Raw genomic sequence first — 225149 nt, 5'->3', positions numbered from 1 at the left:
AGCTTTCATAGAGCTTACACTCTGATAGAGAATATCCAAGTATATCCAAGGAGAAAAGTAAAGCAGGGAGCACACTGAGGTTTGCAGAAGCAGAGAGTGGAGCCACAGAGGTGGCAGGAAGTTTCACAGTGGATGCAAAGAGAAACAATGCTTGGTGGTGAGAGCAGTGGGGCTCACAGGGCTCATGAGCAGTGGGGCTCATGAAGTATTTTTCAGGATAGTGGAAGCAGAGGATTAGCAGCCAGGAAATAAGGAGTGAATATGTGGAGGGAAGGGCACTTCAAAGAGCTTTGGGAAGTAAGGTGTCACCAACCAGAAGGCTAAATGGGTAAAGGAGAGAGGAACCTCAGTCCCTCCCTCAAGGGTAGCAGCGTCAGGGATGAAGGTCAGTACAGTGGAGGTTGGAGGGACCTGTGAAATCCATGTGTCAGACAGCAACATGGACTTCAAAGCTGCTAAGTGCTAGGTAGCAACGGAGGTAATGTGTGCTGTGATCATCCAGGAAGGAAGCAGTGGCTGGTGAATCAAAGCTCAGAGAAGGCAGGTAAACCGACTGACAGGGACTTTAAATTAGGAGCAAGATGGGGACCACTCAGCATACTGGTCCAAGAGGGAAGGAAGAGAGGATATGACGCCTGGTCTCTCCCTCTGATGGAAGTGGAAACGGGCCCCTTCCACACCTGCAAGCCCGATGCCACACCAAGAAACTTGGCAGCAGGCCTTGCCCTGCCCTTATGTAGCTCCCAGAAATCAAATGAATGTAAGTTCCATGATTCCAGGGACCATCTCTATCTTTGTATCCTCTGGAAACCCAGTGCCTGGTAGGTGTTTGATGCCTGTTGAATTAAAGTGAAGCCACACACAGAACGTGAGAGTTGGAAAGAATGTCAGACACAATTAGTTGAACCCTCTCTTGAGTTCACTTTTTGGGTGTGGGCCAAACGGGGGGTCTAACTCAGGGTCAACTTCTTCCCCTGACCTCAAACCGTTTAGTAGAAATTTTCTCACTCAACTTTTATAGTATTAGATCAGTGGTTTTGCAAGTGTAGTCAGGACCGCAGGGCTCCCTAAGACCCTTTCAAAGGATCTGCAAAGTCAAAACATGTTCACAGTACTAAGATGTGATTTGCCTTTTTCACTTTCATTTCCTTACGAGTGTACAGTGTTTGCTAGAGCCTACATGACGCGTGATATCACAACAGACCAAATGCAGAGCTGACATGCGAATCCAGACATTAGAAACCTGAAAAAAATGTGCAACAATGCCACTTGAACAGTTTTGATTTGTTGTTGTTGTTGTTTGTTTTTGAGACTGGGTCTCTTGCCCAAGCTGGGAGTGCAGTGGTACGATCATGGCTCACTGCAGTCTTGACCTCCTGGACTGAAGTGAACCTCCCACCTCAACTTCCTGAGTAGCTGGGACTGCAGGTGCATCACTATGCATGCATCACTATGCCTGGCTTTTTGGGGTTTTTTTGGGTTTTTTTTTGAGATGGAGTCTTGCTCTGTTGCTCAGGCGGAAGCTGGAGTGCAGTGGCATGATCTCAGCTCATTGCATCCTCTGCCTCCTGGGTTCAAGTAATTCTCCTGCCTCAGCTTCCCAAGTAGCTGGGATTATAGGTATATGCCACCATGCCCAGCTAATTTTTAGGTTTTTAGTAGAGACGAGGTTTCGCCACGTTGGCCAGGCTGGTCTTGAACTCCTGACCTCAGGTGATCTGCCCACCTCAGTCTCTGAAAGTGCTGGGATTACAGGTGTGAGCCACTGCATCTGGCTGCTTTTTTTTTTTTTTTTTTAATTCTTTGTAGAGACAACAGTCTCACTATGTTGCCCAGGCTGGTCTTGAACTCCTGGCCTCAAACCATCCTCCCACCTCAGCCCCCCAAAGTGTCAGGATTATAGGTGTGAGCCACCATGCCTAGCCCGGTTTTGACTCCTAAGATGCTAAATATCAATAGGTAAGATAGATACACACAAGAGCTCTTTGGTGGTGTCAAAAAAAAATTCAAAATATAGAAGGATCCTGGCTGGGCACAGTGACTCTCACCCGTAATCCCAGCACTTCGGAAGGCTGAGGAGGGAGGATGGCTCAAGGCCAGGAGTTCAAGACCAGCCTGGGTAACATAGTGAAACCCTCATCTCTACAAAAAATTTAAAAAATTAGCCAGGCTGGGCCTTGGGAGGCCAAGATGGGTGGATTATCTGAGGTCAGAGGTTCATGACCAGCCTGACCGATATGGTGAAACCCCATCTCTACTAAAAATACACAAAAAATATTAGCTGGGCATGGTGGCGGGCGCCTGTAATCTTAGCTACTCTGGAGGCTGAGGCATGAGAATCACCTGAATCTGGGAGGCAGAGGCTGTGGTGAGCCAAGATCACACCACTGCACTCCAGCCTGGGCGACAAGAGTGAGACTCCATCTCAAAAACAAAATTAGCCAGGAGTGGTGGTGCATGGCTGTAGTCCTAGCTGCTCAGGAGGCTGAGGCAGGAGGATCACTTGAGCTCAAGAGCTGGAGGTTGCAGTGAGCTGTGATCACATCATTGCACTCCAGCCCCGTGACAGAGCAGTACCCTGAATGTAAATAAATAAAGGAGTCTTGAGGGCAAATATTTGCAAAACACTAGATTCAATGCAGCACCCCAGCTTCCTAGCTCCCTTTTTTTGTGGGAATCTTAAGTGGTAAGAAGGAGCTAATGTAAATACATTCAAAACCCACAGCTTTCTCTTGTGGGACTGCGGGGAACAGCTCAGGGCACAGCTCAGAGGAATTATCATGCACTAATTGTCCCTGTGACCAGGCCGCCATCTCACTAGAGAAATAGCTCACAGGAAGGAACCTGACAGGGACTGGGGTATCCATTCAGGCACAATCAGGAAGGTCTCACCTAAAAGTCCCACTGAGGCAATCATCCCTTGGACCAGTTTTTCCAGTTTCTTGAGCTGTGTTGACATCAACACCCCCTCCCCTGGGGCAGGCCGCAGGGACCCCTCCTAACAGAACCTAGGGGCAACTCAGAGTCACCCTGTGAAATAACTGGGCTCCACCTCTTTAAAAAGTGAAACCCAGTCACATGACAAGAACTTGTTTCTTTTGTTACATTCACCTTCCAAATTATTTTTATAGCATGCCCCTGGGGCTTGGTGAGCAGAGAATCAAGAAATACTGGTTTTTCCCAGTTCTGCCAACATGACCTCAGAGATGCTCCTTTCCACCTGTACCTCAACTTTACTCTTCATAAAATAAAGACCACGTCCTGCCAGCCTCTCTCACGACTGTAGGAAGCACCGATCTAACAGTGGTGGTAACGTGCCTTCCTGCCCATGCACAGTGGAGACCGTCTGTGTGCTGTGCTGGGGTATGTACACTCAGCATTTTGGAGAATCAAACGTAGCCACCATCATAATTTCTCAAAAGAAATCTCATTCCCCATCATCCTTGTTTCACTGTCACCATCCATGTATCCAGAACCTCCTATGTGTGCCTGGCTCTGTGCAAAGTGCATTGTGTCATTCAACGCAGACGACAACGCGGTGAGACTTCGCTGTCAAGATGAGGAGATGCACTCAGAGGTTAAGGAACATGGTCTAGGTCACACAGCTTAGTATTAAGCAGAGAAATTAAGGTTCCAACCTGTCCTGGAAGTCCCTGTGGCTGCACTATCCTGCACTAGAACTTGAAAGTGGTATCTACATTTCCTTTACAATATTTTAGAACCTAGACCTTTTAAGTTAGATTGGTTCCTCTTTTTCCTCATTGAAACACATCCACAGAGCCATACGTTGAGGAAAAAACATTCCTAACTGCCAATTGTGTTTAAAAATCTACTGTCAACGTCTCCAATCCCTGTACCCAAAAACCGTCAACTCTGCAGCCTCCCTGCCACTCTCCCAAGTCTTCCAGCAACACAGTATTGGACAAAGAGAATGTACCTGAAGGTCTGGTTCCTTGGAGGGTTGCGTGAACCATGTTTTTTTTTTTTTTTTTTTTTTTTTATTTTTTGAGACGGAGTCTCGCTCTGTCGCCTGGGCTGGAGTGCAGTGGCCGGATCTCAGCTCACGGCAAACTCCGCCTCCCAGGTTCACGCCATTCTCCTGCCTCAGCCTCCGGAGCAGCTGGGACCACAGGCGCCCGCCACCTCGCCTGGCTAGTTTTTTGTATTTTTGTAGAGACGGGGTTTCACCGTGTTAGCCAGGATGGTCTCGATCTCCTGACCTCGTGATCCGCCCGTCTCAGCCTCCGAAAGTGCTGGGATTACAGGCTTGAGCCACCGCGCCGCGCCGGGCTGCATGTTTTAACAATAACCACCCCCCCCCACCGCCTTTATTTTTTGAGACGGAGTCTCACTCTGTCGCCAGGCTGGAGTGCAGTGGCACAATCTTGGCTCACTGCAACCTCTGCCTCCTACCTCAGCCTCCTGAGTAGCTGGGACTACAGGCACCCATCACCAAGCCCAGCTGATTTTTGTATTTTTAGTAGAGACAGGGTTTCACCATGTTGGTCAGACTGGTCTTGCTCCTGACCTGAGGTGATCCGCCCGCCTCGACCTAATTCCCCTACTTTTTAAATCATCCTGCTGCCCATGATTCCTGAGGCGCCCAGCGTTAGGCGAAGGTTTGGAATGCTGTTTATAACTTTTTCAGTTTTCTCTGGATTCGTTAAGAGAATATGACTTCATCACTGACTTTCAGACTCAAGGAAGAGAAAGAGGGACAGTCTCCTCTGGAAGATCACTGCGAGTCTTTGAGAATCCTCTTTCTCTAAAGATTTTCCCAGCCACTGTCCTGTTAAGTGGAGTGAGGTCTTCCTCCCCACAGCCTGCAGAGCAGCTGGGTAGGGCTGGAGGTGGGTGGCGTCCTTGGGCAAGGCAGCTGGAGCCGTTCACCTAGTGTGCTGTACACATATTCATTTCCTGTATGTACCTGGATGGGAAAATTCTGGAGGCTCCGCTCTCAAGAATGAAAAATGCTAATGGCTAACTAGCTGTCATAGGAGAAGAGAAAGACTCAATATAGAGGTCTGGGGACTGCCATTTACTAGCCATATGACTCTGGATGAGTGGCCTGTGCCTCAGTTTCCTCCTCTAGAAAATAGTATTGAGAACCTGCTTCATAGAATTGTTAAGAGGATTAAATGAAATGATACCAAATGTCATCTGTTGTTAAGTACCATTAACCTAGAGAGTACCACCACCTAGAGAATAACTTTGAGAATAAATTTTTAGAGCTTCTCTTCCAAATTCCTCATTGTACAAATGAGGAAACTGGCCCAGGGAGGTCAGATGACTTGCCCAAGGCAAAACAGCTGTACCAGCCTCCAGGACAAATAGCTTCTGCTTCTCTGCTGCTAACCTCAATGTCCCCAGGGTGCTTGGTCTGGGCTGCTGTTCTCAGGATTGCTAGGACTTTGGGCTGACAAGATCCTTTCTGCTGGCTCCCCTGGCACGTCCACAACAGCCCTTCATGGCTGACTTCCCGGGAGCTCACACCCTCCTTCCAGACTCGGAATGCAACTCAATATGCTCTGGGAGCCTTTGAGTCATCCCAACTGTCAGTCAAGCTCCATCCATTCCGAACAGAGGGCTCATCCTCCTCCGGTTTCTGGAACTGGAATCTGGTGTTTTTCCTTTGGATTTTGCTTAATGAGTGTCTGATACCTCTAAGTATGTCAGGTTCCCCTCCCAGTTGCAGAATGGGGGGCTAAAAGCCACAGGTGGATATCAGCATCTGATCCAAGACCCTGGAGGAAACAGTGAAGATGGCCTCAGGCTTAACAGGTTTCCCAGCCCATGCCCCTCAACAGAAACGCTGCCCGTCTCTCCCCACAGCTGACCGGTGGAGGGGAACACATCTGCAGACAGCCTGATGGACACATGCCCTTGGCAGCTGGGAGGATGCTGATGACCATCCGAATTCCAGAGGCAGAGAATGGTTACCATGGCTACCAAAAGTTGTAACCATTGGCTGTTTTGGCTACGAGGACTCAGCTGACCTCTCAAGGTCCCTTCCAGCTCTGGGATTCTACAATTACCTCGAGCCAGCTGACACCATGTCTGCTGCAAGAAAACAGGGCTCGTGAGAAGTGCCTTAGAGGTCACCTTGTCTTATTCATCAGAAGTGTTGAGTCACAAGCCTACTTTCTACCTTGGCTGCATTATTAATAACCAAAGTCTTGCTTTTTTTGGCATAGCATTTTTATACCTTTTATAAACTGAGTTTGCCACCACCACTTTTTCTCTTCCTTTTACAGTTCAGGCCAGTAATTTTGACAGAGGTTTGTCCTGTATTGTGGCCAGGGAACAGCCCAGAAAAACTTGCGTCACTGGGCCCAGTGGGGTGTGCTTCATCAGACAGAATGTGTGTCACGAGCCTTCTAAGAATCAGGAGGAAGGAAGTCATTCATAAAGGAGGCAGATGCTGAAATGCAACTTTGGTTTCCTCTTGCAAGTCCTTCAACTATAGGAATGTGGCTCTTTCTTATTCACGGGGGGCTGGATTTCTCTTTACAACCTGAGTACCAGAAGCTCCCTACCTTTCCAAGTCAGAACACAACAGGAAAATGGCTAATTTGACCTTTGCATTCTCTACACTGAGGGAGATCATAGGCTGGACTGCATACCTCTCAAAACCCAACCACAGGACAGAAGTCTACACAGAGTCCTAAGACTTTTGAAAGCAGGGGAGGGATATGCCAGAAATCAGAGAACTGTGAATACTTACAAAAACAGTTGCAAACCTTTCCTTATTCCTGATGCAGGAAGCTTCATGTTTAATGGGTGTTTGGAGATTTTTAAAAATCTGTTTATATCAAGATTAAATCAAAGCCTTTATTAAACATTCCTCTTTCAAACAGCCTTTCAAACCTATACCCCTCCCCAGACTTGGGAGCTGCCAGAGCTGTGGATCATTTTCATCTGACAGGGGTCAGATCCAATCAGACCTCACAACATTGAAAAGCCAAGCCAGACACACTACACCGGGCAGACACCCACCGTCTGTGCCCCACTCAGGATCTAGGCAAAAGGTTGGTAGCGCCAGCTCTCAAACCAGAGCTCAAGGACAGGAGAAGAGGAACCCGCAGTCTGACCCTGCTATTATAGTTCCAGACCTAGCCATGCTAAACTGGACAAACAGTTCCTGGGCTGCCATTTGCTGAGGCGCATGCGTGTGCTTTTCCTTCTCTTCTCCACAGGAAAAGGTGAGAGATGGAGGAGGCAATTTTCAGTTGTGTGTGGGTTTGATTTAAGGCTTTGGCTGTGGTCTATTGATATATTAAAATACTTTCTGGGAACGCCATCTTCCAAGCTCCCCATCGGAACAAATGTATTTTCAAAAATGAAAACATTGAGCAAAGATTGTGGAGCGGCAAATGCTGCTGTGGGCCCAGGCCTCTCATGTCAGGATGGTGTCGTCCACCTGCTCCATGGAGTCAGCCTGGCTGGCCAGCTTCTTCAGGGACCTTCGGTTAACCTCGTTCAGCACCTCCAAACTGGCCACATCTAGGATCTTGGAGAGGGACTGTGGGGAAGGATGAGGGGAAGGATGAGTGGAAGGAAACATAGTCAGAAAATACAGCTGCCACGTTCTCCAATCGGAGAAAGACAAAAATCAATTAACCCCAGAACTAGAGACACTGAGGTGGAATTTGGGAAAATAAGGGAATCAGATGGATCCAGGGAAAGCCTATTAAAACACTCATCATGCTTTTCTATTTTTCCCTTTTTCATAGAATCAGGGTCTCACTGTGTTGCCCGGGCTGATCTTGAACTCCTGGGCTCCAGTGATCCTCCCACCTCGGCTTCCCAAAGTATTGGGATTACAGGCATGAGCCACCACACCTGGCCCCATCATGCTTTTCATGAGACGAGGCAGTGGGAGTTGCAGCTTTTGGGCTTTTTTTTTTTCCTTTTTGGACACAGTTTTGTTCTTGTCACCCATGCTGGAGTGTAAAGGCACGACCTCAGCTCAACACAACTTCCGCCTCCCAAGTTCAAGCAATTCTCCTGCCTCAGCCTTAGCGAATAGCTGGGATTACAGGCATGTGCCACCACGCCTGGCTAATTTTGTATTTTTAGTAGAGACGGGGTTTCTCCATGTTGGTCGGGCTGGTCTTGAACTCCTGACCTCAGGTGATCCGCCCGCCTCGGCCTCCCAAAGTGCTGAGATTATAGGCGTAGCCACCGTGGCCGACCAGCTTGTGGGCTTTCCAGGCTGCTGGGGGCTGGGGACTGAGTGAACACAACTCTGGGTTTCCACTGGGCAGCTCTCCTGGGATCTGCTATGTCTGTCTGGGTGTCATGTTAGATTTTATTTGAAGAAATAAAATTCTTTTTCTTTTCAAAAAGAAGTCTGAAAACCATGGGAATGTGTGTTTTCAGGTACTGGGCCAGTCACCCAAATCTTTTTTTTTTTGAGACGGAGTCTCGCTCTGTCGCCCAGGCTGGAGTGCAGTGGTGCCATCTCAGCTCACTGCAAGCTCCGCCTCCCGGGTTTACACCATTCTCCTGCCTCAGCCTCCCTAATAGTTGGGACTATAGGCGCCCGCCACCACGCCCGGCTAATTTGTTTGTATTTTTAGTAGAGACGGGGTTTCACCATGTTAGCCTCGATCTCCTGACTTCATATCCACCCGCCTCAGTCTCCCAAAGTGCTGGGATTACAGGCGTGAGCCACCACACCCAGCCCCAGTCACCCAAATCTTAATCTGCTCCTGAAAGCTAGCACATCCACGGTGGCAGAGAAGAACCTGTGGTTTAAATATTTCCGTGCTGAAGAAGAGCTGAAAGACAGATGCTCACAGCATGCCCCGGTGAGGCCCCCAGGCTCCTACCTGAAACACCTCTTCACCCTGCCGCATCTTGAGGAGGTTGACAATCGCCTGGTCGCTGTAGGCCCTGACCACGGTGTTCTTATCCTTGGTGTTGTCAAGAAGAGCCTTCAGGATGGGCTTGATGGCCTGGGGATCCAGGGGAGGCAGCGGGTCCTTATTTGCCCACCAGATCATCTTCTCAGCCACCAGCCTGATGTCGCTGGATGGGTTCTGCAGACACTGTGAAAAGAACCACAAACAGGCTTTTGGATAGGCACATCGTCTGTTCCTTGAAACAGCCCAAATGCCCAGCCTCGACACTTTGCCTACAGCGTGGACACTGACCCCACTGCTCCTGTGGGAGGGTCCCAGCATGAGTTGGCCCTGGCTCCCTGCACCCTCATCTTGTGCCACTCTCCCCTTGCTCACTACTCTCAGCCCGCATGCGTTTTTACTTCCTCGAACATCCCAGGGCCTCGGGCCTCTGCCCTGGCTGGTCCCACCGGCTGGGCCGTGCTTGCCCCAGATCCTCTCTAGGTTGGCTCCTTCTCATCCTGCAGTTCTCAGCTCCCATGTCATCCTTTAGAGGTGCTCCCTGCCAACCTTATCTATGTCAGGGTCCTCCCCATGGGCTCCAGGGATCCTGTCTGCCTTGTTCATCTCTACACCTTCAGGACAGTGCCAGGTGAACAAGCAGGTGCAGGCTGATGTCATCACAGACTAGGATCAATCGAATCAGGCCCCTCAGAAACTCCGTGGGTTCCCGGTGCTGCGGGGGGAGGCAGTCACCCTTGGGAACCTCATTACTCAAGGCAAGGTCCACGCACAGCACCACTGACACTGCCTGATAGCTGGTTAAGAGTCCCAGGCATGGCCCATCTCACTAAAATGCACTCTGGCTCTGATTTCTGTGCACAGTAACGCTTCAGAAGCACACCGTATCACACGGGCCACGGGAGCCCTGCTGGCACATTCCTTGGCTTTCCTAACCAGGGCCTGGCACACAGCACAATAGCCACACCAAGAAGTGCTGGGCCAGCTAGAAGAGGGAGGCGGCAAGAGAGAGGTATTAAGATGGAAACCCAGGTCTATATCTAATTTTACAAAACTAGGGTGCCTAGAAAGAATGCCTAAAATAGCGATTCCTAACTTGATTCAGAGTCACAGGTCAATCTGAGAATCTGACAAAAAGTTAGGCTCGATTGCAGTGTAAAGCACACACAGAAACCCCTTACATTCCATCCCTAAGGGTTCAGCGATCTCCTGGAGGCCGTCCACGGAGAACTAGCACACAACTAGTTGAGGGCACACTGCTGGTGTTCTCTGGTCCTAGGGCCTCCTCACAAGCCAGGTGTTAGGGGTCAAACACGTGCTTGGCCCCCACTCACCTTAACGAACAGGCTGGAGAGTTTGGCTGGCAACTGCCCTCCGCCTGTCTCAATGTGGTATCTCATGAGAAAGCCCATGCCCCGGACCCCGCTCACCGCAATGGGGATCTGTGGAGAACAGACAGCGCTAGATGGGAGGCCCCCCGCCCCTTCCCCAGAGCCAGGAAAATCCCAGTTCCTAGTAATCTCCAGGACCCTCCACCACATCACCCCTTATTCCTACCAGGGACACCGTGACAGCTCTCACTCAGGTAGGCTGCCCCAGCTGAGGCAGATGAGCATAGTCACTGGTTCCCAGGAACAGTGATCCAAGTGCTGACCCAGAAGGGGCATCTGGATTCTTCAACCCAAATTCCTTGTTTAGATGATGAAACTGGGGCCCAAAGGGATCAAGTGCTGGTCCAGGGCACAGCAAGTTACCGGCAAAGGTAAAATTAGACCCAAGTCTCTTAAGCCCCAGTCTGGGGTCCACCCATGCTGTGTCCACAAGGTGCTGCCTATGGGATATGGCCTAGGGGAGGGAGAGGACTGGTCTGGCTGCCCAGATGCCTTACCCTGTCCGCCATGGCACTGCTCAGGATCATTTCCTGAACATCGCTGCTATATCTGCCAGCACAGAGTCTGCCAGGAGCCACATTCACAGCCACGGAAAGTGCCAGGCTCCGCCCGTGCCGAACCATCCAGTCAATGCCGGACACGTCCGCTAAGTGGAAGGACACGACTAGGATCAACCGGTATTTTCCAGCATGTCCCCAGCACCCATGAGGCCCATGGGCCCACCCCACTGGAGACCAGCGTGCTGACCCGGAGCACAAAGAAAACCCAGGCCACACTCACATGGACCTCCCTGCTATCTTGGCAGAAGCTCCCCAAAGCAGCACATTAAGTAAGGAAAGCCTGCTCATGAACCACTCCAGGCTTACAGCTGTGTTCTTTAAGCAGAGACACTGAGGGCTACAAGACCACTAAAAATTCATTATTGTTTGTTTGTTTGTTTGGTTTTAGAGACAGGGCCTTGCTCTGTCACCCAGGCTGGAGTGCAGGGGTGTGATCAAGGCTCACTGCAACCTTGAACTCTTGGGCTCAAGTGATCCTCCCACCTCAGCCTCCTGAGGAGCTGGGACTACAGGTGAGCGCCACCACACCTGGCCTGGATTTTGCTTTAATTGCTGAATTCCCAAGGAAAGGACAGTCCAGTTCCTAAAAGATCCTCTGAGGGAGGGAGAGAGATGCCCATCAACTCTTCGCTAGGGCTGAGAGGCCCAGGGCCCTGAAGAGGAACTCTCCAGTGTACTTACCCAGCAAGCACTGCTGTAGAACGGCGCTAAGCTCCTCTTCAGTCAAAAAGGCACACAGTTCCCCTAGGCACCCGGCTGAGGAGATGCGAGTGTTGTCCTGACAGGGAAAAGAAGGGAGTGACAGGGTGCAGGGAACAGCAAGAGCTCTGTGGGGAGCAGGGCAGGCAGCTCTAGAGCCCAGGATGGATAGCAACAAAGAAGGTGGAACAAGCCAGCTCAGGGGCTTAAGATCCAGCCCTTCCTCTAGGCACTCGTGCTCTCTGCCAGACTGGGGCTGCCATTCACTGAAACTGCCACTGGTATGGAGTTAAACATTACACACTCAGCGCTTCACTTAATTATAGAAAACCCCAGTGTGTATGCATATGGCAGTCATCCTCGTAATAGCAGTAATAACTGTATTTACATAGCACCTTTCTTCTTAGGAAGGCTGAATGTTTCATATTTATTATCTCAATTACTATCAACAGCCCTGTGAGGCAGGGAGGGGCAGGAGGGGAGGCACCTGCCCACAGCCACCAGGGAAGCCGGCTAGAGGCGGCCACTCTGAGCTCCTTTCTCCCACAGAGCTTGTGTCATCTTGCGGCCAGAATGACCCCTGCTATCTCCCTACTGCATGAGTGCCCCACTGCCACCAAAATTACTTGGGTTCATCCTAGGAAGTCAAACTAAAGCCACTAATCAAGCCAAGGAAGATAAGGAAAGGCATGCACTTCCCGTTCAAATCAGAGCCAGGTACACGAGCAGCTCCGTGCTCCTCCCTGGCCAGTTAACTATGGAATACCAAGAAAGGATTTTTCTTTTTTTGAGTGGGAGTCTCGCTCTGTCGCCCAGGCTGGAGTGCAGTGGCCGGATCTCAGCTCACTGCAAGCTCCGCTTCTCGGGTTTACGCCATCCTCCTGCCTCAGCCTCCCGAGTAGCTGGGACTACAGGCGCCCGCCACCTCGCCCGGCTAGTTTTTTGTATTTTTTAGTAGAGACGGGGTTTCACCGTGTTAGCCAGGATGGTCTCGATCTCCTGACCTCGCGATCCGCCCGTCTCGGCCTCCCAAAGTGCTGGGATTACAGGCTTGAGCCAGCGTGCCCGGCCCCAAGAAAGGATTTTAAGTTATGTTCCTTATTATAGGTGCCAACTCACCATGTCCCCAAAACAAACCCAAAAAGCTAATGCCAGGCTAGCACCCTGAACTGCCACCTTCAATCTGAGTGGAGGTTCAGAGGGTAAGAGGATGGGCTGCCAGCAGTTTGGGCCTCTGAGCTTGAAGTAGAAGCCCAGGTGCCAAGCTAAAGCTGCTCTGACACCCACTCTCTCCAACTTCATCTATTTTAAGCTGCACTGTGGTGAAATGCAAATTATGTTTCAATACTAACTTTTGCTTGCGCTGTACGTGACTCTGTGGAAGCCCTGGCAGACCGTGACCAAGACAGCAGACTTTCCCATCTGTCCCCACAGAGAAGGCTGGGGCTGGAGTCCCACAGCCGGCGCCTGGGGACCAGAACTAGGACTTTGGAGCCATAGGAAGTGCAGCAGCAAGTGTGTGTCGGGGGTGTGGGCGGGAGCTGTGTGTGTGTGTGTGTGTGTGCATGTGTGTGTCAACGAAGTGTAAAACCACGTGAGCCCAAAGGCCCTCTCCTCCTAGATTGGCCCTACAAATGTAAATTAGGCTACAACAGAGGGCTGTCTGAAAGTGAACAGAAAACTCTTCTCCATAGACTCAACTCCCTACTGGCCCCACAGTGCTGGCAGCCAAATATTTGACAGATGCTTCCAGACTGGGTGAGGCTGATGGAACTGGGACAGAAGCAGGAGTCCAGGGCTTCTGATTTGGACTCTACCACTTGCTGAGTATGGCCCAGACAGATCTCACCCTCGAAAACAAACCTCTAAGACTTCCCACTGGGATGCACCCTGGAGACCGTTTATCCCACTACACACTAAGTTTCTTGAGGTCTGTGACCATGAGGTCTATGCACCTCTGGGACAGGCCCTTTAGCTTGGCAAATGTTTCACAAAACAAATAAACCTCTTCATTTTACAAAAGTGGAAATGAGAGGCAGACAGACAAAATGACTTAAGATCAGAGAGCAAATTGGTGAGAGGTCTGGGACTCTACAAAGCTTACTTGCCTCATCTACAAAACAGAAATAACTGGCCAGGCGTGGTGGCTCACACCTGTAATCCCAGCACTTTGGAAGGCTGAGGCGGGTGGATCACCTGAGGTTAAGAGTTTGAGACCAGTCTGGCCAACATGGGTGAAACCCTGTCTCTACTAAAAATACAAATATTAGCTGGATATGGTGGCGGACACCTGTAATCCCAGCTACTCGGGAGGCTGAGGCAGGAAAATCGCTTAAACCTATGAGGCGGAGGTTGCAGTGAGCCGAGATTGTGCCATTGCACTCCAGCCTGGGCGACAGAACCAGACTCAGCCAAAAAAGACAAAAAACAAAAAAAAAAACAGAAATCACCAATATATCCACAATACCTGCCCCGTTTCCCTGGAAACCTGAGGAAATGTTGGTGAAGCATACAGGGTAATAGAAATGTCAGGAATGCTTATTCCTACTGAGCTGTACTGGTTCTAACACAAAGTAAAGAACTCAACCTAAGGAGGAGGAGGGAAACCAGTGGTGCCACTAGCCCTGCCTGCAGCCGTACCTCATCGTGTCCCAGCATGCTCAGCAGGAGCGAGACGATGTTTTTCCGGATGGCGGCATCCACTTTGGCCCCTGCTCCCTGAATCACAAACCTCAGGGCCTGCAGCATGGTGTCCCTGCAGAAGCGACGCACCGACTTAAGCCCTGGGTGCCTCCACCACCACCCCTCCTGCCAGCACAGGCTCGGCCCAGAGCAACCCCTGGCCTTCTGGAGGCCACGATGCTCCCTTGCTAAAGCCGTACCTGACACCTGGGTCCTCCATGGCACGGATGCCGTTGAGCAGCTCTGTGAAGAGGGGATCCACCTTAATGTGGATGGAGATGAGCTTCCCCAGAGCATCTGCGGCCTTCAGGCGCACCCCCCGGTTGGAGTCCTGCAGGGCTTTGGTGAAAGTGGTCTGCAGCTGGGGCAGGAAGGGCTTCAGGGCAATCCCAACCTGTGGGAGGAACCCACATCGGTGACAGACAGTTGTGGTGGACCCAAAGCCACAGTGTACCACAGGCATGAGAACCAACCACAATCCCAAATCACCACAGCGAGTCCAGCTCTCACACAGGGCTGGAGACAGACAGCCCATCAGAGAGGCTGAGCACAGACAGGTTTCGCTTGGTCTCCTGGTCATATCCAGCATGCTGTGATGTACTAGAGGAGCAGGAGGCTGAGGAGGCGGCAGCCGCGATCTGAGGGAGGTGTCTCGAAGCCTTGGCTGTATTGCGGTTTGGCTTAGTGGAGACCCGTCCATATCGATAAGTGACTCAAAACCTCCTCTGAATACATTAAAGAGCAGGGCAGACTGTCGGCAGTGTTGAAGCACAGTTCTAACGCCAAGACACGGAAAGGGACTCAATGCGTAATAGCAGAGCCCATCTACTGAGCAACTGACAGCAGGATACACACTCCACATTCAGCCCTCAGAACAAGCCTGTGAAACAAATGACCTTGGAGAGTTCTCACTGCAACAATGTGCACCCACCTAACTAAAAATCCAGTTCAACCCGACTATACAGAAACACAGGTACACTTCTGATAAAATACAGGTGGGTCCAAGAGTAAAGATTTACTTTTTTTTTTTTTTTTTTGAGATGGAGTTTCGCTCTTGTTGCCCAGGCTGGAGTGCAATGGCGCTATCTCAGCTCACCGCAACCTCCACCTCCCAGGTTCAGGCGATTCTCCTGCCTCAGCCTCCCAAGTAGCTGGGATTACAGGCACCCGCCACCACGCCCAGCTAATTTTATATTTTTAGTAGAGACAGGGTTTCTCCATGTTGGTCAGGCTGGTCTTGAACTCCTGACCTCAGGTGATCCGCTCACCTCGGCCTCCCAAAGTGCTGGGATTATAGGCGTGAGCCACCACGCCCGGCTTACTTATTGTTAATTAGGAAAACCAGAGTGGCTGTTCGGAGGTTCAGTGCCAATGAAGGTCTGGAAATACTGGAGTTGGGTGGATGTGCAGGCTGTGGCAGGCACCCAAAGGGGATGGGGGAGCTGGTAAATCTGAGCTGGGCGAGGTCAGGAGTTTGAGACCAGCCTGGTGAAACCCTGTCTCTACTAAAAATACAAAAAAATTAGCCGGGTGTGGTGGCAGACACCTGTAATCCCAGCTACTTGGGAGGCTGAGGCAGGAGAATTGCTTGAACCTAGGAGGCGGAGGTTGCAGTGAGCTGAAATTGCGCCACTGCACTCCAGCTCTGGGTGACAAGAGCTAGACTCCGTGTCGAGAAAAAAAAAAAAGAAGAACTGCAATATCTTTAAACAATGTTTTCCTTGTATTTATGTGGTCCTGAATTTTTTTCTTTGAAAAAGTAGTTTTCCAAAATAATAGCATTTCACATGTACTGAGTGCTTAGTATGTAGCAGGCATCATGCCGGACATAACCTCAACTAATCCCCACATCTAGCAGCCCTTCATGAAACAGCTGGTATTATTAGTCTCACGTTATAGGTGAGGAAACAGGCTCAGGTTATATGGCTTTCCCAAGGTCATCCTGGTCACACAGCTACCAAGGACTTAGAATTGACCCATGGTGTAGCATGTCTGGAGTCCAAGGTCTTACCTCCCTCTGCTATGCTGCTCTCCACAATAAACCTGTTGCCCTGCTGCTACATGACACCTTATAACAAATCCTGCAGACAGAACAGGATATAACAAATCCTGTTCTCTAAGATCTGAACAAACTCATCAGCCACTCACCTTAGCCAGCAAGAGGCTGAGTGTCTCAAGCAGAGCCGCCTTCACATTCCAGCTGAACCTGTCCCCCAGGATGCGGATCAGAGGGCCAGTGATGCTGACCACGGAGGGCCTCAGGGCGTCAGCCGAGGTCAGGCGGATCACCAAGCCTAAGGCTTTGGCTGCCTCCTCTTTCTGCTCAGGGCTACCAGTCAGGACTCCTTCCCGTAACACTGGAAGGATGGAGGTCACTCCCTGACAAGAGAACCACAACTAAGAGTCAAATCTCAAACACCCTGGGCCCCGGTGTCTCCCATGCAAGCAAGCTGGTCCTAACAGTTGTCCTCCCCTCAACTCCATGGGAGATACTGATTCGGGCTGAATCTCAGGATCACAGCCTGAGAGGGCTGGCTATGGAACAGTCTTGGCAGACACAAGAAGACAAGGGCCCCAACAGACCTATCACACAGACGGAACATGCACTGCTGTTACCCTGTGGCCCACTCACTCTGGCCAAGGTGACCTGCAGAGCTTAAACCAAAGGCAGCATGAACCCTGTCCCCATCTGGCTGCCATGGAAGAAAACACGCTGTCTGTGAAGGTGCTGAAACCAACCACCATGGCTGCTGCTCCAGCTGCCCTACTGCAGACCTGGGACAGGGGTAAGGGCCAGAAGGGCACAGCAGACTGCATGCCCACAGCCCCCTGCACGAGGCCCTGGCTTACCTTCTTTGGGAGGCAGAACCCTGGCACATGCTCGCCTTTGCTCTCGTTCCCTATAAGCCGGATTTCCTTGTGCAGCTCTTCAATGAGTGCCAGCTGGTTGCCAGCATCCAGCTTCTGCAAGAATCCAGGAAAAAGCGAGAGGATGTAGAGCCCTCTCAAGACTGCTTCCAAAGAATATATGGGGAAAGCATGGGCGGGAGTATAAGCAAGACTCGCCATGAGGTGGTAAACGCCAAAGCTGAGTGACAGGTACGTGGGGGATTCTTATAAGTCTATTCCAGTAAACGTCTGGAATTTTCTATAAGCCAAAGTTGGCTGTGGGGTCAGTCCCCTCACCTTAGTGATGGCATTTAGGGCATCCCAGCTCTCCTCCAGAACCACAGGGCTGGAGTCGTTGAAGAGGCGGATCAGGCCCGAGACCAGGCTCCGCAGGTGGCTGGTGTAGTCAGCCTTCGAGCGGGAACAGTAGATGTTGAGGATGATGGCAGCAGCTTGCCTCATGCCCACCTCAGGGCTGCGGGTAGCCTCCAGCAGATCCTCAATAATGATCCGGTGCCCTGTGTCATCCTCTACGGAGAGGATCACAGCCTGACAATTGGCCATCTCCTGCAAACCACAAGGGCCATGTGTGCTGAGCAGGGATCCTCTGGACAGACGGGACATAAGAAAGCAATAGGAGCAGGCTTGCCCCTTACCAGCTGCTCATCTGGGGTCCCAAGCTTTTCCTTCAGGGCCAGCATGACCGCTGGGAGGATCACGCCAAGATGACGGGTGAGGGCATCACCAGCCACTGACGAAAGAAAAGCCAGCACCCGGGTGTTGACAGGTGGCGTTGTCAGCTGGTGGAATGACGAACATTAACTCAGTGAATACTGTGCCAGGTGCTGCGCTAGGCTCTGGGAACAGATAGGCGGGCAAGAGAGCCCAAGCCCACTGCTCAGAGCCAAGCATCTACTCCAGCATATCCTGGAGGACAACAGGGGAAGGGTGCAATGCTTATACTGCACCCTCCTCCCCCAGCCCCCCAACATCTACGTTCAGGACTGGTCTTCACTGCAGGCCCTGGAATGTCAATGCCCTAGAGCCAGAAGGTGTTGACCACATGTTGGGATTTACCTTGGGCACGAGGTAGGGCAGCACCACACGACTCTTAATAGCCATGACTTGCTTCAGACCATCCAAGGCAAACTCTGACACCTCCTCATCATCCTGCAGAGGGCGTTGAGGACAACCCTGAGGAATCTGCATCTCTGTCGTCCCAACCAGCCACCGCCAACCTCCTTCTCCACTTGTTTCCCTCCCTCCTGTTGCGCCCACATTTCCTCACTGTCAAAGACGAAGCACAAAGTCAAGTCTGATCTTGCTGTACCCACTCCCTCTGGAAGGCCCACATTCCGACTGCCTTGGCAGAATAATCGCCCTGCATTTTGCATCTACAAAGACAGCAAAAGCCAAACTGGTAGGTAGGTGTGTGGTAGATCCACTCACCAGCTGCTTTAGTAAAAATGGGAGAATGTCCTCCAGAGCCTGGTGGCCAATGGTGGAATGCAGCTGCTCGAAAGTCTTGGCTGCCGCCTCTCTGACCTCCTCCAGTGGGTCACACAAAGCCTTCCTTGCCGTAGGCACGAGGGATTCAGAGAAATACAGCACCTGCAATGGCAAGCTACAACTGTACCAGATGCAGGAAAGGCAAAGAAGGAGCAGAAGCAGACAAGAAGCACAGCCAGGGGACTCTGACCCAGCTGGGCCACCCTAACTCTCTTTGGCTGACTTGTCTTTTAACTTAACTCTTTACTGTGAAATTTTAAAAAAAGGAGAGAAGGGGCCGGGCACGGTAGCTCATGCCTGTAATCCTAGCACTTTGGAAGGCCAAGGTGGGCGGATGACTTGAGGCCAGGAGTTCGAGACCAGCCTGGTCAACATGGCAAAATCCCATCTCTACTAAAAATACAAAAATTAGCTGGGTGTGGTGGTGCACACCTGTAATCCCAGCTACTCAGGAGGCTGAGGCACAAGAATCACTTGAACCCAGAAAGCAGAGGCTAGAGCCAGCAGAAATGGTACCCCCGTACTCCTGCCTGGGCGGCAGAGTGAGACTGTCTTAAAATAAAAATTTAAAAAAAAATGAAAAAGTAGACAGAGGCCAAGCACAGTGGCTCACGCCTGTAGTCCTAACACTTTGGGAGGTGGAGGCAAGAGAATCACTTGAGGCCAGGAGTTTGAGACCAGCCTGGGCAACATAGTGAGACCTCATCTCTACCAAAAATGCAAAAATTAGCCAGGTGTGGTGGTGCACACCCACAGTCCCCAGCTACTCAGGAGGCCATAGCGAGAGGATCACTCGAGCCCAGAAGGTCAAGGTTACACTGAGCTATGATGGCACCACTGCACTCCAGTCTGGGTGACAGAATAAGACTCTGTCTCAATTTAAAAAAAAAAAGCAGAGAGGATGTGATGCACCCCCATGTATCCTTCACTGAGACTTAATAATCAACAGCTTGAATCTTTTAGATGAATTCTCAATATACCTCCCATCTTCTCTAAGAATGGCAAACTCAGGCCGGGCGCGGTGGCTCAAGCCTGTAATCCTAGCACTTTGGGAGGCCGAGACGGGCGGATCACAAGGTCAGGAGATCGAGACCATCCTGGCTAACACGGTGAAACCCCGTCTCTACTAAAAAATACAAAAAACTAGCCGGGCGAGGTGGCGGCGCCTGTAGTCCCAGCTACTCGGGAGGCTGAGGCAGGAGAATGGCGTGAACCCGGGAGGCGGAGCTTGCAGTGAGCTGAGATCCGGCCACAGCACTCCAGCCTGGGTGACACCGCGAGACTCCGTCTCAAAAAAAAAAAAAAAAAAAAATGGCAAACTCCTTCCCATGGCATCTGGCCCTCTCTCTCCCTGGACGCTTTCTTTTGCTTATTCTCTTGGAAAACTCCAAGTCCTTCTTCAAGTCTCAATCCAGACTTTGTGCTTTATGAAGTCTTGGGTCTACAATGGAGCCAATAATGGCTCTGCTCCCTCGGTAACGATTCCAGCAGAGCAAACCCACTCTGCATTCTAATGACTGGTTGGCATGTGGGACTCGCCGCCGGACTGTGGGGACTTTGCAGGCAAGAACTCAGCTTCTGTGGAACTCTGCCTCTCCAATGAATCACAATTCTTTTTAATGACAGAATTTCTTTTGATTCCTTGCTAAATGTAAATTTTAAAAACCAAACCTAAGACAAACATCAATACAGGAGAAGAGGGATCCGGTATCCTAGGGATTCAGACAAGGATGCCCAAGCCAAGCAACTAGCTGCTTGCTTACATTTCTAGCGGGCCATCCACTTAACTGCTTTGACGTTTTCATCCAAACACGAAGGCAGTGCCTATAAGCATTCCTAACCTACTCCCCAGGGGGGTCTCCAGGATCAATTACCTCAGGAACCAAGTAAGAGTAATATACTTCACACCCCTTCGATGTTGCTGCTATGGAAACAGTATTGTTGCCAGACACAATACGCTTCCTCCCAGTGGGCACCACAACTCTTACCTGCTCCCCTCCTGCTAAGGGTGAGTGCACACCCCTCCCGCTCCCTCCTGCCCTATCCACTCACACAGCTGTCCACCCCCTCTCCCAGAAGGAGGTGCACACATTTTTAATTGCACTTATAAAGCATCACAAAAGGGACTGATCCCGAGCAACCTCCACAGTTGTGAGAGAGAGATCATCTCCAGTTTCCAAAGGCCACTCAAGGAGGCATCCAAATCACTTAGCTCTTAGTCTGCAAAACTGACAGAAAACCTGAGAACACCGAGACTCAAATCCATGTGGCCCAGCCAGCACCTCCCCAGAGTGAGGCTGACTTGTCCCTGAGGGCAGCGCAAACCCCCTAGAGGTGAAGCTCCTCCAGTAACCTTCCCCCGCCCTCTGGGTCAGGTCGCCAGCAGTCCTTGCAAGATACTCACGGCGTCCCGGCTGGTGGACTTCATGATCTCACTTAGCCCAATGCACACACCCTGCCTCTCGTCGCTCTTCTGAGACCTCAGGCCTTCCTCAAGGATGGGGATGATCTCGGGGAGGATTTTCTCCCCTAACTTCCGCACGAGATCTCCCAATGTTCTCGCTGCAATCTGTCAACAAAGACCAAGCCAGGAAGTAAAGTCCCTGCAAAGCCCAGGACACCCACAGGAGGACTCCAGAATGAGGGCCCTGAAACCTCCCAGGCTTTATCTGAATCACTGACTTAACTTCCCCAAATGCTCTTACCCCTAAAGAGCCCCCAAATACTCTCTGTAGTGCTTGCAAAACATTAAAAAAATTATGTTTCACACACACCTACACAACCTAACGTGAAGAGCCAGCACCTTACATATGAACAAAACAATTCATCTGCTGCTGCACAGTCAAGGGCAATTTCCCTGGATGACTGAAGCCTTAACACTGTGCCGTGGCTCAGCGCAAGCTGAATCTGGAACAAAGCTTTAAGGAAAAAAAAACCATCTACTTTCTGAGACCTCATGTAAACCCTTCTTTAGAGCCAAATACACAATTTGCTTGCTAGGGATGGCCGTTGGAAGTAGGCCAAAGGAGATCAGCAGAAATGATCACCAGCCCGCCTGGGCACCTCCTCCGGGACCACTGACCTGTCTGCCCCTGCCAGCGCGCCAGCCTGATCTCATGCCACACTGCTCCTCCCTGCCTCCTCACTCCAGCCACACTTGCCTTGATCAGCCCCTACTGGTGCTATGTTCCTGCCCACTACGGGACTTCTGCATATCCTGTCTTTATATCTAAAGCATTATTTATTCCCTCTGTCTGGAATGGTCTTTCGCCACCTCCTCACCTGGTTAGTGTTTACTTATCTTTCATCTTCAAGCATCATTTCTTCTGAGAAGTGTTCACTAACACAGGCCCATCCCACCCTAGCAGGTCAAATGCAGCTATTATAAGCTTTGCAGTGCCATACAACACTGGCCACAGTCGCATTTTACACCTCTTTGTGTGGTTATCTGATTAATATCCATCTCCTTGACCAGACTATCTCTTACAAGGATAAGGAATGAGGCTGCCTTTCTTCTCCATTATGTCCCCAGGTGCTAGGTCTCTCTTAGTGCACAGTAGATGCTAATAAATATTTGCAGAGGCTGGGTGCGGTGGCTCACACCTGTAATCCCAGCACTTTGGGAGGCCAAGGCAGGCGGATCACAAGGTCAGGAGATTGAGACCATCCTGGCTAACATGGTGAAACCCCATCTCTACTAAAAATACAAAAAAATAGCTGAGCATGGTGGCGGATGCCTGTAGTCCCAGCTACTCAGGAGGCTGAGGCAGGAGAATGGTGTGAATCTAGGAGGCAGAGCTTGCAGTGAGCCGAGATCACGCCACTGCACTCCAGCCTAAGCAACAGAGCAAGACTCCATCTCAAAAAAATAAAATAAAATAATAAAAAAAATTTGCAGAATGATTAAGAACAGAATGTTCCTCTATTAGGCAGGGTGTATGGGCACTTTCCCAGGCTCTGCAGACCCAGCTTTCTAGGCTCTCAAAGGAGGCACTGGGATTGCTGGTCCAAAACGAGGCTCAGGAAACTCACCGTTCTCTTATCTGCACACGTGCTGGCCAGGAAACCCAGCAGGAGCCCAAAGAGAGTGGGCAGGATCTCACGCAAGGTACGGGGGGTATTGGAGACAACAATCTTCCAGACATGCAGGGATGCCTGCCGCACCACCAACTGGGTGTCTGAGCGGCCCATGTACAGCCCTGCCAACACCCGGTTCCGCCGCTCTACCCCCAGGGCAGTGATGATCGCCTGCAGCCAGTGGAAGGGGACAGAGAACACAGGGTAGTGAAGCCTCTAGGGCACGGGCATCAGGGCACACCGTGCCATCAGCAGGGGCAGGAAAGCCACTGCGGGGCAGGCACCTTGTTGGACTGGGCAGTTCCAAAGTTATCATCCTCGGAGGCAGTTTCTGTGGTCATCTTCCCAGTGACTCCTGAGATGTGAAACAGGAGATCCCCAAGGAGCTGAACAGAGCTGAACCTGAGAAGGAGGCCAACAACACAGTCACACAGCTGCAAGGAGCGGGCTCGGCACAACTGAGCACTGCACAGAAGATGGAAAGAAGTGCACCCAAAATATTCATGACGGTCATCTTGGAATGGGAAGTCAGGCGGTTTTCATTTCTTTACATTCGCCCACATATTTTCCAGGTTTTCTACTAATGAACATACATTTAATGTTGGGGGAAAAAAGTTTTTTTAAAAAACATGTAAAAATTTCTATAACAAAGGTTATAAAAAATAAAGTGAGTACAAAAGGGGAAGCATTAACAGGCAAGTAGGAAGACTGATCATCAGAAGTGGAGGAACCAGGAGAGGCCTTAGAAGGATAAACTATTTCAGGCAGGGTGAAGTGGCTCACGCCTGTAATCCCAGCACTTTGGGAGGCCAAGGCAGGCGGATCACCTGAGGTCGAGGGTTCGAGACCAGCCTGACCAACATGGAGAAACCACATCTCTACTAAAAATACAAAATTAGCCAGGCATGGTGGCGGATGCCTGTAATCCCAGCTACTCGGGAGGCTGAGGCAGGAGAATCGCTTGAACCCGGGAGGCAGAGGTTGCGGTGAGCCGAGATCATGCCACTGCACTCCAGCCTGGGCGACAAAGAGAAACTCCATCTCAAAAAGGGAAAAAAAAAAAAAAAAAAAAAAAAGACCACTGTACGAATGTGCTATATTTTTAAATCAATCTCCAAGTTTTCAAATGGTAAGCAATACTGCAACAAACATCCTTATGTCTAACAGCTTTAAGCACTTGACCATTCAATACATCCTTGAAATATATTCCCAAAAGTGAAATTTTTAAAGAGTCCTTAACATTTAAAATCTGAATACAAATTGGAAGCCTGTATAGAGAGGACTTTTTTAAAAAGAGTAAGAATAAAGACATTGCTACAGGAAACTGGAAAAGTTACCAAATGTTTAAAAACAAGGGTCTGGAAAAAGTTGAGAGAGTTCTTGGCAACATTCTGCTCTTCGTTTCTCAATTGGAGTTATCAAAATGCAAAGTGGAGCCCTTTGGATCTTTATTTTTTCCCTTTTAAAGACAGCGTCTTGCTCTGTTGCCCAGGTTGGAGTGCAGTGGCACAATCTCAGCTCACTACAACCTCCACCTCTGAGGCTCAAGCGATCCTTCCGCCTCAGCCTCCTGTGTAGCCAGGATTACAAGTGTGCACCACCATTCCCTGCTAATTTTTTATTTTTTTGTAGACAGGTTCTCACTATGTTGCCAGGGCTTATCGCAAACTCCTGGGTTCAAGCAATCCTCCTGCCTCAGCTTTCCAGAGTGCTCGGATTATAGGCATGAGCCACCACACATCATCCTCACTGGGTCTTTCTGCCCAAGTTCTCACCTGATTCTCCAAAGGTCATCAAAGAGGCCTTGCTCTAGCTGGGGCAGCAGTAGGGCGATGGCTGTCTCAGCATACATGGAGATAACCCGCTGGCCCGCACGCAGGGCGGTGTCACGCACAAACTCATTCTCATCAGCCAGAGCCTGGGCACACAAAGGGTGGGTCGGCCAGAGCTGCCACTCTCAGGCCCCCAACCCAAAAAACATGGGGCTCACCGAAGGCCGAGCGCTGTGCAAGCCGACCCCACCCAGCAGGGATCCCTAGCTCTCCAGGAGAGCACTTGCCTCCTGCCCTCCTGATGGACTCTACCCTTGCCAAGGTCATGGTACCTACTTTGAGGATACAGGGGATGATGGGCCCCACATAAGGAGTAAACTTGTCTCCAAAGGTGATGGGCAGGTAGTTAAACATCATAATGTAGCCATCTCGGACATGGGGTGCAATATCCACTTTGCTGGCTGTAGCCACGATTTCTGGCATCAGCTTCTCCAGCTTCTCCACCCCCAAACCGGCCATGACCTCAGCCAACCCTGCAACAAAGGACAGAATGAGCCCACTGGACCTGAGAGCCCCTTATAGAGCATTCCTGGTCTGGCCACTGGACCTGCTCTGGCCTTACCCTGTGCAGCGCCTGAGCGATCCACAGAACTCTGCTCATAGGTCAGTGTCTCCATCAGCCACGGCAGCAAGTCCTCAAAGCACGACTCCCCCATGCCCTTCACCATGGCCCCAAGGGCCTTTGCAGATACCGTCCGCACCTGTCAGGTAACCGAGAACAGAGATGGTGTGAGAAGATGAGGCTCAAAACAAGGTAGCCACATGGGAGCAGGGAAGGGCACGGAGGGCCTCCTTCCCTTTATCCAACAGACACAAAAGCAGCTTTGGGGAATTCTCAGGAATCCATTTATGGGGACTGGATGAGGGGCCTGGCTCATCCTCCAGCCTACCTCAGACTCACCTCAGGCACAGGGTCCAAAAGCGATGCTTTCAGGCCAGGCGTCACGCTGGGCAGGTACGGAGCCAAGTCCTGCAACAACACAGGAGGTGGCTCAGGTGAGGCCCAACTCCTGCTTTTTCCAGGCCCATTCCACTGTGGACCCTGACCTCCCCATTCTGCTGGCAAGGAGTGCTCGGCAGGGGCACCTAGCAGCAAACCTCACTGTCCACGCAATAGGGAGGGAAGGGCAACTGGCAAGTAAGTCCTCTCCCCGACTGGTTCCTTGAAGGCCCTGTGCAATTTCTCAGGGACTCCTACAAGGGACCTCAGGCCCATCCTCAACAGACAGGAGTTCAATGCTCTTGCACCTCCCACCCTTCTCTTAGGACCAAGGCCTGTCCAACTCTGGAATCTTTAGCAAATTACTTCTGGTACTTTCCTTTCAGAATTTTATTAACATCTTCCCTTTATTCATCTCAAAATGTTTATGTCTCTCGATAAGAGCGTTCAGCTTTAGGAAACAATTTTAAAAACAGAAAATGCCTTATGTTCACTGCAGCATCACTTAAAATAGCCAAAAACCTTGGACACTGTATGACCAATGACAGAATTATATAAGTTATGGTACATAAACTTGTCGGGATATTAGGCCGGGCGCGGTGGCTCAAGCCTGTAATCCCAGCACTTTGGGAGGCCGAGACGGGCGGATCACGAGGTCAGGAGATCGAGACCATCCTGGCTAACACGGTGAAACCCCGTCTCTACTAAAAAATACAAAAAACTAGCCGGGCGAGGTGGCGGGCGCCTGTAGTCCCAGCTACTCAGGAGGCTGAGGCAGGAGAATGGCGTAAACCCGGGAGGCGGAGCTTGCAGTGAGCTGAGATCCGGCCATTGCACTCCAGCCTGGGTGACAGAGCAAGACTCCGTCTCAAAAAAAAAAAAAAAAAAAAAAAAAAAAAACTTGGGAATAAGTTTTAAGTTTAGGAATGCTATTTTTAAATGCAATTTTAAAAATTAACAGTAATTGGCCAGGCACGGTGGCTCACACCTGTAATCCCAACACTTTGGGAGGTCAAGGTGGGTGGATCACCTGAGGTCAGGAGTTCGAGATCAGCCTGGCCAACATGGTTTCACCTTGTCTCTACTAAAAACACAAAAATTAACCAGGCGTGGTTGTGGGCGCCTGTAATCCCAGCTATTCGGGAGGCTGAGGCAAGAGAATCGCTTGAACCCAGTTGGCAGAGGTTGCAGTGAGCCAAGATTGTGCCAGTGCCCTCCTGCCTGGGCAACAGAGCAAGACTACATCTCAAAAAAAAAGAAAAAAAAAATTAACAGTAATTATTTTCATGGTGGGGAACTGTGGATAAAATATTTTGGTTTTCTAATTTTTTTTTTTTTTGAGACGGAGTCTCGCTCTGTCGCCCAGGCTGGAGTGCAGTGGCCGCATCTCAGCTCACTGCAAGCTCCACCTCCCGGGTTTACGCCATTCTCCTGCCTCAGCCTCCCGAGTAGCTGGGACTACAGGCGCCCGCCACCTCGCCCAGCTAATTTTTTTTTTTATTTTTTAGTAGAGACAGGGTTTCAACGGGTTAGCCAGGATGGTCTCGATCTCCTGACCTCGTGATCCGCCTATCTCGGCCTCCCATAGTGCTGGGATTACAGGCTTGAGCCACCGCGCCCAGCCTTCTAATTTTTTTGATTAATTAATTTACTTTTTAAAACAGGGTCTTGCTCTGTCGCCCCAGGCTGGAGTGCGGTGGTATTATCACAGCTCCTGGGCTCAAGCAACCCTCCCATTACAGCCTCTCAAAGTCCTGGGATTACAAGCATGAGCCACCAAGCCTGGTCTGTTTTTCTGGTTTTTTAATTTCCCAAATTTTCTAGGATTAATATAACTTTTTCACTTCATATATTTTTTTGCCCACAGCCTCAGTAAGCAAAGCAGAGCTATGGTAGACAGTGAGATCACACACGCAAGCTCTTGGGAGCAGACAAACAAACAAAGCAAATCTCCCAAACCAGGCTCTCCTGACAACAATACAGGCTCTCCTGAAGACAGGAGTATTCTTGTCAAGAGCAAGTAGTCCAAGTGGCAAGCACTTCAACACTCGTGAGAGGGCAAAAGAGAAGACATGCCTTTCTGAGCCTCAGCTGAGAACTAAGCTAACAAGGACTTGAACCACTGCACTCTCTAAGATGCTAAGAGAGCCCAGACTTCCACCCCAAAATGGCTCACTTCTCCCCATAAAAATAATTAGGGACTAACGCCCTTATCTTTCCATGTCTAATGTGGGCACTCTGCACCTCTGACTGCACTCAGCCATTTTCTGGTCTGTCCCACACTAGCCCCAGCTGGGATGCTACCTTCTGGTCTGTCAGGGAGTACATGTTGCCAATAATCTGGGCTGCCATCTTCCGCGTGTCCGTGGAACGGTCCTGGAAGGCTCTCTGGACAATGGGCATGATGAGGGCCAGGGACGGGGCATCAATGAAGTGGACGAACTTGGTGTCCAGCAGGGTCTGCAAGCACTTCTGGGTCTTCCTGGAGGGATCCGTCAGGGCATCCAGGAGGACCGGGGCAATGGCTATGCACATCCCAAGAAAAGAGAGCCTGGCTGATGCATACCCATGCAGCAGCAAGGCCCTGGACCCCCAGAACTAGAATGGATCAGAAGAGAAGAGGGTCTGGTGCACCTCCTCCCTGAAGCCCCACAAGTCACCAGCTGGGGAAGACAGGCAACCCACAAAGAATAATCCTTCTTTCACTCCAACTCCTGACTTCCCGTAATCCGCCCGCCTTGGCCTCCCAAAGCGCTGGATTACAGGAATGAGCCACGGAAATAAAATTTTTGTAAAGCATGTATCCTTAGTAAATTTCTGGTTTGCCCTATCGGTAATGGAGAAGTGTGCTGAAATCTCCCACTACGATATAATGTATTTGTTAACTTCTCCCTGTAGCTTTATGGATTTTGTTTTATGTATTTTGAGGTTATTCCATACTTTCCAGACTGAAGTACACTGACTGGGCGCTGGCAGGTGAAGCTTAGAATTTAACGAGTGACATGCTGGTCAAGGTGCCTGGCTGGGTTGTGTTCCTAGCGATCGACCTCTTCCCAGTACTAAGAAAGAACCACATCCAGAGAAGTCAGGTTAATCCTAACCCTTCCTTTACCCTCCGCTCTATCAAAGGCCTCCTGGAATGAGACGGAATAGAACGTTTTCATAGGCCCTAACATTTTGAATGGTGCTGATGTGGTCCAGAGAATGTCACTCAGTTCTGTTGACCTCATGCTCAGCTTCGTGCACAGGGATCTCTTGGAGTCAAACTGCTCCTGAGCCAATGACTCAGTGTCCCTATCTGTATAGCCAATGACATCTGCCCCAGACCAGTGGGAAAACAGAATGAATGCTTCCAAACTACCTTCAAATAATTATTCTAGGAAAAGGGCTTCCCAGGATTTAGAGGCTATTTCACTGTGAACACATTTGTCCTCAGAGGCAAAGATCTTAGCCGAATGGGTGCAAGTTCCCTGCAGTATCCAACCGCCACGGGGTTGGCGGGAGACCAGGGCAAGCACCCTTACGGCAGAGGCCTACCCAGGATCTCCGGGTTCCTGATGACAGAGCCGATCTGCCTGAGCGCCTGCTGTCCAGCCTTCTGGACTTTGACATGGGAGTCGGTCAGCACCTCCGTAAGTTTGGGCACGATGTTGGGTAGGCAGGACGACAGCTGCTTAGGAGCACAGTACGCCATTGCCCCAAGAAGCTCCACTGACCCTGTGGATAGCAGACACAAGCCCAGCACTGAATCACTGAGCACAGTCCAGCAACTCACCTGCGCTGGCTACATGGGCAAGGGACAGCTACCCTGGCCCCTGCAGACTGTGCTAAAGCAGTCACTGGGAGGAGGGGAGAGGGGGCTGGCTCTAGCAGAGGGGTCAAAAAAGCTCTTGCAGCCTGCTGAGCAGTGGGATCCCAGGTGAGAGGCAGGGCAGTATGGGAGAAAGAGACCAGGATAGGGGAGACCTGATTTAATCCTTACAGTGAGATTCAAGACCAATTCACTGAATTTCTCTCAACTGTTTCTTCATCCACAAATGAGGAAACTGATTTAGATTTGTGTTGTTTCAAACTACAGGGTGAAGCCTGAAGGACTGAGAAGGAGGCTGAGTGGGAGGGCCTTAGATGGTGATCCTCCCCCAACTAGAACAGCTCTACTTTTATCTGTTTGCTTAATAGGGTGCCAGGTATTTTAATTATTTATTTTTGAGACAGGGTCTCACGCTGCTGCCCAGGTTAGAGTTTGGTGCCATGATCATAGCTCGCTGCAGCCTCAAACTCCAGGGCTCAAGAGATCCTCCCACTTCAGCCTCCTGAGTAGCTCGGACTACAGGCATGCACCGCCACACCTGGCCTTTTTTTTTTTTTTTTTTTTGGTAGAGGTAGGGTCTTGCTATAGTGCCAGGCTGGTCTAAACTCCTGCCCTCAAGATATTGTCCTGCCTAAGGTTATTTTTAAAAAGAGTTTCCCTGGGGGGAAAAACTTTAAAGCCACAGAAGAGCTTTACAGCTCTCGGATTTCCTGACTTAGGGTTGTGGCTCTTGTCAGAGGCCTGTTTCTTGGCATGAAAGCACAGAAACTATAGAAAGATCCAACTGCCAGAGGGAGAGTTGGCCAGGCATGGTGACTCACAACTGCAATCCCAGTACTTCGGGAGGCCAAGGCAGGAGGATCACTTGAACCCAGGAATTCGAGGCCAGTCTGGGAAACATAGCGAGACTCCACCATTACAAAAAAAAAAAAAAAAAAAATACAAAAATTAGCCAGGTGTGGGGGCGTGCTCCTGTGAGAATGGTTTGAGGCCCAAAGCTCAAGATCAGCCTGGAGGACAGAGCAAGACTCCATCTCAAATGTTAACAAAGGCAGAGTCTTAACCCTATCCCTGGCATGGGGAGCTCACAGGACAAGAGCTGTGGCTACCCAGGATCCTTGCTGAGGCTGGTTTTCACATGAAGCTGGGAAGAGAGACAGAGGGAGTAGTCTTACCAGCTTTGGTCCGCCAGGATTCCTCCTCCAGGGCAGCCAGTAAGGAGGGGAGCACCAGCTTCACCCCGTGAGCACTCAAGTTGCTCATCACAGCCTTGGCACAGTCATCTGCAGCCTCAAGGGAGGAGAAAAGACGTTCAGGGGCCTCCTCGCCCAAGCAAGAGGCAAGCCTGACACCAGTCCTAGTGTTCCTCCTGTGACCAATGCTTACTGGGGTTCTACTATGTCAGACCCTGTGCCAAGGCCTGCAAACACAGTTGGGAACACATCTCATAAAGTGTCGATGCTGTTATCCCGAGCAGTCTGGGGACTTACCTCACGCACATACTGGTTTCCATCCCCAAAGCACAGGAGCAGATGGGGCAGCACGTGAACCACGTACGGCTCAAAGAGCTTCCCCAGCATGGTGCAGAGCATCTCAAAGGCAAAAAGGGCTCCTAGGGGAAAAGAAGGTGGGATGGCTGGGAAGAGAATGTCCCCTGGGGGTCGTAGCCACAGAGAACAGAAGGGATGGCAACCTCCCTGCCACCTCCCACCCCTCTAGAAGCAGGACAGCCGTGGGACTAGTGGCTGCCCCATGAGGAAGCAGCACCCTCTGCCTCAGCCCAAGAAGCCCTAGAGCAGGAATGTGGCTGGGTGGAAGAGAGGACAGTGCAGGGCAGCCGCCTTCACTTCTTGGCACTAACAGTTAGAAAAGCCAAACCTCAGCAGGGCATGGTGGCTCACGCCCATAATCCCAACACTTTGGGAGGCTGAAGTGGGCAGATCACGAGGTCAGGAAATATAGACCATCCTGGCCAACATGGTGAAACCCCGTCTCTACTAAAATTAGCTGGGTGTGGTGGTGTGCACCTGTAATCCCAGCTACTAGGGAGGCTGAGGTAGAATCGCTTGAACCCGGGAAGTGAAGATTGCAGTGAGCCGAGATCGCGCCTGGCAACAGGGTGGGACTCAGTCTCAAAAAAAAAAAAAAGCCAAACCTCTCTCAGCTAAGGGTGTTGCTGAGTTAGAAATTTCCAAGTCCACGGAAAGCAGCAAGGACCCGGCTGGACTGGGTCACACACAGCAGGGCCCTCCGTAGTACACACACAAGCAGCAGCCTCCACCTGGGGTGCCAGGGTCAGATTCCTTCCTCTGGCAACCTGGGGACCCACTTCCCATACTGGGCAGCCCCAAGCTCAGAGATGCTCACCCTCTCGCCGGCGGAAGTTCTTCTTATCCTGGATGGCATCAGTCAGTGCTGCCATCATCTCCTGTTGCTTCAGTGAGAGGATGCCCAGGCCCTTCACCAGGCCCGCCAGCCCATACGCAGCCCCTTTGCGCTCTGCGTACTTGTCTGACTCCAGGAGCTGCTGCATGAGCCTCTGGATCATCCCTCCAGCATCTTCCTTGATGGCTGGCACAAGGGGTGGCAAACAGCTGGCCACGGACTCCTGGACCTGGGGAAGGGCCTGCCTGTCAGTGCTGTGGCTCTGCTGCAGCAGTTTCATGGGGTCTGACCATCCTACACAGCACCCACTACTAGATATCCCAAGCCCTATCTCAGCCACTGCCTGCAGGTGTCACAGGGCACCAGAGAAGCAAACAGGTACACACAGTGTTATATACCCCTCAGGGTGCATACTACAATCTGCTGACGACAAAATCTTCAGCCCATATGGTGCCATTTCTGGTCTAAATGGAAAACCTAGGCCTGGGCAGCGGGGTAGGTGGCCAAGGAGGGGACTCTAAAGACTAAATCCACTCAGAAAGAAAGCTTCCAGAAAAGTGTGCTGTTTTGCTTCCATAAAAACAGCCCGTGTCTCTGTTTCCAAACTTGTCAAAATCACAGAGAAATAGGGCAGGGCCTTATAGGACCAGGCACAAATTGAGTGGAACCAAAAGACACTCAATCCTGCCTCCCAGCAGCAGCTCACTAAGCCCAGCTTGAGAGCAACCCTGATGCCACGCTGGCAGGTGCCCAGATGCGACTCTTTTGTTGTTTGGGCTTTCTGACACCGTATTTGACCACAATTTTGGAAACTCTTTTCAACTATGCATTCTTTTGGTAAAGTTTTTTGTTTTGTTTTTAGAAATAGGGTCTTACCCTGTCACCCAGGCTAGAGTGCAGTGGCACGATCCTCATTCACTATAACCTTGAATTCCTGGACTCAAGCAATTCTATTGCCTCAGTCTCCTGAGGAGCTAGGAACACAGGCATGGCCTCCACCTCTGGCTAATTTTTAAAGTTTCTGTAGAGACACGATCTCACTATGTTGCCCAGGCTGGTCTTGAACTACTGGCCTCAAGCACCCACCTCACCCTCCTAAAGCACTGGGATTACAGGCATAAGCCACCACGCCCAGGCCAACTGTTCATTTTATGAGGATACTCTAAGTGGTCCAAAATGCAAACTACAAAAAAAAAAAAAAAACATACATATATATATATATATAGAAATATATGCATGTTTCTCAAAACAAAGAAAAATAAATTTCTTTGCACTGTAGCTTAGAGGCTACATTAAAATGCACCTGCAACACATAATCAATACATGTAAAGGGCCAGGGAAAGGCTTGACATAAAACAAAGCCTGATCTTTTATTTTTTTTTCCCCTTTGGATCCCCAGTACATGTTAGTGAATAGAAAAAATGGAACTATCTAGGAGGTCTATTAGAACAAAGTAACAAAGAAACTCCTTCCCCAGGGGCATTCTTGACTATAAACCAGGTGAGTAGAAAAAAATGGAACTATTTGGGAGGTCTACTAGAACAAAGTAACAAAGAAACTCCCTCTCCAGGAGTGTTCCTGACTAGAAACCAGGCTCTCCCCTGGGAGAAGGGGTGAATCCTTACCAAGAACTGGGCTTTCCAGGCCCTGATTGTCCGATTCCTCCCCTAGCATCCCACTGCCTAACCACAGCCAGGTCCCAATTCTCTAACTGGCATGTGGGTCCCAGGTCAAATGGCAGGTACCTGCTGGGAGGGGGTTGAGAGGGCAGCGATGAGCTTGGCAACAATGGGCTTCACTTTGGGGTCATTCTTGTCCAGGTGCTTGGCCAGAGAGCCCATCAGGACCACCACACTCTGTCGCACAGCATCGTAGCTGGCATCATTGGGCGCGTTCTTCAGGAACTCCTCGAATACTGGCAACAGCGAGTTGACGTTCTCCTGGAAAGCCAAACCCCTCAGAGCCTCAGGTCAACCCTATAGGCTGCATCTGGGGACGACAGTCCCTGTCCTGAGGACCAAGTCTAGCTCTGGGACAGGCATCCTGACATGCCAGCCAGCGGCTCTTCCAGTTTTCTGGCAGGACTGCTACAGACTTAAAAGAATTTAACATACTATTGTGGTCTTTTTGGCTCAAAGTGCTCTGCCAGGACTCCTGGCACTCAGCATCTCTGGCCCCTGCTCAGCCCTACAGCCTGCCTCCCCCGTGTCTCCTTAGCAGGCTGGGACCCCCTTACCTTCCCGTGAGTGTTGAGTGTTGCGAGGGCTGCATCCAACATGCACTTCCGGACATCTGGGTGTCGGTCGTTGAGGGCATCAGGGACAAAAAATTGGAAGAGTGGCTTCACCTGAGAGCTGTCCAGATACTGGGAGAGCTTGTTGAGGGCCAACGCCAAGCCACACCTGCGAAAGAAGTGGGAGGACATCAGGAGGGGCAGCCAATGGGCCTCCTCCGCCAGTGGAACCTCTGCCGGTGCACGGCACGGAGAGGGAGCTTGCCTGAGGTAAACACCGTTTTGGGGACAGAGAACAGCATGAAGCCCATCACCCAGCGCACACCCAATGTTCTGGAACAACCTGCTTGTCCTATGGAGACCTGCCATCTGCCCTGAGTTTGCCTCCTACGGGGTGAGCAGCCCTGCATCGGTTCCCTCAGAGAGGAGTGTGAGCGCAGTGCCCACCCCTCTACCTGCAAGGCAGGTCGCAAGAGAAGACGGAGGTAAAGGAACCAGATGCAGAGGCCTGTGGAAGTGAACACGCTCTCCAAGGGCAAAGTGGTATTATTCTTTCCAGTCATGGAGCAAAGAATCTGTGTCCTATCCCTGGCTGATGGTCTAGAATGAAAAATAAGCCAGGATGGCCCATACACCACCCTACACTGACACACGAGGCCTCACGGAGTGGACATGGCCAGGATGAGCCATTCAGAAAACTAACACCCTCGCCTATTTTGTGCCTGCTCTGTGGGAGGCAAGCGTCTTTCAAGGTCCCACTTGCTCCCAGACATCTGTCTAATCCTCCAACTGCTACTCGTGGGCTCTGTGGAGAAAGGCTGGCAGCTTCTGTTATTGTGCCCTGCATACAGATGAGGAAACAGAGGCCTGGGGAAAAGGAGAAACATGCTCGCAGTCACGCAGCTAGCGTAGGAGGGGCCAACACTTGAACTCACCCCTCCCCAACTCTGAGGGAGGTCCTGCTCTTTCATTATCCCATGCTGCCTCCTCACAGCACCCACCCAGCCAACCTACTACATCTCAGAGAGGTTGGAGTAGAACAAGGCTGGAACAATTGTTATACCTGGCTTCCCACTGATCTGGAGGAGATTCTGAAATAACTCGTCCCAAAGCATCCAGCACTGGGGGCGGCCGCTGCAACAGACAAGTTGGTAAATGCTTTGCAATGGGCAGATCAATGACCTGGGCACCAGGACTGTGAGGTGGGAAACTAGCCACAGCTACCCTGAGCCACCGTGAGCCCTGAGATTCCTGTCTGGAGCAGTAGGGGGCTGAGCAGAGACCCACCCAACCGCACACACCCAGACTGCATCAGGGCTGCACAGTCACTCACGTAGAGCTTCTCCTGGTAAATCTCCATGAGCCTGCCCATAACCTCCGCTGCCTGCCGCTGGTAACGTGCCACTGCCTGGGAAAGGGCTTCGGCCCCCGCCTGCCTTACAGCCGCCTCATGATAGATCACGTCATCGATCAGCAAGGAGCAGAGGTCTGGCTGCAGGTCTAGGCCCATCATTGACCAGAGCCTGTGGGAGATCCACAGTGGGGGCTGCTTAGACAACAATCCACAGCATCTGCCCCACCGGCCCGGCCCCCCGCCGGCCCGGCCCTTATTCCCACTGGAGGCTGAACACGCTGGGTTCCGTTATTTCCTAAAGGAAGAGAGGATGGAGCAGGAGAAAACAACATGCTGACTCTCTCACCTCTCAGCCAGCTTCCGGATCTCCTCTTCCTTGTCAAACTTGACCACCCAGAGTCTCCGCAGAAGGTTCAGGCCATTCTTCTCATCGGTATCAGGTGCTGGCAATACCATGTGGAGTTCCATCAGCCCCTGGAAGGGGTGGGATTGGACCGCATGAGGCACCATCTTTCCGAAAAGCCTCTGACCTGCCTCCTCACCTCCCTCTAGGCTGTACTGTCCAAGATGGAGCCACTAACCACAAGTGGTTAAAGTGAAATCAATTAAAATTAACTCGAAGTTCCTTAGTGTGTGAGGTGGTAAAATGTTTTTTAATGTGAAAATTAAAACGTTAAATAAACCAGAGAGACAAAACCTCAGAAAAAGTGTGTTCCTTTAGTTCAAATAATTTTTAAGGAAAAATTTACCATATTGTCATCGTTTTTCACATTTTACCAAAAGCCAGTGAAAACTGTCACATATCAATAGCAGGAGGCTATGGACCAGCAGGTAGGAACCGCTGTCTCACCACTCCAAGGGGATGCTCTAGTTTTTGGTCCAAAAGCCATGAAAAAAAGCCAAGTACATGGCAATGGGCTAAAGAAACGAACTCCTCCTGCAAGTTAGGTCTGTCTGTGGAAGTACCAAAGTCTACATTCTAGTTTAAAAATTAAGTGAAGTGGCCGGGCGCAGTGGCTCAAGCCTGTAATCCCAGCACTTTGGGAGGCCGAGGCGGGTGGATCACGAGGTCAGGAGATCAAGACCATCCTGGCTAACATGGTGAAACCCCGTCTCTACTAAAAATACAAAAAACTAGCCGGGCGAGGTGGCGGGCGCCTGTAGTCCCAGCTACTCGGGAGGCCGAGGCGGGAGAATGGCGTAAACCCGGGAGGCAGAGCTTGCAGTGAGCTGAGATCCAGCCACTGCACTCCAGCCTGGGCGACATAGCGAGACTCCGTCTCAAAAAAAAAAAAAAAAAAAAAAAAATTAAGTGAAGTGTTCCAAGGTAAAGGAAAAAATACAGTGATACATCATGACTGCTTGGTTTTCTGATTCTCAGAGAGACCCCAACCAAGTGACTTCTCTTTGTCTCTAGGCCTCCCGCCAGGGTGAGGGACAGTCTCTTAAATGCTCATCATGCAATTTGCACTTGCATAGAGTGACAAGGGACACTGCAGAGGCTCTGTGAGAGACTGAGCACACACCCGGAGCACGGTTTCCCGCACGCTGGCACACGGGGACTGCAAGGCACAGAGCAGCACGTCCACCTCCTCCTGCTCTGCAAAGGCACAGCCATCATCACCACTGCTGCTGGCACACAGGGTAGTCAGGGTGTCTGAAGCTAGAACCTAAGAAAAACACCAATCCACTGGTTCAGTCAGCAAATCATTTACTACTATGGGGCCAGAGAGGGATATGCACTGAGAATGGCCACCCCTACAGCACTGCAAGGGCTAAGACCCCAGCTCCAGTGGCAAAACCCCTCACTAGCTAACAACAGTCAGGCTGGCTCTCTAAAGCAGTTTTTCTACCAAAGTCCAAAAGTGAGGGCTGAAAGGAAACTAGGACTCCACCCTTTATACTGGGACCTGAGGTCTGGGTCACAAACTGAGTCACAGCAACAGCCAACTGAAAACCAGGTCACCTGTAAGCGGGGCGAGCCCGTCCCGATCACCCAAGTCAGAAGACGCAGCATGGCCACACGAGGCAGCAACTCTGGGCCATTCTAGGAAAGAACGGCAGGTAAGTAGAGATGAGGCTGTGGGGAGGTCTGTAACCCAGGCGGCCAATGACAGGGCACCCCCTCACCCACAGGGGAACATTCTGGATCATACAACCGGCCCCACCATAGAAACCTCATTAGGTTTACAGTTAGGTCCACAGGTGCTAACCCCCGTCAACCATGATCCTCAGGAACTAAAAACTAAATTCTGAAACTTGCTTGAAATTCACACTACGAAATCCAGAAAGACCATAAACATATGAAGAGACATTCAACTTTGTAAGAAATGCAAAATAAAATGAGATACCATTCTTTCACCCATCACTGACAATATTAATACTATTTGAGAAAAAGAAAACTCTTGGTGACAGTATAGCTCAGAATATGCCATATAATCTAGTAATTCCATGTCCAATGAACCTGTCCTAAAGAAACGCTCACACTGGGTAAGTAAGGGGCATATACATACAAGAGGGCACATCATAGTGCTGCTCAAAACAGGGAAAAGTTAGAAACAACCTTAAGATACTCATCAACAGATAAAGAATTAAGTAAAACATGATACATCCATAGTGCAGATTCTCATGCAGCCAACAAATTGAATCAGGTGGACTGATATGCAAAGGGATGGCAGGAGAGCCAGCGTCTACAGTCACGTGAAAGAAGCAGTCTGGGCCGGGTGCGGTGGCTCAAGCCTGTAATCCCAGCACTTTGGGAGGCCGAGACGGGCGGATCACGAGGTCAGGAGATCGAGACCATCCTGGCTAACACGGTGAAACCCCGTCTCTACTAAAAAAAAAAAAACTACAAAAAACTAGCCGGGCGAGGTGGCGGCGCCTGTAGTCCCAGCTACCCGGGAGGCTGAGGCAGGAGAATGGCGTGAACCCGGGAGGCGGAGCTTGCAGTGAGCTGAAATCCGGCCACAGCACTCCAGCCTGGGTGACAGAGCGAGACTCCGTCTCAAAAAAAAAAAAAAAAAAAAAAAGAAGGAGTCTGACCCGTTTTTGCCTTGAAAAACCCACAACACTGTGTGGCTTCTGTTGGTATAAATATACACCCTCTATTTCCCCACCAGAACTGTTCATGAGACGGAAAGTGTCCACAGGCCCTGCCTCCCTGATCTCCTTTAAACCAAGGGGAGAGAAGAGCTTCCCTGCCAACCTCGTCCACTCGCCCAGGTAGGGTGCTAGGGGAGGCCCTCAGTTGGGCATGGACAGTGAGGATCTGAAGAATCTGGGCCATCCGCTCCTCCTCCTCCTCACTGTGGTGGGACATCTCGGTCAGCACCATCTTCAGAAACGGGAAGACTAAGGAGAAGGCTGGCGCGGACAAGGGCACAGCACCTGTGAGAGTGAGAAGCAGATAAGATCCTGCAGGCAGGGCAGGGACCCGGGCCACTGCTGCCTATTTCCATCCTCAGGGAAGGTAGGGAAGGGATGGGCCAGAAGCCCGTTCTGACACCTGGAAGCACAGGGCATGAGGACGGAGACAGCAGCTGGTAGTCCAGTCTAAAACCAATTCTGCTACTACTGCCAAGCACTTCCCAGTTCCAGGATGTGAGAGTTAAAACAGAGAAGGGGACGCCAGTGACAAAAAGTAAACACTCAACTGGGCTCACAGCAACTCACAGACTACCAGGGTTCAACTCAGAAATCCTCCATCTGGTCCAATCCCCCAGGCTCAGGAGGCCCTGGGTGACGCTGTGCCTCGAGCAGCATTCCTGGCACCAGCTCACACCGCCTGGTGCCCCTGATCCCGTCCCAGCCCTTACCTGGCTCCCCCTTGCCCACCCTGCTGGTGATGGTGTGGGTGTGCAGCAGCGTCACTGCCCTCTTCACAGCCACTGACAGCTCTTCCTGGCACCAGGACTTATCCAGGACACACTCTGGCTTCAGCAGGCGCAGGGTTACGTGGCTCACCAAAGTGCCTGTGTTGAAGAGGAGAGACCCGGCAGGGGATGACACACACAGAGATGCAGAATCCAGCCCAGGTTCAAACAGGGGACCCAGTGCCTCACCCTTCTGACTTAAAATAATCTGCTCCGGGCGGGGCACGGTGGCTCAAGCCTGTAATCCCAGCACTTTGGGAGGCCGAGATGGGCGGATCACGAGGTCAGGAGATCGAGACCATCCTGGCTAACCCGGTGAAACCCCGTCTCTACTAAAAAATAAAAAAAAAAAACTAGCCGGGTGAGGTGGCAGGCGCCTGTAGTCCCAGCTACTCGGGAGGCTGAGGCAGAAGAATGGCGTAAACCCGGGAGGCGGAGCTTGCAGTAAGCTGAGATCCGGCCACTGCACTCCAGCCCGGGCGACAGAGCGAGACTCCGTCTTAAAAAAAAAAAAAAATCTGCTTTGCCAAAATGTCCCCAACCTAATTTCTTACTTGATCTTTGTGACAGCCTCAGAGGGCAGGTAGGCAGGGAGTTGCCCTTTGGACATTCAAAAAATGACTACGCTGACAGGAGACAAGGGCCACTGGAAGGGTCATTCAGCCAAGAGTACAGCTCTATCTGTGCAGCACCTCCATCGACCTCTACGCAACAAGCCCAGCCAGCCAGGTGACACTTCTGGCAGGTTCCATATGCGCCAACTGACTTTTCCACTCAGAACAGTTCCCAGATTCTGGCCTCACTCATGGGAACAACCTTGTTAGGTCAGGATAGAAGTCTGCTAAAGGCCATTAACCAACCACAAAAGCAAGGCCACCAGAACTGCCAGCCACCCTGCCTGGTGTTTGTTTCTCCAGAGCTAACAGGAAGCTAAAGGTCACAGGGGCCTCTGTTCACTGCTGTCATGTGGCTGCTCAGGAGACCTGGGCTGGGCTGAGCCACCACACTGCACCAGACCATCCTCACTGCCACTGAACTTCTGACTTCTTAGTTTTAAAACTGGTACACAAAGATCGAACACTGACTAGCATCTAAAATCTGCTCCTCAGAGGGAAGGCACAGATGTGAAGTGGGAGAGAAGAGGAGGCACCACGTCTCTGCTAAGCACATCCAGCTTGAGCCTCCACGGCTACTTCCACAAGAAAACAAAACTCAGCAGCTGAGGTCACCACCCACCTTCCCAAAAGCACTCAGGGGCACCCCTGGACCATCCCTGCAGCCAGCAAACAAGGACTAACCCAAAGCCTTGAGCCTAGAGGGCATGACACAGGCAGCCAAGGACAAGAAGGGGTTCTTGATCCTGGGAGCAGCCAAGGGAGACTTCAGCAAGGGCAGGAAAGAGTCGACCAAAACAGGGATGTACTGGGTCAGGCCGGATGGGTTCTTGACCAGGATGATATCCAGCAGTCCAAGCGCCGCCTCCAGTTCCCCATCCAGCTGCAAGCAGAGTTGCCCAGGAGGCAGGTCAGCAGGGCCCTGCTTGTGACAGCAAGGAGCGGGACCAAGCTACCCAGCACTCTTCCGGCGTGAGTGTGTGGCGGGGGTGGCCACTCACCTCCTGCAGCCGCCTCCGGACCTGCGCCTCCCTGTCCAGCTGGGCCTGCAGCATCTCCTTCTGCTTGCTGGTCAGCTGTACCTCCTCTTTGATGCCTTTCTTCTTCTTTATCTCCTAAAGGGGATGGGCAAACCAACCAATCTTATCTCCAGGGAACAGACCTCCCTCCCCCACAGAGGAAGGTGAGCTTGCTTCCACACAAACAGCACCACGCCAGCTCTAAGTCTGCGAGTTGGGCCTCTGAACCCACCATGTGCACCCCCAACCTCCCACAAAGTCCATAGCCACCTCGTTTCTATAGAATGGAGACAGCAATAGAGAAGTAAGCTCTCCCACAGGATAAGCTGAGCCTAGAAAAGGCCTGCTATAGTGGCCTGAAACAACAAGCCACAGAACTCACTCACTCATTCAGCAAACACTTAGTGAGCACCTGCATTGTGCCAGGCACCGTTCCCGACGGCAGGAATACCAGAGGGAACAAGATCAAGTCCCTGCCCTCACGGAGCTCACAATCTAGCCGGCGAAGATAGACAATAAACAAGTAAACCAACACATACACCAGATGCTTTTGGGTCACGACAACTGTTAGTAAAGAAACAAATATGATGCTTAGTCACAGGGAGGAAGGGTGGAGTCTACTTTCGATAGGGTGGACAGGCTGGCCACCTCTCTGAGAAGGGCACATGTGGACTGAGATGTGAAAGACAAGAAGAATCCTGCCTTGTGAAGACAGAGAGAAGGGCCAACGCTGAGATAGCAAAGAGTCCTATGTGCTCTGCTCCTGTCAGAACCCGCTCTGCCCAAAGCTGAATTCAGCAATCAAGCCAGGATTCCCCAGAAGTCCCACTGTACCAGGCGCTGTGCCTACTATCAGGAGTCTAGATGGGTCCCAGCCTTCAAGGAAGTTGGGGGACAGACATGGAATTCAGCAACACCACTTAGCAGAGGAGACACGGGCACTGCCGCCAGCACCCAGCAGAGGAAGAAGCTGGATTTGAGTTGTGGGTGGAAGAAGCTACGGAGCAAGGGTGAAGGGAGAGTGTGCCGGTGCACCAGACACTGGTCAGAGACATCAGAGGAGTGTGCCATGGGCCTCAGGATGATCCAAGTGAACAGCATATATGCAGTGGGAAAAGCCACCGGCCTGAGGCCACCAAGCTCAGCAGCCACCTTCTGCGAGTGCCTTTGTGTCCTTACCTCCTTCAGCTCCAGCTCGATGATCTGCTCTTTGAAGGAATAAGCTTTGTTCTCTCGCTTCATGTTGGCCTTTTTTATGCTGTCCTGCTGGGCACTGAAACACCAGAGTGGGTCATCAGCCAGCTTGAAAAGAACCGCAAGGCCTGTCAGTCTCCCACCAGCCATGAAATTCCAACTAGCTATTAAGCACTGTGCACGAGCAAAGTGCCGGATACTGGACACACTTTAGTACCCAGGACCTAAGCACCATGCCGGGGACACAGCAGGCCCTTAGCCAATGAATGGATAGGCTGTTGCACTCGACCCACAAGAGGTGCTGGCTCCATCCTACACGCAAGAAAACTATCCCTTGGGGAGCAAAGGAAACCAAGCCCACAAGTGAGGTCTCACCTCTGGATGATGGATTTGTCATACAGCTCCCCAGCAGGGGTCTGCATAATGGCAAACTCCTCCCGCGTCACCAGGCGCAGTGCAGGGTTCTGCACGGAGGCGGTGATGGTGCTGATGAGCTGTGGGAGGACTCGGTCCGGTGACAGGATGGAAAGGGAGCCCATGGCGTTCATGGAGGACTGCCAGACAAACGCAGACATGGTCAGTGTGTGCCAAGGCTGGCACTGGCAAGAGGTCCACCACACCTGAATGCCCCTGGCACTGGCTCCCATTCTTCATGCCATTGCCTTGTTACTCCTGGGCACTGTCCATCACAGTGGCCGGTTGGAGTCTATGTCTGCTTTCCTTACCGAGCAGTGCCCCTCTGTCTGACACAGCACCTGACGTGAGGGGATACACTCCTTCCCAATTCTCAATCTCCATGGTTCAGGTGGAGCTGCCCTCACTTTTTTCAGAGGTAGGTATAGACCCAGAGCAGAAGGAGCGGCGCAGAGATGAGCATGGCTCCCAAGTCAGATTAATGAGGGTCAAAGCAACCCCAAGCCAGTAGACGTTATTGAAACAAGCAAGCTCTTCCCCCAGAAGCTGACGGGGAGACAAAGCCTGGAACTCTAGCAGCTCTTGTGCTACCAGAAAGGGAAAGCCTGAGAATGGAGCCCACATCGTGGAAAACAGAGCCAAGAGACAAAGATGGATGGGACAGAGTAAGAGAGACATCACCTACAATGTCACAAGGGTAACATCTGAACCCCTATAGTCAGCATTAGCTAAAGCCGGTCATATCCTTGGACTTTGCAGGCAAATGAGGCAGTAAGTTCCCTTTTGTGCTTAAACCAGTTTACATTTCTGTCACGTGCAAGGGTCCAAGCCTACATTTTACCCACCTTCACCTGCTTATTTGAATCCTCTCTTCCTGTACCCTGTGATAAGAGGGCCCCTCCCCGACCTGAGGCCAGACCAGCTCATGTGCCCATCACCTGGTTTAGGGGACTCTGAGTGGTGATCCTGGGAATGATCTGATCCAGGTGCCTGGTGATAAAGGCTTCAGGATCGATCTTCATCCTGGCAAGAAGTGCTGGCCAAAGTCCAGACTGCACAGCCACTGAAGGGGAAGGGAGCTCTTTGAGGCCTTCTGCCTGGCCTGCTCTTACCCCATCCCCTAAAGCCCCAGGCTTTCCCTCACCCACCGCAGTCACAGACCTAAGGATGGGTGGTGGGAGATGATCAGCATCTCCTGGGCCAGTTGTTCGGTGTCAGTGACATCACCCTTGAGCCCTGGCACACCAGAGATGACACACAGAGCCTCCTGCAGCACCCGTGGAGGCACGTAGGCCTTGCCCGCCTCAGTCACCTCTCCAGCATCAGTCACCAGCGCCTCTAAGGGCAGCACCTGTGTGGAGACACGTGAGATAAAACGTAAGAACCCCACTGTTAAGAGCCCTGTGCAGGCTTGGAACACAGGAACCAAACACGCCACGGCCACAGCGGCTCGTCACTCAGTTCTTCCCTGGGGTCCTTGCTGGAGTGGAGATAGATACCCAGCTTCCTGCAATGGGACCCACAGGCTGTGAGATGTGCCTGGAAGAAGGAAGCACCTATGACTTTGCATCTAAAAAGCCTACGGGGGTAAAGAAGGCAACAGGAACTGGTCCGGGAGACCCAGCCTGTGATGGCAAGTCTGTCACTGGCCACATTCCTCAACAGGCTTAGGGAGGAAGGAAAGCAGTGGAACACAGCACAGAGAGCACAGAAATAAGATCCAGGTCTTTGGGGGTCCTCCCTCCATCGGGGGAGACACTATGCAAGTCATTTGAGCTCCTAGAACCCCAGTCAATTCACATGACACAAGAATACCAAGCCCTATTTGCCTTTGAAAGGCATTGTTTTAAAAAAAAAAAAAAAGAAAAAATGGGTAGAAAATGCTTCAAAAGTACAAAGTGCTTTAAAAACATAAAGTATTATTCAATTAATCAAGGATAAAGGGGGAGGGCACAGTGGCTTGTGTGTGTAATCCCAACACTTTGGGAAGCCGAGGTAGGAGGATCACTTCAGCCTAGAAGTTCGCGATCAGCCTGGGCAACATGGCGAGACCCCATCTCTACAAAAAATAAAAAATCAAAAAATTAGTGGCCACTATAGGTGGTGTGCACCCATAGTCCCAGCAACTTGGGAGGCTGAGGTGGAAGGATTGTTCGAGCTTGGGAAGTTGAGGTTGCAGTGAGCAAAACAAAACAAAACAAAAACCCAAAAGACCCTGGAAAAAAGGTTAAGAAGCTACATGTGGGAAAAAAGTCTCTGAAAAGGAAAAGGAATCCTATGAAAGATGTTACTGGAGCTCGACGGCAGAGCAGAAGATGCTGGAAGAGTAAGAAAGAACAGTCAGGGAGTGGCCCAGCCAAAACCCCACAGCATAAGCAGGGGCAGCTAAGTGGATCCAAAAGCCCCAGTTATAGAGCCCAGATGCCCTCACCTTGTGAGAACTGAGGACAGTCTTCAGCTCCTCCAGCAGTCCGTGGGCCAGCTTAAAGCCCCCAAGAGAGGATAGCAGCTTCCGAACCGTCTGCTGAGCCTGCCTGCGGACGTGCCAGGTGCGGCTCAGGAGCACCGCGACCAGAGACCGGTAGTACTGCCTGCAAGCACAGGGACAGACAGGTCTGGGGGAAGGCTGGGAGTAGGGCTTTTCGCAGCCAACCCTTCCACCTGCCACACACCCTTTCTCAGGTTCCTGCTAGCCTTCGCCTCATTTGGCCCAAAAGAAAAGGTAAGCCAGCCTCACGTACTGAACTTTGTTGCCAGTGAGTCTATGCGGGTGGTCAAGGAAAAGTCTCTCTGTCAGATGCAACACAGTACACAGGGCTAGGAGGGAAGAAAAGGAGTAGAAGTGTTTTTAAAATAGTTAAGTGTACACACACATATGTATACCCAGAAATAACTGGAATGAACTGAAAATTCACCACAAAATAAAAATGTGATTATCACTTGAAGTGAAATTACAGTTGGGTTTTTTTTTTCTTTTTTGCTTATTGTGCACACATGTATTTTGCAATAAGAAAAGTATATACTATTTTTACTTACTTTAAATATATATATATTTTTTTCTTTTTTTTTTGAGATGGAGTTTTGCTCTTGTCACCTAGGCTGGAGTGCAGTGGCACGATCTCGGCTCATTGCAACCTCTGCCTCCCAGGTTCACGCGATTCTCCTGCCTCAGCCTCCTGAGTAGCTGGGATTACAGGCACCAGCCACCACGCCCAGCTAAGTTTTATATTTTTAGTAGAGACAAGGTTTCACCAAGTTGGCCAGGTTGGTCTTGAACTCCTGACCTCAGGTGATCCACCTGCCTCGGTCTCCCAAAGTGCTACAATTACAGGCGTGAGCTACTGCACCTAGCCTATTTTTACTTTTTTTGAGATAGAGTTTTGCTCTGTTGTCCAGGCTAGAGTGCAGTGGCAGTCTTGGCTCATTACACCCTCCACCTCCCAGTTCAAGTGATTCTCCTGTCTCAGCCTCCTGAGTAGCTGGGATTACAGGCACCTGCCACTCTGCCCAGCTTAATTTTGTATTTTTAGTAGAGACCGGGTTTCAATCTCTTGACCTCACGATCCGCGTGCCTTGGCCTCCCAAAGTGCTGGGATTACAGGTGTGAGCCACCGTGCCCAGCCCCAACCTACTTTTTTTTAAATAATTAAAAATTACTGGCCAGGTGCAGTGGCTCATGCCTGTAATCCCAGCACTCTGGGAGGCCAAAGCAGGCAGGTCACCCGAGGTCAGGAGTTTGAGACCAGCCTGGCCAACATGGTAAAACCCCGTCTCCACTAAAAATACAAAAACTAACCAGGTGTGGTGGTGTGCACCTGTAGTCTCAGCTACTCAGGAGGCTGAGACAGGAGAATTGCTTGAACCTGGGAGGTGGAGGTTGCAGTGAGCAGAGATTGTGCCATTGCACTATAGCCTGGGCAACAAAGCGAGACTGTCTCCAAAAAAAAAAAAAAAAAAAAGACTAAGGCCAGGCACCATGGCTCACGTCTACAATACCAGCACTTTGGGAGGCTGAGGCAGGAGGACTGCTTAAGCCCAGGAGTTCAAGATCAGCCTGGGCAACATGGTGAAACCCCCATCTCTTAAAAAAAAATACAGAAATTAGCTGGATGTGGTGGTGGTGTGCACCTATAGTCCCAGCTACTCAGGAAGCTGAGGTGGGAGGACCACCTGAGACCAGGTTGAGGCTGGAGTGAGCCATGACTGTGCCGCTGCACTCCAGCCTGGGCAACAGAGTGAGATCCTGTCTCAACAATGATAGAAAATTACTATGAAGTTCTAAAAAGAGGCCAGGCATGGTGGCTCACACCTGTAATCCCAGCACTTTGGAAGGCCGAGGCAGGTGGATTACCTGAGGTCGGGAGTTCGACACCAGCCTGACCAAAATGGAGAAATTCCATCTCTACTAAAAAAAAAAAAAAAATACAAAATTAGCCAGGTGGTAGTGGCGCATGCCTGTAATCCTAGCTACTCAGGAGGCTGAGTTAAGAGAATCACTTGAGGCCGGGCGCGGTGGCTCAAGCCTGTAATCCCAGCACTTTGGGAGGCCGAGACGGGCGGATCACGAGGTCAGGAGATCGAGACCATCCTGGCTAACACGGTGAAACCCCGTCTCTACTAAAAAAAAAATACAAAAAAATTAGCTGGGCGAGGTGGCGGGCGCCTGTAGTCCCAGCTACTCGGGAGGCTGAGGCAGGAGAATGGCGTGAACCTGGGAGGCGGAGCTTGCAGTGAGCTGAGATCCGGCCACTGCACTCCAGCCTGGGCCACAGAGCGAGACTCCACCTCAAAAAAAAAAACAACAAAAAACAAAAATATTAGCCGGGCGAGGTGGCGGGCGCCTGTAGTCCCAGCTACTCGGGAGGCTGAGGCAGGAGAATGGCGTGAACCCAGGAGGTGGAGCTTGCAGTGAGCTGAGATCCGGCCACTGCACTCCAGCCTGGAGAGCAGAGCGAGACTCCGTCTCAAAAAAAAAAAAAAAAAAAAAAAGAGAATCACTTGAACCCAGGGGGCAGAGGTTGCAGTGGGCTGAGATCACACCATTGCACTCCAGCCTGAGCAACAAGAGCGAAACTCCATCTCAAAAAAAAAAAAAAAAAAAAATTATGAAGCTCATTATAGACTGACACAGACTCTTTCCAGGTCTAGAAAGCACAGTACATACGGCAGGCACACTACCATTTGTGTAAAAAACGTAGAGAACAAACATATACAGGTATTTACTTGCATATATATAAAATATCAAGGCTACAGAAGAAGCTAATAAAATTGGTTATCTATAGCTGAGGAACTGGGTAGCCAGAGATCAAAGCAGTGGTATAATTTTCAATGTAGACCCTATTGTATCTATTTTTGAATTACATTAGTCTATTTCCTTTTCAAAATTTAACTAAAACATTTTCTAAAACCAGGAAATGACTAACAGTTGTAGCTCATTAATGGGATGTTGCGATTTATGAGTCAAAAGACTTTTCAAATCACCAATTAGTGGCAGACACCCCTAAGGCAATGTAGAATTTTAAACACACATTTAAAATTCAACTGTTCCTTTTCTGCCAGGATAGAAACCAGTAGTTTTTGTGTCTCTTGGTGGGGGAGTAGAGCCTGCCAGACTCCACAAGAGCTTCTCAGCTGCCTCAACACAAGAAAACCTCGGAGACAGCACCAATTACCCAATCAGCTATAATTACAGCTCATATGGTAGCTCCACAGCCATTACTGCTTTGTCTCCATGCATCTCCCAAGTCCCACTTCCCTAACCTTACATTCCCTACAGGAATGAAATTATTCCCACAACAGCTAAGCTGCTGGTCAGATCACTCTGGCCCAGGTTTTTGCAGACCTGACTGGCTGGTCAAGAAAGGGTCTTCTCTGAAGATTTTCCAAAGAGCCTTTGCCTCACTCCTGAGTTCAACTAAGCGTGGAGTAACTTACCATCCTCTGAAGCCATAAGCAGGAATTTCTCAGAAGTGAAAACCTGCTTTTTCTCATCCACAATCAGCTGCCAGAAACTGCTCAGTTTGGCCTCTGCAAGAAACAAAAGGTTACCCCACGACGCAGCTGATCATGTCCCCCAGAGCTGATCCACTCCATCCTGAAGCTGCTGGGGTGGGCTTTGCTGGCAAACCCTCCTCTGCAGCAGGAGGCTCAGTGCTCTTCCATTTGGGGAACTGACCTCAGTCCTTCTGGTATCACTTCCTGTATGAAACCCTTCGGTGGTTCTCTGCTGCCTACAGGAGCCTAGGTAAACTGCTTCTCACCCGGAATTCCCATCCACCCCAGGCACCAAGCTGGAATACCCGAGGTTTACAGACTCTGGCTTTCCCTGCCCTTCCCTGACTGGGGCTGTTTGAACTCACACTGGGTCATTCCCTTCAGGATAATGAAATCCTTCCCAGTCTTCAGGGTGCTAGTTCAAATGCTTTCTCCATGAAACCCTTCCCAGTACCCATCCCCCCAACTAAAAGCAATCTCTCCTTCAAAACTGCTCTAATGCCACGTTTTCTCTTAAGCTATGGATATATTTTTGTATTTCCTCACTTCTACTATGAAGTAAGCACCCTGAAATTTGCTGTAGAAGGTCATGTTCATCTTAGCATTCCCCCAGGTAGCCCAGTGCCTTGCAGGGCCACAGTGGGCACACGATACTACATGAGGAGAGCTGAGCTCCATTCCTAACCAAAGAAGTAAGTTCAGGTGTGTCCCAGTGCAGAGATTGGGAGATGAAATAAAGAAAGCCTGAAATATGATATAGCCACAAAAAATGAGAAAGCTCTTTTTGATGTACTGATTTGGAATCATTTCGAAGATATATAGTATATATAGTGTATCTAATATGATATATAGAGTATGTTACCCAATATGTTCAATTACATAAACACACTATCTCTGGACATAAAATTGGTAATATCGTTGTTTTTTTTTTTGTCTTTTTTTTTTTTTGAGACAAAGTCTCGCTCTGTCACCCAGGTTGGAGTGCGGTAGCATGATCCTAGCTCACTACAACCTACACCTCCCGGATTCCATTGATTCTCCTGCCTCAGCCTCCCAAGAAGCTGAGATTACAGGCAAGTGCCACCACACCCAGCTGATTTTTGTATTTTTAGTAAAGATGGGGTTTCACTATGTTGGCCAGGATGGTCTTGAAATCCTGACTTCATGACCCGCCCACCTCGGCCTCCCAAAGTGCAAAACTGATAACACTGTTTATGGAGAGAAACTTAACGGCTAAGGGAAAAGACAGGGCTAAGGGGTAGCTTCTCATGTTATATCCTTTTGAATTTTGTACTGTATGAATGTATAACCAACAGAAACAAACAGTCCCAATACTAAACCCTGGTCCATCTGGGTATCATCCACAAGCCCGTGTAGCACTGGAGCAACAGAACGAAGAAGGACAGTGGGACAATGACAGTCCCCTGACTGCATTCCCACTGCCCATGCAACCCTAAGATTCATCCTGCAGATGACAAGCAAACCTGTGGCTGATCCAGTGTGGTCAGGACCAAGCTAACCCTGAACATCAAGACACTCCTCCCAAGGACTCTTGTCAGAGGCCTCTATCTCTACCATCCTGGACATCTCTGGACTCATACCAGCCTGTGAGTCAGCCACTGACAGCTTCAAGAGCAACAAGGCTGCGGCAACCCCTTCAGTGACTGTGGGAACCTGAGTGCTTTGGGAGGCTGCCTTCTCCACTGTCTGGATGAGCAAGGGCAGTAAGTCCAGGGCCTGCAACAGTGTGTCACCTGTGGAGAGAGGACAAGCACCTTAAAGGACATCCTGATTCTTGGAAATGACAGGACTGAGAAAGGATTTATCTAACTAGCTGTGAACCAGATGACTAAAACCCTTCAGTTAATTTTTCAAATATCTCAAAAAGAAGTGAAGTTAAATCAAAATTTAAAGTCTACAGCCACAAAATTAGAGGCAGAAAGATAATCCTTATGGCTGGGTGCAGTAGCTCACACCTGTAATCCCAGCACTTTGGGAGGCCAAGGCTGGTGGATCACCTGAGGTTGGGAGTTCGAGACCAGCCTGACCAACATGGAGAAACCCTGTCTCTACTAAAAATACAAAATTAGCCGGGTGTGGTCCAGTTATTCAATTGATGGATAAGCAAAGACATTAAGTGAGTTGCTCCAGGTCACACAGCTAGCTGAGGCAAGTCAGAGCCACCCTCAATCCTATCAATTCCCACCTGGTACTCTTCCCCCATACCAGATGACCTTTGGACCCAAATTCTAAAACCAGAACCAATCCACTGACCTCTGAACTAAACTCGTTTAAAAAAAAAAAAAAAAAAAGGAAGCCAAGCGCGGTGGCTCACGCCTGTAATCCCAGCACTTTGGGAGGCTGAGGCAGGGGCATCACGAGTCCAGGAATTCCAGAGCAGCCTGAGCAACATGGTGAAACCCCATCTCTACTACAAATACAAAAAAATTAGCTGGGCGTGGTGGTAGGTGCCTGTAGTCCCAGCTGCTTGCGAGGCTGAGGCAGGAGAACGGCGTGAGCTCGGGAGGCAGAGGTTGCAGTGAGCCGAGATCGCACCACTGCACTCCAGCCTGGGCGACAGAGCGAGATTCTGTCTCCAAAAAAAAATGGAGAAACCAGTTAAAACTATAGTTCAGGCCGGGCGCGGTGGCTCAAGCCTGTAATCCCAGCACTTTGGGAGGCCGAGACGGGCGGATCACGAGGTCAGGAGATCGAGACCATCCTGGCTAATACGGTGAAACCCTGTCTCTACTGAAAAATACAAAAAAAAAACTAGCCGGGCGACGAGGCAGGCGCCTGTAGTCCCAGCTACTCGGGAGGCTGAGGCAGGAGAATGGCGTAAACCCGGGAGGTGGAGCTTGCAGTGAGCTGAGATCCGGCCACTGCACTCCAGCCTGGGTGGCAGAGCGAGACTCCGTCTCAAAAAAAAAAAAAAAAAAAACTATAGTTCAGCTAGGCGCAGTGGCTCGTGCCTATAATCCCAACACTTGGGAGGCTGAGGTGGCAGATCACCCAAGGTCAGGAGTTCAAGACCAGCCTGGCCAACATGGCGAAACTTGTCTCTATTAAAAAGTACAAAAATTAGGCCGGGCGCGGTGGCTCAAGCCTGTAATCCCAGCACTTTGGGAGGCCGAGACGGGCGGATCACGAGGTCAGGAGATCGAGACCATCCTGGCTAATACGGTGAAACCCCGTCTCTACTAAAAATACAAAAACTAGCCGGGCGAGGTGGCGGGCGCCTGTAGCCCAGTACTCGGGAGGCTGAGGCAGGAGAATGGCGGAAACCCGGAGGCGGAGCTTGCAGTGAGCGAGACGGCCACTGCACTCCAGTCCGGGCGACAGAGCGAGACTCCGCCTCAAAAAAAAAAAAAAAAAAAAAAAAAAAAAAAAAAAAAAAAGTACAAATTAGCCAGGCATGGGTGGGGCATCTGTAATCCCAGCTACTCAGGAAGCTGAGGTTAGAGAATTGCTTAAACCTGGGAGGTGGAGGTTGCAGTGAGCCAAGATCACGCCACTACACTCCAGCCTGGGTGACAGAGAGAAACTCCATCTCAAAAAAAACTATAGCTCAAGCCCATGTTTTCTTCCCCCCCACCCCCACACCTGGGTTTGTTGTTCCATGTTTTCATAGCTACTAAATGGGTACATCAGAACATTTTATAATGAAAGCAGTTTTCCAGACAATGTTATGGATTTGAATCCAAGAAATCTTTATTATAAAGGTTTTGTTTGGTTTTTAAAAGGTTTATATTATGTTTATTTTAAAAGCAATGAGCATTGAGTTCTGGCACTCTGCATTCCTTTTTTAAAAAATAAATTAAAAATAAATGCAATGAGCAGAACTAGCTCAAGCTGAAGAGACTAGGTAAAACCAAGTTCTTGCCATCTACAATTCAAGGTCCCGCCTACAACTGACGGTCATTCAATGCAGCAATAATTCAAACTGATATAGTACATAGACTTTTTGTATAACTTTTGGTGGAGACAGAGTCTTGCTATTTTCCCTGGCTGACCTTGAACTCCTGGGCTCAAGCAATCCCACTGCCTCAGCCTCCTGTGTAGCTGGGACCACAGGCATGTACTACCATGCCCAACTATTTTTTTAATTTTTTGTAGAGACGGGGGTCTCACTTTGTTGCCCAGGCTGGTCTCAAACTCCTGGGCTCAAGCAATCCTCCCACCTCAGCCTCCCAAAGTGCTGGGATTATAGGCGCGAGCCACCTTGCCTGGCCTCACAGACTGTTTTTAAGTCATGGATGTGAGTTCACTATATCCCTAAGGCAGCTGACAATGTATTGCCTGTACATTTCTACCACGGAAAATCTACGACTTCAGTCAGCACACAGTCAGCACTACGGTTTGAATAAACCTCACAAACCACTGCACAAAGATGATCTATGATTCTGAGTTGGGAGACGTATTTCAGAAAAAGATTTATTGCCTTCAACTCAGGGCAAAAACCTCTTGTGGTCACATTTTTCTTCCCTTATCATTAAAAGAAGTAAGTGAGTACAAAGTTCATCAGAGAAGGCATTTCACACAGAAGGGTGTCCCCTCTCAAGAGGAGGCCCTGGAATCTCCTAGATGTTTCTTTTTCTTTTCTGAGACAGAGTATCACTCTGTCGCCCAGGCAGCAGTGCAATGGCTTGATCTCGACTCACTGCAACCTCTGCCTCCCAGGCTCAAGCGATTCTGTCTCAGCCTTCCAAGTAGCTGGGATTACAAGCACCTATCATCATGCTTGGCTAATTTTTGTATTTTTGTAGAGACAAGGTTACACCATGTTGGCCAGGCTGATCTCGAACTCCTGACCTCAGGTGATCCACCCGCCTCGGCCTCCCAAAGTGCTGGGACTACAGGTGTGAGCCACCGCACCCGGCCCTTAAACCAGTCTTATCTGAGTCATTTCTCCATGATTTCAGATACTGTAGTGACAAGTTCCGGTTCTGGTCCTCTCTGAATAAAACTTTGTACTTTGAAAGTCTGACAAGGGGGAGAAGTCAGAATTTGTTGTGAAGACTGAATTCTGATTTTGAGCTAAGCCGAATGCTCTCATTTATTTCCGGAAGAAATAAATGGTGCAAAATAAGCTGAACTAACAGGGAAAGCAGGAACGCTAATACCCTAAAGACTCGGTCACCTCTGCACGGAGACCTGGACACTAGCCCTGGGAGGTGTCTTACCCCGATAAGAGGCCAACATGCACTGCAGGTAGGCGTGCCTCACCGCAGATGTGGAGGTTTTAAGGCTGAAAGCTTTTTTGAACCATTCAGTGAGCTTCTTGGGCACTTCCGTAGTGAATCGGTTACACCAGAGAGCCAGGACAGAGACAGCGTGTACTAAGGTCCCTTCATGAACTAGGACAAAAAGCAGAAGTCCAGTCAGTCCAATGTCTTATAACCATGTCAAATCATTGCAAGCAGCACAAAAAACAAGCCAGAGTACAAGGGGGAGGAAGCAGTGATATTTCAGACAGCTCCAAGCCTTGCTCTCTGAGGGAGGTGTGTCTTCAGGAGTGGTTTATGGAAGCAAAGCTCCAACTATGAAAAACCACGGTCAAGGATGAGTACAAAACGCATGCTCACCATGATGAACGGAATTACCTTCCTGCTGAAGGAATGGGATGAACAGCTCAGCCACGATCCCGTTCAGGACCTGACTGGAAGGTCCAGACACCACGTGATGACTGACGCTCCCAATCCCTAAAAGGCAGATTCTCTATTCAGTCCCTTATCAGCACAAAACCACAAAGAGGCAAGTCTTCCTACTTCTGCCACCTCCACACTCTGGGTCACAGACCTCTTCTGTGTCTCCAGCAGGCATACCTCTCCTTTGGCCATTACTGATCTTCCCTCAATGCCTCCTCTACACCTCCTGCCTTCTATAGAAGCCAAGCCTCCTGCTAGACCTGAACAAGTCCCTCTTGTCAAGCACGCAAGCAGCAGGGTCCTAGGAGGCAGGATGAACCTAAGATGGTCACAGGAGTCAAGATCCAAAGAAGGATTCACCTCACCTAAGAATTATGTTAAAGCTTATCTACTACTAGGCCAGGCACGGTGGCTCATGCCTGTAATCCCAGCACTTTGGGAGGCCGAGCCAGGTGGATCATGAGGTCAAGAGATCGACACCATCCTGGCCAACATGGTGAAACCCCGTCTCTACTAAAAATACAAAAACATTAGCTGGGTGTGGTGGTGCGTGCCTGTAGTCCCAGCTACTCAGGAGGCTGAGGCAGGAGGAGTGCTTGAACCCGGGAGGTGGAGGTTGCAGTGAGCCAAGATTGTGCCACTGCACTCCAGCCTGGTGACAGAGCAAGACTCCATCTCGAAAAAAAAAAAGCTTCCCTACTACTAGATCACAGCTCTACTCCCAGCAGAGAAATCCTGTATCTGTCTGTAATCCCAGCACCTTGGGAGGCTGAGGCGGGCAAATCACTTGACACCAGGAACCAGGAGTTCGAGACCAGCCTGGCCAATATGGTGAAACCCCATCGCTACTAAAAATACAAAAAAATTAGCCAGGCGTGGTGGTGCACACCAGGAATCCCACCTACATAGGAGGCTGAGGCACGAGGATCGCTTGAACCCGGGAGGCAGAGGTTGCAGTAAGCTGAGATGGCACCACTACACTCCATCCTAGATGACAGAGCAAGACTTCTCAAAAAAAAAAAAAAAAAAAAAAAAGAAAGACATCCTGTACCTGAGAGGACGCTCATCTTCTGGGCTATAACAGTTAGTTTTCCTTCCGAGCCTGAGAGGAGAGACAGCAAAGATTCACATTCACATATGCCACAGTTCCCGAGAGTGAACAACGCAGTCACGTGTGTGACGCCACAATACGGTTTGTGATTCCAGAAGTAGCTTTGTGTTGTGAAACTGGGTTTAAAACAACATTTACTAGCCTTTTGCTTTCTGACTCAAGAAGGAATGTTCCTACAGAAAACTTGTGAAACAGAAAAAATATAAAGAAAAACATTTAAAAGGCAATCATGTTTCCACTACTCAAAGACATTTCTTTTCTGGTGTATTTCCTTTAGTCTTTTCTGCTATGCCTATAAAAATGTGTATCTAGGCCGGGCGCGGTGGCTCAAGCCTGTAATCCCAGCACTTTGGGAGGCCGAGACGGGCGGATCACGAGGTCAGGAGATCGAGACCATCCTGGCTAACATGGTGAAACCCCGTCTCTACTAAAAATACAAAAAACTAGCCGGGCGAGGTGGCGGCGCCTGTAGTCCCAGCTACTCAGGAGGCTGAGGCAGGAGAATGGCGTAAAACCCGGAGGCGGAGCTTGCAGTGAGCTGAGATCGGCCACTGCACTCCAGCCCGGGCGAAAGAGCAAGACTCCGTCTCAAAAAAAAAAAAAAAAAAAAAAAAATGTGTATCTTATACATGAAAAACCTGAAATCACCCCATCCACACCACCCGTGCAGGGTTTTGTTCATTCACACACATTCACATTCCAGTGTGATGTCCTCCTGGCCACACAGCCTCGCCACGAGCAGACTTGGAGCATCAAGTCCCCTTCAGATCCCAGCTGAGGGAAATACCAGGGACCATGCCTCAACCATCCCCATGGCCAAGAAGGCTTGCTCACCTCCGAGGATAGCAAATAGGTGCTTGGTCAGGGATTCCATGGCCGAAGAGTCACTGCACTGGCGTGCCAGGTTCCTCAGTGCCAGCACAGCTTCATCCATCAGGCGGGGACTGTTGGATTTCAGGTGACCTGGACACACAAAGCCACTGCTCAGAAGCAGCCAACAACCGAGCATCCAGACTTTCGTCTTTTCCATGCTGCCATCTCTTCAGTACTAGCTGTATGCTCTCATTCAAATAATCTCAAGAAAGAAACTGCCAGTGCCAATGTAGTTTAGGTTAGGGCCTTATTACTACCTTGAGCTGTCCCCTACCCCTGCTACAACAATTAGGACAAGTACAACCAAAACCCAAGGTGCCACTTATGGGCTGAAGAGGGGCTGGGATACTCACCAGCCAGTCCTTTCACAATGTCCATGGCATACTGGCTGAGGTCAAGCGTCACTGATGCCAACAGACTAGAAATAGCTAAGGGAGACAGAAAGCACTGACCATGTCAATCTCAGCAATAAATTCAACAGATAATTTTTTTCTCCTACTCCCCAGCAAATGCCACTTGGCCTGCTGTCCGGCCACATGGAACCATGCCCACCCTTCATCTCTACAGGCTACATGAGTAGTCCCAAAGCTCTGCTGAAAAGCTGTATACCTCCCCATCCCCATCAGCAAAAATTGCCTTTCCAACATCCCACCAACACACTTTACTAAGATACACAGGGACAGAGACTCAACACTCAGATCCCATGATTTCAAGTGCCACCTCCATACTAAGTCCAGAATGTCTAGAGAGGAGGTTCTTTTTTTTCTTTTTTTGAGGCGGAGTCTCGCTCTGTCGCCCGGACTGGAGTGCAGTGGCCAGATCTCAGCTCACTGCAAGCTCCGCCTCCCAGGTTTACGCCATTCTCCTGCCTCAGCTCCTGAGTAGCTGGGACTACAGGCGCCCGCCACCTCGCTCGGCTAGTTTTTGTACTTTTAGTAGAGATGGGGTTTCACCGTGTTAGCCAGGATGGTCTCGATCTCCTGACCTCGTGATCCGCCCGTCTCGGCCTCCCAAAGTGCTGGGATTACAGGCTTGAGCCACCGCGCCCGGCCGAGAGGAGGTTCTTAACCTGAATGGTCTCCAGAAAGTTCTTTTGGGGAGGTGCAGGGGTAAGAGGATATTTTGTCTTCTTCCACTCAACTCTGAAGGTGAACACTTGATATTTTCTGGGAATCAAAACAACGACTAGCACCTACATAAAGCTATGAACCGATCCAGTGGGTTCCTGAACCCCTAAAATTATATGCAGTATTCTTAGGGGATATACTTTTGTGCATTCTTCTTAAAAGACAGCCCATGACTTTCCTTTTCTTCCCTTTTTTTTTTTGGACAGGGTCTGGCTCTGTCGCCCAGGCTGGAGTGTAATGGAGTGATCTTGCCTCACTGGAACCTCTACCTTCCGGTTTCAAGTGATTCCCCTGCCTCAGTCTCCCAAGTAGCTGGGACTACAGACACATGCCAACATGTCTGATTTTTTTGTGTGTTTTTATTAGAGATGGGGTTTAACCAAGTTGGTCAGGCTGGTTTCAAATTCCTGACCTCAAGTAATCCACCTGCCTCAGCCTCCTAAACTGCTGGGATTACAGGCATGAGCCACCGTGCCTGGTCTCTCTTTTGTTTTTTGAGATGAGGCCTCACTATGTTATCCAGGCTGGATGGAGTGCAGTGTTGCCATCTTGGCTCACTGCAACTTCCGCTTCCTGGGCTCAAGCTATCCTCCCACATCAGCCTCCCAAGTTGAGCTCCTGGGCTCAAGTGATCTGCCCACCACGACCTCCCAAAGTGCTGGGATTACAGGTATGAGCCAATGCGTCTGGCTGACTTTCAACATAATCTCAAAAGGGTCCCCAATCTCTCTCCCAAGGTCCCAACCAGGTAAACAGTGAATACATCCCCCTTCCCTCGCCCCTACCACACACACTTCTTGTTGCCAAATATCGGAAACAGAGATATAGGCAACTCGTCTCCCTCCCACCATCCTGGCTGACAGCAACCTACTTTCAATAACATTCTCTGGACTCCTCAGTAAGGACTTCTGTATGGTGGGCAGTATCAGGTCCTTAAATTCTGAGTGGGACAGGTATCGGAGCAGAGGGGCACAGCTATCCTACAAAGAAAAAGGAATAAGGCACCTAGCCCTCATGGGAACGGACCAAGAAGGAAAAAGAGTTCAGCATCCCAGAATTGAAAATGGGATCAGTTGTCCAGGTGAGTAACGGCCATCTCTCGCTCACCAACAGGTACTTCGGAGGCTTGACTTTGCTCATCAGGATGTTCTTCATGTAAAAGTCCAGTAGGGCGCTCTAGAGAACACAAAGCTCTGGTAAGATCCTGACATTCTCAAATGTCTCATCACTGGCTTAAGGGGTCCCTCTTGCTAGAGTGCCTCCAAAAAATACAAATCAATGCCCCAAATTTCAGTGTTAAGCATAGAGGTCCCACTGATCATGCAACCCCACTTGAAACCCTTCCACAGCTTTCCATGGCCCCCTGGGATAAAGTCCAAAGTCCTTGGTATGGCTTATAAGGCCCTGCCCACCACTCAGCTGGCTGCGTCACTCTAACCCATTCCTGCCACTCCAACTCCTCTTGCCTCCTCTCTGTTCCTGCCCACAGGCTTTCTCTGCCCAAAATGCTCTGCCTCACCTCTTGACCTTGCTAATTCCTCTTCACTCTCAAAGTTCCTTCTTTAGAGAGATGTGTTCTCTGACCCACAGCCTAAATCAGGTCCTTCCGTTGTGGAGTCTCACAGCTTCTCACACTTTCCCTTTGTAGCACATACTAGTTATAATTAACTAGACTATCTGTTTAATGTCAGTTTCTCAGACTCAGTTCCCTGGGGGCAGGGGTCACAGCTCCCTTACTCGCTGGTGTACCCCCAACACGGGGCACAGTGCCTAGAACATGGCAGCCACTCAACTGGGATAAATAAGTGACTGCATGAACAAGCAAACTATCACCCAAGCCAGAAACAGAAGGGAAACTTTCCAACTCCTAAAAGTGCATGTATCATGGCAAAAGGCCACAGTCTCACATGAGAAAATCAACAAGTTTCAGATGAGGTCAACAGCTAGGGTCACCAGGGCAAAACAGGTTCCCATTCCTTCCCTCCAGCGAACTCCCAACATTCCCAGCGTAGCAAACCCACAGTCACTCTGCCTTGGCACTTGCCTTGTGCCGACTGACCACGTCCATCTCCTTGTGGCTTGTGCAGAACTGCACCAGCAGCCCCAGCATGCCAGCATAGTTCTGGTTGGGCTCTAGGCTGAGAATGGCTGACAAGTACTGTTCCACCAGCCCGGGGTTCTAAAGAGGAAAGTGCCAGGCAGGTGTATAAGATGGCAGCGGGGGAGTGGCATGGAAGAAGCAATGCCTGCCAGCCCCTGCAGTCCTGTCACCTCTTTCCACAGCTTCGTGAGTTTCTTCACAGCACCATCCACGGCGTGCTTGTGGGAGCCGCCCAGCACCTCCAGCAAGAGCAGGCACTGCACTTCCACCTGCCAGGACCAGGAAAGACTCAGGTCAAGATGGGACACAAGATTGAGGGTCCCATGGCCCTCATAGCCTGCAAAGACCTCCATCAGCCCCTCCAAATCCTGGCTTCATCTCCACTCAGCTTCTCCTACTCAACTCCAGCCAGATCCTCCTCCCTCCACCTCACACATTTAGTTCTGTCCTTTAACGACACTGTTCCCTCTAGGGTTCATTTAATAAGTATTTGGTGATCACCTATTATGAGTCAGACAATGAAGGCACAAGAGGAGTAAGACAGATATAGTCCCTGCTTTTTTTTTTTTAAGACGGAGTCTCGCTATGTCCCCAGGGTGGAGTGCAGTGGCACAATCTCAGCTCACTACAACCTCCAACTCCTGGGTTCAAGTGATTCTGCCTACTTGCCTCAGCCAAGTAGCTGTGACTACAGGTGCGTGCCACCACATTCAGTTAATTTTTGTATTTTCAGTAGAGACAGGGTTTCACCACGTTGGCCATAATAGTCTCGATCTCTTGACCTCGTGATCTGCCCGCCTCAGCCACCCAAAGTGCTGGGATTACAGGCGTGACCCACTGTGCCCAGCCAGTCCCTGCTTTCATGTACCTTAGAATTCAGAGGAAAAAAATGATATTAAACAAATGAATATACAATTTCAGTGAGGTTTAAGTGCCATCCAGGAAAAGAAAAAGGGTCCTGTTTCATTTACTTCGTATCTGCCTTGACCTGTCCTTCATTAATTCCACAAATACTTACTGACCACTGACTACATGGCAGGCTCTATGCTGAGCACTGTGAATACAGAAGTGCAGCTTGATATGGCCATTCGAACTGCATGGAGTTCACACCGTCCAACACAGATTGACATACATAATAGGTCCTTGACTAAAAAAATCTCAGAGGCTGCCGGACCTAGTGGCTCACACCTGTAATCCCAGCACTTTGGGAGGTCAAGGCAGGCGGATCACCTGAGGTCGGGAGTTTGATACCAGCCTTACCAACATGGAGAAACCCTGTCTCTACTAAAAACACAAAATTGGCTGGGCGTGGTGGCGCATGCCTGTAATTCCACCTACTCGGGAGGCTGAGGCAGGAGGATCAATTAAACCCAGGAGGCAGAGGTTGCGGTCAGCCAAGATCACACCATTGCACTCCAGCCTGGGCAACAAGAGCGAAAGTCCATCTCAAAAAAAAAAAAAAAAAAAAAAAAGTCCAGGGGCAATGGTTCACGCCTGTAATCCCAACACGTTGGGAGGCCGAGGCGGGCGGATCACAAGGTCAAGAGATCGAGACCATCCTGGCTAACACGGTGAAACCCTGTCTCTACTAAAAATACAAAAAATTAGCCAGGCAAGGTGGCGGGCACCTGTAATACCAGCAACTCGGGATGCTGAGGGCAGGAGAATGGCATGAACCTGGGAGGCGGAGCTTGCAGGGAGCCGAGATCACCACTGCACTCCAGCCTGGGTGACAGAGCGAGACAACGTCTCAAAAAAAAAAACAAAGAAAACAGATACGCTTGTGAAAGCAATGCTGATAAATTCTATCTGTATATATACAAAATGGCATATGTACAAGGTTATTCATTGCAACACTGTTAATTAACAATAAAAAAAACGGGCCAGGCGCGGTGGCTCACGCCTGTAATCCCAGCACTTTGGGAGGCCGAGGCGGGTGGATCACGAGGTCAGGAGATTGAGACCATCCTGGCTAATACGATGAGGCCGAGGCGGGTGGATCACGAGGTCAGGAGATTGAGACCATCCTGGCTAATACGATGAAACCCCGTTTCTACTAAAAATACAAAAAATTAGCCAGACGTGGTGGCGGGCACCTGTAGTCCCAGCTACTCGGGAGGCTGAGGCAGGAGAATGGCGTGAACCCGGGAGGCGGAGCTTGCAGTGAGCCAAGATCGTGCCACTGCACTCCAGCCTGGGCGACGGAGCAAGGCTCTGTCTTAAAAAAAAAAGGCCGGGCGCGGTGGCTCAAGCCTGTAATCCCAGCACTTTGGGAGGCCGAGACGGGCGGATCACAAGGTCAGGAGATCGAGACCATCCTGGCTAACACAGTGAAACCTCGTCTCTACTAAAAAAATACAAAAAACTAGCCGGGCGTGGTGGCGGGCGCCTGTAGTCCCAGCTACTCGGGAGGCTGAGGCAGGAGAATGGCGTGAACCCAGGAGGCGGAGGTTGCAGTGAGCTGAGATCCGGCCACTGCACTCCAGCCTGGGCGACAGAGCGAGACTCCGTCTCAAAAAAAAAAAAAAAAGAAAAAGAAAAAAAAAAGAAACCAATGCTGATAAATTCTATTTGCATATATACAAAATGGCATATGTACAAGGTTATTCATTGCAGCACTGTTAGTAACAATAAAAAACCATAAACAACAGAAGATTCCCTATATACAGTGTGGTATAGAAAGGATTACTGGCTGGGCATGGTGGCTCACACCTATAAACCCAGCACTTCAGAAGACCGAAGCAGGTGGTTCCCTTGAGCCCAGGAGTTCAAGACCAACCTGGGCAACGAAAGAAAACCCCATCTCTAAAAAAATACAAAAATTAGCCAGGCATACACCAGCATGCCTGTAGCCCCAGCTACTCAGGAGGCTGCAATAGAAGGATCACTTGAGCCCAGGAGGTCAAGGCTGCAGTGAGCCGAGATCATGCCACTGTGCTCCAGCCTGGGTGACAGAGCAAGATCTTTGTCTCAAAAAAAAAAAAAAAAAGAAATCTACAGAATCATGGTGTGCAAAAAAAAAATTTTTTTTTTTTTTTTTTTTTTTTATTGAGACGGAGTCTCGCTCTGTCGCCCAGGCTGGAGTGCAGTGGCCGGATCTCAGCTCACTGCAAGCTCCGCCTCCCGGGTTTACGCCATTCTCTCGCCTCAGCCTCCCGAGTAGCTGGGACTACAGGCGCCCGCCATCTCGCCCGGCTAATTTTTTGTATTTTTTTAGTAGAGACGGGGTTTCACCGTGTTAGCCAGGATGGTCTCGATCTCCTGACCTCGTGATCCGCCCGTCTCGGCCCCCCAAAGTGCTGGGATTACAGGCTTGAGCCACCGCGCCCGGCCAAAAAAATTTTTTTAATATATTTTTTAAAAAGTAGGCTAGGCGGCCGGGCGCGGTGGCTCAAGCCTGTAATCCCAGCACTTTGGGAGGCCGAGACGGGCGGATCACGAGGTCAGGAGATCCAGACCATCCTGGCTAACACGGTGAAACCCCGTCTCTACTAAAAAATACAAAAAACTAGCCGGGCGACATGGCGGGCGCCTGTAGTCCCAGCTGCTTGGGAGGCTGAGGCAGGAGAATGGCGTAAACCCAGGAGGCGGAGCTTGCAGTGAGCTGAGATCCGGCCACTGCACTCCAGCCTGGGCGGCAGAGCGAGACTCCGTCTCAAAAAAAAAAAAAAAAAAGTAGGCTAGGCACAATGGCTTATACCTGTAATCCCTGCACTTTGGGAGGCTGAGACAGACAGATCACCTGAGGTCGGGAGTTTGAGACTAGCCTGGCCAACATGGCGAAATCCCACTGCTACTAAAAATACAAAAATTAGCCAGGTGTGATGGCATACACATATAGTCCCAGTTATACTCAGGAGGCTGAGGGTGGAGAATTGCTTGAACCCAGGAGGCAGAGGTTGCAGTGAGCCGAGATTGCTCCATTACATTCCAACCTGAGTGACAGAATCAGACTCTGTCTCTCAAAAAAAAAAAAAACCACTCAGTGCAGATAAGCCAATAAGCTTGCACCGTCTCACAAGGAGGCTTTTGGTAACAATGACACCTATGCCCTGAAGGGGATCCAAGAGAGTCCGAGCTCACCACAATACATAATCCTTGACCCTCAAGGTTTCAGCATTCTAATCCATCATCCATCAATTATACTGATAGCCACTCCATGCTGCTCCCCAGAGCTGTGCTGGTTAAGCTACTGGGGATGCCGCCCTCTATCTAACTAGCAGGCTGCTTCATGGAGAGGTGCTTGTGTTTCCTAAGGCTGGTCATCACTGGCACCTACCTGCATGAGACTCTCCAGTTTCCACAGCCATCCCAACCCTCAACTAAACCTGGCCTTATACAACAACTCTTTAAGGCGGACAGGGTGGGTAGTATTTTCTTTCCCATTTTGCAAATGAGGAAGTGGGCTCAGAAGTTAAGTGACTCAGCCAAGTCTCATGGACAAGAATCAGATCCAAGGCCAGGCAAAGCGGCTCACACCTGTAATCCCAACACTTTGGAAGGCCAAGGCAGGCGGATAATCTGAGGTCAGGACTTCAAGGCCAGCCTGGCCATCATGGAAAAACCCTGTCTCCACTAAAAATACAAAAAAATTAGCCAGGCAGGGTGGCAGGCTCCTGTAATCCCAGCTACTCAGAAGGCTGAGGCAGGAGAATCGCTTGAATCCAGGAGGCGGAGCTTGCAGTGAGCTGACACCACACTACTGCACTCCAGCCTGAGCAACAGAGCAAGACTCTGTTTCAAAAAAGCAAAAACCACTCCTCATGACCTACACTAAGCCTATCCAGGCACATGTCTGCTCTGCTCACCTCCCAACCTGGTGAGCAGACATGTGGAAAGAAAAAGAAGAGAATGTGGAAGAAGCAGGTAGAGAATGGAAGGAGGGAATGTAAGAACCAAAACTAAGACAAGAAATCCATTCCATTTACCAGTTCAACACTGAAATCAAACACAGGGAATAGAATGATTAGCCAGAAAAAAACCAAGAGGATTTATACTATGGTATTTTCTAGTCTAGTTGCTTTTTGACTGTCTTCCCAACTCTGGCCTGTCACAGCTTCCACACATGCCATGAAATCAGGGGCCTCGTTTCTGTTGTCCATCACTGCAATTCCAGTGCTTAGCACCATGCCTGACAGAGAAGCTCCAAAATGTCGAATACACCAAGGAATGTGATTATGAAGCACTCATGGCCATCCACCAAAGCCACATGCCTCGGGACAACTCAGAGTGTCTGGTCACCCAGCACCCAGAAAAGCACTTGGCACCAAGAAGGTGCTGAAACATGCCCTAACTCCTGGCAGAAAGCTGATCCTTGCTACTTCAGAGACGCAGGGAACCTACCAGTTTGTTCCAGATGTCTCCTTGTCGCTTGGCTCTCGACGGAAAGACAATGCGCACCAGGAGGCAGGTCCAGGTCAAGGCCAGCAAGGCGGCAGAGCCACTGCTCTTACTGCAGAGCAGGGTAGGGGGTGAGTTCAGAGCAGCTTGAGGACGAACACTGTCCCTAAGGCCCCCGCTGATAATGCAGGACCCTCCCTTGACCTCACAGAACAGAACTTGAACCAGTTCCCCACAAACCATCTGTGGCAATTCAGGACAAGGAGTCCAGGTTTCAGTGGCCAAACTCCCATCTCTTGGCACTGACAACTATATAAAACAAACAGACGGCTTCCACCATTAGGGGCCTGGTGGGCAACTGGTTCCCCTCAAAATGGCCTTGCTTCCACTGTTTCCCAACCCTGCTCCCCCGGAAAGTGGTTTCCTCCACTAGGCTTGCCATCCTGGCTCCTCCCTCTGGTGCATGGTCAACTGCATCAGCTTCTCCTGAGCAGGACTCTACCAATTCTCAAGGGGCCACAACTTTTACCTCTTACCTGGGAACACCTGCTTTGGAGCCTATACCGCAAGACTGCAGAGAGTGTAGAAGGTTCTTAGCAGTGGCTTCTGGCTGGGCCTCAGCCAGCTGCTGGATGGCTGCCTGCAAGGCCCTGCGGGAAGCTGCATCTCTAGGGGAGAGGCAAAGGGAAAGGTGAACGTGCAGACCTCAGGCAAAGGCAGGGGCAAGGCTGCTCAGGCCATGCACTGGTCTTTCTCAGGAGAAAGTGATCACACCATATTCCAGTGGATCACAGAGGAGGGATTAGGAAATAACTAGATAAACTCATCTCCTCCTAGAGTTCTAAAAGTATCTCATAAGGGCAAATAAGCCATGGAGTGTGTAAGGGCAGCACCTACATTTACGGACCAGTTATAAGGGTCTCAAAGTAGGCCAGGCGATTTAACACACATGACTAATGGCAGCGTACACACACTGACCACTATGGCACAGCAGGCAACTATTCCAGGCACCTCACGCTTTCTACTAACCACCCATGAGATAGAGAATGGCATCATCCCCATTCTGCAGACAAGGAAACTGAGGCACAGGGAGGTGAAGTAACTTGCCCAGGATCTAACAGCTAGGACGTGATATAGCCCAGATTTGGCACCAGGCCGTCTGGCTCTAACCACTACCCTAGATCCCCTCTCTGTACAAAGTGCTCCAGATACGGGGCCTTTGGCTGAGACTCACCTATATCGATGCAGAGTCAAGCAGAACAATTTGCAGAGCCCCTTCACTGCTCCCTCTGGCAGATCTGAAACCAAAGATTACACAGAGATTAGTCAATAAAAATGACTTGATAAGCTGCTGGAGTCAGGTATCCCGCCAGACATGATCTCAGCCCACTTGGCACTCCCCATAAATTTAAGACTTTCCTCCCCAAGAGGAAAAAGCAACAACAAAACAGGACTCTAGGAAAATGCCTGGCACAGAAAAGCTTTGGGTAGACATTTGCTAAATGAATGAAACTAAGAAAATACAGGTGGCCTTGAAACCTCACATGCCATCAAGTGGAGGTTCAGGAGTGCTGGAATGATTCTACTTCTTGAACTGGGTGCTGGTTATACTGGTGTTTAATATGTGATGATTCAGTGAGCTGTTCGATTAGGAGGTGTACCTTTCTTTACATACATTCTAATAAACACTTTTAAAACCAGTACAACACTGAAGTACTATGAGGGACCAGAAAAGGGAAGAACACCTATAACTGGAGAGTTTCTGAAAGTCTGAAGGACACATAAGCTTGGCCTGACAGATTAGGATGCTCTGGAAAAATGGAAAGAGAGGGAGATACATGTGGAGTGCAGGGTTAAGAAGGCGTAATACCTATTCAGAACACATAAGGAAGAAAAGAGGGGGACTAATAACACCCCAGCTCTTAGTGCTAACAAGATGCCAGACCTTGCTCTAGATAATTCATACACATTAACTCACTTAATCCATATAAGGTAGGCACTGTTATTAAGCCCCCCCCCCCCCCGCCGCTTTTATTTTTCAGACAGAGTATCGCTCTACCGCCCCGGCTGGAGTGCAGTGCTGCGATCTCGGCTCACTGCAACCTCGCCTCCCAGGTTCAAGCGATTCTCCTGCCTCAGCCTCCCGAGTAGCTGCGACTACAAGTGCACACCACGACGCCCAGTTAATTTTTGTATTTTTAGTAGAGACAGGGTTTCACCATGTTGGCAGTGCTGGTCTCAAACTTCTGACCTCGTGATTCGCCCGCCTCAGCCTCCCAAAGCGCTAGGATTACAGGTGTGAGCCACGACGTCCAGATCAAGCCCATTTTTAAATGAAGAAACCAAGTAACAGGAAATCAAGCCAGCCAGTCAGAGTGAAACAGATACACCCTAACTCGAGTGAAACAGATACACTCTAACTCTGGGTAGAAAGAGTTCAAGTCTTGGTTGAACAAGAGTGTTCAATATGGCTGGGCACAGTGGCTCATGCCTGCAATCTCAACACTTTGGGAGGCCAAGGTGGGAGGATAACTTGAGGCCAAGAGTTTGAGACCAGCCTGGCCAACACGGCGAAACGCAGTTTCTCCTAAAAACACAAAAATTACCTGGGCATGGTGGCACACGCCTGTAATCCCAGTTACTCAGGAGACTGAAGAAGGAGAATTGCTTGAACCCAGGAGGTGGAGGCTGCAGTGAGCAGAGATGGCGCCACTGCACTCCAGGCTGGGAGACAGAGCGAGACCCCATCTCAAAAAAAAAAGAGTGCTCAATAATGTTGGAAAGTTAACCTGTGACAAGTACTGCATGCCACAGTGAAGCATGCAAACAAAAGGGAGAAGCTTCTGAGGTGGAGGAAATTTAACCTGCAGTGTAAGACAGACTTATACTGGGTGTAGGAGAAACCTGAGAGCAGGAGGTCCATACCATTCCTCACACTTCAGGCACCTGAAGTGGAAGAGAAATGAAGGAGGTACAGGGATGCAGCTTCCCCAGGGATCTGACTACTGCATTGGTCCATGTGATTTGGGGCTATTTCACTAACTGGATAAAAGAACGACTGGGACCAGAAACAGGTTGTGGCTAAGACAATGACAGTAACAACAGCTAACGTACACTGTCAGTTTACCATAGCCAGATAATGCATTACATTTACTCCAACCTGTCAGGGAAGTGCTACTGTCATCTCCACATTTAAAGAAAAAAAACAGGCTCAGAGAGGTGAAGTAACTTGAAGCAGGTCACAGAACCTCTAAGTGGCACCGCCTGTCTGAGCCCTTCATCACTGACTGCTGCACTAGAGGCCTGTGACCGGAAAGACTGGTACCACATGGCTGTCTTTTCTAACTAGGGAGCCTGCTGGGAAAGTGACCAGAAAAACCTTTGAGGATTCCATAAAACTCATACATTGAAGCATTAACACACAAGAGAATCTCTGAGATGCTCACAAACAGCAAGTTTACAAGCTTGGGTATCTTACTAGGCATAAGTAGGTCAGAAGCAGCAAATGAGAAGCTGGGTGAAGTGGTACAAATAGGAAGTAACAGTGGACAGAAAGGGAGGCCCAATTTACATGACCATGATTTTCTTTCTCTTTTATTCGAAACAGAGTTTTGCTCTTGTCACCCAGGCTGGAGTGCAATGGCACAATCTCAGCTCACTGCAACCTCCGCCTCCCAGGTTCAAGCAATTCTCCTGCCTCAGCCTCCCAAAGTAACTGGGATTACAGGTGCCCACCACCACGCCCAGCTAATTTTTTTGTATTTTTAGTTGAGATGGGGTTTTCCCATGTTGGCCAGGCTGGTCTTAAACTCCTGACCTCAGGTGATCCATCCTCCTTGGCCTCCTAAAGTGCTGGGATTATAGGTGTGAGCTACCCAGCAATGGCCATGATTTTCAAACTTCAGTAAACATAGGAGTCACCTAAAGGAGTTGTTAAAACACAAATACTGGGTTCTGTGCTCAACCTTTTATTTATTTATTTATTTATTTATTTTGACACAGGTCTCGCTTTGTCACCCAGGCTGGAAAGCAGTGGCACAATCATGGACCACTACAGCCTCAACCTCCCAGGCTCAAGAGATCCTCCTACCTCTCAACCTCCCAAGTAGCTGGCATTACAGCACCTCCAGGATTTCTGATTTGAGTTGCTCCAATGGAGCTGAGAATTTTTATCTCTAACAAGTTCCGAGATGATGCTGATGTTGCCTGTCCAGGAACCACACTTTGAGAGCCAATGCTATACAGTAAAAACAAACACACCAAAAGAAATGAAAAAAAAAAAAAACCTAGAATTTATTGAGTGAAGGTAAAATGGTCTTACTCTAATAAGTCATAGAGCTATCCCTTGGTTATGGTGCAGATCAGGATAATCAGATATACTTAGCATTCCCCAAAATGAGTTCCCCGGACCCTGAACAGATTTTCAGCAAAAAAGAGGTTCAAAGAAAACATTGGATTCAAGGAAGCTTAATAAAATGAAAACACGCTGTTGTGAATATTCCAAGAGGGCATCAAAAACATGACCTCTAGGCTGGGCGCGGTGCCTCACGCCTGTAATCCCAGCACTTTGGGAGGCCGAGGCAGGTGGATCACCTGAGGTCAGGAGTTTGAGACCAGCCTGGCCAACATGGTGAAACCTCGTCTCTACTAAAAATACAAGTATTAGCTGGCCATGGTGGCGGGTGCCTGTAATCCCAACTACTCAGGAGGCTGAGGCAGGAGAATCCCTTGAACCCAGGAGGCGGAGGTTGCAGTGAGCCGAAGTTGCGCCACAGCACTCCAGGCTGGGTGACAGAGCGAGATTCTGTCTCACAAAAAAAAAAAAACCGGCCGGGCGCGGTGGCTCAAGCCTGTAATCCCAGCACTTTGGGAGGCCGAGACGGGCGGATCACGAGGTCAGGAGATCCAGACCATCCTGGCTAACACGGTGAAACCCCGTCTCCACTAAAAAATACAAAAAACAAGCCGGGCGAGGTGGCGGCGCCTGTAGTCCCAGCTACTCGGGAGGCTGAGGCAGGAGAATGGCGTGAACCCGGGAGGCGGAGCTTGCAGTGAGCTGAGATCCGGCCACTGCACTCCAGCCTGGGCGACAGAGCGAGACTCCGTCTCAAAAAAAAAAAAAAAAAAAAAAAAACCTCTCCCAACTTATTTGATCTTGGAATCCTTTATTGGACAATCACCTACTACCATGTTGCTGAATTCCATGGAACACAGATTGGGAAAAATGATATCCCAAGTCATAAACGAAATGTTTTTGGTCAGGGGCGGTGACTCACGCCTGTAATCCCAGCACTTCAGGAGGCCGGGGTGGGCAGATCACGAGGTCAGAAGATCGAGACCATCTTGGCCAACACAGTGAAACCCCATCTCTACTAAAAATACAAAAAATTAGCAGGCGCCTGTAGTCCCAGCTACTCAGGAGGCTGAGGCAGAATGGCATGAACACGGGAGGCAGAGCTTGCAGTGAGCCGAGATCACGCCACTGCACTCAAGCCTGGGCGACAGAGTGAGACTGACTCAAAAAAAAAAAAAATTGTTGTACTCAGTATATTACCTGAGAAAGATTTTAGCTATCTTTTTAAAATATTTCCAATGAAAATGGTTAAAAGTGTAAATAGCTTTCACACCTGAATGGATAAACTCTCCACTAACCCAAAGTTTTAACTGTTTCAATTCACATTATAGCAAGCAAATAAAGTAAACGCAGAAGTTGTGCAGGAAGAGGGGAAGAAGACCATGGTTCTGGCCGGGCACGGTGGCTCAAGCCTGTAATCCCAGCACTTTGGGAGGCCGAGACGGGCGGATCACGAGGTCAGGAGATCGAGACCATCCTGGCTAACACGGTGAAACCCCGTCTCTACTAAAAAAAAATACAAAAAATTAGCCGGGCGAGATGGCGGGTGCCTGTAGTCCCAGCTACTCGGAGGCTGAGGCGAGAGAATGGCGTAAACCCGGGAGGCGGAGCTTGCAGTGAGCTGAGATCTGGCCACTGCACTCCAGCCTGGGCGACAGAGCGAGACTCCGTCTCAAAAAAAAAAAAAAAAAAAAAAAAAGAAGACCATGGTTCTTTTTTTTTTTTTTGAGACAGAGTCTTGCTCTGTCACCCAGGCTGGAGTGCAGTAGCACGATCTCAGCTCACTGCAACCCCCATTGCCTCCCAGGTTCAAGCAATTCTCCTGCCTCAGCCTCCCGAGTAGCTGGGATTACAGATGCGTGCCACCATGCCCAGCTAATTTTTGTGTTCTTAGTAGAGACGGGGTTTCACCATGTTGGCCAGGCTGGTCTCAAACTCCTGGATTCGTGATCCACCCGCCTCAGCTCCCAAAGTGTTGGGATTACAGGCGTGAGCCACTGTACCTGGGTTTTTTTTTTTTTTTTTTGAGACGGAGTCTCACTCTGTTGCCCAGGCTGGAGTGCGGTGGCACAATCTCGGCTCACTGCCACCTCCACCTCCTGGGTTCAAGCAATTCTCCTGCCTCAGCCTCCCGAGTAGCTGGGATTACAGGCGCACACCACCACACCTGGCTAATTTTTGTATTTTTTTTTTTAGTAGAGACGGGGTTTCACCATGTTGGCAAGGCTGGTCTCGAACTCCTGACATTGTGATCTGCCCACCTCAGCCTCCCAAAGTGCTAGGATTACAGGCGTGAGCCACCGCGCCTGGCCAAGGCCATGGTTCTAAAGAAACTATTTCAGTTGGGCCCAGTAGCTCATGCCTGAAATCCCAGCATCTTGAGAGGCCAAGGCAGGGGGATCACTTGAGGTCAGAAGTTCAGGACCAGCCTGGCCAACATGGTAAAACCCCATCTCTATTAAAAATACGAAAATTAGCTGGGTGTGGTGGCACACACCTGTAATCCCAACTACGGGGGAGGGTGAAGCATGAGAATCACCTGAATCAGCAAGGTGGAGGTTGTAGTGAGCCGAGAGCATGCCACTGCACTCCAGCCTGGGCAACATCATGAGACTCTGTCTTGAAACGAAGAAAGAAAAGAAAAAAACAACCACGCAATTTATTTTTTATATGGAACACTGTCATTCGAGACCAGCCTGGCCAACATAGTGAAATCCCATCTCTACTAAAAATACAAAAATTAGCCAGGTGTGGTGGTGGGCACCTGTAATCCCAGCTACTCAGGAGGCTGAGGGCAGGAGAATCGCTTGAACCCAGGAGGTGGAGTGAGCTGAGATCGTGCCACTGCACTTCAGCCAGGGCGACAGTGCAAGACTCTCTCTCAAAAAAAAGAAAAAAAAGAATATTGTCCAGGGTACATGGATGACAAATAAATACCTTTTCCAGCAACACACTTCCCAAGTTCACTGAGGATTTCTCTCCGTTCCTTTACACTGGCTGTTGTCACCTTCCCTGCAAAACGCTTTAGTGTCTCGGAAACCTGTGAAGGCCAAGCGACAGAGAAAATTTCACCAGTCAGACTATAAAACAATGTTTGTGTTGAGCGGTGGGTGTAGAATTTGGGGATCTCTCTAACCTGGGGTTTCTCAACCTCCCCACTCAGACATTTTGGGCCGCGTAATTCTTGTTGTGGGGGGCCGTGTTTTTAGCAGCATTCCAGGTCTCTACCCACTCAATGTCAGTAGCAGCCCACCTCCCCAACCCGCCCCAGTTGTGACACTGTCAAATGTCTCCTGGGAGGCAAAATCACTCCCACTTGAGATGTACTGCTTTAATTCAACTAGTCAACAACTCAATATACCTTACTTAGACTTGGGCAATAAGAGGAAAGGCAAAGATCTCTGAACAGAAAATATCCCTTCAGAACTACCCAAAATCTAGCAAGGGCCTAGTACATGCCAAGCATGTTCCCTTTACATTATCTCACTTTAACCTCCCCGTAATGGGAATGTAAGCATCCTGGCAATTTGCTGGCAGAGGATAAGCACACTGGCTAAAATGTGAAAGGTTAGGAGATTGGATCCCAGCTCTGCCTTTTACTAGCTGTGGAAACTTAGTCAAATAATGTCACTCCCCCTATCTTTAGTTTTTTCATCTACAAGATGCGGACAATAGCAGTTACCTCATATGACTGTTACGGAGATTAAATGAGATTGTGTATAAGGGGCGTCTACTCTCATCCCAAGCATAAAGTTGGCTACTACTACCAATAAGCCTCCAAGGGAGGCATCAGTATCCCCACTTTATAGGCAATGAAGAAACCATCTCCAAGAGAGATGGTTAGAGGAAGTCACTGCTCAGAGTGGAGTTGAGAGCCATAGCACCTGCGTTTTTGAAACTAACCTTGAAACCAAACAGGTCTATAAACTGATGCTAACAAATCTTTAGCTTTCAACAGTCGTTGAGTTACCACAGATCCAGTCCCCAGCGTAGGGACATAAGCATAAGACCCAGTGACTGGGGGCAGTTTGCAAACATCCCTGAAAATCTGCTCCTAAGGAATACTCTACAAGCTACCAAGTAGGGAGGTTGTGGATTCACAAGCCGTAGAGCAGGGCATGATAAGGTTCATGTAACTTAATAAAGTGGGGTCATCATCTTTTTCTTTTGAGGGTATTTCACAGGCAGGCCTTATCAGTAGCATAAGAGGCAAGTGTACACGCAGAAATGAAACAATGCTGAGTTTTTCATGCTTAAATCCCTGCCATAATTCTATTGGCAACGTCCAAAACTGTCTTCTACGTAAATGATGTATTGTTTTAACTTTAAAATGTCTTTTGTTTTTGGCTGGGTGTGGTGGCTCACGTTTGTAATCCCAGCACTTTGGGAGGCCGAGGTGGGCAGATCACGAGGTCAAGAGATTGAGACCATCCTGGCTAACACGGTGAAACCCCGTCTCTACTAAAAATACAAAAAATTAGCCAGGCGTGGTGGCGGGCACCTGTAGTCCCAGCTACTCAAGAGGCTGAGGCAGGAGAATGGTGTGAACCCGGGAGGTGGAGGTTGCAGTGAGCCAAGATCACACCACTGCACCCCAGACTGGGCGAACAGAGCAAGACTCCATCTCAAAAAAAAAAAAAGAAGTATTTTGTTTTTATAGTCATAGATGCACATAGAGTCAAAACCAAAAAGTTCTGAGAGGTCTGCCATAAAAACCAGTCCCTTGCCCTCACTCACTCTCCGTGGACAACCCTTAGGTTGATCTGGTGGGTATTTGGGTAGTTACCTCCATATATCTAAGTATCTCTAACTACGGAGGTAACTTGCGCGTGCTTCTTGGTTTTTCAGTTTTGCTGCCTTTCCACCACAGCTCCCTTTCCTGCTCCAACCCCATCGCACACTCTCCCCATTTCCCCAGTGGAAATCCCCTGTTTCATAATATAGGCTAGGTAACTAGTCAGTGATTACATTATATGTAAAGGGCATTCAACATCCATTTAATAAACTCTTATTCTTCCCAGCTTTTTTATGCCCCTGGTGTTAATACTTACCCTTTCCCACCATGCTTCAGTTTGACTTTTTTTTTTATCTGTTCTTATAAATAATTAAACCCCAAGCTTTTTGCCATTTGTCTAAATCTCAGTACATTTAGTCAGATCAGGTATTCCATCAAATTCCACCTTCCTAAGGAAATCTCTCCCAGTTTTCTGACCTGCCCCACTTAGGCATGTGATCCTCTACAGCTGGGGCACAGTTTATCAACCTGAACATGTACTTTCTTGTGTTTAGGTGAAGCACATCCTCCATTTTGTAAACTCCTTGCAAGTATGAAAATGTTCTGGCCAAATACAGAATTCTAGGTTGAAATCATTTTCCTTTAGAATACTGAAGACAACGCCAGGCACAGTGGCTCACGCCTGTAATCCCAGGACTTTGGGAGGCCGAGGCAGGCGGATTGCTTGAGGTCAGAACTTTGAGACCAGCCCACCCAACATGGTGAAACCCTGTCTCTACAAAAACTACAAAAATTAGCCGGGTGTGGTGGCGCATGCCTGTAATCCCAGCTACTTGGGAAGCTGAGGCAAGAGAATTGTTTGAACCTGGGAAGCGGAGGTTGCAGTGAGTTGAGATTGTGCCATTGCACTCCAGCCTAGAGAGGAGTTCCATCTCAAAAAACAAAATAAAATAATCTCAGGCCGGGTACGGTGACTCGCCTGTAATCCCAGCACTTCGGGAGGTCAAGGCGGGAGGATCACCTGCGGTCAGGAGATCGAGACCAGCCTGGCCAACATGGAGAAACCCCCTCTACTAAAAATACAAAAATTATAAAATACAGAAATATTATCATGCATCACCCAATGCAGTAGCCACTGGCTACATGCGGCTAACTGTGCACTGAAATGTGGCTGGTACAAGTGAAGAACTAAATTTTTTTTTTTTTTTTGAGACAGAGTCCCGCTCTTGTTGCTTGTTGCTCAGGCTGAAGCGCAGTGGAGCAATCTCGGCTTCCTACAACCTCTGCCTCTCGGTTCAAGTGATTCTCATGCCTCAGCCTCCTCAGTAGCTGGAATTACAGACATGCACCACCACACCCGGTTAATTTTTGCATTTTTAGTAGAGACAGGGTTTTGCCATGTTGGTCAGGCTGGTCTCAAACTCCTGACCTCAAGTGATCCACCCACCTCAGCCTCCAAAAGTGCTGGGATTACAGGGTGAGCCACGACGCCCAGCCAAAAACTGAATTTTTTTTATTTCATTTAATTTTAACAAACTTAAGTAGCCACGCGGCTGCCATACTGGACATTGCAGCTCTAGAGAAGATTCTTCCTCAAGTGAGTATCAATGTTAAACATTCAGCATGTATTCCCCTAATCCGCTCATACTAAGCTTTTCTTTCTAGGATTCAGTACAACATAATTTGAACATCAGCCACCTGCATACCAGAGTCTCAATAAATGTCTTTTTGAATGTTCAAGTTAAGTGGTCATTTTCTGGGCCTACTCATAAAAATCAATCCCATCACCCTGGAGACCCCAAATCAGCCCAGCTGTCCTTTACACACCTGTTTTTCCCCTGCCCCATAACAATGCCTTTTCACTTTAAACATAACCACAACTGGGTGGAGGAAAAGGTTTTCCCAAGTCCTTCCTGAATTACAAAGTACCCACAGGTAACACTCAAGGGTGACAAGACTCTTCCTGGGCAGGACACAGTTCTTTTCACTAAGCCTGCATCTGATAACAACCAACATATATCAAGCCAGATTTTATCTCACTGAACCTTCACAACAACCTTTTAAGGTAAGTATTGTTTTAACCTCATTTTATAGATGAAAAGGCAGACTTGGTGGGGTTAAGTTACTTGTTTTGCATGTCACAGAAATCGACGAGCAGGAACTCAAGCCCAGTCTGTATGAATCCAAAGTCTACACTCAAAGAACATCTGCCGAATACAAAGTTTAACGAAGACTTGGCGTTGGCCCGGGGCTCACAGCCGGAGGGGTTTGGAGAGAAGTAGAGGCTCGGTAAAGTGAACTTTTGCAACTCCGGGGTCGGGCAAAGGCCCCGCCGAGCTCCAGCTGCCGAAGTCGTGGCGGGAGCCCCGGACTCCTCGAGCCCGCGGTCTGCCTGCGCCGCCCCGGCCGGGCCAAGCCCGCAGCCGTGAGAGTCCGGCCTGAGACGGCCCCAAGACTACGCCCTCCACAGCCACCACCCCCAGCGCCCCTAAGCCGAGGAGCTAGAGCGGCCCCACCCGACGGCCACCGTCCGCACCCAGTTCCTCGCCCCGTTGGCCCCGCAGCCGCCCGCCTCACCTGCGTGTCCGCCGCCATCCTGCCGGGGCTGACTCCGGAACCGCTTCCGGAGCGCTTCCGGGTCACAGCGAGGCCCACGCGGCAGGGTGAGGCAAGGAGGCAGCTGGGGCAGGGCCCCGGGCTTGGCGCCACCGGGCGGGACGGCGGCCGCTGCAGCCCGGGCAGCCGGATCACGGGCTTGAAGTTGGCCCGCGCCGGAGCCACAAGACCTCCTCCCCAGGGCACTCTCTTCAGCCCCAGGCGCCTCGTGGGAGACTAGCGCTTGTAACGTGGTGAGCCCGGGGTGTAACGCTATGAGCCCGCCTTGCAGCCCCTGACCCACTTCCAGCCCGCAGGGCCAGCCTTACGTGGGCCTTTCCTGAGTGATGACTGCATTCTTAAGAAAAACAAGTGTTGCTTCCTAGATAGCAGGAACTAAAAACTAGGTAAAAGAGTCAGCGAACTAGTCTTTTGTCCTCAGTGTGTAGTTCAGTTGAGGGATGACTTGTACAGGGTTAGCAAACATAGGTAGATAAGGAGATCGGGGAAGGTTCAGAACTGAAGGAGGCCCCTGCCCTGGGGAAATGCTGGATGCCCCAGGCTGGGAGTTTTGAAGGCCACGAGGCAGGAGGCTACTTGCAGATGTGGCTGCAATTTAGAGAATAGGGTCCCCACAGCTTAGTTGTCGGCCCTGTTAGCAGTGACTTTCAAACCTTTGACACAGACCTAGTTAGAATGAACATACCATGTTCCGGCAGATCTGTAAGTGAAATACAGGAATCACAACAAAGCACCTGTTCTCAGCAGATGCTTTCTCTTTTTTTTTTTTTTTTGAGACGGAGTCTTGCTCTGTCGCCCAGGCTGGAGTGCTGTGGCCGGATCTCAGCTCACTGCAAGCTCCGCCTCCCGGGTTCACGCCATTCTCCTGCCTCAGCCTCCCGAGTAGCTGGGACTACAGGCGCCCGCCACCTCATCCGGCTAATTTTTTTTAATATTTTTTAGTAGAGACGGGGTTTCACCGTGTTAGCCAGGATGGTCTCGATCTCCTGACCTCGTGATCCGCCCGCCTTGGCCTCCCAAAGTGCTGGGATTACAGGCTTGAGCCACCGCGCCTGGCCCGATGCTTTCTCTTTAAATACTGGGGCCAAGCATGGTGGCACACGTCTGTAATCCCAGCACTTTGGTAGGCTGAAGTGGGTGGATCAACCTGATGTCAGGATTTCCTGACCAGCCTCGTCAACATGACGAAACACTGTCTCTACAAAAAATACCAAAAAAAAAAAAAAAAAAAGGCCGGGTGCAGTGGCTCATGCTTGTAATCCCAGCACTTTGGGAGGCCGAGGCAGGCGGATCACGAGATCAGGAGTTCAAGACCAGCCTGGCCAGCATAGTGAAACCCCGTCTCTACTAAAAACACAAAAATTAGCCAGGTGTGATGGCACATGCCTGTAGTCCTAGCTACTTGGGAGGCTGAGGTGGGAGAACAGCTTGAACCCAGGAGGCAGAGGTTGCAGTGAGCTGAGACCGCCATTGTGCTCCAGCCTGGGTGACAGTGAGACTCCGTCTCAAAAAAACAAACAAACAAAAAATTTGCCAGGTATGGTGGCAGCTGCCTGTAATTCCAGCTTCCTGGGAGGCTGAGGCAAGAGAATCGCTTGAACCCAGGAGGCGGAGGTTGCAGTGAGCGAAGACCAAGCCACTGCACCTGTCTGGGCAACAGGGTGAGACTGTCTCAAAAATACAAACTGTTCACCACCTTCTGAGTTGGAGCACCACCCAGCTTGAAAAACTGCTCTATGGGACTGACCCTAGCATCCACCACGTGCCTATCTCAGCTGACACTAAACCTACTCTACTGAGTGGCCATGGAAATAATTCTAGTGTAATACAGTTACAACTGTGTCTAGAAAACCATACAGGATGTTTGACTGGTAGCTTCATTTAGATACAAAGAGGTTACCCAAACATCAACACCTAAATACAAAGCTCTCTAGTTTCACCATGGCTTTGGTTTCTAGCATATGGCACTATAAAGCCTCAAAATTAAGGGCCAGGCACACGGTGGCTGAAGCCGATAATCCTAGCACTTTGGGAGGCTGAGGCAGGAGGATTCCTTGAAGCCAGGAATGAGACCAGCTTGTGCAACATCTCTACAAAATTAGTAGCTGAGCGTCATGGTGTGTGCCTGTAGTCCCAGCTACTTGGGAGGCTGAGAGAGGAGGATCCCCTTGACCCCAAGAGTTCGAGGGTGCAGTGAGTTGTAGTTACACCACCGCACTCCAGCCTGGGCAACAGCCAGACCCTGTATAAAAAGGGAAAAAAAAATACAAAATTAAGAGTCCAGAGACCTTTTAAAGAAGTAAGCCTTTATTTCCTTGTTTTGCAAATAAAGCTGGCTAAGTTGGTTGCTTTTTGGTGATTAGTCAAAGAGACCAAATCCCATATCCTCGTCCGACTCCTCCGACTCTTCCTTGGCTTCAACCTTAGCTGGGGCTGCAGCAGCAGCAGCAGGAGCAGCTGTGGTGGCAGCGGCCACAGGGGCAGCAGCCACAAAGGCAGATGGATCAGCCAAGAAGGCCTTGACCTGAAGGGGGAAGGGAGAAGTGGTCAAAATGGTCATCCACACTCTGCTACTACCCACCCTCCTGCCATGGTAGAGTTTAAGGAGCAACAATATCACAGTCAGTGTGAAGCCTTGCCTGTCAGAAGTGGCCCAAGCAGGACAGCTTGGGTATGGCCTAGTGAGGGGTGGTTCCTAAGGCCCAGCTCTTGCCCATTAACCCCCTTTGGGTCTCTTGTCATTTCTCAAGTGAGAAACGCCTTCCCTGCCCCCCAACCTCTCAAATATCCTCACAAAATTATCTGCTATATAAAATACAACTGTAAAGGCACTTTAGGCCACCATTTGTCACCCTAATTTGTCACAGTCAGGCCCACTGTGGTCCCAGTGGGATCCTTTTACCTTTTCAGCAAGTGGGAAGGTGTAATCCGTCTCCACAGACAAGGCCAGGACTCGTTTGTACCCGTTGATAATAGAATGGGGTACTGATGCAACAGTTGGGTAGCCAATCTGCAGACAGACACTGGCAACATTGCGGACACCCTGGGGGAGGGAGATTTCATTTTACGTGAGATTCCCTACAGGAAAGGAAGTCCAAGTAAAGCCTAATAAAGAGAACCCTTGGCAGACAGTAATTGCCAGGTTGGCAGCTCAGTCTCGAGAGGCCACTTCATCTTATACCAATTCAGACCCATCAAATGAATTTTGCCCTTATTCCAAACCCAGGTGTTCTGTATATCATTATTGATGGCATTTACTTCCAAACTTCCAAAGCCACTACCATAGTGAAAAGCATAAATGACTAACATAGCCATTGAGTTCCATGAACGAAAAATGTTCAACTATTTCCAGATGTGAATTTCATTCACTAGTCAAACTTTCAACAAGTATAAATGAAGCTACCTCAGAGTAGCTAATATCTAATTATATACATTAATTTCAATTTATCGTTTATCCAAGAAAAGACATTTTCTATCACTATTATTTATTATTTAAAGGGCATTTTTTTTTTAGACAGAGTCTCACTCTGTCACTTAGGCTGGAGTGCAGTGGCACCATGTCGGCTTACCGCAACCTCTGCCTCTTAAAGGGCATTTTGATGGCAAAATTTGACAGTCTTATTCCTGGCCCTAGAATAACAGCCCAGTACTGTTCTAAGACTTTACATCCATTAATTCATTAACTCCTTCAACAATCTTATGTTGTTATTGACATTTTACAGATGAGGCAGGTAGACAGATGAAAACAGTCCTTGGTTACAGGGACTCAGTCTGACGCTTGTCATGCTCTCAACCATCAGTGTAAGAGGGGGCAAGGCTGAGAGCATGTACCTCCAGGAAGCGAGAATGCAGAGTTTCCTCTGTGATGTCAAGCACTTCAGGATTGTAGATGCTGCCATTGTCGAACACCTGCTGGATGACCAGCCCAAAGGAGAAGGGGGAGATGTTGAGCATGTTCAGCAGCGTGGCTTCGCTGGCTCCCACTTTGTCTCCAGTCTTGATCAGCTGCACATCACTCTGAACAAGGTAACAGTGGGGCAGTAAACACCTGGACAACCAACAGACCCATGGCCACTAAAAGCAGCCCCCCATTTGCCTGGTTAGCACAGGCAAACCAGGTCCACTCACCAGGATTTCAATGGTGCCCCTGGAGATTTTAGTGGTGATACCTAAAGCCTGGAAAAAGGAGGTCTTTTCGGGCCCGAGTCCAGTGTTCTGGGCTGGCACAGTGACTTCACATGGAGCAATGGCACCAGCACGGGCAGCAGCTGGCACCTGATAAAGACAACAAACAGTGAGAAAAGCCTCTCCACTCATACAACCTGAGAATGGTCCATTTTGCTTTAAGGAGCAACTACAAAATCTCTTTAGCCAACTCAGCTGTCCCCTTACCTTATTGGCCAGCAACATGTCCCTGATCTCAGTGAGGTCCTCCTTGGTGAACACAAAGCCCACATTCCCCCGGATATGAGGCAGCAGTCTGCAAAGAGAAGTTTACGGGAGACAATCACCTTTCAGCACCATTCTCCAGGAAGAGGGAGATGGGCACTGGGTAGGGAGGACAAAACTGCCAGTGGAACTGACTTCTCCAGAGCTGGGTTGTTTTCCAGGTGCCCTCGGATGGCCTTGCGCATCATGGTGTTCTTGCCCATCAGCACCACGGCCTTCCCTCGAAGGGACATGCGGATCTGCTGCATCTGCTTGGAGCCCACATTGTCTGCTCCCACGATGAAACATTTTGGATAATCATCCAATAGTTGCTACAAAAAACAAGGCAGAGGAGCCAAGTTTAACAGGAAGAAAGAGGGAAAAAAAATGCCATGAGAAACTGAACCCCACAATTTGTTTCCATCTCACTCCCTTTCTTCTAAGCTTTTGAAGTCAGAGGGAGAGTAGGAGCTACGTTGTAACACTGCCAAACTGGATGACTGGTTTGCTGGGTATGAATGCTGAAAATCAGGTTTCTACATTCGATCAAGGAGTTTTTCCTTTAATTTTTTACTTTTTTTTTTCCCCAATTACGAGGCAGGTTTCCGATTCACTAAAATGGTTATCAGGGTAAAAAAAGGAATGTTCCAAATAAGCTGGTCAAGAGGGCTAGACTCACAGCATTCAAAGCACAATGTTAAGCAAATAGAGCAACATTATTACTTGTTAAAAGAATCTAGGCGTGTATATCCGGATTGTTGTACAATTCTTTTGAGTTTTGTGTCTGAAAACCTTTTAAGTGTGGGAAAATGTAATACAAACTATGCTCTACAATGCTGCCTAATTGCTTAAGCGCAGTACAGTCCACGTTTCTGGGCAAGGAAGACCCACCTCAAAGCCCATCCAAAAGTCACTGGACACTTAAGTTTCTTGACTGACAGGTCCTAAATATGCAACAACTTGCTTCCTTACAGTGAGTCACTACTGGCCTCAGACCTTCTCAAAGATGCAGTAAAAGTATAATGTGCAGCCGGGCGCAGTGGCTCACACCTATAATCCTAGCACTTAGGGAGACTGAAGCGGGCAGACCATGAGATCAAGAGATCGAGACCATCCTGGCCAACGTGGTGAATCCCCGTCTCTACTGAAAACACAAAAATTAGCTGGGTGTGGTGGCGCGCCCCTGTCGTCCCAGCTACTTGGGAGGCTGAAGCAGGAGAATCGCTTGAACCTGGGAGGCGGAGGTTACAGTGAGCCAAGATCAAGCCACTGCACTCCAGCCTGGACAACACATCGAGACTCGGTTAAAAAAACACAAAATAAAGGTATAACGTGCGCTCTTTTGGAAGCCAGACAGACCTGGATATGAATGCTGTCATCTTAGGAGCCACTTAACTTGCCTGAGCCTGTTTATCTACAACAGAAGGGACCTATCTCAGGAAATCGTTAACTAAATAGGATTTTCCCGAAAATGGCCTAATTCGGTAGCCGGTACTCAACAGACCCTCAGCACATAGCAGCTGACTCTCCCTATTTGCGCTGGGGCAACATGAAGGGCAGAGGCGACCCACCCTGCACTTACGATGATCTTAAGGAAGTAGTTGGACTTCCAGGTCGCCCTGTCTTCCCTGGGCATCACGGCGGTGCGTCAGGGATTGCCACGCAGGGTTTAAAGACGATGTCACTGAGGAGAGATAGGGAGCTCAGGCCTGGTCACCCCGACACCCAGCCCCCGCTCCTGGGCCTACGAAGAGCAAGACACGCGCAACCGCCCGCCGGCTCTAACTGGGGCATCCGCCGCCACCTTGGGGCGTGCAAGCCGCCACCGAGGCCCCAGGCGGAACAGGATAAGACTCTATGTTCCCAAAAGCCCCCAAAGACCCCTCCATGCTTCCCGCTGACGCCCCAGGCGCCGATCTGGCTAGTGCACCAACCTCCCACGAGGACGCCTGGCGAGAGAAGGGCCTAGCGCCCGCGCGTGCATTTTATATGCGAACAAAATAGCCAATCAGAAACCGCGGATAGCGCTCCTGTCTATTGGCTGGAGCCATCGCCCGTCCGACAAAGCTGAACGAATACAGGCAACCATTGGATAATATCGCTGCCACTCGAACCAACGGAAAGCCGCCTTTAAGTAGGGTCGTGAAGGAAGGCGCTGCCTAGCGTTGGAGGAGCTTGTTCTGAGCTGCTGCCACCTGCGGGGCTGGAGCTGGAGCTGCGAATTCGGAGGCCCCAGTTCCCTCTGCCACCTGGCCAGCTCGGCAAACTGAAAGGCATGAGATGGAGCTGAGACGTAATTGCACATGCTTAGAAACAGAATGGTCTCTTGTCTTCTCTAGTTTGTTTTTCCTCCTACCAAAACAGAGGGACCTTTAAAATCTGGCCGGGCGCGGTAGCTCACGCCTATATTCCCAGCACTTTGGGAGGACGAGGCAAGTGGATCATCTGAGGTCAGGAGTTCGAGACCAGCCTGGCCATCATGGCGAAATCCCGTCTCTACTAAAAATACAAAAATCAGCCGGGTGGGGTGGCACACGCCTGTAATCCCAGCTGCTCAGGAGGCTGAGGCAGGAGAATTGCTTGAACTCAGGAGCTGTGAGCTCTGCAGTGAGCTGAGATAGTACCATTACACTCCAGCCTGCGTGGCAAAGAGAGACTCCGTCTCAAAAAGAAAACAAAAACAAAAACAAAACCTAAGTCAACTCATCTCCTTATCTGCTCAAAACTTTCCATTTCCTCCAGAGTAAAAACCTAAAATCTAAACTACCTACAAGGCCCTACCTATCTGCCCCTCATGCCCACTCTGATCATCTCAGATGTTCTCCTCCTGACTTATTTGCTTTCCACCCAGATGATGCTCTGCTGCTTTTCCAGAGCAGGCTTAACTTGGGGGCTTTTGCATTGGCCATTCCCTCTTCCTAGAAAACTAGCCAACAAACATCCGTAGAGTAATTCACCTCCATCAAATCTTTTTTTTTTTTTTCCACCTCCATCAAATCTTTTTTTGAGAAGGAGTCTCACTGTGTTGCCCAGGCTAGAGTGCAGTGGAACAATCTCAGTTCATTGCAGCCTTGACCTCCCAGGCTGAAGTGATCCTCCCACCTCAGCCTCCCAAGTAGCTAGGACTACAGGTGCACACCACCACACCAGGCTAATTTTTTGTACTTTTTGTATAAACGGGGTTTTGCCATGTTGCCCAAGCTGATGTCAAACTGCTGGGTTCAAGCAATCCTCCCACCCTGGCTTCCTAAATTGCTGGGATTTCAGGAATGATGCACCTTGCCCGACCCTGAGATCTCTTTTTTTTTTTTTTTTCACTAAAACCCGTGGAATTATGTATTAAATGATCCCAAAGAATCAGCTATTTCAAAATTAAAAATTATTACAAAGAGCTTCATACATCATGTTATATCCTATATCACACACCATAAAACTGTCAGAAGTAGGCAGGGTGCAGGGTCTCATGCCTGTAATCCCAGCAGTTTGGGAGGCCGAGGCCAACAGATCACGAGGTCAGGAGATCCAGACCATCCTAGCTAACATGGTGAAACCCCGTCTCTACTAAAAAATACAAAAAATTAGCCAGGCATGGTGGCATGCGCCTGTAATTCCAGCTACTCCGGAGGCTAAGGCAGAATTGTGTGAACTCAGGAGGTGGAGGTTGCAGTGAGCTGAAATCGCGCCACTGTACTCTAGGCTGGGTGACAGAGCAAGATTCCCTCTCAAAAAAAAAAAAGAAAAAAAGAAAAAAGTCAGAAGTAGCCCGATTTCACATTACTGTATTATATTTATTTCCTTTTCTTTTCTTTTCTTTTTTTTTTTGAGATGGAATTTCACTCTTGTTCCCCAAGATAGAGTGCAATGGTGCGATCTCGGCTCACCGCAACCTCCACCTCCCGGGTTCAAGTGATTCTCCTGCCATAGCCTCCCGAGTAGCTGGGATTACAGGCATGTGCCACCTTGCCTGGCTAATTTTGTATTTTTGGTAGAGACGGGGTTTTTCCATTTTGGTCATGCTGGTCTCGAACTCCCAACCTCAGGTGATCTGCCTGCCTCGGCCTCCCAAAATGCTGGGATTACAGGCATGAGCCACTGTGCCTGGCCTGAGGCCTCTCTTATTTGTCTTTTTGGCTGTCTGTGCTCCATGGGAAGAATAGAAAATAACATGAATAGGATTTAAATGCTCTGTTTTGACAGGTTATTAAGATTCCAATCACACTGGGCACGGTGGCTCTTGCCTGTAATCCCAGCACTTTGGAAGGCTGAGGTGGGCGGATCACGAGGTCAGGAGATTGAGACGATCCTGGCTAACAGAGTGAAACCCCATCTCTACTAAAAATACAAAAAATTAGCCGGGTGTGGTGGCAGGCACCTGTAGTCCCAGCTACTTGGGAGGCTGACACAGGAGAATGGTGTGAACCTGGGAAGTGGAACTTGCAGTGAGCTGAGATTGTGCCCCTGCACTCCAGCCTGGGTGACAGAGCGAGACTCCATCTCAAAAAAAAAAAAAAAAAAGATTGCAATCACAACCTGCCTACTCTCCCTGATCTAGCTAAGTAGCTAAGTCCAGAAAGGTGGCAGAATGTCTCTAAAGCAGCCACACACACGCACACAAACACACACCAAAAAATGCCAGAAAAGATGGAAGAGTAAGAAAATCAGGCCAACATGAATAATTTGGTAGAGTTGTGGGCGGGGGTGGGGACGGTAGCAGGTTTAAAACCAAGACACTTGCTAGCATGGCAGGGTATATTGGTGCAGCTGACTGGCATAAAATTCCCTGAACAGAATTTACTACGGGTAGCTCAAGTGCTGTCAGTCTTATCTTGTTCCACCATATAATCAATAGCTCCAACTGAGACCTCCATGGGAGGCCAGGTTCTTATCCTCTGAAATTAGAGCCCACCACTGTATGAGATTTCCTACCACAGGGCTAGCTCTGTTGCAGGCAGTAGGGTACTGACTCTGATTTCTCTAAAGTCCTTTGTAAAAATTTTTTTTTTTTTTGAGATGGAGTTTCACTTTTGTTGCCCAGGCTGGAGTGCAATGGTGTGATCTCGGCTCGCCGCAACCTCCACCTACCAGGTTCAAGCGATTCTCCTACTTCAGCCTCCCGAGTAGCTGGGATTACAGGCATGCGCCACCACACCTGGCTAATTTTTTGTATTTTTAGTAGAGACGGGGTTTCTCCATGTTGGTCAGGCTGATCAACTCCTGACCTCAGATGATCTGCCCGCCTCAGCCTCCCAAAGTGCTGGGATTATAGGCATGCGCCACTGCACCCAGCTGTAAATATTCTTCTAATGATGCAAATTTCACCATGATGGGCACAAGCTCGAGTTCTTGGCTCACATCCTTGTTTCCAAGGCTCTGTTATAATAAAACATGGAGGCTTTTATGGTGAGGGACACTGGGGAATCACTGCAGGATACAGAACTAGGGAGTTGCAAGAATTACAGGAGTCAAAGTACTCTGAAACTATGTAGATTAAAATATGTCAAAAATGACTGTCTTTGGTATATCATAAGGATTGGCCGAACTATGTAGCTCATGGGCCAAATATGGCTACTGTCTGTTTCCGTAAATAAATTTGTGGCTGGGTGCAGTGGCTTACACCTGTAATCCCAGCACTTTGGGAGGCCGAGGCGGGTGGATCACGAGGTCAGGAGTACAAGACCAGCCTGGCCAAGATGGTGAAACCCTGTCTCTACTGAAAATACAAAATTTAGCCGGGTGCGGTGGCAGGCACCTGTAATCCCAGCTACTCGGGAGGCTGAGGCTGGAGAATCGCTTGAACCCAGGGGGTGGAGGTTGCAGTGAGCCAAGATTGTGCCTCTGCACTCCAGCCTGGGTGGCAGAGTGAGACTCCATCTCAAAAATAATAATAATAAATAAATAAATAGGCCAGGTGCAGTGGCTCACGCCTGTAATCCCAGCACTTTGGGAGGCCAAGGTGGGCGGATCACGAGGTCGGGAGATTGAGACCATCCTGGCTAACACAGCAAAACCCTGTCTCCACTAAAAATGCTAAAAATTAGCTGGGTGTGGTGGCGGGCGCCTATAGTCCCAGCTACTCAGGAGGCTGAGGCAGGAGAATGGCGTGAACCTGGGAGGCTGAGCTTGCAGTGAGCTGAGATCGCGCCACCGCACTCCAGCCTGGCCGACAGAGCGAGACTCCGTCTCAATAAATAAATAAATAAGTATATAAAGTTGTATTGGAACATAGCCTTGCTCACCTATTCATTCACACATTGTCTACGGCTGTCACAAGTGAGTGGTTGCAGCAGAGACTGTATGATCCCCAAAGCTTAAAATATCGACTATTTAGAATGAGACTCTGTAACCATAAAAAAGAAAGAAAGAAAGAAAAAAGAAAAGAAAGTAACTACAGAAAGTCGTATAGCAACAAAACTCTCCAGGAAGGTACTTATTAGGATACCTGTTATCAAAGGCAGTATGTATCATACAATGAGCATCAACTTTGAACCTAGATTTGACCCATATTTCTGCTGTTTATTAGGCTGAACAAACCTTGCCTTACAGAGTCATTATCAGAATTAAGTGTTATGATCTAACTCAGCAGTCCCCAAACTTTTTGGCACCAGGGACCAGTTCTGTGGAAGACGATTTTTCCACAGACACCAGGGGTCGGGGGGAAAGTGATTTGGGGATGAAACTTCTACCTCAGATCATCAGGCATTAGAGTCTCGTAAGGAGCGCACTACCTAGATCCCTCGTGTGCAGTTTGCAATACGGTTCACACTCCTGTGGGAATCTGATGCTGCTGCTGATCTGACAGGATGAGGAGCTCACTCGCTCGCCTGCTGCTTGCCTCCTGGTGTGCAGCCCAGTTCCTAACAGGTCACAGACCAGTACCGGTCCTTGGCCTGAGGGTTAGGGACCCCGATCTAACTGACCATACTTAGTACTACTAAACTGTCGTGTTCTTCCTTCCAGTCTGTCTGTCTTCATCGTTTCCGTCACTGATCTGAACACATCATAAGCACAAGACCTGGACACCTTTACAATAAGAAGTAGCACCTGTCTGGAACTGTATCTTGACTCTCACTGGTCCTTTTCCTTTGGTTGATGCAAAGCTTTCAAATCCTTTAGGTAGATGCCATTGTGAGTATCTATGGTACTATGATACTACTATCTATGATCACTTTGAGTATCTATGGTACCATGATAGTACTATCTATGATCATTGTGAGTATCTGTGATAGTCTCCTGCGCCTTCAAAATCTTTGCCTTCTCCATAGAACTTTCCCAAGTAGCATGTAAGATCCAAAGGTGTGAGACACACTGATCCAGAACAATCAGGGAGTGTAGTGAGGGGAAGGAAATGTAAATTGTCTCATCAGCAGTTATTTTTTATTTCATTTCATTTCATTTATGTCTTTATTTTTCGAGACAGAGCCTCGCTCTGTCACCCAGGCTGGAGTGCAATGGCGCAATCTCAGCTCACTGCAACCTCCACCTTCTGGGTTCAAGCAATTCTTCTGCCTCAGTCTCCAGAGTAGCTGGGATTACAGGCACCCACCACCACACCCAGCTAATTTTTTGTATTTTTAGTAGAGACGGGGTTTCACCATGTTCGCCAGGCTAGTCTTGAACTCTTGGCCTCAAGCGATCTGTCTGCCTCGGCCTCCCAAAGTGTTGGGGTTACAGGCATGAGCCACCATGCCCGGCCAGCGGTTATGTTTGGATGGCCTCTTGAGAACGGAAGCCTACGTGGGTTCTGTTGTCTGCATTGCTGTGGATCCTGAAAGGTGTTCTGTTGGCACTAGGCGCTGAGTCACGGGCAGGCCGTGGTGGTCCAATGTTCAGTTGGCATATTTCCACATGTAATTCAGGTGCCCAACTTCCGCCATAGTCTAGGGCTTCAGTCTTCACCCTGAGATCCCTGGTTTCATCAAGATGCTCAGCTCCATTCGGCAACTCGTGGACCCCCGAGATCTCTTTTTAATGGCAATGTATTACTGCACACTTCCTTTTGTCCTAAGTACTCTGTGCACATTTCTGAAGCTAATCTTTGCAACAATCCTCTGAGGAGATACAGTACTGTCAGTACTCCTATTTTATCGATGAGAATACTCACAGGAAGGTTAAATAATTTGCCCAACTCTCTCAGCCATTAAGTGATGGCTTCAGAACTGAAATCTAGGAGGAAGTTCAAAGCCCCTGGGCCTCACTGCGCTATACAGTCCCTTCCAAAGCCTGAGTCTGCCTCCCTCTGAATGCACTTTTCCAAGTATATACATATGCACAAGGTACATTTCCAAGGACCTCCTGGCTCTGATGATATAAATATCATCTCTAATTGTAGCACATCAATATAATGGAATACCATGAAGCCATTAGAAAATGGTACAGATCTATATTTATTGGCATGGGAAAATATCCACAAAGCAAAGTGAAAAGCAAATTATGATGAAATATACCATACCCAGCTGGGCATGGCGGCTCACGCCTGTAATCCCAGCACTTTGGGAGGTCGAGGTGGGTGGATTACTTGAGGTCAGGAGTTTGAGACCAGCCTGGCCAACATGGAGAAACTCCGTCTCTACTAATAAAGTACAAAAATTAGCCTGGCGTGGTGGCGGGTGCCCGTAATCCCAGCTACTCAGGAATCTGAGGCAGGAGAATAGCTTGAACCTGGGGGACGGAGGTTGCAGTGAGCCAAGATCGTGCCACTGCACTCCAACCTGGGTGACAGAGTAAGACTGCATCTCAAAAGAAAAGAAAAGAAAAGAAATATACCATACCCATTTCTAGAAATAAAATAAATCCAACATGGGCTGGAAGAATAAACCAAGTTATTCTCTTGAACTCCTGGGCTCAAGTGATCCTCCCATCTTGGCCTCCCAAAATGCTAGGATTACAGGCATGAGCCGCAGAGCCTGGCCCCGTCATTCTCTTTGGGTGAGCGTTGAAGGTAATTTTCACTTCTGAGCTCACTATAGCATGGGAAGGGTTTAGATTAGAATTCAACATGCTACTTTTGGAGAACCGTTCCGAACAACGGAGAAGCTGTGAAGACACAGCTCAAGGTGAAACAAAGCTGCCAGGAAGCTCTAGGGCAAGCTTGTCCAATCCATGGCCTGTGGGCCACATGCGGCCCAGGACAGCTTTGAATTTGGCCTAATGCAAATTTGTAAACTTTCTTAAAACATGATGAGATTTGTGATTTTATTTTTTTAAAGTTCATCAGCTATCATTAGTGTATTTTATGTGTGGCCCAAGACAATTCTTCTTTTTCCAACATGGCCCCAGGAAGCCAAAAAATTGGACACTCAGACAGGCGCAGTAGCCCACGCCTGTAATCCCAGTACTTTGGGAGGTCGAGGCAGGCAGATCACTTGAGGCCAGGAGTTCGAGACCAGCCTGGCCAACATGGTGAAATTTCGTCTCTACTAAAAATACAAAAATTACCTGAGTGTGGTGACGGACACCTGTAATCCTAGCTACTTGGGAGGCTGAGGCATGATAATTACTTGAACCCAGGAGGCAGAGGCTGCAGTGAACTGAGATCGTGCCACTACACTCTAGCTTGGATGACAGAGTGAGATTCCATCTCAAAAAAAAAAAAAAAAATGCCAGGAGTGGTGGCTCAAGCCTGTAATCCCAGCATTTTGGGAGGCCGAGGCAGATCACTTGAGATCAGGAGTTCAAGACCAGGCTAGTGAACATGGTGAAACCCTGGCTTTACTAAAAATACAAAAATTAGCAGGGTGTGGTGGCGGGTGCCTGTAATCCCAGCTACTCTGGAGGCTGAGGCAGGAGAATCGCTTGAACCTGGGAAGTGGAGGTTGCAGTGAACCGAGATCATGCCACTGTACTCCAGCCTGGGCAGAGGGAGACTCTATCTCAAAAAAAAAAAAAAAAAAAAAGATTGGACACCCTGCTCTAGGGCCTAGGACTGGAGCTGTGGATCTGACCAGGAGCAAAGAGGAGGCATGCAAATCGGACACGACCACGAGGAGGCAGAGACCCATTCTCAACTCTAAGTAGCTGCCTTTGGCAGGGAAGGGACTAACCCAAGTTGTGTGGGCTCAGGCACGGCCACGTCTGGTTCAGTGCAGGAACACAGGCAGAGGCAAGCCCTGGATCTGCATCATGGTTCTGCCCTCACTCAGACTGCCTTGTACACGTAGGTTCTTGTCTTGGAGCCTCTTTCCCCACCTCTGAATGAGTGGAAAGCCACCCACAGGCCCCTGTGAGGATGCCCTTGGTAAACGCAGGTGATCACACCCTGGGCAGGCCCTGCCCCACGAGGGCCCCGTCCCGCTGTTCCCAGCCTGTCCTCACCAACTGCCCAGGCAAGAGCAAAGCCCACAGGGAGGACCTGTGACCACAGGCAAGGACCACGGACCCCAGCCCCAGGGATTTTGACCTCAAGAAAGGAAACATCCAGAATTTACCCTCCGTCTGGTGACCCAGCTGCATCTGGGGTGGGTTTGCTCTCTGCTGGGACCACGAGGTTATCTCAGACCAGCAAGAAACGGCACTAGCACAGGTGAAAATCATGGGCAAACTTTATTGGCATAAATCACAGGAATTGAAATGGGAAAAGCCAGGTTAGAAGTTTACAGAGAAAAAATAAAATCAAAATCAAATTTTCAAATAACCATTGACTCAGAGGGTAGACCCCAGAAACCCCAGTCCCTCTTGGGGAGGGTCTGGGGGCAGTCACTGTAAACAGAGCGGTAAGGCCTGTGGGTGGAAGTGGAGACATCAGACCTCTGGAGGGACCAGGCTGACCTTCCCCCACAAACAAAGGAGAGACCCTCTTCGGAGACCCCAGCACACACGGCTTCTGCCAGGAGGCCAGTGGAGTGGTTTGGACTCTCACCATTAGATCCCGGTGGGGCCCCTTTCTCTTGATCAGGAGCCCAAGGCCTGGCTCCTCTTTCATCCTCGGTAAAGAGCTCTGGGGCTTTCCCCAGAGGAGCCTGTCCCTCTGCCCCAAATCCTATCATGCTCCTTTATGACCTTCTTTCCAGACCCCCTGAGTGCCGATCCCACCTGTGAAAGGGGAGGAGCAGATCTGGGGAAGGGATATGCCCAGAGGAAATCAACAAGACCAAAGAGACGTCAGAGTCCTGATGGCCAAAATCAGACACCAGCTTTCCTGAGAAGGCAGAAGAGAGAGCCCCACAGAAGCGGTGGGGGCTCAGAAGGTTCAGTGGGTTCACAGGGGAGCAGAGGCTCCTGAGGGCTTAGACAGGAAGCAGCCCCCCAAAACATACTTTCCCCTTCTCCTCCCGCAGAAACAGAACAGATGAGGTTCAGAATTCTAGGCCCAAAAGGGTGCGACACCCTTCAACCAGTTTCAGTGAAGAGCTTGCTGGCCTAGGAAGTAAAGAAGGGGTTTCCAAATACAGCAGTTTATAAAACAGTCCTGGTGAGCTATGAAGTGAAAGAGGGGGAGTCACAGGGCTGCTCCCAGTTCACCTGCTTGTGCTAAGAAAAAATAAAATACAAATTGCTTTCCCACCCCAACCCTCAGTACAAAGCAAACTCCACACCAGGGCCACCATCAGTGACAGGCCCAGTGGCGGTGGACAAAGAAGAGAATACAAAAGGGAACATCTTTAAAATCTCTTCAAAATCATTTTATATAGAGAAGTAAAAGCAACTCAGGCGATATGAATTCAAACCTCAGTGTAGAAATCTATCAAAGTCGGTACAGTGTCCAGGCACGCCGTCCCGGAGACGGAGGAAGTGACTAGAAAACATTATTGCTGGAGAGGCTTTTCTCAGTAGAACCAGAGCGGGTATAAAAGGGGAGGGCGGGTAAAGGCAGGGGCAGTTGCCAGGCCTACGGCACTGGAAGGGTAGGAGGAGCACAGAGAACCTTCCATGGCCCCTTGGGTTCTCTGCCTTTGGATGGATGGATTTATGCTGGCATTGTCTGGAGGGAGCCAGGTGTCCCCCAATAATCACAGAACAAAGACAATTAGGTCAGGGGGGAAATAAGGGTAAAAAGAGACCCCAACAGACCCTGCCTGCCCTTCCCGGCCCTCCGGCTGCACTGTAGAAATATGAGGAAGAGATGGCTCCAGTGTGGGGTGCTGGCCAGGCCAGTTCATGGGGACGTACGTGGGCTGGGGTGGGCCCCCAGCCTCTACCCCTGGGGAGGATGGAGTGGGCAGCCTGGGGAGAGCTGCAGGAGGGAGGAGGGGGCCCAGAGGCCCAGAGGCTCCGGCAGGGGTGAAGACAAGCAGGGGGACCCCTCACGGCCCTGTCCCTCCTGCACCAGCCGGGAACAAGGGTTCCAGTTTCAGTGGGTTTACCCCTTCACCCCCGGGCAAAGTATCTGGGTCACAGTAGCCGTTGGGGATGCTGGCTGGGGAAGGGGGGCAGAGACAGGGGCAGGGCGCCTAGCAGAAGAGCTTGAGGAAGCAGTTCTGACAGTAAGGCTTGTCGTTCTGCTCCTTGAAGGTGCCCTTGTTGAGCTGCTTGAGGCAGAAGGCACAGACGAAGTGCTCGGGGTGGAACTTCTTGGCCATGGCGGTGATGCAGCGGCCAGTGATGGGCTTCTGGCAGCCGGAGCACAGTGAGCCGCGCCGCTCGTGGTAGTGCACCTCACAGTAGGGCTGCCCGTCATGCTCGAAGAAGCTGCCGTTGACGAATGGCGTGAAGCATTCCTGCCAGGTGGAGAGAGGGGCTCAGGGGGCTGTCCCAAGGGCTAGAGCAGCACCCAGTATGATGGGGCCCAGATGGGCCTGGTCGGCACACTCGGAGTGACTCCTACTTGCTAGGCATTTCCTATGTGCCATGCTGTCCTAAACACTTATTTTTAATTTTTATTAAAAAAAAATTTTTTTGTAGAAATGGGGGTTTCACTATATTGCCATGCTGGTGAAATGCGGCTTCCAGCAATCCTCCCACCTCGCCTCCTTCAGCGCTGGGATTCTTTTTTTTTTTTTTTTTTGGAGTCTCGCTCTGTTGCCGGGCTGGAGTGCAGTGGCCGGATCTCAGCTCACTGCAACCTCAGCCTCCCGGGTTTACGCCATTCTCCTGCCTCAGCCTCCGGAGCAGCTGGGACTACAGGCGCCCGCCACCTCGCCCGGCTAGTTTTTTGTATTTTTTTAGTTGAGACGGGGTTTCACCGTGTTAGCCAGGATGGTCTCGATCTCCTGACCTCGTGATCCGCCCGTCTCGGCCTCTCAAAGTGCTGGGATTACAGGCTTGAGCCACCACGCCCGGCCTGCGCTGGGATTCTTTAATTCTTCCAACAGGGGAGGCAACTGAAGCACACAGGTGAAGTGACTTGCCCAGGATCATGTGGCTACTGAGTTCACAGGCTGGATTCATACACAGGTCTGACTCCTGAGCACTTAGCCAGGTGGCTGCAACAGTGTTCCCAGAAACACAGGTGTGACACTGGTGTGTGGTCAAACTCTGCATCCTAGATTCTCACTGGAGGTTCACATCACATATAGGTAGAAAAGGCTCTGAGAGGGGCCGGGCACGGTGGCTCACACCTGTAATCCCAGCACTTTGGGAGGCCAAGGGGGGGGCGCGGATCACCTGAGGTCAAGAGTTCAAGACCAGCCTGGCCAACATGGTGAAACCCCACCTCTACTGAAAATACAAAAAATTAGCCAGGCATGGTGGCGCATGCCTGTAATCCCAGCTACTTGGGAGCCTGAGGTGGGAGAATCACTGGAACCCAGGAGGCGGAGGTTGCAGTGAGCCAAGATCGCGCCACTGCGCTCCAGTTTGGGCCACAGAGACTCCGTCTACAAAAAAAAAAAAGAAAGAAAAGACAAGGCTCTGAGAAGTCCTGCAGGGAACAGTGTTTCCCAAACTCATTTGGTCACACAGCCCTTGTTGAATCCCTAATAACCTCTGTGGGGCCCCCAGAATGCAGTGGTTTTGGAAACCACGGCCCACTTCTGTCGAGTCTACTAAACACTTGCATTATCTCATTTAATTCTCACATACCTCCCAAATAGGAGTGGCCCAGGGCTGCTGCACAGGGCTGGACTGGGGGACATGTCTACCTTGCTCCTGGTTTGTCCCAGCCTCAGTACAAACCCTGGCCCTGGACTGGAGAAAGGAGACCCCCTGCCTGCTCCCCCCATTAATAACCCAAAAGGAGGCCTCTGAGTTGGATCCAGAGAGCACAATGAGCAAGACCCCTCTCTCCCCACTGCCTGCTCCTAGCCCCTCCAGATGCGTTCAGGGGCTCCATACCCGGCACACAAAGCACTCAGGATGCCACAGCGTGTTGAGGGCCGAGATATAGTTCTCCAGGATGGCCCGGGCGCAGCCGCCACACTTGGGTGCGAACATGTCGAAGTAGTCCTTGCGGCAGTAGGCCTTGCCGTCCTTCTCGTGGAACCCTGGGGAGTGGGAGTTTTGGAGGCACAGTTCATTCTGGCTCTAGAAGTGGAGCCACACTGACTCCAACCTCAGCAGCGTCTCCCACCCCCACCTCCCCGGCCGTCCTGAGAGGCGGCAAGTCAGTCCGCTGGTCCAGCCCGTACCTTCAGGACCGAAGAAGGCTCCACACTGGGCACAGAAGAAGTGTTCAGGGTGCCACGTCCGGTCAAGGGCTGTCACCACTTTCTGTGAAAGCCAAGTGTGGGATCAAGACTGAGCTCCACCCCACTGGGCAGATCTCACAACTGAGATGCCCAGCAAGGCCGCCTTCCACCCGCAGCTCATAGCCACAGACAGAGAAACACTCCCAACATGGAGGTCTCTCCTAACTGTGTTGTGAACGCCTCTAAGAATTCAGCGTTACTGAGGATGGGACGAGCCAGACACACACCCTCTCTAATCCTCACCCCAAGCAGAGGGCACAAGTTCTACTATGACTCCCATTTTATAAGTGAAGAAACATAGGCTCAGAGAGGCCAGGCATTTCCTAAGTTCACGGAGTGGGAGAGGGAGGCCGCTGGCATCCAGCTCCATTTCTGTCCTCAGGGCTCCTGAGTCCTGGGACCTTCCGGGAGTCTCCAGAGAAGGGAAGCGAGATGGGAGGTGAGGGGAGGTGGGGCTGCCTGATGCACATCAGGACAGGCTGTGGTTCAGGTGTGGGTGTGAGTCCAGCCGCACTGTTCCCTAGCCCTGAGAGTCTCCCACGACACCCCCTGAACCCTCAGAGGGCTGCAGTGAAGCGGGAATGAGTGGATAAGGAACTCACATCCAGGATGGGGCCGTTGCAGTAGTAGCAGCGCGGGGAGAAGAGGTTGTGGTAGTCCTTTTCACAGTAGGGCTGTCCATCCCGCTCGAAGAAGTTCCGGGATCCGATCTCCTCCTGGCAGTGGGTGCAGACAAAGTGCTCGGGGTGCCACGTCTTCCCCATGGCGGTCACAACCTGAGGAGGAGATGAATGTTGTCCAGGGCCGAGGCCAGCCCCGGAGCACCCCCACCCCTGCAGGGGTCCACTGGCCACACCCCGCCCACTCCCCCTCATCACCTGCCCCGCGATGGGCTTCTTGCAGGCCCCGCAGACTCCTTTGGCGACCGTGGCAACCCCCAGCTTGTTGAGGTCGGACTGCAGGCTCCCCAGCATGCTGTCTAGCTGGCTCCCGGGTTTCGGGGGGCCCCCAGGGGGCGAGCTGCTCCCTGTCTTCCCCTGGGCCATGAACTGTGGAGACAGGGAGGGGCTGGTCAGGAGTCCTGAGGCTCGGGGTACGGTGTCTGGCAGCACAAGGATGGGGGTACTTTTCTCCCTCCTGAACAGATGAGCTGATGGAGACAAGACGTACAACCTCCTCCAGGGGCCAGGAGCCCTAAAGTGGGAGTGACATCAGCAGGACTCATGGTCGGAAGGGCACCCAGCAGGCACGGCCAAGCCCAGGGAGAGCACGACACGCAGGACACCCAGCCCAGCCTTGGCACTGACCCCTCCCTCGTCCTGCCCTCCGGGGCTGCTCCGCCCGCTGTCCCGAGGCCAGCCAGCCGCCCAGCACCGCTCCCCATCCGCTCTTTGCTCCAGGCCCTGGATCTTAGATAGGGGAAGAGATGAGGATAAGAAATCTTTTTTAAAAATTAAAGAAGAACGAATACGGGACCTTGTCACTGGACTAAAAGGGAATCTAGGATGAGATCTGAGGGTTTCTCCCCCACTGGCAGGACCAAAATTGGGGAAAAAAATCTGGAGAAAAAGAGCCCTGAGAGAGAGGCCCAGGGAGAAAGGAAGGAGGACAGGGAGGGGAGTCGACCAAAGGCAGAGGACATGGCAAGGGGAGGTGGCCAAACTCAGTGAGGAGGCCTCACCAGGCACTGGGCCTGGGGGCTGGAAGGGAGGAGACAGGTTTCCGGTCTCCTTCTGGAGTGGCTTCCTTCCTCGATGTGAGCCCAGGGCAGTACCGAGGACCAGTCGAGGAAGGAGCAGACACAGGCGAACCCACAGGAAAGCAAGAGGGCGGCAGACCTTCCAAGTAGGGGAATACCAGGGTCAAGGTTTAAGGCAGGACTGTGGTTACTGTGCTGGGGCTGGTGGATGGAGGGATGGAGGGTATCTGAGTGTGTATATGTGTGTGTGCAGAGTGGGGGAGGCTCAGGCATTAGGACAGGGGACAGAAAGGGAGGGGCTCCTTTAAGGCCTGCCTGCATCGGGGGGAAGAGCGGGTCCTCATCGGTCTGGCAGCCCACGGACCTCATGGTGTGGGGTGCAGGAGTGGAAAGGGTGGGGCCCTGCACCCCCTCATCATGGGGCTCTTCCCCTGCACTCTGGACCTCAGAAGAACCACAGGTGTAAGCTGAGGGCCCCAGAGGGGAGGAAGTGGGCAGGCTGGGCAGGGGAGAAGAGCTGCTGGCCGCGGCGTCTGTGCGATGCTGGAGCAAAGGGACAGAAGGAGAAGCCAGGACAGAGATGGTTCTTCTCAGGGGAATGGGAGAGCCAGGAGGGAAGACAACCTGGGGAAAAGAAAGGAGGGACAGCGATGAGGAAGAAATCGCCAGCTCAGCCCACGGGGCTGGGGGGACCTCCCCAGGCTTCCCCTGGGCCTTCCCACTCTGCACCAAGAGTGGGACCAGTCTTCCAAGGTCACAGGAGGCAAGAGACTCCCACCCTCCCCAGATCTCCCCTCCACAAGGTCACAGGAGGCAAGCAACTCCCACCCTCCCCAGATCTCCCCTCCAGCCAGCACTGGGGCCAGAAGAACCTGGACCCCAGGTGCTTGGCTCTCGCCCAGCCCCAGCCCTGGGCATCTTCTTGCCACCTTCTCTACAAGTTGCCCCCCGGCCCGCTTCCCACGTGGCTGCACGGTGATGACGATGCCCTCGGTCAGCCAGTCCTGGGCAGAGGGCCCTGCTGCCTCCGCCGGCTCCTCTGCCTCAGGCTGGATGCCCAGCCGCCCCTGCAGCTCCGCGATGAGCTGCTCCTGGGATGGGGTCCTGCTCAGGGTGGCAGGGTCCAGCCGGCGGCGAGGGGAGGGCTCCCGGGACATGGGGTGTGCGTGGCCCGTCTCCCGGCTCCTCCTGATCACAGATCGGATCTAGGGGGAGGGGGGTAGGCTGTCACCGTCCCACTCCGAGCTTGCACACACTGCTCAGGCCACACTCAGATGCCTCAGGAGAGGCAGCACAGAAGAAAACCACCAAAGAGCCAAGCAGAGGTGGGTGGAGGCACGGGGGGGGCAGATCGGATGGGCTCCAGGAGCACAGGCTGCCAGCGAGACCTCTGAGCCAGCATTTACCTCCAAGTTGGCCACTGACCTTGGGCAAGACACTTAAGTGCCGTGGGCCTCAGCTTCCCCTTCCTTAAAATGGAACCACAGGATTTTCTTAGCTTACCACACAGGGTTTGCGCAAGAATTATTCCAGAGGATGTAAGTGCATGCCTTGACAAGGCATACGGCTTTTTCTTTTTTTTTTTTTTTTTTTTTGAGATGGAGTCTCGCTCTGTCGCCGGGGCTGGAGTGCAGTGGCCGGATCTCAGCTCACTGCAAGCTCCGCCTCCCAGGTTCACGCCATTCTCCTGCCTCAGCCTCCCGAGTAGCTGGGACTACAGGCGCCCGCCACCTCGCCCGGCTATTTTTTTGTATTTTTTTTAGTAGAGACGGGGTTTCACAGTGTTAGCCAGGATGGTCTCGATCTCCTGACCTCGTGATCCGCCCGTCTCGGCCTCCCAAAGTGCTGGGATTACAGGCTTGAGCCACCGCGCCCGGCCGGCTTTTTCTTTCTTTCTTCCTTTTTAATTTATAATAGAAAAAGTCTTTCCTTCCAAGAACTTTTTTTGGGGGTACGGAGTCTCACTGTGTTGCCCAGGCTGGAGTGCAGCGGCACGATCTGGGCTCACTGCAACCTCCGCCTCCTGGGTTCAAGAGATTCTCCTGCCTCAGCCTCCTGAGTAGCTGGGATTAAAGGCACGTACCACCACGCCTGGCTAATATTTTCTTTTTTTAGTAGAGACGGGGTTTCACCATGTTGGTTAGGATGGTCTCAAACTCCTAACCTCGTGATCCACCTGCCTTGGCCTCCCAAAGTGCTGGGATTACAGGCGTGAGCCGCCATGCTCAGCTGGCCAGGAACTTTTTTAACTAGTTTTTTTTTTCTTATTTATATTATTATGCTAATATTACACTTATATTACGCTATTATACTTGTTGGTAGTGTTTTGAGGGGTTTTGATTATTTCATTTTGTTTTCCAAAGAGGCATAAAGCTTGGGGGATTTGGGTTATTTTATTTTTGTTTGTTTTTTTTTTTTTTTTTTTTTTTTTTTTTTTTTTGAGGCGGAGTCTCGCTCTGTCGCCGGGACTGGAGTGCAGTGGCCAGATCTCAGCTCACTGCAAGCTCCGCCTCCCGGGTTTACGCCATTCTCCTGCCTCAGCTCCCGAGTAGCTGGGACTACAGGCGCCCGCCATCTCGCCCGGCTAGTTTTTGTATTTTTAGTAGAGACGGGGTTTCACCGTGTTAGCCAGGATGGTCTCGATCTCCTGACCTTGTGATCCGCCCGTCTCGGCCTCCCAAAGTGCTGGGATTACAGGCTTGAGCCACCGCGCCCGGCCAACTGGTTTTTTTTTTGAGACAGTGTCTTGCTCTGTTGCTCAGGCTGAGTGCAGTGGTGCGATCACAACTCACTGCAGCCCCAAACTCCTGGGCTCAAGTGATCCTCCTGTTTTAGCCTTCCCCGCAGCTGGGACTATAGGCATGAGCCACCACACCCAGCTAATTTTTAATTTTTTTGTAGAGACAGGGTTTCGCTGTGTTGCCTAGGCTTGTCTCAAACTCCTGGGCTCAAGCGATCCTCTTGCCTCAGCCTCCCAAAGTTCTGAGATTACAGGCATAAGCCACTGTGCCTGGGAGGGGCATAAAGTTTTTTCTTTTTCTCTTTTTTTGTTTTTTGAGAACGAGTTTTGCTCTTGTTGCCCAGGCTGGAGTGCAATGGCGCAATCTTGGCTCACCGCAACCTCCATCGTCCGGGTTTAAGCGATTCTCCTGCCTCAGCCTCCCGAGTAGCTGGGATTACAGGCGTGCGCCACCATGCCCAGCTAATTTTTTTGTATTTTTAGTAGAGACAGGGTTTCTCCATGTTGGTCAGGCTGGTCTCAAACTCCCGACCTCAGGTGATCCACCTGCCTCGGCCTCCCAAAGTTCTGGGATTACAGGCGTGAGCCACCACGCCCGGCCCGGCATAAAGTTTTAATTAAGTAAAAAGCAAGTAATAAAACTACTGTCAGCCATGGCCTATTGAGGGACCACATGCTGTGTTCTAAATACTTTCCAGGAATTATCTCATTTAGGTCTTTGGACAATCTTGATGGAAATGGCCTATTTACTCCCCACTTTACAGATGAGAAAACTGAGGCTGAGGGAGGGGGTTGCCCAAGGTCACAGAGGTAGCAAGTGTTAGAGATGTGGTTTGGATCTAGGTCTATCTGGTTCCAAAGTCCATGCTTCTAACCATTTCACCACATCAGAATGTCAAGGCTAGCTCATCTGAAAGGAAAAAGCCTTAACAAAACAAGAGGTGTGTTGACGCTATGAGAAATGCCGGGTCCACAGAGCCCACTGCCGAGTGCTGACTGTCAGGTCTGGTCACAGTGTCTCAAATTTTCTGCCCAAGCAGACACGTGCAGAGCGGGAGGCTGCATGCAGTTAGTGAGGAGCGGCCCACACTCAGACCCGCCAAGGGCCATGCCCAGCAGCCATGCGAGCTGGCGCCTGCCTGGCCAGAGGTGGAAATCCTCTCCGTGGTGCTGGGTGTGCTCGTGGCCATGGCACATGGAAGCTCTGGCTGTTCCTTCCCGGCCTGGGTGGCAGCTTCGGTGGTGCCCTCTGGGCTCCTTGGGGTTTCAGGTCCCTGGGTTGGCCTGGCCATGCTTCCCCTCTCAGTCATCTTTGCACCTAGCTGCTCCATGGTAACTGAGGCAGGGGAGCTGCTTCCCAGCCTCCCTGGCTCTGGCCTTGGCCTCTCCTGCTGTAGGCCGTGTTCCTCCGTGAGAGTCCAGGTATCTGGGAAGACAGCCTGCCGGTCCACTGCCATTATAGCTGGCTCTATTACTTCTTGGAAGCTTCGAGCAGCTCCAGAGGGGGGCATTCTCTCAGGCCTGAATACCTCTGAAGCCCATGGCTGCTCCCTTGTGGCAGCCAAGGCCTCCTCTGGGCACGAAGGGCTGGCTGGTGGCCCCTGGGGCTCACCAGGCTCTTGGGGACCTATGCTTCCAGCATAGGGTACAGTGTGGCAGCGGGGAGCCCCAGAGAGCTCACGTGTGAGGGTCAGCAGGTGCCTCCAATCTCGACCCTGGCTCTCTGTGCCCACTGCCCACAAAGAACCCTCCACAGAGGGAGACCTTGAGTTGAGGATATCAGGCATCACCCCAAGACCAGCCAAATCAAGCCAGCTGGGGGCCACAGGAGGTAGAAGGCCTCGTCCACTCTGCTCAGTACAAGGGAACTCTGGAGTGTGGCCCTGGCCTCGAGGGGAGGGTTTAGTGGTGGGTGGCAGGAATACAGATGGTATGGGAGGAGGAGAAGGAGGAAGGGAGCAGTATGAGGATGGAGCAGAGCTGGGCAGCAGCCCTGGGACACTCAGGGCCACAGAGGAGGAGCTGGTCTGGAGGAGGAGAGAGAAAGGCAGAGGGGAGAAGAGAGAGAGAGAGAGAGAGAGAGAGAGAGAGAGAGAGAGAGAGAGAGAGAGAGAGATGAGGGGAGTGAGGATGGCTGTGTCCTGCAGGCGGTGGGCTCCGCCTTAGGGCTAACCAAGGTGGCTGCAAAGCTGACACACAGGACTGACCCTTGAAAGAGACCCAGATCCCAAAAAGGCTTCCCTGGGCTTCGCATGCTTAGCCCTTATCAAACCCAAGCAAGAGAAAGCAGCCACCGAGTCATGCCTGTGGAGCCACCCCGGGAGGGTATGAGAAAGAAAAGACCATGGTGAGGTGGACAAATGGGGAGCCAGGTGGCTAGGGAAGACAGCCCCAGGCACAAATGGAGGAAGAGCCAGCCCTGGGGGGCTGCTAAGCCCGCCTCGGATGCTGGCCCAGCTGCGCCATGTCCCTCCGGACAATCCCAGCTTTCCTCCACCCCGAGTCCTCTACGTCTTCCAAGTCCTTGCTCCAGGGATCTGACTAAAACCACTGCTGCTTCTGGCATCAGGACACAGGCTGTCTGAGAAAACAGCCGTCTTACAAGCACCGGGGCACAGCTCCCTCAGGCCACGCCCTGAATCCAACTTCCTTGCTTCTGACTACGGCGGCTCAGAACCACTGGCCTGGAGCTAGAACTACAGCACGCAAGGGTCACAGGGCCAGGCTCAACCTTCCACCCCAGCCACACTCCCATCTCCCACCATGTAACCTCAACTGGAGGGAGGCTAGGAGGCACCATCAAGGCCAAGGGTGCAGGGACCGCTCACTCCCCTCTCATATTCCCTAGGTCATGCCCCAAAGGTCTCCAGCTGACCCACGTGGAAGTGTGAAGTCAGCAACTGCTGGTGAGTTCTGTCAGTATCAATCCCCATGGAAACACTGTATCCTCTAAATTAAACATCCCAGGCCTGGCAGGACTGGCGAGACCCAGCAAGGGAGGGGAAGGGCAGGTACCTTGTGCAAGACTGGCCCCATGGTTTCCCACAGACATGCTCGTGGGAACTCAGAGGCCCTGGAGGGCGAGAGGGAAGGATGGGAGAAGCGTAGCGAGGGAGGCTTGTGGATTCAGGAGCAGAGGCAGAAAGAAAGAGGATGTGTTGAGGACAGCTAGCGTGGGAGATGGGGCTCCAGGGCAAATGACCTCCCAGGCACAGGCTCCCAAGTCCCACATGGCCCAGCACAGAATGCCCTCCCCCACCAAGAGCAGCCATCAACACAAGGTTCTTTGTCCCAGCGTCCCAGCCTCCTGATCCCCTTGACCTGAGTGGCTGGGAGCACCCAGGGAGGAAGGAATGTCCCAGCTGAGCACTTCTCCAGCTTGTCTGCCTTCACTGGCTACTGCAATCCTCAGGCAGGCTCACCCGGCCCTCCCTCCCCTATCTCTTGGCATCACAGCAAGGCCAGGGCATGACAGGGTCCCTGGCTCAGGGGCAAGGCACCCAAACACTGAGGTACCAAGGTCTAGCTACCCACACTGAGGTAAGGGAGGAGAAGGATGAGGGAGGGGCAGCAGGGCAGGGAAGATGGAGGGTTCACAGGGCACCTTGAAATCCGACAGCGAAGCCATCAGCTCGTCCAGCTCCCTGGTGGCAGAGGAGGCTGAGATGCGCGTCTGCTGCTGGGTGGAGGTGACGCGCTGTGGGCTGCTCATCTCGCCCTGGTTCACAGTGATGGCAGGGCTGCAGGTGGGCATGGCATCAGTGGGGAGCCCAAAGTCAGCCCCACACTTCCCAGGGATCAAATCAATCCCTCAGCTCGGACACTGGGGTCTCACCATCCCCACGCCCAGGGAGGCCCACAGCTCCCAGTCTCTCCTGGGGACCCATCATTGGGTCAGAAGAAAGGGCAGCTCAATGGCACCAGGAAGTGCCAGGAAGACTCCTCTAGCCCCCAGCGCAAGTGAAAGGTGGCCTGTGAAACAAGCCCAAGAGCCCTATGTTTCCTCCACAACACCGGACGTGAGGTGAGGCTACTGCAGTAACACAACGGCCCTGGTAAGAACTCGCGTGTTAGGCACTCACCACGTGTGCCGCGCACTGCACACCAGAAACCATTCTAAGTGCTTTACATGGATTACTGGTTCTCACCCTTACTGAGGTAGGTGGTCTTATTCCAGTGATCCCATAAGCTTTTGTCCCATTTTACAGATGGGAAAACTAAGGCTAGAGAGCTGACAGTAATTGTCAGAGCCAAGAAGTGAAACCCTACTGTGTGGCCCCAAAGCCTGTGCTAAGAGCTGCTAAGCTTCAGGCGCCCTCGGCGTGCACAGTGTCTGTCCTTTCTGACTGATAGTGACTGGCTGAAGGCAGGGATGGTGTCCATGAGACTCTCCACTATCCCCCCAGTGCCTGGCAAACGGCAAACACTGGCGGGAATGGGTGATACCAGGGCTGAGGGGACAGACACTGGACCCGGGGCAGGCTGGGCCAGCCCTTCCCCACCTGGGGAGAGCCCAGTGGGTACTCACACGGGGCTGGGCACGGAGCTCTCCAGTTCATCCAAGAGACTCTCCACGCTGGGCCGCACGTCCTCCAGGCCCCGGCCCCCATTCCGCTTAGGCTTCTCTTTCGTCAGGGGCCCAGCTTTGCCTCCCAGGGGGCTGTTAGTCTCTGGGACACCATAGTGGGAGCTCAGGGCCCCAGGAAGCGGGGGGCTTGAGTTGGCCTCATCTTGCAGAGAGGAGAGAAAAAGGCTGCTCAGCCCTTGAGCCCTCCTGGGATCTAGAGGTCAGCAGGTAGGCCCTGGGCCCTGGGCCCTGGTAGACCCTGCCCCAGGGACCCGGTCCTACCTGCAGGGAAGCCTGGTGGGTTATGCTGCACAGCATTCAGTTCCAGCAGCAGGCGGTCGAGTTCAGAAAGGTTGCTGCCCAGGGACGTGCTCATTACGGTGGGTGAAGGCTCAGCTGATTTCTGCTTGTTGGGGAAGCTTTGAGAGGCAAAGGAAAGAAGACAGTGAGAGATGCTCTCTGGCTTTGTACTGGCTTGGCAGTTCCCAAATTCCCAAGGAGAACAAGGCAGAGGAGATGTGAAGTCTTCCCCTACAAAAGGACAGCGGGTAGGGAAGGGACTAGTAAGAAGAGGGGAGGAAGGAAGTCTTGCTTCAGTTCCTCAGGTACACAGAGATGCTGTGACAGCCCAGAATGTCCACTGCATGGAGATGGCACTGATGAGGCAGATGGGCCCATCGAGAGGCCTTCTGCAGCTTAAACCAGAAGAACCCCACAAGGCCCAGTCGCCATGCCTGCTCCTGGGCCTCCACTGCCTCCCACCCTGGCCAGGTCCCTGAGATTTCTAAGCAGGAGGAAAGGTGCCCTGGGCAGACTGGGGCAGTACCTGTAGACGTGCTCCTCCTCACCCACTCTGGAGCACGGAGAGCCAACGCTGTCCTGAGGGTTGGAGGCACTGGAAGTTTTGGCACTGGAGCCGTACACAGGTGACGAGGACTGAGGCTATGAGAAGGAGAACACTCAGAGGCTACCCCAAGGAGAGAAAAAGGAATGGGGCCAGGAGCAGCTCGAGTCACCCCCAGGAGGCCCCTGCCCACAGCCAGCCTCACCAGGGAATTTCCACAGTCAGGCCAGGAGACCTGTGATTAACCACTTGGTCACTGCCCCACTGAGTAGAAAAAGCAGTGTCTGGTTGGGAAGGGTCGACTGCCCCAATTCCATTCCATCCCCTGGTTCCCTAAGTCCCTGCCAGGTAAGTTCCCTCTGTCCCCCAGCCTCCTCCACCTTTCCAGTCCCTGTCCCCGCCTCACCTGCTGGTGGATGAATCGGGAGCCACTGGGCTGCCACTGGTCTAAAGGGTCAAGGATTGTGCCATTGAGGGCCTCGCTGGACGGGGGTGGGGGGACGGGGGGTGGCACGGCAATCTCCTGGTATGTGTGGTTTCCAGTTGGGTATGAGTAGGGGGTCTCCTCCGACAAGAACACAGGCCGTTTGGAGATGTGGGAGGTGGTGGACTCCAAGTCTGCCAGCAGGGCGTCTGCAAAGAGAAGGCACAGGGAGCAGGTGAGAACCGGGATCCCGGGGACTCTCCCATGGCAGGGCCCTCCCTGCCTGCACCTCAAGAGTTAATGCCTTCTAGCACCTGCCCCACCCATGGGAGAAATGACCAGCCTCAGGACAGGAAGCGGACCAGCCTAACCAAGAGCCGGCTACCAAAGCTGACTTCTTCTGGCCACCCAGGACTGAAGGTGCTCTATAGGCGGGCTCTGGGGCTGCCCCGTGGGATCTCCTACCTCTGGGAGTCAGGCACCTGGTGCTGCGTTCCCTCCTGACAGGGCCGCGCAGCCGCGAGTGAGAAGTGCCTGCCTGGAACTCTGAATCTGCAGGGCAACGCGGAAAGAATGGGCGGGAGGGGCCCCACGTCACAGGGAGGGGCCCTGGCAGTGTCAGGCCCTCACTTGATTTCTAAGAGCTTAGGCTTTCTCAGCCCCCGACTGGAAGGGGCACACAGAATAGTCCCTGCCCTCCTGACCAGGTGGAAGCAGAAGCCCAGGCTCCAGGTTCCTCCTGAGGCTCCAGGCTTATGGGGTAAGGTGTGCAGGGAGGTGGGGGCTGGAGGGAGGCTGGTGCAGCGGTCCCTACCCGCTCAGTGAGCAGGGGCAAGACTGCTCCGTTGGCTGTTTCTGCAGAAGTCTGGCAAGCAGCCCGACCCCAGAGGCTCCAGGTCCCCACTGTTCTGCTTTTAACAGCAGCAAAGGAGCCAAATCAGCCCTCCAGTGTAAGCTTCCATTACCCTGGCACCTGGCAGCCAACAGGGGGCACTAGGTCTCCCCAGTCTCCAGAAAAGAAGGATATAGATAGAGGGGCAGGGGTAGGACCTGCTGACCCCCACCTCCTCCATCCCCTCCTGGGACCCTCAACAGCCCCACAGCTCAGACAGCCTGGCCCTAGATGCCACACCCTCATTCCTGCCCCGTTCACAACTTGCTCGCTCTCAGCTCCCTGGTAACCTGCTGGGTCCAGGGAGCTGACAGCTTGATCCCTAGCCCTCAGGATAATAAACATCTAAAAAGCAATGGCTGCGTTTATTGCCACTTATTAGTACCAGGCACACTGCTAGGCATTCTAGTGGCATGTACAAGGTCTCCGTTAATCCCCCTAATACCCCTTGTAGTTGGAATTCTGATTCTCCCTGCAGGGATTAATAAAGCTGGCTTGGAGAGGCAGAGGTCAGACATGTTTGCTCCGAATACCAAAGCCAGTGAGTGGCACAATTGTCTGACTCCTCAGAAGCCCCAAACCCCAAAAACCTGGCCTGTAAGAGGCCACTATGACTACCAGATGACGCCGCACTTAAAGGGTTCAACTTCCTGAACGCTGGAAGCCCAAGCTGTGAGGCCTGCCAGTGTGATCCTTCCTTGTGGCCTTGCTCCTAGTCCCCCAACCTGTGTTCAGAGGAGGGAAGAGAGAAGCAAGGCCCTCCCCCAGGGCCTTGGTTTATGGGGCCACACCTTCTCCCAGCTGCCTGTCCTGATCTCCTACCCTCAAGGCTGGCCACACCTACCCCTGGCTCCTGCCCAGATGGACGGAGGGGATGTCTGTTCCAAGGCCTAAGACCCCGGGTCTTGTCTCCTGACCTCCAAGGAAGGTCAGGTCCTACAGCCCGCCCCGCCCCTCCAGGTCCCATGGAGGAGGCCTGGCTTCCTGTCTCTAGCAAACCGGAACTAGAAGGAGTTGGCAGGTATCTAGGTAACAGCAGAAAAGGAACCAGTGTCCAGGCCAATCCCCACAGCCTCTCCAGCGCCACACCTGCCGTCCTGGCTTCACGCAGTGTTCTCATTTCCTCTGGGCCCAATCAGCAGTGGGCGGGTCCCTCTTTCTCCACCATGGGCAGGGCCAGCTAAGAAACTCCACAGGACTCCCCAGAGCAGGCAATGAGTGCAACCCCGGTGGCAGCTGCCATCTTTGAAGGCCCACCGGGGCCAGGAACTTCACCTTTGTTACCTGCCATCCTCCTCACAATGCCACTAGCACAGATGGCATAACTGTGGTTCAGAGGCAGAGTCACATCCCACACTGCCACGGCTGGCTGAAGTGAGAATGCTGGACTCTGAACTCAGGTCTCTTGGACTCCAAACACCCAACAGAAGACAAAGGGTCAGGCTTCCTTGTCAAACATTTTGAATCAGGGACTCCACCAAACGCCCGCTCCACCACAATGTGATTCTAAGCCTGGGCTTCTGGTTTATGGATTGGATTCTGGTTTACAATGTCAACAGGCTCTTGGGAGCACAGATCCCTAGCTTGGTGGAGTATTGGTGAGATGATGCAGTCCTGGGGCACAGAGACAAAAGATCACTCATTCTGAGGTCGAGCCACACCTGAGTTCAAGCGCCAGCTCCCCTCTCTACTATCCATGCCACATGGCAAATCGCTTAGCTTCTCAGGGCCTGTTTTCTCAGTAAGCTCTTGAATAACTCTGACCTCAAAGCACTGGTGTGAGGTTTATAAGGGCCAGCAGGTACACTGGAAGCTGCAAACATCAGCTGCAAATATCAGGCTCTCCAGACCCAAGTCACTCTGCAGGAGGAAGCTCCATAGCACAATGGAAGCTACAAACAGCAGATCTGACTTGCTCTGTAAAATCCAGAATAAGGCCTTCCTCCAGGGAGAGCAGTGTAGATAGGATGCAAAGTACCGCCTTCTCCTATCTCCTAAGTCTTTTCTGGGTAGAATACGAGCAAAACATGAAGAGGGCAACCTTGAAAAGGAAAGTAAAGTAATAAAGGAATATTCGAAGTGCAGCACGTCCCAGCCTGGGTAATACAGTGACAGCCTGTCTCTACAATGTAAAAATTAGCTGGCTGTGGTGGCGCATGCCTATAGTCCCAGCTACTCAGGAGGCTGAGGTGAGAGGATCACTTGAGAACAGGAGTTGGAGATCAGCCTGGGCAACATAGTGAGACCCCATCTCTTTTTTTTTTTTTTTTTTTTTTTGAGACGGAGTCTCACTCTGTCGCCCAGGCTGGAGTGCAGTGGCCGGATCTCAGCTCACTGCAAGCTCCGCCTCCGGGTTTACACCATTCTCTCGCCTCAGCCTCCCGAGTAGCTGGGACTACAGGCGCCCGCCATCTCGCCCGCTAATTTTTTTGTATTTTTTTAGTAGAGACGGGGTTTCACCGTGTTAGCCAGGATGGTCTCGATCTCCTGACCTCGTGATCCGCCCGTCTCGGCCTCCCAAAGTGCTGGGATTACAGGCTTGAGCCACCGCGCCCGGCCAGTGAGACCCCATCTCTACAGAAAATTTAAAAATTAGCTGGATGTGGTGATAGTCCGAGTGACTCAGGAGGCTGAGGCAGGAGGACTGCTTGAGCACAGGAGGTCAAGGCTACAAACTGCACTCTAGCCGGGGGGACAGAGAGAGACTCTGTCTTAAAAAAAACAAGCAAACCACAGAGTGTAGATGTCAGGGAGAAAGCACATCATGATTCAGTTTCCTCCCAAGATTTGTCCATTTGACGGACAGAGAAAAACCCCAGCAAGTCCATCCACCAGCCACAGGGTCTCTGGTATGGCTTCCTCCTCTCTCTCAACCCTTCATCCTCACCTAGAGATTTGGACAGGCAAGAACTAGGCAAGAGGGGTAGGGGTTGGTGCCTCCAAACCCCCTACAAACTCCTCAAGAAAGAACCAGAAATATAGGAGGCAAGCCAACAGCAGACTCGTAGCTTTACTTTGGTTTCCAGTGGGTACGAATACCTGAGACTTCCCCATAGGCTGCAAAATGGTTAAGGGTCAAGGTCCCCTTGCAAGCTCAGCAAATGTCCCGTCTGGCTTGAGCGAACAGAGCCGGCAGACACTGCGCAGGAGTCCACTTGAAGGCAGAGCCCCATCGCAGCGGGGTCCCCCAATGTCCAGCTCCAGCCTTTCCCTCCGCTCTAAATATTCCTTCTACTCATACCCCAAGGAAGGTGTTAGGCTACCCACTCTTCAGAGAAAATGGTACCCACTGAAACCATTCGAGACCAGGAATACACCCTCCCTTCCCACATGCGGGGAGGACAGGTTCCAGACACGCTGTTGGGAAGTAGTTGGGAGCCCTCATCCAAGCTAAGGAAGGCCTCAAACTTCCTAGGCATTACTCTACTAAGTTTCCAGGTCCAGGCTTGGGGCCCTCCACACCCAAGTCACCCTGAAGGAGGAAGCTCTCTCTGGGGCTTCCCAACCACTTTCTGGAGGAAACGCACCCTGAATTCTGCAGGTTTTCTGTCTCTCTGGGCCAGCGAAAGTATGCAACATGAGGAGGTAGGCCAGGCTGTCTCGAGGCTGGGGGCGGGCTAGGTGCAAAGTCCCCATCGAGCCATGGGCAAAGGCCATGGAGCTATGTCCTGGCTCCGCCCCAGCAAGGAAGGGGTGCAGACTGTCTGCTGCTGCCCACCAGAGGGCACCATGGGCCCGTCAGCTTCCTGCCACTGGGAGTAACCAAAGGTAACCTCGTGCAATCTTGGAATTTTCTAGCAGGGGAAGACCGGGGAGCCCCTGGCCATGGGTGCAGTGGGGAAGTTTCAATCCTGAGAGAACAAGGCTGAGTTGGAGGAACACAGCAAGCTACTAGGAGGAACATAGGTGGCCTGGGTACACGCTATCACTTGAAGGCGCAACCCAAGGGTGACATGCAGGGCTCTGGAGAACCAGAGGGGTGCACGCCCTCGCTTCCAGGGCCCTGTGCAAATGCGGCACTGTGTGCGCCCCCATCTGTACCCCATGGCTGCACCTGGTCAGAACAACAGCATGGAGCAGCTGCAGCTTTGGGCCGGGAGGCCGTCCTGGGGCAGGTGGCTGGGCAGAAGCAGCATACCACGGCCAGGCTGAGAGGAAGAGGCCCTTCCCCAGGCCTCAGCAACCAACTGAGCATAATCCTTACAGTGGGAGCCGCTGGCTGGAGCCACATAATCCTCCAGTGGGAGCCGCTGGAGGGTTAAGGTGCAGACACCTTCAGCCCACTGCTCCGAGGAGGGGGGGACCGGTTCGCCTGCATTCCAGAGCAAGTGCTGCAGCTGCGCCCCTCACATTCCTGTACCCACCCAGGGGCTCAGGGTGGAAGAAAACCTGGGTCCCTTTGTACCTACAATGGGGATGTCCCCCAGACCGTGGCTTCTGACACATGGCACTCAATACCAGATTAAAGAGGATCAATGAAACCCTTCCGTCCCCACCCCCAACTGCAGCATAGAAACAAGCCAGGCTTCTTCCTCCTACCCAAGCCCCTGCCACTTCTTAGTGTGTGATAAAGACTGTCGAGACCAGAGGCCTGGAGCTGGACAGGTGCCAAGAGAGAGGAGATAAAGGTCCATCTCTCTGAGGGGGAGGGAGGACCCAGAGCGATTCCATTCTCTCCTCCCAGGCTCTGAGGATTTTCAGTGTTACAACGTGTACGGTGAATCCTGAGTCACCTGGACTCTGCTCAATGGCTGAATTGCTCAGAGAGGTTGCTTAACTGCTTTTGTGCCTCAGTTTCCTTGTCTGCCCAATAGGAATTTCACCATTTTACTCACAGGATTGGGACTACATGAGAAAACCAGATATAAAGTGCTGACTTAGCACAGTGCCTGAACAGAGCACACAGGAAATGGGAGTTGTTAAGTAGATACAAGCTTCTTCCCAGAGAGGTGTTGAGCCCTAGGAGGGAAAAGAAATCACCTCCCTGTCCCATACAATCCCTGAGGGCAAAGGGTGCTGCCCTCTAGTCCCAGATCAGCAGGAAGCATGTGGGGCATGGAGCCAGCTTTTCCATCCCTTCTTGGAGTTTACAAGCTGCCCTGCCACACCAACCCTAGCGCCAGGGCCCCGTGGTCCCTGCCCACCTTTGCCATTCTGGACTCCTCCACCAGCAGTCCCAGGCAGAAACCACCTTGTATTCTCGAGGCCACGGCCCCACCTTAGCACGCCTTGTATTCTCGAGGCCTGGCCCAGGAGAGGCCCACAGTAAGAACAAGGTATTTTCCAGCCACCTCACCCACCTTCTTCTGCAGGCCAATTTCACTCAGCTTTCATTGCCCCAGGCAGGGAGAAGCCAGTGCAGCTTCCTTAGGAGCTGACAAGCCGAAGGAAGGAGCAGCAAACACCACCCTGAAAGCTCCAGCACCAGCAGCAACCGGCTGCCATAGCACAGGGGCCTTCCCTGCAGCCCTGGGCCAGCTGTCCCTCCCTGCCATCTGATAGGAAACCCAGACTCCCAGAGAGAAAAGTCCCTGTCCTAGGGGGTCTGGGGAAGCCCAGTCTCATGGCTTGTCTATCCTGTTGGGTCCAGAACTCTGGACAAGGGAGGGTCCCAACTCCCTGATGACCACCTGGGCAGCCTTGGTAGCTCTGAGTGTCAGAGAAGCTGCGGCCTCCTTACAGTTGCCCACGCTCAGGGATATGAGCAGTGAGCAAGGCTTGGCCCTTCCTAAGGAAGGAGCTATGTAAACAGCAGGACCAGCTCAGGGATGGTCTCATCTCAGCCCCTTTGGTGAGACTCTTCCAGATTAGGAAGGAAAACAGAACGGGAAGGCGGGTCTCCCCCCTCCCCCGGCTCCAAGTTCCCCTCCCCTTCCCCAGCCCAGAGCACATGAGCAGTTAGAGCAGAGGTAATCTAATCCGCAGTGGGGTGCTTTCACTCGGTGAGTAAGTCCCCAGGAATGGTGAGCTGGGTATATTTATCCTGATAACCGTCCATCCTCAGTAAGGGCCAATCCACAATTAGGCCAGATCCACTCTGCCCCACCCACCCCCAGCCCAGGGACCTAGGGCCTGGACGCTGACTAGGAACTCAGTCTCCTTGAGGGGTCTTCCCTGCCAATTTGGGTTCTTGTCAACTGTCTCCTCTCCAAGAATTAAGCTCCAGAGATCAGCGGCCTTGTCGGTCTTGTTCGACGCCATATCCCCAGCAGCTAGAATGAATGGCTGAATGACAGAGGGGCTGTGAAGAGGAGGAGGATGGGGAAGCAGCAGTGAGCAGAACAAACGGCCAGTGCAGAGGAGGGGAGCTGGGATGCCCTGATCCTGGACCCAGTGGATCAGTGGGGGCCCCTCAGCGGATCCTCTAACCTCTCTGGATGTCTTCTCTATCAAGAAAATGGGCAGAACCCAATTTGTCCCCATTCCTAGTAGCATGCTCTGAGGAGATAATGCGATTATGGGTGAGTATATAGCACCTTTGAGCTCTTCCGAGTTAGTCTAAATCCAAGATTCTGCTATTATTTGAATCCCAGACAGGAACTGCTCTCCTAAGAGGATGGATGAGAAACGATCAATACCATAGTGTCATGTAAATATTTAATAGCCATGCCTGGAGGTTACAAAGACTCAGCCACCAATTCTCCTCCGCTGACTCATACCTCACTCAACAGGAACTGCATTTTACCCTCACAGCCCTGAAGGAAGTGTGGGCTGGGGGGTGACACACAGGAAGCCAGGGGAGAAGGCCCGGGAGTCTTCCAGTCAGCCGCCAGGGGAGGAGGGGGTGGTCATTTGGATAAAGTGGCTTCCTACAGGCCTAGTTTAGGAGGGTGGCTTCCTGTGTGCTGACGAGCTCTTCCTTGCAGAGGCTGACACAATATGAGTGTGCAGGCAGGCTGGCTTTATTGGCTGCCTGGCTTGTACCCAAGGTCACAGGGCACAGGTAACCGGAGACCCGAGAGAATAAAGGCTGCAAGACAACTCCAGCAGTCACCCTGAGCTCCAGGCAGAAGCCCAACTGTGCCAGGCCCATCTGCACCAGGCACCCACACAGGGCCCACCCGTCAGGCTCCTGGCTGCCGCCACTTCCCCATCAAATTGGGCTCCAGGACCTTAAGCAACAGCAGGTGAGACGAGGCTGAGGCCACCCAGGTTGACTCTGAGCACTTGTATGCCTCTGCCCTGGGCTACAGGCACAGGAGTTCAGGCCAGGCTGGCCGAATACCAGAGTCCTTCTCTTCTTTTTTTCTTTTTTTGAGACAAGCCTTGTTCTGTCACTCAGGCTAGAGGCCTGATCATAGCTCATTGCAGCCTAGAATTCTTGGTCTCGAGGGGTCTTCCTGCCTCAGCCTCCCGAGTAGCTAGGACTAAAAGCTTTTTTTTTTTTTTTTTTTCTTGAGACGGAGTCTCGCTCTGTCACCCAGGCTGGAGTGCAGTGGCCGGATCTTGGCTCACTGCAAGCTCCGCCTCCCAGGTTCACGCCATTCTCCTGCCTCAGCCTCCCGAGTAGCTGGGACTACAGGCGCCCGCCACCTCGCCCGGCTAATTTTTTGTATTTTTTAGTAGAGACGGGGTTTCACCATGTTAGCCAGGATGGTCTCGATCTCCTGACCTCGTGATCCGCCCGTCTCGGCCTCCCAAAGTGCTGGATTACAGGCTTGAGCCACCGCGCCCAGCCAGATTCTGCTATTATTTGAATCCCAGACAGGAACTGCTCTCCTAAGAGGATGGATGAGAAACGATCAATACCATAGTGTCATGTAAATATTTAATAGCCATGCCTGGAGGTTACAAAGACTCAGCCACCAATTCTCCTCCGCTGACTCATACCTCACTCAACAGGAACTGCATTTTACCCTCACAGCCCTGAAGGAAGTGTGGGCTGGGGGGTGACACACAGGAAGCCAGGGGAGAAGGCCCGGGAGTCTTCCAGTCAGCCGCCAGGGGAGGAGGGGGTGGTCATTTGGATAAGTGGCTTCCTACAGCCTAGTTTAGGAGGGTGGCTTCCTGTGTGCTGACGAGCTCTTCCTTGCAGAGCTGACACAATATGAGTGTGCAGGCAGGCTGGCTTTATTGGCTGCCTGGCTTGTACCCAAGGTCACAGGGCACAGGTAACCGGAGACCCGAGAGAATAAAGGCTGCAAGACAACTCCAGCAGTCACCCTGAGCTCCAGCAGAAGCCCAACTGTGCCAGGCCCATCTGCACCAGGCACCCACACAGGGCCCACCCGTCAGGCTCCTGGCTGCCGCCACTTCCCCATCAAATTGGGCTCCAGGACCTTAAGCAACAGCAGGTGAGACGAGGCTGAGGCCACCCAGGTTGACTCTGAGCACTTGTATGCCTCTGCCCTGGGCTACAGGCACAGGAGTTCAGGCCAGGCTGGCCGAATACCGAGTCCTTCTCTTCTTTTTTTCTTTTTTTGAGACAAGCCTTGTTCTGTCACTCAGGCTAGAGGCCTGATCATAGCTCATTGCAGCCTAGAATTCTTGGTCTCGAGGGGTCTTCCTGCCTCAGCCTCCCGAGTAGCTAGGACTAAAAGCTTTTTTTTTTTTTTTTTTTTTCTTGAGACGGAGTCTCGCTCTGTCACCCAGGCTGGAGTGCAGTGGCCGGATCTCAGCTCACTGCAAGCTCCGCCTCCCAGGTTCACGCCATTCTCCTGCCTCAGCCTCCCGAGTAGCTGGGACTACAGGCGCCCGCCACCTCGCCCGGCTAATTTTTTGTATTTTTTAGTAGAGACGGGGTTTCACCATGTTAGCCAGGATGGTCTCGATCTCCTGACCTCATGATCCGCCCGTCTCGGCCTCCCAAAGTGCTGGGATTACAGGCTTGAGCCACCGCGCCCGGCCAGGACTAAAAGCTTTTAAAAATTTTTTTGTAGAGACAGGGTCTTGCTATGTTGCCCAGGCTGGTCTTGAACTCCTGGCCTCAAGCCATCTTCCTGCCTGGGCCTTCCCAAAGTGCTGAGATTACAGACATGAGCTACCATGCCCAGCCCCAGAGCCTCTTTCATATTGTAAGAGACTCATCTCTCCTATCCAGAATCAGTGGGCCCCTCCCTCCTTCAGAGGTCCCAGAACATTGTGGACACATTTCATTGGTCAGATGTCATCCACCTCTTTAGGTCACCCAGAGATGCTAGACCTTTTAAGGTCAAGTCTAGGGCCCCATTCCAGGCCCAACTCACAGCTCCTTCAATGGGTAAAACCCAGATTTACATACAAAAAGCCTCAAACCCAGGAGACTCATGGGCTGGAAAGGTTCTTAGCTGTTCCAAATCTACTCCAACCCATTCCTGCAATCTGGGCTCTTCCAGGCAAGTTGATCTGTTGCAGAGCAGGGCGGCTCCTTGGGCCTCTCACCCCTGCTAATCACCAACAGAGGTTAGGAGGGGCTCAAAGTGAGTCATCATCCCACAGAGACCCGAACAAAAAGTTCAAAAGTTTGCCTGTTCCTGAGATGAGCTGCAGTTTTTTTTTTGCGATGTTTGTGGATTTCATAGCATGTAACCCACTCTGTTAGTCGGCTTCTCACTAACCAGCCAGCACCTTCCCCTTTTTTCAGGCAGCAAGGTCATTTCCCTGAAGTCAGCTCTCACTTGCCTGACTTCCCCAGTTCTCTTTTCTAAGTCCCTTTAATAGCTACCACATTTAGCTGGTCACCAAGTCACATCAATTCTTCCCTCGCGGGGCCTCTCCCTGTCATCACTTGCCTTCCTTTCCTTTCATCACACACAGCCAGCCACTTGGACTAGCATCCGAATCCATGCTCAGTGCCTTCCTGAACTTGACTGCAGCCCCTTGCCCCCTGCCCAATCTAACCCTTCCTGCAGACACCATCGGCCGGAACTTCCTGGCACCCAGCCTTTTTGGGGCATGCCTCACACTTCACTCTGGCCTCTCCCACTAGACTATAGGCCCTCTGTGGGCAAGAACATCCTCCCGCTCCTGAATCCCCACAGCATGGATACCCTCAAAGGCCTCCTTTTTTTTTTTTTTTTTTGAATGGAATCTTGCTCTGTCCACCAGGCTGGAGTGCAGTGGCATGATCTCAGCTCACTGTAGCCTCCACCTCCTGGGTTCAAACAATCCTCCCGCCTCAGTCTCCCAAGTAGCTGGGACTACAGGTACACACCACACCCGGCTAATTTTTTTATTTTCTTAGTAGAGTTGAGGTTTCACATTGTTGGCCAGACTTGTCTCGAACTCCTGACTTCAAGTGATCCACCCGCCTCGGCATTCCAAAGTGCTGGGATTACAAGCATGAGCCACTGTGCCCAGCCCCCACCGGCTTCTTAGAGGGGCTTGAATGAATGTGTGCAGACCAAGGGGCGGAGTTATAATACTCACCCACTGTTGCCCTCTTTGCCTATAAAACAGGTCAGAAACCCTGGGGATGGCATTCTGTTCTTTTTTTTTTTTTTTTTTTTTTTTTTGAGACGGAGTCTCGCTCTGTCGCCCAGGCTGGAGTGCTGTGGCCGGATCTCAGCTCACTGCAAGCTCCGCCTCCCGGGTTCACGCCATTCTCCTGCCTCAGCCTCCCGAGTAGCTGGGACTACAGGCGCCCGCCACCTCGCCCGGCTAATTTTTTATATTTTTTTTTAAGTAGAGACGGGGTTTCACCGTGTTCGCCAGGATGGTCTCGATCTCCTGACCTCGTGATCCGCCCGTCTCGGCCTCCCAAAGTGCTGGGATTACAGGCTTGAGCCACCGCGCCCGGCCGGCATTCTGTTCTTGACCCTCTCAGAATACGGCCCCAAACTAACCTTCACTGCTTCCTTGGTCCCCCTCACTGCAGCCCACGTCTCTAGCCAAATTGGGATCCCTGCTTCCCTTTTCGCCTGTGTGCCTTTCTTCACAATACTGAATGTGCCCCCCAACTACCTCTATCATCTTTCACCTGGTTTGAGCCTCTCACCCAAGGATATCCATACCCCCAGCGGACACAGGAAGCCACCTCAGGATAAACCCAGAACACTTTGAGGATCAAATGTACTCAGGGGCAAGAAATGTAAATCATTGTCTTAAAACAAACAAGGCTACATTACGGAGTCAAATGCAAAATACAAGTGAAATTGTAAGGTAAAAAAAGAGGCTTCAAGGCCTGCATGGTGGTTTATGCTTGTAATCCCAGCACTTTGGGAGGCAGGGAGATTGCTTGAGGCCAGGAGTTCGAAACCATGTTGGCCAGGCCAAGGTGGTGAAACCTCATCTCTACTAAAAATACAAAACTTATCTGAGCATGGTGGTGCATGCCTGTAATCCCAGCCTCCTGGGAGGCTGAAGCAGGAGAACAGCTTAAACCCAGGAGGCAGAGGTTGCAGTGGACAGAGATTGCACCACTGCACTCCAGCCTGGGTGACAGAGCAAGACTCTGTCTCAAAAAAAAAAAAAAAAAAAAAACCAGATAAGAGGACGTTTTGCACATGCTCATGCTCTTGGGGACTTTTAGCAAACAATTTTAAGCAGCACCACAAAGCCCCCACTGTCCACACATAAAACCACCCTGCCCATATCACAGATTTGGCTGGTCTGGCATCGCTGGGAGCTGGGACAGTCACACAGTTCTTTGGACACCCTCCTGGCATCCCACCTGCATGGCAGTGTGGTAGAGTGGAACGAATGGGCATTCTAACAGTGAGGAGGATGGGTTCAAATCCGCCACTCACTAGCCTGGGTGACAGTGACTAAATCATTCTGGGCTTTAGTTTACTCAGGCACCTCATAGCACACATAGTGAGTAATGGATGAAAAGGAATGTGAAAGCCATCCTGGTGACTGGGATAAAATAAACGTAAGCCTCCCACTCTGACACACAGGAGACAGTCAGTAGATCCACATCACTGATTTTCATCTCCCGTAAGGCCAGCAGGGGGAGGAGTCCGAGCCAAGGACTGCAGCCAGGGATCCTGGGAGCTGTGACAGGTTGTCACTAACTCAGCCTTCTTGCTGAGCAAACCACTGACCTCACCCTCTGTGTCTCGGGTTCATTCCAAGTCCTCCTTGGAGAACGTCAGCTGAGCCCAGGCGCCTCCGACTCACTGCCTAGCAAGGACCGAGGCAAGCGAGGGAAGCTGCAGGGCGCCAGCGCCTCCACCCCCACCCCATCCCTACTGCCTGCCGGGAAGTCACAGCTGTCTGAGAAGTCTGTGGCTATGAACCCAGAATCGCGACAATAGAAGGAACTGCCCAAGCTCCACAGTAGCTCCCAGAGGAACCCAGGAGAGAGCAGCCTCTGCTCCTGCCACGGAAGCTCTGACCCCAGCAGAGTGCCAAACAGGGATCCAAAGACGGGGCTGTGAGGCCAGAAAGCAGCTCAGGAGGGGTGAGGAGTGGAACAACCCTTCCTGAGCATCCACCAGGAGCCCAGCCTTGCAGGCCCATTTGTTGCCAGGGATTAGAATGCGGACACCCAGAGCCGCCCCATGAGGCCCCATGAGGACAGCGCTGCATGACTGCAGAGATTACCCATGTTCTTCCCAGGACGCCCCACAAGGAGAGGAATGATCGCTTTCAGCAGCTGTCCCTCCTCTGCTCGTCACCACTCTCCACTCCCACAACACACATCCCCAGAGCCCCCAGAGGAAGCCAAAAATGCAGGCTGCTGGGTTCCGCTCTGCCGCTGCCCACTCCAGGTCTCCGGTTCTCTTTTCTTTCTGCCTCCTCCTCACCCTGTGCCTCAGGAGTGGTCTTGAGCTACGGAGGAGCCCCTAGTGGTGGTAGAGAGAGCTCAAGAATTCTGAGAAGGCTGGTGCACTCCATGTTCTGGCCTAACTTGTTGATGTGCAAGGCCAACGCGCTCAAGTGCTTTCCCCCTGTGCTACGCCGCTGGTGGGCCCATCTGAACCCCAGGATGCAAGATGGGCCTGCCCCAGGAACCAATCTCTGACCTCACACAGATGACATCAGAATCATTAGGAGACACACAGGCAGACAAGGGACTCCACTGTAGGCACCAAACCAGCCATCTGGGGACAGTGAGCAAGACAGCCAGCCTAGATTTTCCAGCCCACACTCAGCCTAGCTGTTCCCTTCAATGGACAGCCACACGTCTCACCCAAGCACTTTTCCCACTGAGCAAAAATGTAGGCAGTTCCATGTCTTGTACTGCTGTTTTTACCTACTCTGTGTCTGGGCGCAAGAGGCCTGCAGAGGGCACAGCACGCTGGGGAAACAAGTCTGAGCATAGAGCTGTCCTCAGCCACTGGTTCTCGACCGTGACGTGCCATCCATCAGCCATGAGGTGTGCCACAGTCCCTGGCTAATCATCATAAGGTATGGACATCTGCAACTGATTTTTTTTTTTTTTTTTTTTTTTTGAGACGGAGTCTCGCTCTGTCGCCCAGGCTGGAGTGCAGTGGCCGGATCTCAGCTCACTGCAAGCTCCGCCTCCCGGGTTTACGCCATTCTCCCGCCTCAGCCTCCCGAGTAGCTGGACTACAGGCGCCCACCACCTCGCCCGGCTAGTTTTTTTTTTTTTTTTTTTTTTTGAGACGAGTCTCGCTCTGTCGCCCAGGCAGGAGTGCAGTGGCGCGATCTCGGCTCACTGCAAGCTCCGCCTCCCGGGTTCACGCCATTCTCCTGCCTCAGCCTCCTGAGTAGCTGGGACTACAGGCGCCCGCACCGCGCCCGGCTAATTTTTTGTATTTTTAGTAGAGACGGGGTTTCACCATGGTCTCGATCTCCTGACCTTGTGATCCGCCCGCCTCGGCCTCCCAAAGTGCTGGGATTACAGGCGTGAGCCACCGCGCCCGGCCGTTTTTTTTTTTTTGTAATTTTTAGTAGAGACGGGTTTTCACCGTGTTAGCCAGGATGGTCTCGATCTCCTGACCTCGTGATCCGCCCGTCTCGGCCTCCCAAAGTTTTTTTTTTTTTTTGAGACAAGGTCTCACTCTGTTACCCAGGCTGAAGGCTGGAATACAGTGGCACGGTCTCAACTCACTGGTCTCCACCTCCTGGGCTCAAGCGATCCTCCCACCTCAGTCTCCTGATTAGCTGGAACTATAGGTGTGTGCCACCATGCCCAGCTGATCTTTTTTTTTTTTTTTTGAGATGGAGTCTCACTCTGTCACCAAGGCTGGCATGCAGTGGTGCCATCTCAGCTCACTACAACCTCCGCCTCCTGGGTTCAAGCAATTCCCTGCCTCAGCCTCCCGAGTAGCTGGGATTACAGATGCCTGCCACCACGCCCAGCTATTTTTTGTATTTTTAGTAGAGACAAGGTTTCATTATCTTGGCCAGGCTGGTCTTGAACTCCTGACCTTGTGATCCACCCGCCTTGGCCTCCCAAAGTGCTGGCATTACAGGCGTGAGCCACCATGCCCATACCCCAGCTGATCTTTTATTTAATTAATTATTTTTTTTTTTTTTTTTTTTTTTTTTTGAGGCGGAGTCTCGCTCTGTCGCCGGGACTGGAGTGCAGTGGCCGGATCTCAGCTCACTGCAAGCTCCGCTTCCCGGGTTCACATCATTCTCCTGCCTCAGCCTCCCGAGTAGCTGGGACTACAGGCGCCCACCACCTCGCCCGGCTAGTTTTTTTGTATTTTTAGTAGAGACGGGGTTTCACCATGTTAGCCAGGATGGTCTCCATCTCCTGACCTCGTGATCCACCCGTCTCGGCCTCCCAAAGTGCTGGGATTACAGGCTTGAGCCACCGCGCCCGGCCCTTAATTAATTAATTAATTTATTTATTTGGGACAAGGTCTCACTCTGTCACCCAGGCTGGAGTGCAGTGGTGTGATCATAGCTCACTGCAACCTCAAACTTCTGGGCTCAAGTGATCCTCCAACCTCAGCCTCCCAAGTCATGAGGGCTACAGGTAAATGCCAGCATACTTGGCTAATTTTTCTATTTTTTTTTTTTTTTTTTTTTTTTTGAGACGGAGTCTCGCTCTGTCGCCCAGGCTGGAGTGCAGTGGCCAGATCTCAGCTCACTGCAAGCTCCGCCTCCCGGGTTCCCGCCATTCTCCTGCCTCAGCCTCCGGAGTAGCTGGGACTACAGGCGCCCGCCACCGCACCCGCCTAGTTTTTTGTATTTTTTTAGTAGAGACGGGGTTTCACTGGGTTAGCCAGGATGGTCTCGATCTCCTGACCTTGTGATCCGCCCATCTCGGCCTCCCAAAGTGCTGGGATTACAGGCTTGAGCCACCGCGCCCAGCCAATTTTTCTTTTTTTTTTTTTTTTTTTTTTGAGGCGGAGTCTCGCTCTATCGCCCGGACTGGAGTGCAGTGGCCGGATCTCCTCACTGCAAGCTCCGCCTCCTGGGTTTACGCCATTCTCCTGCCTCAGCCTCCTGAGTAGCTGGGACTACAGGCCCGCCCGCCACCTCGCCCAGCTAGTTTTTGTGTTTTAGTAGAGACGGGGTTTCACCGTGTTAGTCAGGATGGTCTCGATCTCCTGACCTCGTGATCCGCCCGTCTCGGCCTCCCAAAGTGCTGGGATTACAGGCTTGAGCCACCGCGCCCGGCCAATTTTTCTATTTTTTGTAGAGACAGGGTCTCAGGATGTTGCCAGGGGTAGCCTGGAACTTCTGGGCTCAAGTGATCCTCCTGCCTCAGTCTCTCACAGTGCTGGCATTATGGGCATGAGCCACTGCACCTGGTCATTGCTTGCATGCTTATGTGCTTATGTATATATGTATGTATACACACACACACACATATATGTACATACATATACACATACACAGAATTTCACTTCTGTTGCCCAGGCTGGGGTACAGTGGCATGATCACGGTTCCCTGCAACTTCTGCCTCTTGGATTCAAGCAATTCTTATGCCTTAGCCTCCCAAGTAGCTGGAATTACAAGCATCTGCTAACACGCCCTGCTAATTTTTGTATTTTTAGTAGAGATGGGGTTTCACCATGCTGGCCAGGCTGGTCTCAAACTCCTGCTGGTCACTGCTTTTACTTTGGAGAAAATAAACTGAAGTGGGTTCAAGATGGCTCCATGACCATCAGCCCCACCCACATGTGTTCCAATGCATTTACTTGAGTGAAAGAAAGAGCCAGGAGTGCACAGAATGCCAGACACACCCTCGGTGTCATCTGAAGGCTATGTCCTGACAGTGCACCATTTGAAACCACTATCATAGATGGTCACAAGTGCTGAGAAGTGGGGGAGGGGAGGGGAGTCAGGCCAGCTGCCCCCAGAGTGCTCCCCAAGCTGACCCTCAGTGACCCTTTTGCCTCCCTAGAAGTGTCTACATCATCCAGCCCTGGGTCTTCTTGGGCACACAAGTTTTGGAAGCCATCTGCTGATTTCAGGGCTCTAGGAAATGATGGGGGCCCTTGACAGCTGGTGTCCCCACAGAGAGTTGACACCTCCTGAATAAGGAGTGGTCTCAGGAGGCCCATCCCATGCACAGAAGCTCCAAGTCTCATCTCAGTCCCCCCACCCCACTGAGCTTTGTAGGCTCCCCAGGCACAATGGTAGGCAGCAGGTCTGACCCGACCCAGGGCCCTGGTGGGACGGTATCACTGAGCTACAAAGGAGGAATGCCCCCGGCCACTGTCCTGAAGAGGGCAAGGCCAATTTCTCTGGAGGCCCGGAGACTTGCCAACTCTCCACATGGGGAAATCTGCCTCTTCCTGGACAGGGAGGAAGCAGATGGAGCTGCAGAGTCACACTGGGAAACCACAATAGAAAAAAAGAGAGAAGATATTTTCCTGAAACAAAAAGTACTCAGGGAGACCTCTGGGCTTTCAGCCTGGCTGGTGGAGCTCACATGTAGGGATATCAAGGTGCAGGGGAGAGAGAGAGGGTGCGAACAGAACTCAAATGAGATCACATTATAGTTAGCCTGCAAGAAGCCCACTAACCCCAAAGCTGAGGAAGCAGGCCAAGCAAATGCCAAGCCTCATGGGTAAACTGAATGGAGGTGTCTGTGCCCGGGGGCTCATGCAGCAGAGAGGGTTCCAGCGCTCCAACGGGCTTGGCTGGCCTGGCCTCCCTCCACTGTGCCCAGCTGGCTATGCCAGGGTCTGACGGGAGAGGGGGTACACACCTTGCCCCTGGTTTGGATTTTATTGCATAAGACACTCTGGGGCTCTGCAAATCCAGCCCAGCAGAGCCAGATGGCAACAGCAGTACATGGCAGCAATGCCCAGAACCACCACACAGAAAGTCCCCACATACACACATGGAGCATTCCAGAAGGTTGTTTGGAAGTTGGATTTTGAGCTGTGGAGAATGTCTTCTAATAGAAATGATACTCTGAGGGGAAACCTAGGTGACTGTTTAGGTAGACCATTTACATCACTAGCTCCAGCGGATGCTAGGTTCTGCGGTGTATGCAGAGACTGCTCTCTTGCCATAAGGTGCCAGGGTGAACCCCATCATTTCTCCTTCAGACAGTGCCTGCTCTGTGCCTGGCTATGTATGGGGAGCACAGCTGTCCTTGGATGCTCCTAAGCTAAACTTCCCAAGGACAGCAAATCCCATGCTTCTGCCCCCTAACAACTGTGCTGCAACACAGGGAGCTTCGCGGCCAGCTGGGGAACCTCTGATGGGAACCAAATGGTCAGGTGGGGCTGCTCCTTCTCCTCCTGCCCATCTTTAGGTTCAGACAGGAAATGGCCACCAAAAAAGCCAGGGAGCTGAGCAAGCACCTGTCCCACTACTGCCCTTTCAGGTGCCACTGGTTTCTCTTTTTTAAAAGGTGGAAGTTTCTGCCGGGTGTGGTGGATCACGCTTGTAATCCCAGCACTTTGCGAGGCCAAGGCCAACGGATCGCCTAAGGTCAACAGTTCCAAACCAGCCTGGCCAACGTGGTGAAACCCCGTCTCTACTAAAAATACAAAAAAATTAGGCCGGGCGCGGTGGCTCACGCCTGTAATCCCAACACGTTGGGAGGCTGAGGCGGGTGGATCACGAAGTCAGGAGTTAGAGACCAGCCTGGCCAGCATAGTGAAACTCCATCTCTACTGAAAATACAAAAAATTAGCCAGGCGTGGTGGTGGGCACCTGTAGTCCCAGCTACTCAGGAGGCTGAGGCAGGAGAATGGCGTGAACCCAGGAGGCAGAGTTGCAGTGAGCTGAGATGGCGCCACTGCACTCCAGCCTGGGCTACAGAGCGAGACTCCGTCCTGGTACATCACCAGCACACGGCCAGGCATATCATTAGTGCCTATCTCACCAGGTGACAGATGGGGGATGAGGAGCTATCCCACCCACAAAGCTGACATCCCTGATTGCCCCACCAGAGCAGGTCATGCCCAGCACTGCAAGCCACAAGCAACCACAGAGAAGGTGCTCTGACAGGTGTCAGGTAGCCTGACTCTCCCACAGTGCCTCCAGAGTCATTTGTTAGGACACCGGGACCAGACCATCAGACTGTAAACAAGATCTGGGCTAAAAAACTGAGAGGCTTTGCAGGACCCAACCAAAACAGCAATCTCTCTCCCTGGCTTTGAAGCCATTCCCAAGTTCAAAGGGTCACCAAGCAGATGCATCTGGAGGCCCCCGCACTTGTGGTGTGGGAAGTTCAGTGCACAAGCCAACGGGAAGAAGGGCACTGCTGATCCTCCCAGGAGTCCAGTCCAAAGACCGGCATCGCAGCCCCACAGTGCTCCCAACAATGCAAGTGCCGAGAAAGGAGTCCAGGGATGGCTCTTCTGAAGTCTCTGCCTCCTAACTCTGCCAGAGCATTCAGCCATTGGAGCATCAACACTGACCCACCCAGGACTGACTCCAGAGGCCCTGAGTGCCAGGCATAACAGTGCCCATCCACTCAAGGTGGCCTGCACCTGGCCCCACAATCCACCCTCTTCCTGCTGACTCAGTTCGGCTCCCCACCCCTAGAGCGGAAGTATTCCACATTCTCTTTTCTTCCCTTTCTAAGGGAAAGGGAGGAAGACAGTCCCCCGAGGGAGCTAAACTTGACATCAGAAGTCTTAATCTGGCATCTAGAGATGACCCTCCTGGGTATCTGTGGACCACCTGAAATTTCACTATCATGTCCCTACCACACTACTCTGGGGAGAGATCCCAATAGTCATGGTCCAAAGGGGTTGGGAATGTCAAAGAAACCACTGCCCTGGGCAGGCCTGACAGTGCACCACCCTGCCCCTGTCAGCTCAAGGCTTGGTCCTTTGAAGACAAGTCTGATCACTTGGGGCTGAAGCTGCCTCAGCTTCACCTCAATCCCAGGTGATTGGAATTTCTAGAAGGGGACCCGCCTGGGCACTGACTCAGGCAGCAAACTCCAGCAAAGTCACCCCAGTTCAGAGGACACAAAACAGATGTGGCCTCGCTTGGGTATCCAAGGCAGAGCCACCTGCACCTATCTCACATACCTCCTCCCAAGACCCTCCCTTCGACGCTCTCACTGGGACAGCCTCACCTTTACTAATGACAGCTCCAATCGCGTTCACAAACACATAGTGCACATGGGCACTATGCTGGGCATGGGAGGGGCCAAGATACAATGCCTGTCCCCGGGGAGCACTGACTAGCAGGAGACGGTCATAAATGAGGGGCAGAAGGCCTTGAAAGAGGCAATGGGCCAGGAGAAAAGGGGAGGGGCTTTCCAGGCAGAGGTGGAAAACAGCCTGGGAAAGTGCCCAGACAGAGGGGATGGGAGCTCAGAGTGCAAGTCCCAGCTTGATGGAAGAGGAGTCAAGGGCTGAGGGCGGGCTGGGGAGTCTGGACTTACAAGGGCAAGCCACAGAAGGAAGGCGGTCAGCAGCGGAACAGCAGGACCAGGCTTGTGCTTTACATCACTCAGGCAGGGGAGATCAGAGAGAGGCAGGGATCAACTGGAAGAAGTTGCAATACTCTACATGAAACCAGGTAAAATCAACATTACCTGGAAACTGAGTGGATATGGAGAAGGAGCGAGGAGTGCAGGATGCCTCCCATGTTTGTTTTCCTGCGGGAGGGATGGAACAACCACCAGATGAGACAGGGAAGAAGGTCTGCGGCAGGGGTCAGGTGATGACGGTAACAAGGGATCAGGAGTCACACCAAGGACAGGCAGAGCCACAGGGTTCCCTGAGCCAGGGCTCAAGGACTGTTTTCTCTGGCCAAGGCACCTATCTAAGTAACAATTTGTTAAATTATATGGTACCCTTCTCCTGAACATAAGTTGTTCTCCCTGTCTGGCTTTGGGAGAACTTCAGGAAGTTGCATGCAGCCTGCTCCGGGAATTCTCAGAGTGCTCAGGAAGACTATGGGCTCCCTTCCTCTGCCTGCTCCCATCTGCACTGAGTCTGCCTCTGAAATTCAAATACAAAGCCAGCCCCATCTCTGACAGCCCTCCTCCAGGAAAAAGAGGGGTCAGGCTAAGCAGGTTATCAGAGGAACCAGATCCTTCCTGCCACATGAGCATGCGGCGCACCCCTGGGGCCAGAGGGCCCAGGACACAATCTCAGGCCCCAAACCCTCATGGAAATGCCCTTCAGAACTGACCCACGGCCCCAGCCCCAGCTGACCAGAGAGAGACTTTGCACAGATAAAGCTCATCTCATGGCCAAGTGTGGTGGCTCATGCCTGCAATCCCAGTCTTTGCGAGGCCGAGGTGGACGGATCACTTGAGGTCAGGAGTTTGAGTCCAGCCTGGCCAACATGGAGAAACCTTGTCTCTACTAAAAATACAAAAAATGGCCAGGTGTGGTGGTACACACCTGTAATCCCAGTTACTCAGGAGGCTGAGGCAGGAGAATCGCTTGAACCTGGGAGGCAGAGGTTGCAGTGAGCTGAGATCATGCCACTGCACTCCAGCCTGGGCGACAGAGCAAGACTCGGGCAAAACAAAAACAAAAACAAAAAAAACCCCACCTCATCTCACTGTAGGATAACAGATGCCACAGAGGCCAGCCCCATCTCAGCTATCGTAGCAAGGTCATCCCCAAAAGGTCATTCCAATGAGGATGCAAAGCCTAATAACAGTCCTCGACCTTGTGGCTCAGGATAAGTTTGATTCGCTTGAAAGATCCAACTGGACACAGGGCACCAAATCGCTACCAATGAACTAAACACACACACACATCCTCCCTCCAGGCCTCTGCATGAGCTATTCCCTCTCCCTAGACCTCTCTCCTGTCTTCTTTTTTTTGAGACGGAGTCTTGCTCTGTCGCCGGGGCTGGAGTGCAGTGGCCGGATCTCAGCTCACTGCAAGCTCCGCCTCCCGGGTTCACGCCATTCTCCTGCCTCAGCCTCCCGAGTAGCTGGGACTACAGACGCCCGCCACCTCGCCGGCTAGTTTTTTGTATTTTTTAGTAGAGACGGGGTTTCACAGTGTTCGCCAGGATGGTCTCGATCTCCTGACCTCGTGATCCGCCCGTCTCGGCCTCCCAAAGTGCTGGGATTACAGGCTTGAGCCACCGCGCCCGGCCTCTCCTGTCTTCTTTACCAGGCTAAATCCTTTCTAATCCCTTGAGACTCATAATAGCTTAGTTTATCTTCTTCAACAAGAGGATAAAAAGGATCCATCCTGCCTACCTAGAGAAAAAGCAACGTGTTGTTTTTATGCTGGGAAGGCCTCTTTCCAAAATCTTATCATAGAACGACCATTTAAGTAAAGGACAAAGGTTGGGGCCTTTTCTAAATGTTGAGGTTCTATTTAAACACACAACAAAGGGCTGGGCATGGTGGCTCATGGACTACAAGTCCAAACATTTTGGGAGGCCAAGGCGGGACGATTGCTTGAGGGCAGGAATTTGAGACCAGACTGGGCAACACAGCAAGACCCTGTCTCTACAAAAAAATTTAAATAATTAGCCAGGTGCTATAGCACACACCTGTAATTCCAGTTACTTAGGAAGCTGAGGCTGGAAGATGGATTGAACCCAGGTGTTTGAAGCTGCAAGTGTGCTATGATGGCATCACTGCACTCCAGCCTGGGCAACAGAGAAATCCTATCTCTTTTTTTTTTTTTGAGACGGAGTCTCACTCTGTCGCCTAGACTGGAGTGCAGTGGTGCGATCTTGGCTCACTAAAAGCTCAGTCTCCTGGGTTCACACCATTCTCCTGCCTCAGCCTTCCAAGAAGCTGAGACTACAGGTGCCCGCCACCATGCCCAGCTAATTTTTTCTATTTTCAGTAGAGACAGGGTTTCACCTTGTTAGTCAGGATGGTCTCCATCAACCCGCCTCGGCCTCCCAAAGTGCTGGGATTATAGGTGTGAGCCACTACGCCTGGCCAAGAAATCCTATCTCTTAAAACACACACAAAACAGTGTCAGTTTAAGGTACCATTTCCTCCAGGAAACCCTCCCTGACTTTACTCCCCTATAAAGGGTTTGAGGCTCCATTCCTTTCAGTTCCCAAAGCACTGTGCAATTCTATGAGAACACATCTCAAGCTGGTAGGAACTGTCTGCCTAAGGGGCCATGTCTCACAGCCTAGGAATAGCACGGTGTGGGTGGGGAGTATGCCTATATTCATCTTCATCTGAGCATTGACCAGAGCCTAGCACATAATACGGGCTCCATGGATGATACCAAACAAATCAACAAATGACCCACGCCAAGCTAGTCTGCTGCTGAGATCAGCCTTGCCACTTCAGCTCATGCCGCCTCCCAGTCCTCCCTAAGAGCTCACTATATGCAAAGCCCAGTGAGGGAGAGCAACACAGGAGCACAGGGCCCGAGTTGTTCCTACTCTTCTATCCCAGAATGTCCCATCTACTGTGATCTAGTTGCCACCACCCCTCCCCAACCAGCAAAACTCCTACCCTAAAATAAAAAAATAAAAAATCAAAGGAATAGCCCACAAGATTTTGTGGCTGGAGCACAGCCCCCGTGGGTACTTAAGGTTTAAACTCACTGGGCCTATCTGGCTTCCTTTGCGGGTGGGGAAGGGGAGCTCCACAAGGTGGACTCAGGGCATAGGAATGAGGCAGCTGGGAGGGAGTCGAGGCCTGGGACTGGGTGACTCTTTGGTGCTGGGGAAGGAGGAGGAGGGGCATCATGTAGCAACAGAGCAGGAAGGAATAGGAGTGTGGCAGCCCCAGGTCCTGCAGATCTGGCCACACCTCTCCCCCATGGAGCAGAGGAGGTAGGGAACGTGAGATGGAATGTGTGGATTTTCTCAAACGTGCATCACTGGAATGTGTCAGCAACACCAAGCATGGGGCTGTGTAGCCCAGAGAGACTGACAGCATCGATTATCATGACTGAACCACAGATGGGATGAACCACAAAGCACGCACAGATTAGTGAGGCTGAGGGAGTTCACAGGCAGGGAAACTAGCCAGGGAGGAAGAAGACAACACGTTCTCAGACAAGAATGGGAAAAGGAAGGGAAGAAAAAAAAAAACAAAAACAAAACACAATGTTTTCCCAACATTTTTGTTAACTTCTTTAGACTTTAAAAGGCCTTTGGCCGGGCGCGGTGGCTCAAGCCTGTAATCCCAGCACTTTGGGAGGCCGAGATGGGCGGATCACGAGGTCAGCAGATCCAGACCATCCTGGCTAACATGGTGAAACCCCGTCTCTACCAAAAAATACAAAAAACTAGCCAGGCGAGGTGGCGGGCGCCTGTAGTCCCAGCTACTCGGGAGGCTGAGGCAGGAGAATGGCGTGAACCCGGGAGGTGGAGCTTGCAGTGAGCTGAGATCCGGCCACTGCACTCCAGCCTGGGTGACAGAGCGAGACTCCGTCTCAAAAAAAATAAATAAATAAAAGGCCTTTTAAAAAAAAAAAAAGAATGCTAGAAATATTAAATTTGTGGATAAATATAAAAGGTGGACTACATAGTATGGGTTTCATAATATAGTAGAAATAACACAAAAGACAGGAGGGGGACGGTGGCTCAAGCCTGTAATCCCAGCACTTGGGAGGCCGAGACGGGCGGATCACGAGGTTAGGAGATCGAGACATCCTGGCTAACACGGTGAAACCCCATCTCTACTTAAAATACAAAAAAAAAAACTAGCCGGGCGACGAGGCGGGCGCCTGTAGTCCCAGCTACTCGGGAGGCTGAGGCAGGAGAATGGCGTAAACCCGGGAGGCGGAGCTTGCAGTGAGCTGAGATCCGGCCACTGCACTCCAGCCTGAGTGGCAGAGCGAGACTCCGTCTCAAAAAAAAAAAAAAAAAAAAAAAAAAAGACAGGAGGGGGAAATGGAAATACACTGTTCTTACATTATACATGAAATGGTATGATTTGAAGGCAGACTGATTAATTTAAACCTGCAAACCATAGAGTGACCACTAAAATAATCAAACCAATGAAGTATAGCTAAATAAGCAAAGAGTGGAATAATGGAATCCTAAAAAATACTCAATGAATCTAAAACAAGGTAAGAGGTCAGACACAATGGCTCACACCTGTAATCCCAGCACGTTGGGAGGCCAAGGCAGAAGGATTGCTTGAGACCAGGAGTTAGAGACCAGCCTGGGCAACAGAGTGAGATTCCATCTCTACAAAAATAAAAATAAAAAATTAGGCTGGGCACAGTGGCTCACGCCTTTAATCCTAGCACTTTGGGAGGTTGAGGTGGGCAGATCACTTGAGGTCAGGAGTTTGAGTCCAGCCTGGCCAACATGGTGAAACCCCATCTCTACTAACAATACAAAAAATTAGCTGGGCAAGGTAGCGCATGCCTGTTATCCCAGTTCCTCTAGAGGCTGAGGCATGAGAATCACCTGAACCTGGGAGGCAGAGGTTGCAGTGAGCCAAGATCATGCCACTGCACCCCAGCCTGGGGGACAGAGAAAGACTCTGTCTCAAAAAAAAAAAAAAAAAAAAAATTTAGCCAGGCCGGGCACAGTGGCTCATGCCTGTAATCCCAGCACTTTGTGAGGCTGAGGCGGGCAGATCACGAGGTCAGGAGATCGAGACCATCCTGGCTAACATGGTGAAACCCCGTCTCTACTAAAAAATACAAAAAATTAGCTAGGCATGGTGGTGTGTGCCTGTAGTCCCAGCTACTCAGGAGGCTGAGGCAGGAGAATCACTTGAACCCGGGAGGCAGAGGTTGCAGTGAGCCAGGATCATGCCATTGTACTCCAGCCTGGGCAATAGAGTGAGACTCTGTCTAAAAAAAAAAAAAAAAGAGGCCGGGCTCAGGGGCTCAAGCCTGTAATCCCAGCACTTTGGGAGGCCGAGACGGGCGGATCACGAGGTCAGGAGATCGAGACCATCCTGGCTAACACGGTGAAACCCCGTCTCTACTAAAAAATACAAAAAACTAGCCGGGCGAGGTGGCGGGCGCCTGTAGTCCCAGCTGCTCTGGAGGCTGAGGCAGGAGAATGGTGTAAACCCGGGAGGCGGAGCTTGCAGTGAGCTGAGATCCGGCCACTGCACTCCAGCCCGGGCGACAGAGCGAGACTCCGTTTCAAAAAAAAAAAAAAAGAAAAGAAATGAAAAAGAAAAATGTAGTCGGGCACGTCAGCACATGCCTGTAATCCCAGCTACTCGAGAGACTGAGGCAGGAGGATCACTTGAGCCTAGGAGTTTGACACTGTAGTAAGCCATGGCTGCACCACTGCACTTCAGCCTGGGTGACAGCAAGACCTGTCTCTACAAAAAAAATTTTTAAAAAAAGAAGGCTAGAAAAGAAGAAAGAATAAAGAACAGATGGCACAATGGAAAATGAATGTCAAGATGATAGACTTCAATCTAACCACACTGATAATTACTTTAAAATTTAAAAGGTTTATATACTCCAATTAAAAGGCAGAAGTTGTCAGGCTGGGTAGAAATGCAGTATTTAATACATGCTATCTACAAGAAAGATACTTTACATATAAAGACACAGATGGATTCAGTGTAAAGCAATGGGGAAAGAGATACCATGCAAACACTAGTATCAAGGAAGGCAGAGTGGCCCTTGGAGGGAGCCAGCTGGCAGCTGCCACTGAGCTCTGGTGTGCCCTCGCCTGCTCCCGACTTGCCACTGTTTGCCCTCACCCCAGAACAAGTCAGCTAGGAAGCCACACCATAGCTATGGCTTTCAAAGCCATCTGTGGAACTAGAGGTGGCAATTTATTAAATCAGAATTACCCTAACCTGCTGCAACATCAAATCTTTGGAGAAGGTGTGTGCTGACTTGATCAGAGGTGCCAAGGAAAAGAATCTCAAAGTGAAGATCAGTTTGGATGCCTACCAAGACTCTGAGAATCACTATAAGAAAAACGCCTCAGCCGGGCGCGGTGGCTCAAGCCTGTAATCCCAGCACTTTGGGAGGCCGAGACGGGCGGATCACGAGGTCAGGAGATCGAGACCATCCTGGCTAACACGGTGAAACCTCGTCTCTACTAAAAAGAATACAAAAACTAGCCGGGCGAGGTAGCGGGCGCCTGTAGTCCCAGCTATCGGGAGGCTGAGGCAGGAGAATGGCGTAAACCCGGGAGGCGGAGCTTGCAGTGAGCTGAGATCCGGCCACTGCACTCCAGCCCGGGCGACAGAGCAAGACTCCGTCTCACAAAAAAAAAAAAAAAAAAAAGGCCGGGCGCGGTGGCTCAAGCCTGTAATCCCAGCACTTTGGGAGGCCGAGACGGGTGGATCACGAGGTCAGGAGATCGAGACCATCCTGGCTAACACGGTGAAACCCCGTCTCTACTAAAAATACAAAAACTAGCCGGGCGAGATGGCGGGCGCCTGTAGTCCCAGCTACTGGGGAGGCTGAGGCAGGAGAATGGCGTAAACCGGGAGGCGGAGCTTGCAGTGGCTGAGATCCGGCTACTGCACTCCAGTCTGGGCGACAGAGCGAGACTCCACCTCCAAAAAAAAAAAAAAAAAAAAAAAAACGCCTCGTGGTGAAGGAAACAAGGGATCGTTTCCAGATGAGAATCCGCAAGTGACTCACTGACCTGGACAGTCCTCCCAAGATTGCTAAGCAGATTACGTCCATCTGTCCTGAGCTGAGATTCAAGGTTAAAGTCACCACTGCAGATGTTTGAAGCAACTATTTTATTAAACAGAATAGCAGTTGTTTAAAAGAAAAAAGAAAGAAAATTGAAGTGCTTCTGTAAATATCAGACAAGGCAGACTTCCAGACAGGAATATTACCAGAGGTAAAGAGGGACATTTCATAATGATAAGAGTCAACTCATCATGAAGACATAATCATCCTAAATGTACACCCACTCAATGACAGAGTTCTAAAGTAGATAAAGCAAAAATGGACAACATTGAAAAGAAAAAGTGACAAATCCACAATCCTAGTTGGAAACTGGAGATTTTGACTCTCCAGTTGAGAAAGCTCCATAATTGAGAAAAAGCTCTTCCAAAGGAAGCCAGGGGAAGATAAAAGCAAATAACCGAAGAAAGGTGAAGAGTAGGAGGACAGCAGGCTGACAGACTGCTGGTCTGGGGAACATGAGGGACCCCAAGCCTTTGCTCACAGAAGAAGAGGCGGCTGGAGGATGGCCACAGAGCAGGAAATCCTCCCTCCTCTGTACACAGCCCACAGACCTTCCCCAGAGGGAAGCACACCAGCTCACACCACACTTCTCCTGGGGTCACTTTCAGTCCCTGATAACCCTGGGTAGGGGTCAGTGCTCAACAGCCCCCACTGCCACCAGCAGACACCTGGTTTATTATGTTTCCTCAATTACTGCACCCCCGAGCACACCATATATGATCCACAGATGACTTTCTCTCTCTCTCTCTCTCTCTCTCTCTCTCTCTCACACACACACACACGCACACGCACACGCACACACCAGACTGCCCCCTCTCTTCCCTCCTCCCCAATGGCACCGCGTGGCATCACCCTTATCGGCGAGCGGGAATCAGAACAGAGTCTACAATGTGAGCAATGGGCTGTACGGGACAGTCACTGAATCCAATCCCAGCTCTGCCACTAACCAGCAACTCACCTCGGGCAAGTCGCTCACCTCTCTGTCCTTCAGTGTCGTCATCTAGAATACCTACTTCAGAGGGCTGTTGTGAGGAAACGATAAGGGAACACAAGGGAGGTATTTAGAACAGTGGCTGCCACAAAGTGAGTGACACTATATTAATGCTGGCACTTATGGCCGTGGTTCACATCTGTAATCCCAAAAGTTTGGGAGGCTGAGGTGGGAGGATCACCTGAAGTCAGGAGTTCAAGACCAGCCTGGCCAACATGGTGAAACCCCATCTCTACTAAAAATACAAAAATTAGGCCGGGCGCGGTGGCTCAAGCCTGTAATCCCAGCACTTTGGGAGGCCGACATGGGCGGATCACGAGGTCAGGAGATCGAGACCATCCTGGCTAACATGGTGAAACCCCGTCTCTACTAAAAATACAAAAAACTAGCTGGGCGAGGTGGCGGGTGCCTGTAGTCCCAGCTACTCGGGAGGCTGAGGCAGGAGAATGGCGTAAACCCGGGAGGCGGAGCTTGCAGTGAGCTGAGATCCGGCGACTGCACTCCAGCCCGGGCGACAGAGCAAGACTCCGTCTCAAAAAAAAAAAAACAAAAACAAAAATTAGCTGGGTGTGGTGATGGGCGCCTGTAATTCCAGCTACTCTGGAGGCTGAGACAGGAGAATCGCTTGAACCTGTGAGGTGGAAGTTACAGTGAGCCAAGATTGCACCACTGCACTCCAGCCTGGGCAACAGACCAAGACTTTGTCTCAAAAAAAAAAAACCAAAATGCTACCAGTTATGATTCCAATTATGTAAACACACATGTACCAAAAATATTTTACAGAAATACATTAATTTATGAATTGTGGTCATCTCTGGATGATTCTATGAGCTTTCATTATTTTCTTTCTTGTGCATCTCTGTAGTTTTCAATTTCTGTTTTTTGTTTTTTTTTTTTTTAGACAAGGTCTCGTTCTGTTGCCCAGGCTGGAGTGCAGTGGTGCAATCACGGATCACTGCAGCCTCGATCTCCTGGGCTCAGGCAATCCTCCCACCTCAGCCTCCCGGGGGACCACAGGCACACGCCATCACACCCCGCTATTTTTTTAATTTTTTTTGTAAAGACGAGATTTCACTATGTTGCCCAGGCTGGTTTTGAAATTTTCTACAATGAATATGTATAACACTGATAATCAGTTTTTAAAAACCAGTAAAATATTTAAAAAACACAAATATAATTAACCCATTTAATACATATTTATAGCAATATACAAAAATAAATTTTAAAAACTGTGAAGATATTTAAGCCCAATTACTTCTTGGCCTTTTGAGTATTAATACATGCTACAAATTGGATGAAACTCGAAAACATTACACTAAGTGAAAGAGGCCAGTCACAAAAGGTCACATACTATATGATTTCATTTTATGATTCCATATTATATGATTCTACTTTCATCAAGACCAAAAGTAGAGTAGTAGAGGGAAGTGGTAACGGGGAGTGATGAAAATGTTTTAGAACTAGATAGAGAGAATAGATGCACAACACTGTGAACTTACTCAATGTCACTGAAGTGGCATTTAAAATGTTTTGGAGGCTGAGTGTGGTGGCTGTAATCATCCCAGCACTTTGAGAGGCTGAGGTGGGAGGATAGGCTGAGCCCAGGAGTTCAAGACCAGCCTAGGCAACACAGCGAGACCTCATCGCTACAAAAGATACAAAAACTAGCTAGGTGTGGTGGCGCACATCTGTGGCCCCAGTTGACGTGGGAGAATCACTTGAGCCTGGGAAGTCAAGGCTGCGGTGAACTGTGATCACACCACTACACTCCAGCCTAGATGACAGAGTGAGACCCTGTCTCAATAATAATAACAACAAAGTGGTTTTCTACCTTTTTATTTAAGAGTGGATGGTGTCTTGCTATGTTGCCCTGGCTGGACTTGAACTCCTGAGCTCAAGGTATCCTCCCACCTTACCCTTCCAAGTAACCGAGACTACAGTCAGGTGCTACTCTGCCCATTTTAAAATTGTTTTGAATTGTACACTTTAGAATAGTTAATTTGGGCTGGCCACAGTGGCTCACACCTGTAATCCAAACACTTTGGAAGCTGAGGCAGGCAAGTCACTTGAGGCCAGGAGTTTGAGACTAGCCTGGCCAACATGGGGAAACACTGTCTCTACCGAAAATACAAAAAATTAGCTGGGCGTGCTGGCACATGCCTGTAATCCTAGCTACTTGGTAGGCTTAGGCACGAGAATTGCTTGAACCTGGGAGGCAGAGGTTGCAGTGAGCCAAGATTGTACCGCTGCGCTCTGGCCTGGTCGACAGAGCGAGACTCTGTCTGAAAAAAAAAAATATATATATATATACACACATATATATACACACACACACACACATATAATTAAATAAAATGGTTAATTTTACACTATGTGAGTTTCACCTTAGTTTTAAAAAAATAACAATGAAGGGTATGCATATCATATCCATGCTTATATATTTATAAATGCATAGAAAATGGTTGAGAAAGATTCACATCAAACTATTAACAATATTTACACCTGGTGGAAGAAAGGAAGACGGAACTTTCACTTCTGTAGCTTTTTTTTTTTCCTTTTTACAAAAAGCATGTATCTTCTTTTTTTCTTGAGACAGAGTCTTGCTCTGTCATCTAGGCTGGAGTGCAATGGCGCAATCTCAGCTCACTGCAACCTCCGCCTCCCAGGTTCAAGCGATTCTCCTGCCTCAGTCTCCCGAATAGCTGGGATTACAGATGCCCGCCACTATGCCTGGTTAACTTGTAGTTTTAGTATAGACGGGGCTTCACCATGTTGGTCAGGCTGGTCTTGAACTCCCGACCTCAGGTGATCCACCCGCCTCAGCCTCCCAAAGTGCTGGCTTATAGGCATGAGCCACTGTGTCCAGACACATGTATCTTCTTAACTTAAAAACTTTCATAAAAGTAGGCCAGGAATGGTGGCTCATGCCTATAAGCCAGCACTTTGGGAGGCTGAGGCGGGTGGATCACCTGAGGTCGGGAGTTCAAAACCAGCCTGGGCAACATGGTGAAACCCTGTCTCTAAAAATAATACAAAAATTAGCTGGGCGTGGTGGCACATGCCTGCAGTTCCGGTACTCAGGAGGCTGAGGTGGGAGGATCACCTAAGCCTGGGAGATTGAGGCTGCAGTGGGCCAAGATCACGCCACTGCACTTCAGCCTGGGCAACAGAGCAAGACCCTGTCTCAAGAAAGAAAAAAAAACAACAACTTTCATAAAAGTAAATAACAGTATCAGATACAAAATGACATGAGAAAGGTCCCTAGGCAAAAATGAAGGTTTGAGGCCACACCATGGCAGGCATGTTCTAGAAATGAGGAAAACGAGGATTCCAGATTTCCCAAAAAAGGGCCAGATGGAGGAAAAAGCTTACTCTGTTACGTTCCTGGACAAGTCCTTTCTCCTAGGAGTGCCTCAGCAAAATGAGGGGGTTGAATTTGATAAGCAATTTTCAAACATGTGTTTTGGGGTTTTTTTAGAGACAAGATCTTGCTCCGTTACCCCAGGCCGGAGGGAAGTAGCAAAGATTCCTGGGTTCAACAGATCCTCCCGCCCCAGCCTCCCAAGTAGCCGGGACTACAGGTGCATGCTACCATGCCCGGCTAATTTTTTTATTTTTTATGTTATTTATTTATTTATTTATTTTTGAGACAAAGTCTCGCTCTGTTGCCAAAGCTGGAGTAGAGGAGCGCAATCTCTGCTCACTTCAACCTCCCCTTCCCGGATTGGAGCGATTCTCCTGTCTCAGCCTCCCAAGTAGCTGGGATTACAGGCGCCCGCCACCACACCTGGCTAATCTTTGTATTTTTAGTAGAGACGGGGTTTCACCATGTTGGCCAGGCTGATCTCGAACTCCTGACCTCAGGTGATTCTCCCACCTCAGCATCTCAAAGTGCCAGGATTACAGGCATGAGCCACCACGCCCAGCCAATTTTTTTTATTTTCTGTAGAGATGGAGTCACTATGTTGCCCAGGCTGGTCTCAAACTCCTGGGCTCAAGTGATCCTCCTGCATCAGCCTCCCAAAGTGCTGGGAATATAGGCATAAGCCACTGCACCCAGCTTCAGATGTTTTTATATATTTGTTTTCAAATTTTTAAAAATCCACAAAACCCCTTTCGTAATCGTGGTCTTAGATGGAAGCCAAATACATAAACAGAGAAAAAGTGAGCAGCTCTGACTGAAGAAGGTGACGGCCACAAACTCCCAACCATAGGAGGAAATGATATCCTAAGGCTCCTTCCAGCTCTGGAAGCATAGGAGGAGTCTAAGAAAGAATGGATCAGTCCAGAAGCACAAAGGGGGAGTGCAGACTGGTAATACCCAACAGGCTGTTAGGAAGGAAAATCTCACAGACAGTTGAAGCAGGGAGAAGAGGAAGGACAGAGCCAGGATAGAGCCCAAGCCAGTGATGCCCAAAGGAGCTGCTACCAGCAACGCCCTCAACTGCCAGTGATCAGTCAATCAAGGGTCCCCCAGGATAGTGACACCCCAGCCCCCATGCTTTGGCCAAAGTCAGGCAGATAACAGCTGTCTTCTGGTCACTGTTCCTGCTGCTCTAGAGGCACAAACAGGATGTTTAGAAGCAGATGACCACAAGTGACCACAGGAAGCCATGACAACCGCCTCCAGGTGACGATCTTCTTCCCCAGCTTCTTTCCGGCTTGGCTGCCTCCAAAGACCAAGCAAAAAGACTTCAAGTGCCAACTTTCAAAGAGAGAGAAGGGGGAGGAGTTCTTGGAAAGTTCAGGACACAGCAGAAGAGGCCATTTGAGGTGGTGAGGCAGGAAGAAATGAGACCACCCAGCTATCCCGACAGCTACCTCACCTCAAAGACGCATTGAGGCTGATGATGATAAGGAGGGGGGAAGAAACTGCACATCCACTGCTTGGGACAGAGGACCTTCCAAGACACGCAGCACGTGACCAGGCAGGCTCAGGAGGGCTGCCAAGTCGCGCCTCTGAGGAGCGAGTGCCGTGTTCCAGGCATCACGACCACTCCTCCACACCCACCCCAGAGAAGCCCGTCCCACTCGGCTGTCCCAGAGCACATCAGTGATGAGAAACTGCCTTAGCCAGCCAGCCAAGCCAGGAGTCCACAGGGGAAATGGCAAATCCAGAGGAAACCAAGTGCAGGCCATCGGACACTCCCGTTTCCACCTAAGGAAGAGGAATGTTCCTGGAAACAGAGAGGAGGCGAAGCTTGGCCAGAATTCTCTGAGCCACTTCAAACCTCCAATAGAGCCCAGGGTGGGTCTCATAGATCAACTGGCCGTAAAGAGGTACAGTCACTGGGCCAGCTTCATGACACAGCTGTGTACACTCAGTGCACAACCACCAAGTTCACAGTACAGAAAACCGACTCTTGGCCGGGCGCGGTGGCTCAAGCCTGTAATCCCAGCACTTTGGGAGGCCGAGACGGGCGGATCATGAGGTCAGGAGATCGAGACCCTCCTGGCTAATACAGTGAAACCCCGTCTCTACTAAAAATACAAAAACTAGCCGGGCGAGGTGGCGGGCGCCTGTAGTCCCAGCTACTGGGGAGGCTGAGGCAGGAGAATGGCGTAAACCCGGGAGGCGGAGCTTGCAGTGAGCTGAGATCCGGCCACTGCACTCCAGCCTGGGCGACAGAGCGAGACTCCGCCTCAAAAAAAAAAAAAAAAAAAAAAAAAAGAAAACCGACTCTTTTTTTTCTACTGCTACTAGGGGCCTCAGGGGCCAGACCACCCCATGAGGCTTTCTGGATGCCTAGAGTGCTGGGAGAAGCCCAGGGCTGACCTGGGAGTGGATCCCAGAGCAGCTCCCTGTGGCAGCTCTCACTAATATGAGTGTTAGATGAGCAATTAGTATAAACCAAGCCACCAAGCCACCTCCTCCCCCACCACTTCCGCATGAAAGCCACCAAAGAGGCTCAGGGGAAATTAAAAGTCATATAACCAAAACCCAACTTAACACCACTAGCCCAGGGGTATGGCCATTTCACCTCCACAGCAGAGTCCCAAACATTCTCTAACCCACGGCGCCATGAAGAGTCCTAAATCACCCTCTCGCAGAAAATAACTGAAGTCAGATTCTTCCCCCAGGCCAAGGTAAGCAACCAAACAGGGCCAAATGCATTAACTGCCCACCAGCAAGGCCATGGGAAATGCAGCCAACCTAAAGACGAAGTGGAAGTTAAATTCGAAGAGTGGGCTGGGTGCAATGGCTCACACCCGTAATCCCAACACTCTGGGAGGCCGAGGTGAGCAGATCACTTGAGCCCAGGAGTTCAAGACTAGCCTGTCCAACATGGCGAAATCCCATTTCTACTAAAAATACAAAAAATTAGCTGGGCGTGGTGGCAGGCGCCTATGATCCCACCTACTCGGGAGGCTGAAGCAGGAGAATTGCTTGAACCCAGGAAGTGGAGGTTGCAGTGAGCCGAGATCGTGCCATTGTACTCCAGCCTGGGCGACGGAACGAGACTCTGTCTCAAAAAAAAAATCAATTAATTAAAAAATAAATAAGGCCCTGCATGGTGGCTCACGCCTGTAATTCCAGCACTTTGGGAGGCCAAGGTGGGTGGATCAATTGAGGTCAGGAGTTTGAGACCAGCCTGGCGAACATGGTGAAACCCTATCTCTAGCAAAACTACAAAAAACAGCCAGCATGGTGGCGCGTGCCTGTAATCCCAGCTACTCATGAGGCTGAGGCATGAGAATCACTTGAACACGGGAGGCGGAGGCTGCAGTGAGCTGAGATCACACCCCTGCACTCCAGCCTGGGCAACAAAGCAAGACTCCATCTCAATAAATAAATAAACAAACAGGCCGGCACGGTGGCTCACTCCTGTAATCCCAGCACTTTGGGAGACAAGGAGGGCAGGTCATTTGAGATCAGGAATTTGAGACCAGCCTGGCCAACATGGGGAAACCCTGTCTCTACTAAAAGTACAACAATTAGCCAGGCGTGGTGGTGGGCACCTGTAATCCCAGCTACTTGGGAGGCTGAGGCAAGAGAATCGCTTGAACCCAGGAGGCGGAGACTGCAGTGAGCTGAGATTGCGCCACTGCACTCCAGCCTGGGCGATAATGCGAGACTTAGTCTCAAAAATAAATAAATAAACAAATGCCAAGAGAGTGACACCAAAAGCCAAACCCTCCACCCCAGGAGTTGTCAAGATTATTCCAAGAATGAACGATAACCATCACCATTTACTGAGCACTTTGAAAGTATTTCAGGAAAGTATGTCAGGAAATGCACCTATTTCATGGATTAGGAGACCAAGGCTCAGAGTGTAAAGTGATCTGCCAAGGTCACACAAGTCGTAGGCGACTGCACTGATACAGAACCAAGTGTGGCTGATGTCAGAGGCTGGGTTCTATGCCACCTCCCCACCCTGAACCCAGAGAGAACTCAGGTTCTCCAGAGGAGGAAGTGGTTTGCTGCAGGCTCAGCATCACTGTGGGTGTCGCAGTTTATACCCATTTAATCACCAACCACCATTAAGTATTTATTAAGCGACCACAGAGAGAACAGAGCAGTGCTTGGTGGTAAGAGATATTTGAAAGGCAGATAAAATCCCTGTCTTCAAGGAGCTTACAGGGCAGAGCAGGAGACAGAAGAAAGCCCAATTTACACAGACCTGTAAAGTTTCACCTTAGTAGGAGGGTCAACAGGCTGGTTGGTTTTATCTGCGAAAAAAGCCCTCTCAAAAAGGTGGATTCAGCTAAGATTTTAAAGGCAGAGGGTAAGGTGAGTCAGGAGAAGGCTATTTTCTGCAACTTGAACCAAGATCTAGACTCAAGGCAGAACTGAGTGGTTGGCATGGTCAGAAGTCAAATGTAATCCAGAGACTGCAGTACAAGATACCCCCGAGATTTGGCAACTGCATTGGTCATTAAATATTGAGCACAGGGCGTTCTTAGAATCCCCCAAAGCAGGGGCCAAGTAGGAACATGTATGAGGCCAGTGAGACCCAACGTAGGCAACAGAGAGGGTCAAACATGAGACTGGAGCTACTGAGGTTAACCAAGTAGTGACAGAGTACATGCATCCCATGAAGCCTGATCTGATTTTTCAAAAGAAACGATATGCAGTGAAATTCTGTCTCTACTAAAAATACAAAAATTAGACAGGCGTGGTGGTGCCTGTAATCCCAACTACTCAGGAGGTTGAGGTAGGAGAACTGCTTGAACCGAGGAGACGGAGGTTGTAGTGAGCCGAGATCATGCCACTGCACTTCAGCCTGGGTGGCGCAGTGAGACTCTGTCTCAAAAAAAAAAAAAAGGCCGGGCGCGGTGGCTCAAGCCTGTAATCCCAGCACTTTGGGAGGCCGAGACGGGCGGATCACGAGGTCAGGAGATCGAGACCATCTTGGCTAACACGGTGAAACCCCGTCTCTACTAAAAATACAAAAAATTAGCCGGGCGTGGTGGCGGGCGCCTGTAGTCCCAGCTACTCGGAGGCTGAGGCGGGAGAATGGCATGAACCCGGGAGGCGGAGCTTGCAGTGAGCCGAGATCGCGCCACTGCACTCCAGCCTGGGCGACACGGCCAGACTCCGTCTCAAAAAAAAAAAAAAGGAATGACATGGACTTTTTGGTGCAATCACCTGATGCTTTAAATGTAGGCAACTAATTTGGAATATTTTAAATACCATGGAGACCAAGCAACAATGGTCTGCAGGCCAAAACTAACCCATAGATCTCTGCCATGAGGTTTCCCGTATGAAAAACCAGAAAGAAGGCCAGGCACAGTGGCCCACACCTGTAATCCCAGCTCTTTGGGAGGCTAAGGCAGGTGGATCACCTGAGGTCAGGAATTTGAGACCAGTCTGACCAATATGGTGAAACCCCATCTCTACTAAAAATACGAAAAGTAGCCAGGCATGATGGCACACACCTGCAGTCTCAGCTACTCGGGAGGCTGAGGCAGGAGAATCGCCTGAACCCCGGAGGCGGAGGTTGCAGTGAGCCGAGATCACGCCACTGTACTCTAACCTGGGTGACAGAGCGAGACTCTATCTCAAAAAAAAAAAAAAAAAAAAAAAAGAGAGAGAAAGAAAAACCAGAAAGAGACTAGGCTGGTTGTGGGAAGACCCACCCAAGGTTCAGGTTCTTGCATCATTGCCTGTGGTAACTCTGGGTGTATTCCCTTCCCCTAACTCCTCTGGGCTTCAGTTTGACTTCCTCATTACTATGAAGAGAACTACTACCTACCTCAAAAGGCAGTGATCAGAACCATATAAAAAATGATGATTGTCGGCCGGGCGCGGTGGCTCAAGCCTGTAATCCCAGCACTTTGGGAGGCCAAGACGGGCGGATCACAAGGTCAGGAGATCGAGACCATCCTGGCTAACACGGTGAAACCCCGTCTCTACTAAAAAAATACAAAAAACTAGCCGGGCGAGGTGGTGGGTGCCTGTAGTCCCAGCTACTCGGGAGGCTGAGGCAGGAGAATGGCGTGAACCCGGCAGGCGGAGCTTGCAGTGAGCTGAGATCCAGCCACTGCACTCCAGCCCGGGCGACAGAGCGAGACTCCGTCTCAAAAAAAAAAAAAAAATGATGATTGTCAATGGACAAATAGATAAAAAAAAAATGTGGTTTATACATCATTGTATATAGATACAATGAATTATTCAGCCTTAAAAAGGGAGATTCTGCCAATTTGCCTCAGCATGGAAGGACATGCTAAGTAAGATAAGGCAGACACAACAAAAACATTGCGTGACCTCACTTATATATGTACTATATACATATATTTATTTACTATTTTAATTATTTTTGAGATGGAGTATTGCTCTGTCACCCAGGCTGGAGTGCAGTGACATGATCTTGGCTCATTCCGGCCTCCACCTCCTGGGTTCAAGCGATTCTCCTGCCTCAGGCTCCCAAGTGCCTGAGACTACAGGCCCATGCCACCACGCTCGGCTAATTTTTGTATTTTTAGTAGAGACGGGGTTTCGTCATGTTGGCCAGGATGGTCTCAAACTCCTGATCTCAGATGATCCACCCACCTTGGCCTCCCAAAGTGCTGGGATTACAGGCGTGAGCCATCGTGCCCAGTCCAATATATATATATTTTACATATATATATAAATATATATAGAGAGAGAGAGAATGAAACAGTGGTTACTATGGGCAGAAGTGGGGAATGGGGAGATGTGGGTCAAAGAATACTAAGTAGCAGATACATGGGATGCACAAGTTTAGAAATAAAATGTATGACATGAGAGCTGAAGTTAAGAAAATCCTGCTAGGGATTTTCGTTACATAAGTAGATTTAGCTGCTCTTGGCACACAGGAAAGTAACTGTGAGATGACTGATATACACTAATCGGCTTCACTTTAGTAACCACCTTACTATCTATATGTATCCCATAACAACAATGTTGTAAACTTCGAATATACGCAATAAGGTTTAGTGGTTTTTTTTTGAAACTGAGTCTCGCTCTTTCACCAGGCTGGAGTGCAGCGGCGCGATCTCGGCTCACTGCAAGCTCCGCCTCTTGTTTCAAGAGATTCTCTTGCCTCAGCCTCCCGAGTAGCTGGGATTACAGGCACGGGCCACCATGCCCAGCTAATTTTTGTATTTTTAGTAGAGACGGGGTTTCACCATGTTGGCCAGGCTGGTCTTGATCTCTTGACCTCGAGATCCGCCTGCCTTGGCTTCCCAAAGTGCTAGGATTACAGGCATGAGCCACAACGCCTGGCCTAAGGTTCAGTTTTTTAAAAAGTAAAGAAGCATGTGAAAATATGTCCTCAAGCTTAACATGCTGCAGAAATGCCCATTATCTAATACAGGCCCAGAGAAGAGAGGGGGCGCTAACAGAGAACAGGCAGTAGATGGGGCCTGGGAGAGGAGAAAGGAAATGAGAAGGGAGTAGATGAGAAGGGAGAGTGGAAAGGAAATGAGTTGAGTCTCTGCTGGCGGGCAGACCGGAAGAATCTGGACAATAGAATTCACGTCAGGGGTGGAAATATAAATTTGGGAGTCACCAGCACACAGGTTATAAAAGAGGTCATGCAGTTGATTAACTGACCGAGGTGCACAGGAGAAAAACAAGGAGTTCAGAGAAATCCTTTGAGAAAACACCCAGGTGCACCTCCACTCAGGGACCAGAGGAGACTTGGGAAAAGAAGGTGGGAGGGTCTCCGGAGAAGCAAGCAGAGCTTAAGGAAGGGAGAAAAAAATATGGCAGCTAAAGGATGAAACAGGTGTCTCAGCAAAAGAGCAAATGTGGAAGAATGGGTCGGGCTGTGTTAAAATTTAAAAAGGAGCAGGCCAGGTGCAGTGGCTCACACCTGTAATCCCAGCACTGGGAGGCCAAGGCAGGCAGATCACGAGGTCAGGAGTTCAAGACCAGCCTGGCCACTATGGTGAAACCCCGTCTCTACTAAAACCACAAAAATTAGCCAGGTGTGGTGGCAGGCACCTGTAGTCCCAGCTACTCAGGAGGCTGAGGCAGAAGAATCACTTGAACCCAGGAGGCAGAGGTTGCAGTGAGCCGAGATCCACTCCACTGCATTCCAGCCTGGGTGACAGAACAAGACTCTGTCTCAAAAAAGATAATAAATTAAAAAAAAATAAAAATAAAAAGGAGCAAAGTAAAAAAGTTAGTAAGAGTAGGCCAGGCACAATGGCTCACATCTGTAATTCCAACACTTTGGGAGGTGGAGGTGAGCGGATCACCTGAGCTCAGGAGTTCGAGACCAGCCTGGCCAACATGGCGAACGAAACCCCATCTCTACCAAAAATACAAAATTAGCCACGCATGGTGGTATGTGCCTATAATCTCAGCTACTGCTGGGGGTGAGGTGTGGGAGGAAGGGGTGAGGGGGGTGGGGAAGTGAGGCGCTGAGGCAGGAGGACCACTCGACCCTGGGGGACAGAGGTTGCAGTGAGCCAAGATCACGCCACTATACTCCACTCTGGGCGGCAAAGCAAGACTGTCTAAAAAACAAAACAAAACAAAAAACTGAATTTAATAAGAGCAGAAAAGTAAAAAGAGGGAAACAGGCAAGACGCATGGTGGCTCACACTTACAATACCAGCACTTTGGAAAGCCAAGGCAGAAGGACTGCTTGAAGCCAGGAGTTCGAGACCGGCCTGAACAACATAATGAGACTCCGGCTGTATAAAAAATAAAAAATTAGCCAGGCATGATAGCACGTGCCTGTAGTCCCAGCTGCTCGGGAGGCTGAGGCAGGAGGATTGCTTGAATTGGAGGTTACAGTGAGCTGTGATCCGATCATGGTACTTCATCCTGGGCAAGAGAAAAAGACCACCCCGTGAGAAAACAGAAAGAAGAGAAGAGAAGAAGAGGAGAAAAAGGGAACCAGAAGAAAAAGGAGAGCCAGGTGGACCTGCAGATGGGGACCTCGGGGCCACATGGGGCCACAGCCATCTACACTGACAGAATATGGTGGCCATGAGGTATAAAAGGGGGTGGGAAGATGGGGACGTGGAGGGTGGAATAAAGCGCAAGGAAATAGAGGCCATCCTTGAGGATCTGTCTACTATGTGCTAAGCACCTCACTCAGTCTCCCAACAACGTGGAAAGAAGGCATTGTGCCCATTTCATAGCCTGCTTTCAATAGGGTTTATTTATTTATTTTGAGACAGAGTCTCACTCTGTCACCCAGGCTGGAGTGCAGTGGCCTGATCTTGGCTCACTACATCCTCCGCCTCCCAGGTTTAAGCAATCCTCCTGCCTCAGCCTCCTGAGTAGCTGGGATTACAAGCATGCACCACCACGCCCAGCTAATGTTGTATTTTAGTAGAGATGAGGTTTCTCCATGTTGGTCAAGCTGGTCTGGAACTCCCAACCTCAGGCCTCAGGTATTCCACCCGCCTCGGCCTCCCAAAATGCTGGGATTACAGGCATGAGCCAACGTACCTGGCCTCAGTAGGGCTTTTATGTTGTTAGAAGAGGCCAAAGTCTCCATAGCTCATTCAAAATGATACACACAGACCGGGATCCAGAAGAGAATCGGCCTGAAGCTCCTCGGAGCTCCCTGGAGGGTTCCACCCACCTTGCTCCAGCTCACCCAGAGTTCTACGATTCAAAACAGCTGGAAATGTGTGCCCTGCTCTCCCCAACAAGAAAACAGAACAGAACATGGCTGTTTCTGCCAAGCGAATTCTGAATAAGCTGCATTCCATTTCATTAAAACAATTACCTGAGCTCCAGCCAAGAATTACATAAAGCTTCCTCCCAGCACCACCCCCTCCCCCATAAAACACACATCATGCTGCTTTCAGATAGGCAGAGTGAAGCTCTGAGCCTTCGCTAGAAGACCTCATGGTCCTTGCAAAGTGGCAGTCTCGGCATCTTTGCATGCTGACACAGATGACATGAGGCTGAAAGAAGACCTTGGCATGAAGCCCTCCCCTTATGAGAGCCTGCTGGCTGCCCGAAATGTTTCTAGTAGGCAGCAGGGCCCTCACCTCTGCCTCAGAGCCAAGAGGGCCACTGGTGCCAGAATGCAGCTATTTCCCCAAAACAGACTGGAGGCCCAAGAAGGCCAGCTTTGAGTCAGCACAAACTAGACACGAGGGACCAAGGGAGTGGGGATTCCAGGAGAGGGAGCCTGAAGGCTGAAAAACTGGATGGTCAGACTTGAGCTACAAGCAAGAGCCTGGGGCCATCAGCCATCACTGCCCACAGGTAAATGGTATTCCACTGGCCACAGATAAGGGGTTCATGATGTGAGGCAAAAGGCATCCCCTCCCCTCCCGCAGGCCTCAAGCTGCCCAGAGACCATTCCCTGAATTGTGTAAAGCCTTGCTCTGGCCAGGCGCCATGGCTCACACCTGTAATCCCAGCACTTTCGGAGGCCGAGGCAGGCGGATCACCTGAGGTCAGGAGTTCGAGACCAGGCTGGCCAATATGGTGCAACCCCATCTCTACTAAAATTACAAAAATTAGTCAGGCATGATGACACACACCTATAATCCTAGCTACTGGGGAGGCTGCGGCACAAGAATCACTTGAACCTGGGAGGCAGATGTTGCAGTGAGCCAAGATTACCCCACTGCACTCCAGCCTGGGTGACAGAGTAAGACTCCATCTCAAAAAGAAAAAAGAAAAAAAAAAGTCTTGCTCTGTGTCCCACCAGCCTGGACAACCCATCTCAAACTCCAACCAAAGTTCAGCATCTCACATGCTTCAACCCTGGTCTGATTAATGTCATCATGCACAAATAACTCATGAGGTTGCCTCCACACCTATGGACACACACTGTCTCTGGGCCTGTCTTTTTCCTGCACAGGTCACAGCACTATGCTCCCCATTTCCCAGCTGATAGTCGGCAGTCACTGTCACCTGAGGCCCCCCCAGCTCCTGTCTCTGGTCACCCAGTCTTCCCACCATCTGCACAATCACAGGAGGCCAACAGTCACTCAGGCCAACCACAGGCAGGAGCAGGCCAGCACCTTGGCCCGACAACTGCAAGCCCACCACAGAAAAGCAGGGTTTCCTTACTTTTCTCCAACTTTTCATTATGAAAATATCTAAACACACAGAGAAGTTGAGAGGCCTGTGTACTCTCATTTAGATTGAATGACTGTCATTGTTTTACCACGTTGTGTGAATGCATGGCCCTTGTGCTCTCTGCCCTCTATGTGTGTATCCTGTTTTTCATTATATCATTTAAAACTAAGTTAAGTTGGGCGCAGTGGCTCACGCCTGTAATCCCAGCACTTTGGGAGGCCGAGGTGGGCGGATCACCTGAGGTCAGGAGTTCGAGACCAGCCTGACCAACATGAAGAAACCTGGTCTCTACTAAAAATACAAAAATTAGCTGGGTGTGGTGACGCATGCCTGTAATCCCAGCTACTTGGGAGACCGAGGCAGGAGAATCGCTTGAACCTGGGAGACGAAGGTTGCAGTGAGCTGAGATCATGCCACTGCACTCCAGCTGGGGCAACAAGAGCAAAACTCTGCCTAAAGAAAAAACAAAAAACAAAAAAAAACAAATCAAACTAAGTTGAGGCCAGGTGGGGTGGCTCACACCTGTAATCCCAGCCTGTAATCCCAGCACTTTGGGAGGCTGAGGCAGGTGGATCACCTGAGGTCAGGAGTTGAAGACCAGCCTGACCAATACGGTGAAACCCTACCTCTACTAAAAATACAAAAATTAGCCAGTTGTGGTGGCATGCATCCATAGTCCCAGCTACTCAGGAAGCTGAGACAGGAGAATTGCTTAAACCCAGGAGGCAGAGGTTGCAGTGAGCCAAGATCGTGCTGCTGCACTCCAGCCTGGGTGACAGGGCAAGACTCCACCTCAAAAATAAAAAATAAAAAAATAAAAATAAGTTGCAAGACATCATGACACTTTACTCCTAAATACTTTAGCATGCACCTAACAATAACAATATTCTCCCATAAAACCACAATACCACAATCACACAAGAAATAAGCATTAAGAGGCCATCTTTAAGGGAAGATTTGGCCACTGGGGCTCCACTGGGCCTGGCCAGCCGCATATTCTGTCTACCATTGGCCCAGCATCCAAGGCCTCCCTGGAGAGGCCAGCCCTGAGCCCCTGGTTAGGCAATCGGTTAGTTAGTTGGAAGACTTATCAGGATATGAATGTACACTCGAGGCCAGATATGAGACTCCCAACAAGACCCAGACTGCAAAAGGCAGAGCAGACCCTGTGGGGCTGTAGACGGAGGCTCGGGGCCCATCCCAGGTGAGGAGGGCACCCGGAAGCCATTTCCATGACTTGCTTTGCGAACATTTCTGAGAAAATTCAGCTTCCTGATTCTTTCCCTTCCTCTCCTCCTCCCATAGGACATCCTTCATTCTCCACCATAAAGTTTTCAACAACTCCCTCCTCTGGACATGGGAAAGACAAGGAGCATGTTTAGGTGCAGTGAGGCTGGAGGCACAGGAAGGCTTTTGATTCCTGAGCAGAGGAGCTGGGAAGGGACCACAGGGGACCTGCCCCAGGTTCTCCTTGGCAGTGGTGCTGTAAGCTCACTGCTCTGTCTCAAGAGAAACAGGCGACTGGAGAGGTGACCAGGGAGGGAGGAGTGGGGCCTCCCCTGGAACAGGAGATACTCCCCACAGGACCCTGCATCCCATCCTGAGTGTGTGTCCCCAAGAAAGAACAAAAAGGCCGGGTGTAGTGGTTCACGCCTATAATGCCAACACTTTGGGAGGCTGAGGCAGAAGGATCACCTGAGGTCGGGAGTTCGAGACCAGCCTGACGAACACGGAGAAACCCTGTCTCCACGAAAAATACAAAATTAGCTGGGCGTGGTGGTGCATGCCTGTAATTCCAGCTACTCGGGAGACAGAGGCAGGAGAATCGCTTGAACCTGGGAGGCGGAGGTTGTGGTGAGCTGAGATCATGCCACTGCCCTCCAGCCTGGGCAATGAGAGCGAAACTCCGTCTCAAATAAAAGAAAGAAAGAACAAAAGAAAGAGAAGAAGCTGTGGAGAACAGGGAAATGACAGATATGGAAGACAACAGAGAATAGGGTGGGGGCAGAAAAATGTTAGTGTCCTAGAAACAGAAAACAGTCAAACCAATGAGCAACTCATATCAGATGCAGTATCGTGAACAGAAGAGTAAAGAATGTGACAGGCGCAATGGCTCACGCCTGTAATCCCAGCACTTTGGGAGGTCGATGCGGGCACATTGCTTGAGGCCAGGTGTTCAAGAACAGCTTGGGCAACATGGTGAAACCCTGTCTCCGCAAAAAATTTTAAAAATTAGCGGGGCATTGCGGCATGCGCCTGTAGTCCCAGCTACTGGGGAGGCTGAGGGAAGAGAATCACTTGGGCCTAGAAGGTGGAGGCTGCAGACCCTGTCTCAAAAAAAAAAGTGTACAAAACAATTGGCCGCAAGTCCCACTCAGCAGCCAGACCACCTGCATTCAAATCCTAGCACTGCCATTCACTAGCTGTAGAACTTGGGCATGTGGGCTCACCTCTCTGTGTCTCAGTTTCCTCACTTATAAAATGGGTAGTGGTAATACTACTACTAATAAAACCTGCCTCATATGGACAGCTTGATTCAAACAAGCAATGCATGTAAGGTGCCCAGCACAGTGCCTGCACATAATAAGTGCTCAATAAATATTACGGGAAAAAGTTCTGTAAACACTGTAAAAAAGAAAAGTGTCCCCAGGCCAGAGTGCAGTGACGCGATCTCGGCTCACCGCAATCTCCGCCTCCCGGGTTCAAGCGATTCTCCTGCCTCAGCCTCCTGAGTAGAATACCTGAGACTACAGGCACCCGCCACCACGCTCAGCTAATTTTTGTATTTTTAGTAGAGATTGGCTTTCACCATGTTGACCAGGCTGGTCTTGAATTCCTGACCTCAAATGATCCACCCACCTCGGCCTCCCAAAGGGCTGGGATTACATGTGTGAGCCACCATGCCCGGCAGATTTTGCTATTATTGATGACTCAGACTAGGACGACCCCAGGAAAGGTGGCAATGAGGCTAGAAGTTTATTCAACATCTCTGGAGCGAGGTAAAGACCCAAGAGAAGCTTCAGATTCAGATACTCCATGCGCGATGACTAAATAGGAAAGGAGGGCTGCTCAGTGGCTCACCAATAACTCTGGCCTTCCATCAGCCTCTCCAGCCAAGGGTACACCCAGCTTCTTCAATGCATGACCATCACTAGGGAAGCTGGAAAAAAGGGAATACTGAGATATTCCCTGAAAAGACCTTGAACCCATAGTGACAGGGCTTTGGCTTCCAGTAGGCTGAACCTTTCTCCATCAAGCTATGTCTGCCCAGGTAGCAGACAGCTTCACGTATCAGAAAGGGCACCTGCTGAAGAATCAAACCCACCAGGGTTTGACTCCCAGCTCTGCCCCTTAGTAGTACAAAGCCCAGGAGAAGCTCTGGCACTGACACAGAGCCTACCAGGAGGGCACCATCGCTGCTTGGGTAAATGCCGCCTCTGCCACAGGCCCAGCAGCTGGGTGCCCTGACTCTGCCCTAACACACAGAGGGACCACAGACAGGAAAGCCCAAAGTCCAGACTTTCCATGGAAACAGGGAGGTTCCATAGCTCCCAATGCCCCAGGCAACTCCTCTGCCCCCCTAGCACTACCCCCAAGGACAATGAGGCACTGTTTTCCAAAGGGTCAAGACTGCTGAGAAGCTGAAAGAAGACATGTCCAGATTCCAGCAGCAACTGGGCACTGCCAACAGCTGGCTGTTCCCCCTGCTAGAGGATGGGAAGGCAAAGCTACCGGACTCGGACTGGACACACCCTTTGCCATTTCCTGGGAATGGCCCCTAGGGCAGAGATTGTTAAAGGTAACTATCAATTACTCAGCAGGCCCCAAGGCTCATCCCCCTGGTTAGTCACCAGCACCTACCACCTTATGACGCTTAAGACGACCAGATCTGGAATTGGATGAGCCTGGGTTCAAATCCAAGCATTACCACTACACTTCCCTGAGCTCAGGTTTCCACATCTATAAAGTGGAGGCAAAACACCTCCGTTTCTGAAAGGTTGTGATACAGCTTGTAAAGCGCTGAGTACAGCGCCTGTCTCCCATGAAGTGCATGTGATCATGATTAGACCACAGTTGTGGTCAAAGCCCCCACCAAGTACACTGAGAACATGAACAGAGGGAGAGCAAGCAATCGGGTTAGAAAACACAGTCAGAATGCATCTCAGTGTTGTGGGAACTCTGTCCAGGAAACTCCAGCCAGAACTCGAACAGAGTGAACTCCGGGCCAAACCAGCATCTAAACAGTAATAAGAAAAGCCACCAAGCAGCCACCCCAAAGCACAAAGTAGAGAGAACACACAGGGAAGGGCAGAACATGCTGTGTTGATATTTTTGTGCTCAGAGAGCTATAAATTTGTAACTTATTAAATTTGTAACTTATTAAACAGCACATGGCAAGTCTGTCATTGGCAGCTATAGGGAGGAGAAGAGTTCCCCATTTTTTATCAGACCAAAAAACAAAGTCACGGAGGAGGTGATGCACCCTCTGGCCTTGCTACTGGACACACCATAAACTCTCCCCTGTGTTAGGGACCAGGAGGCACATGGCTGAGAGCACGCTCAGGAGAAAAATAAAAACAACAGGTCCGGGCTTTGTGTCCACCCTAAGGAAAACAGCTGACGGGCAGTGTGCTGAGCCGCCATCCAGACAGCTGACGGGGCCCCAGTGCAGAGGCAAATTCCTCTCCCTTCCTGCACACCCCATTCCTCCCACCCCGGGCTCTGGTCAGCCAGGCGTGGCTTTCCCCTTGGGAGCTCAGGCCAAGGAAATCGGGCAGTCCGGATGTAAGCAACTGGGCGTCTATGGTAGAAAGCAGCAGAAGTTACAGGTGACAGCCATCACCCAGTGGCAACCCCTCCTTCAAGCGCCCTTGCCTCCTCCCCAGGGAAAAAAGGCTTCTTGGTACACAAGAGCCGCAGATCTAGGAGCCAGGAATTGGGCTTCCAGCTATGGTTTTGTCATTTCATGGCTGTGCAGCCTTGGGCAAGAGAATGAACCTCTTAGTCTCAGCTTTCTCAATCTGTCAAAAGGCAGGTGGTCAGGATAGCATTGGCTTTAAGGCGGAATCTGATAAAAGGGTTGTTGTGAGGATACCACAAATCGAGGTACAGGGAAGTACTCCACAAACAGCAATTTAGATCCTTACAATCCCCTCTCCCGTATACAGTGCTCTCTTTCCTTTCAGAACTCAGTTTCCTGGCCCTAAATGGAAGACTGCCAGAAGACAGGAACTCCGGATTGCGACGGCGAGCTCTACAAAGACTTTCTCAGTCCGTGAAACAGCACCGGGACTGCCGAGAAGGAAGAGAACGGCACCAGCATTTTAGAAACTGTAACTTTGCTCCCAGTTCCCACTGGGAAAGCACTGAGACTCTTAAATCCTGGATTCAAGGAACATCCCCCAGCCTCCTTCCAGCTGAGCTATTTTTATGTGAAAAAAATAAATAAATAAATACCTGCCTGGAAGCCATGCCAACCTTGAGCACACTGGAAAAATGGGTGCCAAGCCTGACCCAAAGGCAAAACTACATTTGGCAGCCATCTCACTCTGCAAAACAGGCAGGAGCCTACACCACCCCCAGCTCCGGGATCTCAGGGGCACCCTGATCCCAAAAGGAAGCTGGAGGAAAGCAGTCAAGTCCAGCGCCTACAAACAGCCAGTCTTAACTTAGTGCCCGGCGCTGCTTGGTAGAGGCCCATCAGTCCTGTCTGCTGAATCTACTCCTCAGAGCCTGGGACAGAGGAAGCATCAGTGGTCACACAAGCCACCCACAGTCCAGAGAGGAAAGACAAGGCTCCTACAGAGAAGAAACGTGTCCCCCCTCCTCACCTCCCAAGCTCAAGGCCCTCCAGCTACAGGCGTGAAGGGGAGGGAGAGAGAGCGAATCCTCCCACTCCTGCATTCACGCCACCCAAGGCATTCCTAGAACCCTGACACCAACCCCCCTGGGTTTAGAGTCGCTTCCAGGAGATGCTTTCTTTCCCCTAACACCAGATCAAGACTGGACTGAAAAGAGTAGCCTTGGGGCTCCAATAACAGGAAAACAGTAAAACTCTGTTCTGGGCATCCTGTCCTCTTTTACCTGCATGGCTTCCAGCAGGGCCTGACGCAGAGAGGGTGGAGGGGACCCTGCTAGCCAGGACACGTTCAGGGATGGCCATACCTTGGGCCCCACCTCCCACCTCATTCCCCTGGCATTTCACCAGAATCTGGGGGTGGGGAGAGAATCAGGACTCACCAAATTACCGTTCTAGACTTAACATACCACGGAAGACGGACTGGTCTGTGAATTGAGGGGGGATGGTCCACAGAGTGGGGAGGGCAGTGAGAGAAAATAAGTGATGGGTCCTTGAAACGGGGTGACCAGATTTGAAGTGGGGGTTCAGGAGAGCAGGCAGACTGGGAAACTTGTCTTTGAAATGGGGGTGTGGTCATCACACACGCTCGTCTCTAGCTTTTGCATCTGACTTGTGAAATGAAAGGGGTGGGCTCCCAGGGGTTATCCCTGAAGGGGGGGTGCAGTCTGTGAAGTGGGGGGCGACCCTGGAGGGACGGGGAGCAGGTCGAAGAAATGAGGGAGCAGCCCATGAGATCGGGCAGCTGCTCCCCGAGTTGGGCGGTCGATCTGTGAGGTGGGGGTGGGGAGAGGTCTGCGAGGTGAGGGTCCCGTAGCTGACGAGGTGGTCCGCTCTAGGAAGTCCCGTCCCTGCAGCGGACGGGGTGGGTCCCGGAGGGGCGGGCTGGTCCCTGGGGCCCTTCTGGGAGATGGGGGTGGGTCCCCGAGGTCGGGGGTCCAGAGGTGAAGCCGTCCCAGACGGGGAGTGGCTGCTGTGCGGTCGGTGCCGAGGCCGGCCTGGCCCAGGACTGAGGCCCGGTTAGGGATCCCGGCCCCGCGGAGCCCCGGCCGGCAGGGACGGGAGCTGAGGCCGGGGCCGCCGCGGGTGGGATCCCGCGGCCCCCGCCGCTCGCTGGCACCCGCCCGGCCCGGAGCTGTGCGCCTCTCGCCTCCTCTTCCCTCGGCCTCCTGCTCACTCACCGAGGTCGTCCATGGCCGGACCACGGGCGCCGGCTTGGGGTCGCGCTAGCTGCCCGTCCCGGGGCCGCTCCTCTATGCCCCGCAACTTTTCCGCCGCGAGCCTTGGCCCGGAACGGAACGCGCCGCCGCCGCGCGCGCCCGCGCCCGCCGCGCGCCCCGCCCCCGGCCGCCCCCTTGTGCACGCGCGCCCCGCCCCCGCCCACCCCCGCGAGTTTGCTGGCCCCGCCCCTGCGCACGCTGGTCCCGCCCCCGTCGCGAGCCCGGGCAGTGGGCGTCGCTGGGCGGGGCGGTGGCGCCCCCTCGCGGCTGAGCGAGCAGGTGGGCGGCTCCCAGGCCTCCAGCCACTCCCATCCGTCTTTCTGTCCCTCTCAAAGTCACTTGCCTGACCCTGCGGATGACAAATCCGTCCACAGTCAGCCATGTGTCTGTGCATTCGTCGGCCACTCGGTCATCACATGCCTGTCCACTGGAGAGTCAGTTTTGCCCATCTGTCCGTCTGTCTGTCACCCGTAGGTCACCACCCAGGAGGATCATAAGTCAGTACCAGGCAAGGCCTGGAGCCCGTGGCTGACCTTTCCTGGGGTCGCCCTCTGGTCAATGGCAGTGCAGCTCGCAGTTCACCCTTTCTGGCCCAAACCCAATACCTGTGTGGTTCCATCTCTCTTAATATTACTTCCACACATCCACCGTCCCTAGACACTTCCAAAACTGTGCATGGGGCAGAGGGTACCCCACATTAGACATTAAAGGGAAAACGACAAGAAAGCCACGCCCAGTGCTCCCACACACTCGGAAATTGGGTAATAATAACAGCTGCCATTTACTAAGTGTCTGAAAAGACAGACACTATATAGCTATTCTCTAAATTAATCCTCCTAGAGGTAGTTATTATTATCCTATCATTGGTCCTTTGCTACCCGTTGGGATGGGTGATGGCAGTTTGTGGATTTTATATCAAACTGCTCTGCAAGTACAGCTTCAAGTTCCCCTTGTCCCTCAAGAATCCAGGCCTTCTGGGCCAGGTCAGGTCCTCCAGAAAGCAGATGAGATGCTGAGGTAGAGCTAGGGATAATGCCTGTGACAGAGAAGGGGAAATAAGCAGGGCTGGGCAAGGAGACTCAGATCTGACAGACAGGTCAACCCATCAGGGAACTCCATGACAAAAAAATGAGAAGTCCCCTTGGGCAGAAGTATCCGGGTTCCAATGCTCCCACCACGTTCAGTCATTTTGTAAAGGCAGATCCAAGCAGCTTCTGTGGCTGCCACATTCTCCTATAATAAATTCAAGAGCAAAGACTGTTCCTCAAACACTCTATTGCATTCTTTTCCAACAACTTGCACATGCCTCTATTTTGTTTTAGTTTTTGTGTTTTTTGTTTTGTTTTGTTTTGTTTTTTGAGATGGAGTCTCACTCTGTCGCCCAGGCCATAGGGCAGTGGTGCAATCTCAGCTCACTGCAACCTCCGCCTCCCAGGTTCAAGTGATTCTCCTGCCTCCTGCTGGGATTACAGGTGTGTACCACCATGCCTGGCTAATTTTTGTATTTTTAGTAGAGACGGGGTTTCACCATGTTGGCCAGGCTGGATTTGAATTCCTGACCCCAGGAGATCTCCTGCCTCCTGCTGGGATTACAGGTGTGTACTACCATGCCTGGATAATTTTTTTTTTTTTTTTTTTTTTAGACAGAGTTTTGCTCTTGTTGCCCAGGCTGGAGTGCAATGGCACACGATCTCGGCTCACCACAACCTCCACCTCCCGAGTTCAAGCGACTCTCCTGCCTCAGCCTCCCAAGGAGCTTGGACTACAAGCATGCACCACCATGCCTGGCTAATTTGGTACTTTTAGTAGAGACAGGGTTTCTCCATGTTGGTCAGGCTGGTCTCGAACTTCTGACCTCAGGTGATCCACCTGCCTCAGCCTCCCAAAGTGCTGGGATTACAGGCGTGAGCCACTGCGCCCGGCCATTTTTGTATTTTTAGTAGAGACGGGGTTTCACCATGTTGGCCAGGCTGGATTTGAATTCCTGACCCCAGGAGATCTCCTGCCTCCTGCTGGGATTACAGGTGTGTACTACCATGCCTGGATAATTTTTTTTTTTTTTTTTTTTTTTAGACAGAGTTTTGCTCTTGTTGCCCAGGCTGGAGTGCAATGGCACACGATCTCGGCTCACCACAACCTCCACCTCCCGAGTTCAAGCGACTCTCCTGCCTCAGCCTCCCAAGGAGCTTGGACTACAAGCATGCACCACCATGCCTGGCTAATTTGGTACTTTTAGTAGAGACAGGGTTTCTCCATGTTGGTCAGGCTGGTCTCGAACTTCTGACCTCAGGTGATCCACCTGCCTCAGCCTCCCAAAGTGCTGGGATTACAGGCGTGAGCCACTGCGCCCGGCCATTTTTGTATTTTTAGTAGAGACGGGGTTTCACCATGTTGGCTAGGCTGGTCTTGAACTCCTGACCTCAGGTGATCCGCCTACCTCAGTCTCCCAAAGTGCTGGGATTACAGGCGTGAGCCACCGTGCCCAGCCTGTTTTTGTGTTTTTAAGACACAGTCTAGCTCTGTTGCCTAGGCTGGGATGATGAATAAGACTAACATGATGTCTACCTTCTCGAATCTAAAGGTGCATGCAAAAGAGCAAAGTGGCTAGCATAAAGGATGAGTAGCCTCGCACCACTCCCAGCTGTGTGGAACAGCATGTGCAAAGGTCTGTAGACAAGACATTTAATATTGACCACAAGCCTAGGAGATGAGCACGGTTAGCACCTTTTACAGCTGGAAGAGTTGAGAGTCAGAGAGGTTGAGTTACCCAAGGTCATACAGCTAATAAGTAAGGAAACTGAGATTTGAACCTGGGGAGGCTTATGCCAAGGCCTGGTTATGAAACGGCTAAGTGAAACTGCTACGACTTAGACCAACCCCAGGGCATACGCTTGTCCACTTCTCCAAAGGTCTAAAACCTTTCTTTTTCAAAGCTGTGTGGTCTGGAAATGCCGAGGCACCCACTGAATGAGCAAGTTTCTCATTGGTATGTGGAGTTCTAAAGAGAACTGAAGGCCGGGCGCGGTGGCTCAAGCCTGTAATCCCAGCACTTTGGGAGGCCGAGACGGGTGGATCACGAGGTCAGGAGATCGAGACCATCCTGGTTAACACAGTGAAACCCCGTCTCTACTAAAAATACAAAAACTAGCCGGGCGAGGTGGCGGGCGCCTGTAGTCCCAGCTACTCGGGAGGCTGAGGCAGGAGAATGGCGTAAACCCGGGAGGCGGAGCTTGCAGTGAGCTGAGATGCGGCCACTGCACTCCAGTCCGGGCGACAGAGCGAGACTCCGCTTCAAAAAAATAAATAAATAAATAAAGAGAACTGAAGCTTCAGAGATCAGTGCTGGTGAACTCGAACACTCAGGTCCCTACCAGGGATTTCCTCATGTAAATCATTCCTAAACCCCCATTTCCTCCCTGGCTTCCTTCTTCCCTCGAACTCTCACCCTACAGCAATTAAACTTGGTGTCTAGTTCAGGCTGCTACAACAAAATACTATAGACCGAGTGACTTATAAACAACAGAAATCTACTTTTTCACAGTTCTGAGACTGAAAGTTCAAGATCAGGGTGCTAGCACAGTCAGGTTCTGGGGACGACCCTCTTCCGGGTGGCAGACTGTTGACTTCTTGTATCCTTACATGGCTCAAAGAGGGCAAGACAGCTCTCTGGTTTCCCTTTTATAAAGGCACTAACTAATCTCTTTCGTGAAGGCCTTGCCCTCATGACCTAATCACCTCTCGAGGCCTCACCTAACACCATCGAATTGAGATTAGATTTCAATATATCAGTTTTCAAGGATATGAACATTCAGTCCCTTGCATTTGATAAAATCAATCAGGTTTTTTCATTCTTCCTAAAGATTAAATGACATTAACAGAGCAGATGGACAACCCTGCTGACTTCTTGCTAGTGGTTCATCTTGGGCAATTTACTCTGTGTCTCAGTTTCTTCCCCTATAGAAAGGTTAATGGTAGCTACCTCTCAGAGTCCTCAGGACTAAATAAGAAACTACACACCTAGTACTTAGAATGGTCCTTGTCACCACAAAATAACACTCTTGACTCAGCACTAGAAACAGAACTCGACCTGGCCAGGCGCAGTGGCTCACACCTGCAATCCCAGCACTTTGGGAGGCCAAGGCGGGCAGATCACGAGGTCAGCAGATCAAGACCATCCTGGCCAACATGGTGAAACCCCATCTCTACTAAAAATACAAAAATTAGGTGGTGGCATGTGCCTGTAATCCCAGCTACTTGGGAGGCTGAGGCAGGAGAATCGCTTGAACCAGGGAGTCGGAGGTTGCAGTGAGCTGAGATCTCACCACTGCCTGGTGACAGAGCAAGGTTCTGTCTCAAAAAAAGAAAAAAAAATCCTAAATTTTTTTTTTTTTTTTTTTGAGACGGAGTTTCGCTCTGTCGCCCAGGCTGGAGTGCAGTGGCCAGATCTCAGCTCACCGCAAGCTCCGCCTCCCGGGTTCCCACCATTCTCCTGCCTCAGCCTCCCGAGTAGCTGGGACTACAGGCGCCCGCCACCTTGCCCGGCTAGTTTTTTATATTTTTTAGTAGAGACGGGGTTTCACTGGGTTAGCCAGGATGGTCTCGATCTCCTGACCTCGTGATCCACCTGTCTCGGCCTCCCAAAGTACTGGGATTACAGGCTTGAGCCACCACGCCTGGCCAAAAAATCCTAAATGTTATCATTTCAACTTGTAATCAATATAACAAAATATCAGTGAGATATCTTACTCTTTTTTTGTATGAAGTCTTCAAAATCTAATGTATATTTTACACTTACAGCACATCTCAATCCACATAGCCACATTTCTTTTCTTTTTTTTTCTTTTTTGAGACAGAGTCTCACTCTGTTGTCCATGCCGGAGTACAGTGGTGAGATCTAGACTCACTGCAGCTTCAATCTCCCAGGCTCAAGTGATCCTCCCATCTCTGCCTCCCGGGCAGCTGGGACTACAGGCACACTTCACCGGACCTGGCTAATATTTTGTATTTTTAGTAGAGATGAGATTTTGCCATGTTGCCCAGGCTGGTATCGAACTCCTGGGCTCAAGCCATCCACCCACTTCTACCTCTCAAAGTGTTGGGATTATAGACATCAGCCACTGCGTCTGGCCCAGCTAGCCACATTTTAACTACTCAGTAGTCACATGTGGCTAGCGGCTACCCCATCGAACAATACAGTTTTAAATTTAAACAGTCAACTGTCATTATTTTGGGTTATTTTATTTTATTTATTTTTTTGAGACGGAGTCTCGCTCTGTCACCCAGGCTGGAGTGCAATGGCATGATCTCAGCCCACTGCAATGGCATGATCTCAGCCCACTGCAACCTCCACCTCCCGGGTTCAAGCCATTCTCCTGCCTCAGCCTCCCGAGTAGCTGGGACTACAGGCGTGTGCCACCACACCCAGCTAATTTTTGTATGTTTAGTAGAGATGGGGTTTCACCATGTTGGCCAGGGTGGTCTCAAATGCCTGATCTTGTGATTCACTCACCTTGGCCTCCCAAAGTGCTGGGATTACAGGCATGAGCCACTGTGCCTGGTCTATTTTGGGGGTTTTAACCTAAAAACCATTTCCTCAGAAAACTGTTCCCTGACCTGCTGAACTGTCAGCTCTGTTATTTTTATTTTATTTTATTTTATTTTGAGACGGAGTCTCGCTCTGTCGCCCGGACTGGAGTGCAGTGGCCAGATCTCAGCTCACTGCAAGCTCCGCCTCTAGGGTTTACGCCATTCTCCTGCCTCAGCCTCCCGAGTAGCTGGGACTACAGGCACCCGCCACCTCACCCGGCTAGATTTTTGTATTTTTTAGTAGAGACGGGGTTTCACCGTGTTAGCCAGGATGGTCTCGATCTCCTGACCTCATGATCCGCCCGTCTCGGCCTCCCAAAGTGCTGGGATTACAGGCTTGAGCCACCACGCCCGGCCGAGCTCTGTTATTAAAATCTTTTTTTGGGCCAGGCGCAGTGGCTCACCCCGGTACAGCACTTTGGGAGGCGAGACAGATGAATCACCTGAGGTCAGGAGATCAAGAGCAGCCTGGCCATTCATGGTGAAACCCCTCATATCCATCAAAAATACACAAATTAGCCAGGCATAGTAGCACACACCTGTAATCCCAGCTACTCAGGAGGCTGAGGCAGGAGGACTCGCTCAAACCCGAGAGGTGGAGGTTGCAGTGAGCCGAGATCGTGCCATTGCACTTTAGCCTGGGTGACAGAACAAGACTCTCTCTCAAAAAAAATAAAAATAAGTAAATAAAAATAAGTTAATAAAAATAAAAATAAATAAAATCTTTTTTTTTTTTTTTTTAGTATTCTAGAAGCACTCATCATGATTATAATTAAATAATTCCGGACAGGCACAGTGGCTCATGCCTGTAATCCCAGCAATTTGGGAGGCTGAGGCAGGCAGATAATGAGGTCAGGAGATGGAGACCATCCCGGCCAACATGGTGAAACCCCATCTCTACTAAAAATACAAAAATTAGCCGGGTGTGGTGGCACGTGTCTGTAGTCCCAGCTACTTGGGAGGCTGAGGCAGGAGAATGGCGTGAACCCGGGAGGCGGAGGTTGCAGTGAGCCGAGATTTCTCCCCTGCACTCCAGCCTGGCGACAGAGCAAGACTCCATCTCAAAAATAATAATAATAATAATAATTCCTATTCACTTGTTATTTGTGTTTGTCTCCTGCTAGACTCTAGGCTTCAGAAAGGTGGAGGCCATTTGCTCATTGTTCTATCCCAGTGCTGGCATACAACAGGTGCTCAATAAACATCTGTTGGGTGAATAACATTTATTAAGCCTTAGCACTGTATTAACTGAAGTTGGGAAGAAAGAGGTTAAGAGAAAAAAAGCAGGCCGGGCGCGGTGGCTCAAGCCTGTAATCCCAGCACTTTGGGAGGCCGAGGCGGGCGGATCACGAGGTCAGGAGATCGAGACCCTCCTGGCTAACACGGTGAAACCCCGTCTCTACTAAAAAAAAAAATACAAAAAACTAGCCGGGTGCAGTGGCGGGCGCCTGTAGTCCCAGCTACTCGGAGGCTGAGGCGGGAGAATGGCGGGAACCCGGGAGGCGGAGCTTGCAGTGAGCCGAGATCGCGCCACTGCACTCCAGCCTGGGCGACACAGCGAGACTCCGTCTCAAAAAAAAAAAAAAAAAAAAAAAAAAAAAAAAAAGAGAAAAAAAGCAGCTGGGCGTGGTGGCTCACACCTGTAATTCCAGCACTTTGGGAGGCCGAGGCAGGTGGATCACCTGAGGTCAGGAGTTCAAGACCAGCCTGGCCAACATGCCGAAACCCCGTCTCTACTTAAAATACAAAAAGTACCTGGGTATGGTGGCACGTGCGTGTCATCCCAGCTGTTAGGGCGGCTGAGGCAGGAGGATCGTTTGAATCTGGAAGGTGGAGGTTGCATGAGCCACTGCACTCTAGTGTGGGCAACAGAGCGAGACTCTGTCTCAAAAAAAAAAAAAAAAGGAGAAAAAAAAAGCAGATTTAGAAGAGTCAGTTCCAGAGCTTACAACATAGATGTTGACATTTTCTTTACAAAAGCAATAGTTGGTCATTGTAGGAAAACGTCTCAAAAAGTCGAATAAATGGCCAAGCACAGTGGCTCACACCTGTAATCCTAGCACTTGGGAGGCTGAGGCAGGAGGATCACTTGAGCTCAGGAGTTCGAGACCAGCCTGGGCAACATAGTAAGACCTCTTCTTTATTTTCATTTTATTTTATTTTTTATTGGATTTTCTTTCAGATTCAGACCTACAGATATCTTTTAAAGTAAAAAACTTATTTTAAAATGAATAAACTAAGATGAAAATTAAAATCCATAATCCAAAAATAAAAGAATGACCAGTTGTATGTTTTCCAGAGCGTTATCTTACACACAAAAAAATACACACATAATGTTTTTAGATATAAAACATTAAATATGTATTTGAATATTTTTGCACATTGTTTTGAAACTTGGTTTTCTCATTTACCCATTTATCATTACTTTGTTTTTTGTTTGGGTTTTTTTTTTTTTTGGGACAGGGTCTCCCTCTGTCACCCAGGCTGGAGTACAGTGGTGCAAACACAGCTACTGCAGCCTCGACCTCCCAGGCTCAAGTGATCCTCCCACCTTAGCCTCCTGAGTAGCTGGGACTACAGGTGTGCGCCACCACATCTAGTTATTCTTTTAAATTTTTTGTAGAGATGGGGGTCTCCCTATGTTGTCCAGCCTGTTCTCGAACTCCTGGGCTCAACCAGTCCTCCAGTTTTGGCCTCCCAAAGTGGTGGAATTACAAGCATGAGCCACTGTGGCCAGCCCAGTGTGAGCATCTTTTCATGGCATTTAACATTCTTCTGAAACATCAATTCCTTGAGTAAAACAGCATTGCATCGTATAATTATACCAGGATTTACTTAACCAATCTCCTGATAAAATTTAGTTAGCTCCAAATTTTCACTACAATCAGCAATGCTACGAGGACATCCTTGTAGCTAAATCTCGGAGCACTTCCTTAATTATTTCCTGCAGGTCAGTTTTTTTGTTGTTGTTGTTGTTGTTGAGACGGAGTCTCGCTCTGTCGCCCAGGCTGGAGTGCAGTGGCCGGATGTCAGCTCACTGCAAGCTCCGCCTCCCGGGTTTACGCCATTCTCCTGCCTCAGCCTCCCAAGTAGCTGGGACTACCGGTGCCCGCCACCTCGCCAGGCTAGTTTTTTTTATTTTTTTTAGTGGAGGCGGGGTTTCACCGTGTTAGCCAGGATGGTCTCGATCTCCTGACCTCGTGATCCGCCCGTCTCGGCCTCCCAAAGTGCTGGGATTACAGGCTTGAGCCACCGCGCCCGGCCTGTTTTTAAGAGCAAGAGACTGGAAACAACTGAAATATCCATCAATAGGGACCGGTTAATTAAATCCCATCCAGTCCTACAATGGAAAATTATCCAGCCACAGAAAAGATCCCAGGAAGCTCTAATGTACTGATATGAAACAGCCTCCGAGATCTGAAAAAATAACACTGAAAAATGTAGGTAACATGTGTATCATTTGTGGGAAAAAGTGGGATATAATCTGTTTATAAGATACATGTGTTTATAAGATACTTATACAGTCCAGGTGTGGTGGCTCACGTCTGTAATCCCAGCACTTTGGGAGGCCGAGGCAGGCAGATCACGAAGTCAGGAGGTCGAGACCAGCCTGGCCAACTTGGTGAAACCCCATCTCTACTAAAAATACAAAATTAGCTGGGCGTGGTGGTTCACACTTGTAGTCCCAGCTACTGGCGAGGCTGAGGCAGGAGAATCGCTTGAATCCGGAGGGGGAGGTTGCGTTGAGCAGAGATCAAGCAATTGCACCCTAGCCTGGGAAATAAGAGTGAAACTCCATCTCAAAAAAAAAAAAAAAAAAGATACTTATACAAGGCTGGGTGCAGTGGCTCACGCCTGTAATCCCGACACTTTGGGAGGTCAAGACAGGTGGACTGCTTGAGCCCAGGAGTTTCAGACCAACCTAGGCAACATGGTGAAAACCCATCCCTAAAAAAATTACAAAAAAGTTAGTCAGGCATGGTGTTGGGTGCCTGTAGTCCCAGCTGCTCGGGAGACTGAGGTAGGAGGATCACTTGAGTCCAGGTGGTGGAGGATGCAGTGTGCCACTATACTCCAGACTGGAGGACAGAGTGAGGCTGTGTCTCAAAAAAAAAAAAAAAAAAAAACAAGTTGGGACAACTCTGGAAGAATGCACACTACCAGTGTTATCTGGCTAGGGGTGGGGCTGGAGGAATGGGGTGGTTGGGAATGAAGAGTAGAAAGGCAATTTCGGCCGGGCGCGGTGGCTCCAGCCTGTAATCCCAGCACTTTGGGAGGCCGAGACGGGCGGATCACGAGGTCAGGAGATCGAGACCATCCTGGCTAACACGGTGAAACCCCGTCTCTACTAAAAAAATACAAAAAACTAGCCGGGTGAGGTGGCGGGCGCCTGTAGTCCCAGCTACTTGGGAGGCTGAGGCAGGAGAATGGCCTAAACCCGGGAGGTGGAGCTTGCAGTGAGCTGAGATCCGGCCACTGCACTCCAGCCTGGGCGACAAAGCAAGACTCTGTCTCAAAAAAAAAAAAAAAAAAAAAAAAAAAAAAAAAAAAAGAAAGGCGATTTCACTAAGTACTCTTTCCCATAGTTTGATTTTTTTTTTAAGGGGCAGAGTCTTGCTCTATCTCCAGGCTGGAGTCCAATGGCACCATCTGGCTCACTGCAACCTCCGCCTGCTGGGTTCAAGTGATTCTCCTGCTTCAACCTCCTGAGTAGCTGGGATTACAGATGCGCACCACTGTTCCCGGCTAATTTTTTTGTATTTTTAGTAGAGATGGGGGTCTCACCATGTTGGCCAGGTTGGTCTCAAACTCCTGACCTCAGGTAATCTGCCCGCCTCGGCCTCCCAAAGTGCTGGGATTATAGGTGTGAGCCACTGAGTTTGGCCTACATATGTAACTTAATCTACTGCTAAAACAAATTAATATTTTTAAAATATAGGCCACGCACAGTGGCTCACACCTGTAATCCCAGCATTCTGGGAGGCCGAGGCAGGCGGATCACAAGGTCAAGAGTTCTAGACCAGCCTGGCCAACGTGGTGAAACCCCGTCTCTACTAAGAATACAAAAATTAGCCCGGCGTGGTGGTGCGCGCCTGTAATCCCAGCTACTGGGGAGGCTGAGGCAGGAGAATTGCTTGAACCCAGGAGTGGGAGGTTGCAGCGAGCCGAGATCGCACCACTACAGTCCAGTCTGGGCAACAAGAGGGAGACTCTGTTTCAAAAAAATAAAATAAAATAAATTTAAAAAATTTTTAAAAGTACATTTAAAACAATGTCACTACTGGCTAGGTGTGGTGGCTGGTGCCTATAAGCTCAGCACTTAGGGAAGCCAGGCGGGAGGATTGCTTGAGTTCAGGAAAACAGCCCATCTCCACAAAACCTTAAAAAATTATCCAGTTTTAGAGCTGCCAACTTGTAGTCCTAGGTACTCGGGATGTTAAGGAAGGAAGATTGCTTGAGCCCAGGAGTTGGAGGCTGCAGTGAGCCACGATCACACCATTACACTCCAGCCTGGGTGACAGAGCCGGTCCTTGTTTCAAAAAAGAGAGAAAGAGAGAAAGGGAGGGAGGAGGGAAAAGGAGGGAAGGAAGGATGGAAGGAAGGAAGGGAGGGAGGGGGGAAGGGGGAAAGAGAAATAGAAAGAGAGAGAGCCAGGCGCGAGTGGTGGCTCATGCCTATAATCCCAGCACTTTGGGAGGCTGAGGCAGGCGGATCACGAGGTCAGGAGATCGAGACCATCATGGCTAATACAGTAAAACCAGTCTCTACTAAAAATACAAAAAATTAGCCGGGCGTGGTAGCTCGTGCCTGTAGTCCCAGCCACCCAGGAGGCTGAGGCAGGAGAATCACCTGTACCCAGAAGGCGAAGATTGCAGTGAGCTGAGATCGCGCCACTGCACTCCAACCTAGGCGACAGAGTGAGACTCTATCTCACAAAAAAGAAAGAAAAGAAAAGAAAAGAAAGGCAGTACAGACACTAACAAGAGGGGCCTCAACCGCTCAAGCATGATTCAACTGAGACTTAAAAATGTTTCCTGGGCCGGGCGCGGTGGCTCAAGCCTGTAATCCCAGCACTTTGGGAGGCCGAGATGGGTGGATCACAAGGTCAGGAGATCGAGACCATCCTGGCTAACACGGTGAAACCCCATCTCTACTAAAAATACAAAAAACTAGCCGGGCGAGGTGGCGGGCGCCTGTAGTCCCAGCTACTTGGGAGGCTGAGGCAGGAGAATGGCATAAACCCTGGAGGTGGAGCTTGCAGTGAACTGAGATCTGGCCACTGTACTCCAGCCCGAGCGACAGAGCGAGACTCCGTCTCAAAAAAAAAAAAAAAAAATGTTTCCTGGAAAAGGGCTAACCTTGGCCTGATTTTTTGCAAAAGGGAGGCTGTGGGAAGAGCATTCTGGAAGGAGGGGTTGGTATTTGGAAAGGTATGCTGAGGGTCCCAGAATAGGGGTAGTTTCCAGCCTCCTCTGGCTTATTTCAAGGAGGAGCCTCATGGCTCAGAGGGTGGGTCCTACCAGACACTTTGGCCCTCTGGGAGAGACCCCTGGTGTCCAGGAAACCCAAAACAGGCAAGGGTTTCAATCCCAGTTCTGGCGGGGCGTGGTGGTCACGCCTATGATCCCAGTACTCCCCAGGCCAAGGCGGGTGGATCACTTGAGCTCAGGAGTTCGAGACCAGCCTGGGCAACACGGCGAAACTCTGTCTTTACCGAAAATACAAAAAATTAGCCGGGCGTGGTGGTGGGTGCCTGTGGTCCCAGCTACTCGGGAGGTTGAGGTGGGAGGATGGCTTGAGCTCAGGAGGCGGAGGTCCCATCAGCTGAGATTCCACCACTGCACTCCAGCCTGAGTGACAGAGTGAGACCCCATCTTTAAAAAAAAAAAAAAAAAATCCCAGTTCTGTTTGCCAACTGTGTAGTCTTAGGCATGATAGCTCACCTTTCACCTTTCTGAGCCTCGCTTTTCTCATCAGCAAAATGGGAGTGAGGTTCTACAGGTCTAATACTTAGTAGTTGTGTGGTTTAAGGCCAACTGACTTGACCACTCTGAGCCTCAGTTGCCTTATTTGAAAATCTGGATAATAAAACATATATATGCCTTCCATGGCTGTTATGTGGATTTAACAACAAAAACAAAAATGCACGAAAGGGGCTGAGAAATTGTAGCTATTAGCATCATCGAAGAACAGAGGTGAGACTTTAGGGCTAAGAGGGAAAAGGACAGGTTTGGGGATTTATCCGGCCACCCCAGAATTGAGTTGTTGTAAATGAATATTAATAATTATTGTTATTGCCGGGCGCAGTGGCTCACGTCTATAATCCCAGCACTTTGGGAGGCTGAGGCGGGTGGACCATGAGGTCATGAGATCAAGACCATCCTGGCTAACATAGTGAAACCCCGTCTCTACTAAAAATACAAAAAATATTAGCCGGGCGTGATGGCGGGCGCCTGTAGTCCCAGCTACTCGGGAGGCTGAGGCAGCGGAATGGTGTGAACCTGGGAGGCGCAGCTTGCAGTGAGCCGAGATTGTGCCACTGCACTCCAGCCTGGGCGACAGAGCAAGACTCCGTCTCAAAAATATATATATATTATTATTATTATTGAGAACACATTGTTTAACATGTATAAGGTGTCATGTTAAGTCTTTAAAACCTAATGGGTGTTTTTGTTTTTTTTTTTTTTTGAGATGGAGTCTCGCTCTGTCACCTGGGCTGGAGTGCAGTGGCCGGATCCTGGCTCACTGCAAGCTCCGTCTCCCGGGTTCACGCCATTCTCCTGCCTCAGCCTCCCGGGTAGCTGGGACTACAGGCGCCCGCCACCTCGCCCGGCTAGTTTTTGTATTTTTTAGTAGAGACGGGGTTTCACCGTGTTAGCCAGGATGGTCTCGATCTCCTGACCTTGTGATCCACCCATCTCGGCCTCCCAAAGTGCTGGGATTACAGGCTTGAGCCACCGCGCCCAGCCCAAACCTAATGGGTGTTTTATGTCTAATTTACAGCCCAGGAAACTGAGGCTTATTAAGTAAAGTCACCTGCCCCCAGCTACAGCTACAAAGTGGAAGAGTCAGGATTCAAACCCAAGACTGACCCATGAAGGGAAGTGTGGGGGTTGTGCCACAGCCTTTGGGCAAGTCCAGGATTCCCAGCTGACTTGGACACAGTGCCTTGGGAAGGCTCTGGCTACCTATGAATTTGGGAGAAGGACACAGTCTGGGTTACTGTCCTGCATAAAACCTTCATGATACCAGAATAAAGCCCAGTGGCTCTTCATGATCTCATTAGAGGACCCAGTATGTGCCTCCTCACCAACTCTCTCTACTTCCTCCCTTCTCAGCTCCACTCACTGGGAATGATTTTCAGGTTGTTCAATAAGCCTTGTTGGGCTGGGTGTGGTGGCTCATGCCTGTAATCCCAGCACATTGGGGAGGCCGAGGCAGGTGGACCACTTGAGGTCAAGAGTTTGGGACCAGCCTGGTCAACATGGCAAAACCTCATCTCTACTAAAAATACAAAAATTAGCTGGGCGTGGTGGCGCATGCCTATAATCCCAGCTACTCAGGAGGCTGAGGCAGGAGAATCACTTGAACCCAGGAGGCAGAGGTTGCAGTAAGCCGAGATCGTGCCACTCTACTCCAGCCTGGGAGACAGAGCAAGACTGAATCAAAAAAATAAAAATAAAAAAATAAAAAAAATTGGCCATGATGGCCAGGTATGGTGGCTCCCGCCTGTAATCCCAGCACTTTGGGAGGCCAAGGCAGGTGGATCACCTGAGGTCAGGAGTTCGAGACCAGTCTGAACATGGAGAAACCCCGTCTCCACTAAAAATACAAAATTAGCCGGGTGTGGTGGTGCATGCCTGTAAGCCCAGCTACTCAGGACGCTGAAGCAAGAGAATCGCTTGAACCTGGGAGGCAGAGGTTGCGGTGAGCTGAGATCGTGCCATTCCACTCCAGCCTGGGCAACAAGAGTGAAACTCTGTCTCAAAAAAAAAAAAAAAAAAAAAAAAAAAAAAAGCAAAAATTAGCTGGGCATGGTGGTGCATGCCTGCAGTCTCCTCAGGTATCTGGGAGGCTAAGGCACGGGAATCACTTGAACCCGGGAGGCGGAGGCTGCAGTGAGTCGAGATTACACCACTGTACTCCAGCCTGGACAACAGAGAGAGACTCTATCTCAAAAAAAAAAAAAAAAAGACAAAAACAAACAAGACACCAGCCATGGTGGCTCACGTCTCTAATCCCAGCACTTTGGGATGTTGAGGTGGGTGGATCACTTGAGGTCAGGAGTTTGAAAACAGCCTGGCCAACATGGTGAAACCCCATCTCTCCTAAACTACAAAATTAGTTGGGCGTGGTAGCCCACACCTGTAATCCCAGCTACTTGGAAGCTGAGGCAGGAGAATTGCTTGAACCTGGGACGTGGAGCTTGCAGTGAGCCGAGATGGTGCCACTGGACTCCAGCCTGGGTGACAGACTGAAACTCCAGCTCAAAAAAGAAAGAAAAAGAAAAAAAGGCTGGGCACAGTGGCTCACGCCTGTAATCCCAGCACTTTGGGAGGCTGAGGCAGGCGGATCACCTGAGGTCAGGAGTCCGAAACCAGCCTGGTCAACATGGTGGAACCCTGTCTTTACTAAAAATACAAAAATTAGCCGGGCGTGGTGATGAACACCTGTGAGCTCAGCTACTCAGGAGGCTGAGGCCAGAGAATCGCTCAAGCCCGGGAGATGGAGGTTGCAGTGAGCCAAGATTGTGCCACTGCACTCCACCCCAGGCAACAGAGCGACACTCCATCTCAACAACAACAACAACAACCACAACAAAAAGGCCACATATTCCTGTCTCCAGGCCCCTGCCAGTGCTATTACTGCTGCTAAAATCCATCCTGCCCTCTTTGACCTGGTTAATGCCTCTCCTCCTTCAGTTCACAGCTCAGCTACCCCCTTCTTCAGGAAGCACTCCTTGACAACCACCTAGGCTTAGCTAGTCAGTCCCATGACCACCCCACCCCCACTAAAGTACTTAACTCTGAAACAGGCACCAAAGGAAGCACTCTTCCCATGTCATCTCACTTAATACTCACCAAATCTCTGGCCAGTCGCAGTGGCTCATGCTTGTAATCCCAGCACTTTGGGAGGCTGAGGCAGGTGGATCATGAGGTCAGATCAAGACTATCCTGGCTAACACGGTGAAACCCCGTCTCTACTAAAAATACAAAAAAATTAGCCGGGCGTGGTGGTGGGCACCTGTAGTCCCAGCTACTCGGGAGGCTGAGGCATGAGAATCGCTTGAACCCGGGAGGCGGAGGTTGCAGTGAGCTGAGATCGCGCCATTGCACTCTAGCTTGGACAGCAGAGCGAGACTCCGTCTTAAAAACAAACAAACAAACAAACAAACAAAAAATACTCACCAAATCTCTCTGATAGTGGGTCTCATCCTTGGAGAAACATTGGAAGCTTTAATACACATTTTTTTGCCCTGACCCATTCCTCAGAAACTCTGATTTAATGGGTTTGGAATGCAGCCGGGGCCCAGGGATTTTGGTAAAGCTCCTCAGGTGGTTTTCATGCGCCCATGGTCAGGGTGGAGAACTGCTGAACTCTGAGATAGAATCAGGACTCTTTTTGTTTTTACAGCCAGGAACACTGAGGCACGAGAGGGTGGGTGAGGGTAGGTGAGTGAAGGTAGGTGAGGGTAGGTGACTGGTCATGCAAGTAGAGAATAACGAAGCAAGGTCTTGAACCCAAGTCTGGCTTCAGAGTTTCATGGGGGAAAAAAAAATCAGTTGGCCTCAGTTAATTTCCCAGCGATGGAGAAACTGTAGAGCTTAGAGCCAGCTCTGTTTTGAGACAGACACTGAGGGCCCCTTGGGCACGGGATATTTTTATCCTAGAAGCTGATGATTCTTGCTAACATTCTGCAGCGCCTTGAACACTGAGCAGATTGTTTAGGGGTCTGTGGGCCCTTTCCCTGCTGAGATAGCCCTTGTAGTAGGACTTTTCCATCCCCTGGAGCCAGCGGGTGGGAGGGTGGGTGGGGGTTGGCCTCATGGCAGGTGGGGTGGCTAATGTATCCAAGGATATTCCCTACATGGTGGAGAGGGAGAAAGTAAGTTTTGGATGAGTCCAGATTTCTCCTCCCTCTGAGACATTTAATCTCACCCAACTCAGCCCCTTCTCCCTTCTCTCTGCCTGGAAAGCAGCTGGAAGACAAACCTCGGTTGAAGCTGGATTGTACAGTCAGCGCCTCAGGAGAATGGGGCACGTTTACCCTCCCGCTTCTTCTCCTCCCTGACGACCTGTGACAGCCCCATGAAAGCTGCAGAACACTTACAAATGTATGCATCAGGCCGGGCATGGTGGCTCACGCCTGTAATCCCAGCACTTTGGGAGGCCGAGGCAGGTGGATCACAAGGTCAGGAGTTCGAGACCAGCCTGGCAAATATGGCAAAACTCCATCTCTACTAAAAATACAAAAATTAGCTGGGTGTGGTGGCACATGCCGGTAATCCCAGCTATTTGGGAGGCTGAGGTGAGAGAATCACTTGAACCCAGGAGGTGGAGGTTGCAGTGAGCCAAGATCTCACCATTACACCCTAGCCTGGGCAACAGAGCAAGACTCCATCTCAAAAAAAAAAAAAAAAAAGTGTATGTCAAACCTTCTCCAGATGTCCTCATATGTGGCTTTTTGGGCAAACACATTGGTACAATCTTAGGGGTGCCAGTATGGGGATATCCCTTAAAGTGCAAAGTGAGCATGGCCTTTGAGGAGGCAATTCTACCTATAGAAATTTTCCCCAGGCCCAGATTACCTGAGGCCAGGAGTTCGAGACCAGCCTGACCAACATGGTGACACCCCTGTCTCTACTAAACATACAAAATTAGCCAGGCGTGGTGGCAGGTGCCTGTAATCCCAGCTATTCGAGAGGCTGAGGCAGGAGAATTGCTTGAACCTGGGAGGCGGAGGTTGCCATGAGCCGAGATCACACCACTGCACTCCAGCCTGAGCAACAAGAGCAAAACTCCATCTCAAAAAAGAAATTTTCCCCAGGCCTGCGTGGTAGCTCATGCCTATAGTGCCAGCACTTTGGGAGGCTAAGGCGGGCAGAAAGCTTGAGTCTAGGAGTTCAAGACCAGCCTGGCTAACATGGTGAAACCCCATCTCTACAAAAAATACAAAAATTAGCTGGGCGTGGTGGCACATGCCTGTAATCCCAGCTACTCGGGAGGCTGAGGCAGGAGAATAGCTTGAGCCTGGGAGGTCGAGGCTGCAGTGAACCAAGATCACACCACTGCACTCCAGCCTGGGTAACAGAGCAAGACCCTGAGAAAGAAAGAAAGAAAGAAAGAAAGAAAGAAAGAAAAGAAAGGAGGGAGGGAGGGAGGGAAGGAAGGAAGGAAGGAAGGAAGGAAGGAAGGAAGGAAAGATTTTCCCCCAGAAATACCCCAAGAGTAAGGAAAGATGATGTAGCATCAATCGTATTCATTATAGCATTGCTTATGGGAAAAACTGGAAACAACTCACATGTCCAATAATGGGGGATTGGTTAACCTTGGTAGGTCACATCTATATGGGAAAAGGGGAACTAGGTGCTGGCATGGAAAATGTGTCCACAATGTATTGTATAGTAGAAAGAAAAAGGAAGTAATAGAACTGTATGTAGAGTATAATCCAATTTTTTGTTTGTTTGTTTGTTTTGAGACAGAGTCTCGCTCTGTCGCCCAGGCTGGAGTGCAGTGGCGCGATCTCGGCTCACTGCAAGCTCCACCCCCCGGGTTCACACCATTCTCCTGCCTCAGCCTCTCGAGTAGCTGGGACTACAGGCGCCGCCACCAAATCTGGCTACATTTTTTTGTATTTTTAGTAGAGACGGGGTTTCACCGTATTAGCCAGGATGGTCTTGATCTCCTGACCTCGTGATCCGCCCTCCTTGGCCCCCTAAAGTGCTGGGATTACAGGCTTGAGCCACCGCGCCTGGCCGAGTATAATCCAATTTTTGTTAATAATTATGTTGACGTATGAGTAGAACATTTTGGAGGAATAATCTCACCTACCTGTGACTATCTCCTTGGAGTCAAGGTGAGATGATTGTGGGAGCCTTTGTCACTGTTTCATGTGTATATTTGAATGTTATATACAAACATGCAGTAATTTTTGTATTCAGAAAAAAGAATTTAGGTTTTGAAACAGAAAACAATGATACGTAAAAATCACATGGAGCCCTCCCTCCCCTCCTTGCCCTGCAGAATAATAACAACAACAAAAAATTGGATCCACTTTAACATGGCTAATTTTATGTTATGTAAATTTTACCTCAATTTTTTGGTTTGGATTTTCTTGTGGGGGGTTTTAAGATAGGGTCTCACTCTGTGGACCGGGCTGGAGTGCAGCGGTGATATCACGGTTCACTGCAGCCTTGACCTCCTGGGCTCAAGCAATCCTCCTGACTCAGCCCCCTGAGTAGTTACGATTACAGGCGCACACTAGCACTCCTGGCTAATTTTTTAATTTTTCCAGGCACGATGGCTCATGCCTGTAATCTCAGTGCATTGGGAGGCCAAGGTAGGTGGGTGGCTTGAGCCCAGGAGTTTGAGATTAGCTTGAGCAATATATAAAACCTCCGCCTCTACAAAAAAATGGAATAAAATTAGCCGAGTGTGGTGGCACGTGCCTGTAGTTCCATCTACTCAGGAGGCTGAGGTGAGAGGATCACTTGAACCTGGGAAGCAGAGGCTGCAGTAAGCCGATATTGCATGACTGCACTCCAGCTGGGGTGACAGAGTGAGACCCTACTGTCTCCAAAAAAACCCCAAAAAACCAAAAAGAACAACAACAAAAATATTCTTATATTTTTTTTTGTAGAGACAAAGGTCTCACGATGTTGCCCAAGCTGGTCTTGAACTCTTGGGCTCAAGAGATCCTCCTGCCTTGGCCTCCCAAAGTGCTGGGATTACAGGAGTGAGCCACCATGCCCGGCCAAGAACCCATCTCTAATAAAAAATCTATAGTAAACAGTAAGTCAAGTTTTCCTCTACAGTGTGATGATGCTAATTAGACAATGCTACATTTCTTCCACTGCTGTTCAAGCTGTGGACTCTGGACCAGTGCCTGCAGACTTTGAGAATTGCAGACTCTTTTTTTTGTTTGTTTTTTTTTTTTTTTTTTTTGAGACGGAGTCTCGCTCTGTCGCCCAGTCTTTTTTTTTTTTTTTTTTTGAGACGGAGTCTTGCTCTGCCGCCCAGGCTGGAGTGCAGTGGCCGGATCTCAGCTCACTGCAAGCTCCGCCTCCCGTGTTTACGCCATTCTCCTGCCCCAGCCTCCCGAGTAGCTGGGACTACAGGCGCCCGCTACCTCGCCTGGCTAGTTTTTTGTATTCTTTTTAGTAGAGACGGGGTTTCACCGTGTTAGCCAGGATGGTCTCGATCTCCTGACCTCGTGATCCGCCCGTCTCGGCCTCCCAAAGTGCTGGGATTACAGGCTTGAGCCACCGCGCCCGGCTCAAAGTTATTTTTATACACGCCAAAATTTAAGAAATTGTTGTAGTTTGGTTTTGAAAGGACATGCACTATTCTTTTCACGTTATTTCTAAGTTTTGTATAACTTTTTTTTTTTTTTTTTTTTTGAGATGGAGTCTCGCTCTGTCACCTAGGCTGGAGTGCAATGGCGCGGTCTTGGCTCACTGCAACCTCTGCCTCCCGGGTTCAAGCCATTCTCCTGCCTCAGCCTCCAAGTAGCTGATATTACAGGCACCCACCACCATGGCCGGCTAATTTTTTTTTTTTTTTTTTTGTATTTTTAGTAGAGATGGGGTTTCACCATGTTGGCCAGGCTGGTCTTGAACTCCTGACCTCGTGATCTGCCCGCCTTGGCCTCCCACAGTCGTGGGCCACTGCGCCCGGCTTCTTCTTCTTCTTCTTTCTTTTTCTTTTTCTTCTTTCTTTTTCTTTTTCTTCTTCTTCCTCTTCCTCTTCTTCTTCGTCTTTTTTTTTTTTTTGAGACAGAGTCTCACTGTCACCCAGGCTGGAGTGCAGTGGCGCGCTCCAGACTGTGAGGTCCTTGAACTGGGGACTGAGTTTAATTTGCCACTGGAGCTGTTTTTCCCGGCACCACCTTTGACCTCGTAGGTATTGTTGCCGCCCTTTTTGCCACATCTTTTTGCTACAGGCTGGAGGAGTGTTTTATGGGCGGTGTCCTAAACAGGTCCAGCTGGATCCGCCATGACCAGGATTGTGACTCCTGAGGACCTCTGTCCATGGACGGCCCAGGTCTTTGTAAAAAGATGAGACTGGAAGAGGCTGGTGTAGTGGGAACAAGTACCACACTAGGGGCAAGAGAACCTGATCAGCCCCAGCTCTGACGAGGACTCCACCGTAGGACCTGAGCAAGTCTTCTGTGCCTTTTTCCCTCTTGGTCGCTTTAAAAGGAAGACTTTGGGCCGGGTGTGGTGGTTCACACCCAAGTCACACCTGAGGTCAGGAGTTTGAGACCAGCCTGGCCAAGAAGGCGAAACCCCGTCTCTACTGAAAACACAAAAACGCGTCGGTCGTGGTGGTGGGCTCCTGTAATCCCAGCTATTCGGGAGGCTGAGACAGAGAATCGCTTGAACCTGGAATGTGGAGGTTGCAGTGAGCCGAGATCGCGCCACTGTACTCCAGCCTGGGCAACAGCGAAAACTCCGTCTCAAGAAAACAAAAAGGAAGACTTTAGATGTGTTAACGCGTTGGTTTCAGAGTTCCCCCTCTTCCCTTTAAGAGAATCTATGACCTTCAGTGACAAAGGAGGTGGAGTAACTCACTCGCTAACTGCATTTGGATAAAGATTAATGATAACTGCCTGGGAACTCAATTGCCAATATAGCGTGTCACACATCTCGGAAAACGACGCACAGTATCCCTACGAAATCCCGTATAACCGCTCACAACTAACAAAAAAAAAAAAAAAAAAACTCACTTACATACGAACACCCTTTCTTTAGACGTGAAATAATTCAGTCTCCGTAGAGACTGTCAAAAATTGCCAATGCCGACTATATTTCAAGTCGTCATGGCGGGGTATTGGGAAAAGTTTTCAATTAGCAATAATCGCGCCTCGGATAAACCTCATTGGCTACGATACTGCCACTGCGCAAAGCTGAAAGTTTAAGTTCCCGCCTCGCTCCCTCACGGATGATGACTCCCATTGCATTGAGGGTGAGTGCCTGCCAGTGTGTCCGTGGATACGACGTGTTCCCACTCCACCAGCCGTATTTAAGGCCCATCTACGTGGGAGGTTTCTTGTTGTTGGAACATCTCGTGTCAAACATTCAGATTTTGGAAATGATAAGAACATTCTCTTGAGACGCTGGGTAATCTTATGCAAATCAATGTGACGTCACAGAGATGACGGCTTGAGAAGAATTTCGAGCGAGGAAAGTGAGCAGCGGTTCCAAGTAAGCTGGAGGGCGCAGAGAGACGACTAGCTGTGCTCGGGGGTGCGGAAACAGCAGGGTGGGAGAGGGGAATAATTTTAAGACGTTACTGTGACAAAATCAATGTAAACACGGCTGGGCGCGGCGGCTCACGCCTGTAATCCCAGCACTTTCGGAGGCCGAGGCGCGTGAATCACGAAGGAAGAAATTCAAGACCAGCCTGGCCAAGATGGTGAAACGGGGTCTCTACTAAAAATACAAAAAATTAGCGGGGTGCGGTTGCAGTCGCCTGTAATCCTACTAGTCCTGGGAGGCTGAGGCATGAGAATCGCTTGAACCCGGGCGGCAGGGGTTGCAGCGAGCGAAGATCACGCCAGGCACTCCAGCTTGAGCGATAGAGTGAGACTTCGTCTCAAAAAGCAAAATAACAGCGCGAAAAAAAAGCACAGCCAGCTGGCAAGAAACCTGAATTTACCTCGGAAGACAACAGCCACTCCAACTTAAACTAAACCTTAATAAGCTTTGGGGAAAGAAAACCCTAACTGTCATATAACTACAAACAAGCATCTATTATTTTCAATACCACAATATCCAGTCTCCGTAGAGACTGTCAAAAATTGCCAATGCCGACTATATTGCAAGTCGTCACGGCGGGGTATTGGGAAAAGTTTTCAATTAGCAATAATCGCGCCTCGGATGAACCTCATTGGCTACGATACTGCCACTGCGCAAAGCTACCGAATTGTGCCCCCTTCTCATCACTCCCAATAAGCCAGCTTCCTATTTCGCAAAGGTGAGTTTAGGGTCTATAGAAAAACTTCACTTATTGCTTGCTTGAAAATTATGCCATCTTAGGAAGATGTTTCTGAACTACGTAGGTGGTTTCTGCATATTGTTGCTGATTTCACTTAACTAGGTTTTTGTGGATATGAAGCAAAGCATTATGGGAGAAACATGCTAATAGACTTAATTCAGAGATTGCTAGGGGCTGTTGAGAGAAAAGGGATCTAAGTCAGGGTTCCGTTCACTTGGATCCAGATTCAGTGTAACTGACTTCTCCAAAGACGATTATTATTATTATTTTTTGAGACTTTAAAAAATTGTGCCAAAGTATACATACAATTTACCATTTTAACCTTTAAGTGTAAATTCACTGGCATAGAATATATTCACATTGTTGTGCAACCGTCACCACTACTTACATCCAGAACTTTATCCTCCATGCCCAAGGGTGGAAACTGAGACTCTGTACCCATTAAACCTTTACTTCCTGTTCCCTTCTCCTCCAGCCCGTGGCAACCTCTTTTCTACTTTCTATCTCTATTAGTTTGTGAGTACTTTATATATATAAATGGAATCATACAATATTTGCCCTTTGGGGTCAGACTTATTTCATTCAAAATAATGTTTTTAAGGTTCATCCATGTTGTAGTATGTATCAGGAATTCATTAATTTTATGGCTGAATCATATTTCATTGTATGAGATATTTATTCTTTTTTATTTTGAGATGGAGTTTTTGCTCTTGTTGCCCAGGCTGGAGTGCAGTGGCATGATCTCGGCTCACCGCAACCTCTGCCTCCCGGATTCAAGCAATTCTCCTGCCTCAGTCTCCCAAGTAGCTGGGATTACAGGTGCCCGCCACTGCTCTGTATTTTTAGTAGAGACGGGATTTCACATGTTGGCCAGGCTGGTCTCAAACTCCTGACCTCAGGTGATCTGCCCGCCTCGGCCTCCCAAAGTGCTGGAATTACAGGTGTGAGCCACCGCGCCCACCCCATTTATTCTTTTTTTTTTTTTTTGAGACGAAGTTTTGCTTTTGTTTCCCAGGCTGGAGCGCAATGGCGAGATCAACCTCTGCCTCCCGGGTTCAAGAGCGATTCTCCTGCCTCAGCCTCCGGAAGAGCTGGGATTACAGGTGTCTGACACCATGCCCAGCTAATTTTTGTATTTTTAGTAGAGACGGGGTTTCTTTCTTTCCTTCTTTCCTTCCTTCCTTCCTTCTTTCTTTTCTTTCTTTCTTTCTTTTTTTTGAGACGGAGTCTCGCGTCTCGCTCTGTCGCCCAGGCTGGAGTGCAGTGGCGCGATCTCTGCTCACTGCAAGCTCCGCCTCCCGGGTTCACACCATTCTCCTGCCTCAGCCTCCCAAGTAGCTGGGACTACAGGCGCCCGCCACCAGGCCTGGCTAATTTTTTGTATTTTTAGTAGAGACGGGGTTTCACCGTGTTAGCCAGGATGGTCTCCATCTCCTGACCACAAGATCCGCCCGCCTCGGCCTCCCAAAGTGCTGGGATTACAGGCATGAGCCACCGTGCCCCTCTGAGATGGGGTTTCACCATGTTGGTCAGGCTGGTCTTGAACTCCTGACTTCAGGTGATCCACCCGCCTCAGCTTCCCAAAGTGCTGGGATTACAGCCGTGAACCACCGTGGCCAGTCCCATTCATTCGTTTTTGAGACAGCTTTTGGCTTTGTCGCCCAGGATGGAATGCAGTGGCACAATCTCAGCTCACTTCAACCTCAGCTTCCAGGCCTCAAGTGATCCTCCTCCCACTTCAGCTGGCTAACTTGCATATTTTTCGTAGAGACAGGATCTCACCATGTTGCTCAGGCTGGTCTCAAACTCCTGGGCTTAAGCGATCCTCCCATCTTGGCCTCCCAAAGTGCTGGAACTATAGGCATGAGCTGCCACCCAGGCCAACTGTTTATCCATTGTTTTTTTTTTTTTGACAGAGAGGCTGGCTCTGTTGCCCAAGCTGGAGTGCAGTGGCTTAATCTCCGCTCACTGCAACCTCCGCCTCCTGGTTTCAAGCAATTCTGTCTCAGCCTCCCGAGTAACTGAGATTACAGGTGCGTGCCACCATGCTTGGCTAATTTTTGTATTTTTAGTAGAGACGGGGTTTCACCATGTTGGCCAAGCTGGTCTCAAGCTCCTGACCTCAAGTGATCCGCCTGCCTCAGCCTCCCAAAGTGCTGAGCCACCGCGCCTGTCCTATCCATTTATTCTTAGATGGACATTGCTGGTTTCTAACTTTTGTCTATGGGAATAATGCTGCTATTGGTGTGCAAATATCAGCTTAAGTTCCTATTTTCCTTTTTTTTTTTTTTTTTGAGACTGAGTTTCGCTCGTTACCCAGTCTGGACTGCAATGGCACAATCTCAGCTCACTGCAACCTCTGCCTCCTGGGTTCAAGCGATTCTCCTGCCTCAGCCTCCCAAGTAGCTGGGATTACAGGCATGCGCCACCATGCTTGGCTAATTTTATATATATATAATTTTTTTTTTTTTTTTTTTAAAGTAGAGACGGGGTTTCTCCATGTTGGTCAGGCTGGTCTCAAACTCCTGACCTCAGGTGATCTGCCTGCCTCAGCCTCCCAAAGTGCTAGGATTACAGTTGTGAGCCACCGCACCTGGCTCCGTTTTCTATTCTTTGGTGTATATACCTAGAAGTAAAATTGCTGGATCATATGTTAATTCAAAAGGATTTTCTTCGGACACTGTAATTCAAAAGGAGGCTGAAAGAATAAGGATTTATTTCCACAGAAACGTTCACAGTATCTAAAATTTGAAGCAACTTTCACCCTCACTGCCTTTTTTCCTTCAGGATGTGGAAAGCTATTAGAAACCTACATCTGGGCCGGGCGCGGTGGTTCACGCCTGTAATCCCAGCATTTTGGGAGGCTGAGGCGGGCGGATCACGAGGTCAGGAGATCGAGACTATCCTGGTAAACATGGTGAAACCCCGTCTCTACTAAAAAATACAAAAAAATTAGCCAGGCGTGTTGGCGGGCGCCTGTGGTCCTAGCTTCTCGGGAGGCTGAGGCAGGAGAATGGCATGAACCCTGGAGGCAGCGCAGCTTGCAGTGAGCGGAGATCGTGCTACTGCACTCCAGCCTAGGCGACAGAGCAAGACTCCATCTCAAAAAAAAAAAAAAAACCTACATCTGGTCTAGGTGCGGTGGCTCACACCTGTAATCCCAACACTTTGGGAGGCCAAGGTGGGTGGATCACGTGAGGTCAGGAGTTGAAGACCAGCCTGGCAACATGGCGACACCCATGTAAATACAAAATACAAAATTACAAAAATACAAAATACAAAAATTAACCCAGCTACTAGAGGGGCTGAGGCAGGAGGATCGCTTGAACCTGGGAGGCAGAGGTTGCAGTGAGCTGAGCTCATGCCACTGCACTCCAGCCTGGGCCACAGAGAGCGAGACTCCATCTCAAAAACAAAGAAACCTACATCTAAACTTGTTTCCTCACTGAATTATATGCTCTGAAATACATTTATTTCGGGTTTTTTTACTCGTTAACATGCAAATAGTAGTCTCCAAGAAAGTAACATTTCCTCCAACATTTTATTATAAAAAATTTTAGGCCGGGTGCGGTGGCTCAAGCCTGTAATCCCAGCACTTTGGGAGGCCGAGACGGGCGGATCACACGAGGTCAGGAGATCGAGACCATCCTGGCTAACACGGTGAAACCCCGTCTCTACTAAAAAAATACAAAAAACTAGCCGGGTGAGATGGCGGCGCCTGTAGTCCCAGCCACTCGGGAGGCTGAGGCAGGAGAATGGCGGGAACCCGGGAGGCGGAGCTTGCAGTGAGCTGAGGTCCGGCCACTGCACTCCAGCCTGGGTGACAGAGCGAGACTCCGTCTCAAAAAAAAAAAAAAAAAAAAAAAAAAAAAAAAATTTTAAACACAAAATGTTCAAAGAATTCCTCAGTGAACATTCACGTACTCATCATCTATATACAAAAATGACATTTTAAAAGGCCTGTTTGATGCTGATGTGTTGTGTGGTTCTTTTTTTTTTTTCTTCTTTTTTTTTTTTGAGACATGTTCTCAGTCGCCTAGGTTGGAGCACAGGGGCACAATCACGGCTCAGTGCAGCCTAAACCTCCTGGGCTCAAGCGATCTTCCCACCACAGCCTCCCACGTAGCTGGGACTACAGGCACACACCACCATGCCCAGCTAATTTTTCTGTAATTTTTGTAGATGTGGGGTTTCACCATGTTGTCCATGCTGGTCTCCAACTCCTGGGCTCAAGTGATCCATCCGCCTCAGCCTCCCCAAAGGGTGGGATTACAGGCGTGAGCCACTGCAGCGACTACTTATTTAAGTCACAGCCTGGATACTGATTTTCCCAACACCTGCTAGGGTAGGGAAAATCAGTAGAAAAAAAAAAAGAAAAGAATTTAGATTATTTTACTTTGATCATCCAGTCAAGGATACAGTCATTAATTCTGGGTAGGGTGGAGTTGTGAGAAAAAGACTAGGCCAGGCACGGTGGCTCATGCCTGTAATCCCAGCTACTAGGGAGGCTGAGGAAGGAGAATCGCTTGAACCTGGGAGGCGGAGGTTGCAGTGAGCCAAGATGGCGCTATTGCACGCCAGCCTGGGCAACAAGAGTGAAACTCTGTCTTAAAAAAAAAAAAAAAAAAGGAGGGGGGCTGTCAGATGAGTTTCCCCACCTAGTAGATCCTACAACTACTGACTTCGCTGTTGCTGGAGCTACTACTCCTTTCCACTAAGGAAAAAAAGAATCGGCCAGGCACAGTAGCTCACTCCCGTAATCACAACACTTTGGAAAGCCTAGAGCCCAGGAGTTTGAGTACCAGCCTGGGCAACATGGTGAAAAACTCCGTCTCTACAAAAAAAAATACAAAAATTAGCTGGGCGTGGTGGTGGATGCCTGTGATCTCAGTTACTTGAGAGGCTGAGGTCAGAGGAACCCTTGGGCCTGGGAAGTAGAAATTGCAGTGAGCTGTGATGTCACAACTGCACTCCAGCCTGGGTGACAGAACGAGATCTTGTCTCAAAAAAAAAAAAAAAAAAGGCAGAAATGACCAAACATGGCTTCTTACGTTTGTCTCACATCCCAAACTACTAACGGTCATTTTACCAATATTACCTCCAAAGATACAATAATAGAACCAAAAACCTAGAAACTCTTTCTCAAGCTTCCATATTACTTCTCTGCACTTCAGTTCATCTTTACTTATTATTATTCTTTTTTAAAGAGATGGGATCTCATTTTGTCATCCAGGCTGAAGTGCAGTGGCACAATTATGGCTCACTGCAGCCTCGATCTCCTGGGCTCCAAGTGATCCTCCCACCTGAGCCTCCTGAGTAACTGGGACTACAGGCACATACCACCACACCCAGCTAATTTTGTTTATTTTTTGTAGTGATTGGGTCTCACTATGTTGCCCAGGCTGATCTCAAACTGTTGGGCTCAAGTGATCCTCCTGCCTTGGCCTTCCAAAATGTTGGGATTATAGGTGGGAACCACTGCGGTCAGCCCAATTCATCTTAAAATGGGGGAAGGGAGTCCTTAGGTGGTCTTCAAGGTCCCTGCTAGCTGCCCACCTTTATGTCCACAGACACTTATAAATGTATTGATTTAGGTGATGCTGTAGAACAGCAGTTCTGGTTGTCTATACATTAGGAATAATTAGGAAATTTGTAGATCACAATCACTGGGAGTGAGACACAGGCATTGTGTTGATTAACTTAACAAAAAAACAAGATGATAAATAGAATTGGAGAAGCCAAGCAGGTTAAGTACATTAGTCCAAGTATAATATATTTGGCTTCATATTAACTGTAAAAACAACACTTTTGGCCAGGTGCGGTGGCTCACGCCTGTAATCCCAGCACTTTGGGAGGCTAGGGCGGGCAGATCATGAGGTCAGGAGATCAAGACCATCCTGGCCAACATGGTGAAACCTTGTCTCTACTAAAAATTAAAAAATTAGCAAGGCGTAGTGGCACGCGCCTGTAATCCCCGCTACTCAGGAGACTGAGGCAGGAGAATCGCCTGAACCCAGGAGGTGGAGATTGCAGTGAGCCGAGATGGCACCACTGCACTCCAGCCTGGGTGACAGAGGGAGACTCTGTCTCAAAAACAAAAAAACAAAAAAAAAAACTATCACTTTTTTAGATATGTATAAATGCATTTCTTCGCAAGTTCAAGGTAAGAACGATTCTGTCGCTATGAATGAAAAGGCTCACAAACTCTGATGTTTAGAATGAGTCAAATCTAGGCCAGGTGCAGTGGCTCAGGCCTGTAATCCCAGCACTTTGGGAGGCCGAGGCTGGCCGATCACCTGAGGTTGGGAGTTCAAGACCAGCCTGGATCACTTGAGCTCAGGAGTTGGAGACCAGCCTGGCCAACATTGTGAAACTCTGTCTCTACTAAAAATACAAAAACTTTTTAAGAAGTCAAATCTAGATCCATGATTAATGATGTGCTTATTTCACATTGCATGTTTGTATCAAAACATCCCATGTGGGAAAGCATAGATAGGCACAGAGAAAAGAAAAGAAGACAAAAAATAAGAGAAAAGATGGCCAGGCGCGCTGGCTCACGCCTGTAATCCCAGCACTTTGGGAGGTCAAGGCGTGCAGATCACCTGAGGTTAGGAGTTCAAGACCAGCCTGGCCAACATGGCGAAACCCCCGTCTGTACTAAAAATACAAAAATAGGCCGGGCGCGTGGCTCACGCCTGTAATCCCACCACTTTGGGAGCCTGAGGCGGGTAGATCACGAGGTCAGGAGATTGAGACCATCCTGGCTAACATGGTGAAACCCCGTCTCCGCTAAAAATACAAGAAGAAATTAGCCGGGCGTGGTGGCGGGCGCCTGTAGTCCCAGCTACTGGGGAGGCTGAGGCAGGAGAATGGCGTGAACCCGGGAGGCGGAGCTTGCAGTGAGCCGAGATCTCGCCACTGCACTCCAGGCTGGGCGACAGAGCGAGACTCCGACTCAATAAATAAATAATAATAATAATAATCCCAGCTACTCTGGAGGCTGAGGCAGGAGAATCGGTTGAACCTGGGAGGGGGAGGTTGCAGTGAGCCAAGATCGTGCCACTGCACTCCAGCCTGGAGTTTTTTCAAAAGAAAAACTCCGTCTTAAAAGAAAAGAAAAAAGAAAACACACACAAAAAATCTTATGTACACCATAAATATATACACCTACTAAGTGCCCACAAAAATTGAAAACAAACAAACAATCCATGATTAAAAGCTTTTATATTAACAGAGGACCTCTGACCAGAAAGAACCGACAGGGGGCGATCCTGGATGATCTGGGGCCGTCAATTGCGAGACGCGGAAGATTATGGGACTTGTAGTTTTTCTCTGATAATTTAATCTTTCTGGACTACATGTCCCAAAATGCAAATGTAATCAGACAGCCCCACTGTGGGGTGTGAAGTGTCCGCAGAGCTGTGAGAAGTAAGTGTGTTCTGCGCGTGCTGCGGGTTTCTAGAAGTTGTGGATTTCTTGTGAGGGATTCTATTTCTCTTCTTTGCCCTTGGTGGGACCTGGAAGAGAGCAGTTGTTCCGCTGATGCACGTTTTCAGCTGGGGTTTCCCTGGCCCTTTGGTCTCGGGAAACCGGAATGTGTGTTTGTTTAGCTGTTCACGTGTTGCTGTGGAATGTCAAGGAGAAAGCGGGGTCCTGATCTCAGATCTGGAAAGCCAAGCATAAAATAATGTTTACATACGGGTTGCATGTCACTAGAGGATTTATGCATTATATCAAATAATATGTCAAAGGGTTTTTTTTGAGACGGAGTCTCGCTTCTTCGCCCAGGCTGGAGTGCAATGGCGCGACCTTGGCTCACTGCAACCTCCGACTCCCGGGTTCAAGCAATTCTGCCTCAGCCTCCCCAGTAGCTGGGATTGCGGGCAGGTGCCACTACTCCCGGCTAAATTTTTTTGTAGGTTTAGTAGAGACGGGGTTTCACCATGTTGGCCAGGCATGTCTCGAACTCCTGATCTCAAGTGATCTGCCTACCTCAGCCTCCCAAAGTGCTGGGATTTCAGACGTGAGCCACAGCACCCGGCCCTCTATTGTTACAGCTAGAAAAGCCGACAGGCGGCCGGGCGCGGTGGCTCAAGCCTGTAATCCCAGCACTTTGGGAGGCCGAGACGGGCGGATCACAAGGTCAGGAGATCGAGACCATCCTGGCTAACACAGTGAAACCCAGTCTCTACTAAAAATACAAAAACTAGCCGGGCGAGGTGGCGGGCGCCTGTAGTCCCAGCTACTTGGGAGGCTGAGGCAGGAGAATGGCGTAAACCCGGGAGGCGGAGCTTGCAGTGAGCTGAGATCCGGCCACTGCACTCCAGTCCTGGCGATAGAGCGAGACTCCGCCTCACAAAAAAAAAAAAAAAAAAAAAAAGAAAAGCTGACAGGCAGGGGTCTTGTCTCTCTTTGTCTCTCTGATGTATCCAAGTAGCAGAGCTTGCAGTGGAAGGTAAACTAAACTAAGGGGGAAATGAAAAAATAAAAGGAGTGTATATGTGTGCTTAATTACATGAACAAAATCAAACAAAACCTGACTTATTAGGGGCAGGCTTGGAGGCTGACACCTGTAATCCCAGCACGTTGAGAGGCCGAGGCGGGCAGATCACTAGAGCTCAGGAGTTCGAGAGCAGCCTGGCCAACATGGTGAAACCTCGTCTCTACTAAAAATACAATAATTAGCTGGGCATGGTGGCGCTCACCTATAGTCCCAGCTATTCTGGAGGCTGAGGCAGGAGAATCACTTGAACCCGGGAGGCGGAGGTTACAGTGAGCCAAGATCATGCCACTGCACTCCAGCCTGGGTGACAGAGTGAGATGCTGGCTCAAAAAAGAATGAATGGGGCCGGGCGCGGTGGCTCACGGCTGTAATCCCAACACTTTGGGAGGCCGAGGCAGGCAGATCACCTGAGGTCAGGAGTTTGAGACCAGCCTGGCCAACATGGTGAAACTCCGTCTCTAGTAAAATACAAAAAAATTAGCTGAGTGTGGTGGTGCACACCTGTAATCCCGCTATTTGGGAGGCTGAGGCAGGAGAATCACTTGAACCTAGGAGGTGGAGGTTGCAGTGAGATGAGATTGCGCCACTGTACTCTAGCCTGGGCAACGGAGGGAGGCTCTGTCTCAAAAAACAAAACAAACAAACAAAAAATGAAAAAAAAAGCACTCCAGTTTCTCACATGAGGTTTCTTTTTCTCTAGAAAGAAGATGAACTTTGGGTTGACTTTCAGGTCAGCAAAAGGCCGTTGGATCGCAAACCCCAGCTGGCAATGCTCGAAAGCTTCCATTGGGTTATTTGTGCCAGCAAGTCCTCCTTTGGACCCTGAGAAGGTCAAAGAGTTACAGCGCTTCATCACACTTTCCAAGAGACTCCTCGTAATGACTGGGGCAGGAATCTCCACCGAGTCGGGGATACCAGACTACAGGTCAGAAAAGGTGGGGCTTTATGCCCGCACTGACCGCAGGCCCATCCAGCATGGCGATTTTGTCCGGAGTGCCCCAATCCGCCAGCGGTACTGGGCAAGAAACTTTGTGGGCTGGCCTCAATTCTCCTCCCACCAGCCTAACCCTGCACACTGGGCGTTGAGTACCTGGGAGAAACTCGGAAAGCTGTACTGGTTGGTGACCCAAAATGTGGATGCCTTGCACACCAAGGCAGGGAGTCGGCGCCTGACAGAGCTCCACGGATGCATGCACAGGTGCAGGAGGTGTACATGGTTTGAACGCAAACCTGTGTGTTGTTTTGGCAGAGTAGGGACCTTGGCTGTCTTGATCACCACAGTCTTAGACCTTGAGAAAAGGATTTCAGAACAAGTTGTTTATTTTGGAGTTGATTCCAGTAAATTCATTGACGGAGTGAGGACGTAAAACAGAAAAGAGAGGAAAGCCAGGAAAGGGTGTGTTAATGAGTGGGTTACTGCTTTGGGCACTGGGGTTCAGTCCTGTGAGGAACCCTCCAACCGTCTACGACATGTCTGAGGATTGTCTCAATGAAACTTGAGGGCTGGGGCTGGGCGCAGTGGCTCATGCCTGTAATCCCAGCACTTTGGGAGAACAAGGCGGGCAGATCATGTGAGCTCAGGAGTTCGAGACCAGCCTGGCCAACATGGTGAAACCCCATTTCTACTAAAAATACAAAAATTAGGCGGTCATGGTGGCACATGCCTGTAATCCCAGCTACTTGGGAGGCTGAGGCAGGAAAATCTCTTGGGAGGCAGAGGTTGTTGCAGTGAGCCAAGATTGCACCACTGCACTCCAGCGTGGGCAACAGAGCAAGACTCCATCTCAAAAAAAAAGAAAACAAAAGTTGAGGATGGTGCACAATGGCTTATGCCTGTAATCCTAGCACTTTGGAAGGCTGAGACAGGAAGACTGCTTGAGGCCAACAGTGCAGGACCAACCTGGCCAACACAGTGAGACTCTGTCTCTATATAAATAAAGTAAATTTTATCTATCTATCTATCTATCTATCTATCTATCTATCTATATATATATTTTTTTTTTAAAGAAAGTTGAGGCCGGGTGTGGTGGCTCACGCCTGTAATCCCAGCACTTTGGGAGGCCGAGGCAGGCGGATTACAGAGGTCAGGAGTTCAAGATCAACCTGGTCAACATGGTGAAACCCCGTCTTTACTAAAAATACAAAAATTTGTTGGATGTGGTGGCACGCACTTGTAATTCCAGCTACTCAGGAGGCTGAGGCAGGAGAATTGCTTGAACCTGGGAGGTGGAGGTTCCAGTGAGCTGAGATCATGAGCTGAGATCATGCCACTACATGCCAGCCTAGGTGACAGAGCAAAACTCTGTCTCAAAAAAAAAAAAAAAAAAAAAAAGTTGAGCAAGCTAGGGTGATTTTTTTTTCTTTTTTCTTTTCTTTTGTGTTTGTGTGTGCACATGTATGTGTGTGTGACAGGCTCTCACTCTGTCACACAGACTGGAGTGCAGTGGTGTGATTATAGCTCACTATAGCCTCAATCTCCTGGGCTCAAGTGATCCTTTCACCCCAGCCTCCTAAGTAGCTGGGACTACAGACAAACACCACCACGCCCAGCTAATTTTTAATTTAATTTTTATTTTTTTGTAGAGATGAAGTCTTACTATGTTGCCCAGGCTGGTCTCAAACTCCTGTGCTCACGTGATCCTCCTGCCTTGGCATCTCAAAGTGCTGGGATTACAAGTGTGAGCCACTGTGCTTGGCCTTGAAGCTAGGGTATTTATTCACCATCTTTCATCCCTCATGGGTCCAGGATCACTGTAGGGAAATTAATTCCCTAACATTTTGACTCTGCTCCTCCCAAGGAGGCTTCCATGGGCAGAGAACATCTGAAGCAAGAGAGACACAGGAAACTGCTTGTAAGAAAACTGTGTGCACCAGGGTGCTGTGGTTCATATCTGTCATCCCAGCAACTCAAGAGGCTGAGGCAGGAGGATTGCTTGAGGTTACGAGATCAAGACCAGCCTGGGTAACACAGCCAGACTCCGTCTCTACAAAAAAAAAATTTTAAGAAAGGAAATTGGCCAGGTGCGGTGGCTCACGCCTGCAATCTCAGCACTTTGTGAGGCTGAGTCGGACAGATCACCTGAGGTCGGGAGTTCGAGACCAGCCTGACCTACATGGAGAAACTCCGTCTGTACTAAAAGTATAAAATTAGCCGGGCGTGGTGGTGCATGCCTGTAATCCCAGCTACTCGGGAGGCTGAGGCAGGAGAATTGCTTGAACCCAGTAGGTGGAGGTTGTGGTGAGCCGAGATTGTGCCATTGCACTCTAGCCTGCAGCCTGGGCAACAAGAGCGAAACTCCATCAAAAAAAAAAAAAAAAAAGAGAGAGAAAGGAAACTGGGATGGGTGCGGTGGCTCATGCCTGTAATCTCAGCACTTTGGGAGGCAGAGAGGCAGGCAAATCACTTGAGGTCAGGAGTTTGAGACCATCCTGGCTGACACGGTGAAACCCCATCTCTACTAAAAATACAAAAAATTACCTGGGCGTGGTGGCACACGCCTGTAGTCTCAGCTATTTGGGAGGCTGAGGCACAAGAATCACCTGAACCTGGGAGGCAGAGGTTGCAGTGAGCCAAGATTGTGCCACTGCACTCCAGGCTGGACAAGAGTGAGACTCTATCTCAATAAAAAAACAAAAATAAAGGAAACTGATTGAACGTGGCCTTTGGCATATTCTGAGGAAAATATGAGGTGAACACCAATAGCACGTGCTATAAGCTGCTGGGTTTCTGATGCCTAGGATGCCTGGATACATAGAATATAATGTAGCTGGGCAATAGTCAGAACTCAACAAATAATGAGGGAACAAATACATGGGAGGGTATCATGCTTATGGGTCTGGTAATAATTGTAGCTAATTGGAGACTTATTTCTTTAAGCCCTAAAGAGGCTCCTCTGAGGGCTGAAATCAGTCTGCAAATGGTGAAATATTTACTGGGTGTCTAGAATGTACAGTGTACATACATTACACTATGTAGCACATTATAACACTAATACTGTGCTTCTTGGTGGTGTGGAGAGGTCAAAACCAAAGTATAGGCTGGGTGCAGTGACTCACACTTGTAATCCCAGCATTTTGAGAGGCTGAGGGGGGCAGATCACTTGAGCTCAGGAGTTTGAGACCAGCTTGGCCAGTATGTCGAAACCTGGTCTCTGCTAAAAATAAAAGATTGGCCGGGCGTGGTGGTGCGTGCCTATAGTCCCAGCTACTGGGGAGGCTGAGGCAGGAGAATTGCATGAACATGGGTGGCAGAGGTTACAGTGAGCTGAGATCATGCCATTGCACTCTAGCCTGGGCGACAGAGGGAGATTTTCCAAACAAACAAACAAACAAAAACCAAAGTATAAAACATGACCCACTTTATATGCAAGAACTTTGTAATATTTGGGGAGACACAAAAATAACATAATTGGCTGGGTGCGGTGGCTCACTCCTGTAATCCCAGCACTTTGGGAGGCCGAGGCAGGCGGATCACCTGAGGTCAGTAGTTTAAGACCAACCTGACCAACATAGTGAAACCCTGTCTCTACTAAAAATACAAAATTAGCCAGACATGGTGGTGCATGCCTATAATCCCGGCTACTCAGGAGGCTGAGACAGGAGAATTGTTTGAACCTGGGAGGCGGAGGTTGTAATGAGCCGAAATCCCACCATCGCACTCCAGCCTGGGCAACAAGAACGAAACTCCTCAAAAAGCAAAGAAGTAAACAAATGAAAAACACATAATTAATGATAAATGACAATGCATGATTGTTAAATTGTGTGGTTCTTGATTTATATGCTGTGCATGTTCAAATAAACAGATTTAGTAAAGACTGGAATAATTGGTTGAGAAAACTTTTTTTTTTTTTTTTTAACTTTTTAAAAATAGAGACAGGATCTTGCTGTGTTGCCTAGTCTGGTCTCGAACTCCTGAGCTCAAGCTATCCTTCTGCCTCCGTCTTTCAAAGTGTTGGGATTACAGGTGTGAGCCACCACGCCTGGCCCAAGAACACTTTCTTTTTTTTTTTTGAGACAGAGTCTTGCTCTTGTTGCCGAGGCTGGAGTGCAGTGGCATGGTCTCAGCTCACTGCAACCTCTGCCTCGTGGGTTCAAGAGATTCTCCTGCCTCAGCCTCCCAAGTAGTTGGGATTACGGGCACCTGCCACCACGTCCAGCTAATTTTTTGCATTTTTAGTAGAGGTAGGGTTTCACCATGTGGGCCAGCCTGGTCTTGAACTCCTGATCTCGTGATCCGCCTGCCTCGGCCTCCCAAAGCGCTGGGATTACAGGCATGAGCCACCGCACCCAGCCCCAAGAAAGCTTTTATGGATACAGGGGGCTTGAGATTGGCTCAGGTTTGTCTAGGCAAGAGTGGGAAACAGGGCTTTCCAAATGAAGGGAAATTGTAGATCCCAGAGGAGTCTGGCCTGGCCTCTGTAGAGGCTTGGACCTGGGACTTGCAGAAACCAGATTATCTGGGAAAGTTAGGCCCAAATCATGGTTGCATTTGAAAATCAGGCAGTGCAGTTGGGTCTGTTGTGAGACACCAAAGGGGTTTATTAGTGGTTTCTGAGCAAGAAAGCAACATGATAAAAATAGCATTTGAGGAAGGCTAGACAGGATTAACAAGAGCAGGTCAGTGAGGTCAGCCTGAAGGACCTAGACTAAGGTGGTATCCAGGGAATTTGAATTAATGATGCTTATGGATTCAGTAAAACAATTTTTTCACCGGGCGCAGTGGCTTACACCTGTAATCTCAGCATTTTGGAATGCCGAAGCGGGCGGATCACCTGAGGTCAGGAATTCAATACCAGCCTGACCAACATGGAGAAACCCTGTCTCTACTAAAAGTACAACAACAACAAAAAATTAGCTGGGCATGGTGGCACATACTTGTAATCCCAGCTCCTCGGGAGGCTGAGGCAGGAGAATCGCTTGAACCTGGGAGGCGGAGGTTGCAGGGAGCCAAGACTGCGCCATTGCACTCCAGCCTGGGTGACAATAGTGAAACTCCACCTCAAAAAAAACAAAAACCACAGTTTTTTTCATGATGAAAATCTCTTTTTTTAAATAAAGAAAATCTCAAACATTCACAAAAGTAAAGAGAATAGTATAGTGAATTCTCATATACCATCACCCAGATTCCAAGGTTTTATCAAGATTTTGTCATGTCTACTTTACCTGTTCTCTGTGTCTCTTCTTAGGCATTTTAAAACAATCCAGGACTTCTTGACATTTCACAGTGGCCTTTTTTCTTTCTTCCTTCCTTTCTTTTTTTTTTTTTGAGACAGAGTCTCACTCTGTCGCCCAGGCTGGAGTGCAGTGGTGTGATCCCGGCTCACTGCAACCTCCACCTCCTGGGTTCAACCGATTCTCCTGCCTCAACCTCCTGAATAGCCGGGATTATAGGCGCCCGCCACCACGCCCGGCTAATTTTTGTATTTTTGGTAGAGACTGGGTTTCACAGTGTTGGCCAGGCCGGTCTCAAACTCCTGACCTCAGGTGATCTGCCTGCCTTGGCCTCCCAAAGGGCTGGGATTACAGGCATGAGCCACTGCACCTGGCCTTTTTTTTTTTTGGGATGAAGTCTCACTCTGTCACCCAGGCTGGAATGCAATGGCATGATCTCAGCTCACTGTAACCTCTGCCTCCTGGGTTCAAGCAATTCTCCTGTCTCAGCCTCCCGAGTAGCTGGGATTACAGGTGTGCGCCACTACATTTGGCTAATTTTTTTGTATTTTTGTAAAGACGGGGATTCACCATGTTGGCCAGGCGGGTCTCAAACTCCTGATCTCAAGTGATCCACCCACCTTGACCTCCCAAAGTGCTGGGATTATGGGTGTGAGCCACCGTGCCCGGCCTGGCCCTTTTTTCTTATTTAGACAGGATCTGGCTCTGACACCCAGGCTAGAGTGCAATGGTGCCATTATAGCTCCCTGTAACCTAGAACTCCTAGGTAATTAGAGCTCCAGCTAATTAAAAAATACATTTTTTGGCCAGGCATAGTGGCTCACATCTGTAGTCTCAGCACTTTGGGAGGCTGAGGTGGGTAGATCACAAAAATTAGCTGGGCCTGGTGGCAGGCGCCTGTAATCCCATCTGCTTGGGAGGCTGAGGCAGGAGAATCGCTTTAGCCCGGGAGGCTCCGGAGGTTGCAGTGAGCCGAGATCGCGCCATTGCACTCCAGCCTCAGCGACAGAGCAAGACCCTGTCCCAAAACACAAAAAGACAAGCAAAACAAATTTTTTTTTTTTGTAGAGACAGGGTCTTGCTGTCTACCCAGACTGGTCTGGAACTCCTTGGCTCAAGTGATTCTCTGTCTTTACTCTCCCAAAGTGCTGGGATTATAAGGTGTGAGCCACCATACCTGGCCACAGGGGGCCTTTTAAGAGAAGAAAATCAACATAATCTGATAGCTGACTAGAACTAAAAGGAGAAAAATGAGGCTGGTGTGGTGGCTCACACCTGTAGTCCCAGCACTTTGGAAGGCTAAGGCAGGAGGATTGCTTGAGCCTAGGAGTTCGAGGCTGCAGTGAGCTATAATCATGCCACTGCACTCCAGGTAAGAGCCACCACGCCTGACCAAGACCCTGTCCCTTAAAAAAATAAAAAAATAGGTGGAGCGTCGTGACTCATGCCTGTAATCCCAGCACTTTGGGAGGCCAAGGCGGGTGGATCACCTGAGGTCAGGAGTTTGAGACCAGCCTCAACATGGAGAAACCCTGTCTCTATTAAAAATACAAAATTAGCCGGACGTGGTGGTGCATGCCTGTAATCCCAGCAACTTGGGAGGCTGAGGCAGGAGAATTGCGTGAACCTGGGAGGTGGAGGTTGTGGTGAGCCAAGATCGTGCCATTGTACTCCAGCCTGGGCAACAAGAGCGAAACTCCGTTTCAAACAAGTAAATAAATACAATAAATAATAAAAATAAAAATAAAAATAAAAAATAAAAACAGACACAAAATGCTCCCCCTCACTGGCTCAAGCTCTGGTGATTACAGAGGTGAAAAGGAGGCCCGGGTGTGGTGGCTCACACCTGTAATCCCAGCACTTTGGGAGACCGAGGTGGGTGGATCACCTGAGGTCGGAAGTTTGAGACCAGCCTGACCAACATGGAGAAACCCCATCTCTACTAAAAATACTAAAAAAATTAGTTGGGTGTTGTGGCACATGCCTGTAATCCCAGCTACTCAGGAGGCTGAGGCAGGAGAATCACTTGAGCCCACAAGAAGGAGGTTGCAGTGAGCCAAGATCGTGCCACTGCACTCCAGCCTGGGCAATAAGAGTGAAACTCCCTCTCAAAAAAAAAAAAAAAAAAAAAAAGAGGTGAGAAGGGAATGAACCAGGAGACACTGTGTCCTGGAAACCAAGAAGGAGAAGCATTTTAGAGGGGATGGTAATAGACAGTGGCAAATGCGGCAGATGAGCAAGGGAAAGGATAGAGGGAAAAACGCAGGTTTGGGCACTAAGGAAACCAGCAGGGAAAGCATTTGCAGTCATGTTAAGCATAAAAGTGAGCTATAGCAGAAGGTTAGGAAGGAGTGTACAGGAAGGAAATAGATGGGCCGGGTGCAGTGTTTCACACCTGTAATCCCAGCACTTTGGGAGGCCAAAGTAGGAGGATCACTTGAGACCAGGAGGTTGAGGCTGCAGTGAGCTGAGATCATGCCACTGCATTCCAGCCTGGGCAACAGCCAGACCCTGTCTCCAAAAATTAAAAAAATAAAATAGAAAGTATGGCTAAAATGGGGTGGGGATTATGTGTTAGGGAAAGAAAGCAGCAATGGAAGGGCTGAAAATGGTTGGGGATGAAACGTCTCTGACAGCTTTGTCCCTCCCAAGGACATACTGTTCAGTTGGCGTCTTCCTTGGTTCCAGGGTCCTGTGCTTGGATTGTGGGGAACAGACTCCCCGGGGGGTGCTGCAAGAGCGCTTCCAAGTCCTGAACCCCACCTGGAGTGCTGAGGCCTATGGTCTGGCTCCTGATGGTGACGTCTTTCTCTCAGAGGAGCAAGTCCGGAGCTTTCAGGTCCCACCCTGCGTTCAATGTGGAGGCCATCTGAAACCAGATGTCGTTTTCTTCGGGGACACAGTGAACCCTGACAAGGTTGATTTTGTGCACAAGCGTGTAAAAGAAGCCGACTCCCTCTTGGTGGTGGGATCATCCTTGCAGGTATCTGACTTGGCCAGAGTGGTAACCCCCTGCTGTGTGGGATTGGGAGTCCTGGAGAGACCCCCTGTTTGGTTTAGCTTTTTCTAGATCTAGAGAACTAGACATTCTTATGTGTGTCTTTTACCCGTGCAGGTATACTCCAGTTACAGGTTTATCCTCACTGCCCGGGAGAAGAAGCTGCCGATTGCAATACTGAACATTGGGCCCACACGGTCAGATGACTTGGCGTGTCTGAAACTGAATTCTCGTTGTGGAGAGTTGCTGCCTTTGATAGACCCACGCTGACCACAGCCTAATGTTCCAGAACCTGGAACAGGGACTCTCACTTGAGTCTTGCTGCTAAAGGTAATTGCCTTCTCAGATAACAGATTCCAGTTCCCATTCGACAGAGTAGCGTGCATTGACAAAGTATAGAAGGTTCTAGGTATCTTAATGTGTGGATATTCTTAATTAAAACTCATTTTTTAAAAAATAAATTTGTTCAGCTTTATATTAAATGCTTCATGAATTTGTATGTCATCCTTGCATGGGGGTCATGCTAACCTTCTCTGTATCATTCCAGTTTTAGTATATGTGCTGCTGAAGAGAGCACTAAAACTAATTTTTTTTTTTTTTTTTGAGACAGGGTCTGACTCTATCACCCAGGCTGAAGTGCAATGGCCTGACCTCAGCTCACTGCAACTTCTGCCTCCCAGGTTCAAACCATCCTCCCACCTCTGCCTCCCAAGTAGCTAGGACTACAGGCGTGCACCACCATGCCCAACTAATTTTTTGTACTTTTTGTAGAGACAGGGTCTCACTTTGTCACCCAAGCTGGTCTCGAAGTCCTGAGCTCAAGCCATCCACCCGCCTCAGCCACCCAAAGTGCTGAGATTATAGGCATGAGCTACCACACCCGGCCAAAACTTTTTTTTTTTTGAGACAGAGTCTTGCTCTGTTGCCCAGGCTGGAGTGCAGTGTTGCGATCTCAACTCATTGCAACCTCCGCCTCCTGGGTTCACGTGATTTTCCTGCCTCAAGCTCCCGAGTCACTGAGATTACAGGCATGTACCACACCACACCTGGCTAATTTTTTTTTTTGTTTTTTTTTTTTTTGAGACGGAGTCTCGCTCTGTCGCCCAGGCTGGAGTGCAGTGGCCGGATCTCAGCTCACTGCAAGCTCCGCCTCCCGGGTTTACGCCATTCTCTCGCCTCAGCCTCCCGAGTAGCTGGGACTACAGGCGCCCGCCATCTCGCCCGGCTAATTTTTGTATTTTTTTAGTAGAGACGGGGTTTCACCGTGTTAGCCAGATGGTCTCGATCTCCTGACCTCGTGATCCGCCCGTCTCGGCCTCCCAAAGTGCTGGGATTACAGGCTTGAGCCACCGCGCCCGGCCCACCTGGCTAATTTTTTATAGTTTTGGTAGAGATGTGGTTTTACCATATTAGCCAAGCTGGTCTCAAACTCCTGACCTCAAGTGATCTGCCTGCCTTGGCCTCCCAAAGTGCTGGGATTACAGGCATGAACCACCATGCCCAGGCTTTTTTTTTTTTTTTTTTTTTTGAGATGGAGTCTCATTCTGTAGCCCAGACTAGAGTGCAGTGGCATGATCTTGGCTCACTGCAACCTCTGCCTCCCGGGTTCAAGCGATTCTCCTGTCTCAGCCTCCCGAGTAGCTGGGACTACAGGCGCCCACCACTATACCCGGCTAATTTTTGTATTTTCAGTAGAGACGGGGTTTCACCATGGTGGCCAGGCTGGTTTCAAACTCCTGACCTCAAGTGATCCACCTGCCTCCGCCTCCCAAAATACTGGGATAACAGGCATGAGCCACCCAGCCCAGCCCCAAAGCTAATTTTTTTTTTTTTTTTTTTTTTTTGAGACGGAATCTCACTCTGTGGCCCAGGCTGGAGGGCAGTGGTGCGATCTTGGCTCACTGCAAGCTCCGCCTCCCAGGTTCATGCCATTCTCCTGCCTCAGCCTCCGGAGTAGCTGGGACTACAGGCACCCGCCACCACGCCTGGCTCATTTTTAAATTTTTAGTAGAGATGGGGTTTCACTGTGTTAGCCAGGATGGTCTCGATCTCCTGACCTCGTGATCCGCCCGCCTTGGCCTCCCGAAGTGCTGGGATTACAAGCATGAGCCACCGTGCCCAGCAAAAGCTAATTTTTTAATGTACATTAAGCTGTAGTGTTTGAAATATTACGGTTTTCAAATTCTAGACATGTAGCTCTTTAAGACACTAAATGTTCCAGAATCTGCCATTGCTTTTCCCCCACTTTTAAAAATAATAATTTTGAAATAATAATTTATACAACATAAAGTATACTCTTTAAAAATGTATAATTGACTTATTTTTTGGTGCACTCACAAAGGTGTGCTCTGATCACTACTATCTAATTCTAGAACATTTTTATCATCCCAGGAAGACATTTTGGGCCCATTAGCAGTCATTTCCTGTTTCCCACCACTGCAATTATCACCTGTTGGCCCCGGCAACAACTAATCACTCTGTTTCTGCCTATTCTGAACACTTCATACATTGTTTTTTTTCTTTTTTTTTGAGACTGAGTTTCACTCTTGTTGCCCAGGCTGGAGTGCAATGACACGATATCGGCTTACTGCAACCTCTGCCTCCAGGGTTCAAGCGATTCTCCTGCCTCAGCCTCCCAAGTAGCTGGGACTACAGGCATGCACCACCACAACTGGCTAATTTTTGTATTTTTAGTAGAGACAGGGTTTCACCATGTTGGTCAGGCTGGTCTCAAACTCCTGACCTCAAGTGATCCACCCGCCTTGGCCTCCCAAAGTGCTGGGATTATAGGCGTGAGCAACCATGCCCAGTCAGTGGATGGCCTTTTTTTTTTTTTTTTTTGAGATGGAGTTTCACTCTTGTTGTCCAGGCTGGAGTGCAATGGCACGATCTTGGCTCACTACATCCTCCACCTCCTGGGCTCAAGCAATTTTTCTGCCTCAGCCTCTCGAGTAGTTGGCATTACAGGCATGTGCCACCACACCTGGCAAATTTTGTATTTTTAGTGGAGACGGGGTTTCTCCATGTTGGTCAGTCTGATCTCAAACTCCTGACCTCAGGTGATCCGCCCACCTTGGCCTCCCAAGGTGCTGAAATTAAAGGCATGAACCACTGTGCCTGGCTGCTTTTTTTTTTTTTTTCTTTTGAGATGGTGTCTTGCTCTGTTGTCCAGGCTGGAGTGCAGCGACATGATCTCAGCCTACTGCAACCTCCACCTCCTGGGTTCAAGTGATTCTCCTGCGTCAGCCTCCTGAGCAGCTGGGATTACAGGCACCCACCACCACGTCCAGCTAATTTTTTTGTATTTTTAGTAGAGATGGGGGCTTCACTATGTTGGCCAGGCTGGTCTCGAACTCCTGACCTCAGGTGATCCACCTGTCTTGGCCTCCTAAAGTGCTGGGATTACAGGCGTGAGCCACTGCGCTGGCCTTATGCCTTTGTTTCCTTATTTGACAGGCCAGGAGTTCAAGACCAGCCAGGCCAGGATGGTGAAACCCTGTCTCTACTAAAAATAAAAAAAAAATTAGCTGGGCGTGGTAGTGGGAGCTTGTAATCCCAGCTGCTTGGGAGGCTGAGGCAGGAGAATCGTTTGATCCCAGGAGGTGGAGGTTGCAGTAGCCAAGATGGCGCCATTGCACTCCAGCCTGGGTGACAGAGTGAAACTCTGTCTCCAAAAAAAAAAAAAAAGAAATACAAAACAATTGTCTGAATTATCTGGCCATAGTGGCACAAACCTGTGGTCCTAACTACTTGGGAAGTGATGTGGGAGGATCACTTGAGGCCAGGTGGTCCAGGCTGCAGTGAGCCATGATTGTGCCACTGCACCCCAGCCTGGGTGACATAGATTCTGTCTCAAAATAAATAAATAAATAAATAGATAAATAAATAAATAAATAAAATACAAATAAAAGATACTTTTTAAAAAAAAAAAATTTTAAGACGGAGTCTCGGCCGGGCGCGGTGGCTCAAGCCTGTAATCCCAGCACTTTGGGAGGCCGAGACGGGCGGATCACGAGGTCAGGAGATCGAGACCATCCTGGCTAACACGGTGAAACCCCGTCTCTACTAAAAAAAAAAATACAAAAAGTAGCCGGGCGAGGTGGCGGACGCCTGTAGTCCCAGCTACTCGGGAGGCTGAGGCAGGAGAATGGCGTAAACCCGGGAGGCAGAGCTTGCAGTGAGCTGAGATCTGGCCACTGCACTCCAGTCCGGGCCACAGAGCGAGACACTGCCTCAAAAAAAAAAAAAAAAAAAAAAAAAAAAGACGGAGTCTCGCTCTGTCGCCCAGGCTGGAGTGCTGTGGCGCGATCTCGGCTCACTGCAAGCTCTGCCTCCCGGGTTCACGCCATTCTCCTGCCTCAGCCTCCTGAGTAGCTGGGACTACAGGCGCCGGCCACTAGGCCGGCTAATTTTTTGTATTTTTAGTAGAGACAGCCTTTCACCGTGTTAGCCAGGATGGTCTCGATCTCCTAACCTTGTGATCTGCCCACCTCAGCCTCCGAAAGTGCTGGGACTACAGGCGTGAGTCACTGCGCCCAGCCCATTTTATTTCTTAATAAACTAAAATCCAGATTTACCTAAGGTCACACTATATAATGTCAGAGCCAGGACTAGAATTGAAGTAGACTTTCCTTCTAGTTTTTTTTTCTTTTTTTTTTTTTTTGAGATGGAGTCTTGCTCTGTCACCCAGGCTGGAGTGCAATGCACTGAAACACTGAACTCCAGGGTTCAAGTGATTCTCCTGCCTCAGCCTCCCAAGTAGCTGGGATTACAGGCGTGCGCCACCATGTCCAACTAATTTTTGTGTTTTTAGTAGAGACGGGGTTTCACTATGTTGGCCAGGCTGGTCTCGATCTCCTAACCTCAAGCGGTCTGCCCGCCTCGGCCTCCCAAAGTGTTGTGATTACAGGCATGAGCCACCACATCTGGCATAGTTTGTTTTCTTTTTTTTAGCAATCTAATTTGTCTGCAGATTATGATCAGATTGTGGGAAAGGTGGCCAGCCTAAAGTTGAAGTAAAAACCAGTAGTACACTTGGCCAAGGAGACCAGGAATGGTTACAATGTAGTGGCCTTGCCCAAGATTTCTGCACTTAAACAAACAAAAAAAATGTAATGGCCAATGGAGAGCAGATTAGGCAGCCAGGGAGGGAAGGCAGGCTCTTTTAGTACCTCAGAACTGGCATGAATGATGAAATCAAGTCTGGAGAGCCTTTGGAATGTTTGCTTTGTTCATATTTCCTCCTGAGACGGAATTCTTTCCACCAAAAAATGCACCCCAAGAGGAAGGTAGTATTTCCTGAAGCTGACACTCCTCATGTCTGTCTCCTTGCTTTAAGTCTTTTGCTTTCCACCATCGTGGCAGCTCCTAACCCACTTGCATGTACCCTTCATTAGAGTGACACACTAGTAGTGGGTGCTATCAGTTTGCCACTGGCCTGGTTCTGCGGTCCTGGCTGCACAACACCAGCCTTAAGCATAACTTTGGGTTGTGTCTCCACTCAGTTGCCTCGGCAGTTGTGCTCTGCTGTCATGGTTTTAGTAAGTGGGATTCACACAGGCAAACAGGCACATAAGACTGGAAACTTCCTCCCCACTAACTCATATTCTTCCTCTTAGTGCTCTCATAAACAGATATCCTTCTCTCACCTTTCCCTTAAATACAAGCATTTATTGACCGGGTGCGGTGGCTCATGCCTGTAATCCCAGCACTTTGGGAGGCTGAGGCGGGTGGATCTCTTGGGGTCAGGAGTTCGAGACCAGCCTGGCCAACATGGCAAAACCCCGTCTCCACCAAAAATACAAAAAATTAGCTGGGTGTGCTGGCAGGTGCATGTAATCCCAGCTACTTGGGAGGCTGAGGCAGGATAACTGCTTGAACCCAGGAGGCAGAGGTTGCAGTGAGCCGAGATTGCACCACTGTACTTCAGCCGGGGCGACAGGAGCGAAAGTCCGCTCAAAAGATCAAAAACAAAAAACCAAAAAACTCCAGGCATTTATTGAGCACATACCATAAACCAAACACTGTGCAAAGCATTTAACAATACATTAACTCACTTAATGAAAGTTTACCCCTCAAGAGATGCCTGGGCATACATAAAGGTGAACTTTTGCAAAAGTGAACTAAAGTTTTTCTGAGTGGATCAGAGGAAGGACCAATAGGAAATCCAACACTCCTAGGTAGCGTGACCAACTGTTACAGATTGCCCAGTACTGAGGGGTTTCACAGGATGCAGGACTTTCAGTGTTAAAGCCAGGATGAGTTGGTCACCCTGACCATCATCCAACTCACCCAACAGAAGTTGCCCAGATATATAATTTTTTTTTTGAGATGGAGTCTCGCTGTGTTGCCCAGGCTGGAGTGCAGTGGCATGATCTCGGCTCACTGCAAGCTTTGCCTCCCAGGTTCACGCCATTCTCCTGCCTCAGCCTCCGAGTAGCTGGGACTACAGGCGCCCGCCACCACGCCTGGCTAATTTTTTTGTATTTTTTTAGTAGAGACAGGGTTTCACCAAGTTAGCCAGGATGGTCTCGATCTCCTGACCTCGTGATCCACCCACCTCAGCCTCCATAAGGGCTAGGATTACAGGCGTGAGCCACCGCGCCCGACTACTCAGATATAATAATTAATTCAATATATATTATTCTTGCTGAGATTCAATACACTGCTTTGAGATATAGATTTTTTACTTAACGTTTATGTCACAATACAGGTAATTTCCACTTCATGAAGAAAGAAATTAGACTAATCCAAGAAAGGAGGTTGTTTTGTTTTGTTTTGTTTTTTTGGAGACAGAGTCTAGCTCTGTCACCCAGGCTGGACTGCAATGGCACGATCTCACTCACTGCAATCTCTGCACCCCCGCCCCCACCCTCACCCCTGCCCCAGGTTCAAGTGATTCTCCTGCCTCAGCCTCCCAAGTAGTTGGGATTACAGGCACGTGCCACCACACCTAGCTATTTTTTGTATTTTTAGTAGAGACGGGGCTTTGCTATGTTGGCCAGATTGGTCTTGAACTCCTGACCTCGAGCAATCCGCCTGCCTCAGCCTCCCAAAGTGCTGGGATTACAGGTGTGAGCCATAGTGCCCAGCCTAGGTTTTTCTTTTTTTGTCTTTTTCTCAATTTATTAGAAAAGGAATATAGCATGGAATTAAAACCCTTAGGTAGCCAGGTGAGGTGACTCATGCCTCAAGTGAGTGGATCACTTGAGGCCAGGAGTTTGACACCAGCCTGGCCAACATGCCAAAACTCTGTTTCTACTAAAAATACAAAAATTAGCCAGGTGTGATGGTGCACACCTGTAATCCCAGCTACTACTTTTGCAAAAGTGAACTAAAGTTTTTCTGAGTGGATCAGAGGAAGGACCAATAGGAAATCCAACACTCCTAGGCAGTGTGACCAATTGTCAGAGATTGCCCAGTACTGAGGGGTTTCACAGGAACAATAATTGCTTGAACCTGGGAGGGGGAGACTGCAGTGAGCCAAGATCGTGCCACTGCACTCCAGCCTGGGTGACAGAGTGAGACTGTCTCAAAAACAAAACAAAACAAAACAACTCTTAGGTTATAGATCGACTTGGATTTCAACGTCCCCCAACTTTTTTTTTTGAGACAGGGTCTTGCTGTCACCCAGGCTGGAGTGCAGTGGCAGGAACAGGGCTCACTGCAGTCTCAACCTCCTTGGCACAAGGAATCCTCCCACATAGCTGGGACTACAGGTGTGTACCACCATGCCTGGATAAATTTTTGAATTTTTTGTAAAGACAGGATCTCACTATGTTGCTCAGGCTGGTCTCAAATTCCTGGACTCAAGCGATCCTCCCACATTGGTCTCCCAAAGGGCTGGGATTACAGGTGTGAGTCACCTTACCCAGCCTCAATCCCAGCTTTTCTACTTACTAGTTAGAAGACTTGGGCAAGTTATTTTTATCTAACTTCAGGCTCTTTGTAGATGAAGATAATAGTAGCTACCTCATTGGGTTGGTTTTAAGATTAAGCAGGGCAATGATGCACGTGAAGCTCGTAGCACAGTACCTGGCACATAATAAGGAAAGGCAGTTACTATTATTAGGACATGGACAGGATGATGGAAAAGGAAATCATCATATCTGCCTTTGGCCCACATTGAGTGCTTTTTTTGAGGCAGAATCTCACTCTGTAGCCCAGGCTGGAGTGCAGTGGCATGATCTCGGCTCGCTGCAACTTTCACCTCCCGGGTTCAAGCGATTCTTGTGCCTCACCCACCAAGTAACTGGGATTACACCCGTGGGTCTCTACACCTGGCTAATTTTAGTATTTTTAGTAGAGACGGGGATTCGCCATGTTGAACTTCCGGCCTGAAGTGATCCGCCCACCTTGGCCTTTCGAAGGGCTGGGATTACATTGTGAACCACTGCGCCCAGCTTCTTTAACTAGACTTCACAATCATCTCCCCAGAGCTTCATTTCCTTTTTGTGTACCTATTTGTCGCTTTTTTTTTTTTTTTTTTTGAGACCAGAGTCTCGCTCTCTCGCCCAGGCTGGAGTGCAGTGGCGCAATCTCGGCTCACTACAACCCCCGCCTCCCGGGTTCACGCCATTCTCCTGCCTCAGCCTCCCGAGTAGCTGGGTCTACAGACGCCCGCCACCACGCCCGGCTAATTTTTTTTGTATTTTTTTTTTTAGTAGAGATGAGATTTCACCGTGTTAGCCAGGATGGTCTCGATCTGCTGACCTCGTGATCCATCCGCCTCGGCCTCCCAAAGTGTACCTGTTTGTCTCTTTTAAAAAAGACTGCAAACAGGGTTCGGTGGGAGGCCGAGGTGCGCAGATTATCTGAGGTCAGGAGTTCCAGACTAGCCTGGCCAACATGGTGAAAACCGTCTCTACTAAAAATACAAAAATTAGCTGGGCGTGGTGGCCAGTGCCTGTAATCCCACCACTTAGGAGGCTGAGGCTGAAGAACTGCTTGAGTCGAGGAGGCAGAGGCTGCAGTGAGCCAAGATCATGCCACTGCACTCCAGCTTGGGCGATAGAGCAAAACTCCGTCTCAAAAAAAAAAAAAAAAAGTCCAGGCGCGGTGACTCACACCTGTAATCTCAGCACTTTGGGAGGCCGAGGCGGGTGGATCATGAGGTCAGGAGTTCGAGCCCATCCTGGCTAACACAGTGAAACCCCGTCTCTACTGAAAAATACAAAAAATTAGCCGGGCATGGTGGTGGGCGCCTGCAGTCCCAGCTACTTGGGAGGCTGAGCCAGGAGAATGGCGTGAACCCGGGAGGCGGAGCTTGCAGTGAGCCGAGATAGCGCCACTGCACTCCAGCCTGGGTGACAGAGTGAGACTCCATCTCAAAAATAAATAAATAAAATAATAATAATAATAATAGGCCCAGCACGGTGGCTCACATGAGTCTGTAATCCCAGCACTTTGGGAGGCCGAGGCCGGTGGATCACCCAAGGTCAGGAGTTCGAAACCAGCCAGCCTGACCAACATGGTGAAACCCTGTCTCTACTAAAAATACAAAATCAGCTGGGCATGATGGCTGGCCCCTGTAATCCCAGCTACTTGGGAGGCTGAGGCAGGAGAATCGTTTGAACCTGGGAGGCGGAGGTTGCAGTGCGCTGAGATCGCACCATTGCACTCCAGCCTGGGCAACAAGAGCAAAACTCTGTCTCAAAAAATAAAATGAAATAAAATAAAAATAATAGTAATAAAAAGTAAAAAAAAAAAAAATAGAAAAAGATGACAAATCAAGGCTTGCTTAATGTAATAAAGACTTTCTAAAGAAAAATTAAAGTGCATTATCCTTTCCTCTCCTTCCCCTTAGGAAAATAATATTTATTGAACATTCACTATACAACAAGCACTTAGAAAGCATTTACACAACATATTTGCACACTTAATTCCCCCAACCCTACAATATGGGCACTATTATTTCGGGTAACCTGCCCAAGGTCACCAACAGGGTAACTAGGCCAGGAATGAAGGCCAGTCCAGTTCTGAGTTCGCTCTCGGACTTTCTGCTGTAGAAACCCGGTGGGGTAACAGCAGCTGTACCTGGGGAAAAAGGACAAAGCTCAAGAAACTTCCAGAAGGGACCCAGGCTGGGTTCTGAAAGGTAAACATGCCTTCACCAGGTAGGAAACAACATACAAAAAGCATGGAGGTTAGACCAGCAAATCTCTTCGTTTTTTTTTTCCCCTTCAATGTGGGGGTGGAAATTTAAGTGTAGATTTGCGGCGCCTCAGAGGCCTGTGGCTCGCCCACCATCCCCTCGCCTCTCTGCTTGGCCATCTGTCCTCTCAGCTCCCCTTTGTTCCCTGCACCCCACTTTCCCTACCCGCTAATCCGTCCCCGGGATAAAAGCAATGAAGGCGATGCCCACAGGAAACCGGCAGGGGGAGCTGGAGGACAGGGAAGAGCGACCCGGAGAGTCATATCCACGTGAGTTCGCCCTCTTTTCACACTCTAGCGCCCATTCTGTCCTTCCTGCTGGATTCTGGCTCAGGAGAAGAGCGCCGCCAGGACCCCAGGAAGCTGTAGACAGGACCCTCTGCCACCTCACGCGGACGCCACTGGTGGTGAGGTGGGGTGGGGGGGGGGGTGACCATTACCAGCCACTGCGCCTGCGCCGACTCAGGTTTCCCGGGAGAGCCAGAGGGGCGGGGCCTGGGCCGGGGAGGGGTAGAAGTAGACCGGGGGGCCGGGCCGCTATTGACCAGTAGAAAAGAGAAATCGAGAGCCACGTGCTCATAAGATACCCAATCACAATCACATCCTTTGTCGGAGGATGGGGGGCGGTGGACTAGAGATTGATCGGGTTGGGCACGCAGCATCACGTGACATGAAAAGGTAAATACGGCCACGTGGCTTTTTCTCCTTAGCTTCGGCGAAACAGTACGTCACACTAACTTCGCTGTACAATTATTTAGTGAACATATGTGATACGCTAGACACTGCGAAGACAATGTGGTTGCTGGAATTTGTAATCTCTCCATCAAATTACTCTATCCGGCTTATTTCCTTATTTCTTCATTCAAATCATCCTAGCCATTCAATTAGTTTTGCGTATCCTACTTTCATACAAATGTTCATTTAAAGATTATTAAGGGAATTTATTCTCTTTCTCGAGCCTTGATAATGAAAAAGAGGTGGGTTATTTTGTTGTTGGTTTTATGTTTGTTTGTGGGTTTTTTTTTTTTTTTTTTTTTTGAGATAGGGTCTCTTTCTGTCACCCAGGCCAGAGTGCAGTCTCACTGCAGCCTCAACCTTCTGGGCTCAGGTGATACTCCCATCTCGGCTGTAGCTGGGACTACAGCCATGCAACACCTTGCTGATTTTTTGTAGAGACGGGATTTCACTGTGTTGTCCAGGCTGGACTCAAGCAAGCCTCGGCTTCTCAAAGTGCTGGGATTTACAGACCTGAGCTACCACACCCGGCCCAAGAGATAGATTTTTACATCAGAGGATATCTTTAGGGCCTTTAGTAGCCCTGTGACTGCTCTCTCTCTTGTTTGTTCTGTCATCTTAAAAAAAAAAAAAAAAGTAAGCACCATTTTCCTAAAAGCCAACTTTTCTTCCATCCAACAGGGGCTTGCAATTTCTTTTCACTGAAGAAATACTTTTTTATGGCCTTCACAGTTCGTTGAAGACAAAGGCCAGGTCTAACTTGATTTTGCATCCCTTGAAATTCTTCATAGCACAGTATGCAAAGAAGGGTTCTTCAGCTTATGCTTGTTGAATTTGAATTTGAGAATAGTTCCATTCTTGACTGCCAAAGAATTAGAAAGATCCTGAGCACTGATGACCAACGCTTCATTTAGCATTCAGCAATCATTTATTGAGTGTTTCCTATAGGCAGGTAGAGAAACAAAAGTGACTAAGACACCTCACTCTGCCTTCAACAAGTTCACAATCTGATAGCACTTCTCTGAATTATCTGGATTTGGGTTCCAAGGTCAGCTGTGCCACCCAGGAATGACTTTTGGCAATCCCTTGCATCTTTAAGCCAGTTTCCTTATCCATCAGATGTGGATATAACAGTACCTACAACTATAGAACTTCAAGGATGACAAGGTTATTGTGCAAAAGACATGACACCATCTGGAGCATACAGCATAATATATATAAGGATGCCAGTTTGAAGAGTAGGAAAAAAGTCTCAGAGCAGACTGAATTGTAGACAGATACTAACACTAAATCATTGTCTTGTGGTCAGCACCAAATACATTGTATCCTCAGCATTTTGTATGGTTCCTGGCCCAGAGTAAGTGTTCAATAAATAATCATTGAATGGATGAATAAAATGAAGGGCTGGGCACGGTGGCTCACGTCTGTAATCCCAGAACTTTGGGAGGCCAAGGTGGGCAGATCACGAGGTCAGGAGATCGAGACCATCCTGGCCAACATGATGAAACCCTGTCTCGGGCCGGGCGCGGTGGCTCAAGCCTGTAATCCCAGCACTTTGGGAGGCCGAGACGGGCGGATCACGAGGTCAGGAGATCGAGACCGTCCTGGCTAACATGGTGAAACCCCGTCTCTACTAAAAAATACAAAAAACTAGCTGGGCGAGGTGGCGGGCGCCTGTAGTCCCAGCTACTCGGGAGGCTGAGGCAGGAGAATGGCGTAAGCCCAGGAGACGGAGCTTGCAGTGAGCTGAGATCCGGCCACTGCACTCTAGCCTGGGCGACAGAGCCAGACTCCGTCTCAAAAAAAAAAAAAAAAAAAAAAAAGAAACCCTGTCTCTATTAAAATACAAAAAAAATTAGCTGGGCGTGGTGGTGCGCACCTGTAGTCCCAGCTACTCAGGAGGCTGAGGCAAGGGAATCACTTGAACCCGGGAGGCAGAGGTTAGTGAGCCGAGATTGTGCCACTGCACTCCAGCCTGGTGACAGAGTGAGAATGCATCTCAAAAAATTAAATAAATAAATAAATAAATAAATAAAATGAGGGAGTAATTATGCCAAAAGATAAGTCCACACACACTCCCTTCTTCAAATAGAAGAAGGTCTTTTACTGCCTACCACACACCCAGAAGTGGTGGCTGTTCTGTCAGTTTCCAGTGGTCTGAAACTGCTTAATGGTGCCTTTTGATAGTTCCTATGATCTTTTCTCAACTTTGCTTTTTTTTTTTTTGAGACAGAGTCTCACTCTGTCACCCAGGCTGGAGTGCAGTGGCGTGATCTCAGCTCACTTCTACCTTTGCCTCCAGGGTTCAAGCGATTCTTCTGTCTCAGTCTCCTGTGTAGCTGGGATTACAGGTGCACGCCATCATGCCCAACTAAATTTTGTATTTTTTAGTAGAGATGAGGTTTCACCGTGTTGGCCAGGCTGGTCTCGAACTCCTGACCTGAGGTGATCTGCCCTCCTCGGCTTCCCAAAGTACTGGGATTATAGGCGTGAACCACTGTGCCTGGCCTCAACTTTGCTTTTCTGCTTCAGTTCCCTTCTCTGCCTCTCCCCACTTGCTCTGGTGAATTTCTTTTTCTTTTCTTTCTTTCTTTGGTCGAGTATTACTCTATCACCCACGCTGGAGTGCAGTGGTGCGATCTCAGCTCACTAAAACCTCAGCCTTGCCAATTCAAGCCATTCTCCTGCCTCAGCCTCCGAGTAGTTGGGATTACAGGTGTGCGCCACCACACTCAGCTAATTTTTGTATTTTTTAGTAGAGACAGGGTTTTGCCATGTTGGCCAGGCTGGTCTCAAACTCCTGGCCTCAAGTGATCTGCCCGCCTAGGCTTCTCAAAGTGCTGGGATTACAGATGTGAGCCGCTGCCCCTGGCCTAGCTCTGGTGAATTTCAATGTCAATATAGTCATAAATACTAACAGAGGAATTGAACTGAGTGACTTAGTGGTTAAGAGCTCAAGCAATGCCATCAGACAGACCTGGCCAAATCCTGATCTTGCCATTTGTGTGATCTTGGACAAATGACTTAACTTCTCTGAATTTGTAGTTCCTCATCCATGAAATGGGAACAAACATATCAATATCACAGAACTGGTTTGAACATGTAATGAGTTGAGATGTGGAAAACTCAGAACAAGGAAGTATGCAGTAAGTGCTCAAGAAATGCAAGCTGTTATTGGTTTTTTGTTTTGTTTTGTTTTTGTTTGGGTTTTATGTGTGTATGTGTTTGAGATAGCGTGTCTCTCTGTCACCCAGCCTGTAGTGCAGTGGCATGATGACAGCTCACTGCAGCCTCCAACTCCTGGGCTCAGGGGATCCTTCCACCTCAGCCTCCCTAGTAGCTTGAAACAGGGTCTCACTGTTTCACCCAGGCTGGAGTGCAGTGATGTGATCATAGCTCACTGCAGCCTCAATCTCCCGGGATCAAGAGATCCTCCTGCCGCAGCCTCTTGAGTAGCTAGGATCATAGGCGCGTGCCACCATGCCCGGCTTGTTAATGTTTATTATATTTCATGACTATAGTGTCAAAATTAGCTTGTAGAGTGTGGCGAAGCCTTTTATTTAGAAAAGAAAGTCCTTGAAGAAAAATGGTTTAATACAGTTGAAAATGAAGGCAGAATCATGAGATGGGGGCAAGGTCTGGCTCAAACGAAAGCCTCCCACTTTAGACAGGGAAGGGTAGTGGTTGAGCGTGTGTTTTCTGTTGTTAGACTTGCCGGGTTCAAATTCCTTCTCTGCTGCTTACTAGATGATAGCTCTGGAAAAGTGGCCTCTCCTGTTGAGCCTCAGTATAGGAAAATAATATTTGCTAATAGTGCCAATACCTCATAGGGCTGTCAAGAGGATTTATGGACACACAGTCCTGGTACAGAGTAAATAATTCGTAGATGGTGATTGTTAATCATTACTCAGGTTTCAAGGTGCTTGCTTGCTTCCTGGAAGTGTCTTTCTAATTCAACTTAGCTTCCAAGGCTGGAAGAAATGATACTCACAAAAGACTGGGCAGAGTAGCCAGGCGCGGCGGCTCACGCGTGTAATCCCAATACTTTGCGAGGGTGAGCCCTGCGGATCGTTTAAACTCAGGAGTTTGAGCCCAGCCAGGGCAACATGGTGAAACTCTGTCTCTACAATAAAATACAAAAATTAGCCAGGCATGGTGGTGCATGCCTGTGGTCCCAGCTACCTGGGAGGATGAGGCGGGAGGATCGCTTGAGCCTGGGAGGCAGAGGTTGCAGTGAGCCAAAGTCGCGTCACTGCACTCCAGCCTGGGCGACAGAGCAAGAGTCCGCCTCAAAAAAAAAAAAATAAATAAATAAATAAAAGTAAATAAAAGATTAGGCAGAGACCCAGTTTATAGAGAGAGAATAAAACAATATCCAAACATGAGGCCTTTCAACAAGGTGCTTTATTGGAGGGCACAGTGTGAGTTGAGGCAGGTAGAGGTGATGCTTTTGAGAGGTGATATTCAACTCTGACAATACTTCTTGGTGTCCAGGTTCTTGTGTTCCTTGTTATATGGAGCTTTTGAAAAGCAGATGGCAGCGTTGCGGTCACAGTTGCAAATGAAGGCCTCACACTCTTCGTTTTTGCCTGGAGAGGGGCAAGAGGAGAGGACTGAGCCAAGGTGGACCCAGGGGCAAGAAGAATTAACTGCAATAAGCCGGCAGCCATTCCACTGATGCAGATTTAGGGCTAACAGATTAAGTGAATACAAATACATCAGGATGCCCAGTTAAATTTGACTTTAAGATAAACAATGAATGCAATATTTGGGACATATACCCCCCAAAAAATTATCCGTTGCTTAGCTGAGAGTCAAATTTATCTGGGCATCTTGTGTTTTTTTGTTTTGTTTTGTTTTGTTTTTAAGATGGAGTTTCCCTCTTGTTGCCCAGGCTGGCGTGCAATGGCGCAATCTCAGCTCACTGCAACTTCCGTCTCCTGGGTTCAAGTAATACTCCTGCCTCAGCCTCCCAAGTAGCTGGGACTACAGGTGCTCACCGCCACGCCCAGCTAATTTTTGTATTTTTAATAGAGAGGGGGTTTCACCATGTTGGCCAGGCTGGTCTCGAACTCCAGACCTCAAGTGATCCACCTGCCTCAGCCTCCCAAAGTGCTGGAATACAGGCTTCAGCCACCATGCCCAGCCTAGTTTCTCTACTTTAAAGCATGTATTTTTAAAATTACGGAACATCCTTAAATTGAATACTACATAGACATTTAGAAAAATTAGGTATGCCTGCACATGGAAATTTTCCCAAATAAAAAAAGCTAGTGTATGTCCCAAAAATCTGGAGGAATATGTAACTGGTTATCTTTGGGTAGCAGGATTATAGATGCCTTCCACTTTCCATAATAGATATTTATGTAAAGTTTGAAGTTGCATTATTTTTGGCTTGTTTACTTTTGTAACCAAAATAAACAGTAAGATGACATTTAAAATGCATTTAAACTTTATTACATATAATTTATGTATCTCTGCTTACCTTTAGGAATCTTATTAGTTTTGTTTCTCTCCAATACTTTATTTTATTTATTTATATTTTTGAGACAGAGTCTCACTCTGTCACCCAGGCTGGAGTGCAGTGGTGTGATCTCGGCCACTGCAACCTCCGCCTCCCAGGTTCAAGCAATTCTCTTGCCTCAGCCTCCCAAGTAGCTGGGACTACAGGTGTGCATCACTACACCTGGCTAATTTTTGTATTTTTAGTAGAGATGGGGTTTCACCATATTGACCGGGCTGGTCTCGAACTCCTCACTTCAAGTGATCCACCTACCTTGGGCTTCCAAAGTACTGGCAGTATAGGCATGAGTCACTGTGCCCAACTGAGTTATTTTTAATTAATATGAACAAACGTCCTCTATTGCAGGTTTCTTGTCCTAGTTGCAAACATTAAAAAGAAATTGTGTGTGTGTGTGTGTATGTATGTGTGTGTGTATATATGTGTGTGTGTGTGTGTGTGTGTGTGTGTGTGTGTGTGTGTATTTCCCTGGGGAGAGGGTTCATAGCTTTCAACAGATTTGTAAATTTGGCCTTCTAAAGTGGAGCAGGAGGATGTATAAGCAAATTAAGCCATATTATTCAGTGATTAAAATAGTAACTATGGAAAAAATAGAAACAATAAAGGTCTGAGGCAATATGAAAAAGTTATGACAAGGTGATAAGTGAAAAGGCAGAATGCAAGATTGTATCTATTCTGCAAAGCTGTCAAGATTGTTTTAAAAGGCCGGCGCGGTGGCTCAAGCCTGTAATCCCAGCACTTTGGGAGGCCGAGACGGGCGGATCACGAGGTCAGGAGATCAAGACCATCCTAGCTAACACAGTGAAACCCCGTCTCTACTAAAAATACAAAAAACTAGCCGGGCGAGATGGCGGGCGCCTGTAGTCCCAGCTACTTGGGAGGCTGAGGCAGGAGAATGGCGTGAACCCGGCAGGCGGAGCTTGCAGTGAGCTGAGATCCGGCCACTGCACTCCAGCCCGGGCGACAGAGCGAGACTCCGCCTCAAAAAAAAAAAAAAAAAAAAAAAAAAAGATTGTTTTAAAAAAAGAAAATGAATGCATATCTAGGCTATGCATTCATCAATTACTTATTGAGCACCTACTATATGCCAGGCACTGCTCTAGATCTGGGGATATAGCAATAAAGAAAATAGACAGTAATTGGCCAGGCATGGTGGCTCATGCCTGTAATCCCAGCACTTTGAGAGGCCAAGGTGGGGGGATCATTTGAGGTCAGGAGTTCGAGACCAGCCTGGGCAACATGGTAAAACCCCATCTCTACTAAAAATACAAAAAATTAGCCGAGCATGGTGGTGCACGCTTGTAATTCCAGCTACTCAGGAGGCTTAGGCAGGATAATTGCTTGAACCTGGGAGGCAGAGAGTGTGGTGAGCTGAATGGAGGTTGTGGTGATGGAGTGAGACTCTGTCTCAAAAAAAAAAAAAGGAAGAAAATAGACAGTAATCCCTGTTCTGTGGATCTTATATTCTATTGGAAAGATGCAATATAAAGAAATAAGTGGCCAGGCGTCGTGGCTCACGCCTGTAATCCCAGCACTTTGGGAGGCCAAGGTGGGAGGATTGCTTGAAGCCAGGAGTTCAAGACCAGCCTGGCCAATGTAGTGAGACCCAGTCTCTACAAAAAAATGTAAAAATTAGCCAGGCATGGTGGTGCACACTTGTAGTCCCAGCTACTTGGGAGGCTGAGGTCAGCAGATCCCTTGAGCTCAGGAGGTTGAGGCTGCAGTGAGCTATGGTTGCACCGCTGTGCTCATGCCTGGGTGACAGAGCAAGACCCTGCCTCTAAATAACAACAACAAAAAACAAACCATCACCACTTACAAACTGTGTGATCTTGGGCAAATAGCTCAGCCTTCTGAGCCTCAGTTTTCTTATCTGTTAAGCGAGGATAATAATTGTACGTATCCCATAGTGTTGCTGTGAGGATTAAAGGAGACACTGCCCAGAACCAAGAAAATTATCACTAAATCATGGCTGTTATTACTATTATTTCCCCCCGGCCTACTGAGAACCTACTAGAATTCATAGGTCAAGGAAGGGGTAAACCTACTGCTGCAGGTGATCTCAGAGCCAGAGCACGAGTATGAGTAGGTGTGGGTGTATGGGTTGTCCAGCAGAAATGTACAGCTGTTCAGCTTCTTGGCCTGGCTGTAGCAGTTGTCATGTGTCTGGCAGCACCTGGAAAGTGGGAGGGACAGCTGAGATAGTAGTAAGGGCAGAGCAATAGGTCAGCCCTCACCTGCCCACTCTCAGGAACAGGTGGGGATGACTTCGCCAAGATGCTCCAGGAGAAATGATCCTATGGCTTGAAAAAGTATAAGTCCTTTTATCATATATTTATTGGAAGCATTTTTTTTTTTTTTTTTTTGAGGCAGAGTCTTGCTCTGTTACCCAGGCTGGACGGCAGTGGCACGATCTTGGCTCACTGCAACCTCCGACTCAGTCTCCCAAGTTGCTGGGATTACAGGCGCTCACCACCACGTCCGGCTAATTTTTGTGTTTTTAGTAGAGACAGGGTGAAACCATGTTGGCCAGGCTGGTCTCGAACTCCTGACCTCAAGTGATCCACCCGCCTCGGCCTCCCAAAGTGCTGGGATTACAGGCATGAGCCACCGCGCTTGGCCTGAAAGCGATTTTTAACATGGTTGCAAGCATACAGTAAAATCCTGTAATCAGAAGGTGCAGTGTGACACTTAACCGCTGCTAGAAAATGACACGTGGATTGTTGCTGTGATGTTTACTGTTGCCACATTCTGCCACTGGAGGGCAGCATCTCCCACTGTTTTGAGCGTCGGTCATTGTTTCCATCTCTAACGGGGAGCGCTCGCTACAGGGTCCTCTTGGAACATATTTCTTTATATAACAAGAGGTGAAAATATGTTATCCTTAGCAGATATGCAAGTCCCCTTTGTATGCCTCGTGAGATCCTTGGCGTATGCCCCGCCCCGCCCCCGGCAGGCACTCCAGTTTTCCTCCAGGCGGATCACTTACTTGTCCAATTCATCCACGGGGGTGCCTGAGCCCCCCAAGCCACAGTAGCAGCCGTAGTTGTTGTAGTCCAATAAAGGGTCGCTCCCCGGGATCACACACTTGATCAATTTGCGGAACTGCCACACGGCCCGAGGGCTGATGCCGCTCTCGGCGGCAGCCACTGCAAGAAGACATAGCCAGAGTTCAAATCGGTCTGCCAGCACCCCAGGGACACACTGCCTTCCGGCGCCCTCGGGCCCCACGCTGCCTCCCTGACCCCTGCCAGCTGCCTCCTACAAAGACCGTTGGACCCAGGAACCTGGTGAAGTGAAAGTAGGTAGAGGTTTTTTTTTTTTTTTTTTTTAAATGAAAACTTTATATATATAAAGTTTTTATATATATGTGTGTGTGTGTGTATATATATATATCTTCTTCTTCTTCTTTTTGGATCTCACTCTGTTGCTCCCGGGGGAGTGCAGTGGTGCAATCATGGCTCGCTGTAACTCCGTCTTCCAAATAGCTGGGACTACAAGCATGGGCCACCACACCCCAGTAATATTTTGTGTTGTGTTGTTTGTGGATACGGGGTTTTGCCATATTGCCCAGGCTGGTCTCTGGGCTCCTGGACTCAAGGGATCCTACAGCCTCAGTCTCCCAAAGTGTGCTGGGATTACAGGCATGTGCCACCCAGCTAGGCCTGATAGTTTTTGTTTGTTTGTTTGTTTGTTTTGAGACGGAGTCTCGCTCTGTCACTCAGGCTGGAGTGCAGTGGCACGATCTCGGCTCATTGCAAACTCCACCTCCCGGGTTCATGCCATTCTCCTGCCTCAGCCTCCCTAGGCCAGATAGTTTTAAACTATCTGCATTGTTTAGCCAGTGAATATTTATTGAGCACTTACTACGTGCCAGGCTCTGTCCTAGGAGCTAGAGATATAGCAGTGAACAGATATAATAATAATAATAATACTCTCTAACCTCATGGAGCTTACAACCTAGTGGGAGAGAAAAACAATAATAAATGTGATAAGGCCGGGCGTGGTGGCTCACGCCTGTCATCCCACCACTTTGGGAGGCTGAGGCAGGGGAATCACGAGGTCAGGAGATAGAGACCATCCTGGCCAACACTGTGAAATCCCGTCTTTATTAAAAATACAAAAAAATTAGCTGGGCGTGGTGGTGGGCGCTTTTAGTCCCAGCTACTGGGGAGGCTGAGGCAGGAGAATGATATGAACCCAGGAGGCGGAGCTTGCAGTGAGCCAAGATCGCACCACTGTACTCCAGCCTTGGTGACAGAGCAAGACTCTGTCTCAAAAAAATAATAATAATAATAATAATAATAAATGTGATAAGTAAGGAAACTGGATACTCCATTAGAAAGGGGAAAAATGGAGCAGGATGAGGAGAAACTGAAAGGGAGGTCAGCCAACCTGGCCAACATGTGAAAACCTGTCTCTACTAAAAAAATACAAAAAAAATTAGCCGGGCATGGTGGTATGTGCCAGTTAATTGAGAGCTACAAGTCCCAGCTACTTGAGAGGCGGAGGCAAGAGAATTATTTGAACCCAGGAGGCGGAGGTTATAGTGATCTGAGATCACACCACCGCACTCCAGCCTGGGTGACAGAGTAAGCCCCTGTCTCAAAAATAAAATAAAGTGAAATAAAAATTAAAATAATAACATAAAATAAAATAAATGGGAGGCTGGCCTAACTACTTAGTTGACTAAGGTGGGAGGATCACTTGAGCCCACGAGTTGGAAGCTGCGGTGAGCTATGATTGCGCCACCAAACTCCAGCCTGGGCGATAGAGCAAGATCCTGTCTGGAAAAAAGAAAATAAAGGCAAGCTTTCTTAGCTCAGGCAATCTGAGTTCAGACTTGCAGGTTGAAAAGGTGCCAGCCTTGAGGGAACCCCAATAGAGGAGCCCTTAGGCCCCACTGGGAACCTCGAATTGAGACTGCGGGGCTGGCCAGCCCTGTCTGCTGTGGCCTGTGGCCCCCATTCCGGAGGAGTGAGAGCTTAGCTCACTTGGGAGAGAAAGGCGGGCGGAGCCCAGGAGACTTGCCTACCTGTGAGCAGCACAGCCAGCACAAGCAGTTTCATCTTGCAGTCAAGGAGGTGAGAGGAGAACTGAGATGACCAATTTCAGTTATATTCTTATAGTTAGTCTCCACACACCCCTGCCCAGATAAGGCTGGAGTGTTTGCTTTGCTCTTGGCTGAGTCTGGGGCTGGCCTTGAATCTGTTGCAGGAATGAGCCTGACAATTTGCCAGCAAGGAATCATTGGAAAACATGTTATGCATTTGTCCTTAGCAACTGTTAACCAAAGGGATGGTTTCTGGAGTTTTCAGAGCTTACAATCTTGACCCTCATACCCACTACTTTGTACTCAGCCCAGCTTCTTGGGCTGGTTGGGGAAAGCAAAGCCATCAGTTCAGTCGGACGCTGGGATAAGGGAGACAAGAAGGAAGTGCAGCCTGGGCAATATAGAGATACCTCATCTCTTAAAAAAAAAAAAAAAAAATGTTAACCAGGTGTGGTGATGGATTACACCTGTGATCCCAGCAACTCAGGGGGCTGAGGTGGGAGGATCTCATGATCTAGGGAGGTCAAGACTGCAATGAACCGTGACTGAGCCTCTGCAGCAGAGTGAGACCCTATTTCAAAAAAAAAAAAAAGATTGCTGCCTGCAGCCTCCATGTCTCATCAAGTGCCCGAATCTGTGCACTGGGTCTAGTTGAATAATCCCATCAGTCATGCAGCTTGCAGATGAAGAGACAGGTTCAGAGAGGTGCGGTAACTTGCTCAAGGTCACACAGTTGGCAGATGACAAAATAGGGCTCCAGTTTAGATCTGTCTGATTCCAAGACACAGGGTTTATTTTATCCCACCACTCCCCTCTGCAGTGTGGGTTTGTGAGAAGAACCTGGGCTTTGGATTCCAAAGGCCTGGGTCTAACTTATAGAATACTAAAGGACGTTAGAACTGGCGTATCAGAGGCCAGCCGCAGTGGCTCACGCCTGTAATCCCTGCACTTTGGGAGGCCAAGGCGGGCGGATCACCTGAGTTGGGGAGTTCGACACCAGCCTGACCAACATGGAGAAACCCCGTCTCTACTAAAAATACAAAATTAGCTGGGTGTGGTGGCGCATGCCTGTAATCCCAGCTACTCGGAATGCTGAGGCTGGAGAATGGCTTGAACCCTGGAGGCGGAGGTTGCGGTGAGCTGAGATGGCGCCACTGCACTCCAGCCTGGGGAACAAGAGCAAAACTCCATCTCAAAAAAAAAAAAAACAGAACTGTTACATCAAATATCGATATAACATTGTTTTGGTGAAATTCACATAACATAACCACGTTTAAGTAAACAATTCAGTGGCATTTAGTACCTTCACAGTGTTGTGCAACCATTACCTGTACAGGGGTTCCAGAACATTTTCATCACTCCAGAAGGAAACCCTGTACCCATTAGCAGTCACACTCCCTCAGCCCCTGGTAACTGCTCATCTGCTTCTCTCTCTCTCTCTCTCTTTTTTTTTTTTTTGTGTGTGTGAGAGTTTTGCTCTCATCACCCAGGCTGGAGTGCAATGGTACAATCTCGGCTCACTGCAAACTCCGCCTCCCAGGTTCAGGCAATTCTCCTGCCTCAGCCTCCCATGTAGCTGGGAATTATAGGCACCTGCCACCATGCCTGGATAATTTTTGTATTTTTTGTACAGACAAGGTTTCACCATGTTGGTCAGCCTGGTCTCAAACTCCTGACCTCAGGTGATCCACACGCCTCAGCTTCCCAAAGTGCTGGGATGACAGGCATGAGCCACCTTGCCTGGTCTCTGATCTGCTTCTCTCTCTATAGATTTATACTTGGTTAACTTGGTGCTCTTCTGTTCCTATGTGACCTCTACAACAACCCTGTGGGGTAAGGAGGGCCTGGTTAATTTATTTATCTGTTTTTGTTTTGTTTTTAGAGACAAAGTATCGCTCTGTTGCCCAGGCTGATGTGCAGTGACACGATCATAGCTCACTGCAGCCTCAATCTCCTGGGCTCAAGTAATCCTCCCACCTCAGTGTCCCGATTAGTGGGGACTACAGACATGTGTCACCACACCTGGCTAATTAAAAAAATTTTTTGGGGCCAGGCACAATGGCTCACACCTGTAATCCCAGCACTTTGGGAGGCCGAGGCGGGCAGATCACGAGGTCAAGTGATGGAGACCATCCTGGCTAACACGGTGAAACCCCGTCTCTACTAAAAATACAAAAAATAAGCCGGGGGTGGTGGCAGGCGCCTGTAGTCCCAGCAACTCGGGAGGCTGAGGCAGAAGAATGGCATGAACCCAGGAGGCAGAGCTTGCAGTGAGCCAGGATTGCTCCACTGGACTCTAGCCTGGGCGACAGAGCAAGACTCCGTATCAAAAAAAACTTGTTTTTGGAAACATGGTGTCTCCCTATGTTGCCCAGGCTGGTCTTGAACTCCTGGCCTCAAGTGATCCTCCCATCTAAGCCTCCCAAAGCATTGGGATCACAGGCATGAGCCACTGTGCCCAGCAACCTTGATAGTTTTGAGGAGTATTGGTCAGGATGACCCTCTCTTGGAATTTGTGTGTGTGTGTATGTTTGTTGGAGTCTCACTCTGTTGCCCAGGCTGGAGTGCAATGGCACAGTCTCGGCTCACTGCAACCTCTTTCTCCCAGGTTCAAGTGATTTTTGTGCCTCAGCCTCTGAGTAGCTGGGATTACAGGCGCATGCCACCGCGCCCAGCTGATTTTTATTTATTTATTTTTATTTATTTTTGAGATGGAGTTTCACTCTGTCACCAGGCTGGAGTGCGGTGGTGTGATCTCGGCTCACTGCAACCTCTGCCTCGGGGGTTGAAGTGATTCTCCTGCCTCAGCCTCCTGAGTAGCTGGGACTAAAGGCGTGCACCACCACGTCCCCCTAATTTTTGTATTTTTAGTAGAGATGAGGTTTCACCATGTTGGCCAGGATGGTCTTGATTTCTTGACCTCGTCATCTGCCTGCATCGGCCTCCCAAAGTGCTGGGATTATAGGCGTGGGCCACCGTGCCCGGCTCTCTATTGGAATTTGTCCTATGTTTTTCTCATAATTAGATTAGAGTTATGGGTTTAGGGGAGGAAGACCACAGAGGCAAAGTGCTGTTTCATCACATGGCTGCTTTATGTTTAATCATCTCTTTTCTGGGCCGGGCGCAGTGGCTCATGCCTGCAATCCCAGCGCTTTGGGAGGCTGAGGCGGATGGATCACCTGAGGTCAGGAGTTCAAGACCAGCCTGACCAACATGGTGAAACCCTATCTCTACTAAAAATACAAAATTAGCCGGGTGTGGTGGTCCACACCTGTAATCCCAGCTACTCGGGAGGCTGAGGCAGGAGAATCACTTGAACTCGGAAGGCAGAGGTTGCAGTGAGCCGAGATTGTGCCACTGCGCTCTAGCCTGGGCAACAGAGCAAGACCTTGTCTCAAAAAATAAATAAGGCCGGGCGCGGTGGCTCAAGCCTGTAATCCCAGCACTTTGGGAGGCCGAGACGGGCGGATCACGAGGTCAGGAGATCGAGACCATCCTGGCTAACTGGTGAAACCCCGTCTCTACTAAAAATACAAAAAACTAGCCGGGCGAGGTGGCGGGCGCCTGTAGTCCCAGCTACTCGGGAGGCTGAGGCAGGAGAATGGCGTGAACCCGGGAGGCGGAGCTTGCAGTGAGCCGAGATTGCGCCACTGCACTCCAGTCTGGGCGACAGAGCGAGACTCTACCTCAAAAAATAAAAAAATAAAAAAATAAAAATAAAAATAAAAAAAAAAAAAAATAAAAATAAAAAAAAAATAAAAAATAAATAAAAATAAAAATGAAATACCATTAAAAATTCAGTTTCTTGGTTACAATAGCTATATTTTGAGGCTCATAGACACACGTGGTGGGTGGCTGCCAGATTGACAGCCACAGAATGTTTCCATGATCACAGAAGGTTCTGTTGGATAGGGCTGCTGTGGATTGTCACAGAGCCTGTCTCAGGGTTGCCCCATGGGAGGTGGGGGCTATGAGAACTAATGAAGGGGGCCTTGGGTAGGTCAGAATCCTGCATCAGCTTGACTGAATGGCCCCGACTCTGCAGCCCCAGAATGAGTGGAGTCTGCCCAAGCACAGCGAAGCCTTGCCCAGCAAAATCTTCAGTCCCTCTTATGTGGGTTCCTTGGGGTCATAACAAGACAGAGGACCAGGCACTGCTCCTAGATTTAGGCCTGAAGGACACTAAGTGGGTGACTGGGGTGGCTCAAAGAAGGAGAAGCAGCTGTGGTTGCAAGTAAAGTTATTGATTAACCTTTTATCCAGGCTGGAGTGCAGTGGCACAATCTTGGCTCACTGCAACCTCCACCTCACAGGTTCAAGTGATTCTTTTGCCCCAGCCTCCTGTGTAGCTGGGACTATAGGCATGTGCCACCACGCCTGGCTAATTTTTGTAGTTTTATTAGAGATGGTGTTTTGCCATGTTGGCCAGGCTGTTCTCAAACTCCTGGCCTCAAGTGATCCACCCGCCTCGATCTCCCAAAGTGCTGGGAATACAGGCATGAGGCACTGCACCCGGCTATGAATTACTATCGACTGAGTGCTAACTCCATCCCAGGTCCCATATGCTAAGAACCTGGCACAAAGTTCGAGGTAGGTCCAAGTACAAACTTCGTTTTATAGAGAAGACAGCTGAGGCTGAGAGAGGTTAAGTGACTGCCCCAGAGTCACACACCAGGACCAAGGTAAGAGTTGGATTTGGTTCTCATGCTACCATCTCAGGCCAGGGAGTACTGAAAGTCTCTTGAGGAAGGAAGAGATTCAGTTCAACCTACGACTTCCCTCCTTCCCCAGCCCATGAAAGCCTTCTTAAGGACAATCTGGACAAACTCCACGTGCTGGAGTTTAGACAAAGCACCTGGTGGGGAGGGGGTCAGGTTGCTGCCACAACCCTCTCCCCCTGGAAAGAGACATGCTAACTCTGACAGCCCAGACCTCTGCGGCGCCGGCTACAGAGATGACAGTATAAGGGACCTGGAAGGGCACTGGGTAGCTCCCCAAGGCCCTACGCTCTTTGTACCTTGACCTTCCACCACCCCAGATCCCTGCACAGGTGTGCAAAGCATAGCCTCTCCCAGCCTGGGAAAAACACACTCTTCAGTGGAAAGAACAGCTAAGTATAGCTTCTTGACTCCTTCAGGTGATGGCATACCCACACTTTATCAAGGTCATGTCTTCTTGGCTTCTAAAGGGTAAGGCTCCTGTTCCTAGGAAGTGCTTGACAGCAGCTGCCAGCTACCATTTGCTGAGTGTTTCTCTACGCTTGGCACTGTGCAAGCACTGTGCTTTATATATGTTGTCTTTCAGCCTAACACTCTTCTGATATAGTTATTATTGCTGTGATGGTTGTCATCATCTTCCCCATCTTATAGATGATGAAGCAGGTTCAGAGAGTTTAACTAACTTTCTCAAAGTCACATGGCTAGAAGGTGGTGGAGAAAACATTTGAACCTGTGTCTACCTGCCTCTGATTCCTGCTCTCTCCAGTGATAACAACAGCAGCAGCAGCAATTAACATGCTGTGAGGCTGTGCTAGGAAGGATACTAAGAGCCTTGCATAGGCTAGCCCACCATCAGGTGCCAAGGAGCAAGTTGAGGCAGTATACTGGTTTATTTATTTATTATTTATTTATTTATTTATTTATTTATTTATTTATTTTTGAGATGGAATCTCACTCTATTGCCCAGGCTAGAGTGCAGTGGCGCGATCTCGGCTCACTGCAAGCTCCCCCTCCTGGGTTCACACCATTCTCCTGCCTCAGCCTCCCGAGTAGCTGGGACTACAGGCACCCGCCACCACACCCGGCTAATTTTTTTGTCTTTTTTAGTAGTGACGGGGTTTCACCGTGTTAGCCAGGATGGTCTCGATCTCCTGACCTCGTGATCCACCTGCCTCGGCCTCCCAAAGTGCTGGGATTACAGGCGTGAGCCACCGTGCCCGGCAATATACTGGTTTAATGAAAACTTTTTCCACTCCCAAAGCCACCATCCTCAGTGTCCGGATCTTCCTGACAGCCTCCTAACTGCGACAATGGCACTGTCTACCTCCTCATATATCCAGAGAAGGGATAATGTAGCTAGTGGTTCCCAAACTTGACTGATCCCTGGACTCCCCCTGGAAAACTTGAAGAGTGATATAGTCCTGGCATGATGGCTCAGGTTTATAATCCCAGCTACTCAGGAAGCTGAGGCAGGAGGATTGCTTGAGTCAGGAATTCAAGGCCTACATTGTGCTGTGATTGCACCACTCTACTCCAGCCTGGGCAACAGAGGGAGACCCTGTTTCAAAAAAAAAAAAAAAAGTAATACAGATTATTGGAACATAATACATGCAGGTTGGGTATAGGATCTGAAATCTGTGCTCTCTCTCTTTTTTTTTTTTTTTTTTGAGATGATATCTGGTTCTGTCACCCAGGCTGGAGTGCAGTGGCACAATCTTGGCTCACTGCAACCCCTGCCTCCTGGGTTCAAGTGATTCTCCAGCCTCAGCCTCCCAAATAGCTGGGATTACAGGCATGCGCCACCATGCTTGGCTAATTTTTTTGTAATTTTAGTAGAGATGGGGTTTTGCCATGTTGGCCAGGTTGATCTTAAACGTCTGACCTCAGGTGATCTACCCGCCTTGACCTCCCAAAGTGCTGGGATTACAGGCATGAGCCACCGTGCCCAGCCGCTCTTTTTTATTTAAAATTTTTTTCAGCAGGCCAGGCATGGTGACTCATGCCTGTAATCCCAGCACTTTGGGAGGCCAAGGCAGACAGATCACCTGAGGTTGGGAGTTCAAGACCAGCCTGACCAACATGGAGAAACCCCATCTCTACTAAAAATACAAAATTAGCTGGGTGTGATGGTGCATGCCTGTAATCCCAGCTACTTGGGAAGCTGAGTCAGGAGAATTGCTTGAACCTGGGAGGTGGAGGTTGCCTTAAGCCAAGATCATGCTATTGCACTCCAGCCTGGGCAACAAGAGTGAAACTCCACCTCGAAAAGAAATTTTTTTTTCTAGGCAATTCTGATAGTTATGTAGTTTTAAACCATTGGGTTTTTTTTTGTTTTTTTTTTTAAATGACTATTCGGTTGGGTAGAGGTTACTGGGTGTTATTATGCTTTAAAACTCATATATACCATATATTTTTTCTCTTCTTTTTTCTTTTATTAATTTTTATTAATAAAAATCTCGGCCAGGCGCGGTGGCTCAAGCCTGTAATCCCAGCACTTTGGGAGGCCGAGACGGGCAGATCACGAGGTCAGGAGATCGAGACCATCCTGGCTAACACGGTGAAACCCCGTCCCTACTAAAAATCCAAAAAACTAGCCGGGCGAGGTGGTAGGCGCCTGTAGTCCCAGCTACTCGGGAGGCTGAGGCAGGAGAATGGCGTGAACCTGGGAGGCGGAGCTTGCAGTGAGCTGAGATCCGGCCACTGCACTCCAGCCTAGGCGACAGAGTGAGACTCTGTCTCAAAAAAAAA

At 50.0% G+C, this 225149-nt stretch overlaps 5 protein-coding genes, 1 long non-coding RNA gene and 3 other non-coding genes across 20 annotated transcripts; 2 read left to right on the top strand and 7 right to left on the bottom strand.

Annotated features, from left to right (window-relative positions):
* Window positions 1-6811: 6811 nt before the first annotated feature.
* On the bottom strand, window positions 6812-76342 carry GCN1 (GCN1 activator of EIF2AK4). 3 transcript variants are annotated; one of them, XM_033220401.1, is made up of 58 exons: window positions 76203-76342; window positions 71828-71930; window positions 65771-65834; window positions 65073-65204; window positions 64540-64648; window positions 59367-59465; window positions 59140-59274; window positions 58203-58271; window positions 57967-58075; window positions 56322-56396; window positions 55930-56058; window positions 55036-55086; window positions 53940-54038; window positions 53520-53693; window positions 49938-50090; window positions 48277-48369; window positions 45084-45159; window positions 44774-44933; window positions 43504-43693; window positions 43281-43423; window positions 42304-42482; window positions 41914-42007; window positions 40717-40830; window positions 40400-40598; window positions 39045-39200; window positions 38435-38616; window positions 37196-37276; window positions 36756-36899; window positions 35576-35703; window positions 35209-35398; window positions 34939-35009; window positions 33879-34044; window positions 33388-33582; window positions 31625-31871; window positions 30748-30869; window positions 30433-30547; window positions 28984-29163; window positions 27751-27971; window positions 25408-25476; window positions 25069-25207; window positions 24783-24979; window positions 24450-24592; window positions 22959-23076; window positions 22630-22845; window positions 21002-21166; window positions 18538-18699; window positions 18166-18258; window positions 17745-17888; window positions 17386-17655; window positions 17050-17163; window positions 16348-16578; window positions 14400-14593; window positions 14158-14272; window positions 11500-11596; window positions 10756-10904; window positions 10202-10309; window positions 8835-9053; window positions 6812-7522 (listed from the first exon to the last, which is right to left on the bottom strand). In XM_033220401.1, exons 1-58 carry the CDS (start codon window positions 76218-76220, stop codon window positions 7397-7399), a joined length of 8034 nt encoding a protein of 2677 aa, XP_033076292.1. In that variant the 5' UTR covers window positions 76221-76342; the 3' UTR covers window positions 6812-7396. The 3 variants fall into 3 exon arrangements, with proteins under 3 accessions (XP_033076292.1, XP_033076293.1, XP_033076294.1); XM_033220402.1 differs by having other exon boundaries at window positions 43281-43405; window positions 76203-76232; XM_033220403.1 differs by lacking the exon at window positions 36756-36899.
* A 2184-nt stretch (window positions 76343-78526) lies between these two features.
* On the bottom strand, window positions 78527-82695 carry RPLP0 (ribosomal protein lateral stalk subunit P0). The gene is made up of 8 exons (XM_033220400.1): window positions 82604-82695; window positions 82252-82353; window positions 80826-81001; window positions 80634-80721; window positions 80370-80516; window positions 80073-80258; window positions 79144-79284; window positions 78527-78765 (listed from the first exon to the last, which is right to left on the bottom strand). The coding sequence occupies exons 2-8, from the start codon at window positions 82303-82305 to the stop codon at window positions 78601-78603; spliced, it is 957 nt and encodes a 318-aa protein (XP_033076291.1). The 5' UTR covers window positions 82306-82353; window positions 82604-82695; the 3' UTR covers window positions 78527-78600.
* Window positions 82696-91189: 8494 nt separating this feature from the next.
* On the bottom strand, window positions 91190-155858 carry PXN (paxillin). 9 transcript variants are annotated; one of them, XM_033220391.1, is made up of 16 exons: window positions 155706-155857; window positions 105970-106056; window positions 105487-105713; window positions 105063-105178; window positions 104519-104655; window positions 104198-104399; window positions 103274-103409; window positions 100809-101696; window positions 97859-98134; window positions 97245-97553; window positions 96538-96639; window positions 96109-96279; window positions 95833-96006; window positions 95171-95252; window positions 94878-95026; window positions 91190-93322 (listed from the first exon to the last, which is right to left on the bottom strand). In XM_033220391.1, the coding sequence occupies exons 1-16, from the start codon at window positions 155716-155718 to the stop codon at window positions 93056-93058; spliced, it is 3336 nt and encodes a 1111-aa protein (XP_033076282.1). In that variant the 5' UTR covers window positions 155719-155857; the 3' UTR covers window positions 91190-93055. The 9 variants fall into 9 exon arrangements, with proteins under 9 accessions (XP_033076282.1, XP_033076285.1, XP_033076283.1 ...); XM_033220394.1 differs by lacking the exon at window positions 105970-106056 and adding an exon at window positions 151749-151827 and having other exon boundaries at window positions 155706-155722; XM_033220392.1 differs by lacking the exon at window positions 105970-106056 and having other exon boundaries at window positions 155706-155858.
* LOC117089306 lies at window positions 97358-98255 on the top strand. Its single transcript, XR_004439545.1, has 2 exons — window positions 97358-97682; window positions 97733-98255. It is a non-coding gene; the product is annotated as an uncharacterized LOC117089306 (long non-coding RNA).
* A 21462-nt stretch (window positions 155859-177320) lies between the features above and the next one.
* Window positions 177321-177461, bottom strand: LOC117091288. The gene has a single exon (XR_004440382.1). It is a non-coding gene; the product is annotated as a U4 spliceosomal RNA (small nuclear RNA).
* An 846-nt stretch (window positions 177462-178307) lies between these two features.
* Window positions 178308-196697, top strand: SIRT4 (sirtuin 4). 2 transcript variants are annotated; one of them, XM_033220388.1, is made up of 4 exons: window positions 178308-178529; window positions 187754-188251; window positions 195913-196207; window positions 196340-196697. In XM_033220388.1, exons 1-4 carry the CDS (start codon window positions 178360-178362, stop codon window positions 196490-196492), a joined length of 1116 nt encoding a protein of 371 aa, XP_033076279.1. In that variant the 5' UTR covers window positions 178308-178359; the 3' UTR covers window positions 196493-196697. The 2 variants fall into 2 exon arrangements, with proteins under 2 accessions (XP_033076279.1, XP_033076280.1); XM_033220389.1 differs by lacking the exon at window positions 178308-178529 and adding an exon at window positions 185906-185978.
* LOC117091289 lies at window positions 178332-178472 on the bottom strand. The gene has a single exon (XR_004440383.1). It is a non-coding gene; the product is annotated as a U4 spliceosomal RNA (small nuclear RNA).
* On the bottom strand, window positions 196693-196799 carry LOC117091154. The gene has a single exon (XR_004440275.1). It is a non-coding gene; the product is annotated as a U6 spliceosomal RNA (small nuclear RNA).
* A 14696-nt stretch (window positions 196800-211495) lies between these two features.
* Window positions 211496-217774, bottom strand: PLA2G1B (phospholipase A2 group IB). The gene is made up of 4 exons (XM_033220387.1): window positions 217666-217774; window positions 215620-215779; window positions 214679-214806; window positions 211496-211698 (listed from the first exon to the last, which is right to left on the bottom strand). Exons 1-4 carry the CDS (start codon window positions 217697-217699, stop codon window positions 211574-211576), a joined length of 447 nt encoding a protein of 148 aa, XP_033076278.1. The 5' UTR covers window positions 217700-217774; the 3' UTR covers window positions 211496-211573.
* Between the last annotated feature and the right edge of the window lie 7375 nt (window positions 217775-225149).

The sequence above is a fragment of the Trachypithecus francoisi genome, unplaced genomic scaffold (genome assembly GCF_009764315.1).
Source record: "Trachypithecus francoisi isolate TF-2019V2 unplaced genomic scaffold, Tfra_2.0 Lachesis_group11, whole genome shotgun sequence".
NCBI classification, from domain to species: domain Eukaryota; kingdom Metazoa; phylum Chordata; class Mammalia; order Primates; family Cercopithecidae; genus Trachypithecus; species Trachypithecus francoisi.
This window is presented reverse-complemented; position numbering and strand designations above follow the sequence as displayed.

Coding starts and splice junctions, on each gene's coding strand:
- GCN1 (XM_033220401.1), bottom strand. Junction 43,424..43,503: donor CTCCCACCACCCATCCTTAG/GTCTGTGACTGC, acceptor AAGGCCTCAAAG/AGCTCCCTTCCCCTTCAGTG. Junction 31,872..33,387: donor TCTCAACCCCCTCCCAGCAG/GTACCTGCCATT, acceptor GCCCTTCCCCAG/GTCCAGGAGTCCGTGGCCAG.
- RPLP0 (XM_033220400.1), bottom strand. CDS start 82,305: ATGCCCAGGGAAGACAGGGCGACCTGGAAGTCCAACTACTTCCTTAAG. Junction 80,517..80,633: donor ACATGTTGCTGGCCAATAAG/GTAAGGGGACAG, acceptor TGTCTTTATCAG/GTGCCAGCTGCTGCCCGTGC. Junction 79,285..80,072: donor TGCATTCTCGCTTCCTGGAG/GTACATGCTCTC, acceptor TCCCTCCCCCAG/GGTGTCCGCAATGTTGCCAG.
- PXN (XM_033220391.1), bottom strand. Junction 104,656..105,062: donor GAGGAGGAGCACGTCTACAG/GTACTGCCCCAG, acceptor TGCCTCTCAAAG/CTTCCCCAACAAGCAGAAAT. Junction 95,027..95,170: donor AGCCTTCTTCGGTCCTGAAG/GTACGGGCTGGA, acceptor CCCACTCCCCAG/GGTTCCACGAGAAGGACGGC.
- SIRT4 (XM_033220388.1), top strand. CDS start 178,360: ATGCCGACTATATTGCAAGTCGTCACGGCGGGGTATTGGGAAAAGTTT. Junction 188,252..195,912: donor CTCCACGGATGCATGCACAG/GTGCAGGAGGTG, acceptor CCTTGGTTCCAG/GGTCCTGTGCTTGGATTGTG. Junction 196,208..196,339: donor TGGTGGGATCATCCTTGCAG/GTATCTGACTTG, acceptor TTACCCGTGCAG/GTATACTCCAGTTACAGGTT.
- PLA2G1B (XM_033220387.1), bottom strand. CDS start 217,699: ATGAAACTGCTTGTGCTGGCTGTGCTGCTCACAG. Junction 215,780..217,665: donor GCTGGCTGTGCTGCTCACAG/GTAGGCAAGTCT, acceptor GTCTTCTTGCAG/TGGCTGCCGCCGAGAGCGGC. Junction 214,807..215,619: donor CCCGTGGATGAATTGGACAA/GTAAGTGATCCG, acceptor CCCACTTTCCAG/GTGCTGCCAGACACATGACA.